The 260,270-nt window shown below is 43.7% G+C and overlaps 6 protein-coding genes across 9 annotated transcripts in view; 2 read left to right on the top strand and 4 right to left on the bottom strand.

The window, feature by feature from the left end:
• The first annotated feature begins 1,752 nt into the window (after positions 1–1,752).
• C14H12orf43 (chromosome 14 C12orf43 homolog) lies at positions 1,753–9,621 on the top strand. The gene is made up of 6 exons (XM_068562738.1): positions 1,753–1,902; positions 4,027–4,069; positions 4,249–4,347; positions 7,059–7,132; positions 7,670–7,760; positions 8,273–9,621. The coding sequence occupies exons 1-6, from the start codon at positions 1,788–1,790 to the stop codon at positions 8,622–8,624; spliced, it is 774 nt and encodes a 257-aa protein (XP_068418839.1). The 5' UTR covers positions 1,753–1,787; the 3' UTR covers positions 8,625–9,621.
• Positions 9,622–10,653: 1,032 nt separating this feature from the next.
• On the bottom strand, positions 10,654–25,705 carry HNF1A (HNF1 homeobox A). Of its 3 annotated transcripts, none has more exons than XM_068562736.1 (10): positions 25,377–25,705; positions 18,551–18,750; positions 16,842–17,028; positions 16,160–16,401; positions 15,018–15,169; positions 14,695–14,896; positions 13,737–13,928; positions 12,487–12,608; positions 12,259–12,418; positions 10,654–10,868 (listed from the first exon to the last, which is right to left on the bottom strand). In XM_068562736.1, exons 1-10 carry the CDS (start codon positions 25,703–25,705, stop codon positions 10,741–10,743), a joined length of 1,914 nt encoding a protein of 637 aa, XP_068418837.1. In that variant the 3' UTR covers positions 10,654–10,740. The 3 variants fall into 3 exon arrangements, with proteins under 3 accessions (XP_068418837.1, XP_068418836.1, XP_068418838.1); XM_068562735.1 differs by having other exon boundaries at positions 12,259–12,403; XM_068562737.1 differs by lacking the exon at positions 13,737–13,928 and having other exon boundaries at positions 12,259–12,403.
• Positions 25,706–61,469: 35,764 nt separating this feature from the next.
• On the top strand, positions 61,470–191,246 carry SPPL3 (signal peptide peptidase like 3). Its single transcript, XM_068563533.1, has 11 exons — positions 61,470–62,024; positions 134,658–134,735; positions 163,899–163,987; positions 175,417–175,536; positions 176,271–176,349; positions 177,268–177,380; positions 187,361–187,467; positions 187,950–188,113; positions 188,862–189,061; positions 190,146–190,255; positions 191,000–191,246. Exons 1-11 carry the CDS (start codon positions 62,002–62,004, stop codon positions 191,069–191,071), a joined length of 1,155 nt encoding a protein of 384 aa, XP_068419634.1. The 5' UTR covers positions 61,470–62,001; the 3' UTR covers positions 191,072–191,246.
• Positions 191,247–223,640: 32,394 nt separating this feature from the next.
• ACADS (acyl-CoA dehydrogenase short chain) lies at positions 223,641–238,688 on the bottom strand. The gene is made up of 10 exons (XM_068563419.1): positions 238,571–238,688; positions 237,336–237,499; positions 226,746–226,895; positions 226,394–226,505; positions 225,814–225,965; positions 225,369–225,539; positions 225,148–225,285; positions 224,882–224,977; positions 224,617–224,673; positions 223,641–224,453 (listed from the first exon to the last, which is right to left on the bottom strand). Exons 1-10 carry the CDS (start codon positions 238,614–238,616, stop codon positions 224,301–224,303), a joined length of 1,239 nt encoding a protein of 412 aa, XP_068419520.1. The 5' UTR covers positions 238,617–238,688; the 3' UTR covers positions 223,641–224,300.
• Positions 238,689–240,697: 2,009 nt separating this feature from the next.
• UNC119B (unc-119 lipid binding chaperone B) lies at positions 240,698–252,995 on the bottom strand. The gene is made up of 5 exons (XM_068562979.1): positions 252,729–252,995; positions 250,079–250,192; positions 246,463–246,592; positions 246,162–246,334; positions 240,698–244,249 (listed from the first exon to the last, which is right to left on the bottom strand). The coding sequence occupies exons 1-5, from the start codon at positions 252,970–252,972 to the stop codon at positions 244,137–244,139; spliced, it is 774 nt and encodes a 257-aa protein (XP_068419080.1). The 5' UTR covers positions 252,973–252,995; the 3' UTR covers positions 240,698–244,136.
• Positions 252,996–259,141: 6,146 nt separating this feature from the next.
• MLEC (malectin) overlaps positions 259,142–260,270 on the bottom strand; it is a 14,009-nt gene continuing 12,880 nt past the window's right edge. For both annotated transcript variants that reach the window (XM_068562406.1, XM_068562405.1), the window contains one exon: positions 259,142–260,270. This exon is cut by the window's right edge and continues 4,448 nt beyond it. The gene's annotated coding sequence lies outside the window, so the exon portion shown is untranslated.

The following is a 260,270-nucleotide window of genomic DNA, read 5'->3' as shown; positions in this document are numbered from 1 at the left end:
GGGACCACGGGTTCGAGCCCTGGTCTGGGAAGATCCCACATGCCGCGGAGCACCTAAACCCGTGAGCCACAACAAGAGAAGCCATCACAATGAGAAGCCCGCGCACTGCAACAAAGACCCAACGCAACCAAAAGTAAAAATATAATAAATTTTTAAAAATCCCCTCAACTTATTTACAAAACAGAAGTAGAGTCACGGATGTAGAAAACAAACTTATGGTTACCAGAGGAAGGCGGGTAGGGGTGGTGAGGGATAAATTGGGAGATTGGGACTGACATATACATACTACTATATATAAAATAGATGACTAATAAGAACCTGCTGTATAGCACAGGGAATTCTACTCAATACTCTGGAATGGCCTATATGGGAAGATAATCTAAAACGAAAAAAAAGAGTGGATATATGTATATGTATAACTGATTCACTTTGCTGTACACCTGAAAACAAAAAAATTCCCTCAACTCCTGCAATACACACACAAACAGTACCTAATGGTCCAAGGATGTAAGGACAGTAATAGCATCTTTAGCATCAAAGGACATCATGTGATCAGGTTTACTCCAATCAACCCATTAAAAAGTTTGCTTTTCCTCCCCTCCCCTTTGACCCACTTTCTAAAGGACTACTCACCGTAGGGGGGAAAAATGTACTTTATAATTGGTTCTCAATAGTCTCTGGGCAATTTATCAATAGCAGCCTGTTTCCCACCTCTTTTTGCCTTCAGGGGCGGAAAGAGTGCCTCTTTTCCATGGAGCAGACAGGTGAGTCCATCCCACACCCTTTGTATCCTTTATAAAGCCCAGTGTAGCCCACATTGTAGGTAGTGGACCAATTCTTGTTTAATAGAATGATGAATAAGTTACCTTCCTCTCTTTCGTAATAGGAAAGCTGAGGCCAGAGAGTTTATTTTTTTTTAATTTTGACACACTCAGCTTCAAAGATAAAACACAAAGAAGAGCATTCCAAAGACAAAAGTGATTTTGTTCATATTTTATATTGGAGTATCTTAACTGTGGAGATTCTAATGTGTCGGTCTTGGGGGGATCTTAGGAGTCAGTATTTTAAAGTTTCCCAAATGTTTCCGATGTGCAGGTTGTGTGAAGTCCTGAGCTAGAAAACTGCAGAATGTTTCCCAAACCATATTGTGCAACAGAATCACCTAGGATAGTGCCTCTCAAACTTTAGTGTGCACACAAATCACTTGGAGATCCTGTTTAAATGCAGCTTCTGATTCAGGAGGTCTGGGCTGAAGCCAAGATTCTGCATTTTCTAACAAGCTCTGGAGTTTGCCGGTGCTGCTGGTTCACGGATCATACACTGAGTAGCAGCAAGGCCCTAGGATGTTGGAGGAAATACAGATTCCTGAGTCCCACTCTCGGAGATTCTGATTCGCCTAGTTTTTAGTGAAACTCAACAATCTGCATTTTAAAAAGTTCCCTAAGGTGCTTCTGATGCCCAGACGGATTTACCAAAACCTGGGAACCAATCCTGGCTCATTAACCCCTTGTGTGACCTTAGGCAATTCTTTCCTCTCTATAGGTCTCACTTTCCTCCTCAAGGATAGATAAGTTGATTTCTTAGGCCCTCCCAGCTCTCACGTTTAAGGAAACCCCCATAACAGTTTAGGACCAATGGCGGCCTGAGTCTGAGAACTACAATCCCCACAATGCCCTGTGCTGCTCCGCTCCCTTGTGGGATCTTGGAAGAGGATCGCTCCTGGAGGCGCTCCCCACAATCCTTTGCGGCGCTTCAAGGTGGCGGCGCCCAGGGGCGCCACGAGCGATATGGAGAGCAGCAGCAGCAGCAGCGATGCGGAGGAGCTGGAGCGGTGCCGCGAGGCGGCGATTCCGGCCTGGGGCTTGGAGCAGCGCCCGAGGGGCCCGGAGAAGCCAAGAGTCGGTAAGGGACTATGTTCGGGGAGTCTGGCCGAAGGGCGCAGGATCTTCCCCTGCGGCCTGAGAGGATGGATGGTGGGGAGGGAGTCCCTGGAATTCGACTTCTTTCCCCGAGGAGGCTCCAGGGTCTGGGTGGGGTTCAGAGTCAAAGCGCGGACAAGTTCAGCAGGGAGGGTTGTTCCATTATCCCCGTCAGAGAAACCAAAGCACCTGAATGTCTCTTGACTTTGCTTCCCTGGGTCCATCCTAACTGTCGCACCCTGGGCAGCCCACCACCTCTCCGAGGTGACTGCGACGCTTACTGGATTTTCGCATCCAGGCTTTCCCCGCCTCCAACACTTTCTCACTCCCTGGGGCTGCCAGCGAGCTGTGTCCTACACGTCTCTCTGACCGTGACTCCCTAGTGCCCTGGGAATAAATCCAAAACCCCTTAACTTAAGGGTCCCTAATCCCGGACAGAATCCAGAGGGTCCGTGAATCTGAATGGGAAAAATATTTCATCTTTACTTTCATTAATCTCTGTTTGAAATTTAGCATCTCTTTCCATCATGCATGTGAACAACAAGCCACAGTAGTTTTGGCAATACCTGTTAACTTTGTCTTAACAAAAGTCACAGATTTTCAAATCCCATTACAGTCTTTGCAGATATATCAAAAATATTTTATTCACAGTAAAATGTTGAAAAAAATCATTTCCACTCATCCCTGCTTTAAAATTACAGTAATTTTTAGACCCATCAGTAGATCTTATACATTAATTAAGAAGCACATATATTAATAATATCCCAAATTTGTCTTTTTACTATTAATGATAACTGAATTTCAGTATCATTGGTTTTCTTTGTAATCCTATGTGTTACATTTTTTGCATCTAAAACATTCTGAGAAGGGATCCAGGCTTTACCAGACTGCCAGAGCAGGCCGTGGCAAAGAACCCCTGCTTTTGTTGAGAAGGACTTACAAGCTCTTTGGTAATCTATTTTTTTGCCTTCCTGCCATACTGCACACTTCCCGTAGGTAGGCTCCAGACCATACTGTGCCCTCTCATCTGTGGGCACCATAACTCTGCAGTTTTCTCTTCATTTTCTATAGGCAGAAATGCCTTTCCATCCCCATCACTTACTGGCAGTAAGAAATTTGGGCAAGGTACTTAAATCTCACTGTAGTTAAATTTCCTCATCTGTAAAGTGGGGGTAATGGTAGTACCTACCCCATAAGGTTGAGAAGGAACTGAGATGATGTATCTGCAGTGCTTGGCGCATATTAAAGGCCCAATAAATAGCAGCAATTATGTGATCGGTCTCTCTTCATGGACTGCTTTCCCCCTCCTGTGTGACTCCCACTCATCCTTTAATACTACAGCTGAGACACCATCTCTTCGGGAAAGCTGGGTTACACGCCTTCTCTCCACCATCATCATACTTTGTGTGATTCCCTTCGTATATAATGCTTTCCTTTCTTCTACAATTGCCTCTTTATTTATCCTGTCTTTTTTCCTTTCATCCCCTGCATCCCCAGCACCTAGAGTCAACTCTGGCCTGTACTTGATCCACAAATATTTATTGAGCGAGAGGTTACATGATGTGAACTTCACGAGGGCTGGTATCCCTTCACCATGGTATCCCCAGGGCCTACACAGTGGTCAGGAAAATAGTTCTTAAATAAATGAACTTGCTGGAAAGGCACCTCTAATGAGTGGAGGCTGAGACCCCAGCCAGACTCCCAGTCCAGTGATCAATATAACTGAGCCCCCTTCTTCTCTCTCTTCCACAGCACTTAGCACACAGCCAAGCACATAGTAGGCACTCAATAAATGCTGGAATCAAATTACACTTGCTTGTTCAGCATAGTGGTTAAGGGGGGACCTTTGGAGCCAGATGGCCTGTGTCCTCATCCCAACTCTGTCGCTTATTAGCTGTTTGACCCTGGCTAAGCTATTTTACATCTCCTTGCCTCAGTTTCCTCTTCTGCAAAATGGGGATAATGGTAACCCCCACCCCCCACCCCATGGGGTCATTGGAAAGATTCAATGAGTCATACATGTAAATCACATAAAATAGTGCTTGGCACACAACTGATGCTATAGTCGTTTCCTCTATAAATGCTTTGGTGTTCGTTATTTTCACAGGTGCTGCAAATACTCAGTTGCCAACCACCCAACCGAGCCTCAGGTACTGTGCACTTTGGGTTCACGTTTCATGCATTCATTCATTGATATTGCTCCCCTGCTGTGTGCCAGAGGCTATTAGACCCTGGGATGTCAGTGCGAACCAGACACATGTCTTCCCCGCCCTCATGGGGGCAGCTTCTGAGCTGGCAGGAAGTGAGGTCCTTTTCGTGTGTGTTGTAGGCACAAGGTGGATGAGCACGAACAAGATGGCAACGAGCTGCAGACCACCCCTGAATTCCGAGCCCATGTAGCTAAGATGCTGGGGGCCCTGCTGGACAGGTAACCTGCCCTTATTCATTAATACGAAGAGTAAGGGCTCCCACGGCCTGGAAGCTCAGCGTGTGTAAGTCGACATCGCGGCAAGCACGTGGCATCTGTCACATCATCGCTTTTCATAATCACCCTACCACGGAGGTCCTGTCGTTGTCCTTCTTTAGATGTGGCAACAGGCTCCCCTCTGTGAGAGGACGCATTTGCTTGAAGTCACAGGGAGGGAGGAGCAGAGTGGCTTTGACTCCAAAGGCCCTGCTCTTAACCACTGTGGAATCCTGCTACCACGAGAGGAAGAGGGGAACCCGAGCTCATTCCCACTGCAAGAGGATCTGTAAAGATCCAGGTCAGCATTCCCAAAATAGGTGCCCAGAAATGTGAGTCCAGAGTGTGGCTCTTGACAAAAGGGGTCCAACAGCAAAGAGGTGGAGAAACGCTGCACTCTGCATATCCCCGTGCCTGGGAGATTTAGATTCCTAATAGTGTATTCAAGGTCCTGAGAAGTCCTGCAGTAAAGAGACCTGTGTAACTTTGTTTAGCCCAGCATCTTGCGAATTCATTTGGCCACAATGCCGCTGTTCCATGGATGACTGATAGTGTGTCATGGGACGTGTTCCAGGATAGGCTGGTCTACATCCATCCCCACTTGACAGAGCCCTAGCAGGGTTTTTGTTGTTGTTCTTTTTTAATATTTATTTATTTATTTGGTGGCACCGGGTCTTAGTTGCCACTCCAGGGCTCCTTAGTTGTGACATGCAAACTCTTAGTTGCAGCATGCATGTGGGATCTAGTTCCCTGATCAGGGATCGAACCCGGGCCCCCTGCATTGGGAACGCGGCGTCTTATCCACTGTGCCACCAGTGAAGTCCCCAGCCTAGCAGGTTTTGAAAAGGAGATTGAGGCTGTTCAGGCCATAGTCCTGCAATTTGAAGTAGTCATTGAAAAAGGACAAATAAGCCTTCCCAAAGTGCACACCAGCTGCTCCTCCCAGACAGAATGTTGGGCCAGGCCTCAGCAGCCTGCACCCCCATGGCGTTAGTGCCAGTCCCCCAACCTGGGAATGTGTTAAACATGTTTAGGAAGGTCAGTTAGCATCTCACCCCATGGGAGCGGTTTTTCTCCATGACAGTTCGGCTTCAGGGTGACCAGGGCCTGCCTGGCGTTGCAGTGATCCACAATGGATGCTTCCCTAGGTGGACATCCAGCAGGATGCGGGTTACACGCGGTCAGGATATTCCCTGCAGCGTTCCCATATTTCTCTCCAAAGAAACGATCCTCCAGTTGGTCCCTTGTGTTAGATCAGGGTTTCTCATCTTGGCACTATGGACATTTTGGACTGGATCGTCCGTGGTTGTGCGGGGCTATACCATGCACGTAGGACGGTTCGCTGCATCCTTGGCCTCTACCCGTGAGATCCTAGTAGTGTCTCTCCACCAGCCGTGACAACCAACTGTGTCTCCAGACATTGCCTGGTGTCCCCTGCGGACCGACGTTGAACCACTGGGTTAGATACTACCCGGGTCAGGGGCGGCGCCCAGTTGGGCCAGACCGCGTCTCCGCTCCCTCTCCCCAGACCCCAGACCGCGTCCCGCACAGGACTTCGGGGAGGCCTCTGGCACCTACAGAAGGCAGTTAGGAGAAGCACCCAGTGCATTGCTGTGTTCGCTGCGAGGATGTTGCTGAGAGCGTCGGTCTCTGCGGTGCGAGGTGACTGCCCCACCAGCATTCCCCCAAGACCTGCTTCCTGGTCTCGTCAGTTCTCCCCGCTCTCTGTGTGCTTCTAGAGAAAGGGGGTCCTGTGAAGCTCATTGCTTATCTTGACAACAGTAATCGTCTTCAGCATCGTCGTAGCTGCTGTTTACTGAGCACTGGCTTGCAGCCAGGCTCTGTGCTCAGGGCTTGGTACCCACTGTCTCATTTAATTCTTGTGGCAGCCCTCGGAGGCGGGGACTCTTATCACTCGCAGTGTAGAGACAGGTAACACAGGCTCAGAGAGATGAAGTCCCTTGTTAGTAAGTGACAAAATCAGGATTCAAAACCCAGGTCTGAAGTCTGAAAAAGGTCGGTGGGTTGTAGCAAAGTCAGTTTCCCAGTTGTGATAATGGACCCTAGTTACACGCAGTGTCACCAGAGGGAGAAACGGGGTGGGGGGGAGTCCGTGGATCTCCCCGTATTATTTCTTGGTACTGTATGTCAATCTACAATGAGCTCAAGTTTTTAACAATTTAAAAATGAAAAAAAAACAAACAACAAAAAAAACAGGTCTGCCCTGCTCTAGGAGCTGACCTCTGAACTGTTTTTTGCTAGACTGGTCATATTTCCCTTTTCGTGCTTGCTGCCAGGAAGTTCACAACGAAATGTGTACCCTCTGTCTAGCAAGTGTGTAGGGCTTCCTGGCCACACTTCTGGCTCTTTCTGTCCTTCCTGCTCTTGTTTTCTCTTTGCCTTATTTGAAATTGCACTCATTTTGTTGTACTGTATCTTCAAAACTTCTTCAGCACTTTCTGGAATAAAGTAGGGTTTAAACCAGTGAGGCACCGCAGTTTGAGCTGGCACTATGGACATCTGCGTCCCCACCAGGCCGGGGTGCTCTCCGCCTTTGCACTTAGTATCGCATTACCCTGCCCCCTCCACTTAAAGGGAGAAAAGCAAGTTTTAATTAAAAAGAATTTTCGTTGCTACCCAGAATCTCATCTTAAATCCACCCTCTCTTCCCTTAGCTCCATTACCATCTCAGAAGTAGTGAAGGAGCCAAGAAAGGCTGAGGTACCGAGAGGCGTCCTGGAGGATGATGGTGAGCAGTTATACTTTCCTTTATCAAGCACCTCCTGTGAGTCTGGAGCTGGGAAATACATTTTTGGCATTTTATCTTCTTTCATCCCTGCAGCCCCTGTGCGAGGCATGTATTATGGTGATCCTGTTCACAGGGGGGAGTCATGAGGGGACTGGGGCTCTGGGGAATGCAGACACTGGCCCGAGGTGACCCTAAGCAGGAGCGCCTAGCCACTGCACCCTGCAGCCTCTCCCGCATGAGTCTCTGTCCCCTGCCCAACTCATTAGCCACTCTGAGGGCTGCCTTAGGCGGGAGGCTCAGCTGCTGGCTCCCTGAAGCCTCTGAGGGCTTGCTGACTTGATTCGGCAGCCGGCATCCCCTCAAGCACCCCATCCTCTCGCTGCAGCAGGTAGCAAGTGAGCCTCTCATCCTACGAGGCACCGTTTTGTAGTTAGGAGCGATGCCCGCTGGACGGGGAGCTCCTTGAGGGCAGAGACGGGGCAACCTCGGCCCCTGGGGTGCCCCTGGCGGTGCTGATTCCGTCCCTGTGGGTTGCAGGCTTCCGCCTTTTCTTCACGTCCATCCCTGAAGGCCCTGAGAAGGAAGCTGGTCCCCAGCCCCGCCGGAAACGGTTGCCTTCCAGCTCCAGGTAAGATGGGACGCCCACTCCTCAAGTTCCCTCGTTGTTGCCTGTGTTCTGTCTTGGCCAGTCCCCCCTGCCCCCCAGATAGCCAGGCCAACTCCAGTCAGGTCCAGGCCCAGAAGGAGCCCTGCAGTAGCTGAAAAAATAGTACCTCAGTGGGAGGGGGGAGAGTTTCCACTGGGCGTTGGCTTTGGATATTTACTGCTTTTCCAGCACCCATCTTGTGCCGGACACTGCACTCCTGGGACGTCCCTGTGAGGCCTGGGCTCTGTTAAGATCCCCGTTTTATAGATGAAGACACTGAGGGTCAGAGAGGTTAAGTCGCAATATGGGGTCACACAGCCAGGAAGCAGAGAAGCCAGTATTGGAACCCAGCTCTGCCTCACTGCCAAGCCTGAGTGCTCCAACCGCCACCCTCTGTCCGTGGCCTCTCTCTGGTGGCTTGGCCTGAGGCAGTGAGAGGCGGCTTTGGGGCCCCGTCCCGACTCCAGCTGACCTGGCCTGCACTCCCGTTGCAGCAGCGAGGACGGCGACGACGAGTTGCAGCGCTGCCGGGAGGCGGCTGTGTCAGCCTCTGACATCGTCCAGGAGTCCGCCATCCACGGCCCTGGCAACGTGGAGAAAAAAGCAAAGAAGAAGAAAAGGAAGTGGAAAAAGAAAGCCAAGGAGGACGGCACCGACCTTGCCCCCGTGGCCACCACCGCAAGCAAGGCCGCATCTGGGGAGCAAGGAAGGGAGTCCGCCGAGCTCAATGGAGACCAGGCGCCGTTTGGGACCAAAAAGAAGAAAAGGAAGAAAAAGGCAAAGAGGGCCAGTGAGGCCTCCCCATCCCCACCAGCAAAGAGCGCAGCAGCCGTGCCTGCAAACTGAGCCCCGCCTGTGAGCACGGGGCCCAGCTCGGGCACCTGCCGGGGACAAGGCGTGTCCAAGCCCCGCCTCCCTCTCCAAGTGCAAGGACTTGGCTAGCAAGTCTAGACTTCGCCCATGACTGGGGCTGGCCCAAGGGTCGGGGCAAAGAAGCGGTTGTGGGGTGAGCAAGGCCTGCCCTTCTGTGCTCCCACTGGGGCTGGGGCAGACCCGTGGTACCAGAACATTCTGTGGTCTCAGGAAGAAGGAGGAGCCTCCCAGTTATTGAAGGCTGATGGCCAAGTGGTAGAGCTTCCACCTCCTCAGCCTGGTGTGGGAGACGACCTGAAGAAAACGAGGGAGGGGGTCTCCGAGATGCCAAGCCCCAGGAGGAGTTTTGTGCGTCCCCCTCCAAGCCACACAGACCTGATATAACACTGTCTGGAAAAGAAGGAGAGAGATCCCTGCCTCCACCTGGTTTTCCAGAATTTTCTTTCTTCACATTGTGAATACGCCATGCATGATCATGTCTCTGAGCCAACCAGATAATTGAAAATAAATTGTCGAGGGACCCAGAATGTAACGGAGGGATTTGGGTGCTACCCTCGTGTCCGTGCTGAATCCTGATGAGCCACTGTAAGTAAGCATCACACAGGAGGGGTCCTGCCTACACCCCCAGAAGTGTTCCACTACCCCAGCGTCAAGACTTCAGGAAGTGTCACAGCACTCGTCGCCTGGGGGATTCATGGACCCGTGTATCCTGCAAGAAGGAGCAGAAGTTCAAGGTGAAGGTGAAGCGCTGGCTTTGTTGCCTGGCCTTGGAGATTCGGCAAAGCAAGGAAGACAGAGGTGGGATGTGAGAGCGTGTGTGCCGGCCCCATCCGTCCTTGGGCTCCTGGTCCCCTTCCACCCCCCTCTGCCTGCCCAATCCCATCTGGGCGATGTGTGGACAAGCAAGACGTTTCAACATGTTCCTCATTTACTTTACTAAAAGTTAAATAAATGTACAGGCTCGCCCTTAGCCGGCTGCAAGCTGCAGGGGATGCCAGTTCTCCCCTGGCTCCTTCCTCAATCCAGGATGGAGGCAGTCCACTGGGGCTGGGTTATCTGCAGCAGCCCCAGGGAGATGAGCCCTGGGTTGGCACGGCTCCCTTGTCGCTCAGGACCTCAACCTCCCCGGGGTGGTGGGCTGTGATCGCCTTCCCTCAGCCAGCTGGGCTCCAAGCTTCCAGGCGGCAACCTCGCCTCTGGTCTCGCCTCTCTTCTCCCTCTGGGCCCCTCAGCTCTGCCAGCTGCCCTGGCCTTACCGCCTTCTGAGCTCAGCAGCTTCTCCCCCAAAGCAGGGAAGGGTCTGCTGCCCCACGACCTTGACTTGGCACCAGGCACAGAGTCACGAGTCTCCCATAGGAGCAGGGACAACACCTAGGCCTGCGGGGGTGGGGGCTTTCCAGTAGAGGCGAGATGCCAGGCTGGCATCAGAAGGTGTGATGCGCAGGGGGACAGATGTCCAAGAAAACGGGAGATCATGGCGGCCGGGGAGAGGGATGGCTCAGGACGAGGGAAGCTGGAGAGGCCTGCTTGCCCCAGGCCCTGGCACAGAGGAGCCACTCAGGCGATGCTTATGTGATGGGGGACAGGTGGGTCCAAATGGGTGTGCGGGTTAAAAGCAGGAAGGGGGGCTGGGTGGAGTGGCCTGATTGGGGCACAGGTGACAGCATGGGACCACGTTGACCTGTGACCTCTCTCCCAGCTGCACAGCCTGGTGTCCTGAGAAGTGTGGCCTCTCCACAGGCCCGGCCTGGGGGTACCAGAGTCCAGGGCTTCCCCCTTCTGTTCCAAGTGACAAGATTTACCCTGAGCAGCAGGGACAGTCCCTCCCGAGTCCCACCAGGAGCAGGCTCTGCTTCCCAGCTCTGCACGGTTCCCTCTTGTGCACTGAAGCAGCCCTCCTCGGGTTGGGGCACCTCAGAACCCCCCCCACCCCTTTTCTGAGGGGAACAGGGTGGGGACTGAGGCACAGTTTTCCAGGGAAGAGCAGCAGCCTGGGGGCAGTGAAAGTTTTGCAGGCTCAGATGTCTTGGTCACCCCTCCAGCAGTCTGTAGGCTCCAGGGCCCATTCCCTGGGAGGCCGTGTCCATGGTTACTGGGAGGAAGAGGCCATCTGCGTGGAGATGAAGGTCTCAATGACGCTGTGGTTGGACGGCAGCAGATGGCCATGGCCGTTGGTGGAGTCGGAGCTCTGGTACAACACCAGGCTGCTGGAGGACACTGCAGAGGCAGAGGAGGCGGCTGGCTTCCTGCCATGCCCGTCCCGACCCCTCCCCACCCACCATCCCTAAGGGGTACTCGGGATGGGAAAGTGGCACCTCGCCACCTCCTAAATCTCAGCAGGTGACCGGACCCCAGAGTCACACCTCTGCCCTCGGGCCTTATTAACCCCCAGCTAGGCTCCAGGGCCACGAGGCAGTGGTCTTCCCAGCACATTTTAGTGGGAACATCACAGAAGCGCTGGTGAGCTGGCGTCGTGGTTAGTTTTATGCGTCAGCTCGGCTGCCTTTTAGTACCCAGTCATTGAGCCAAACCCTAATGCAGGCGTGGCTGTGCAGGTATTTTGTAGATGTGGTTAACACCTACGGCAGTTGACATTAAGTAAGGGAGAGTTCCCTTGATAATGTGGGTGGCCCTCATCCAATCAGTTGAAGGCCTCAAGAGCAAAGGCTGTGGTTTCCCGGAGGAGACTGCAGCGTCACTTCCTACCCTGCAGCTCTCGGACTCACCAGCCCTCACAGTCGTATCAGCCAATTCCTTATATATATGTGCGTGTGTGTGTATTCCTATTGGTTCTGCGTCTCAGGAGAACCCTGACTGATTCAGATGGTTAAGAGTATGAATGGGCTTTGAGTTTGGACCTGGGTTCAGGTCCTGGCCCCACTACCTAGTGGCTGTTGGAGGCACCGCCAAGTCCCTCTCCTCCTTGAGTGCTTTCTCATCTGTAAAACGGGGATGCCGACACACACCTCATGGGTAGAGCACAGAGCCTGGACCGTGGAGCCCTCAGTGACTGTCCCTGCAGCCACCAGCGCCGGGCGGAGGATGCTGAGGCTCACACTTAGCAAGCGGCTGCCCTGGGTCTCAGAGCCCAGCAGCCTGACTCCAGAGTGCCTGCTCTTCACCCTGACGTTGTGGGCTGCAGACTCAGGTCTTCAGGGAATGGAAATGTGTGGGTTGGGTGGGACGTGGTGGGCTGGAGAGCCCACACTCTGTGGTTGCCACGGGGCAACACGAGTCCTTCCGACTTTCGAAGAGGAGCCAGAAGTCTATGAAAGCTCTTAATTTTTAGCTGTTGGCAACGAATTCAAAAAAATGCTAAACCCTGAGCTAAAACACATCCATGAGTCACTGCTGGTCCCCAGCAAGCCCAGTTCTCGCCTCCTGATTACCCCCTACCACCTCTTCCGGTTATCTTTTTCCTCAACTGAGTTAATAGATGTTCCTGTGAGACAGGCCCATTTCCTGTGGTTTCACACCCCCCTCGGCTCACTTCAGGGGAGCACAGGTGCCCCCTCGCATTTACCCCCTCCCTGCCCCCCGTCTGCTGCTCACGTCTTCCTCCCCAGCTATGGGGACGGCAGGGGGGCGGCAGGGAAAGGCCACTCACCGGTGGGGCTGGCGCTGAGCCGATGGGTGGGCTGCAGGTGCTGGATGCCAGCAGGGTCCTGGCTGGGGATGTGGATGGTGGCGGCCTGGGACGCTGGTGTGTGAAGCCCGGACTCACTGGAGGCCTCAGCGTCTGAGGTGAAGACCTGGCAGAAGGGCAGCTCTTGAGCCGCCAGGGTGTGCGCTGGGGCAGGACCCAGGGAGGGGCCGGGGCAGGCCTGGGCCTTACCTGCTTGGTGGGTGTGAGGCTGGCCAGGGCGCTCAGGTTGGTGGTGTCGGTGATGAGCATGGTCTGCGGAAGCAGGCCCGTGTGGGTGTACTGGGCCACCTCGGGCTTGTGGCTGTAGAGGGCTGGCCGGGAGGGAGGGAGGAGAGAGGACACAGACTTGGCACCTGGGCTGGGCTGAACCACTCCCAGGAGGGCCTCAAGGCGGGGGGCTCCGGGGAAATGGGGCGTGGGCCTGGTGAGCAGCCCAGTGGGGCAGTGTCTGGGGACTCAGGGCTGATTTCCCAAACTGGGAGCTCCAGATAGAGGGGTTGGACACTCTCCCCAACCGCAGGGGCCTGCTCCGCCTGTCTCAGTGGAGAGGAGCCTGGGCGAGGCCGGGACCCCAAACCCAGCTCCTGCGGTCACCTCAAGAGGACAGGTGTGAAGGGCAACGGGAGCATAGGTGCTGTTAGGGCACTAAGTACCGGCCTTGGAGGGAAAGGCCAGGGCTCCTGTTAGGGGGTGAGGAGGGGGCAGCATTTCTCCATCTCCAGGACCCCTCTCCACAGTGTAACCCTGAATTTCACCTGCAGTCCCCAGCCCCACAAATATACACACAGATGCCAGTAGAAAACAACGTAAATCACGTATTCTCACGTGGACTCAGATGAAAACACAACCACCCACATACACACATAAATGGTGCCCTCAACCAAATACACAGATGTTCAGGTCCACAAGCCCTTATCCAAGAGTCCAAGTTCCAGAAAGTTCTGAAAGCCAACAGGTTTTTGTCTGGTTGGCACTAGAGCTCATTTGGTGGCAAAATCTGACCTGAACCTGATGTGAGGCTGAGTCTTTATTAACCCACTTCGTGGAATTCTACCTTTTGCTGCAGGAATCATGGTGTTTGATGACAGTGTTGCTCCAAGCCCTGCTGGGAGTGTTGTGTCATTCATGGTGTATGCTCCACATTACCTTTCTAAAAGCTGAGAAATACATATGGCCCCAAGGGCACACGTGGGTGTGCACACACAAACACCCACTCACACAAACCCATGTGCGTGCACATGCAGCCACACACTGAAACGTATTCCAGCCCACAGACGCTCATCTGAGCCCCCGCAGAGCCTCCGTCACAGAAGCACTCACACTTGTATCAGACACACACACAGACCACAGCATCTGCTAAGCCGCCCCCTTCCCCTGGGCTCAACGACAGCCAGCCTCTCCCACCACCTCCCCCAGCAGGGGGGCCGAGGGGTGCTCACCATGGGGGCTCTGCAGCTGGGCCATGGTGGCCATGAAGGGGCTCTGGGCCACGTGGCTCTGCACGGAGGGCATGAGCGGCTGCTGGTAGGAAGGGTGCAGAGGCTGCGAGAACTGGACGGGCTGCAGGGTGGTCAGGCTGCTGCCCATGCTGTTGATGACCGGCACGCTCTGTGCCTGCGTGGAGGCCAGGCCTGGAGCGGGAGGGGCAGGAGTCAGCCAGACCTCCTGCCGCCTCCATGGCCTCCTCAGGCCCAGCCCTGACCCCCAGGGGCACCATCTCTCCCTCCTAGAGCCAATGGGTTGGAGGAGGGGACAAGGTAATCAGGAAAGAGCCTTGCACTAGGAACCTTCACTAAGTTACAGCCCTGGCAAGTTAACTCCCCCTCTGAGCTGCTAGCTCATCATAAGGGCAGGGGGTGTGTCAAACTAGGGTCCCTGGAGCCCTGCGGTTCCACAACAATGCAAAGGCCCTGGGGCTTAACTCTCTGTACCCGGCTCCCAGCAGCTCCCTGTCTGTCTTATATATTGAGTTTCTGCATAATAGTTCTGAATAAAGTTTTTCTGGGCTTTTTAAAAAAAAACTAAAACCTAAAACCTAGAAAACTTCAGTCCTCCTTGCTCTGCTCTGTTTTCCCATAGCTGTTTTACCTTTATAAGGTACTCTATAACTTATGTATTGGATTGGCCAAAAAGTTCGTTCGGGGTTTTCTGTAAGATGTTAGGACAAACCTGAACGAACTTTTTGGCCAACCCATATTCTGCTTATTGTCTGCCTCCCCACTTGGGTGGCTGAGATTTGGCGCTGTTTGGTCCACTTGTGTATCACTGGTGGAGCACGGAGTGGGCACTCAATAAATACATGAAGGAATGAGTCCCAGTGGCTCTCCCTGCTCCTGGATTCTGTGGGAGACCCGGGAGCCCCTCCCCCAGATGCCCCCGTCCACCCCACCAGCTTACCAATGACCAGGGTGGAGGCGCCCGTGTTGGTGAACGTGGGGCCCAGGGAGGCAGGCTCACCAGGCCCTATGGCCATGACCCCGGGGAGCGAGGCCATGATGAGGTTCTGGGGCTGCTGGCTGAGGCCCGGGGATGTCTGCTCCAAGCTGTGCAGTGCTGTCAGGGTGCTGACCGGGGGCAGCGGGCCCCCAGTGGCTGAGACCTTGAAGGGGAAGCCGAACTGAGTCAGGTGGGGTCCCACCCTACCTCCCTGGGGACTGCTCCAGAATCTCCCAGCCAAGGGGAGATTGGCGGGGGTGGGGGGGATGGGCCGGGACACTCACCAGTTTGGCTTCTGTGCTCAGCAGACTGTGACTGGGCTCCAGACCCGTGGGGGACACTTGATGCAGGGGTGCAGACACTGTCACCAAGGGACCACCACTGCTTGAGGGCACTTCTGCCCCCTCACTGCTTGCAGGCTGTCCATAGCGCACTCCTGGAGCGGGAGCAGTGTCCAGCCTCAGCACCCCACTTCCCTGCCCGCCTCCATGGCCCCCATCATTCCAAACTGCATTGGTTTGCGCAGACCCCTCACCCCATCTTTATGCAGCCAGCAGACTTTGCTTGAGTGTCCACTTCCTGCCAGGCCCTGTGCTGGTTGCTTCCAACTCCTTGAACACAAGGGCCACGTTTTATTAGCTCTGTGGCCCTCACTGCCCAGGGCTATACCTGACGTGAAGTAGGTGCTCAATAAAAGACAACTGAGCCAGGGACTTTCCTGGTGGTCCAGGGGTTAAGACTCTACGCTCCCACTGCAGGGGGCACGGGGTTTGATCCCTGGTCCGGGTAAGATCCCGCATGCCGTGCAGTGCAGTGTGACCAAAAAAAAAAGACAACTGAGCCAAACTGAATTCACGGTAGTGAAATTAAACCACAGCAAACTGAGTTGAATAGAATGAACTGGAATTAGTTGAATGAAACTGAGTATCATTGAATCAAACCAGAAATGAATTGAGATTGATTGAGTCGAATTGGATTGGAATTGAACTGATACAAAATTAACTGAATTTCCTTGAAATACATTTAGTTAAACTGAATCAACTGGGAATTGGATTGGATCAAACTATTCCAAATTTAAATGAACTAAATTAGATTATAATGAGTTGAACTGAATTGAGTTGAATTGAACTGAGCTGAAATGAATTGAGTTGGTTTGATCTGGAATGAGTTGAAGTAACTGAAATCAAATGAGGGTGGAGTGAATGGAGCAGATGGAATGGAGTACAGTGGGTGAAGTTGAGTGGTCAATGGAATGGAGAGGGGTGGAGTGGATAGAGCAGTGCAAATAGAGTGGAGTTGGAGCCGTAAGGAAGTGCTAAGAGGTTTGGGTGGCTGCTGCCACTGGGGTGGTGCTCCCCAACTCTCCCACCCACCCCCATATTCTCTGTACCCACCATCCCAATCCCCCTGCCCACATGGCACTCACCGTGGACCTTACCGGGGGAGAGGGCCGGTGGGGGCAGGCCAGGGGAGCCGTGGGCAGGCAGCGCAGGGCCTGGGCCTGGCCCTGGTGGCGGCCCGCTGTACGTGTCCATGGCCAGCTTGTGCCGAAAGGCTTCTTCCTTGCGCCGATTGGCAAACCAGTTGTAGACGCGCACCTCTGTGACGAGGTTGGAGCCCAGCCCCTGCGCCTGTGACGGTGACACCCCCCTCTGGATGCACTCCGCCCTGCAGAAATGGCCACTCATGAGCCTCTGGATCAGGCACAGAAGAACCCTCCCTTGGGGCTGGGGGGAGGGTTCTGAGAAGTAGGGCTCTACCTGAGTATTTGCTGAGGCTGGCAGACCTGGGTTCCGAGCCCAGTCTGCTGTGCAACCTTGAGCAAGTGACTTAGCCTCTCTTAATCTCTTCAGTTATAGAGTGAGCCTAGTAAGTGTAAGGTTGTAGTGAGGATGAGTGAGACGAGCAGCCACTCAAGGGCTGCTTGGGTCAGTGGGGGGTGGGTGCCAGGAATGGAGCTAGGTGTCAGACACTGAACAGGAGCTGAGAACTCCTGGGCCAACAGCAGGAGCTCTCAAAACCTGGGGAGCCTCCCTCAGGACCCAGAGCCCCCCTCGCCTTCCCCCAGCCCAGACCAAACCAGCCCTGCTGACCACCAGCCATTCTACCTGTTACACTCCTCCACCAGCGCCTCCCGCTCCTCCTTGCTGGGGTTCTTCTGCCTCTCGTAGGCCTGGAACAGGATCTGCTGGGATGCTGGGCCCCATTTGAAACGGTTTCTCCGACCCTTCTTGGTTGGTAGCTCATCGCCCGTGGGCTCTTCAATCAGCCCACCCTGCCCTGCGTGGGTGAACTCTGTGGGCACAGAGAGCCATTAGCAAGACACTGGCCAATCCCACCTTCCAGCATTGGTTCACCATGCTGGAATTGGTTCACCTAACAATGCCTCTGGTTCTTTCTCATTCCTAGGATGCTGAGCCAGAGGAGCTTACAGCTAGAACTTAGAAATCATCTAATCCAGTGATGACAGACACATAGCACACACACCACCCCTTTCCTAACCTGTGTCCAAGGCAGACATCACTAATCAACCCCTGCATACTTTGCTACTGGGCCAAGATATAATCTCACAGTCTTCAATACAAGGCTCCAGGTAAGCATTAAGCATTTGTTCACATTTGACACATATGCCGTCCCATTTTATAGATGAGGTAGCTGAGGATCAGGGAGGTTAAATATTTTTCCAGGGTCGCACAGTAGAGCAGAAACTTGAACTGTATCTCCTGAGTAGATTCCGTGCTATTTTCAACATTCCAGACTTGAAAATCAAGCTTAAAGTATAAGAATTAGCCAGGAGAGAAGAGACCCAGGCACTTTCTCAGCTGGTTCTTTGGTAGGAGGCCAGTTAATGGCGCCTCCAAATAACAGAACAGCTAGCAGCCCTTCAAAGAGCAGGGGAAATATGTATATAGCCAGTATATACACACAGTACCCCTGGAAGGTTACGTATGAGACTGGGAATGCCAGTGGCTGCCTTAGGAGAAGGACACCTAATTTTTATTGTAAAATCTTTACTTTCTTCTATTTTTTTTTTAATTAAGTGTGTATTACCTTGAAAACCTGGATAATTGTAAAAGAAACATCAAAAACATTTTTTTTTTTTACACTTAGGCTCAAAAGTGTGGAAGTGCACTTGGGATTTTGTGGGGTATGAGGCCCGGGTAGTGAAACCCACCATCCCCGGAATAATAGTGCACCTAGCTCTTCCCAGGTTTGCAGTGGAGGATTCCCTAAGCATGCACCTCACCTCTGAGCCTTTACTCCTGCTGTTCCTTCTGCCTGAAACCCCATCCCTGCATCTTCATGGGTCAAAATTCAACTCACACTTTAAGACTTAGTTGAAAGATCATACTTCTAGTTGATCCTTCCTGATGCCCCTGCCTCCCTGAGGAAGAGATTATTCTCTCCTCCTCCACCAGCTCAACACTTGGAAACACTTTCTGTAGTGCCCTGCCCTGGGCCTGGCGCACGGTGAGTGCTCCATAAACACTAGCTTTTGTTGTTGGCGTTATCACATTTTAATACTTGTCTCACCGAATCATGATGATTTGTTCTCCTGCTTCCCCTCCACACAGGGAGCTCTTGGAAGGCAGGGGCCCAGTTCACCCACCCAAAGAGGATGCCCAAGACCAACCCTCCTCCCCTCCCCGAGAGCGCCTTGCGCAGAACAGCTGTCACATGCTGGCTGAATCCTCCCGACTTCCTCTCAGTCTGCCTGTCCGAGGAATGGGGTGGGAGGCTTCCAGCTCCCACCCTCGAGCTGCAGGTAGTCCCGGGCCCTGCTGGGAAGACAGGGCTGCAGTCGGTTATTACTTACGCTGGGCCACCTCTCGCTGCTTGCGGACGTACCAGGTGTACAGGGCGGCTCGCTTCTGCGTCTTCATGGGGGTGCCCTTGTTGAGGTGCTGGGACAGGTGGGATTGGTTGAGGCCGGTGGTGTCGACCACCTCCCGCTGCGGGATGTTGTGCTGCTGCAGGTAGGACTTGACCATCTTAGCCACACGCCATGGGTCCTCCCTGGGGTGGGGGAGGGGCGGGGGCGCAAGGACAGGCTGCTCAGCCCAGGGTGGGTGCTGGGAGCCCTGTCCACCCGGGGGGTGAGGATGGTAGATGGAAGCAGGCGTGGAGCCCAGGAGCCTGTACCTAGACTCAGGGACAGGAGATAAAGGCACTCATGCCAGGACACAAGGACATGGGGACAGAGACTTGCAGACACATGCACATGGCAGACGTGGACACAGGCCCCAACCAGTCCCACACAGACATAGGAACAGATAAAGGTTTCGAAACACGGACACACAGAGACGTGGACACAGATGTAGACAAAAACAGACCCCCTGGGAGCTGCCCAAGCCAGATGGGGAGGGTACTCATCTTTGTGCCTCCTTTGAAGATTTCCCCCGCCATTCTACCTAGAAATGTTATTTGTGTCTGTGTCTTAACCACTGTGAGAGACTATAAACACCTGGAGGGCAGGAACTGTCTGGTTCTCGGCACCCAAAATAGGCCTGACGTAGAGTCTGCCCTTGGTGAATGCATGAATGAATGAGTGGATGTGTGTATGTATGTATGGATGGGTGGGTAATGGGATGGTCAATGGATTGATGGTGGATGGTGGGTGAGAGGATGGATGGATGGATGGATGAATGGGATGGTTGATGGGTAGATGTTAGATGGATGGGTGGATGGGTGGGTGGATGGATGGATAGATGAGAGAGATCTACTGGAAGAAAATTTGGGTCTGAAAACAAGGAGAGAAACATGATTCTCCCACTTTACATCCAGGGCCACTGAGGCTCAGAGCACTGTGTCACTTGTATCTCTTGTCCAGGGTAACAGGGTCAGCCCAGTAGAGTCCCACCCCAGCTGAAAGGATTTGGTTCTAAGTCAGCCTGTCAGATAAAAATCACATAGCATCAAAACGCCTCCTGAAAATCTGCACTAAACCCTAGATGGTGGCGCGGCCAGTCTCCCCACAGCACTGAGGCGGGTGGCTAATTTCTCAACAGAGTCCCAGGTGAAGGGGTTAGGGGCTGGCATCCCAAGGCCTTGTAAGAAAAATGAGCGTGTCTGAGCATGGAATCCCACTCTGTGGGCTCAGTTCTCTCACTCGAGGGATTCAAGGGGACCTGAGGCCACCTGTGGCTCAATCTCCTGTTCTCTGCTCACTGTGGGGAATGGAACGGGTCAGGTTGCCTGTACGATATAAATTCTTCTCTCTCCCTCTTCTGCTCTGTCTCAACCCTCCTCTCTTCCCTTCATCCTCTCCTGAGCTTCTATTACAACCATGTGTCAGATACAACAGTGCTGAAACAGGCAGAGCTGGGATTTAAACCCAGGTCTGTGCGATCCCAAGCCTGTGTTCCCACAGCCTTGATGCAGCAGTTTGCTTCTAGAATTGAGGCATATGTGACAAATGGCGTGTGTAGGAAGTGATTCATCTCCATGTCGTTTGCCACAGCCAAAGACTGGAAACAACCTAAGCGTCCAGCAAAAGGATGCTGATTAACCAAATTGCAGTGCCTCTGTACAATGCAGCCATGAAAACCCACTGAGAAAGCTCTGTACAAGCCCAGATGGAACAGTTTGTGTGATAGGTCTACTGTGCTATGTGTGTAAAATTTTAAGTGGGATAAAAGAAGATTTCTACGTATTTGTTTTGTTCACATGAAATACCAGAAGTATACAGAATGAACTGGAGTCACTGATTGGATGCTGGGGACAGGGTGAGAGGGGAGGGTTTTCTCTGTTACTCTTCTGTACTTCATAAATTATGTATCAATAATATAGTATCATATAATATACTACATATGCATATATAATGTTTAAAAGTGAATTGTGAAAAAAAAAAAAGAAAAGAAGCCCCCCAGTGCTCTGAAGCCCACCCCACACTGCCTTCTCCCCTGGCCCTTCTCTCTTTCCTCAAAGAACCAGCCTCGCCTGCGTCCTTGACAATGCCCTTCCAAGACATGAGGGCACAGAGCCTTTCATCCACTTTGGCCCTCTGACTTCCTCCTTTTTTAATCAGCAGTTCCCATACAGGCAGGGAGGAATGGAAAGTGGGGACAGATATAGTTAATCAGCAGTCGGTCCAGCAAAGTCCCATTTGTGTAGAAATGATAGCTGTGAGAATTCATGCTTCTTGAGTATTTATGGTGAGCCAGGTAAGGGCTGGTCATTTAAATCTTAGAATAACCCTAGGAAGTATGCCCATTTCACAGGTGAGAAGACTGAGGCTCAGAAAGGTGAACACTTGTCCAAGGTAACTTCGCTGGGACTCAAGAATATTTCACTTTCCTGAACCCCCCAACCTCTCCCCAAGCCCTATCTCCGTGGTTTCCTAGGAGCTTCTCCTCCCCACCTCCCCCGTTCCCCGGGTGCCAGTCAGAGCTGGGAGGGAAGGGCAGGACAAAGTCCAGCCTTGTGCTCCGTGGCAAACATGTTTATCTGACTCCGGGACTGGGCTGCCCGATGGCCTCCCTCCTCCCCCAACTGCAGTCATCACCCTCTTGAGAGATCCTCCCTCCCTCTGTCTCTTCTCCAGAGAGAAGGAGCCCAGTCTTCCTTCAACAGGGCTTCTCCTGGCTCAAACTAAAGATTTACTGTCTGTCTCTGTCCTTCTGACCCCATGTGTCTCTGTCTGTCTCTGTTTCTCTCACTCTCTCTCCTTCTGTCTCTGTGTCTCTCTGTTTTCTGCTCTCTTTCTCTCCCCCCCCCCCACCGCCCCCGCCCCCGCCCCACAGTCTCCAAGAACATGGCTCTTTTCCGGACATTTTCCCCAACGCAGAACTAAGAGGCCAGGTCTCCAGGCATCTCCTGCTTTCACTCTAATGAGTTTGAGAGTCGAACCAACCTGGGTTCAAATCCCACCACTGTGGCCTCGTGCCCAATGTGCACATGGCCCGCATCTCCCCTGTAACACAGCGGCAAATTCACGCCTGCCTCCCTGTTCTCTATTGGGAGAACTGAATGAGTTTCTAATAGGAGTGAAATGCTGAGGACAGGGCCAGGCACACAGTAAGTGCTCAGTAAGTGGAACAATATTGTTACCATCAGCAGCAGCAGCAGCGACCTAGTCCTGGGACCTCCAGCCCCACAGCAGAGGGAAGAGGACCCAGGAAAGGTGAAGGTCTGCCCACATCCCCCTCCTCCCGCCTCCTGCCAGTTCTAGGGTCAATCAGAGGTTCGAGGCTTTGGGCCTCTTGCTCCCTGGCCCGTGGGGTTTCAGTGGGTCCAAGGCTGCAGAGCTGGGAGACCAGCCTGAAGGCCACTCATCCGGAGGGGGAGCCGAGTTCTCAGTGTGAATCCCAGCTCTGCCACTCACTCTCCGGGTGGCCCTGGGAAGTTTCTTAACTTCTGTGTGCCTCAGTTTCCTCAACTGTAATAGGGAGCTAATAATATTTAATAGGCTGTCAGGAGGAGAAAACGAGCTTAATGCACTTGTAAGCGCTTCGTGAGCCCTCGAGCACTACGCAGAAGTGGTCGATGGTGACGTTAACAGCAAGAATGACCCAGGAGGGTAAAGAGGGAGATAAATGTATCAAGGACAGGCATGCGACCTCAGGGTGCTATGCAAAGTGTGGGATTAGGAGGACCTGGGTCCAAGTCCTGGCCTTACTGCTTTGTAAGAGTTACTTTGGTCAGGTCGCTTTGCCTCTCTGAGCTTTAGTTTGCTCATCTGTAAAATGGGACCACTGATAATAGCAACTGTTCGTTGCACTCACATGCTTACCCTGTGGGTAAGCGTTATGATCAACTCTGCCTTGCAGAGAACACTGGGACTCAGAAAAGTGAAATTGCCTGCCTGAGCAGAGCTGGGGTTCAAGCCCAGGCAGGCTGGCCTCAGTTAGGGATGTCAGATTGCCCCACCTTGGCCACTGTCTTCCTGGGTCTCAGTGCCTTGGTGCTGCCCAGTGGAGAGGATCAGAGACCCTCAAGATTGAGTCTGAGCTGCTCAGGGACAGGAGGGCCCAGGAGGACACTGAGGAAGGAGCCCTGGGAACATGTTACTCCCTTGGCCATTGCAGCAGACATCCCCAGGGCTCAGAGAAGCCTAGTCCCTCGTTCATTCATGCTGTGTGTCAGCACTGGGCTGGATATCAGGGGTCTGAGTGGTGAACAAGCCTCTGGAAGAGCTTCTGTTGTCATAGCAGGAGATAGAAAACAGACAAATAAGGTAATAATAAGTAATGATAAGTTTCAGGGGAAAGTCAATGAAAGTAGTGGAAGAGGGAGTGACTGTGGTGGCATTTGAGCAAAAAGAGGAGAAGGAATTGACCGTGGGAAGATCTGGAAAGAGGGTTTCGGGGAGAAGGTACAACACATGCAAAGGCCCTGAGGTGGGAATCAGCAAAGTGTAGTGTAACTGGAGGAAAGTGAGGGAGGGAGAGAGGTCCCTCAGGAAGAGATCAGGGAATCAGGGCAGGGAGTTTGAATTTTACTCATTGTCCAGGTAGGGAAACAGAGGCAGAAGGCGAAGAGACTTGCCCAAGGTCACTCTTGGTCACACTTGGCTTCCACGGGAAGCCCTGCCTCTTCACCATCCTTTCCAGCCTCAACCTCCCCCACTGGCCAGGCCTTCATGGGGGTCCCCCACCCCTCTGCAGCCTGTGCCCTGAGGCTCGAGGCCCCACTTTTTCCCCTCGGGGCGTTTTCAGATCCCTTTTGTTACCTGAACAATAAGTAACCCAGGTAGTTAGTTATAAACCCCGCAGGAACAAGGAGCTGGTTGATAATTTATAGCAACATCTCAAATTTAAATGGAAAGTAAATAGCATGCTGTTAGCATTAAAGAAAACCCAATCGGGGCGGGAGGCAAGCACTCCAGCTTCCTCGCAGCTTGGGGCGCCTCGCTCTCTCCCCAGCCCATTCTCCCAGCTGCGTGTCAGCCCCTCTCCCCTCCCGGCTCCTCCGCTCCACTCTGCTTCTCCAGGCCTCTCTCTCCATCTCCCCTGACGCCCTGTCTCTTCCTCCATGTCTCCCCTCTCTCCCTCAGTTTCCAGGTCTCTGCTGGTCCCCAGGGAGCACTTTGACCCCTGCTTCCTGCTCGAGTGCTGTGGATCAAGCCTTTCCCTCCACCCATCATCCCACCAAAGGGGCTGCTGATCAAGAGGCCCCACCCAGCCAGGTAAGGCCTTTGGCACTCCCTGCCCCCAGTCCCCCCCGAAAGCCCCCAGTCCCATCTGGGGCCCTGAGCAGGTCTGGCCCTGCCCCACCCTTGTCCGAGTTGCCCTCGCCCTGGGTCTGGAGATGCCAGACTCTTTGCCCCTCCCCTGCAACGCGGCAGGGCCCTTTGCCCTCCTCTTCCTGCCAAGTCAGGGGGCCCTGGCTACTCCCCTGCCCCCTGCCCAGGCCCTCACAAGGCCTGGCAGGCCCTGAGAGCTCCCTGAGGCAGGGATCCAGCCCTCCCCAACCCCAAGCTGGGATCAGGACCTTGGACAGAAAAGAGGTGGTCTTTGGGACTCTTCCTCAGAACCCCCAGCCACCCCCCAGCTGGCCCCTGGCCCCGGTCATGGTGATTGAGGGCACCGAAGAGAGTGGGTGTGGAGCCCCAGCTGGGTGGCCTTAGTCCAGCTCCGCCCCGCTCTGAGCCTCTGTTCCCTCATCTGCGAAGCAGTTGTCCCCAGGTGCCTCCAGAGTTCATCTCAACACTACCCGAAATGATACCTGTGAAACCTCAGCACGTGCCCACCTGGCTGTTAAGATGGAGGTTACAGAGCCTTAGGGGAGGGGCAGTCCCTGCAGCCCCCAGGTTCCCCTTCCCTCACCTCCAACCTCCCCCACCCCCGCTCCGTGCGAAGTTGGTTGGCCCAGGCCTCGCCAGGCTACCAGCCCTCCAAGTTAATGATCACAGGCCTTATCAGAGCCTTTTGCCATTTATAAATTTATAAAACAAAAGAGAAATAATAAAGCCCGTGGGTAATTAGTAACCAGGTCAGCTCTGCTGAGGAGAGGGGAGGCATCGGGCTCAGACCCACCCAGTTCTCCAGGAGATGGGGAGCCAGCCAGTGGGTGGGGTACAGAGTGGGGAGGCTTCTAACGGTACCCACTGGTGAGGGGCATGGCCTGAGGCTGTGCTGGAAAGGGGAGCAGCTCCCATCCTAAGGCTCCATTTCCCTCAGGTAAGAAAGACCTGGGTTCTGCTGGCTGAATGCTTGAGTTCCGGGGAGGCCAAGCGGGGCGCCCAAAACCCCGGCCTGGGCTCCCCCTCCCCACTGGTGCATCCGGGTGCCTAGCAGGGAAGTTGGGATTGGGAGAGTCGAAATGGGCATGGTAGCTAAAAATTCCCTGCCTCCCCACCCCCGTTGTCCAGGGACTAGAATCGTGGACTCTCCTGCTTTGTCCCCATCTTGGGGCTCCCCTGGGGCATGCCCCACTTCCCAAGCACTGGGCTGAAAGCCTTGGCTCATGGAGACTCGGGACCCCTCAGAGGGCCGGGTCAGGGGCTGGAGGCTCCAACCTCCGAGCTAGGACCCCACCCCACCCCCGCTTCCAAGCTCTAATGGGCCCTGTCCCCCTTGCCGACAACCAGCCTAAAGGCTACATACAGCCCATGGGACTCTGGACTGGCAAGGGCTGGTCAGGAGCCGAGGCTGGGCCCCTCCAGGCTCCTTGGGAGCTGGGGACAGGGGAGGGGTCCTTACTGCAGCAGGGTCTCCACCACGGCTTTCTGGTGGGCTGCCTCCTCGGGGCTGAGGTTCTCCAGCTCTCTGAGAATGGGCGGTGTGAAGTCTTCACCCTCGTCGTCCGTCTCGTCCTCGGAGCCCCTCGTCTCCCCCAGCCCATTGGGCAACTCGGCCAGCTCCCCTCGACCGCCGCCACCACAGGACTCCCCCTTGTCCGGGGGGCCGTCTCCGGCCAGCAGGTAGGGCCCCGGCTCACCCAACGCCTGGATCAGCGCCTCTTTGCTCAGGCCCGACTCGAGCAAGGCCGCCAGGAGCTCCGTCTGCAGCTGGCTCAGTTTAGAAACCATGGCTCCACTAGCGCGGGCCACGCGGCCCAGGGCCACTGAGCCGGCCGCCTCCCCGCCGTGTGGGCTGGCTCCGTGCTGGCCGGCCAGCAGGCAGGCCCAAACCAGGCTCCTTGCGCCCGCTGCCCCCCCAAACCCCACTAGCCAAGCCCTGTGGGCACCCCCAACCCCCAACCCTGGCCCCAGTGGCCAGTGAATCAGGGCCCCTGCCCGCTCTGTTTACATTGGAGCTGGGGAAATTCTCCAAGGTTCATATTTATCCATGTGCTTAGCGAAGGGACTGAACTTTGGACTTCACCCTGCAAAGTGCAGGCCTCATGGCAGCGCAGAGGGACGGGGAGCCGTGGCCTTCCATGGGAGTGGGCAGAGCGGAGGGCGGGGGAGGCAGCGGTGGGGGGCCCAGGACAGCTGGGATGGAAGGTGCTGGGAGCCGGGGAGGCCTTCGGGTGACCAGCATCGGGTCCCTCCCCCAGCGACCTCGTAGGGGGCCAGGCTGAGGCAAGAGAACAAAAACAGCCTTGGGAACAGAAGCAGCAGAGAGTTCTAGGCTGTCGGGTAAACTCTCCTCAAGGGCAAGGCTAGGACACATCCATTTGAGGACCCCCCACTGCCAGCCCCAACATCTGGCCTCCCAGGAGGGAAAACGCTTCGACTTAAGTCTACTGTGGGCTGGGTCTGTAACGTGCGTCATTACCTCAGTGTAGCCCCCTAACAGCTGTGAGTAGGTACAGGGATTATGCCCATTTTACAGAGGAGGAAACTGAGGCTCTGAGAGGGTAAGCAACTCGCTCAAAGTCACACAGCTAACAGGGACAAGATTTGTGGAGTGGGAGCAGGGTGAGGCCAGTCAAGCACTTGGTGCAGGTGCAAATTTTAAGGGGACGTCGAAAAACTCAAGATGAAAAAATATTTTTATATACTCTATTAAAAATTCAAAATTAATGCAAAACCCAAAAGAACTTAAAAGAAATGTCCACACGAAAACTTGCTTGCGAATGTTCTCAGCAGCATGATTCACAAGAGCTAAAAAATAGAAAAAACATAAATATCCATCAGTGGATGAATGGATAGAAGAAATGTGGTCTGTCTGTGCAATGGCATATTATTTGGCCATAAAAAGGAATGAAGTCCTGATTCATGCTACAGTAGGCATGAATCTTGAAGACATCATGCTAAGTGAAAGAAGCCAGACACAAAAGGCCATCTATTGTATGATTCCATGTATAGGAAACGTCCAGAATAGGCAAATCCATACAGACAGAAAGTAGATTCGTGGTTGCTGGGGGCTGGGGAGGTGGGGGTGGGCACAGGGAATGGCTGCTTAATGGGTACAGGGTTTCTTTGGAGATGATGGAAATGTTCTAATATTGATGGGGTGATGTTACACAACTCTGTAAATTTACTAAAAACCACTGAAGTTTGCAATTTAAAAGGGCAAATTTTATGATCTATGAATCAATAAAATATACTTTTCATTAATTTGAAAAATTAATGCCAAAAATCTGTGATGAACAAAAAATATCAAAATGTTAAATAAAGGCAGGTTCCAACCCTCACTCACCTCCTGCTAATGCCAGTCCTAGGCAAAAACTCATCCTCAACCCCCACCCTTCCCTCTTCCGGTAAGAGCCTGGACAAAAATTCCTGCTGTCTGTCCCCTGGGGTGGCCCTAAGCTCCCAGAACAAGGGGTGTGCGCCATTGCCTGGAGCAGGCAGGGTGGTGCTGAGGGGCTGCCCCCAGGCTGGGGCATCTCTCAGGAGTCTGCAGAGCCAGGGTCATGCTTGGCAGCGGTGGGAGGGAAAAGGCGCCCTTGGCCAGAAGGCCCTCCCTGCAGGCCAGGCTAGGCCAGCAGGGGGACAGGGGCTTCTCAGTTCTTCATTTTTGTACTCACCTGACACACTCGGCAGCTGTGAGGCCCGTGCGGCCACTGAGCACTTGAAATGTGGCTAATGCCTCTGACTGAAATGATAATATTTTGGATCTATTGAGTGAACGTTTTTAATTTTAAAACTAAATATTTTAAAAATTAGAAAACTTAATTTCACCTGTTTCTTTTTACTTTTATAACGGTACCGCTGGAAACTTTTGAATTACATTTGCGCCTCACATTCTGTCTCTATTGGACAGCACTGCTCTGTAATTTACTTACACGTATGATGTTTATTATTTATGGTCTGTCTGCCTCTGCTAGAATGTCGGGCCCCCCACCCCCGCTCCAGAGCAGGGCTTTTGTCTGTCTTGTTCACTGCTGTATTCGAAGTGCTTAGTATGTTGCCTCATCCGTACTTAGTAGGTGCTCAGTAATATTTGTGGAATGATAAATTTCATTGCACACCGCCCAACGTATACGCAGCTCCACACCAGGCTTCAGTAATGTGTGAAATGCTCAGAACCCCTCTATGAAGTAGGCACTGTTATTCCCAGAGCCCGGCCGTCTGCACAGGATGATGCTGGCAGTTGCCCCTTGAGAAAGTGGGCCCCCCACATTTCTCTCAGTGCTTCCCTTCTCCTCTAGCACAAGTAGCTTTGGGGTCAGGCAGCTCACTACTGGGGGCAGAATTCTCAAGTCCAGCTAAAGGACAGGGAAGATGCGGTGTGCTGTCCCTTCGCGGTTTCATGGCTCTCCTCCTTGCTACCCCGTCCAGGAGGCTGCTTGCTGCCTGCAGCTGCCCTCGGAGACTTTCCTCTAGAAGAGGGAGCCAGACAGGGTGGGGCCTGGATACTTCGCACAACTTTTGGGCTCATTGACTGCTGGGTCCCCCCGGCAGCCAGGTGGCTGAACTGGTGACTCCGGGACTCAAGGTGGATTTAGTTGGGAGGAGGAGAGTGGCGTGGGGCGGGGGGAGCCTCTAAGGTGTCTAAGGAGAGAGACCCCCCAGGGTCCAACTTCAGCTCCAGTACACACAGAGGCTATTGTCCTGCGCCACCCCCCCCCCCCCCCGACTAGGGCTCCCTCTGAAAATGAGAAGAGTGTCGGGTATTGATACTTGGCAACAGACAATGGAAACGGCGGTTCCAGCCCCCAGCCTGCCCTTCCCCACAATCAGGGGACACATCTAAACAGACTCAAAGTTTGGGAGAGGCATTTTGCCTTCTTGAGAATCACTCAGGACCTAGTGTGCGTTTCACGGGCCCCCCCCACACACACCCCAAGCCCGCACTGGGTGGCCTCAGGCACTGAGTTCGCCTTTCATGACTTATTTATAAAACAGAGGTGTTGATCTCCTAGGGTTGCTTGAGGCAACTTTATACACCTAATGCAGAGATTCCAAACTTTCTTGGTTACAGGTACCCCCAGTGTCTCAGTAATGTATTTTTATGACAGCTCCTACCCATATCCTCCAACCCCCCAGCCAAAAAACTAACAGTTCTGTTTAGTAAGTAGTTAGGTCAAAACAACTAATAAGTATTTATGTCCTAACAACTTAGTAGCCACTTGAAAATGCACATAAACTGAAGAAAAGTAATATTTTAGTTTCTTCTTAAATAATCATAAGTATGTACTAATATGAGTGGATTTGTTGGGCTCTACACAACTGCTCAAACTTTGGAATTAGATTGGACATGACCACCTTCATTTCCTGTTCCACAATCATTTTTGCATGATGCTTACTTTTTCTTGTTGTTGTTAGAACAACTGCCGTAAACCCAGCTTCACAAAGTTATGACATCATCTTAACATTCAAACTGCAAACTACCTTGAGCTAGCGCAAGGTGGCCGACAGATGTCGCTGTGTTCCTTTCAAAAATCCTCTAAAATATTCTGCGGCGCCCAGGGGCACCTCGAGGCGTAGTTGGGAACTGCGGACCTAAGGGATGGTCTTGGACACAGAGGGTGTTCGGTAAACCGTGGTTGTGAACTTTATCACCATTCTCACCTACTGAGTGAGCAAATGTTTGCAAAACCGAAGTTCTGGCAAGGCACAAGTCTTCTCCTTGGCCTTAGGAAGCGGCGCAAGAGGGGTGCCCCGTCAGCCAATCTCAGGGCTCTCTTGGAATTTAATTGCCAACCCTACCACCCCACCACCCCCACCTCGGGGCCCACCTGTATTCATACTTGGACTATTCTTCCTCCCAGCCCCACTACCTTTAACCTTTTAACCTTTATTGAGCAGTCGCTGGTATATGCAATTTTCATGCTTTTTCTCATTTAACATCTCAACAGCCTCATGAGGTAGGTACTTTTATCCCCATTTTACAGATGAGGAAACTGAGGCTCTAGGAGGCTATGTAACCTGCCCAGCTAGTGCTTGGCAGAGCTAGGATTTGAACGCCGATCACCCTGATGCCAGAATCCAAGCCCTTGACCACTATTCCACGCTACCTCTTTCTGTGAGGCAGTTCACTTTCACTAAATACTTGTTACTATTATTTTGTTGTCATCATTGTTTTGTTGTTCTGGTTAAGCATAACTCTGCTTATTGGACTTGTCACCTTTGTGTTGGTTTTACAGATGAGGAGACTGAGGTGCTGAGGGAATAAAAGAGTGATTAAAAACCAGACTGCCTGGGTTTGAGCCTGGCTCTGACATTTACCAGCTTTGTGACCTTGGGCAACTTGCTTAACCTCTCTGTGCCTCAGTTTGCTCTTCTGTACAATGATAATGAAAATACTATCTACCTCGTGAGTTGTTAGGAGGATTAATGAAGTAATACACAGACAGCACTGTGCCTGGCACATTGTAAGCACTCCCCACTACTGAATGATAATCGTTACCTGATTACTAAAACAGCCGTTCCACTCCTATTACCCAGGCTGAGTTTTCTTCGTTTGCGAAAGTTCTCCACATGAGTCCCTGCCACCCACTTTATTTGACTCTTAAGCCCCGCCTACTCTCTATCCAGTCACACTATTTGCCATCTCCAGAGCATACCTGAAACTGTCTCCCATCTATGACTTTTGCACAAGCTGTTTTCCTGGAGACCCTCACCTGTGAACCTCAAGATCCTCAAGATCCTCCTGGGTCTCCTCCTGATCCCTTCTCCTTCCCACAGCAACATGAGCCTTCACTAGCCAGCCTTCCCTGACTCACTGGAGCAGGACCAGCAGCAACAGAAAGCCTTGGGTTGAGGATTAGAAACTCAGATTCCTGACTCCACACTCAAAGGGTTTCTTTAGTAGATCTGGGGTGAAGCCCAAAGTGTGCACACTCCTTGCATCAAAGGGCAGAGAACTGAATAGTGTTCTCTGCAAATCAACAGTAAGTGTGGTTGTATGTATGTGTTTGAGAAAGATGTGAAAGGACATACTCCAAGCTGTCAACATCAGTTATCTTTGGCAGAGAGGTATACATAAAGAAAAACAAAAACAATAGCAGGAGGAGAGGAAGAGAAATAAAGAAAAGAAACCTCAAAAAAAATTGTAACTCTATGAGGTAACAGATATTAACTAAACTTATTGTGGTAATCATTTTGCAGTATATATGGACGTATATCAAATCATCATGTTGTACACCTTAAACTAATACGATGTTATAAGTCAACTATATCTCAATAAAATTGGGGGAAAATTAGTTTATGATGATGGTTGCACAACTCTGGTAATATACTAAAACCATTGAACTGACACTTTAAATGGGTGAGTTATATGGTATATGTATTATATTTCAGTAAAGATCTTAATAAAAAAAGAAAGAAAAGGGGACTTCCCCGGTGGTCCAGTGGGTAAGATTCCATGCTCCCAATGCAGGGGGCCAGGGTTCGATCCCTGGTTGGGGAAATAGATCCCGCATGCATGCTGCAACTAAGAAGTCCACATGGCACAACTAAAGATCCCACATACCGCAACTAAGACCCGGTGCAGCCTAAATAAATAAATAAATATATATATATTTTTTAAAACTAAAAAACAATGGACCTTCCCAAGCTTAAAAAAAAGAAAGAAAAGAAGCCTCAATAAAATATTGCATGTATAATGAAGTGACTGGGTGTGTATACGTGTATCAGTATAAAAGCACAGTGAGCCATGTGGAAAGATGGTCTTCAAAGGTATATTTGCAGTTATTGCTAGGTGGTAAGATTTCAGGTGATTTTTACTTTCTTGATTATCCTTGTCTGTATTATTTGAATAGTTTAACATGAATATTTATTTTCATAGATATAAAATAGAAAAACAATAAAGTTATTTTTATTTGAATGGTACCTCCTCTCCCCCCCCCCCCCACCCAATGAGCCAGATTCCCCAGGCTATCGTGATGCCCACAGTTCTGTCCCCCATCTCAGGTGTTTGTCCCTGGACCCCCACCTGGCTGTGAGCCACAGATGGCAAGAACCATGGTATGTCTATTCCTGGGCGCCCAGGGCTCCCAAGTGCTATTACCTACGCTAGTGGAGCTCCAGACACAGCTCATGCTCAGGAAATAGTTGCCGGATGGAGCCCCATCCAGTGTTTCCGAATGCATTTCTCATGATTTCCTGAAGATGTCTTGTCAGTTCAATTAGATTGTAAATTCTGTGAGATCAGGGAGAGCCTTTGCCTTCCTTTTACTCCCCTTGCCCCTGCCCAGCTCTGATCTGGGCACATAGTGACCTTGAAGGGTAAAAAAAAGACTCGAGGCAGGAAAAACACCTGCAGGAGGAAGGGACCAAACAGCCTGGGAGTGCCTCCGTCCGTTTTATTGTCATCCTCTTCATCGACAGCAGAGGGCGCTCTAATTCTACGCAGCAAAAGTTTCCAAATCTGACTTATGTTTAGAACTCCGGGTCACCAGGGCAAACAAACAAATAACAACACCAAAAAAACCCCACCAAAACCGAAATCCAAGGCCCCACCCCCATTGTTTCTGAATCTGCCTCTTTAGCAGAAATACTAGAGAATCCCTCCTTTGAACAAACACCTCAGGCAATTTTCTCAGGATCAAGCAAGTTGCAGAAACTCTGTCTCACACAGCCCTCCAGGTGTTTACAAGATAAATAACGTGGTTTCGTGGTTTCGACAAGCAAAAAGCCCAGAGAGACTTACAAGGGTGTGAATCAAAGTGAGCAAACAAATTCTTTAGCCAGGATGTCAGACTTCAGCCCCAGGGCTAGGTGATGGTGCTGCCTAGAGGGCAAACTATTACAAGCTTTGCTGTTGACTCTGAACAAGTCCCATAACCACTTTAAACCTGTTTCCTCATTTGTAAAGTAGGGACAATGTGGGCCTGAATGGGTTGTTGTGAGAATTCAGTGAGATAAACTGCAGTTGTATTTATACAGCAAGCAGGCATTTGGACAAATGTGAGTTTTCATCCTAGTGAAAATAGCTAGTTTTTGAGCGCCTACTACCTGCCAAGCCCTGCATAAGTGCTTTACATTTATTTGTTCCTTTAACCCTCGCAGCAACCCTATGAGGAAAGGTCTGTTATTCTCCCCATTTCACAGATGAGGAAACTGAGGCACAGAGAGGTTAAGCAACTTGCCCATTGTCTCCCAGCTAGGAAGTGGCAGAACTGGAATTTGAACCCAAGAAGCCTGGCTCCAAGCCCCAGGATGAACTAGCCCCATGGGAACAAAACTATAACACCTTTGGGTTTTTTGTTTGTTTTTGTTGTTGTTGTTTTTGGCCGTGCCACGCGGCACATGGGATCTTAGTTCCCCGACCAGGGGTCGAACCTGCGACCCCTGCATTTGAAGGGCAGTCTTAACCACTGGACCACCAGGGAAGTCCCGACAACATCTTTTAGGAATCATGAAAATTGCCCCTTGGCTTCTTTGGGGAAAAGTAGACCACCCAGATGAGCGAGTCCAGAAATTAGCTGAGGGGCCAAATTCAGATGCAGGCTGCCGGCTGGGATTCCTAGTCCTACAACTTTTCTCAGATTGGCTTACACACATCTGAATTCATGGGACCAGGAAGTGCTTGGTCTTGCTAAAGCTGGTTCCCGTTGGCGGACTTCCGACTCACTGCTGGACTAGTGTCAATCAGTTGCAGCCTCAATATAGGACATGGGTAATTCCAGAAAGCTGTGGCTTCTGGACACCGCCCCCTGGAAACAAGGCTTTTGTGAGGATACAAAGGGACAAGAGGGAAATCAAGCTGAACTAGTGTCCTCGGGACCTGGCACTGGGGTCATGTCCACTCACGTGCCTGGCTTGACTCACAAGTTATTGATAATCCCAAACAAGCTAACAGAAACGAGGCAATCATGTTTCTGGATGGAGAGATGCAAAGGAGTCTGGGAACACTTTCTGGGGAGGGGAAACCAGAGCCTGGAGGACAGGGTGGGATGAAGGCTTTGCTTTTGTGCAGCTTCATTTTTACACCCTGAGTGAGTTGGTCAGGGTCCTGGCAGGATACAGCTGGCACTCTCTCAAATGAAATGATGCAGCCAGGCTTTCCTGCCGGGGCTCTTTACCAAAGTGGGAGCAGATGTAGGGAGACCAAAGGGATGGAGTGTCCGGGGTGGGGCTGGGGCCAGTAACAGTGGGGAACTGTTGGCAGGCCTGGGCCTGGCTGGGTGAGGGCTGGGATGGCCACCAGTGCCGTGGAAAGGGCTGCCCTAGGAGGACAGGTGACTCAAAGCCTGGAGGCGGGGAAGGGCAATACATACCTCCACCTCTGCCTTGCTCCAGTCCTACCCTCCAGTCTCCTGCTGGCCTCTCCACTTGCCGAACCCAACCACCAGGCAGAGACAGGGGGAGACTCCGCGGGCACGGAGCAGGGTGGAGACGGGCAGAGAGCACCTCTGTGGAGCAGACCAGACCACTGAGCAGTAGGCATAGTTATGGAGATATGGGGATGCAATAAGAAATATATATTTGGTCTTCATAGAGCTCCTAAACCCTTGTAAAATTGAGTGAGGGAGTGAGCAGAGCATCTTTTGTTATACCGTTTGATCTTAGTCCCCATTCCTGACATAGAGTTCCTAAGACCTTTGAACCTCCAGAGTGATTAAGAGCGTCTTTCTGTATGTTAAGGAGGCGATTGATGACTGGGGGCTGCAGGGAGTCCTCACCAGAACCAGAAAGACCGAGGCATGGTTAGAGGGTTAGAAATTTCAGCCCGACGCCCACTCTGACCTCTGGGAAGGGTAGAGGGGCTAGAGGTTGAGTTAATCACCTATTGCCAGTGATTTAATCAGTCATGCCTATGTAATGAAATCTCCATGAAAATCCTAAATGAAAGGGTTGGCACTCCTTGCACTTGGGAATATATTCATGAGCCCGGAGGGAGGTACACCCCTACTCCACGGGGATAGAAACTCCTGCACATGGAACTCTTCTGGAACTCACCTATGTACCCCTTCCTCTGTCTGGTCATTTGTGTCCTTTATAATATCCTTTATAATAAACTGGTAATTGGGACTTCCCTGGCAGTCCAGTGGTTAAGACTCCTCACTTCCGTTGCAGAGGGAGCGGGTTCGATCCCTGGTCAGGGAACTAAGATCCTGCATGCCGCGAGATGCAGCCCAAAATGACGACAACAACAATAAACCGGTAATAGTATGTAAAGTGTTTCCCTGAGTTCTGTGAGCTGTTATAGCAGATCATCCTATGTGAGGAGGGGGTCAGGGGAAACCCTGATTTGTAGCCAAGTTGCACAGAAGCATCGATGCCCCAGTACTTGTGAACCCAATACCTGTGACTGGCGTCTGAGGTGGGGACCATCTTGTGATATGAAACCCCTAACCTGTTGGGTCTGCGTGAACCCCGGGGGTTTAGTGTCAGAACTGAATTAAAGGCTGAGGCTTCTAAAAGTCTCATGCAGGGACTTCCCTGGCGGTCCAATGGTTAGGAATCGACGCTTTCACTGCTGTGGCCTGGGTTCAATCCCTGATCGGGGAACTAAGATCCCACAAGCTGCACAGCGCGGCCAAAAAAAAGTCTCATGCAATACTTCTACCTACGGTTCATCGAACTAAATGCAGTCACGTGGCCTTGCCTAGGTTTGAGAGAGGCTGGGAAGTGTCTTTATTCTAGGCAATGAGAGCAGGGTTCTACTAAAGCAAAAATGGGAAGAATGTATATTAGGAATGTAACTGGCTACAAATGATAAAAATAGCATCTCATTGAGCACTTACTATGTGGCAGACCCAGTGCTGAGCACTTAATAAGTGTGGTCTGGTCAAACAAGATTGCCCTCTTGTAGCCAGGAAGATGCACGCGCGCGCACACACACACACACACACACACACACACACACACACACAGAAGCCTCTTGGACATGGCCCCTTCACTGTGAGCCATTGATGTGAGAAGTCTTTGTGACCCAGCAGAGAGGGAAGGGTAATATTCCCTTAGCATAATAAGGTCAGGATTACTGGTTCTCATGAAATTAAATCAAAATCTGTACCAGGAAGAATATGAGTGTTCCATGTAGAAGATAGGGGGGAGGGATGTTTTCAAAAGGAAATTAATCTTTGTGGTTTGAGACGTGTTTGATTTTAAATACATCGAGAGAGAACCAGCCACTACCCGGCAATGGAAACCCCCGTTCTTCCAGCCTACCCCATCCTCCCCACACCTGCCCCCAGAGGAGTCAACAAATGATGAGAGCAAAGTCCCTCTGTCCCCCTCTGCGTGTCAGCAGAAAACTCGGAGAAGAAAGACTTTCAACAGTCAGCAGACTCTGGGAACTGTGTACTTAGCAATTTACAAAAAGGGGCTTCATGGGGACTTTGACATTTTTACAGAGAAGGGTGATGTTTCACGAATAGTGAAAAGGTCAGAGACAGAAGTAGGCAGTTCAGAGAGGAAGGGAGCATCACAGGGCTGCCATTTTGCACAACTCCAGGGTAACGCCCACCCACAGAGAAGAGAGGACGACAGTGGTTCTAAAGGCTTATTGAAAGGAGATTCCACAGGACCTAGGGGGTGGGGGCAGGGGCTTGGAAGAACAGTTGGAGGGTTAGAGGCTGAAGTAGTGGGAGATACCCCAGGACTGGAGACAGGTTTGGGGTTCCTGAGCATATGGGGAGACTGGATCTGAAATACGAGTAGCCAGTCTGAAACAAGACCCCTGTGTCAACACTTAGCACAGAAATAGCGATGTTAGCAGCCTTCAGAGGATCCACAGGCTTGATCAGAGAGCACATCAGGGTGACCAGTGTAGACCAAAGGCCAGAAGGCTTCCCCCAAACCTTTTTGCCTGGATAGGAATCCTACCACCCCTGTACAAGACAAGAGATAGGAAGCCCTGAGTTACAACTGGGCCTAAATACCACCCCCCTAACACGTGGAAGTCTTGGGTCAGGAATAATTTGATTTCAGAAAACTTAAGCGATGTTCGCAGATTCCAATCATCATCATCATCATCATCAATCACAAAGTTGGGTGGGCTTGAGATAACATTAGGATCCCAGGTTCTCCCCATCCTCCCTCTCAGCAGGCCACAGCATCAGCTTCCCTGAAGGCCAACTCCCCTGATGGTCACAAAGTGGCTGCCACCACTCACTGAGGCATCTTGGTTTTGCGGAGGGTGGGCGGGGAGGAGAGGGAGGAGCTGCTCACGTCCATTAGCTCAGACCACGCCCCCCTTGCATCTCATTGGCCCACCAGTTCAGGCCCACTCTGAATCAATCACTAGCAAAGCGAGATGGGATTGCCGTGATTAAGTTAGGCCAGCTGTTCTCCCTGTGGTCCCAGGACCAGCAGCATCAGCATCACCTGGGAACTTGTTAGAAGGCAGGTCCTTCAGCCTCATCTCACATGTGCTGGATCACAAACGCTAGGGATGGGACCCAGCGGGCTGGATTTTCACAAGCCCTCCGGGGATCCTGATGCACGAACCCCTGCCTTAGGTAAAGGTCTTCTTAAATTGCTCTCAAGGTCTGTGTGTGAGGATGACTTTGGAGGAAGGTAGGTGAGGCGGGCTGAGGGTGGGGATGGGAAGAATACCCTCTTCAGTGGGCAGTGCAGCTCCCGCTGTCGACAGTGTGATGACAGGGACCATGTGGACCCAGGAGTCCTCACCTGCAGTAAGGAGACAGCAAGACTAAAGTCTCCTCTTAAGACCACCCCCCCCCCTCCACCCCAGAGGAAAAGGAAAAGCCCAACGGACAGGAAAGAAACCCAAAAATCTACATGCATATTGTGTCATTTGACCTCTCTGCTATCCTCTAGAAGGGATATTATTAAATTCTCATTTTAGTGACGAGGAAATTGAGGTTCAGAGAAGTCGCTGCTACACGGCTACACACAGCCACCCATTCCACGTGAGATGTCCAATCTCTTGTCCGTGTGATGTAACAATGGTGGGGCAGTGGGAGTGGTCAGGCAGCAAAGGGGAACATTTTGTGTAGAGAATTTTAAAACAGTAATAAAACAGGCTAAAAGTCCTTTATTGTGAAAGTGTAATGGCAATTTTAAAGATCAAAATGCAATAGCAATTCTAATTATTTCTCAATAAAACTGGGCAAAAATAATAAAAGCAAAAAAAAAATGCAATAGCAATTCTAAACAGTTCTAAACAATGTCAGTGACAAGACTCTCTCCCCTGAGTTGGTTTGGGTTCTAGACAATTTCTGTGGTTGCTGTTGAGTTTTAGTAAGAGAAATGATGATATAGGGAATTCCCAGGTGGTCCAGTGGTTAGGGCTCCCACACTCTCACTGCCGAGGGCCGGGGTCCAATCCCTGGTCGGGGAACTAAGATCCCACAAGCCACGTGGCAAGAAAAAAAGAAAGAAAGAAGAAAAAAAGATGATATAATGATAGAAGTTAAAATATAACACAAATAATACAAATTAAAAACGAGCACTTTTTAATAACCCCTCTTTTAATAAACATTGTAGTCTCCTTGTAAGAAGTTAATTCAGAGAATTTTCCCAGTTATACAGCTGGTCCCTGACACAGCTGGTCTCAACTATCTTGGTTTCAAAAGTAAGTTTATAATAATATGAAATCACTGGACCTGGTTTATGACTCCAGCCCCTATGGTACTTCATATTCCTCATTTAAACAGTAGATTAAAAAAATAATAATACAGTGATTGTAAAGATGAAGGAACAGAACCTAGCCTACTTCAGTTCTGTCAATCTATATGGCCACTTGGAGTTTTTATTTGTGTTTAAAATTTAAAACAGTGAAACAGCATGTAAGTGACAAAGTGTCATACTTTTTTGGTCGGTCAATGCTAACTGTGGTTCATGCATGAAATATTTTACTGAATTTCAATGATATCTTTAAAATTGAAATATATACCTACTTCCTAATTGTTAATGGTTTTTAAATGAAAGAATGAATCAAGAAAATGATGATGATTGATTGTTACATGATTAATATTGAAAATATTTTTATCACCTAGAGGAGGAAAGTGTTAAAGACGGTCTATTCTGGGTCGAGTACAATTATTCAAATGTCTGAAGACTATTTCATGCCACTGCTGAGAGTTCTCTCTTCCTGGCTAAATGGCCCTAATTCCTTTGTCCACTCCTCAGCTGACACATTTCAGACAGTTCACTTGCGCAGTGTTACTCCTGGAGCCTAGAGGAGATCTTCTAAGATTGTGGCATCCAGAACGGAGGATTCTGCAGGAGAGGAGAGTGAACACAAATTTTAGAATCAGGTGTGCCAGGATGCAAATCCAGGATGTGGCCATGTGACCTCAGGCAGGTCATTTTCTCTCTGAGCCTGTTTCCTCATCTCTACAATTTGATTAAGGATCTTTATAATCTCTTGGGGTTAATATGAGCTAACTTATTTTTATCTAGATGTGATTATTCATACTGTTTCCCTCCCCACCCTCTAAGGGGAGAGGATTCTTGCCAACTCAGCTCCATGATACCTTCCCTTTGTTTTGCAGGATCCCAGCCACGGGTTACAGCCTGGGAGAAAAGTGGTCAGGGAGTTTGAGATCTGAGTATGGGTCCAAGGGACTGCCTTTCCCAGGGAGACCTCTGTAAGGGAAGAAGGAGTGTTTTGGAGAAGTTTTACTCTGCATTGAAAATGAGCTCCCTCCAAAACCACACCTATGAGAATGGCTGCAATGAAAAAGACTGACCTAATCAAGCCCTGGCGAGGATGTGAAGCAAGGGGAACTCTCATGCCCTGCTGTTAGAAATGTAAAGTGGGGGAATTCCCTGGTGTCCTGTAGTTAGGAATCTGCTTCCACTGCCAGGGACCATGCGCTGCCAAACACACACACACACACACACACACACACACACGAAATGTAAAGTGGTGCAAATACTTTGGAGTTTGTAGTTTCTTTTCTTTCTTTCTTTCTTTTTTTTGGCCGTGGGGCATGCAGGATCTTAGTTCCCCGACCAGGGATCGAACCCAATGCAGGGGCCAAGGGTTCGATCCCTGATCGGGGAACTAAGATCCTGCATGCTGCACAGCGCAGCAAAAAAAAAAAAAAAAAAAAGGAGAACATACCATGTGATTTCACTTAGATAAAAGTCTAGAAAATGCAAAGTAATCCACAGTGATAGAAGGCAATCTAGTGGTTATCGGGTATGGAGGGAGGGTGGCAGAGGCAGGAGGAAAGGATTACAAAGCACAGGAAGAAACTTTTGGATGTTACAGGTATATTCATTATCTTGATTGTGATGATGGTTTCACAGGTGTATACTTATGTCAAAACTTGTCAAATTATACACTTTAAATATGTGCAGTTTATTGTATGTCAATTATACTGCAACAAAGCTTTTGTTAAAATGTACTCACCCCTTTGCATTCTTTGAGAGATTGGGAAAAGATTTTAATTACTTCCATTTTTCTGACAAATAAGTCACCATGCAGAGACAAGGCCACCAGAAGCCCTGGGTATATTTGGTTTACATATATTATGCAGAAAGCCTGGTTCCTGGCTCAATAAATAGCAGTGATTGGAATTATTAATGCAACATTCCAGGTATCATCTGACCGGCACAGAATTCTCTATTTAGACCAGAAGTTGCAAGCTCAGAGGACTTTAGGGGCCAGGCAGGTGAATTAAAGCAAGAGTGAGACAAGCATATATGGCAGAGACCATGGCAAAAATAATTTATGTCCAGTCTAAATGCATCCAAGTTCTAAGTGTTAAACAACAGACATTGGTGGGCTGAACTGGGCAAGTTTGGGGTTGTGGGGGGGCAGTCCCTGCACTATCCCTAAGACAAGATACCTCAGGTCAAGTAGGTCCATGAAATTTAGTGATTCGATAACAACAGGTGACATCTTATAAAATGCTTTTATCAATATTTGGTCCTCCCGACAATGCTGTATGCTGGAGAGGATTATCTCCACTTCTAGATAAGGAAACTGATGTTCAGAGAAGTCACCAAGACTCCCACCCAGGGCCAGTGAAACCGAGACACCCCCTTGCTGCTTCTCACCCCAGCTTGAGTTTTTTTCCCCACGCAGCTACAACTATGATTGTATTAGCTTTGTTTACTCCTGTGGATAAAACTCCACTGTCTCTTCCTTCCCATGGTGGTCACCTCAGGGGCTGAGGATATTTTGGAAGGAGAAAGAGCTCAAGAAGCCCTCTGGTGGACGTTCCAGGAAAAAAAAAGAGTTGAAAACGCACTGCCTGTTACGACTCCAATTTTTTTTTTTTTTTTAAATAAACTCCCTTTATAAGGAGTTCATCTGTGAATATCCTAGGATATTATGCAGGTAAGTTCACTTTAAGAAAACTATTATATATGGTCAGTAATTATGTAATATCTTTATATGGTGCCAGGTACCCAGACTTATTGTTGTGATCATTTTTAAATGTATAGAAACATTGAATCACTATGTTGTGTAACAGGAACTAACATAGTGTTGTTGTAGGTCAATTATACTGCAAAAACAAACTCATAGAAAAAGAGATCATATTTGTGGTTATCAGAGGTGGGGGTAGGGGGAGGAGGAATTGGATGAAGGCAGTTATAAGGTACAAACCTCAGGGAATTCCCTGGTGGTTAGGTGGTTAGGACTCCACGCTTTCACTGCTGAGGACCCAGAACCCTGGTGGCGGAACTAGGATCCCTCACGTCGCAGGGCGTGGCCAAAAAAAAATAAGAGGTACAAACCTCAGTTATAAGATAAATAAGTACCAGGGATATAATGTACAACACAATAAATATGATTAACACTGCTGTATGTTACATATGAAAGTTGTTAAGAGAGTATGTCCTAAGAGTTCTCATCACAAGAAAAAAAATTTTTTTTCTATTTCTTCTTTCTTTCTTTATTTTTATTTTATTTATTTATTTTTGGCTGCGATGGGTCTTCATTGCTGCGTGCAGGCTTTTCTCTAGTTGCAGTGAGCAGGGGCTACTCTTCGTTGCAGTGTGCAGGCTTCTCATTGCGGCAGCTTCTCTTGTTGTGGAGCACAGGCTCTAGGCGCGCGGGCGTCAGTAGTTGTGGCACGTGGGCTCAGTAGTTGTGGCTCGTGGGCTCTAGAGCACAGGCTCAGTAGTTTGGCGCATGGGCTTAGTTGCTCCGTGGCATGTGGGATCTTCCCGGACCAGGGCTCGAACCCGTGCCCCTTGCCTTGGCAGGCGGATTCTTAACCACTGCGCCAGCAGGGAAGTCCTTTTTTCTATTTCTTTACTCTTGTATCTATAGGAGATGATGGATGTTCACTGTACTTATTGTGGTCATCATTTCATGATGTATGTAAGTCAAATCATTATGCTGTACACCTTAAACTTGTACAGTGCTGTGTGTCAATTATATCTCAAGAAAACTGGAAGGAAAAAATTAAGGGTATTAATCCTATTCATGAGGGCTCTGCCTCCCAAAGGCCCTATCTCCTAACATCATCCTATTGGATGTTAGGATTTCCAACATGTGAATTTGAGGGAGACATAAACATTCAGATTATAGCACCATTCATCACACAAAAGGATAGGATCCCCCCCCAAAAAACCCAAAACCATTACATAAGAACGTAAACTGCAAAATAGATCTGCAAATACACCTGGTGTGTGACAATCTTAACAGTTGATGGGCTAACTATGCGCCAGGCTCAGTTTTAAGTGCTTTACAGGTGTTAAAAATTAGTCCTGAAAAAACAATTATTTAGGTGGATTCTGTTATGTCTTAGTCCGTTTGGCCTTCCATAACAAAATAACCATTGACTGAGTGACTTAAACAACAGGAATTTTATTTCTCACAGTTCTGGAGGCTGGGAGTCCAAGATCAAGGTGTCAACAAGGTAGATTTCATTCTGAGGTCTCTTTTCTTGGCTTAGAGGTGGCTGCCTTCTTACTGTGTGCCCACAGGACCTCTTCGTGCTCTGGGAGACAGAGAAGGTGAGCTCTCAGTTGTCTCTCCTTTTTTTTTTTTTTTTTTTTTTTTTAATTTTATTTATTTATTTATGGCTGTGTTGGGTCTTCGTTTCTGTGCAAGGGCTTTCTCTAGTTGTGGCAAGCGGGGGCCACTCTTCATCGCGGTGCGCTGGCCTCTCACTATCGCGGCCTCTCTTGTTGCGGAGCACAGGCTCCAGACGCGCAGGCTCAGTAATTATGGCTCACGGGCCCAGCTGCTCTGTGGCATGTGGGATCTTCCCAGACCAGGGCTCGAACCCGTGTCCCCTGCATTAGCAGGCAGATTCTCAACCACTGCGCCACCAGGGAAGCCCTGTCTCTCCTTTTAAGGTCACTAATCCTATTGGATCAGAGCCCCAACCTCATGACCTTGTTTAACCTTAATTATTTCCATAGAGGCCTTATCTCCAAATACCATCCATTGGGGGTTAAGGCTTCAACAAGTGAATTTGGTGGTAGTAGAGGGGGGCACAAACATTTGGCCCATAGCAGTTCCCATCCCCATTTTACAGATGAGAAAAATAAAGCAACCCTCCTGAGCTGACAGTCTGGTGAGAGAGACTGATATCAAATTACAAATTTCTATCATCTCCGTGGAGGAAAAGCTTGGGGAGTTATGCAAGCCTAGGGAAGTGGAACCCTGTCTAAGTTTGGGGAGTCAGAGAAAGGGACTTTCCTGAGGAAGTGCTGGTGAGCAAAGGAAGGGGGTGGGGCGGTGGAGTGGAAGGCAGAGTGGAAAACCCAGAGGCAGACAGGAGCAAGGCACATTCTAGAAACCAAAGAACTGTGGACAGGATGCAGAAAGCCAATGGAGGACCCAACAGGGGACAGTGGTTGAATTGGGGTTGTATTTTGAAGGTAGGTGACTTAGAGGGACAGGGAAGAGCAGGGGATGGCCCTGTATGAGTCCCTGCTTCCCTCAAACTGTTATTGGGGGACTTCCCTGGTGGTGCAGTGGTTAAGAATCCACCTGCCAATGCAGCGGACACGGGTTCGAGCCCTGGTCCGGGAAGATCCTACATGCCGCGGAGCAACTAAGCCCGTGCGCCACAACTACTGAGCCTGCACTCTAGAGCCTACGTGCCACAACTACTGAGCCCACGTGCCACAACTACTGAAGCCCATGCGCCTAGAGCCCGTGCTCCACAACAAGAGAAGCCACCGCAATGAGAAGCCCGCGCACCACAATGAAGAGTAGCCCCCACTCTCCGCAACTAGAGAAAGCCCGCGCACAGCAACGAAGACCCAATGCAGCCATAAATAAATAAATAAATGTATTTTTTTTAAAAAAAACTGTTATTGGGAGCAAAGCAGAAGCAGCAGCAACTGTGGAGACTGTAGCAGAGTCGCTGGCTCCCCAGTGCGAGCTGCTTGGGGTGTGGAGAGACCTTGCAGCGTTGGGACTCAGATTTTGATGCCTCCCCTCAATGGCTTATTGGCTGTGTATCCTTCTGCAAATAGCTTGCCCTCTCTGGGCCTCTGAGCCTCTGGGTGGACTGCAGGAGATGAGGCTGTGAGGCTCTGAGCTGCCTTCTCAGCATTACGCAGCATGTTGTACTCTGAGCGGCTCATGACAAGCCCCAGGCTGTGCTGATAACGGCAGGAGTCCCCACGCCACCGCCTGCCTCCTCCGAGTGGCTTCAGAGTCCCCAGGTAAATACCTGAGCTCACCTGGCCAACCCCAGCTCTTAAACAACAGAGCTGTGCGTTAGGAGAGCGTTTCCCCCCTCCAGGACCTCACCTCAGTCCCACAGCTTCTTGAGCCCAGGCTTGTCCCCAGTCCACCTCCAGATTACTCCAGGCTCTTGTCTTTGCTGAGTTCAAATCCCACTTCTGCCACATCCTAGCTATGAGCTTGGGCAAAGAACAGGCTCTCGAACCCCAGTTTCACCATCTGCATAATGAGGGCTTGTGAGGATTCAAGGAGATCTTACTGTACATAAAGTGTTCAACACACGACATGGTACACAGCAACCCCAATAACTGTCTCCGTTGAAAAAAGACATTGTACTATATAATATTCAACACATACCATATAACATATTTATTCCAAAACCATTTATGAAGGACGTGCTGGGTACCAGACCCTGTTGTAGATGCTGGGGATACAGCAGGGACTGAGATTTCATTGCTGCTTTTGCAGAGCTTACCTTGTAGAAAGAGCTATAGATGATATACAAACAAAAACTAACATTTTCATCTCTCACGTGGGAATAAGTGTTCCAGAAAACTATTAAGTAGGGACAAAGTAAAGGAGCACAGAGCGGGCGATGGGGGTATAATTTTAAAGAGGATGACCTTAAAAAGCTTCACTGAGGAGATAATTTTTGAGCAAAACCCTGAAATATGTTATAAAACTTAATCACAAAATAAACATCATCCTGGAACCCACCTCCTAATTTATGGCCTAGAACATTATCTCCTGTGAAGCTATTATTTTTATTTTTTATTTTTTTTGCATTGCTTTCCCCACACTGAATAGGCATTGCTTTTCAAACTTTAATGTGCTCTGGAATCACTTGGCAATCTGGTCAAAATGGAAGCCAGGCCTCAGGCTCTGCATTTCCAACAACAAAGCTATGGCTTTCATATTATGGTTTTCGTTTCTTTATTATGGCCTACCCCAGCTTTAGCCATCTTAAGAGGTCTCTCCTGGACTTCCCTGGCGGTCCAGTGGTTAAGACTTCGCGCTTCCACTGCAGGGGGTGCAGGTTCAATCCCTGGTCTGGGAAATAAGATCCTGCATGCTGCAAGGTGCGGCCTGGAAAAAAAAAAAAAGAGATCTCTCCATCTTTCTCCATCCTCCTCCATCAAGAGGGCTTCCTGTCTGCCATACCTCACATTTGTCTCCTTTCTCATGAGTTCTGAAGTGCTTTACAGCTCAGTTGGAAAACCTGAGTCGGGAGGTCTGGGTTCAACGTGTGGATGGACCACAAGCTCTCTCTGTGACCTTGAGCAAGTCATTGGCCTGTGCCTCAGTTTCTCCATTCTGAAACTGAAAGATAAGAGGCTCTTCAAGACCCCTTCCAGCTTAGACCATGGATTGGACCTTGTGCGTGCGTGTGTGTGTGTGTGTGTGTGTGTGTGTGTGTTTTGTCTTTCCAGCACGAGAACCTCATTCCTGTGTTTGGAGGATCCACCTTGTAGATCAAATCAGATTTTGTGTGGAACAAAAGTATCAAATACTTGTTCTCACCAAGCTGGATCATTTGGAGGGAATCCCTCGAAGCACAGGCTGAAGGCTACACAGGAGGAGAGGTGGTCTGGGCTTCAGGTGGCCGCCAGTATCCAGAAGAGGCAGCAGGCTGTTTGTGGTGAAATCCTTAGCTGTGGTTCCAGCCATCCTGCTCCTGTGGGTTTCTGCCAATTCTCAGATCCTGTCTCACCCATCAGTTCTCTAAGCTTCCAGACATCCTTCCAACAAACTCCTTTCTGTCTAAGTTACCTAGAATTGGATTCTGTTGTTGGCAACTGTTGGGCTCAGAACTTCAAGTGATCCTGTGACATAAGCATGTGTCTTTAAAAAAAAAAGCAATCATTTTAATTAATTAATTAATTAACTTATTTCTTGGCCACACTGTGCAGCTTGCGGGATCTTAGTTCCCTGACCAGGGATTGAACCTGGGCCCCAGCAGTGAAAGCACTGAGTCCTAACCACTGGACCCCCAGGGAATTCCAGCATGTGTATTTTCTTAAGTGTCTTGCCTTTTGGATGTGTATGATTTACGTCTCACCACCCCCAGCTTCCCCTCCCCAGATAGAGGGGTATCTTGAGGGCCCCAAAGTAGTGCAAAACTCAAAACCGGGTGGTTCAGAGACATGGAATCCTTCCAAAGATCGTGGAGCATCTTCCAGGGGACCAAATTGTCAGCCCGATACAGCCAGCATGTGGATACCCTTTGTTTGCAAATTTCACACAAAAGTTTCAGATTTCCAGATTTTCTCAGAAAATCAGAAGATCTGTCCACACTGACCCAAAGTCCCACATGGCAGCATTTGATTAGAGCTGAGTAGCACCTACTCCCTTTGGATGGAGTGTGACTTCTCCAGTTATCCACAGTCTCCACTCATCCCTTTTGTGTTACACCTGGACGGCTTCACTCATTTAAATGATCTATTGGAGTCCAGGAGGCACTGGAGTTTGCATCTCTTGTTTAGGTGGGTAGAATGCTATAGTTCCTACCTTGTTTTCCTTGAGCATGTCTTTTAAGGCCACAGCTGGGGATAAGATGCGGCAGTGTGAGATCAGCACAGACTTTGGAGTCATTTACTAGCTATATAACCCTTGGAAAGTCCCTTAACCTCTCTGACCCTCAGTCCCTTCAACTCTCAAATGGAAATAATAGTTCACAAGAATGTTGTAAAAAAGATAAGTGATAAAGCCTGACACAGAGGACGTGTTCATAAAAGTTTATGGAAGAGGGACTCCCCTGGTGGTGCAGTGGTTAAGAATCCGCCTGCCAATGCAGGGGACACGGGTTCGAGCCCTGGCCTGGGAAGATCCCACATGCTGCAGAGCAACTAAGCCCGTGTGCCACAACTACTGAGCCCACGTGCCACAACTACTGAAGCCCGCACGCCTAGAGCCCGTGCTCCACAACAAGAGAAGCCACTGCAGTGAGAAGCCCGCGCACCGCAGAGAAGAGTAGCCCCCACTCGCTGCAACTAGAGAAAGCCCGCATGCAGCAACGAAGACCCAACGCAGCCAAACATAAATAAATAAATAACTTTATAAAAAAAAAAAAGTTTATGGAAGAGTTAGGGGATTCTGAGGTCTTAAATTTGGAAGGGCTCAGTAGGGCCCAGGCTCAGAGCGGGTGCTTTGAAAATGTGCTTTCTCTTCCCCCAGCTTCTTGATTGCTGGGCAGAGTCCCTGGGTACGGATGTTATGGCTGAGACAGGCTTGGGCAATCAGGCCACGGTGCCCTCCAGTGGAGTCTTGTGGGCTAGAAATAGATCAGTCCCTGAATAGCTTTGGGACATTAGATATGAGGTACGGCCAGCCACACCCCCTGATTTGCATGGGACCCGAGGGCTTCTTGGGAAAGAACTGATATCCTGTCCAGGTGTGTGAACCTGGGATTCAGACAGGTTCAGACCAGCCCAACAGTCTTGGGGGGGCAGAAAGAAGCTGGATAGAGGGAGGAATGGGGCCCGAGGGAAAATCACAGGAGGAAGACAACTGGCAGAGAGGGCCTGACAGAGAGCTGGGCCTGAGATTGGAGAGAACAGATGTTCAAGGAACAATCTGAGGCTGTGTTTGCCCTCCTTCATGCCCACGTGGTCCTCACTTGCTCCGGATGGAGAAGCCTGTGGTGTGAAGGCTAGAAGGGGCTCACGTGGAGCCCAAACAGCTCTGCCAAGGGATTCCCCCTCCCTGTAGAAGCTCCACAGAAAGCATTGCAGGGGTCAGCAAATAGCCTCCTCAGTCGACAGGCAGGGGGAGGCCGGCAAGGGGGGCAGGGCCTGAGAACCCCAGAGAGCAAACAGCAGCTTGAGTCACACCTGAGGCAACTCCTCCCTTCCGGGACCTCGGAAAGAGCCACAGCGCCTGTCAGAACCCGGAGCATCCTGGGATGCTTGAGGAAGGGGACCCACGTCCAGGACAGGACTTCCTGCTGGCCCAGCTCAGGGTGGGGGTGGGGTACGGGGGGTTTGGGGGGGCCTTGGGGTACCAAGACTGTAGGTAGAGGCGTGGCTGTACCCACGGTCCCTATTATATTTGCGGCTCATCTCCACCTATTCACCACCTGCTCTGTGCTAGGCTCCGACCCAGGTGTACAGCGGGAGCAATGGGCGAGAGCGTCAAGGCAGCGGGGGAGATAACAAGCAAGTGATCAGATGAGTCAAGGAAACAGGAAGTGCTATGTGTTGTGATGCGTCGGAGTGGCTGAGGTAGGTGGGGCTGAGTGTCCAGGGCAGACTTGATCCTTGTGTCACCGTGGGATGAGCTAGGTAGAGGCAGAGGGGCCACCGCTGTTTCCTCCCAGGTCCTGCATTGCGGGGGCCCCTGTCCCTCCTGAGAACTCAGGTCCATGGAATGGCCTGCCCAGGAGGGCAGGTCAACCCTGCAGCCCTCTCAGCAAGCCAACCCCGGCTGTCTCATTTTAGGAATAAGACCAAGTGGGTGGGTGTCCTCAGAACCACTGGTGGGGTTGGCAATGTGCTCCTACCTGCCCAGGTAGGCCCAGGCTCCAGGGCTGGGGCGTCACCTGTGACTCATCTCAGGTAGCACTTGGGGAGCTGCCTGCTGCACCCCTACCGCCCACCAAACACACACACACACACACACACACACACACACACACGCACAGAAACTCTGCCCCGGCTTTGGGCTTCTAGGAGAGGATGTGACCAGAGATGCTTACGGCAATAGGGGTTTATGATCGCTGGGGCAGCAGCCGTACCCTACCCCCCTGCTGACCCCATAGTGGCCGTGATGAAATTTAAAGTTCATTTCCACCCCTTCTTGTGGTCAGGGGGTGTGGTCCTTGAGGACATGATGTCATCATTTCTTAGGGGAGTGGCCTGGGCTGTCTTGCAGCATCCAGAACACTTGCTCTAGGAGGCGGCCAGCCAGCTGCCCCACACAATGCCCACCCACCCCCTGCTTGCTCCTTCTCCCTCAGAAGCGCCTCCTCCAAAGTCCACTCTGTTTTTGCCTTTGCACCCCCATCTCATTCCTCAAAGCCAGACCATAGCCTCCCCACCCCCCCACCCCAGATCTTTCACTTCCTAGGTCATCACCTTTCCCTGGATTCAAAGCCTGGCCCCTGTCCATTTATTACCTGTCTGCCCTTCGACCACATCTTATTTCCCTCTCTGCATTTTCAGTTTCCTCTTCTGTAAAATAGGAAGAAAGAATCCAGCCTCATTTTTCATCCAGCAAACATCGTGTGAGTTAAGAGACCCAAAGCACTTTGAACAGTGCCTGGCATGTAATAAGCATTCAATAAATGGTAGCTATTTCACTATTATCATAATTAAATAGCGAGTGTCTCTTCTGCTAGGTGTTGGGGACTCAGTGGTGAGGAAAACAGCCAACATTACAGTGGCTGAGGTAAGATAAAGGACGTGCAGGATCTGACACATAGAGGACCCCCAATAAATAGGGGGATCCTCCTGCCTTCCTTCCCGGGAGCATTCCCAGCTCTGAGCATGCCTCTGGTCCTCAGTGTTCACCAAAACCTACAGACCTGACACGGGATGGAGGCTGAGGGATGTTTCTGGCTGGCAGTAGAGTCCCAGGAGGGTCTAGTCACCTTGGGGCGGGCCATGTGCCACCCAGTAAAGGTTTCCCTGGGGAGGAGTCCTGAGGAGAAGTCTGGCAGATGGGGGTCCAGCTCCGAGGGTGGTGGTGAGTCCTTTCATATCCCCCGAGCTGCCTATCCGGCTTCTAGAAATGAGGTGTTAGGAGCTTGCCTTCCGTGGGTCCTTTTTTTTAAATTTTTGGCCACGCCGTGCGGCATGCGGGATCTTAGTTCCCTGACCAGGGATCGAACCCGTGCCCCCTTCATTGGGAGCACGAGTCTTAACCACTGGACCGCCAGGGAAGTCCCTTCTGTGGGTTCTCTTAGTCGGGCCCAGGTTCCCCTGAGTCTGACTCAGGCCTGACTCTCAGCAACAGAGGCGGTTAGTTTCAACAATTTAAGTCTGGTTTTGTGATTTTCACACCCCACTCTGGTATTCAGAGTTGCCACTCAGGGCTTCACTGAGGGTGTGACCTAGAAGGTCCCAAACATAGGCAAGCAGAAGCACAAGCTGAGGCCAAGGGCATCTGAGTCACTTCTAAGAAGCTCTCCCAGGCTCTGGGCCCAATTTTAAATGCTTCTTGCTCCAGGGCAGAGGGAGTTGGTGGGGATGGAGCAGTGGCAAAGATAGAGGTTGGGTTAACTTTTGGGAGAGGGGGATTTTGAAATACCTTAGAAAACGTAGGTCTGGTTTAACTCTGCAAGTCAGATTTAGGTAGGAGACAGAACAGAGTTCAAGGTGGCAGAAAAGCTGAGGGTGTGTTAATAATAATAGCTACTCTCTGTGGAGTGCTTACAGGTGTCAGGTGCTGTGCAAAATGCATCATGTGCATTATCTCATGGAATCTTTACAACAGCCCTGTGAGGTTGCTGCTATTATTATCTCCATTTAAGAGGAAAGAAGACAAAAGGTTCAGAGAGGTCTGGTCACCTGCCCAAGGCCACCTAGCTAACAAGTGATAGAGCCAGGATGTGGATCTAAGTGGAGTGACTTTAGAACCTTCAGCCTTAACCCCAGCACTGGTATCACTACCTAGGTGAAGCATGATGGAAAAGTGAGAGTCCTGAGCTACAGTAGACAGAGGAATACTGGTGGGAGGTACTTTGCCTTTACCAGAGGGATTTTAACCCTGACTGGGCATTAGAATCATCAGGAAACAGTATAAAATGTAGATTCCTAGTCCCTACTGTTAGAGATACTAATCCACTAAATGGGGCCTAGCATCTCTATTTTGCATAGTTTTGCAAATGATTCTGATGATGTGGGTTGAAAACTACTGCCCTAGCCTGAATAGGGGTTTTGAGGGATCTCACCTCTTCCCATCCTTGGATATTTTCCAGTGGGCTCTAGGCTGGAATCCAAACCACCTTGAAGATGTTTGGGAATGGTTGTGAAGTACAGCAAGGATACGGTTATGTCATTTGGTTGGTTTCAAATTGTGACTCTGCCGTGAACTAGGTATGTGACCTTGGGCAAATGGCTTCACTTTTTTCAAAGCCTCAGTTTCCTCCACTTAATAATGGGGGCTAATTATACTGACCTTAAGGGGGTACCCTGATGAATAAAGGGTTAAAGAATATAAGGGGTGGTAATAGCAGAATTAACCTTCCCTCAAATAATGATAAAATCTGAACAAAATATGTACCAGAAAACCCCAATTATTTGAAGGCACTGGGACAACATCCACTAGCAGGCAGAAATGTGAAGGAAGTCAACACTTGAAAGATAAGAGCTGCATTGGATGAGATTTGAGTTTTTGTGGCCTCTTACCTCTGGCACTCTCTAATCTGTGTGGGAGGTGGGGTTGTGTAGAAAGCTTTGATCTCACTGGTTTGAGGTGTCAAAGGTACAGAATTCCAAGCTAATTGCTGGAAAATTAAGCAGGAAATCCCAGGGGAAAAATTAGCTGTAGAGGAACCCCAAAATCTGTATATAAACTCTGTCTAAATCCTTGCCTGTACACGGAACTACACATAGGCACAGGAAGCTCCAGGGATCCCAGTGAAATCAGTGGCTGGAAGCTGAAAGAACTGAGTGGAAATTTCAGCTGCTGCCCTTTACAAGGGATACAAAGTTTGGAGTTTGAATCCAGCCAAGTTAATTGACTGCTAGAATAAGATTAACACTCTTGAGAGAAACATAATAGAATCCAGGATCTCTACAATGTATCATTGACAATGACCAGCACACAAAAATCAAGTGCTAGACATAGGAACAAACAGAAAATGGACTCAATTTCAAAGAGAAAAAGTGATTACCCAGATGTTGGAATTAGCATCAAGAATTTAAAAGCAACTCTTCTAAATATTTTCAAGGCCCCTCCCTGCAAATATAGTCATAATGAAGGAACAGATGGGGAACCTCAGCAGAGAACTGAAACTATAAAAAAAAGTCAAATGGAAATTCTAGAACTAAAAAGTACAATAACTGAAATGAAGAATTAACTTGATAGGTTCAATAGTAGAATGAAGAAAAAGAAATAACTGGAAAAAATTAAGCAGAGCTTCATGGATCGGTGGGATAGCATTCAAAGATCCACATACCCCATGCAATTCAAATTTCAGAAAAAGAAAAGCGGGAGAATGGGACATAAAATTATTCGAAGATAGGGAGTTCTCTGGTGGCATGGTGGTTAGGATTCCAGGCTTTCACTTCCATGGCCTGGGTTCAATCCCTGGTCGGGGAACTGAGATGCAGCAAGCCATGCGGCGCAGCCAAAAAAAAAAAAAAAAAAAATCGGAGATATATTTCCTGCTGATTTCTCAAATTTAATCCAAGATAAATTTACAGATTCAAAAAGCTCCGTGAAGTCCAAACAGGATAAATGCAAAGAAAACCAGGCCCAGGCATAGTGTAGTCAAACTACTGAAATCCAAAGATAAAGAGAAGAATCTTGGAAACAGCTAGAGAAAAATGGCGCATTATAAACAGGAGAACTATGATACAAATGACGGCTGACTTCTCATTGCAAACAACGGAGGATAGAGCCTAATAGATCAACATCTTTAATGTACTGAAAGGGCAAAAAAGACCCTCTCAAACCAGATTTCTCATCCAGTGAAGGTATGCTTTAAACATGAAGGCAAACTAGACACATTTTCAGATAAACAAAAACTAAATTTGTCACCAGCAACCTTGTATTATGAGAAATGCCAAAGGAAGTTCATCTGGCTGAAGGGAAATGACACCAGATGGACACTCAGATCTATAGGAAGGAATGAAAAGGACTTGAAATGGTAAATATGTGAGTGAATATAAAACACTTTATTTTTTTTCTTCTCTTTTTTTAATTTTAATTTTTTAAATTGAAGTATAGTTGATTTATAATGTGTTAGTTTCAGGTATACAGCAAAGTGATTCATATATGTATGAATATATATATATATATATATATATATATATATATATATATATATATATATATATATATATATGATTCTTTTCCTTTATAGGTTATTACAAGATATTGAATATAGTTCCCTGTGCTATGCAGTAGGTCCTTGTTGTTTATCTTCTTTTCTTCTCTTGATTCCTTTAGGAGACATAGGACTGTTTATTTTTAATATTTATTTATTTATTTGGCTGTGCCGGGTCTTAGTTGTGGCATGTGGGATCTTCGTTGCTGCGTGCGGGATCTTTAGGTGTGGCATATGGGATCTAGTTCCCTGACCAGGGATCAAACCTGGGCCCCCCTGCATTGGGAGCGTGGAGTCTTAGCCACCGGACCACCAGGGAAGTCCCCATAGGACTGTTTAAAAGCTAAAATTATGACTTTGTATTGTGGGGTTTATAACATAGAGAGATGTAATTTATATAATAACCGTAGCATACAGGGTGAGAGTGGGGATAAGTGGAGCTATATTGTTGTGAAGTTCCTACATCTTATGTGAAGTAGTAAAATACTAATTTTAAGTAGATTGTGATAAGTTAAAGACTCATGTTGTAATCACTAGATGAACCATCACAAATACATTCAAAGAAGGTAGAGCTAAAAAAGCCAGGAGAGGAATTAAAATGCAATACTAAAAAGTATTCAATTCGGGGCTTCCCTGGTGGTGCAGTGGTTAAGAATCCGCCTGCCAATGCAGGGGAGACGGGTTCAATCCCTGGTCCGGGAAGATCCCACATGCCGTGGAGCAGCTAAGACCATGCGCCACAACTACTGAGCCTGTGCTCTAGAGCCTGCAAGCCAAAACTACTGAGCCCACGTGCCACAACTACCGAAGCCCGCGCACCTAGAGTCTGTGCTCCGCAACAAGAGAAGTCACCGCAATGAGAAGCCCATGCACCACAACGAAGAGTAGCCCCCGCTCGCCACAACTAGAAGCCCATGCACAGCAACGAAGACTCAACGCAGCCAAAAATAAATAAATAAACAAAAATTTTTAAAAACAAACCAAAAAAACACTATAAAAAGTATTCAATTCACCCAAAAGAAGGCACGAAAGGTGGAACAGAGGAACAATAACAAAAAAAGATGGAAGAAGTAAAAAGCAAATAGCAAAATGGTAGAATTAAACCTAAACATATCAATAATTACATCAAAGGTAAGTGGGCTAAGCATTGTAATTAAAACAACTGAAATTGTCAGACAAGGCAGAGAAGCAAGATCCCCGAATATGCTGTCCACAAGACACACACTTTATTTATTTATTTATTTTTAAATTTTATTGAAGTATAGTTGATTTACAATATAGTGTTAATTTCTGCTATACAGCAAAGTGATTCAGTTACACATATATATATTCTTTTTTAAAAAAGTATTTACCTATTTATTTATTTTTGCCGTGCTGGGTCTTCATTGTGGCACATGGGATCTTCGTTGCAGCATGCATACTCTTAGTTGCGGCATGCGTACTCTTAGTTGTTGCTTGTGGGATCTAGTTCCCCGACCAGGGATCGAAACAAAGCCCCCTGCATTGGGAGCACGGAGTCTTACCCACTGGACCACGAGGGAAGTCCCCATATATATATTCTTTTTTACATTCTTTTCCATTATGGTTTATCACAGGATATTGAATATAGTTCCCTGTGCTATACAGTAGGACCTTGTTGTTTAACCATCATATACATAATAGTTTGCATCTGCTAATCCCAAACTCATAATCCTTCCCACTCATAATCCTTCCCACCCCTACTTCCCCTCCCCCTTGGCAACCAGAAGTCTGTTCTCCATGTCTGTGAGCTTGTTTCTGTTTCGTAGATATGTTCATTTATGTCGTATTTTATATTCCACATGTAAGTGATATCAATATCGTATGGTATTTGTCTTCCTCTTTGTGACTTACTTTCCTTAATATGATAATCGTTTAGTATGATAATATCTAGGTCCAACCAAGACACATACCTTAAATACAAAGCCACATTTAGGTTGAAAGTAAAGGAATAGAAAAATAAAACCACACATCATAAGAAAACTGGAGTGATTCTATTAATATCAAATAAAGTAGACTTCAAAATAAAGACTGTAACAGAGATATTTTACAACAATAGAAGAGGCAATTCGTCAGGAAGATATAACAGTTTTAGGTGTGTATTAACCTAATCATAGAGCTTCACACATGAAATCCAGATAGAATTAAAGGAAGAAGTAACAAACTCACAATCATGATTAGAGATTTTAATACCTTTCTCTCAATAATTGATACAACAATTAGATAAAAAACCCATGGTGGGGGTGGTGGTGGTGGGATGAATTGGGAGATTGGGATTGACATATATACACTAATATGTATAAAATGGATAACTAATAAGAACATGCTGTATAAAAAAAAAAAAAGTAAGGACATAGAAGATCTAAACAACATTAGCAACCACCTTGACTTAATTGACATTTATAAAACACTACATCCCAAAATAATGGAATACAAATCCTTGTCAGGTATACATAGAGTATTCACCAAAATAAGTCACATGCTGGCCCATAAACAAGTTTAACAAATTTCAGAAGGTTGAAATCTTACACAATATGTTCTCTGACCACAGCAGAATTAGAAATTAATAACAATAAGATAGCTGGGAAAGCCCCAAATATTTGGAAATTAAACAACACTCTTCTAAAAATCCCATGGTGGGACTTCCCTGGTGGCTCAGTGGTTAAGAATCCGCCTGCCAATGCAGGGGAAATGGGTTCAATCCCTATTCCAGGAAGATCCCACATCATGGAGAAACTAAGCCCATGCGCCACAACTACTGAGGCTGCATGCCACAACTACTGAAGCCCATGCTCCTAGAGCCTGTGCTCCGCAACAAGAGAAGCCACCGCAATGAGAAGCCCCCGCATCACAACAAAGAGTAGCCTCCACTCGCTGCAACTAGAGAAAGCCCGTGCGCAGCAACGAAGACCCAACACAGACAAAAAAAAAAAAAAAAATCCCATGGTATTCCAAAGTAAATTGAAAGTTATGTCCATGCAAAAACTTGCACATGAATATTTATAGCTGTTTTATTCACACTTGCCAAAACCTGGAAGCATCCAAGCTGTCCTTCAATACGTGAATGGTAAGCAAACTCTGGTACATTCATACAATGGAATATAATTCAGTGATTAAAAAACAACAACAACAAGGTATCAAGCCACGAAAAGACAGAGAAGATTTTTTTTTTCCTTTGGCTGCATTGGGTCTTAGTTGTGGCACACGGGATCTTCGCTGAGGCATGCAGGATCTTTCATTGCGGCACGTGAGCTCTTCGTTGCAGTGCGCAGGCTTCTCTCTAGTTGTGGCCTGTGGGTTTTCTCTTCTCTAGTTGTGGCACACAGGCTCCAGGGCGCATGGGCTCTGTAGTTTGCAGCACGCAGGCTCTAGCTGAGGTGCGTGAGCTCAGTAGTTGTGGCATGTGGGCTTAGTTGCCCCGCGGAATGTGGGATCTTAGTTCCCTGACCAGGGATAGAACCCGTGTCCCCTGCATTGCAAGGTAGATTCCTTACCACTGGACCACCAGGGAAGTCCCACAGAGAAGACTTAAAAGCATATTGCTAAGTGAAAAAAAAGCCAATCTGAAAAGTCAACATATTGTATGATTCCAACTATATGACATTCTAGAAAAGGCAAGCCTATGGAGACAGTGAAAAGACTGGTGGTTGCCAGAGGTTTAGTGGGAGGGAGGGAGGGAGGGAGGGATGAATAGGGGGAACAAAGGGGAATTTTAGGGCAGTGAAACTATTCTGTATGACACTGTAAAGGTGGATACATATCATACATTTGTCAAAACCCGTAGAATGTACAACACAAAGAGTGAACCCCAATGTAAACTATGGACTTTAGTTAATAAGAATATACCATTATTGGCTCATCAATTGTACCGAATGTACCATACTAATGCAAGATGTAAATAATAAGGGAAACCTTGTTGGGGAAGAGGGAGTATGTGGGAACTCTCTGTACTTTCCCATCAATTTTTCTGTAAACCTAAAACTGCTCTTAAGGGACTTCCCTGGTGGTCCAGTGGGTAAGACTCTGCACTCCCAACGCAGGGGGCCTGAGTTCGATCCCTGGTTGGGGAACTAGATCCCACATGCTGCAACTAAGAAGCCCAAATGCTGCAACTAAGAAGCCCACATGCCGCAACTAAGAAGCCCACATGCCGCAAAGAAGACCAGGCGCAGCCAAAATAAATAAATATTTTTTTTTAAAAAACTGCTCTTAAAAAGTAAAGTATTTTTTTTGGAAAGAAAAAAAACCCTCATGATCAAAAACTGCAAGTGACCTGATACCTAATAAGCTTACCATGTACCTTACCTCCAATCATCTGTCTTCCTATAATGTCTCTAACAGAGATTTCTCTGCCCCTAAGGATTCTCTTTCTCAGCCGGGAGGAGGCCGTGGGGGACGGGAGAGGGTGCTGAATTTGAGATCATGGACAGAATCATGGGACTATCAGGCAGAACCAGTTGTTTCGAAACCTGGTTTGCCTTCTCACTCACTCAAGCATTCATTCCACAAACTTTGAGCTTCTCTGAGCTGAGTTCTGCGCTCGACACAGAAGATGGAACTGGCAACAAGCCACAGTCCCTTCCCACAAGGAATTTGCAATCCAGAGGGAGAAGATGACAAGTAAACAGGCAGTGACCATTCTCTGTGCTAAGTGCTAGGACACCGGGAAATTCAGGGGTCTGTGGGAGCGCGGGGGAGGAGTACCTAACCCAGCCTAGGTTTGGTCAAGTGAGACTTCCTGAAGGAGGGAACATAGAAGCCAAGCTTCAAACTTAATGAGCAGCAGTTGAGAAGCAGAGATTTAGAAGCAAAGAAGAGCATAGCCCATTGGAAGCTGCAAGCAGTTCAGTGTGTGTGTGTCTGTGTGTGTGTCTGTGTGTGTGTGTGTGTTGGGACTGTTGCACAGAGGTGAGAAATTGGCTGCAGAGGCAGGTGGGGACTGGTCAGACCAGAGCCTTTGACCCTCTCAGAAGCAGCACCTAAGCAGCCCAGTCAAACCTGGCAATGCCTGCTCCCTGGAGTCTGCACCTGAGGCAGATGACATGTCCTGGGGAGACTCACCAAGTCTCTTTTGAACACACTTGGTAGAAAGAGCAATCCTATAATTACCGTGGTGATAATTAGAGGAACTTCCTTTGCCTCTTTCAACAAATATTTCACAAGCTGTGGCCCTCCCACCTGTGTGGCAGTTGGGGGTCAGTGGGGGGAGCCAGGCACCCCTCCCGGGGGGAGCCAGTGCCTGTGTCTCCTGCCAAGCACACCTGACTCTCCAGCTGAGGCCCAGAGGTGCCATAGATACCACCTGGGACCACTCCAGCCTGGAGCTGAGTGCTGCTGGCAGAGGGGCTGAAAGTCACTCCCCAAGTACCCCAGGCTGGGTGGCCTCCAGCCAATGGACAGACTTCAGATTTATTTCAGCCTGGCCTTCTCCAGGGGACTTCAAGCCTGCAGAGGTCCTGACCAGGACCTGGAGGTGCCTTCTACATCTGGGCAACCTTAGCCTGAGACACTTAAGCCACCAGTTTCTGGGCTCACACTCCAACTGCCTGGACCATGCACACAGGCTTTCCATGGCCTGGATACCTCCCAGCCCTGCCAAATGCTGTTTGGCTTCTTATACGGTCTGCGTTCACACGTCTTCCCAAGAGATGCTTGGAGGGCCTCTGGTTTACACGGAGAGAAGAAAAACTTACTTCTCATTTCGGACCCCATACCTTCACCCAGACCCCTTCTCCCTCCTTTCTTCCACCAGATTTTTCTCAGTGCAAAAAATGGTCCCTTTGCTTCTGGGAAGGCCTTGACTTTCTTTCCTCAGCACCTCCTGTTCCATCCCTCCAATACCAAGTTTGCCCTTAGCTTTGCTTTCTCTGACTCACTGGGCGAAAGCCCAGGTGAATTGCCCAGGGGCTCAGTGTGTCTTTTTGTTTCATTAGTGACATGTCTGGTCTGTTTTGTTCTTAGCTCTCCATGGAAGGAGCCTCTGCACCTTCCAAAGCCATTTGTGCCAATAGCTTCTGGCCTTTCTCATGGGGCCTGAAGCCTCACCCATTTGAGACTCAGAATGACTGTATATCACATTCAAGCGTACAGCTGACATTCTGTAAGAGCACCTGGAAAAGCTGTAAGAGCTAAATGAAATAAAAAATTTAGGCTCTTTGCTTTCCTGTCTCCCCATGATATCTCCACATCCAGCGCCATTTAGAGCTGGGCAGATATTTGCAGGCTGGTACCTTTCTGTGAATGGTCAGGGGAGTGGCCCTTGGTGGTCTGGTATATTCTTGGGGCCCTGCCTCTAACCCTCTGGGGAAACCTTGATCTTATCATCTTGCCCTTTCCCAGGGCTCTCTGGTGGAGCTTCAGGAAACACATTGAACCTGACTGGTCCTAGTCCCTGGCAGTGGGGGAAGGAGGAAGAAGGAGAGATGGCTTCTGAAGGAAAAGTGTACTTGGTTTTCTCATGAAAGGGTTCCCCCTGGGGAATGGGCAAATGGCAGATGCATGGGCAATGGCCAACTGATCCATTTGGAGATAGATTCAGGGCATGGTGTTCCCCGTAAGGCTGGGCAGGTCTTGGGAAACTGGAGCAGCGCTAGATCCTGGCCTGAAATTGGTCCAGCTGCAGAGGATCTTGAGTATGCTGGTTTCAGGTGTGCCAGCTCTGCTCCCTGTGGAGAATGGGGGTCTGGGAAGTCTAGTGTGTCTGTTGCCCAGGCATGCTTCTGAAACCTGGAGCTGCACTGCTCATTTTCATTCGTGAACATAGTAATTGGCAGGGAGGCTTAGCTAGGCCCTTCAAATTCTGGCCTCAGAGCACTTTTTCAGTCTCTCAACACTCTCCAGAAGGAATCATCCATCCCTCTCCTGGATCCAAGCTCACTCCAAGCCTTCACATCTTTGGGCCTTTCCTCATGTCATTCTCTTTTTCTACAATGTCTTTTCTCCTAGTAAGCCGCTCCTCTTTCAGACTGCCTCATCAGCTCCTGGAAAAGTATTCCGCAGTGCCCCTGGGCTCAATTCATCTCTCCCTCCTCTCTCCTCCTAAGCCCCAGATTCACTCTGTCGGTCTCGGGGTCTAGCTCTATTAAGTTTACTTCTGTGCCTGCCTCCAGTCCTCCAGATGGGCTGTTCCCTGAGCTTTGCTCTTGCATGGTCAGCTCCTCCTCATCCTCAGATGTCACCTCCTCCACCAGGCCTTCCTTCACCATCCTATCGAAACTAGTCCCCACCCCTACACACTCTTTGTCCCATTACCTTGTGTTATAATCTTCATAAAACTTAGCAGCATCTGAAATGATCTTCACTTATTTGTCGGCTTGGGCTATCTATGTCGTTTCCTCTAGAATGTAAGCTCTCAGAGGGCAGAGACCCAGCAGAATGAATTGATACATAGTTGGCACCCAGTAAATATCTGCTGATTGATTACATGAAGGCAAGTGTGGCGTATTCGACTTGGCCCCAGAGGACTTGGCACAGAGTCTGGGCGCAATAAAAGCTGGCTGCGTGGAATATTTGCTAAACGAATGAATGAACCAACGAACATGCGAACGAAGGCATGCAGCGCTCCGCCTGCTGACTGACAGGTTGACTGACAGCTGGGAACCCGCGGCCAGCAGACTCTTGATTGATGGGTGACAGCTGAGTGGCAGCCAACAGACGCGCATCGGGGCCCCTGATTGGCTGGCTGCAGCAGCCCCTCGGAAAGGGTAAGGGGAGGGGGTCCGAGGCGACCGCTCCGCGTGGGGAGGGTGCGGCACCAAGCGGCGGGAGGCGGCCGAACAGCCAGAAGCCGAGAGAGCAACTGTCGCCTCGAACTAAGGAACCGACGTCTCCGCGCATGGGCCCGGCGCGAGGGGCGGGGCGCGCGCATCACGTGAGCGTGTTTTGGACACGTGACCCGCGCAGGGCCAAGGCTCGCCCCCGCCCCCTCCTCACCTCCCCTTCGCGGGTGTGAGCGGAGCGGCCTCGGCTCACCGCTTAGCGCCCCCCTCAGCCGCCGCCGCCGCAGCCGCCGCCTCCGCCTCCGCCCGCTGGCCATGTCCTCCGGCCGCCGCCGCCGCCGCACGAGCGCGGGGCTCCCGCGGCCCAGCGCGCAGTGAGCGCGGTACCCTCTTGCCGTTCGCCCGCCCCGGGCCCCCTTGTTCTCAGCGCCGCCGCCGCCGCCATGTTGGGTTCAGAGCCGCAGCGGAGCCGCCGCCGCCGCCGCCGGTGAGGGAGGCCGAGAGCGGAGCCCGCCCCGCCCCGGGGCCCAGGGAGCGGGGCCGCCTCGGAGCCCGGCGTCTCCCCGCCAGCCGCCTTCCCGGCCCGCCCGCTCGCCCGCGGTGTAAGCGAGCGAGCGAGCGCCGGGCCGCGGCCGCGCCTTCCGTTCCCGGCCCGAGCGAGCCCACCGTCCGTTCGTTCCCCCGCCGCCGGGCCCGGCCACATCCTGCAGCGGAGCCCTTGAGAGTCAGCGCCATGGCGGAGCAGACCTACTCGTGGTGAGTGCGGGGCTCCGGGAGACCGGGGCGCGGCGAGGGTGGGGGTCGGAGCGCCGGCGAAGCCAGCCCGGGGGGAAGAGGAGGAGGAACAGGTGCCTGTTGGGGGGGCCGCGGGATAGGGGTGCACGCCCCCCTCACCCCCACCGGAGGGGACAGCAGGCTCTTGGGGAAGGCGTTGAGCGGCCGGGGACCCAGCGTCCGAGGAGGGGGTTGCAGGAGGAGGAGGCCTCCGCGGCGGATGTCATCTGGTTATGGGCGGAGCAGGTGATGGAGAAGGGGAGCTTGACTCCGGGGTGGGAAGCCCACGGAAGGGAAGTGGATTCCCGCGGGCACCCCGGAACTGGCCTGAGGGGGTGGCTGATGGGCAGGAGCAATGGAAAAGGTGGAGAGGGGCGGGCTGGAGCAAAGGTGGGCCACGGAGCTGAGAGGCATCTTCTGAGAACAGGTGATAAGAGGCCGAACTTGGAAGTTGTGAGAGAGGAGGAGCCACCTCTACTGGGGCTGCTGCTTAGCCTTGGGATGGGGAATGAATGGAGAGTTGGTAAGGTGGGCAGAGGCCCAGGTGTGAGCGGAGGAAAGCTGCGGAAGGAGAGAGTCTTGGGAACCCTGGAGGGACACCCTGGTGAAGAGGTTGGAGGGGGAGACTGGATAACCAGATTCTGGACAGGAAGTCATTGGTGACAGTGGGGCCTGGGCAGGATCTTTGTAAGGGTTATATGAAGTGGCCCGGTGCCCTGGGTCACATATGGGGATGGAGGATCTACAAGTTATGTCCATTTTAATGGGACTTTTTAAAGTTATAAAATAGCTTGTTAAGGACTGAGAAGCGTACTATGTAGTTTATGGAGTGAGAACATACCTATCTTGAGAAGGGAGTGCTGCGGTTTGGGGAAAGGGGGATGAGACACCTCCCTTTAGCAGGCAGAGGTGGAATATTTGCAGGAGGGAGTTGAAGGAATGGCGATAGTATCCTTGAGGAGTGGAGTGGGGAGGAAGCAAGAAATGGGATGATGGTAGGTGCAGGGATGGAAAATCTGGTTGCAGTCTAGAGCGATTGTTCGAAGATGGTTTACTCTGTGAAGCCAATGTGGTTTGGGATAGAACTAGAGGCTTTCCCTTCTTAGAAAGGAGCATAGTAGAGTGGGAAGAGCATGGCGTTTAGAGTTGGTTTGGATGTCGGGTTCACCACTTAACTCGCTTTACAACTAGACAAGATAGTAAGTTTTCCATTCTTTTCTCCTTACCTATAAAATAGGGGGATTACCTTTTTCATAAGCTGTAAGGATTAAATGAATAACTTTACAAAGCACAGGGTAAACTGTAAGGTGTCATATTTTACTATATTATAATTATCTTAGGGAAACAGCAAAGAAGTGGATAATATCTGAAAATGAGGAATGGCTTTGGATAGATGGCTTTAACTGAGTGGATGATTTGTGGTGGTTGGGGTTATGTGAAGTCAGGAACTCATTGTGTCTTCACATAGGGGAAGAGGATTGGTGATTGAAGACGATAATTCAAAAGGGAACTTCAGTGATGTATATACAATCTCAAAAAGAAGATAACTGAGAGATTGAGAGAAAGCAATGCAAAAGCAAGAATTAAAATCTTAGTGAACAGTTGTGACAACATATATATTTTTAAAAGACGTTTAAACTACTTTGTTGTGAGCAGCAGTGAGCTGCCTCTCTGTAGCAGGTGATTCGGAACACAGGATTAGAATGTTTCTAAAGAACTAGAGCTTTCTTATGGACAGAATAAGAAAGGAAGTGAAGGTGCCCCTGCGTGCCTTGTGCTAACTAACTCATCTTGAGCGTCTTAACACTCTGGCCCAGCTGAGAGTCCTGATGACGATCCTTCTGTTTGTAGTGTGCTGTAGAGAGGCGGTGGATGGTTCAAAGAGTAATAAGCACAGTGGCCAAGAATTGGGGATAATGAGAGTGTTTTTACTAGGTAGGTTGGCCACACACTGTGTGATGTTGGATGGCTCTGCTACTTAGAGGAGGGTTGTTTGGTGAAGTTTGACAGTTTGTAAGATTTATCCTCCTGAAATACTTCCTTCAATCTCAGGTCCCTTAGTTTGCTTTACAGGTAAGGAAAGAAGCTCCTTGACATCAGAATGCTTAGCTCCTCACCTTTAGCATGTTTTGAGATGGAGAAAGTTTTTACAGCATCTTGGGAGAGGGTGGTGTATGGAGGGAAAGGATTGGGAAGCCAGGCAGCTTTCTTCCTGACTAGTTCTTCCCAGGTCAACCAGGCAATAATATAAAGAACTATCCATGTGGCATTTAATATATACACTCACTTGATTCTCACAAGTCCCTGAGGTAGGTGATCTTTCCCTATTTTATAGAGGAGGAAACTTAGGCTCAGGAGCTCAAATGATTTGTCCAAGATACTTCAACTGTGGTGCTTTTTGTTGTTGTTGTTGTTTGGCATGAATTCTCCATGATTTTATTCATTCTCATTGAAATATAAGTATGGAAAAGGTATGCCCAAAGTACATGTAAACCGTTTTGGATTGTCTGTCATTTTGCAGTATCTTTGTCACTGTTCCCTTGGTTTGATCAACAATCAAGAGTTGATTTTCTTGAAAATAGGTTTGCACTTTATTTGTATGTGGCCTTTAGGAAAATCAACCTTGTGGAGACTACTGTGGTGGTATGGATTTGTCTGAGGTGGAGTCAGTGAAGAAGGTAGGAACATATGAAAATAGGTTCCTTTAGGGTTTTTGTGGAGTAAGACATGTAAATTATAAAACAGGATTGGCTATGAGTTGATTATTGTTGAATCTCAGTGGTGAGTCCATTTATTCTGTATACTTTTACATGTTAAACATTTTCATAATAAATAGATAAAAAAAAAAAAAGCCGCTACACAGAAGTTCATGCTGTTCTCTGGTTTCTTGTGCCTGCTTTTTTCCTAGCGAATTCTATCAAAGTTCTGTTACCCAGCTGTGAAGCATTTTCTGACTGCCCCAACTGAAAGTAAGCTCTTTGTTTTTTTTTTTAAGTTTATTTATTTTTGGCTGCGTTGGGCCTTCGCTGCTGTGCGTGGGCTTTCTCTAGTTGTGGCAAGCCGGGCCTACTCTTTGTTGTGGTGCTTGGGCTTCTCATTGCGGTGGTTTCTCTTGTTGCAGAGCATGGGCTCTAGGTGCGCGGGCTTCAGTAGTTGTGGCACGTGGGCTCAGTAGTTGTGGCTCGCAGGCTCTAGGGCGCAGGCTCAGTAGTTGTGGTGCACGGGCTTAGTTGCTCCGCAGCACGTGGGATCTTCCCGGACCAGGGATTGAACCCGTGTCCCCTGCATTGGCAGGCGGATTCTTAACAGCTGCACCACCAGGGAAGTCCCAGCTCTTTGTTTTTGACACTTGTTTTGTCTGCCTCACTTCTTCCTTTTCAAGTGTGAATACCTAGTCTCCTCACTGGACGGTAAGCTTTTTGAGGGTAAGGATGCAGTTACACTAACCTTTGTCCTCCTCTAGTGCCTAGCACATTGTCTTGCCCATAGATCCTGTTTAGTAAATACTGAACGATTGAATATGATAGGTTTTCAGAGTGGTTCGTCCTTTGTTGAAAGAATATTAAGTGTAAGAGGAAGCTACAGATAGATGAGTGTTTGTAATACATATACTTATAAAAGAGAGCTTTTGGTAACTTAGTTTCCTGGTGTCTCAGTGTTGTAAGAGTGAAGGGTACCATCCCTTAATAGTTTTAAATAAAAGCGATTGACAGAAGAAATTAAAATAATTGGTAGTAACACCACAATCTTTATCACGGGTCACGATTAACCACAAGATTCTGCTTGTATCCTTTTTATTCGTAAAAACTGAGGAAATAAAAGCATGCATGTGAAAACACATTGAAGGTGCAAACTAGACTTTTATTAATTTGAGAGAAACACCTTGCTCAATGTATATTTATGAGCAGTTGTTTTAGCATAAGTTCTGTGAGAAACAGTACCTTCTCTCTTGTTGGAGTCAATGCAGTACTTGTATATACCTACACTTGAATCTTGGTAAAAATTACTTATATTAGGGTTAATGTTGGTGTGTAGGGGGAAAAGGAAGTCAGTCCATGTGAACCTCATTCACATGAATTTCGTTACCAAAGTAGTATCATCATAATTTATTGTGTGTTTTCTGTGTGCTGGGGCTTTACAATCATTGCTCAGTAAGGAAACTGAGGCTCAGAGAGTGTAAGTGACTTGCCCAAGGATATAAATAGAAAAACGGTTCTAAGTCAAGACCGTTGGACACCAAGATTCCAACACTGAATCTGTCTGCTTCCTTGTCCACATTCACTACTCTAAGCCAGCCCTCTTTTGCTTCAGTTCCTTGTTAGCCTCCTCACTGGTTCCCTCCATTCTCTGCACAGTGGCCATCCATTCTCCTGAGTAGTCTTCTGACAGCCTAACTCAGGTCATGTCAGTCCTGTGTTTAAAACTCTTTAATGGCTTTTGGCCACATTTAGAATAAAATCCAGATTCATTAGTGGGGCTCTTCATGGTCTCATTTTGTGTGTGTTTTTGAGGGATGACAGATAGTAAACAAACTATAGGTTACACAGAGGTAAAAGTTTTTCTCTTTCGGTGCTCTGTCCAGTGCTTGGCATATAATAGGTGGTTTGGCAAATATTTACTGAACAGTGAATGAACATGCCTCCCCCTGGGCTGCCTGTCTGAAGATCTGTTCTAAGGACTGCATTATATTGAGGTGATATGTTGTGTGACAATGGACATTGTCAATGTCAGGTATTTGCAAATAATGCTAAACTGGATAATGAAAAGCAAAGCAGATCTCTAGAACAAATGGAAGTTATATCTGGTTTTGGATTTCTGTTATGTATCACTGTATCTGTTATGATCATATCTGATTGTCTTGTGATCATCGCATCTGGTGAAAGTTTTTCGGAGAGAAACTATTTACTTGAAAATGTATGTCTAGCATTATAGACTTTAGATTTGCTTATTATTTTTAAAACATGTTTTGCCTGTAAAGTGCTATGATAGTAATGTTTTGGGGACTTCCTGGTGGCGTGGTTAAGAATCCGCTTTCCAATGCAGGGGACACGGGTTCGATCCCTGGTCGGGGAACTAGATCCCACATGCATGCCACAACTAAGAGTTTGCATGCTGCAACTAAGGAGTCCTTCTGCCACAACTAAGACCTGGAGCAACCAAAATAAGTAAATTTAAAAAAAAAAGATAATAATGTTTTGGCGATACATGATTCAGCCTAAAATTAGCCAAAGATAAGACCATGAATTTGTATTGAAATAACCTTCTTCAATGTTTCTTATGTGTCCTCGGTGTTGGGGAGCTGGGGACTTGGTAACCATATAAGCCTGTAATTTATGAAGTAGTACTACAAATTAAAACGCCTAATGTTCACGCATTTCTCAAAATAGATTTCTGTGATCATTTATTTTAGAGATGATAAATGCCACTGAACTGAGGTGTTATGTAGTTCTGTATAATTGTATTTTACTTCAACATTAATAACTTATTTAGTTTTCATCATTCTTACCTGTTTAATCAGACCATCTCGTGAAAAATCAAGGATACCCTAAGAAGAAAACGTCTAATGAAGTGCTGTTTTAGTTGGCTGTATTTAGTACCTGAAACTTTATGTGATTGCTGTCCTTGACAGTAGAGCCATAAGTATAATTTTATTTTCAAAATTCTATAATATATTTTCTGGAGTTTAATGGTTCCTTCTTAGGAGTTAAAGGAAAGTAGTGGTTTTATTTGTTGTATGTATAAATCAAGAAACGTTTGCAACTTTGAGTTTCTATAGCATATTTTCTAATCCTCACTTAAAGCGTTAGAGGCAGAGTGCTCCTTTTCTGGAATTTTAACCTCTTAGATGTCTAGAGGGGCTCCATGTGACCAAATTCAGTTTTACAGGGAAAATCTACAGTTAGTTCCCATGATGCTCACAATGAATTACCTCTCAGATTTTGTTAGTAGGTCTCATTAGGGCCACAGCTTAAAATAAATCAGACCCACTCATTTGCTGTGATAAGACTAGATTGAGCTCCTATGAAAAAGTTAGGTTTGAAAATACTTTTAAGGCATTAGACCGATGAATATTAGCCAAATAGAGACCTAAGAGAAAATCCCATTTCTTGATTGGTCCGGTTCACTCTAACTTGGTAAGAAAACTTGATAATCTCTGTTTTGGAGTTCCAGGTTTGATAATGAAGAACCACTAAAGGATTTTAAAAAATGCACTAAAGTAGAGGTGTGTTTTAATTGCCTTTTACATGTTTATAAATTGTACTGAATATAAGTGATCACTCAAAGTATTCTGTTCTGTCAGTACCACTCATTAAATTTTATTTGAAATCCTAAGATAGGATCTAATTCTGTTCTGATTTATTTTTTTTCTTTTCCTTTTTTTTAAAAATTAATTTATTTTTGGCTGTGTTGGGTCTTCGTTGCTGTGCGCGGGCTTTCTCTAGTTGCGGCGAGCAGGGGCTGCTCTTCGTAGCAGTGCATGGGCTTCTCCTTTCAGTGGCTTCTCTTGTTGCGGAGCACGGGCTCTAGGTGCGTGGGCTTCAGTAGTTGCAGCACGTGAGCTCAGTAGTTGTGGCTCGCGGGTTCTAGAGCACAGGCTCAGTAGTTGTGGCACACGGGCTTAGTTGCTCTGAGGCATGTGGGATCTTCATAGACCAGGGATCGAACCCGTGTCCCCTGCATTGGCAGGTGGATTCTTAACCACTGTACCACGAGCGAAGTCCCATGTTCTGGTTTCTTTAAATTGAGAAGTCTTTAGTTTGAAGGTGATTTTCATCTCTGATTAACTGTGACCTAGTCTTGTCTTAGTCCCAGTGTTGAATTTTGTACAATGGTTATGCCTATCATACTCCACAGGGTTGCTGCAAGGATTCAGTGAGGTAATATATGTGAAAATGCTTTGAAAATTGCTACATGCAATATAGAAGCAAGTTATTTGTTCTCTACATTTTTAGACCCGGATCAGCTCCAGACAGAGTTCCTCACTGCAGATAAGATTTTTCTTTTTTCTTCTTTTTTTAATATTTTTTTAAATTGAAGTATAGTTGATTTACAACATTGTTAGTTTCCGCTGTACAACATAGTGATTCAGTATTTTTTATAGATTATACTCCATTTAAAGTTGTTGCAAAATATTGGCTCTATTCCCTGTGCTGTGCAGTATATCCTTGTAGCTTATTTATTTTATGCATAGTAGCTTGTACTTCTTAATCCCCTATCCCTATCTTGCCCCTCCCCCACAAAAAAGATTTTTCTTGTTTCACAGTTTAAACAGCATTTAAACTTTGAGATATCTATTCTAGTAAGAATTCTATGGAGATGTTTGAATAATGCCATATAAAAAGAAATAGAAATATTAGTTTGCAAGTTGTCATTGATTGTTGTTGTTGCCTTTGAAATGTGTTATAAGGTCATCTCCATTTAGTCACAAGTTTCATAGTCCAGTGCTGCTTACCACAAAACAAGAAAAATTGTGACTTGAATAAAGGCTAAATTTTTTCGTAATAATTGTATTTTGATCTTTTGAAGGCAGTTTCCCTCATAATCGTGGATAATCCTAGTCTTTGTCTCTTTTTTTTGTTTTTGTTTTGTTTTTAAATGCACAGGAAAATTTTCTACCTTAAAATGCCTGAGGAGGGGCTGTTAGTGGTGGGTTATCTGTTTTTCTTACTGCACACCAAGTCTGCCAGGCACACTCACTTCCCTTTATCTGAGGGCTTCAGGCTTGGGCTTCACTCTTGACCTAAATAAAACATGTGTAGCAAAGTTTTGTTAATTGTTTCTTCAACCTGGTTATACACACATTTTGACCTAAGTACAGTGCTTGACCTTATGTTATTTCCTTGTCTTAATTTTTGCCCAGAATTGTCTAGCTTGACCTTCCAAACTTGACTAAATCTTCACACCTTGCCTGACAGTCTTAACTTTTAAACCTTTGACTGTACACTCTGATTTTATAAATGCCCAGAAATTTACATTCATTTCTCAGAAGTGCTTGCAAAAATACTGTTAGAAGTAAAAGCTAGTTTTAGAGAGTGAATGCTCTTACTTACGCTACTGATTAGTACAAGCACTGATACCTTGAAAATATTAAGGTCTAATACCTTAAAAAACATTTTCAAACGTAACTTCATAGGGTTCAATCTAGTTTTATTACAGGAATACATCCTGGGACCACAGGTAGGTTAGCTAGAGTTAGTTTAAGATTTGAGATGAGGTCAGTTAACCAAGAGGGAGAGTGTAGAGAGGACAGAATGGAGGACTAGAGTTGAGGCCTGGGAAACTCACAGTTGAGAAATGGGAGGAAGAGGAGGAGTCAAGGGAAGCTCCATCAGAGGTAGGATAATTAGGAAGGTGCAATGGTGATGAAAGAAAAGGCAAAGAGAATTTTTAGGGACAGTGGTGTAAAAAGCTTCAGGATTCAAAGAGAATGAAGGAAAAACAGGCTATTGACTTTGCAAAGGATGTCGTTGCTGAAAGTGCTCTAATAAAGATCAGAGTAGTGAGGGTGAAACCCAAATTAGGGATGGATAGTGAAGAAGTAAAGGTGTCCTTTGGGTACTGGCCATTTGTTTGAGAGATGGGATGTGAAAGACATAAGGAAAGAGGATGGTTGATATAGACAGCAGAGTCATAAGGATCTTTTGTTTTTATTTATTTTATATAAGGGAGAGAACTGTGTATTTGAAGCCAAGGAGGAGAAATTGATCTTGGAAAGAAATTGGTTTTTTACTGTAGTTTAAGTTTTAGAGATTTCTACTTTTTTTTTTTTTTAAAGTCATGGATTTCAGTTAGAGTTGTGAAGAGGACTTAATGGGGAATGAATGCTATGTAGTGTACATTCAGTCTTTGTTTCTTTTGATCTTTACATTGTCACTAGTTTGGATTGTATTACATTTGGATTCCTAGGGCTTTTAAAATTGCCTACAGTATAAAATCCAATCTTCGGTCTGCTTTTCAAAATAATCTGGCCTTGTAACCCTACTTTTCTTTAAAAACTTGTTATTTCAGCCAAACTGGGTTACTCACTGTTCCCCTTTTCTTTAAGCTGGCTGATACACCTGGTTAGCCTTTCTCCCAAGTCTCTGAAATATGTTGAGTCCTACCTGTCTTTTCAAGGTCCAGCTGAATTGCTGTCCTCTTGTTACAGAGCCTTCTGATTGGCCCAGGAGAAATATTCTTCTGATGGCTGTAGTTCTTTATCTGATCCTGTCAGATGGCAGTGCTTTTACGATTTTCTGACCTTGTATTGAATGTATTTATGTGGCTCTTTTCCCATGTTGGCAGTGAACTCTGTAAAGGTAGGATCAAAGGCATTAATTTCATGGTTTAATGACCTATATGCATAATAGAGGCTCAGATTTTTTTTTTAAATTTATTTATTTATTTATGTATTTATTTTTGGCTCCATTGGGTCTTCGTTGCTGAGTGCAGGCTTTCTGTAGTTGCGGCGAGCAGGGGCTACTCTTCGTTGCGGTGCGGGGGCTTTTCATTGCAGTGGTTTCTCTTGTTGCGGGGCACGGGCTCTAGGCGCATGGGCTTCAGTAGTTGTGGTGCATGGGCTTAGTTGCTCCACGGCATGTGGGATCTTCCCGGACCAGGGCTCGAACCCATGTCTCCTGCGTTGGCAGGCGGATTCTTAACCACTGTGCCGCCAGGGAAGTCCCTTTTTTTTTTTCTCTTTTGAAGAATGAATACTTTAGAGGTGAAGTTTGTCAGGTGCAGGATTTTAGGATAGAATGTGTCCTTAAAAATAAAATGGCAGGGCACATAGAAGAGAGAAAATAATAACTTGCATAACGTCTCATTCCTCTTTGAAGAAAATACAAAAGTAAAATTGTTACTGTTAAATTGGGTCATGTGTTGTGGCGAGATTCCCCTAACTTCTTAATATCCATACAGCGCCGAGAGAATGAAAGTGGCTCAGCCTGGGAACTGAACTCCTAAGGGAGACATTTACAAAGGACCACAGGCCCTTTAGAGTAGTCATCTCCATTTATCTCCAGTCTTCTTCAACTGCCCACAGACTGACTGCTAACTATTTATAATTTATCTCCCAAACAAGTATTGGTTAAATATGTGACATATATGACACATATGTAAGTGGAGAAGCTCTGCTATTTTGTTTCTGCAATTAGCAAAACAGTTTAAGGGAAATTTTTTTCAAATGAAAATATTTTGCAGGAAACTTCCTTTGAGGTGTGAGGAGAGCTATAAGCTATATGGAAACTAGCTTCTGAAGAATTTAACATTTTCTCTTTTGTTTCTATTTCAGAAATTCATATTTTTTTGTATTTAAGCTTCTGTTTAAAAAGTTAACATTTTTAAAAGTAGAAACTTACATATCATTTTTTTCCTGTTTCTAAAAGACTGTTTTCTCTTTTGACTCATTTTTTTGTCTCTTGTTTAATAATTAATATTCAGAAAGGGAAATTAAAATTTTTTAATTTTAATTTTTAAAATTTTTATTGGAGTATAGTTGATTGAAAATGTTGTGTTTCTGCTGTACAGCAAAGTGAATCAGTCATAGATATACATATATCCACTCTTTTTTAGGTTCTTTTCCCATATAAGTCATTACAGAGTTTTGAGAAGAGTTCCCTGTGCTATGCAATAGGTCCTTATTAGTTATCTATTTTATGTATATATTATAGTGTATATGTCAATCCCAATCTCCCAGTTTATCCCTCCCCCACTTCGCCTCTGGTAACCATAAGTTTTCTACATTTGGACTCTATTTCTGTTTTGTAAATAAGTTCTTTTGTACCATTTTTTTAGATTCCATGTATAAGCAATATCATATGATATTTGTCAGAAAGGGCAATTTAAAAATATATGGCTTGGTGTGTGCATATTTTAAATTTCATAGATATAGTAGTGATTCAATCTTAGGTCCGAATTAAATAACCTAGTCGGGACTTCCCTGGTGGCGCAGTGGTTAAGAATCTGCCTGCCAATGCAGGGGACACGCGTTCAAGCCCTGGTCTGGGAAGATTCCACATGCTGTGGAGCAGCTAAGCCCGTGCGCCACAACTACTGAGCCTGCGCTGTAGAGCCTGTGAGCCACAACTACTGAGCCTGAGTGCTGCAACTCCTGAAGCCCGCGTTCTTAGAGCCCGTGCTCCGCAACAAGAGAAGCCACCACAATGAGAAGCCCGTGCACCGCAACTAGGAGTAGCCCCCACTCGCTGCAACTAGAGAAAGCCCACGTGCAGCAACGAAGACCCAACGCAGCCAAAAAAATAAATAAATAAATAAAATAACCTAGTCATCTGGAATAGGCATAAACCAGAAGTTTGGGGGATTAGGAGTTTGTTTTTGAACCTTTGCATGCTGCACAATGGTGAAAATAACCTGCAGGCCTAAGGATGATGTATTAGGCTGGTATTCATGGATAGCAGAAATTCTAAAAGCCAAACTAAAGATAATCAACCAACTTAGAAAAAAGGGAGTAACAGGTAACCTCTTCATTCTCTCTCATCTTTGCTCCTGGATGACCCTTCATTGTGTTCTCTTAGTACACTACACTTGCCTCTTTCAGTTGTTTGTTTCCTTGTTTCTCTCTCTGTAAAGTTTTGAGGACATGGGTTATAGTTTGTTCATGTCTTTATCCTCAGTGGTTTGGTACCTAGTTTATTTAAATTAGTATTATTCTGTCTTTAATTTTTTAAAATAATAAAATTAGTAAGATGGAAGAGTATGTAATATCTTAAATTGCTCTCAACCTTTAAGAGCTTAAAGGGACAAGCATTAAATATCTTTTGAGATATATAGATCACTCTCTTAAGCTGAGTAAATGAAACTATTTTTATGCAGGGTGCTAAGCTGGACCTACCTTGATAATCACTTTCATTCTTGGGACCTCTTCAAAATACAGTGGGAGAATTGGGTACTGTATTGGTTAACTATTGCCACCATAATACTGCCTAACAAATTGCCCCATAACTCAGTGCTTAAAATAGCAATTGATCTGCACGTTGGCTGGAACAACTTTGCTTCTTGCTTCAGATCTGTAAGTCAGCTGGGTGACTGCTTCATGTGTGTTCATATTGGAGCCCAGGCTGAATGGGCAGCAGCTACCCAAGGGAAGTTCTTCTCATGACAGTGGTAGAAGCACAAGAGGGCAAGTGGAAACATGCAAGACTTCTTGAAGCTCAGGCTCAGAACTGGCACACTGCCATTTCTGCTTCATTCTTTCGGCCAAAACAAGTCATGTGGTGGAACCCAAAGACAAGGAGCCACAAAACTAAACCTTGCCCTTTTTGTGGGAGGAGCTGCAGAATCACAGGGCTAAGGAGCAGATTTGGGGAGGGGTGAGGAATTTGGGCCAGTAATGCAGACAACCATAGTTGAAATTCTCTCTTCCTTTTCATATGGCTAGCTTTCATTTGTTCATTCTGTTCTATCTAAAATGAAGGATTTCATATAGGTCCCTTTCTATAACAGTATTGTTTTCATTCTAATGTTTTATGTTTTTAAAATGGCTTTTTTGAGATATAATTCACATACTATACAACTCACTAATTTAAAATATACAATCCAGTGGTTTTTAGTACATTCACAGAGTTGTGCAACCATCACTACAGTCAATTTTAGAGCATTTTTTTCATCCCAAAAGAAACCCTGTACCTGTTAGCAACTACTTCGTTTCCCCCTTTTCCCCAGCCCTGGCAGCTGCTAATGTGCTTTTGGTTTCTGTGGACTTGTCTATTTCATATAAATGGAGTAATAAAATATGTGATCTTTTGACTTATTTCACTTCGCATAATGTTTTCAGGGTCCATCATATTGTAGCATGTGTTAGTGCTTCATTCCTTTTTATTGCCAAATATTCAATTGTATATATTACCACATTCTACTTATACACATTTGTTGATGGTTGTTTGGGTTTTCACTTTTTGGCTATTATGTATAATAATGTTGCTATGAACATTTATGTAAAAGTTTTTGTGCAGATATGTTTACATTTCTCTTGGGTAGATACCTAGGAGTGGAATTGCCGGCTCTTAGGGTTTCTGTGTTTAACATTTGGAAGAACTGCCAAACTGTTTTCCAGAACGTCTGCACCATTTTGTATTCCCACAGCAATGTCTGAGGGTTCTCATCTCTCCAAATGCTCACCAATTCTTGTCATTGTCCTTCTTTTTAATTATAGACATGCTAGTGGGTGTGAGTGGTTTTTGTGTAATATTTATATCTTAGGGTTTATAAAAGAGGAAAAAAGCAGTGGTTTTAGAAGGTTAGATCTGTTTGTTCTTAACAGTGTAGTACCAAAGTTGAACCTCAGTTTTAGTTACCTAAAAATCTAGCATTGAGGGAAAAAACATAATCTTTTGGCTCACAGATTTTTCTTCAGACTACTCCTTGTATTTTTTACATGCTAGAATCATTTAGGAAGAAATTAGCCTCAGATGATTGTTACTTCCCTTTGGGTAAGTGAATGACCAGATTGCTCTGGCAACCTGCTGCATCGTCAGTAGTCCTGGGACCGGTTTAATGACTGAAGTTGTTGTGGTTTTGTGTGTGTGGGGGGGTGGGGCTCCATATCTCTTTTTGCCAGGAAGGTACTCACTAGAGGAATTAGTTGTAAAATATGACCTTCTCTGGGGAACCACTGTCCAGTAGAAATATAATGTGAGGAACGTATATAATTTAAAGTTTCCTAGTAGCCACATTAAAAGCAACAAGTGAAATTAGTTTTAATAATGTCATTCATTTAACTCAGTATATCAAAAATATTTATCATATCATTTATTGTATGTAATCAATACAAAAATTATTAACGAAATATTTTATGTTATATTTTTAGCACAAAGTCTTCTCAGTTCAGACTAGCCACATTTCAAGAGCTCAGTAGCTACATGTGGCTAGCAGCTACCATATTTTACAATACAGTCCTGGAGGTCTAAGAGTTTATGATCTAGATTTCTGCTCACATGTATGATGATTGTGTATCTTTAGGAAAAACAGATGAGTGCTTAATTAGCCTGTATTTCTGGTTCTTTAATTTTATGTTGTTACTGACCCCTCCCCAACCCCCCCCCCCTTTTTTTTTTTTTTAACGTGGAAGACAGTCTTTAGAAGGGTACAGAGAGGCAAGCTCCTTACAGGTCAAATTTTTTATTGTGAGTAGAGATTAGTTAGCAAGAGGAAGAAAAACATTGGTCTCCCTCATCATTAAGGATGTATGAGGTTCCATTGTTCTTAGCAAATGAAAGAAATCTGTTGGATCTGCTGTTGTTTGGTCCTAATTCTAATTGTTCTGTATGTTCAGGGTCTGCTTTGGCCTGTTCTTTATTATCAGTTATGCACTGCTTGTACTGTTTGACCACATAACTCACTTGGTTAGACAGAAAAAGTTGTAGATTTGATCTCTATAATTAATGAATGACTTTATGCCTGCTGGGACTCCAGCATAGTAACTAAAGCAGAATAAACAGGATCCTCTCTCTTCCATGAGTTTGCGGTGTTGTTAGAGACTGTTTGGCATTTGCTGGGTCAAATGCCAGCAAATGTAATTAAGACAATTTTGAGAGAAGGGAAATTTCAGGGTGGGCCATTATATAGACTGTGTGTCCCAATCATTTGATTACTGGAAGGACTGAATTTGGTCAAAAGTGTCTTAATATTTGAGTGCCTTTACTCATAGTATATATTTTCTTTTTTCTTTTTTTTTGGCTGCACCTTGCAGCATGTGGGATCTTAGTTCCCTGACCAGGGATCGAACCTGCGCCCCCTGTGGTGGAACTGCAGAGTCTTAACCACTGGACCACCAGGGAAGTCCCCCATGGAGTACATTTTCTAATTTGCCTCAGTCCCTACCACCTTCTGCTCCTGTACACTGAGTCTCTACATCACTAGTTTATATTATTTACCTAGCCCCTGAAGGCAATCAGGTTGTGGCCCCCTGGTGTCTGTGATGAGTTCGTTGCCTCAAGGATGGGCTAGGGATAAGGCGATAGCGATCAGTGCCCCAGTGACACTGGATATGGGCACTTGCATATTGAAGACACAAATTTGACCATTGCATTAAGTATCACTGACAGTCGGATACCTTAATGTTCTAACAAATGTTCCATCAGCCATTGTTCTGGTTTTCTAAGTGTTAACATGCAGTTATTCTAAGTGGAATTCACATGCCTTTGGATTGGGGTCTATGAATGGTATCCTGACCAAGAAAACAAAGATCACTACTTAATTTACATGGAATAGCCTAATGCAGTCATCTTTGAGCTCTTGGCACTTTTGATAGTGTGGACCCAGGGCCCGTTTGTGAGTTCATGGATTTGAATTTGAAGGCCATGTGAAATCCTTGTGTATTGTAGGTCCTCAGTGCACAATTGTGGGATTAAAGAATACTGTGAGTGGTACTATTTTTTTTGGTCAACAGTTTATTTGGTGGCTTTGTTGTGTTTTTGATATACATTATGATTTTGATAATTTCCAAATAAAGTTTGTCTCTTGTTCATTAACTTAATTTTTTGAAATGGGCTTGAAAGCTTTAGCCAAAGAGAGAAATAATAATGTTTTTTAGTTGTTGAGTTTTAAATGCTTTGGTTTGTTGGTAGGATGAAATATTAATTTAAGGGCTATTTTACTTGTTCTCAGCTGAATGCACAGTCTGCAAGTGGCTATGCTTCAAGTTTGTTGGGCCAGTGTGGACAGAATTGGAAGTCTTACTTCTTCTCTGGTCTTGTATACTAAATAATTCCACTCCTCTGGTAGTAAAACCTAATTTAGATCTCTTCTGGTAGTAAAAACACAAGACCTTAACTGATGTGAAGTTAGTTATATGACCTATTTATCCCACTTAGTGTAACTCTTCACTTTGCTGCAGGAATGTTTTTGTTTTTGCTTTTTTTTGCCATGCCGCGCGGCTTGCAGGATCTTAGTTCCCCCACCAGGGATTGAACCGGCCCTGGCAGTGAAAGCACCGAGTCCTGACTGCTGGATCGCCAGGGAATTCCCAGGAATGTTTGTGTTTGATTGTGGAGTACTGCCTGAAACCCTTCTGGGGATGTTGGGCAATGCTAATGTATGTACTGTGTTGCCTTCCTTAAAGTGAAAAAATCAGGATCCTGAAACATCTTTAGTTGCAGGAATATCAGATAAGGAATTATGGAACTGTAATACGTATTTTATTGGTACAGTTTTGGAAAACGTAGATAAACAGAAAATGGTAAGAACACTACTCAGAGTCCCACCAACCCACAGAAATCCTTCATTAAATTTGTTGCTTGTCTTTCAGTTCTGTAAAAAAAATGCATATGCTTGTGACCCCCCCCCTTTTTTTTAAATTTACACGAAAGTTCGCTGACGATCAGAAATCCCGAATAAGGAGTAATTTAAAAATTATAGCTACCTAGAATTTAAATTGCCTAGAAAACTCATGGTAACATTTCATATTACCCTTTGGGGTAGATCATTTTTTACACAAAAATAGGAACAGCTTCATACTGTGTTTTCATTTTTATGTGATGTTTAATATCTGCAGAAGAATGTGTTCTGTGTATGTAAGTTATGAAGCATAATCAACACTCATGAACATCACCAAATAACTAAATAACTACGGGATTACGAATACTCTTGAAGTTCTCTATGTACTTCTTGATCCCTCCTCCTGCCTCTGTCCCCTACCCCTGCAGGGTAACCTCTGTTGTGATTTTGTGTTTACCATATCTTTGCTTTTTAAAAAATGAGTTTTACGTTTACTGTGTTTTTATGTTTTACTGTACAACATAATGTTTAGTTTTGCTCTGTTTTTATAAACTTGAGTATTATAAAGATACATATTATCTTTTATAATTTGCTTTTTTCAATAAATATTGTTCCCAAGACTTGTCTGAGTTACAGTATTCATTTCCGCTGCTGTATATTGTTCCATCCTGTGCATATCCCATACTTTATTCATCTGTTCTTCTGTTGATGGATATTTAGGCCTCTAGTTTGGGGCTATTGCAAAGAGTTCTGCTGTGAGCATTCTTGTATGTATTCCTGGTGTTTGTGTTTATGAGTTTTCCTAGGGTTTATACCTAGGGCTAGAATTTATCAATCTCTTTTATGGCGAGTGCTTTTGTGTCATAAGAAATCCTTTTCTGGCCTGAGGTCTTAAAGGTATTCTCCGGGCTTCCCTGGTGGCGCAGTGGTTAAGAATCCACCTGCCAGTGCAGGAGACATGGGTTCTAGCCCTGATCCGGGAAGATCCCACATGCTGCAGAGCAACTAAGCCCATGCGCTGCAACTACTGAGCCTGCGCTCTAGAGCCCGTGCTCTGCAACAAAAGAAGCCATCGCAATGAGAAGCCCACGCACTGCAACAAAGAGTAGCCCCCGCTCGCCACAACTAGAGAAAGCCGGCGCACAGCTACGAAGACCCAATGCAGCCAAAAATAAATAAATAAAGTAAATTAAAAAAAAAAAAAGATATTCTCCTATATTTTTCTGTAAGTAGGAATGGGTTAGGGTTAATACTTTGCCTTTCACAAACTTAGAATTTAGTCTAAATTGAGATGGCTTTAGATAAGACTAAATTAAGACGTCTAGAATAAAGTTTAATTTATCTGTGGGTGAGTTAGGAATCCGGTTGTCCCAGCACCATTTACTGAATTCCCTAATGATCTTTAATGTCACTTCTTAGACTCTTTCTGGGCAGGTGTGTGTGTGTGTATGTAAGTGTAAGGTTAAATGGTAAATAATATTTTGTTATCTGCTTAATATATCATGAACATCTTTTCATACCATTAATATTTTATAGATCGGTTTTTAGTGCATACAGAGTAGACCACTATATTCAACACCTCTTTATTGTGTTCATTCTTGATCCTACAGCCTCGCTCTACAAGAAAATTTGTAACATGTGTTTTCTCTCCATTCTTCTAGAAATATATGCATATAGGCACATGTATGTGTATAACCCTGTTGTTTTTTTATTATTGTAAAATATACAAAACATACAGTTTTTCATTTTAACCATTTTTTAAAATAAATTTATTTTATTTATTTTATTTTTGGCTGCATTGGGTCTTTGTTGCTGTGCACGGGCTTTCTCTAGTTGCAGCGAGTGGGGGCTGTCTTCGTTGCGGTGCGTGGGCTTCTCATTGCGGTGACTTCTCCTGTTGCGGAGCACGGGCTCTAGGTGTGTGGGCTTCAGTAGTTGTGGCTCGTGGGCTCTAGAGTGCAGGCTCAGTAGTTGTGGCGCACGGGCTTAGTTGCTCCGCGGCGTGTGGGATCTTCCCAGACCAGGGCTTGAACCCGTGTCTCCTGCATTGGCAGGTGGATTCTTAACCACTGAGCCACCAAGGAAGCCCAGTTTTAGCCATTTTTAAGTGTAATTTCATTGACATTAAATACATTCACATTGTTGTGCAACCATCACCACCATCCATCTTCAGAACTTTTTCATGTTCCAAAACTGGAACTCCATATCCGTTAAACACTATTTCCTCCATTCTTCTCTCCCCGTTCCCTGGCAACCACCATTCTACTTTCTGTCTCAATGAATTTGACTACTCTAGGTAAGTCACATAAATGGAGTCATATAATATTTGTCCTTTTGTAACTGACTTATTTCACTTAGCATAATGTCTTCAGGATTCATCCATGTTGTAGCGTGTGTCAGAATTTCCTTCCTTTTTAAGGCGGAATAACATTCGGTTGTATGGATATACCACATTTTGTTTATCCATTTATCCATCGATGGCCATGGATTGCTTACATTTTCTGGCTATAGTGAGTAATGCTGCTATGAACGTGGCTGTACAAATATCTCTTAAAGACTTTGCTTTCAGATTTTTTGGATGCATACTCAAGTGGGATTGCTAGGTCGTATGGTAATTCTCTGTTTAATTTTTTGAGAAGTTATCATACCATTTTTTATAGTAGCTGTACCATTTTACAGTCCCACCAGCAATGCACAAGGGTTCCAGTTTCTCCATATCTTCTCTAACACTTGTTATTTTCTGGTTTTTTGTTTGTTTGGTTGGATTTTTAAAAATAATAGCTGTCCAGATGGGTGTGAAGTGGTATCTACTGTGGTTTTGATTTACATTTTCCTGATGACTGTTGATGTTGAGCATCTTTTTATGTGCTTATGTGGCTATTTGTATATATTTGGAGAAGTGTTTATTCAAGTTCTTTGCCCATTTTTTATTCAGGTTGTTTAGTTTTGTTGTTGAGTTGTGGGAGTTCTTTACATATTCTGGATATCAGTCCCTTCTCAGTTGTATGATATGCAAATATTTTTTCCCATTCCATAGGTTGCCTTTTAATTCTGTTAATAGTATCCATTGGTGCACAAAAGTTTTGAATTTTGATGAGGTCTCAATTTATTTTTCCTTTTGTTTCTTGTGCTTTTGGTATCATATCTAAGAAGTCTTGCTAAATCCAAAACCATGAAGCTTTTTCGTATGTTTTCTTCTAAGAGTTTTATTGTTTTGGGTTTTTACACTTACAACTTTGATCTGTTTTGAGTCCATTTTTGTAGATGGTAGTAAGCGTTCAACTTCATTCTTTTGTGTAATGCCTTTTTAACAGAATGATAGCATACTATACACTATGATGCTGTATCTTGTTTTTTTCACTTAATAGTGTATTTCAGCCCCACTAACTTGTTTCCTTTTGTACTGTACTCTAGTATTCAGTTGAAAGGTGTGAGTCAATACATAGAAGAGCTTTTGAGTATGACTTTAGTAGTTAAATTAAAAGAAAATCAAATAGGAATGTTAAGCCCAGGAATGACCACTGAAAGGAAAAGACAAAAGTAAGGAGAGAGGGAGTGTATGGGAATAAGTATCATCAACTTTTGTTCTCAGGAGGACAAATCGCAGTATTGTTGAAAATTTATCAGGTACATTTGTTAACACTCTCTGTGTGTATAACCTACCCTTAAGTCAAGTCCTCTGAAGTTTAAGTATTGTTTCCCCCATTTTACAGTTGAAAAAACTGATTACTCAAGATTATATAGTTACTGGGTGGCAGAGCTAGAATTTGAACACAAGTATTTTTAACTCCAAATCCAGGGCTCTTTGCCATTAGTGGTTCTCTGAGAATAAAGGGAACCTTTAATCAAGTAAGCTTGAGAAAGGCTGCATGTTAAATCCCTCTTTTGGAAATTCATAGTTTGAATTAGCATATTATGAGCTCTGGTAAGTTGGACAGTAAAAAAGAAACCTGTTTAATTTTATTTTAAATGTTAAAAGACACTTGCTCAAGGGAGGAGTTTGCTTGGCATCTTAACAGTACCTGGAACAGTTCTCCTTTAACACTATTTTGGGAAGTGCCACTCAGACAGTTGTGTTCTCTTTCTTGTATCAAATCTCAAAGGCTAAGGACAGGAAATTAAATCCTAACTTAGTGAAAAGGAACAGCCTATAGAATTACCAAACACAGACCAGGGTTATTGCTTTTTGGAGAGTGAGGGTCAGCTTATACCCCAGAGTCTACTGTGAGGTAACTCAGAAGGACAGGTGCTCTTCCAGAGGTGAATTGCGTGTGACTACAACTTCCCTTGTCCACATGACGAGTATTAAGTTCTAGCTTTATTTCAGTGTGTATGATATGATAAAACTGTAATACAACAAAAGGATCTAAGACATTCATTTAGAGATATTTAAGAAAAAATAACATTTGATCTGCAGTACTTCTTACACATGAGCTTTGTGTTAAAGATTCTGTCTTGGTCATGAATTGTTCATTTTAGCTGTACCACAGGTAGCATAAGCTATGATTTAGGAAATGAAAGATTGTGTCTATTATGAGGGTAACATTTAAACACTGGACAGAAACTAGTGTTAGAGATGGTCAGCAAATGAATGAATCAGCCATCTATTTGCATTTATTTTGTAAGAGAAAGTCATTTATCAGTTTGAGACCCAACCCCTCGATTAGGTATTGTTTTTAGTATTCCAAAGGGCTAATCCTATTTTTTTTCACTGATTGCTCTTTGATTTTTTTTCCCATTTATTTTTTCAAGTTCTCAAGTTCTGTAAAGTATGTTGTTAATGTTTGTTTTTTTTGTTTTTTGTTTTTTTGGGCCTCACCACGCTTGTGGATCTTAGTTCCCCGACCAGGGATTGAACCTGGGCCTTCGGCAGTGAGAGTGCGGAGTCCTAACCACTAGACTGCCACGGAATTCCCTTGTTAGTGTTTTTATTTTTATTTTTTTATTTAATTTTTAAAAGAATATTTATTTTGGCTGCACCGGGTCCTAACTGCAGCATGCGGGCTTCCTGGTTGCAGCAAGCAGACTTCTCAGCTTTGGCACATGGACCTCTCACTTGCAGCATGCGGACTCCTAGATGCAGCATGCAAGGTCTAGTTCCCTGACCAGGGACTGAACCCAGGTCCCCCGTTTTGGGAGCACGGAGTCTAACCCACTGGACCACCAGGAAAGTCCCTTGTTAGTGTTTTTAATTGGGAGTACATTACATCTGTATTTTTTAATTTTTGCGTACTTATTTATTGAAGTATAGTTGATTTACAGTGTTTCAGGTGTACAGCAAAGTGATTCAGTTATACATATATGTATTTTTTCAGATTCTTTTCCATTATAGGTTATTACAAGATACTGAATTTAGTTCCTTGTGCTGTCGTAGGTCCTTGTCTATCTATTTTATATACAGTAGTATCTGTTAATCCCAAATTCCTAATTTATTGCTCCGCCGCACATCTGTTTTTTAACTTGTGCAAAATTGTCTCCTTCATGATGTTATGGTATATTTCTTCTCTGCAACTAACCAAGTTTTTCTCCCGTTAAAGTTTACTACACTAATTTTATATTCACTACACTAATTACCAAGTATTTTATACTTTTTGTTGCTGTTTTAATGGAGATATTTCCCCATTTTTTTCTAGGTTATTACTGGTATATAGAAATAGCATTGACTTTTGCAGATTTGCTTTATATCCAACAACTATAGTAGACAGATTATTCTAATGGTTCTTTGCTTAAATTTTATATAAAATCAAGTAGTGATATATATTTTTCAGTAATTTTTGTAATTCTCTTGTTTTATCTGTCCCTTCAAAAAAAATTACTGTGCAGTAAAGAGTCTGTAATATACTATTATAACTAATTGAATCAGGTGTCCCTTGGTCTTTTAAGTGGAAGACTGCTAATGTTTAACCATCATATTTGTAATGTGGATTGTTTTAATTATATTAAAAAAGAAAAGTTCTTTATTGCTTTTTATAAAAAGGGAGAGGAGCCAATAAAAATTGTGAATCACATTTTTTTTAAGAGTGTGGGATTCATTGAATTTTATAAAAGTTAGTCTTTTTTTAAATAAATGAATTTATTTATTTATTTATGGCTGCGTTGGGTCTTCGTTGCTGCACGTGGGCTTTCTCTAGTTGTGGCGAGTGGGGGCTACTCTTCGTTGCGGTGCGCGGGCTTCTCCTTGCGGTGGCTTCTCTTGTTGCGGAGCAGGGACTCTAGGCGTGTGGGCTTCAGTAGTTGTGGCTCGCAGGCTCTAGAGCGCAGGCTCAGTAGTTATGGGTCACGGGCTTAGTTGCTTTGCGGCATGTGGGATCTTCCCGGACCAGGTATCGAACCCGTGTCCCCTGCATTGGCAGGCAGATTCTTAACCACTGCGCCCCCAGGGAAGTCCCTAAAAGTTAGAGTCTTGCTGTCATGACATTTTTTTAAAAATTTTATTTATTTATTTATTTATTTTTGGCTGTGTTGGGTCTTCGTTTCTGTGCGAGGGCTTTCTCTAGTTGTGACAGGCGGGGACCACTCTTCATCGCGATGCGTGGGCCTCTCACTATCGCGGCCTCTCTTGTTGCGGAGCACAGGCTCCAGACGCGCAGGCTCAGTAGTTGTGGCTCACGGGCCTAGTTGCTCTGCGGCATGTGGGATCTTCCCAGACCAGAGTTCGAACCCGTGTCCCCTGCATTAGCAGGCAGATTCTCAACCACTGTGCCACCAGGGAAGCCACCCCCTTTTTTTTTTTTAAATAAATTTATTTATTTTTGGCTGCGACGGGTCTTCCTTGCTGCCATGTGGGCTTTCTCTAGTTGTGGTGCACGGGCTTCTCATTGTGGTGGCTTCACTTGTTGCAGAGCATGGGCTCTAGGTGCGTGGGCTTCAGTAGTTGTGGCACACAGGCTCAGTAGGTGTGGCTCACAGGCTCTAGAGCGCAGTCTCAGTAGTTGTGGCACATGGGCTCAGTTGCTCCGTGGCATGTGGGATCTTCCCAGACCAGGGATTGAACCCATGTTCCCTGCATTGGCAGGCGGATTCTTATCCACTTCTTATTTTCTTCCACCAGGGAAGTCGTGTCGTGACATTTTGCATGAATCTTTTGCTTGTATGATATCAATAGTTATACTTATTTAAAACCCTTGCATTCTTAGAACAAAACCTGTTTAGTAGTATTTAATAAATCTCTTGAGGTATTGCTTTATTTCCTTGAGTTTTATTTAAGATTTTCACATCATTATTTGTAAACAAGATTGTCATATAGTTTTCTTTTTTCATTTTATCTTATCAGTTTAACGACCTGTTTCCTCCACAGCACTTGGAGGTGAATATACCTGCCACATTTTTGTTAGAAACCTTTAAATTTTCGTGTAATGCTGTTGGGTTTTAGTGCTCTCGTGGGGGTAAAGAAGGGATGGTTGTGTAATTTTTTGTTATATTGGTCAGCGTCTTCTGTTATGGATTTGTTTCATGTTTTCTTGTATCAGTTTTGGTATTTAACATTTTACTAGCATACTATTCATTGAACTTAAGTTTTAAAGTTTATTAGCATGTAAGTGTGTATGGTATTCTCCAATAATTCTGAGCTCTTTTATTTTGGCTCTTATGATTTCTTTCCCACTTCCAGCTTTGAGATTTTTCTTTTCCCATGTAGTTTTTAAAATTTTAATCAACTTTCTGAGGTATATTTGCCTACAGTAAAATTCACTCATTTTAAAGTAATAATTTGTGAGTTTTGGACAAGTACATGCTATTATTGTGAGACTACAATCCCAGTCAAGAACAGGACATTTCTTCCTATCACTCCAAACAATTCCCTTGTGCCCCTTTACAGTTAATTTTCTCCTCTCACTCCTAGGCCCTTAGCAACCACTGATTGCATTTTGTCTCTCTCTCTCTCTATAATTTTGCTTTTTCTAGTATTTCATATAACTGGAGTTATACAGCAATAGTCTTTTGATTCTGGCTTCTTTCACTTAGGATAATGTTTTTGAAATCATGTATTTTGTTGGGTGTATCAGAAGTTTGTTCCCCACCCCCCCCCACCTCAAGGCTTGCAGGATCTTAGTTCCCCTACCAGGGATTGAACCCAGGCCCTGACAGTGAAAGCGCTGAGTCCTAACCACTGGACCTCCAGGAAATTCCCCAGAAGTTTGTTCTTAATTGCTGTGTGGATTCATCACAATTTGTTTACCATTCACCAGTTAGTTGATGGACGCTGTTTCTTTTTTTGTTTTTGGCTATTATAAATAAAACTGCTATGAATATTCAAATACAAGTCTCTCTGTGGACACATGATTTTATTTCTCTTGCATAAAACCGGAGAGTGGGAATATTGGGTCATATTGTAAGTATATGTTGAATTTTTAAAGAAACTGTCAAACTGTTCTCCAAAGCCTGTAGCATTTTGCATTCCCAGCTGCAATGTGTAAGTTCCAGTTGCTCCATTCTCATAGTGGAGAGTTTTAGTTGCTTCATTTTCTAGCCATTCTAGTGGTGTGTAATGGCATCTCATTGTTGGTTTAAATTTGTATTTCCATGGTGACTGATTATATTGAGCATCTTTACATGTGTTGAAATGCTATATAAATATCTATTAGGTCAAGTTGATTGATAGTGTTCAGATCCTTGCTGATTTTTTAAAATTCTGTCAATTACTGAGAAAGGTGCGTTGAAGTTTCCAGCTTTGCCTGTTTCTCCTTTCTGTTCTGTGAGTTATTGAACCCCTTATTAGGTATATACATATTTAGGATTATGTCCTTTTGATGAATCGACTCCTCCTTCATTATGTAATATCTCTCCTAATATTCCTTGTTCCAAAGTCTACTTTTGTTGTAGAGATATAGTATAGTCTCCTTTTATCTGTTCCAGGATCCCCAGTGGATGCCTGAAACCATGGTAGTACCAAAACCTGTATATACTTTTTTTTTAAATGTTTTTTCCTATACGTACATACCCATGATAAAGTTTATAAATTAGGCACCGTAAGAGATTAACAACTAATAATTAGGACAATTATATTATAATAAAACTTATGTGAATGTGGTCCCTCTCTCTCTTAAAATACTTTATTGTACAAATTTAATGTTTTTTCCGCCTTAGCTAAGCACTTATCACTCCCTATAGCTGTAACTTTTGCAGTTTGAGGTGTGACATCAAAATGAGCATGAATTTCTTTTTCTTTCTGTACAATTTCAGAAACTCGTTCTTACTGTAGATCTTAGCAACCTCAGCATATGATTGTTTTTCTTATGAAGTTGAAAACTTTCACCTTTTCACTTAAAGGAAGCAGTTTGCAGCTTGTCTGTGACGTGTCAGAATTGCCAACATCACTACTCTTGTGCTTTGGAGCTATTATTCAGTAGAATAAGGGTTACTTAAATACAAGCACTGTGATACCTCAACACAGCTAGATGGCTGGCTAGTAAGTGACTAACAGGTGGATATTAGAGCACACCTCTTTTTAATAGTCTGTGTGATGTAGTGGGAAGTTATAAGGCGCTTATAACTTCTTATAAGTGCCTTAAATTATAAGGCACTTACTTCTTCTGCAAGTTGAAGTTCCGTGGTGGTTTTAACATGGAGGATTGATTGAGCTGCACGCTGACCTAGCAACATTTTTCATGGGATACCATTTTTACCTGAGAGAATAATTGACAGAAAAACTGTGGTTATTCAGATTTGAATATTTGGCAAACATTTTCTCAAAAATGAAGGAGCTGGTAGTATTTGTTGCCAATGATAAAATTTGAGTTTGACAAATTACCACTATTTAAAGACTTCTCTGATGAGATCAGTGGTAATGTTAAATAGGGATTTTTGGTATTGAATAATGAAGTGTATCAATGTTTTAGGAGTCACACAACACTAGTGGACTATTTGCTGAGTAAAGATTCATGCAAAGTGCAAAATAGACTGATGGTTTTTAATGTAACAGAGTACAAAAAGTTCATTGGTAGGGTTTCAGATTCCACACTGCATGTAACCTTTAAGAAGCTACCATTTGTTGAGTTTTTTTTTAATTTTTTTATTATTATTTTAAAGTTTATTTATTTTTGGCTGTTTTGGGTCTTCGTTGCTGCGCGAGGGCTTTCTCTAGTTGCAGCAGCGGGGGCTACTCTTCATTGCGGTGTGCGGACTTCTCATTGCGGTGGCTTCTCTTGTTGCGGGGCACGGGCTGTAGGCACGTGGGCTTCAGTAGTTGCAGCATGTGGGCTCAGTAGTTGTGGCGCACGGGCTTAGTTGCTCCACGGCATGTGGGATCTTCCCGGACCAGGGCTCAAACCCGTGTCCCCTGCATTGGCAGGTGGATTCCTAACGACTGCACCACCAAGGAAGTCCCCATCTGTTGAGTTTTGTTGCAGTATTAAAGACGAATATCCAGTTATCTGAAAGGCTATTAAAATACTCCCCTTTCTTTATTCTTGGCTGTGTCGGGTCTTAGTTGCAGCCCGCGGGATCTTCATTGAGGCATGCGGGATCTTTCTTTGCGGTACACAGGCTTCCTTCTAGTTGCGGCCTGCGGGTTGTCTCTTCTCTAGTTGTGGCACGCAGGCTCCAGGACACGTGGGCTCTAGTTGAGGCGGGCGAGCTCAGTAATTGTGGCGTGCGGCTTACTTGCCCCGTGGCACGTGAGATCTTAGTTCCCTGACCAGGGATCAAACCCACGTTCCCTGCATTGTAAGGCAGATTCTTTACCACTGGATCACCAGTGAAGTCCCAATACTCCCCTTTAAAACTACAGAATTGGGTGAGGCTGGATCTTCTTCATATACTTCAACCAAAACAAATGATCACGTCAGATTAAATGTAGAAGTAGATATGAGAATGCACTTGACTTCTGTTAAAGTAGGCATTAAAGATATTTGCGAAAATGTAAAACAGTGCTATTCTTCTATTTTTTGTTTGTCTTGGAAAAGTTATGTTTCATTAAAACATGTGATTTATGTAATATGTAATACTGTTTTTTGTTTTAAAATATTTTTAACGTTCACAGTTTTAATTCTAACATAAATATCAATAGATATAATGTACATAAACAAAAGTTTGAGAACAGCTAGCTACTTTAGACATTATGGACATTATTTTACAGTAGTACTGATTGCATTATACTTATTGTTGACTAAATTATTGTTGTTTTTGAGTCTTAGTCCCTTCAAGTACGTTGCCCAAAATTCTAGAATTGAAACCATGAGGAAAATATGAAAATGTTGAGAGCTACCACCCAAAGCTGTGGTCTCAGTCCTTTGAGAGTTATCTCTTACCCCTAACTCTCTTGTAGCCCTCTTGTTCTTCTTTGGTATCTCAGAACTCTTGGGTATCAGGGATCCGGGTCATATTTTGAAGGGTACTTTCTGCTCTTCCCTCCTTCTCTGCCACATCGATTACCTGTGTTACTCCTGTAGTATAGTTATTGGCCTACAGTTTACAGTTGAGAGATTGTTCTTCAGAGATATTTTAGGTATCTTTTAAGTTTCATAATTTTATTTAAGATGGTTGGAAGTCTGCTGCTGGTGGAATTTTGTTCTTTACATATATTGAGGCAAGCAGGGTCTGGTGGGAAACTGAATAATAGGGGTTAGGAAATCTGGATTGTGGTCTTGAATCTGCTTTTAACCAGCTATAAAATTTTTGTTCCCTTAGCTTCCTCATCTTTGAAAGGCAGGTAGCAATTACTCACCCTTACTCACACCTTACTCATTCAGCAAATGGTTGGTTGGTTGGTTGATTTTATGTGCTTGTTAGAAGAGATGGAAAGAAGACTCAGACATGAATCCTGCTCTCAAGTAACTTAGGGTCTAGTAGGAAAAGTAGTGTCATTTTTGCGTTGCATTTTGGTTATTTATGGGTGTATCTTACTTTAATCACTAGGATGTAACTTTTTTGAAGGCAAAATCTTATTTTTATACCCTTAATAATGCATACCACCAGCAGAGCTTTGCAACTCTTAGGCACAAAAACTATTCCAAAACACAAATAATGAGGGACAGAACTAATCTGTTAGGAGATTGGATTGTTTTATATGTTCTGATTTCAAGGATGTGATTTTTTTTTTAAATCAACCAGAGATTTGATTATATAAGTGTAATGTCAGACAGTGTTCTCCCCTGCCAGTTAAACCAGGATTCAGTCCTTTGCTAAGAAGTATATAAACAGAGACATCTTACCTGTGTAGTATCATCATAGGGCACTGTAGTTTATTATAACAAAGCAAGAATCCACCACAGCCTGTTTAACATACGACTAGAAACATGGCTGATGGCATAGCTAAATGAGATCTAGACCACATTGATAGCAGTCTCTTCAGGATTGGTTTCCAAAAATCTTACTCTTTTCCTTTTACTTTATTGCCAAAACCCTTCCCAAGGTTCTGTCCTTTTGGAACATTCTGTGCTTTGTCTCCTTTCTTATTCTATTTTTCTTGACTGTTACAGTACGGGAATCAGCAAACTGTGACCTGCAAGCCAAATCTGACCCACCGCCTGTTTTTGTAAATAAAGTTTTGTTGTAACACAGCTATACCCATTTTGTTTACATGTCATCTATTGCTTCTTTCATGCTGTAATGGCAGAGTTGAGTAGTTGCAGCAGAGACTGTATGGCTTGTAATGCCTAAAATATTTACTATCTGGCCCTTTACAGAAAAAGTTTGCTGGCTTCTGCTTCTCAAACTATTTCTGGTAATGTACCAGTTCCTCTTTCTTCCCTCCTCCCAGTTTGTCACAAACAGATTTTTTTTGTTCAAATACACTAAAAATAAATTACCAGATTAAAAAACCTTACAAAACGCATGCCCCAAATTTTCATTATTAGGGTCAACAGGCATAAAATTACCAAATTGCTGTAAAGGTTTTGAAACATTTATTGTTTTTCTTTTTTTTTTTTTTTTTTTTTTAACTTACCTTGAAGTGGATCAGTTACCAGTGGTTCGTGGACCAACACCAGGGCTGAACTACCCTTTGAATAGTCCTGTTCTAGTAGTCAATGTATTACTAGAAAACTTTGACATTTATACAATTTATTCACCCCTTTCGTACAAGTATTTTTGTAGACCAGGTATATTATATGTTATATACACTTGTGGTTAAGTATGATGAAGATATATCATGCAAGTGATGGGACTCTTCCAGTGGTGAGCCAGATCCTTCCTAGGTCATTTGTATACTTTTATCACCTCAGTGATTGAGAGGACTTTTGGACTCTATATGTTTTTCTATTATGTTGAAACTTAACATAGCTTCCTTATTAATAGGGACAATATGACTGTAGGCATAAGTGTTCAAAAAATTCTTTTAAATCAGTGGTTCTTAAATAATTTCTGTTTCAGGTACTGTTGGTGGGGTTTTTTTTTTAAAGAATTTAGTAGGTTCTTTTTAATTTTTAAAAAAATTGATTATTTTTGGCTGAGTTGGGTCTTCGTTGCTGTGCGTGGGCTTTCTCTAGTTGCGGCGAGCGGGGGCTACTCTTCCTTGTGGTGCGTGGGCTTCTCATTGCAGTGGCTTCTCTTGTTGTGGAGCATGGGCTCTAGGCATGTGGGCTTCAGTAGTTGTGGCACGTGGGCTCAGTAGTTGTGGTTCACAGGCTCTAGAGCACAGGTTCAGTAGTTGCGGCGCATGGGCTTAGCTGCTCCACGGCATGTGGGATCTTCCCGGACCAGGGCTCGAACCCGTGTCCCCTGCATTGGCAGGCCGATTCTTAACCACTGTGCCACCAGGGAAGCCCCTGTTTTGTTTTTTTTGTTTTGTTTTTTTGGGGGGTTTTTTTTGGTGGGAGGGCAAAGTAAACTACATACACACACACAATACTATATATAGTATGTATACTATACTATCACAATTTTAACCTCAGTTACTGCTTGATAAAAGCATTTAGGTTTGGCAGTCTTTATCTTATTTAGGTGACATGTTAGCACTTATCTTTATATTTTGCTTGTAGCACGCTGTAAATTTATACATAAAATCTCCCCATTGGAAAGTTGTTTTACTGTGTCTCTGAGAAACATGATGAGACAGAATATAAAATGAAAATATAACTCTGTACTATAAGGATCCTAAATACAGTTAATAAGTAAGGGGAACACTAATAGATTCTAAAAAGCAACTGGCTCTTAAGAAGTTAAACAAATTTACCATATGACCCTACAGTTTCACTCCTACTAGTTTGACTGCCTGTAAGTTCTTGGCTCATGTTTGGTTTCCTCTATCATCTTCTGCCATGTAGCATTGCTTTCAAAGACTAATGATGTTCTGATAGTCTTAACATTACAAGTGACTTGGACTTTTTGTCAGGATGCCAGGACTTCTGCTTTTTAAAAGATCCAGTAATTATACTAGACTGTTTCTCAGAGCTGGTCATTAGGGATTGATTGATTCAATGTAGAATTTTTTTCGTGAAATTTTTCTTAAATTGTGATTTTTTTATTATTTCTTAGGTCGCATTGCTTTGATTTTTTTTTTTTTTTCCCTTTGGGGCATTACGGCATTATGTCATTTTCTTAAATTTTTAAAGCTGATTTTGAAATATAAAATTATATTCATCTGTTTTAAAGTATTGTTTTTCTAGTATGCTTTCATTGTTTTTAGGAATACTGTCTGTACCCCCCATCCCCTTTTTTTTGGTTTTTTGTTTTCCTTATAATGACTTTTAGGTGTAACCACACTGCTTTCCCGTGCTCATTTTAAAATTAGATTAATTTTTCTAAACTATTAGAAAAAAGAGGTGAGTCGTGAAAGTTTTTCTAGCTTCATGGTTCTAGAGCTCCCTCTTCTGAGTTTTTTTGTGGGGACCTTGTACTTTCATACATTTCCTGGCCCTTTCTCCTCCCAGTTCCTTATCTGGGCTGCCTTCTTGCTTTACCGCTCTTGTCTCTATTCTGCTTAATTTGGATTCTGTTCCCAGTAGTTTTTCCTCAGCACAAGACTTTGTTCTGAAAGGAACTTCGGATGGTTAACTTTGAGTTCATAGGGCCCAGGTTACTCCATCCCCTTCAGACTGCCAGTCTCCTTGTGCTCACGCATAAGTTGAAATGTGCAAAACTCCTTTCCTTTTCAACTGCTGTTCTCAGTTTGGCCCAGTGCACTTTCCAGTGAGTATCTGTTGTCTCTTCGGGGTTTTCCTAAGTTCAGGTTCATCAAATACCCTGTTGCTTCCCTCTGCTTTTTCTCACACAGATGGTAGTTCCACGTGAGTCTTTAGCAGTCAGTAGTTTGTCTCCACCCACTTGTATTCTGGGTTTCGTGAGATACCTTATCTCTTAGTATTGTTGTAAATGCAGGCTTTCAGTTTTGCTATCCAGATTGCTCCATGTGTTTTTTTTTTTTTTTTTTAAACATCTTTATTGAAGTACAATTGCCTTACAATAGTGTGTTAGCCTCTGCTTTATAACAAAGTGAATCAGTTATACATATACAATATGTTCCCATTTCTCTTCCCTCTTGCATCTCCCTCCCTCCGACCCTCCCCATCCCACCCCTCTAGGTGGTCACAAAGCACCGAGCTGATCTCCCTGCGCTATGCGGCTGCTTCCCACTAGTTATCTATTTTACATTTGGTAGTGTATATATCTCCATGTGTTTTTTATGGGAGAATTCAGGAGGATTCAAAAACAACTGTGCCCTGGCTGCTGCCATCATTCTAGAATCCTGTCCCATAATTAAATTTCTTTAATTTTTTTTTTTTAAGCAGGAATGTGGCAAAAATTGAGGACAATAGTGTTCTGGTTTTGTTAATTTCAAATGTGCATGTAGTCTGTTTAACACAATATGGTGGAAAAGCTCTAGTGTGATACACTTAACTTGATCCATTAGGGGTACCAAACAGATTTCAATTATTTCACTTTGGAAACATGATTTAGTCTGTGTTTACATGATTAGTAAAATTCATAATGTGTTATTGGACTATTATTTGGTTTGAGAACAGTTAGAGAATTTAAATAATGCATATTTTGTAATTGTTTAATTTAAAACGGTAGAGAGGGAGTTGAATGGAGGAGAAAGTAAGTTAGAAAATTTTTCTGTTTGTACCTACATCTTTTTTTTTAAAAATAAATTCATTTTTGGCTGCGCTGGGTCTTCGTAGCTGTGCAGTCTTTCTCTAGTTGCGGCGAGTGGGGGCTACTCTTTGTTTTGGTGCGCGGGCTTCTCACTGCGGTGGCTTCTCTTGTTGCAGAGCATGTGCTCTGGGCACACGGGCTTCAGTAGTTGTGGCTCGCGGGCTCTAGAGCGCAGGCTCAGTAGTTGTGGCGCATGGGCTTAGCTGCTCTGTGGCATGTGGGATCTTCCCGGCCCAGGGCTCGAACACGTGTCCCCTGCATTGGCAGGTGGATTCTTAACCACTGCGCCATCAGGGAAGCCCTGTACCTACATCTTAATAGTGATAACTTTAAATGAGTCCTTGGATGGTAGTGTACAGGTGGTTAGTTTACTGTTAACCATATTTATTTATTTATGTTCCTTAGTAGTCTGGCCTTAATATTTGCTAACAAATGATTTTTAGCAAAGTACTTATGATCCATTATTTAGGATATATTTGTTCTAGAATTACTCTCTTTGGAATTGACATCAGTATCTGATCTTTAAATACCTAGGTTTATTTCACTACTGCTCCAAGGAGGACAGTTTACTTCATCTGCTTTTACTTTGTGTCTCTTGTGAATTAGTGTATCTTCAGCTATGGTTAACCAAAAAATCCTGATTTGGCTGACTTAAACAGTAAGAATTTGTTTAATTCTTATGGACAGGAATTTTTATCTGTAAGGCTTATTGCTGTATCTCTAGTCAGTGCTTAGGAAATATCTGAATAAATGAAAATATCTAAAATATCTTAAATAAATAGATTAAAATGTTATCTCTTCAACAGTGGTCAGGCAGCTAGCTCATTGATAGTTTCAAGGGGTCGTGTTCTTTGCATTCTTCTGTTCTGCTCTCTTCAGCGTATTTGTCTCATCTGTAGGTTTGCTGCTCTACTATTTGCAAGATGGCTGCAGCATTTCCTACATATTACATCTCAAGACCACATCCAGAGGCAGAAAAAAGAAAATTCTCTGCCTTGTGTGTGTGTGTCCTTTTTTTTTTTTTCCCCAATACAAGAGAAATCTTTTCCCCTTATCTCATTGGTCAGAATTGCATCAAACGCCTAAGCCAGATCACTGCCAACGGGACTGGAATCCCCAGGATTTTCTTAGATCTGTGCTGTCCAATAAGGTAGCCACTAGCTGCACATGGCTATTTACATTTAAATTCATTAAAATAAAATTACAGGGCTTCCCTGGTGGCGCAGTGGTTGAGAATCTGCCTGCTAATGCAGGGGACACGGGTTCGAGCCCTGGTCTGGGAAGATCCCACGTGCCGCGGAGCAACTAGGCCCGTGAGCCACAACTACTGAGCCTGCGCGTCTGGAGCCTGTGCTCCGCAACAAGAGAGGCCACAATAGTGAGAGGCCCGCGCACTGCGATGAAGAGTGGCCCCTGCCTGCTGCAACTATAGAAAGCCCTCGCACAGAAACGAAGACCCAACACAGCCAAAAATAAATAAATAAATAAAATAAAAATAATTACGCTTGCCTTTATTTAAAAAATAAAAAATAAATAAAATTACAGTTTCAGGTCCTCAGTCGCGCTCACCACTTTTCTAGTGCTGACTTATTGGACAGTGCAGATATAGAATGTTTTCATCATCACAGAAAGTTCTGTTAGACAGTGCTGGCTTACATTAATCATGAGTCACCCTTTGGGCCTTTCAGAATTCCACTCACTCTTAAGACTGGAATTCTCTCAGCTGCCTTCCAGGGACATCTATGTGGTGGATAGGCACAGTATCTGACAATGATTCCATCCTGGTGTGGCTCTTGGGCTTCAGGTACACCTCCACTCCTTGGAGGAGTGACATATTTTCTCCATGTATGAAAAAGAGTAAGGTGGTTTTACTGCCAGAAAGAAGACAGCGCATTTCTGAAGCAAGTATTATTTTACTTGAGACCAATAAATTTTTTTGAAAATAAAGCTTTGGACTTTGCTCGTGGCGCAGTGGTTAAGAATCTGCCTGCCAATGCAGGGAACGCAGATTCAAGCCCTTGTCCGGGAAGATCCCACATGCCACGGAGCAACTATGCCCATGTGCCACAACTACTGAAGCCCAAGCGCTTAGAGCCTGTGCTCAGCAACAAGAGGAGCCACCTCAATGAGAAGCCCGCGCACTGCAACGAAGAGTAGCCCCCACTCGCCACAACTAGAGAAAGCCCGGGCACAGAAACAAAGACCCAATGCAGCCAAAAATAAATTTAAAAAAAAAATTTATAAAAAAAGAAAATAAAACTTTTAAGTCATAATGCTAAATAGCAGGGACCTATGATTTACTTGATAAAAATTGGTTTATATATGTTTGCCAGTTTCTAGTTGTGTGGTTGAAAAATACCATTAATCTGTGTTATTTCTGTTCATTTATTGTGCTATCTGGAAGCTCTTCTACTGGGAAAGTCTACTTCATAAGTTATTAGAATCAGAAGTTGAGAAGTTGTGGAGTACCCAAAAGGTGCGAAGTTAAGTTGTTAGGCCATAAATGCTTATTAAGTTTGGACCTAACAGACTATTAGGCATTCCTTTTGGCCTAGAGCGTGCTATGAGAAAGTGACCTACATTCTAAGAGAGCAGTGACCTGAGAAGGTTTAGGAACCTCTGGTGTGGTCTAAATTTTTTTGGTGACTTGAATTTTGGACTTTCAGTGTGTTAAGTTGTCCAAGAAAAAAACAAGGGAGAAAGGCCAGGGAATTATAAACAGCACTGTGGAGGAGAAGGCAGTATGTGGTTCTGGTTTTGAGTCTTAGTTCTTTGGCTAACTTTATGATGCCCGAGAAATTAACTTTTCTAGACCTACTAAATCATTAATAAAAAAGTAATGATAATACTGCATGAGGTTTAAATGAGATATTGTAGATAAATATGCTTTATAGAATTTAAAATCTCTATACAGGTGTGTGGTAGGCTGAATAATGGCCCCTCAAAGATGTCCATATCCTAATTCCTGTTACTTGTGAATATTGTAAAAAGAGACTTTGCAGATGTGATTAAGTTAAGGATCTTGGGATGGGAGAATTAGCCTGGATTATCCAGGTGGGCCCAGTATAATCACAAGGGTCCTTAGAAAAGGGAGGCAGGAGATCAGAGTGCATAGTAGAAGATTTGATGATGGAAGCAAGAGGTTGGAGTGATGTGATGCAGAGTAGGTGACCTAAAGCATACAGGCAGGCCTCTAGAAGCTGAAGAAGGCAAGGAAACTAATTTTCCCCTCAGAGCCTCCAGAAGGAACCAGCCCTGCCAGCACCTTGATTTTTAGCCCCGTAAGGCTCGTTGTAGGTTTATGACCTCTAGAATAAATTTGTGTTGTTTTAAGTCACTTAGTTTGTGGTAGTTTGTTACAGGAGTAATAGAAAACTAAAATAGGGTATTACTCAAGTTGAAAAGGGGAAATTTTCTTTAAGAAACCATTAGTTCATTATCCAACATTCTTTTTCATAGTGTGAAGTCTGGAATAGCAGCAGTTGGCTTTTTAGACTTCCCTGCACTGTGGCATAAACTTCCATGGTGTGGGCATGTTGGTGATTTCATTTGGCCTTAACACTCGGATGGCTCTAGAGACTGAGTAAGTAATTAGATTTGAAAGGGGCAGTGGGGAGGACTCATTAGCCTCTGGTACATCTGAGATAAAGAGTGTCTCCAGAAGGCTTAATTTAATGGAAAAGGTTCTAGGAACTGAGTTCCCTTGGTAGCTTCTGGAGCTGATCCTTTACTGATCATCCATCATATTTCCAAATCTAGCCTGGTCCAGCAACTTAGTTTAGAACAGTTTCTCCAAGCTTAATATACTTTAAGTTTGCACACCAGAGGGCAGTATTTCAGAACCTCTCTGAGTGCAAACTTGGGGTTTTCCATGGCCTGATGATTCAGCTGAGGGAAGCATCTGACCAGCGTCTGCCTAAATGTATCTGTTACACTGTTAGGAATGGTTATTTTTACTGAATCCTTGTCCACATTTTTTCAGTCTTAACTTTTCCAATGAAAATATTTTACACTAGAGTTATGGATTTATAAAGCAACGGCTATCATAAAGAAGTGGTGAGGCTTGAGGACATGAAAACTCTAGGGGGAGGGTATGTGTGAGAAGATTAGGAGCCTATAACCCAGAGTTGTTTTCAGAAATCTCAGCTGAATAGGATTTGCCCAGTCCTAAAAGGTATAGACCACATGTATTAGTCATAGCTAACTAGAATGCCTGGGACAAAGCCAGATATTTTCTTGGAGATATTCTCAGATGCCACATGCAAAAATCACACAGAATATGTTGGTCTCTGTTTTTTAGAGCAGTTTTGATTTTCTAAGTAAAACTCATGATTTTTTAAACAGTTGCTGTTGTAAACAGATCACCCATTTCATCTGCCTCTGTGGTGGCCCATTAATCCATTAGTAGCTACTTAAACAATAGTTTAGGAAATGTTCTGCCAGTTGGCTACAACTTTGTAGAAGTTGGTACAAATTACATGAATTTTTTTACCTTTAGAAAACTGACTTAGATGGTTTGATATACAAGAAAGCTTTTTAGAGTTGATGATCCCATCTCTGGTAACTTTGTTAGAGGGAAGGGAGAGTATTGGGGGGGGTGTATATGTAAGTTTAATTCTACTTTCATTAATGTAAAAATATTTACATACACTGATCAAGTTTGCATTACATCCTGGGCCCCGAAAGATGGTAAAAACAAATAAATAAATAAATAAGTAAATAATTGAATGTCATACAGATCATCTCTAGCGTGCTTATTTTTTTGTCATTGGTGTTACATCACAGAGGTAATAAAGAATAGTTTATATGCAGATTTTTTTCTGAATTCTTTTCCTGTTTGCCTACTTTCTTCATTATTTCCTTATTCTTTAGATATAATAAGATATGCTACAAGAGCAGTATTTAAAAATACCTGTGAAAAACCTAGCCTTTCCCTTTGTCGCCTTCTGGGTTAAAGTTTGACTTTTGGAAATGAAACCATTAAAAAGTAGTTATAAAAATTATAAATTTGGCTTCCTTTTATCTTAAATATATAGATTAATTCCACAACTAATCTGTATGTGAGATATGCAGATGATTAAAGTAGTATAACAATTCTAAAATAATACTTGTTAAGCTAGTTCACTTGGGTGGGGGGAGTGGGGCAGGTAAATTAGTTAAAATAAACTCTTGCCATTCTCTCAATGGCACCACTATTCTCAGTCATTCGGACTGGACAAAAAGTAGCAGTGCTCATGTCCCACCTTCCTTGCGCCCCTCCTGTTGAGAGAAATTAATTTGAGGCTCTGTGAGTATGACAATAATTCTAGACCCATACGCATCCCTGTAGTCCTCAGCCCGCTCCAGGATTTTAGGATCCAGCGGCTGTGGTTTGGCCTGTTTTCTGAGACTCTTTCCTTGAGATTTACGTCCTGATCCTGGTATATTAGAAAGAAGCCATTGGAGAAAATGAGGTTAGACATTGCAAGTACAGCTTTGCTTACAGTGCCAACTAGAACAGCCTTGAGTTTCTCTGTTCTTTAATAGTTCCTTCCCTCCAATGGATCCTGGCTGCTCTTTTCATCAGGAGGTGGTTTATAGTCTAGGTCAGAATCTACTCTTGTACACATATACCACCTTCTCATCCCACTCCAGTGTTGGTGAACAAGACTAGTTTTGTTTTGTTGCATAATGCCTTACTTCTCCTTTTCTGTCACCAGACGTTCAACTGCTTATAAAAATGACTCTGTCCAAATAGAGGTTTTCCCCTTTATCTGAGCAGTTCAGGTGAACACTGGTTCGTATTCACTGTGGCATTTATAAAGTAGGAGTACACACCCAAGCTGATTATGGTATTTAGGTACAGAAGAACAGGAAAACCAGTGCTCTGCTATGGAACATTAATTATGAACATTGGCATTATTTTTTAAATTAGTTTGAAAGCCGGTTCAAATGGCTACTTTAAAAATAAACCTAATCTGTATTTCCAGCCTCCCCAGAGAGACTAAATTAGTTCCCCCCCCCCCCTCTTTTTTCTTGTTTTCTTTCTCTCTCCTTAGTGTTGAAATCAGTGTTACATCTTTTTTTTTTTTTTTGGTGGAGGATCTCCTTTGTTTGTTTGAATCTCCTTTTGCCTGATGTTTGGTTCTGTGCATAGTGAAGCTTGAGGCTGTTGGTGTGGGTGTTCAGTGACCTAATACTTCCATTTGTTTGTGTTTCTAAGTCAGAATCCTATTTCACTTCTTCCTGAGCCTGAGGGGAAGTCTTAGAAAAGTCCATTGAGATTTAAGTTATAAACACACTGCTTAATTACTGCACAAGCTTAACCACAGAGTTTGCTGTCACAATATAAATACCCAGATGAAAGCCTGAGAAAAGCCTCCACACCTCCACCCCCGTGAACTCTCGTGGGTTTTCTAATCCTGCCCTCTGTCTGGCAAACAAAAATATGAAATCCATTCCAAGAGCTTCTGTGAAGCTGGTTTAGAAGCCTTATAAATGGCTCAACTAAATGCTCAAAACTCTACTACTTCCTTTCTGTTTTGCCAGCTTTCTCCAAGCCATTTTTTTTAATTAAAAAAAAAATTGGTTATTTTTCTTGAAAACCTACTGTATTTTACCTAATTTGCTGCAAGGATTTTTAAAAAATATTTACTTATTTATTTGGTTGCATCGGGTCTTAGTTGCAGCAGGCGGGCTCCTTAGTTGTGGCTTGTGAGCTCCTTAGTTGTGGCACACGAACTCTTAGTTGCGGCATGCGTATGGGATCTAGTTCCCGCACCAGGGATCGAACCCCGGCACCCTGCACTGGGATTGCGGAGTCTTAACCACTGCACCATCAGGGAAGTCCCTGCTGCAAGTTTTTTAAAACTCCAATTTTAAAACTTGTTTCTCTTTTTTTTTAAAACTCCAATTTTAAAACTTGTTTCTCTTTTTGGTCTTAAGTAGCATACACTAAATAAGCAAAACAGCCCTGGCTCACTATTTTACTCTCCAAAGCCTTTATAGGATAAAACGTGTTCAGGCTTTAGGATTCTCACACGACTACTTTAAAGTGAAATAGCAGCTGTGTGAGTAAACCAGAAACTAGGATATTTCACCATCTTAAAACAGTAAATTTTTTAAAAAAATAAATTTATTATTTATTTATTTGTTTTTGGCTGTGTTGGGTCTTCGTTGCTGCGCGCAGGCTTTCTCTAGTTGCGGCAAGCGGGGGCTTCTCGTTGCAGAGCTCGGGCTCTAGGCGCGTGGGCTTCAGTAGTTGTGGCACGCGAGCTTAGTTGCTCCGTGGCATGTAGGATCTTCCCGGACCAGGGATCGAACCCGTGTTCGATCCCTGCATTGGCAGGCGGATTCTTAACCACTGAGCCACCAGGGAAGTCCCAAAACAGTAAAATTTTGCTTTTACTATAATTAAAAATCTATTTGAAGAGCTTGACATATACCATTGATAAAATTAAGTGACACACTAAACAAATGTGCCATACTGTGCATGCGTTTGAAATGAATTTATGAAATTAGAAATTTTTTCGTTTCAAACGCTTTATTTTTTTGTTTTTGTTTTTTACTTTTTATTAGAGTATAGTTGATTTACAATGTTGCATTAGTTTCTGCTGTACAGCAAAGTGTATCAGTTAACACATTCATATATCCACTCTTTTTTAGATTATATTCCTATATAGGTCATTACAGAGTATTGAGAAGAGTTCCTTATGCTGTATAGTAGACCCTTATTAGTTATCTATTTTATATATAGTAGTGTGTATATGTCAATCCCACTTTCCCAGTTTATCCCCCACCCCCTTCGCTTTCCCCCCTAGTAACCATAAGTTTGTTTTCTACATCTGTGACTCTATTTCTGTTCTGTAAATAAGTTCATTTGTACTGTTTTTTTTAGATTCCACATATAAGCGATATATGATATTAGTCTCTCTCTGTCTGACTTAACTTCACTCAGTATGACAATCGCTAGGTCCATCTGTGTTGCTGCAAATGGCGTTACGAAATTATAAAATTATTTTATCAGTCCCCTTAGTGTGGCCCTACTTTTCAGTTTTTCAGTCATGTAAAATATTTACTGAACTCCAGTTATGTGCCAGGCACTGTTGTAGGTGGTAGGGATACAGCAGTGACCAAGATGTCAAAGGCCCTGCTCTAGTGGAGCTTACTGGCTCATGGGGAGCAGTAAACAAGTAAAGAAGGTGCCAGGAAGGAATTCTAAGCAGAGAATGAATAGAGAATGATATATAGTGATTGGGATGGCCCTGAAATTGGGTGGGCAGGAAGTGCCTGTCTGAGAAGGTGACATTTAAGCTGATGTCTTATTAACAAGAGCCAGCCATGCAAAGATCAGAGGCAGCATATTCTAAGCAGAGGGCCTAGTCCTACGGTGGAAATGAGCTGGGTATTCAAAACAGAAATACGGTCGCTGAGGCTGAAAGTGTTTGTGTATAGCATGGGGTGAGGGAGGGGATGTTTTTAGGGAATAAGGGTAAGTTTGATGTCAGGTAGGCAGACAGGAGCTAGGATTTTATTGGTACAGTGGGATGCCATTGGAGGATTTTAACACAAGCATAAAGAATGGAAGTGAGACCAGTTTGGAGGCCATTGCGGTAGCTTAGGGTAGAGATGGTGGTGACTTGAATTAGGGTGCTTACATTGGAGATTGAACTGGCAGGATTTGGGATAGGTTTTGGAGGTACGGTTGATTTACTTGTGTTGTAGATTTTGACCTGAGTACCAGGATGGCTGGTGTCTTTACTGATATGGTAAAACGGGGGGGAAGAGCAGCTTTTTGGGAAAAATCAAGAGTTTCTGTTTTGTCCATTTAAAGCTCAAGGTACCTATTATTAGATAGCCAACTGGAGATCTCAAATTAGCAATTGAATATTGCTAATTTGAACTCAGGAGTTCCCAGGAGAGGCCAGGTCTATGGGGATAGATTTAGGATTAAGCAGTAGAGAAACTGTTGGACTTTGTAAATCCTGAGGGCAATTGTGTAGGCTGAGAAGAGGAGAAGACCTAGTACTGCCGACTTACAAAAAAGCCGAACAAACGCACAACGTGAGAGTTGTGAGTTAAGTTTCATTTGGAGCAAAATGAGGACTGTAGCCCGGGAGACAGCATTTCAGATAGCTCTGGGAAACTGCTCCATGCTCCAGAGGGTTACAGGGGGGGAAGGTCAGTATATATGTGATTTTGGTGAAGGGTGGAGTGCACGTAATGAAGCACAGAGTTGTGGAGTGGTTTTCTGGTAGTCACGAGGAGCAGATGTCACCATGGAAGATTTTAGTGCTTTTCCAGATATGAGGACATGCAAGAAGTGGGCTCGTAAAATCATCTCCTGAAAATATCTGTTTGAAGACCTGTTCTGCGGGTTTTTCCCAGAGCTCAGAGGGCCTCATTTCTGATCTCTGCCCTGAACTCCTTTCAGGGGTTGTTAAAGGTCAGCAGCTGCAGCGGCTCATAATTTAGTCCGTGTAGAGGTAAACGGCAAGTGCCAATTTGTAGGTGACAGTACCCTGGGGACTTCAGGAGAAAGAGCCAGCAAAGGTGACTGAGGAGGAATGACCATTGAGGTGGGAGGAAGCCAGTGGATCGCGGCATCAGAGAAACGAAAAGTTGAAAGTTTCAAGAAGGAGGCCTGGAAACCAGCATGCTACTCAGAGATCAAGTTAAATAAGAACGACAGAGACACTGGTTTTGAGACTCACTCATGATCTTGACACCAGCATTCTCAGTGGAGTCAAGGAGAGAATAGACCCGAGGAAGGAGACAGTGATTATACACAACTCTTGAATCACAACGGATTATATCAAGAATAGATACAACAGGTAATTATGTTTTCTAAGAGAGAAGAGGGATAGCAAACATATACTGTGTTCCTAATGCAAATCAACAGAAATATCACTATATAATTTATACGTGTGTATCCGCCACCTGGGGACCCAGACACAGATTAGAACTGTAAACTCTCATGGTGTGAATGCTATTGAATGGAGCACAGGCACAGTGGTCCTTCATGTAGCTGCACTCCTGGCGATGTGCTAAGGAACTCACTCTACTAGTTTGAGGCTGTAATTCAATATATTTCACGCTAGAAATAGTGCAAAATGCATAGTTGGAAGGTGTGCGTGTGTGTGTGTATGTGTGTACTGCCTCCTGCAGCTTCCAGATCACTGATCAGGTCCTGTTTTGCATTTTTAAAAATGCCTTCTTGGTGTTTTTTCCATGAACTGAATGTTTGTTAGAGCTCTGTCTTTAATACTATATTTTTTCTTTTCCAGTATTTTTGAAAAATAATTTGTTCAGGAACCTTTTTACATAGGAACATCTTCTCAGCTATTGGTAAGGTTCCCCCCACCCTATGTAACTTGGAGAGTAGTGTAATGCTCTGCCACTATCTTAGCTTGAGGAACACGAGTTTCTGATATTTGTTTGTAGATGTCTCTAACTTTGTGGTGCCCGTTGGCATTATTAACTTTTATCAATCAAGTAGACCATCAGAGAACTTTTATCAATCATGTAGACCATCAGAGAACTTTTATGACGATTTTCTCTTATTACTCTACCTAAAAAGTATCAACTTCTTGTGTGTGCTTCTGACCCATCATTTCAAAAATTGAGCTCTTTTTTTCTGTTTGCCATCATAGCTTATAGCTGCACTTTATTTTCTATCTGTACTGAGATAGTCCAGCAGAAGAGATACAAGACAGTCTGTGTTGGTGATCAAAATAAATTCAGCCTGCAGATACTTAGATTTACTCTTCCAGACAGTAAGCTAGTATTGTGGTGTGATAGAAGCTTAGAATGTAATAGTTGTTATGTCATATTTTGCCTTAAATGCCTAACAGTACTGGTGCACATTTAAATGTGCAAGCCACTAGTTCTGTGATTCAGGCTATTGATTAGTAGTAATAGGAGAAAGATAAGTTACGTTGATGCTTATTTTGCTTTGAAGAAAGAAGTTGTAATTGCTAGGTAGTCAGATACTGAGACTAACGGAAGGAAAATTCAGTTATCGCTCTTGTGTCTGACCTTTCACTTTCCAAACTCAGAAACTGAATAGATTTGGATAACAAAGGGTAGTTGTTTCTGTAACATTGGGCTAATTGTGTAAAGCACAGACTGGGACTTGCTTGGTTAACACATTTTGTTTCATATTCCAGAACTTCTGACTTATACAGTCAAGTAATTTAACCTAATTCACATGAAGGAACAAACTGAGGCAGTTTTCTCTTTTCACTCTTTTAAGGAGAATATGTAACTTAGCCTTTTATTTTTCATTCTCTTACAACATGAAGGTTTCAGAAATCTGTAAGAATGAAAAACTGAGTTGCAGGAAGGAGACAACCCAGATGTTTTGCATATAAGTATTCTTTTCACTTATAAAAGTGCATAGCAGAGAAAACCAGTGAATAATAAAGATATGAACAATTCAAAGCTTTTATTGTTTCTTTTTTAAAATAACAGCTTTATCGAGATGTAATTAACATACCATAAAATTCATCCTTTCATAGTACACAGTTCTGTGGTTTTTAGTTGTGTCGCCATCATCATGATCTTATTTTTATTCCCGCCATAAGAAACTCGTATATACAATCACTCTCCATTCTCCTATCCCCCATCCCCCACCCCAGCCCTAAGCAACCACTAATCTACTTTCTGTCTCTATTGATTTGCCTCTTCTGACATGTCATGTAATTGGAATCATACAATATGTGGCCTTATGTGTCTGACTTCTTTCACTTAGCATAGTGTTTTCAGGATTCATCCACGTTGTAGCATGTGTCAGTACTTCATTCCACTTTATGGCCCACATTATCCATCACATGGATATACCACAATTTGTTTATCCATTCCTCAGTGGTGGACTTTGTTTCCACTTTTGAGTGATTATGAATATCTATGTACGTGTTTTTTCTGTGTGTGAACATGTGTTTTCAGTTCTCTTGAGTATTATACCTAGGAATAGAATTGCTCCATTTTATAGTCTATCTTATTGTTAAGTAATATAGTTGTTGACTAGTCCATTGAATGAAATTATCAAATGTATCTACATAGTGAAAAAATAATTTAACCCTGGGGCTAGGGGTATTATTATACTATTTTCCATCTTTGGTTATTTAAAGAGAAAGACTCTTAAATTAAAGATGAGTTGAAAGTAGCTCATTGGGTTTTTCGAGCTGCCCGCTTTCTTGGAATGATAGCTTATGTATAGTACTTTGGTACTCTAATTCTCATTTCACATTTGCTCCGTGGTAACTCTAAAAATTTTATCAGTTGAATGTTTGGAAGCAAATAATAAAATAGAAAGCCCAATGGCTTAAGCAGTAATGAGGCTTTTCTAGAACAATAACTGAAAAGTCCAGGTAGCGCTGGCTTCGGGCAAGACTTGTTCCTTCACTCTTAGAGTTCCTTGGTGGCTTAAACAGAGGGCCCAGTTGAATCTTATTTGCCCTGTTGATCTATCTTGGGTTGTGTGCTTATCTTTGGTCAGGATTTGGAATAAGCTAGAGCTGGGAATGGGTACAATCCATGTCAGTGTTCTGTTAGGAAAGGAAGGAAGAATGTGTGCTGGAAAAATACCAACAAGGGTGCACTGCAGAGTCACACCTCTCTTTCTGTAGAGCTGATAAGGAAAAAATAAGTACGTATTCACTGCACTTGAGTCTGTATCTGATAACCTACTGAGTTCAGAAAGCCCATCTTTCCTAAAAAGACCAACCCTTTTCTTTTTCTAGCGTTTCCTGCAGATCCTTTGGATGTCTGTGCCTTTTTATTCTTAAGTATTTGTTTGGTAAAGTATTTTATAGCTTTGTTAAACAAAACTGGTTCCTTTGTTTTAAGTGGTAAGTGTGGGCTCTATTCATAATCACTGTGTCTGAGATTTAATTCTATAGAGACAGTGAAGAATGTTTTTATTACTTTTGCTCAACGATAGTCTTGTTTGACACAAGGGTTGGGCTTTTAGTGACCAGTGCAACTTGAGTTTTGTCTGAAGCAGCTTCTCTACATGACCCTTCCACTTAATTCAGTAAGTAACAGGACAAAGAAGTGGGCAGATTACAAATGATTAAGCAATGCTAATTTACAGTAAATTGCGGTCTTAAGATGGGGTGCACAGTACTAGTTGTACTTTGGTTATTACATGTCAGTGACCGACTAGGTGCTGATTTTTTTTGTGTTGTAGTGGTAGTTCTATGTTCACCCCCACTGTAGAAAGAGTACCACAGTGTTATTTGGCTTTTAGGTATTAACTACCACCTTGCTCTTGACCGTAAGTACAGCTGTGGTCTCCACCTGTGCTGAGGGCCCCTTCTAGGTTTCCTGACCTGTGTTGCTTTCTTGCCTGGGATCCGGAATCTCAGAGCCTGATCACCTGCAATTCTAATCTACATCCTGGACCTGGCCCTAGTTTTTATTGTGCCCAGCCAGGTCTTGTCACTGCCCTACCAGCCCATCTGATTGCCCCCTATCCTAGGGTACCTCAAGTCTAAGCCGCGGTTTCCTGATTTTATTAACAGATTTGTCATTACCGGTTGGGCTGGCTGACAAAACAGGCTCTCTCAGCTTTAATTGTTCTAGCTGTAAAATGAGGATAATACCCGCTGTTCCGTCAATCCCATAAGAGATATGTGAGGCTCAAAGGTTTTATGTGTGAAAATACTTTGTAAATTCCTGTAAAGAACTGAAAAAAAAAAAAAATACTGAGTAAGGTGGCTTTAAACATCTCCCTCTGGGCATCAGTGAGGAGAATGAGACGAGCATTAGGTGAGTTTCGGCATATCATGTGAATTGTATCCAGTTTAATAACTTTCCTTGTATAGTTCTGTTGGCCTTTTTTTCCCCCTGCTGGGTAACAGCCTCAAAACCTCACAGTGAATTACAACCAACAACATTTATTTTTATTTATGGGTATTCAGGTTGGTGTAGTTCTGCTGATCTAGGCTTTTCTAGTCTAGGCCAGGCTGGGCTTAAACTTCTGGCCAGGTTCAGTTCTCTTTCATGAGTTTGTATTCTGGAGCCTAGGCTGAGAAGCAGTGGCTCCCTGGGCATGTGGCTACATGATCTTCTCATACAGGTTTGCAGGAGTTTAAGAAGGGTGAGTAGAAACATGCATTGTCTCTTAAGGCTTCATCTGGGAACTAGCACGTTGATAACTTTCTCCCAGTTTTAATAGACAAAGTAAATTATATGGCTAAGCCCAGTATCAGCGGAGCCAGGAAAATACTGCTCCCACAGTGGGAGATTGCAAAGTCACACAACACGGGTGTATAATTCTAATAAGGATGGAGTGAAGAATTGGGAATGATAATCTACTTAGCCATAGGTATTATCCTAGGAATAAAGGTGCAAAAAACTGTGTGTGACAAAAGCAGATTTCTCTGTAGAGTGAGTAGATTAGGATTATGTAAGAGTATACTTGGGTACATTTTAATAATCTGATTAAAATGATTAGTAATGTTCACACTAAATTAATAAATGATGTTTTGTTTACTGCTATCTCGGAGAAAGCAACCATGGTGGTACCGTGTTCAATTCCTCACCTCACTGTCTGAGGACCCTTGCTAAGTTGCTTAGCAATTTTTAATACTAGCCTCTTGTGTAAATTTTTTTAAAATTTATTTTGTTTTTCGCTGCGTTGGGTCTTCGTTGCTGCACGCGGGCTTTCTTTTCTCTAGTTGCGGCGAGAGGGGGCTACTTTTTGTTGCGGTGCACGAGCTCTAGGTGCGTGGACTTCAGTAGTTGTGGCTCGCGGGCTTAGTTGCTCTGCGGCATGTCGGATCTTTCCCGGACCAGGGCTCGAACCCGTGTCCCCTGCACTGGCAGGCGGATTCTTAACCAGTGTGCCACCAGGGAAGTCCCTTCTTGTGTAAATTGTAATAGGGCCTGAAATGCTAGCCTGTGGTCAGTCTTAAATTATTAACCAATTCTTATTCCCATTCTTTCTCTAAAACTTAGCAAACTACTAATTGGTCAGTTTATACATCAGCCGTTATAAGACTTTCATGACAGCTAGAATATAGAAACAGTGAAAAGGTGAGGCATTTAAAATTATATTTAGAAACATCTAGGTCATGTAAGGAACATTTCAGGAACGTTGTATGTAGTTCCCATAGAAAGAATTATAAATTGGTTTTTGTCTTTTTTGAGAGTTTACAATGCTGACAGAGAAGTGACTTTTGTAGACTTTGAGGAATCTAGGTTTTAATGGCTAGGACAGTATTTTCCCTACTAATTGAACTATGGAACTCTTCCACAAGAAAAGGATATTTTGAAAAACTAAGCTTCCATGAGGTACATTTTGGATAATACTGTTGTAGGCCATATTTATTTATTAGGATTAGGTTTAACTATATGTAATAAAAACTCAAGGTAATAGTGGCTTATACAGGAAACAACTATAAAAAAACACAAATGTTTTGTGTTTAAAATGCAGCTAAATAAATATTTGGACTTTAAAAAAGCTCATATTTTAATATAATGTATTTCAGCTAACCTAGACTGCTAATTTAAAATGGCTCATTATTTTGTGCCACTAAAAAAGAAAAAAATATACTGTCAATTGTAAAACACACTTCACTTTCAGAGATGTTAAAATGTGGGAAAGTGTGTCATTGACAGTATTAAACATTTTCATGTCTGGCTTTTGTCTCCTCCCATTTTTCTCTAACTAGCCCATTGGAGGTGTCTTTATTGTGTGTAATTGAGAGCTGTTTGTTCAAATGCAAATAAACTAGGTAAAAATTATGCACCATACCACTACTAATAGCAATTGTTAACATTAATTATATACCCAATAAGTCTTCTCTTATAAAGCTGAGCTGTTAGTTACATTAAAGTATTACTACTCTGTGTCACTTATCTATTACTGTATAACAGCCTACCTCAAAATCTCATAGCTTAAAATAACCATTTTTTAAAATTTTTTTTTTCTTTTAATTAATTAATTATTTTATTTTTGGCCGCATTGGGTCTTCGTTTCTGTGCGAGGGCTCTTTCGACTTGCGGCGTGCGGGGGCCACTCTTCATCGCGGTGCGCGGGCCTCTCAGTGTCGCGGCCTCTCTTATTGCGGAGCACAAGCTCCAGACGCGCAGGCTCAGTAGTTGTGGCTCACGGGCCTAGTTGCTCCGTGGCATGTGGGATCTTCCCAGACCAGGGCTCGAACCCGTGTCCCCTGCATTGGCAGGCAGACTCCCAACCACTGCGCCACCAGGGAAGCCCCAATAACCATTTTTAATTGACATTAAATTTAATTGAGATAATTGTAGATTCACATGCAGTGGTTTAAAAAAAAAAAAAGAAAGAAAGAAAAGAAAGTAATATGGAGAGATTGCTGTGTATCCTTTGCCCACTGGTAAGGTTTGCAAAACTCTAGTGTAATATCACGGGATATTGGCATTGATACAATCCACTGATCTTATTCAGGTTTCACCAATTTTACTTGCACGGGTGTGTGTGCACATGTGTGTGTTAAGGTCTGTACAGTTTTATCACCTGTGTGTGTTTGCATCTACCACCAAGTCAAGGTAGTGAGCAGGACTAACACTAAAAGTACCCCTCATATTGCCCTTCTATGAGCATACCCCATACTCACCTCCCTCTCCATGCTGAGCTGCCACTCTCAGTCTCATTCCTAACCACAGGCAGCCACTGTCTGCCATTTCTAAATTCTCTCCTTTCAGAAATAGTGTATTTGTATTTGTCTGTGGATCCGCAGTTGGGGCGAGGCTCAGTTGGGATTGTTTGTCTTTGCTCCATGTGGTATCTGCTGGACTCTACTGGGACTGGAGAATCCAATGTGGTCTCACGTCGCATGCCTGGAGCCTCGGTGCTGGCTTTCTGTTAGGGTGTCGAAGTGCTCCTCCCCACGGCCTCTCGTATAGTCTCTTCTCCTCCAGGGCCTCTCTCTCCACGTGGCCTCTTGCTTCTAGCAGTAGAGCCTGGACTTCTCTTTTTTTTTTACATGCCAGCTCAGGGCTCCAAGAAGGCACAAATGGAAGCTGCCGAGTCTCTCTTGACCTAGGCCCAGAACTGGCCCAGCCTTACTCCTGTAGTAGTCTGTTGGTTGGAGCAATCACAGGGGTAACCAAGGTCCGAGGGGGAGGGGAAACAGACTCTGCGTCTTGATGGGAGGAGCAGCAGGTGTGTGCAGAGAACAGTTCCTTTGCAAGGCAAGTTGCTGAGTTCAAGTTAGCAACCAGATCTGAGGATTCCCAGGGGGCCTGTGGTATTTGTAGAACAAGTGGTTGCTTGAAGTGTCTGTTAAGATGTTAGGAATGGTTCACCTCTCTTTTATTTTCCCAGGCTAGCTGTTTTCTCGTGATCTTACAATAGCAGGGGCTTTGTATACATAGTTCCAGCTTCCTATATTACTAACTTCAAGAGACCGTACAGATTTTCCTCCTTTCATTAAGCTTTTTTAGGTAGGGTGTAAGGATATTGTTTTTCAAGATATTTTCAACTTTATAGAAAAGATCTCTTAAGAGGGAATAAGATTGTAGAAGGAAAGAGATACTCATTTCAGCTAAGGATTTAAAACCAGAAGAGCATTTTTCTTTCAAGATTTTTTTGACTATCAAATGTTACATTTCCTTTGTTTTGTTTGAGAGTGGCAGCAGAATGGGTTAAAGGTTAGAGATTCTGAACTTTGCTGGAAGAATTCTTGATCATCTATTATATTGTAAGGAATGAGCTTTCATAGAATTTGTGGAATGAGAGGTAACTCAAGAGCTAGTGCTCAGTGAGGGCTACATGCTTAGAGAGCCTTTAGTAAATCATGGGGATGATTAGGTATAGTGTGGTTGCCAATATAGAAATGACCTTTCACTCTGAGCTTTAGAACAATATGTTATTTGGCTGAGAGTTTCCTTTCCTCCTTCCTTTCTGAGTGGTAACTGATTTCACAGACATTTACCATGCACTCTATATACATGGGACACTCTGTTAGACATCATTAAAAGAAAGTTAGAACAGGGTCCCTATTTTCCAGGAGATTGTGGTCCCACGGGGCGAATAAGATGTTCACAAATAGCTGTTATGTAATACCAAGGTGATAACATACAAGTTCAAAACAAGGAGAGAATGTTACAGGCAGCAAGCTAAGTAAGCTGCCTGAACCTCATTTTTCCATAGCTGTAAAATAAATGTGGACGGGTTCTCTTCCATCTCTAAAGTATTGTGATTCTGAAACATAGGTTTCAATTATTAGAGGCTTACACTTTTTTTATAAGATGCATCAGATTCCACGTGATGGTGTGGAAGATTTATTACTGTGTATTTTTGGCACATTTTACCCACGGTGCACACAGGTGAACACTTGTTTTATTATTCGTTAATGAAATATAGAATTACAGAAAGGGAAACACAAAGGTTGTTTTTATCTTTGGTTAAACCAGAGTAGTTCAAAACCTTCATTTAGTGCTTTTCATACCATTCATAACGGTGAGAATAGCTCAGCTGATCCATATTCACTGTGATAGGAAAGGAGAATGAATTTAAAATTGCAGAAAGAAGTATCAAGACATAGACAATGGGGAGGAAATGCCTTCCCTTGTTTTAGTAGACATTTCTAACTTCTCCTTCTTAGGCAACATCCATGGTCCTCTTTTGCTTCCCACCTCCTGACTGTTAGGTGTCCACGTGGTAGCTGTCATGGCCCATCTGTCTGTCTTTCAGGCAGTCTCTCAAAGGGTGCTTCAGAGGGCAGGATCCTCACCCACCACCCCACTCACAACCCCTGTTGGAGATGACTGAGCAGACTTCTGGACCACTGAGCCCCTCTCACTACTCTGTGGCCCCCTTATTAACCATGGCACAGCTGCCTTGAAATTGGTTAGCACAGGTGATTGTGCTGAAAATGAACAGAAAGATTCTCATGCTAGCTTGGTTGCCTGTTATGAACTGAAGACTTTTAAAACTCAGTCTAGTGAGGTTTCCTTTGTTTCTGCATTCCAGATTGTGATTAACATAAACTAGTTATGTTAATCACAACTAGTGAACTCATTAGCTAGGAAGAATTTATAGGCCAAATACTAAAATTTCAGGAAATGGTGATAAGTAATCTTGTGAAATAAGTATTATCTCATTAGGATTAAAGGAGAATATAAGTGGAAGTGTCTGATCCTTGACACATATTTATTCTGAGTCTTTGAAGGTCAGTGCTGTGCAGATTTACAGTCACCTTTCATATATGTGTGTATGTTAAAATGAAATCTCAATCCTGAGCTCTAGCCCCACATTTGCAGCCCACTTTAGTTGTATAAAACAAAAGTGGGGGCTTCCCTGGTGGCGCAGAGGTTGAGAATCTGCCTGCTAATGCAGGGGACACGGGTTCGAGCCCTGGTCTGGGAGGATCCCACATGCCGCGGAGCAACTGGGCCCGTGAGCCACAACTGCTGAGCCTGCGCATCTGGAGCCTGTGCTCCGCAACAAGAGAGGCCACAATGGTGAGAGGCCCGCGCACCGCGATGAAGGGTGGCTCCCGCTTGCCACAACTAGAGAAAGCCCTCACACAGAAACGAAGACCCAACACAGCCAAAAATAAATAAATTAATTAATTAATTAATTTAAAAAACAAAACAAAAAAAAACTTAACCTGAGTTGCCAAAACTCAGGTTAAGATAGTGGTGATTCTTCAGATGCCTTTAAAAAAAAAAAAAAGTGGATCTCACTGCTTATATATCTCCCTATCACTTGAAGCTCAGTATATAGAGAGCAACTCTTTTCCCTGTCCCTACTCGCATGCATTCGTTTCTCCTCCTTTGCACCACACTTTTATTATTTTTGTTACTGTACTACCACCTTCTTATTTACCCAGCTTCACTCCTATTTCTCTCTTGCTCTGCTATACCAAGTCAGCTGCCAAATGCTGTCCATTCTACTTCTCTTCTACCTCTTAAAATGATTCGGATATTCTTCCTGTCTAGACTCCCTCCTAGTCTCTCTCCCTTTTTTAAGGCCTGTCTGCGCCCAGCCTAACCAACCTGACCAGGCTTCTTTTCCTCTATTTCCTTTCTGGTCCCCGTGCTCCAAGTAACCTCCAAGTACTTAGTACATCCCATACTTCTTTGTCATTATGCCATCATTCCTCTTGTATCCTTTGCTTGTGAATGTTCTCCCTGTTGGATTCCACATATCCAGATCCTACTCATCTTTCAAGAACAACTCAAATATCATGTCTTCAGAAGAGGCTAATTTGAACTCTGCAGTTGGAAATAGTCTCTTCCTCCTCTCCTGTAGCTGTCTGTTCCTTTTACTGAATTTTAGATGTCTTTCTGGTTCATTTAGAGTTGTTTATGTGCGTTTTCTTTTCCCACTTAGATTGTAATCTTGAGGTCAGGAGCTGTGAGTTATCACCATATCCCCATAGGGCTGACGTAGTACATAAAGCATTCCTTATACTTCGGAAGGGCTCAGTAAAACATCTGTCCCAAACACTGTTTTCAAAGAGTCTTCCTTGTAGTTCAGATATCTAATATTAAACAACAGCGTGGCAACAAGTTGCCTGTATAGTATAGTGAGCTCTGACCAGCTGTGAGAGCAACTTGACATTTTCACATGACCCACTTTCTTTAAGAGGGGCATGCCTCGATTTTTTTTTCTTTTTTTTTTTTTAATGTTAGAGCCAGGAAATAATAGTATAAGGCATAAACCGATCTCTCGTGATCCTTTGGGGATTAATTAAATGCCATACTCCTTAGTATACTGCCTAAATATTGGACATTCAAACCAAATTTTAGGTACTTGGTGCTTGCTTATTTTATTTCTAAGGTTGACATAATACCTCCCGTTTTTATGAATGTTATCTTAAATTGAATGCTATCTTTGCATGTGTAACAGTAATGATAACTTTGTCACAGGATTATTTTGAGTATTAAATGGGCTGATTTATTTAAAGCACATAGCACAGGGGAGACCTTCAAGATGACGGAGGAGTAAGACGTGGAGATCACCTTCCTCCCCACAAATGCATCAGAAATACATCTACATGTGGAACAACTCCTACAGAACACCTACTGAACACTGGCAGAAGACCTCAGACTTCCCAAAAGGCAAGAAACTCCCCACGTACCTGGGTAGGGCAAAAGAAAAAAGAAAAAATAGAGACAAAAGAATAGGGACGGGACCTGCACCTCTGCGAGGGAGCTGTGAAGGAGGAAAAGTTTCCACACACTAGGAAGCCCCTTCACCGGCAGAGACGGGTGGGGGGCTGGGTGCGGAGGGGAGGAAGCTTCGGAACCACAGAGGAGAGCGCAGCAGCAGGGGTGCAGAGGGCAAAGCGGAGAGATTCCCGCACAGAGGATGGCTGCCGACCAGCTCTCATCAGCCTGAGAGGCTTGCCGGGACGGGTGGGGGCTGGGAGCTGAGGCTGAGGCTTCGGAGGTCAGACCCCAGGGAGAGGACTGGAGTTGGCTGTGTGAACACAGCCTGAAGGGGGCTAGTGCGCCACAGCTAGCCGGGAGGGAGTCCGGGAAAAAGTCTGGACCTGCCCAAGAGGCAAGAGAATATTGTTTCGGGGTGTGTGAGGAGGGGGGATTCAGAGCACTGCCTTAACGAGCTCCAGAGACGGGCGCAAGCCGTGGCTATCAGCGCGGACCCCAGAGACTGGCATGAAACGCTAAGGCTGCTGCTGCCGCCACCAAGAAGCCTGTGTGGAAGCACAGGTCACTCTCCACACCTCCCCTCCCAGGAGCCTGTGCAGCCCGCCACTGCCAGGGTCCCGTGATCCAGGGACAACTTCCCCGGGAGAACACATGGCGTGCCTCAGGCTGTTGCAACGTCACGTTGGCCTCTGCCGCCGCAGGCTCGCCCCACGTTCCGTACCCCTCCCTCCCGCCGGCCTGAGTGAGCCAGAGCCGCTTAATCCGCTGCTCCTTTAACCCCGTCCTGTCTGAGCGAAGAACAGATGCCAGAAGGCGACCTACACGCAGAGGCGGGGCCAAATCCAAAGCTGAACCCCAGGAGCTGTGCGAACAAAGAAGAGAAAGGGAAATCTCTCCCAGCAGCCTCAGGAGCAGCGAATTAAATCTCAACAATCAAATTGATGTACCTGCATCTGTGGAATACCTGAATAGACAACGAATCATCCCAAAATAGAGGCCGTGGACTTTGGGAGCAACTGTAGACTTGGGGTTTGCTTTCTGCATCTAATTTGTTTCTGGTTTTATGTTTATCTTAGTTGAGTTTATTATCATTGGTAGATTTGTTTATTGATTTGGTTGCTCTTTTTTTTATATATATATAGACATATATAGATATATTTTTTTCTTTTTCTCTTTTTGTGAGTGTGTATGTGTATGCTTCTTTGTGTGATTTTGTCTGTATAGCTTTGCTTTTATCATTTGTCCTAGGGTTCTGTCTGTCCGTTTTTCTTTTTGTTTTTTTTTTTGTATAGTTTTTAGTGCTTGTTATCATTGGTAGATTTGTTTTTTGGTTTGGTTGCTCTCTTTCTTTCTTTCTTTTTTTATGTTTTTTATGACTTTTTAATTTTTTTAATTTTTAATTTTAATACCTATTTTCTTTTCTTTTTTTCTTTCTTTCTTTCTTTTTTTCTCCCTTTTCTTCTGAGCTGTGTGGCTGACAGGGTCTTGGTGCTCCGGCCGGGTGTCAGACCTGTGCCTCTGAGGTGGGAGAGCCGAGTTCAGGACAGTGGTCCACCAGAGACCTCCCAGCTCCATGTAATATCAAATGGCGAAAGCTCTCCCAGAGAACTCCATCTCAAGGCTAAGACCCAGCTCCACTCAATGACCAGCAAGCTCCAGTGCTGGACACCCTATGCCAAACAACTAGCAAGACAGGAACACAACCCCACCCATTAGCACAGAGGCTGCCTAAAATCATAATAAGGTCACAGACACCCCAAAACACACCACCAGACGCAGTCCTGCCCTTCAGAAAGACAAGATCCAGCCTCACCCACCAGAACACAGGCACCAGTCCCCTCCACCAGGAAGCCTACATAACCCACTGAACCAACCTTAGCCACCGGAGGCAGACACCAAAAACAGTGGGAACTACAAACCTGCAGCCTGCAAAAAGGAGACCCCAAACACAGTAAGTTAAGCAAAATGAGAAGACAGAGAAACACACAGCAGATGAAGGAGCAAGGTAAAAACCCACCAGACCAAACAAATGAAGAGGAAATAGGCAGTCTACCTGAAAAAGAATTCAGAGTAATGATAGTAAAGATGATCCAGAATCTTGGAAATAGAATGGAGAAAATACAAGAAACATTTAACAAGGACCTAGAAGAACTAAAGAGCAAACAAGCATAGATGAATAACAATAAATGAAATTAAAAATTCACTAGAAGGAATCAATAGCAGAATAACTGAGGCAGAAGAACGGATAAGTGACCTGGAAGATTAAATAGTGGAAATAACTACTGCAGAGCAGAACAAAGAAAAAAGAATGAAAAGAATTGAGGACAGTCTCAGAGACTCTGGGACAACATTAAATGCACCAACATTCGAATTATAGGGGTCCCAGAAGAAGAGAAAAAGAAAGGGACTGAGAAAATATTTGAAGAGATTATAGATGAAAACTTCCCTAATATGGGAAAGGAAATAGTCAATCAAGTCCAGGAAGCACAGAGAGTCCCATACAGGATAAATCCAAGGAAAAACACACCAAGACACATATTAATCAAACTATCAAAAATTAAATGCAAAGAAAAAATATTAAAAGCAGCAAGGGAAAAGCAACAAATAACATACAAGGACATCCCCATAAGGTTAACAGCTGATCTTTCAGCAGAAACTCTGCACGACAGAAGGGAATGGCAGGACATTTAAACTGTTGAAAGGGAAAAACCTACAACCAAGATTACTCTACTCAGCAAGGATCTCATTCAGATTTGACGGAGAAATTAAAACCTTTACAGACAAGCAAAAGCTAAGAGAATTCAGCACCACCAAACCTGTTTTACAGCAAATGCTAAAGGAACTTCTCTAGGCAGGAAACACAAGAGAAGGAAAAGACCTATAATAACAAACCCAAAACAATTAAGAAAATGGTAATAGGAACATACATATCGATAACTACCTTAAGCGTAAATGGATTAAGTGCTCCAACCAAAAGACATAGACTGGCTGAATGGATACAAAAACAAGACCCATATATATGCTGTCTACAAGAGACCCACTTCAGACCTAGGGACACATACAGACTGAAAGTGAGGGGATGGAAAAAGATATTCCATGCAAATGGAAATCAAAAGAAAGCTGGAGTAGCAATTCTCATATCAGACAAAATAGACTTTAAAATAAAGACTATTATAAGAGACAGAGAAGGACACTACATGATGATCAAGGGATCAATCCAAGAAGAAGATATAACAATTGTAAATATTTATGCACCCAACATAGGAGTACCTCAATACATAAGGCAAATACTAACAGCCATAAAAGGGGAAATTGACAGTAGCACAATCATAATAGGAGACTTTTAACACCCCACTTTCACCAATGGACAGATCATCCAGACAGAAAATTAATAAGGAAACACAAGCTTTAAATGCTACATTAAACAAGATGGACTTAATTGATATTTATAGGACATTCCATCCAAAAACAACAGAATACACTTTCTTCTCAAGTGCTCATGGAACATTCTCCAGGATAGAGCACATCTTGGGTCACAAATCAAGCCTCAGTAAATTTTAAAAAATTGAGATTGTATCAAGTATCTTTTCCGACCACAACACTATGAGACTAGATGTCAATTACAGGAAAAAAACTGTAAAAAGTACAAACACATGGAGGCTAAACAGTACGCTACTATGTAACCAAGATATCACTGAAGAAATCAAAGAGGAAATTAAAAAATACCTAGAAACAAATGACAATGAAAATACGATGACCCAAAACCTATGGGACACAGCAAAAGCAGTTCTAAGAGGGAAGTTAATAGCAATACAATCCTACCTCCGGAAACAAGAAAAATCTCAAATAAACAACCTAACCTTACACCTGAAGCAACAGAGAAAGAAGAACAAAACCCCCCCAAAGTTAGCACAGGGAAAGAAATCATAAAGATCAGATCAGAAATAAGTGAAAAAGAAATGAAAGAAACGATAGCAAAGATCAATAAAACTAAAAGCTGGTTCTTTGAGAAGATAAACAAAATTGATTAACCATTAGCCGGATTCATCAAGAAAAAAGGGAGAAGACTCAAATCAACAGAATTAGAAATGAAAAAGGAGAAGTAACAACTGACACTGCAGAAATACAAAGGATCATGAGAGATTACTACAAGCAACTATATTCCAATAAAATGGACAACCTGGAAGAAATGGACAAATTCTTAGAAAAGCACAACCTTCTGAGACTGTACCAGGAAGAAATAGAAAATATAAACCAATCACAAGCACTGAAATTGAGACTGTGAGTAAAAATCTTCCAACAAACAAAAGCACAGGACCAGATGGCTTCACAGGCGAATTCTATCAAACATTTAGAGAAGAGCTAACACCTGTCCTTCTCAAACTCTTCCAAAATATAGCAGAGAGAGGAACACACCCAAACTCATTCTACAATGCCACCATCACCCTGATACCAAAACCAGACAAAGATGTCACAAAGAAAGAAAACTACAGGTCAATATCACTGATGAACGTAGATGCAAAAATCCTCAACAAAATACTAGCAAACAGAATCCAAGAGCAGATTAAAAGGATCATACACCATGATCAAGTGGGGTTTATCCCAGGAATGCAAGGATTCTTCAATATACGCAAATCAATCAGTGTGATAAACCATATTAACAAATTGAAGGAGAAAAACCATATGATCATCTCAATAAATGCAGAAAAAGCTGTTGACAAAATTCAGCACCCATTTATGATAAAAACCCTCCAGAAAGTAGGCATAAAGAGAACTTACCTCAACATAGTAAAGGCCATATATGACAGACCCACAGCCAACATCGTTCTCAGTGGTGAAAAACTGAAACCGTTTCCTCTAAGATCAGAAAAAAGACAAGGTTGTCCACTCTCACCACTATTATTCAACATAGTTTTGGAAGTTTTAGCCACAGCAATCAGAGAAGAAAAAGGAATGAAAAGAATCCAAATAGGAAAAGAAGAAGTAAAGCTGTCACTGTTTGCAGATGACATGATACTATACATAGAGAATCCTAAAGATGCTACCAGAAAACTACTAGAGCTAATCAATGAATTTGGTAAAGTGGCAGGATGCAAAATTAATGCACAGAAATCTCTTGCATTCCTATACACTAATGATGCAAAATCTGAAAGAGAAGTTAAGGAAACACTCCCATTTACCATTGCAACAAAAAGAATAAAATACCTAGGAGTAAACCTACCTAAGGAGACAAAAGACCTGTATGCAGAAAACTGTAAGACACTGATAAAAGAAATTAAAGACGATACAAGCAGATGGAGAGATATCATGTTCTTGGATTGGAAGAATCAACATTGTGAAAATGACTATACTACCCAAAGCAGTCTACAGATTCAATGCAATCCCTATCAAACTACCAGTGGCATTTTTCACAGAACTAGGACAAAAAATTTCACAATTTGTATGGAAACACAAAAGACCCCGAAGAGCCAAAGCAATCTTGAGAAAGAAAAACGGAGCTGGAGAAATCAGGCTCCCGGACTTCAGACTATACTACAGAGCTACAGTAATCAAGACAGTATGGTACTGGTACAAAAACAGAAATATAGATCAATGGAACAGGATAGAACGCCCAGAGATAAACTCACACACATATGGTCACCTTATTTTTGATAAAGGAGGCAAGAATATACAGTGGAGAAAAGACAGCCTCTTCAATAAGTGGTGCTGGGAAAACTGGACAGCCACATGTAAAAGAATGAAATTAGAACACTCCCTAACACCATACACAAAAATAAACTCAAAATGGATTAAAGACCTAAATGTAAGGCCAGACACTATCAAACTCTTAGAGGAAAAGATAGGCAGAACACTCTATGACATAAATCACAGCAAGATCCTTTTTGACCCACCTCCTAGAGAAATGGAAATAAAAACAAAAATAAACAAATGGGACTGAATGAAACTTAAAAGCTTTTGCACAGCAACGGAAAACATAAGATGAAAAGACAACCCTCAGAATGGGAGAAAATATTTGCAAATGAAGCAACTGACAAAGGATTAATCTTCAAAATATACAAGCAGCTCATGCAGCTCAATATCAAAAAAAACAAACAACCCAATCCAAAAACGGGCAGAAGACCTAAATAGACATTTCTCCAAAGAACATATACAGATTGCCAACAAACACATGAAAGGATGCTCAACAACACTAAAAACTAAAAATAGAACTAACCATATGACCCAGCAATCCCACTACTGGGCATATACCCTGAGAAAACATAATTCAAAAAGAGTCATGTACCGCAATGTTCATTGCAGCTCTATTTACAATAGCCAGGACATGGAAGCAACCTAAGTGTCCATCAACAGATGAATAGATAAAGAAGATGTGGCACATATATAGAGTGGAATATTACTCAGCTATAAAAAGAAACGAAACTGAGTTATTTGTAGTGAGGTGGATGGACCTAGAGCCTGTCATACAGAATGAAGTAAGTCAGAAAAACAGATACCGTATGCTAACACGTATATGTGGAATCTAAAAAAAAAAAAAAAAAAAGCTTTTGAAGAACCTAGGGGCAGGACAGGAATAAAGATGCAGATGTAGAGAATGGACTTGAGGACACGGGGAGGGGGAAGGGTAAGCTGGGACGAAGTGAGAGAGTGGCATGGACATATATACACTACCAAATGTAAAATCGATAGCTAGTGGGAAGCAGCCGCATAGCACAGGGAGATTAGCTCCGTGCTTTGTGAGCACCTAGAGAGGTGGGATAGGGAGGGTGGGAGGGAGACGCAAGAGGGAGGAGATATGGGGATATATGTATATGTATAGCTGATTCACTCTGTTATAAAGCAGAAACTAACCATTGTAAAGCAATTATACTCCAATGAAGATGTTAAAAAAATAAATAAAGCACATAGCACAGCACCCCACACATATTAAATGGTCAATAAAGCCAAGGAGCTATAATTACTATTAGGAATTTACAATTTGAGAGTTAAGATTGTTGGTGGTATAAAGGCAAGTGTACTGCTGGTTTTTATGTACTGAACTGTGCCAAGTAGTTTCCTAGGAATTAGATTAGCCCTGAAATGTTATGTCAGCTGAGAATTTTGGTTTCTAGGTGACAGTGCTACCGTAGGAAACAGCACTGGCATGCTCTTCAGAGAAGAAAACCTTTCAGTGGGAATCTATAATAGCTTTTTCTTTCTTCTCAACTCTCGGATTAAAATGATAGTCAGTGTAAAGGAGAGAATAGAGAGACTCTGCAAAAAGGATCAGGAGCTACAGAACTTAGGAGGAACTGCTAACAGATGGGAGAAATGAGAACAAAAGTTTTTGTTTTGTTTTTTTTTCTATTAAGCACGCACTTTACTAGTAGAAATGAAAAACTCCATAATAGGAAGGAAAAGCTGTATCAGAAATATAAGTGATTCAGACATGAATTCCCAAAGTATACAACCTCTCCTTCGCATAAACTAGTGGGATAAACATTGAACATAAGGAGTGAAATACAGAAATAGTAACGGAGGAATTTCTTCAAGAGGGGTGTAAGTGGAACCTGATTAAAGGAGCCAAAGATAGTGAACACATTTTTCCCTTTTGTAAAAGAGGAACATGTTTAACTTGGGGGTGAGAGCTGGTAGACCCATCAAGCTGCAATGAGCAGAACTGTATGATGGCTGGGCTTCCTTCTAGGGTCACAGCAAAGTCTGCATAGTAGGACTTCCAACTGAAATGGAGAATGCAGTGATGTTTACAGAAACAAAACAAACCATGAGTTAAGTAATGGCATAATCTCTATTTTACAACAGACTAGAACTTAGAACTGAGTTCCTGATCCCCACTCCCCAACCCCCCTTCCTCCCCCTCCAACACTTGTTCCATCTGTAGCCTTCCCATCTCTGTTGGTGGTGGCTCCATCTTTCCACTTGGTCGGGCTAAAACCATGGTAGTCATGCTTTGCTCCTCTTTCTCTCGTGCTCCATGTTCAGTGTATCAGGAAATTCTGCAGAGCTTTATCTTCAAAATATAACTGGAATCAGATCACTTCTCACCATTACCATGACTTTTACCCCAGTGCCAGCCATCATCTGTCATCTGTCATCTTGTGCCTGAATTATCACAGTAGCCTGTTCTCTCTGCTTCTGCGTTACCGCGCTATAATCTGTTCTTTCCCCCCACAAGGTTGATATTTATTTATTTACTTAGTATAGTTGATGTATAATATTACATAAGTTTTAGGTGTACAACATAGTGATTCACAGTTTTAAAGGTTATATTCCACTATACTAATTTATAATGAGTATAAATTTTTGACTGTATTCCTATATTCCCTGTGTTGTACTATATATCCTTGTAGCTTAGTTATTTTACACATAGTAGTTTGCACCTCTTAATCCTCTACCCTCTTCCCCTTCCCTCTCCCCACTGTTAACCACTAGTTTGTTCTCTATATCTGTGTTTCTTTTTTGTTATATTCACTAGTTGTATTTTTTAGATTCCACATATAAGTGGTATCATACAATATTTGTCTTTCTCTGTCTGACTTATTTCACTTAGCATAATACCCTTCAAGTCCATCCATGTTGTTGCAAATGGCAAAATTTCATTCTTTTTTTATGGCTGAGTAGTCATTTTATTTATATATATTTTTATATGAAATATATTTTATATATATGTTCCACATTTTCTTTATCCATTCATCTGTTGTTGAACACTTAGGTTGCTTCTATAATCTGTTCTTTTTTTTTAAGATTTTTTTTTTTGATGTGGACCATTTTTAAAGTCTTTATTGAATTTGTTACAACATTGCTTCTGTTCTGTGTTTTGGTTTTTTGGCCGCGAGGCATGTGGGATCTTAGCTCCCCAACCAGGGATCGAACCTGCACCCCCTGCATTGGAAGGTGAAGTCTTAACCGCTGGACCGCCAGGGAAGTCATAATATGTTCTTAATACATCAGCTAGTCATCCCTTTCCCCCTACTTTTCTAAAACTCAGATTTCTTTAGGTATAATTTACAAACAGTAAAATTCACTCTTTTTAGGAGTAGAGTTCTGTGAATTTTGACAACACACATAGTCTTGGACCATCATAGTCAAGAAATAGAACATTTCCATTGCCCCCCAAAGTTCCCTTATGCCCTTTTGTAATCATCCCTCCTCCCACCCCCAACCCCTGGCAATTAGTCTCTTTTTTCTTCCTTCAGTTTTGTCTTTCCTAGAATGTCATATAAATGGGATATATTTGTAGTGTTTTGAGTCTGCCTTCTTTCTCTGAGCATAATGCATTTGAGATTCATACATACACAGTGCATTGCTCAGTAGTTTGTATCTGTTTATTGCTGAGTAGTTCTCCACTGTATAAAGGTACCACAGTTTGTTTATCCTTTCACTAGTTGATGGACATTTGGATTGTTTCCAGTTTTTGGCAATTTTGGATAAAGCTGCTTTAAACATTCACATTTAGGATTTTGTGTGGATATATATTTTCATTTCTCTTGGGTCAATATGCTAACTTGTTTACCTTTAAATGACACTGTCAAACTGATGCTAAAGTGACTGTACCATTTTGCCATAAATTAAACACGGTAAGAGAATATCTTACTGTGGCAGTATCACTACTCTTGCGCTTTAGGGGCCATTATTAAGTAAAATAAGGGTTACTTGAATACAAGTACTATGATACCATGATAGTTGATGTGACAACTGAGAAGGTTAAGTGACTAATGGGAGGGTAAGTATACAGAGTGGATATGCTGGATGAAGAAATGATTCACGTCCAGGAAGGACAGAGCAAGACGGTGCAAGATTTCATCACGCCATTCAGAATGATGTGCAATTTAAAACTTATTAATTGTTTTATTTATGGAATTTTCCATTTAATATTTTCAGACTGCAGTTGACCATAGGTAGCAAACTGTGGAAAGTGAAACGGTGGATAAGGGGGTTACTACTATATTGTGAAATGGTTTAGAGTGTGACCTCTAGATCTGGAGACAGGCTACCTGGGTTGGCATGCTAGCTCTTATTCCTCCTTGGGCAAATTATTTCATCTCTCTGTGCTTCAGTATCTTCATCTCTAGAGCTGATAATAATAGTGCCTTTTTCAAAGGAATGTTGTGAAGATCAAATGAGTTAGATGTAAACAGCTAGTACAGTGTCTAAACGCATAGTGAGAGCCCCAAGAGCATTAGCTATTGTTGTTGCTGTTACTGCTACTGTAACAGCAGTTTTATTTCTCGGTCTCCTAGGCCTTTCAGATAGGGCTTTGGACACTTTTTAATGAATTACTCACCTTTTAAAGGTTGTTCTCATGTTTATTATTTACGGGAGGCCAGGTAACATTTGTCTGAGTGTTTGCGGCACCTGTGTGTAGAGGAAAACTGAAAGTTTTGGGGAATTTATATAGCCCAACCTTTTAAAACACCGTAATTTAATCTCTGTTTGTAAACAGGAGTTTGACTCGTACTAAACCAACAGTTTTCTCTGAAAATATTCTCACAAGTGGCAGAAGTCTCCAACTATAGAACAGAGTCCAGCATCCTTTATAACTACCAGCTAAAAGTAGTCTTTTCTTAGTGTGACTTTAAAATTTGGACATTCATCTTATGAATGTCTCACTTTTTGTCAAGATTAATTAGAAAATTCACAAGTAAAATCACCCAGGGCTTCTCACTATTGTTTAGGTTTCTAACAGTATATTTGTATTGGGGTTTTTCCCCTCCACTTGGAGCCCTGGACAGTAGTTATTTGATCTGAATCTTTTTAGAGGCGTGATAGTGGATTAATTCGAGCTAAAGACTTCAGTCATGAATTCTTTGTGTATATCTCTAGAAAAAAACAAGGGTATTAAATATTCTTGTTACTGCTAAGGACAGAAGAGCCCTCTCCAGACAGCTGAGTGTCTGCTTTTGGGAGATATTTAGCACAGAGTACTTTAGAGCTCTGGGCTCAAACTGTCTGGATTTGAATCCTCACTTTGTCACCTACTGTGTTGTGAAGCTGGAGCTGGTGTATTGAATTAAGAACATGTAGATTTTGACCTGATGGATGAGGGGGACAAACCACCCACACGGGGTCCCCAGGTAGTTTCCTCAGCATCTGAGCTCCCACTTTGGGGAAGTGAAATCCACAGGGTCGTTCTGATGGAGGGTGCAGTTTCAATACCCCCACACCAAGGAAATAGTCTTAAGATTTGTTACTTACAGACCCAGAAGCAAGGGGATGCAGTGAGCCAGGGGAACGGCAGTCCTTCATCCCTGGACACAAGCCAGCAGAAGATAGAGCAGGGTAGCAAGCACCTAGTACTTCTAAGGTGATTGGGGTGGAGGTTACTAACTTAGGTCTGGTACCCTTGTGCAGTAACAATAGTAAACAGCAAGGGTTGACATACTCTTTCTGTATAGAGTCAGATAGTAAATATTTTGAGCTTTGTGAGCCATATGGTCGTTGTCACAACTACAGTTGACCCTTGAACAACATGGGGGTCCACTCGAACTTTATAAGGCAGATTTTTCTCAGTAGTAAGTACTACAGTATTACACGGTTCGTGGTTGGTTGAATCCACAGATACAGATGAACCTCGGATACAGAGGGCCAGCTCTAAGCCGGCACCCCTAACCCCCACGTTGTTCAAGGGTTAACTGTTTTCACCTCTGCCAGTGAAGCTCTAGAGCAGCCATAGACAGTACCTGAATGAATGAGCTTGGCTCTGTTTATTGGAATAGCAGTAGGTCATGGTTTGTCCACTCCTGGTGTGTGGCAACCCATAGCGCTATATGTAGGCTGGTGACTCCCTCCTCTAAGTAATAACAACAGTCTTTTATTGAGTAGTGTGTCAAGTGCTGTATTAAATACTTTACATTATTATCCCCCTTCTATAGATGAAGTTAACTGAAACAAGTGAGGTGAATCAACTTTTTTTTTTTTTTGGCCGTGCAGCGTGGCGTGTAGGATCTTAATTCCCCGACCAGGGATCGAACCCGGGCCCCAGCAGTGAAAGCGCAGAGTCCTAACCGCTGGCCTGTCAGGGAATTCCCTCAACTTTTTTTTTTTTTCCTACAGTCATTGTGTTTTGTTTGTGAAGAAATTTAAAAGAACAGCATGGAAAACTGTTACAGGAAGAAGCAGGCTGAAGACCAATATAGCACATAATCCCACTTTTATTAAAAATGGGACTCATCATTTCACATTTCTTATTATTTGAATTTTTTAAATAACACTAAATTTTTTTAAAATGGTGTTTAAGATCTGCACGTTAAGAAAAGGACAAAGAAGTGTTTGTGGTTTGTGATTTCTGATTTGGCTATACTTTTCATTTATTTTTGACCAAATGCTAGAAGCTTGTTTTACAGTTAAATGTAACATCCCATCTATAGTAGAATTTTATTTCAGAGAGCCAAATTTAAAGATGAAGGTTTTCTAAAACTTTAAAAGCACCAACATTGCAATTATATATGTATTTTAAGATTTATTTAGTCACATCACATCAATTGATATCTTGATTCAGCACTAAATACTATTGCAGGTAAATATTGCTATTCTGATTACTGATACAGCTTTTCACATAGGAAACAGCAGCAAACTTCCATACCTTAATTCATCAAAAGGCAGCTAAAAAAAATTTAAGCAGCTACTATAACACAGGTCATATTTGAATTCCAGGTTCCCCAAACCCCATCCCACCCTCATTTGGAAAGCAACCCAACGTCTGCTCCTGAGCTTGCACCGCGTAATCTCTTGTAGGAAGAAATGCAGTGTTTGCTTCACAGCTGCCTTGATTATACTGGGGACTTAGTCCATAGGTTAGCTTTTCATTTTATTTATGGTTTCCTTTTCTGTGCAAAAGCTTATAAGTTTGATTAGGTCCCATAGCACTTTGTTTCTCTATTAAACATTACATTCTGCCGCCTTGTACAGTGTGTCTTTACTAGATTGTAACCTTCTTAAATGACTGTCTTACTTTTTGTCTTTTTGTATCTTAAACATGGATTTAATTTATTAAAATTTTATTTGATGAGACACCTATTCCATTACTATGCTTAGAATACATACTTGGTTTTTTCCCTTAAAATAAGAAAAGATGTGGAAGATAATTATTGTGGACCTTATGATAGACAATATTTTTGATAAAAATACAAATTAAATTCTGTTTCAGTATACTCCACCATGAAGGGAAAGATTGTAACATTTCTTAGGCCTGGAATATGTCATTTTCTGCATATTGTATTTGAAGCCAGATATTTTGCAAAGCACAAAAAAATTGTAGCTACCCTTGGTGTTTTGTGATGTGTTAGAATTGCATGTGAGAAAATACTAGCAGTTTATATAGCCAGGGCTTGTGGGGAAATGTATAAGGCAGCAGTTCTCAAATTGTGGCCTGTGGATCACTGGGGTTTACTCAGACCCTTTCAGGGAGTCTGCAAGGTCAGACTATTTTCATAATGCTAATAAAGTTATTTGCCTTTTTCATTTTGACATTTTTTTTTCTTGCAGTGAAAAGCAGTGGCGCGTTTAAAAAAACCATTGCTGTGCTGCTGTAACATGAATCAACACAGTGGCACCAAACTGAACTAAGAATCATTGTATTCTTCACCACCATGCACACACTGCTTAAAAAAAAAAGAAAGGCAGTTTCACTTAGGGCAAAGCAGTGAAAATTGCTTTTATTAAATCTCAATCCTTGAGCACACTTGTTTTTTTCTAATAAAACGCAGAGTTTCCCCCGATTAAAAAATGGGCAGAGGACCTTCTTTTCCAAAGAAGATATACAGATGGCCAACAGGCACATGAAAAGATGCTCAGTGTCACTAATCATCAGGAAAATACAAATCAAAACCACAATGAGGTATCACTCACCCCTGTCAGAGTGGCTATTGTCAAAAAGACAAGAAATAACAAGAGTTGGTGAGGATGTAGAGAAAAAGGAACCCTTGTGCACTGTCAGTGGGAATGTAAATTGATGCAGTCACTATGGAAAACAGTATGGAAGTTCCTCAAAAAATTAAAAATAGAACTATCGTATGATCCAGCAGTTCCACTTCTGGGCATTTGAAGAAAACAAAAACACTAATTCGAAAAGGTAATGCACCCTAATGTTCATAGCAGCGTTATTTACAATAGCCAAGACATGAAGTAACCTAAGTGCCCACTGACAGATGAATGGATAAAGAAGATGTGGGGGCATGTGTATGTATACATAGACACACACACTGTGGAATATTACTCAGCCATAAAAAAGAATGAAATCTTGCCATTTGTGACAACAAGGATGGACCTGCTGGGGGTGTTTAGCTTAGTAAAATAAGTCAGACAGAGGAAGACAAATACTGTTATGTGGCATCTAAAAAACCAGACAAACAAACGAATATAACAAAACAGAAACAGATACAGAGAATAAACTAGTGGTTACCACAGGGGAGAAAAGGGCGAAATAGGTGAAGGGAATTAAGATGTACAAACCGGCAGTTATAAGTAAGTCACAGAGATGTAATGTATAGCACAGGGAGTGTAGTCAATATTTTATCACTTTGTATGGTGTGTAATCTATAAAAATACTGAATCACTATGTTATACACCTGAAACTAATATATTGTAAGTCAACTATACTTCAATTAAAATTTTAAAAGTTCTTATTAAGCACTTCTGCTATATAGTAAAATACCATTGGTTTTCTTAAGAAAAACACTTGTGCAGTCATTTAAAATGCTAGCTGAACTAGCTACTTTTTTCTTGGAACCTTCCATTTTTACTTGAAGGATGACTAGTGGACAAACTATGGAGTTATTCACACTTGGGTGTGTGGCAGACAGTTTCTCAAAAATGAATGAAGTGAGCCTGTTACTTCAAGGGGGAAAAAAGTTATTTTTGCCAGTGATAAAATTTGCATGAAAATAGGAATTTTGGAAATTTTGTGCCCATTATCATTAGCCTCAAGAGTGAAATTAACAGGGCTTCCCTGGCCGGCGCAGTGGTTAAGAATCTGCCTGCCAATGCAGGGGACATGGGTTCGAGCCCTGGTCCAGGAAGATCCCACATGCTGCAGAGCAACTAAGCCCGTGTGCCACAACTACTGAGGCTGCGCTCTGGAGCCCGTGAGCCGCAACTGTTGAGCCCACCTGCCACAGCTGCTGAAGCCCTCATGCCTAGAGCCTGTGCTCCGCAACAAGAGAAGCCACCACAATGAGAAGACTGCACACTGCAACGAAGAGTAGCCCCCGCTCGCCACAGCTAGAGAAAGCCCACGCACAGCAACAAAGACCCAATGCAGCCAAAAATAAATAAAATAAAATTTTTTTAAAAAAGTGAAATTAACAAATGTGGTTTTTCAGATATTGTGTCATGAAATGTAACAGCATCTGGAAGAGCTGCATAACTCAGTGACCAGTGTCTTCCAGGTGACCAATGCGTGATGTTACAAAATCATCCATGGGTAAAAGATCCATTCAACTGTAATATAGTCCATGGGATTTTAATGTAATATAGTTTTTTTTTTTTAATTCACTGATAAGGTTTCAGATTCCACGCTGCAAGTAACCTTTAAGAAATTACCACTTGTTGAATTTTAGTATAGTATCAAAGAAGAATATCCTCAGTTATCTGAAAAGGTTATTGCAATATTCCTCCCTTTTCCAGCTACACATCTGTGTAAGGCCAGATTTTTTTCCCCCCATAAAGTTCAACTAAAGTAACATACAGCAACAGATTGAATGCAGGAGCAATTATGAGAATCTGGCTTTCTTCTATTTAAGCCAGACATTAAAGAGGTTTGCAAAAATGTAAAAGGATGGCCCTCATCTAAATTTTTTGTTTTGGAAAATAGTTATCTTTCCTTTAAAAATGTAATTTATGTACTCGTGTAATGGTTTTATTATATTTAAATGAATTAGTAAATAAGCATTTAAATTTTTTCTCACTTTTAATTTCTAGTATTGTAAATATCAATAGCTGTAACCCACAGGAACAAAAGCTCTCAGGGTCCTTGAGAGTATAGATGGTCTCAAGACCAAAAAGTTTGCCAAGTGCTATTCTAGGTCAGTGTGCAGGGTTGAATAGTAGTTGCTTGGTTTGTTGGGTGGACAAGAATGCTTTCATTGTATAGCTGGCAGGCTGACACATAGAACACATTATAGAACAGAACTCTCTGTGTCTCAGTTTGGCATGATTTTTAGCAGGATATGTGTCTAAGCACTTGCTGGTAAAGCAGCTAGAAATAGATGCTTGACTGTAGAGCAGCTCCTAAAATCCAGCATGGTTCTAAAAACCTTAGGGTGTGAAATATAACTTTATATATGAGAGAACTTTCTGGTAGCTCTTTGTCTATTAAGACTTGGGGGAATGTAGTTAAAGAATTAATGGTTTTCGTAATGACCATATAAAATGTTTCAACTCAACAGCTGACCTATACTAATACTTTATTTGGCAAAGTCTTCAAGTCTGTTTTTAGTACGTTTGGCTAACCTGCTTTCAGCGTGTCTCAAATGCATCTATGTAGTTTCTTTTTGCATTTCTGTAAGAATTCCTTTACTTCAGAGTGTAGAGTAATTCCTCCTTTCTTTATCGTGAATCCAGCATCTCTGGAAACAGTCACTTCAATGGGAGGGCCTGAGAGATGATACGTTTCTGTTGATGCTTTGGTAGAGTCTGAAGTATAGGATACAGAGGGCTGTAAAATAAGATTGCTGGCCTTTGATTTTAATCCATGTTCTGTATTTTATAATAAATTCTTTTGGTTAAAAGGCTTTTTGTAAAACTTCCATAATGATAGTTTGAGTTGAAATTTGTGAAATTACAAATAACACTGTGAAATAAATTATAACTTCTAATTATGTGATATTTGGTAGTTTGCAAAGTTGTTCAAACTTTTTTAAAAGTTGTATTATAAATTATAAAATACCATGAGCTATATTAGGAGTCAGCTTTAACCAGATTTTCTTGGTACAGATTTATTTGAAAAATAAACTGGTCCAGTGTAGAAGAAACCATTAAATGAAACATCAGAACATTTTTTCTGAAACCATACATTTAGCTCTGCAGTGGGTAGCATGCTTATCGCCAGAAAGTGGAGATGAGAACTGTAGTGCTTATCAGTCTCTTCGTAAGGTATTTAACACATGGCCAAGACTGCACCTTGAAAAACAGATTGTGAGGAAAGTCAGTGACTAAGTATGGTTAGTCACACAGAGTAGAGCACAGCATAGAGAATCTGTGGAGGAGGAAGAGCTGGTTTAACCAAAATTCAACCCAGACTTCTAGAAGTCTTAAGTGATGTCTCTGGAGAGTCTCCATTGATTTGAGAGATATAGCAAAAGAAAGAAACAATAGTACCAAACCTTAAGACACTGAGTTTGGGAAGTTTAAATGTTTAATCTACCTTTTAGGGAATGGCAATATTCTTCAGAACATGAAGGGTACAGAAAAGCTAAGTCATCTAAGTAAAACACCATCAAAAGAAAAGTGCCCCCCCCCCAAAAAAACAGGCTCCCTTCATGTTTTATAGATCAGGAGTCTGAAAAACTTTTAAATTGCTTTTTAAAATGCCTGTTGGCCCTTAATTATACGAAAAGCTGCTCAATCTCACTTTAATTTACTTTAAAATTAATTACATCAGCAAAGTAATTAACGCAAATGAAAACTAACTGCTGGTAAGGGGTAGAGCAATTTAAGTTCAGGCAGCATCTCATCTGATCCTGATGCTCTTTGAAGACACTTCATCAGTTACCGTGCTATCCTGGGTTTTCTTCCTCCTTCTCTGTTTCATTTTGTTTTCTTTGCAGCTCCTCCTCCTTTCTGATCTTTAAATTTCTGAATTTTCAGGCTTTCATCCTGGGTCCTCTTCTCACCCACAGCCGTGGCTTCAATTACCATGTGGAAAGTTATGAGCTCCCAATATGTATCCTTAGCTTAGAGCTGCTTCTGAACTCTAGACCCAGATAGCCAACTGTTTCCTCAGCACATCCAGAACTTCAAATCTGCTCCTCCTGTTGCCTTTTTTGCCAAATGGTATAGCCATCCATCAGCTGCTTAGCAGAAACCTGGGGATCCTTTCTTAGCCTCATAAACAATCACCAAATCCTATTTTGTTGAGTCTTGTGCCTCTCTCATTCATCTGCCCCCACTAAGGAAGCCTCCCCCCACCCCTAGTTCTTAGGTAGAATCCACCTATTATATATTTTCAAGGTACCCTGTACTTGTTGAAAATTTATAACATTTTCAACAATTATATTCACTTGCTTATGTTAACTTTTGTTTTCATTGCTTTAGAACAAAATTTAATTTTTAAATTCCTTTAGAAAAGACATTCAGGGACAAGACCAAGACAGTCTTGTTTTTTATTACATCCCTGGGGGCTAGCAGAGTGCCTGGCACAGAAGCATCATTAGATATTTACTGAGGGAAAAAAATGAAGAGAAATTTGTTTTAGGAAAATCCATAACATGAATGGATAGTGTGCACGGTGAATTCCTGAAGACAGACTTGCAAACGTTGGGAATTCCCTGGGACTCTGCGCTTCTACTGCAGGGGGCCTGGGATCGATCCTTGGTCCAGAAACTAAGATCCCACGAGCCGAGCGATGTGCCCCTCCCCCCCCCCCCCCAAAAAAAAAGATCTCTGATAGTCAAGCCATACAAGGGAGCTAAGGAATTGGCAGTAGGATTGAGAGAAGTAGGGTATTTGCGGAAGTGGAACTTGTGAGACTTACTGACTGTCGTCACATGTGGGAAGTAAGAGAACAGGGTGTCGAGAATGCTGAGGGAATCATATCATTCCTTAAGACATTTGGGTATGAAGGGAAGAATAATGACTTCAGTTTTGGACCTGTTGACTTTAAAGAACCTTCTGTGGGACACCTAGATGGAGAGAACCAATAGGCAGTTATAAAAATAAAACTAGAATCCAGGAGAGAGACACAGGCTTTACTTCATCACTGAGCAAAACCAGTAAAATACTATTGATAATTCAAGTGTACAGAGTTGGTAGATGTTTTGGTACTTTTTAACTTGGGAGTGGAAGCACATATTGCCTATCATACGGAGATGGCATTTTTTACATTGATGTCATTTAACATCCTGTGAATGTTAACTAATAATAGCTGTGAATCTATACGTTTACTCTTTATGTTAAGCTAGCAGATCTGTGTTTTAATTATGTATTTTGTTAATGCTAATTTATACCTGTTTTCCTTCCTAAAGACAAAAATAAAACTTAGTGGGGTTTATAGAAATCCATTAGACTGTAAACTCCATGAGGACTTGCTGCCATGTGATTAAAATTTTTTTCCTCTTATTTCTCTAGGGCCTATTCCCTGGTGGATTCCAGTCAAGTGTCTACATTTCTGATTTCCATTCTACTTATAGTCTATGGTAGTTTCAGGTAAGATGCTCTCAAAATGGGATTGATTTCTATTGGAAGTGGAAGAAGCATTGCTCTGAAAATGTTGGCACCAAAACTTACTGCTTCTGTGAGGAAAAACATGACATTGACAGGAATTGAGTTGAATAAGATAATTCTGATATTTATTCTTTGGTTGGCTTCTGTTAAAACACTTCTTGGTTTTGCTTATGGCTTTGGCATTTTAATGCAAACAAGCAAAAACTAATTGCTTAAATTCTGGTTCTGAAAAAAAGGATTCACGTAAATACACTCATTGAGAGGGTTAAGGAGAGTCCTTGACAGTGATTCTGCAGAGTCTCAAAGGGGACATAAAGTTTTTCTTAATTAAAAAAAAAGGCACTGACCTACGTTGAGCCATATGAGACTGCTGATAGTCAAATTTTTGACCTACACAAATAATTTCATATGGTTCAACCTACTTTTATGAGGATTGTGTACGGTAGCATTTACCAAGTATTCTCTCTGCTGACCTCGAAGTTCCCATCCTAGCAAACAGCCGTAGAAATACAAGGAAAATCAGGAAGCTAGATACTCCGTTCTTTTCACTATTCTTACTTTAGAGGAAATTTGGTGGTTGTATAACTCAAATAGTTTTGTGGCTGATACATTTAAAAATGAAGGCTGCCTGAGAAATTTTAAATTGAGAACTTGAAAGGGAGCAACAGTGATAAACGAAATAATGAGGCATAAGGATTTTGAACTATCCAGTATTATATCTGGATTTTAATGGGTATTTGGTAAAATCATAAGACTTTCAGGCTTTATCTCAACACTGAGTAGGACAAGTAAAATACTGTTGATAATTCCAGTATCAGTTGATAAAAGTTTTAATCATTGAGACTTCAGCTGGGAGCCCTAGGTTCATAACCACTCTTAGGAAGCATTAGTCAAGCCAGGGCAATTTAGAACCTCATCAGCATAATCCTGATATTTTGTATCTCTATCCTTTGGACAAGTTTTTGGTTTTTTCTTTTTGAGTATATAATGTTTCAACATTTCAAAAGTCTTATTTATAATTAAAAAAACCCTTTAGACTCACAACTCTAATACTCCTTTCATTATAGCTCATATGACATCTTATTTGGCACATACTTATATACTGTGTACATTTTTATAGTTTAAATCATTTATATTCTGATTATTATCTAACAAAAATATTTTTCATTATCATCTTCATACTAATTTTTAGTAATTTGATATTTCTTTGTATTACTATCTTATTCCACTCTTTTTGGACATGTGAGTTGTTAAAGTGACCATCTTTTTATGTATTCTTTTGCTTTGGCTGAAAAATATCCCTAAGATAAATATCCAAAAATTGAAAAACTTCTCCAAAGAGTAGGAACTGGCTCTTACTACATATTGCCATGTTGTTTTCCAGAAGGGTTATACCAACTTAGAATTGGGCAAGTTCTAAACAAAATTTTATGTAATAAATGTACCATAGAATTATATTATGTGGATGGAAAGGATTTCTCTGGTACGTCTCCTTATTTTACAAATGAGGAAACCGAGGCCCAACAAGATGAGGTAACTTGCTAAAGATTATACAACTAGTTGGTAACAAAATCTGGATTGGAACCCAGTTCTCAAGACTTGTGGTCCAATACTTTATGTCTTTTATACTTTAATAATGCACTTTCTGCAAAAAGTAAATCATGATGCCTTTAATTATACATTTAAATTTACCTCATTTTAAGTAAATTTGGAAGTATTTCCTCCTCTTCTGTTTTCTGGAAAAGATTACGTGAAATTGTGTTACTTCTTTTTTAAATATTTGATAGAAATCACCAGAGAAGCCATCTAAAGATGGAAGATTTGGGGGGGTTCGGCTTTGGTTTATCCTGCTTTTTTCATCTTTTTTTTTTTTTTTTTTAAGTATTGGTAAAGGCTTTGTGTGTGTGTGCAGTAAAATATACATAACATAAAATTTACTATTTTAACCATTTCTAAGCATACAGTTCAGTAGCTGGTAAGGGCTTTTTAAAACACGTTACTATTTTTTTTTTAATTATTTTTAAAATTTATTTTATTTATTGTTTTTGGCTGCATTGGGTCTTCGTTGCTGCGCGCGGGCTTCCTTTAGTTGCTGTAAGCGGGGGCTACTCTTCACTGTGGTGCGTGGGCTTTTCACTGCGGTGGCTTCTCTTGTTGTGGAGCACGGGCTCTAGGCGCGTGGGCTTCAGTAGTTGTGGCATGCGGGCTCAGTAGTTGTGGCTCATGAGCTTCATTGCTCTGCAGCATGTGGGATCTTCCCGGACCAGGGCTCGAACCCATGTCCCCTGCATTGGCAGGAGGATTCTTAACCACTGCACCATCAGGGAAGCCCACTATCTTTTTATTATAGCCGTTCTAGTGCTGGGGTATGAAATATCTCATTGTGCTTTGATTGCATTTCCCTGATAACTGAGATCAGGTTGAAAAGATGTTGAGCATCATTTAATGTACTTGTTAGGCATGTGTTTTTCTTCTTTGGTGAAATGCCTATTCAAATCTTTGCCCATTATAAAATTGGGTTGTCTTATGCCAAATTGTAACAGTTCTTTAAATATTCTAGATGCAGGTTCTGTCTCAGTCACATGATTTGCAAATATTTTCTTCCAGTCTCTAGCTTGCCTTTTCATTTTCTTAACAGTGTCTTTCAAAGCGTAAACATATTTTATTTTGATAAAGTCCAACTTACCAACTTTTTGTCTTGTGGAGTATGCTTTTCGTGTTGTACCAGAGAACTCTTTGCCTTATCCATGAGCACAGTTTTTCTCCTATATTTTTACGTTTTACATTTAAGTCTATAATTCATTTTGAGTTGATTTTTGGGAAATACAAATGAAGTACAAATCTAAATTCGTCTTTATGAATATGACTATCCAGTTGTCCCAGCACCATTTGGTGAAAAGATGATCCTTCACCCATTGTCAAAAATCAGTTGTCCGTAAGTGTAAGGATTTGTCATGGGACTCCCCATTTCTTTTTTTTTTTTTTTTAATAAATTTATTTATTTTAGTTATTTATTTTTGGCTGCGTTGGGTCTCGTTGCTGCACGCGGGCTTTCTCTAGTTGCAGTGAGCAGGGGCTACTCTTTGTTGTGGTGCTCAGGCTTCTCACTGCGGTGGCTTCTCTTGTTGAGGAGCATGGGCTCTAAGTGCATGGGCTTCAGTAGTTGTGGCTCACGGGCTCTAGATCACAGGCTCAGTAGTTGTGGCATACGGGCTTAGTTGCTCCGTGGCATGTGGGATCTTCCCGGACCAGGGCTCGAACCCATGTCCCCTGCATTGGCAGGTGGATTCTTAACCACTGTGCCACCAGGGAAGTCCGATTGCTAGAGCTTTTATAGTAAATGTTGAAATCTAGTAGTGTAAGTCCTACAACTCTGTTCTTTTTCAAAAGTGTTTGGCTATTATGGATCCTTTGTATTTCCATATTAAGTTTAGGTTCAGCTGGTCTGTTTCTACAAAAATTCTTCTGGGATTTTGATAGGTATTGTGTATCTATAGATCAGTTTGGGGAGAATTGCTATCTTAATAATATTGAGTCTTTCAGTCCAGGGACCTGGAATGTCTCTCCATTTATTTAGATAATCTTTAATTTTTCTTAGTAATGTTTTGTAATTTTCAGTGTACAAGGTTTGCACCACTTCTGTTAAACTTATTCCTAAGTATTTTATTCTTTTTGATGTTATTGTTGATGGAATTTTTCCTTGATTTATTTTTAGATTTTTCATTGCTAAGTATATAGAACTATGAATGATTTTAAAATATTAACCTGGTATCCTGTGGCTTTGCTGAACTCATTTATTAGTGCTAGTAGTTTTTTGTGTATGGATTTCTTGGGGTTTCCTACATGCAGGGTAATGCAGCCTGCAAGTAAAGACAGCATTGCTTCTTCCTTTCAAATCTGAATGCCTTTTATTTTATCTGTTAATTTCTAGGATAGTTAAAAGTATTCAACTGTGATTGGAATTTGTCTGTTTTCCCTTATATTTTTGTTGATTCATTTTTAAAGTTATGTTATTAAGTACAAAAAGGTTTATGATATTATATCTTGGTAGACTGTATTTTCAAATTATTATCCAGTAGCCCTTTTTCTTATGTTTTATGCCTTTTGCTTTGAGTTTTATTTTGTCTGACATTAATATTGCTATACCTGCTTTCTTTTGATAGTATTTTATTTTTAATTTCTTTAAAACATTTATTTTGAAATAATTTCAGACATAAAAGTTGTAAAATTAGTACAAAAAATTCTCATATACTCTTAACTCAGATTCCTCAGATGTTAGCATTTTACCATTGCTTTCTGTCATTCTTTGTGTGTGATAAAGATAAGTACATTTTTTTTTCTGGAAAAAAAAAATCTGACTGCCTTTAATCTTTCCTCCTCCTTCTCCTCCTCTTAATTTCTGTTCATCAGTAGTGATGTTCCCTCTTCCATTTTCTATTTTAGTCATTTATGTCTTCTGTCTTTTTTTTCTTTGTTAGTCTAGCTAAAGGTTTGTCAATTTTGTTCACCTTTTCAAAGAACCAACTTTTGATTTCATTGATTTCCACTCCAATCTATCATTTCCTTCTTTCGGCTTGCTTTGAGTTTATTTATGCTTCTTTTTCTAAATCCTTAAGGTAGAAGCTCAATTTACTGATTTGAAACCTTTCTTCTTTTTAAAACATAGGCATTTAAAGCTACAAATTTCCCTCTAAACACTGCTCTAACTGCAACCCATAACTTTTGTTATGTTGTACTTTCATTTCATTCAATTCAAGATATTTTTCCTGGTGATTTTTTTCTTTGACCTATGGGTTCTTTCTAAGTGTGTTACTTACTTTCCTAATAATTGGAATATGTCAAAATTCTCTCTGTTATTTAAAAGAATTTCAACAGCCTCACTTCTGCTGTGCTCAGAGACATACTTTTTATGGCTTCAATCCTTTTAAATATTTGCGACTTGTTTTATGGCCTAGCGTATGATGTGTCCTGGAGAATGTTCCATACGCAGTTGGAAAAATCAACCTACAACAGAGTGTTGAGAGCAGGGAGTGATATTATCTGGTTGGTGTTTTAGAAAGGTTGGTCTAGGTTCTGTATGGGAAATAGATTGTTGAGTAAGAAGGAAGAGTGAAATAAGGGAAACCTGGGAGACTGCTGCCCTAGTATAGGCAAAAAATGATGGTGCTTTAACTAAGCTAATAATGGTGGAGTGAGATATCAGTGGATTTAGGACAGGATTGCTGATGGAATGGATATAGTGTGTGAGAGAGAAGAGTCAAGGGTGACTCCAAGGTTTATGGCCTGAAACAGCTGGACCCAGTGATGGTGCCATTTTTGAGATGGGAAGCTCTGTAAGAAAAGCAGATTTTTCATGGAAACTTGATACACAAAGCAGACACAATTTGTTAAGAGACTGATACTGGTTCTAGTTTGGCTCTTCCCACTGTTTAATTTGGGGCAAGTAACTTAACCTCTGTGAACCCATATCTTGAAAGTTGTTATTTCATTAATTATGAGTATTGTAACTATAATTTATAACAATAGTGGCATAGTGTTAACTATATTCTGACTTGTAACGCACTCTCTTTAAGCTTTCCAGAGTGATTTGTAAGTGTATTGTTTTAGTAGTGCTTAACCAAATAGTTTTACAAGAAATTTTCACATCTCTTTCTAAGTATTTAATAAACAAACCATACTGAAATTACTGTTTTGATAGGTCAAAACTTGTCAAATATTGTAGTTCAACTGATAGTTTCTTTTTTACTCATTGACCTGTGATCACGTGGGGGCTTTTAGGAATGCCTCTTATCAAAAATATCTCTCTGTGGTAACAAAATGAAAATTGCAGTAGTCAGTGAGTTAAAACTGGTAGCAGCAACATCACTAATTATTAGAGAAATGCAAATCAAAACTACAATGAGGTATCACCTCACACCAGTTAGAATGGGCATCATCAGAAAATCTACAAACAACAAATGCTGGAGAGGGTGTGGAGAAAAGGGAACCCTCTTGCACTGTTGGTGGGAATGTAAATTGATAAAGCCACTATGGAGAACAATATGGAGGTTCCTTAAAAAACTAAAAATAGAATTACCATACGACCCTGCAATCCCGCTACTGGGCATATACCCAGAGAAAACCGTAATTCAAAAAGACACATGCACCCCAATGTTCAATGTAGCACTATTTACAATAGCCAGGTCATGGAAGCAACCTAAATGCCCATCGACAGACGAATGGATAAAGAAGATGTGGTACATATATACAATGGAATATTACTCAGCCATAAAAAGGAACGAAATTGAGTCATTTGTTGAGACGTGGATGGATCTAGAGACTGTCATACAGAGTGAAGTAAGTCAGAAAGAGAAAAACAAATATCGTATATTAACGCATGTATGTGGAACCTAGAAAAATGGTACAGATGAGCCGGTTTGCAGGGCAGAAGTTGAGACACAGATGTAGAGAACGGACATACGGACACCAAGGGGGGAAAACTGCGGTGGGGTGGGGATGGTGGTGTGCTGAATTGGGCGATTGGGATTGACATGTATACACTGATGTGTATAAAATTGATGCCTAATAAGAACCTGCAGTATAAACAAACAAACAAAACAACTAATACTAAACTTTCATTGGGTTATGTGTATGGAAATATGTTAATATAAACGTTTCAGACATTACATGAAATTTCTAAAAATCTTATATGTTCTGGTATAATGTTATAAGTCATAATCCTAGTTATTACTTTAAAATGTATATCTCAGAAATAACTAATTTTCTTGTCAACTGCATTATTATGAACTTTCATCAAATCTTTAACCGTGGTCATTTTTAAGTCTTTTGTCATTTACAGACAGTTCTGGGTGTACTCTGATGCTTTTGCAAATATGTTCCTATAAAAGGGTTTCATCTTCAAGAAATTCATGGAAAAGACTCTGACAAGTACAGGTTTCTGGTAACTGACAGTACTGCTGAACCGAATGAATAAGCATTTTCAGAAATCTAATGAAAAACTGATGAACTCATAAAAGTGCTAACAAAAGATCAAGATGAAAAAAAATATTAATTACATGGGACTGAGTGAACTGATGAGGATGAGTATAATTTTTGTGACTTTCTGTCTGAATTTAAAAAAAAAAAAATCCCACAAGGACTCAGAGGCAAAGAATACACAAATCAATTTTCACTGCAAAGTAAAGGAGCTGTTACAGTGGAGGATTACTGGACTGAATGTCAATATTATGACATAGTATGAGTGTGTTTCATGTTTGGTAATTGCAATCATTGTTGCTTTTGTTGTGGTCATCCATGTACAATGCTTGGTGTCAGTCTATTTATCTCTTGTAAAAATAAAATACAGTGTGTGTGTGTGAAAAAAAAAAAAAACTGGTAGCAGGGTAATTTCCTTGATTCTTGCTTTAATGTAAACAAGGGATAGCTAGATGAAGAACTGACCTGTTACTTATTTGGATGTGGATTCCTTGATGAAAATACTTAAGGGAGTTCTTCATTAAGACACAGCCAGTTGGGTACCCTAGGGTGCTGAATGATGCTTCCCAATCTATCTTGCTCTCTGACTTCTACCATTTCTACCAGTTTAGATGCCTCTCAATTGTTGTGAGTGACTTCTTTTTCTTACTCTGAGGGGATTGGGTAGCGATGTATGATTTTTATTGGCTATTATAATTTTTTTTTTACTTAGACCTTGACTATATTAAAGAAACCTGATGAAGAAAATAGCTAACATTTTACTGAACATTTATGTACCAAGTACAGTGCTAAGTGCTTTACATAAAGTCTCATTAATCCTCACATCAATTCAACAGGATAGGTATTGTTATTCCCATTGTATAAATGAGGAAACTAGGGCCCAGAAATGTCAAGTAGCTTACCCAAGTAATAAGTGATGGAGCTGGGATTCAAACTCAAGCAGTACTTTACTGCTGCTGGCTATTGAGAACAATAATAAAGTTTTAAATATGAAGCAAATAAATTGATCTGGTAGTAAAGTCAGAAGGAATGAGAAGCTTTCTTAAAAACCCCTTTTTTGGTGATTTTTTTTCTTCAGCAGTGGTTCTCAGACCTTATTGTGCATAAAAATCACCTGGGGAAGATTGTTCAGTAGGTTTAGGATGGGGGCCCAGCACCTCATTCAGGTGACCTACACAACACACTCTGATAAACTCTTACCTAACACTAAGTTGTTGGTTCTTCATTGCTGGTAGTATTTTACGGACCCATTCACTGATATGTTATTTACCTTTTACAACTCTGTTGAAGTTCTCCTGAAGTTCTCAGAGTTTCCCTTTTTGCTAAATCAAAAAAGTTTCCCCTCAATCCTCATCCTTGATAAGCCTTGATGGTTTACCACCACTTACCTATTGCAAATTTCTCCTCCCTTGGCTTCCATGATTCACTTTCATGCTCCATTCCATATAGGTCATGCACAAAAAAATCCTTCTTGAATTTGTTTAGCCCTGTCCCTATTGCCCCTCCAAATTCCCAGCCAGATATTAATATGTTCTTATCTCCTCTGATTTGGGACCATAAAAATATATTATTTGCTCACTTAAATTATTCCATTTTATTTGTTTAGAGCTGGGATGACATGGAGAAAATCATAAAATACAGGATAAAAGATTTGTGAATTGTACTGGTTAATTACCCCCAGGCTTTCACATTTCAAAGTACAGAGGGGAAAACTGTAGCAAATAAAATGAGATTCTAAAGCCCAAAACAAATCCTTGATTTAGGAACCTTTAACGTTCACCATCCCTTGGCTGAGCTTTGCTAGCTGGACTTCCTATATTACTTAAAGATGACACCTGTCTCTCCTTAATCTTTCCAGCTGCTCAGGAAAAAAATAGCATAATTACTCACCTAATATGTATGTCCCCAAAGCCTTTGACAAATCAACAGGAAAACATTAATGGAGGGGAGAGGGGAGGAGAAGGGGACTGTCCTGATGGGCATATGGACCCAAGAATTACAATGTGAGGATGGTTTAGAATTTCTTAGACAGCTTATTACTGTCAAAAGACACTTAAGTTCTGTCCCATCAGGAACCATAGACAAAAGAATAACAGGTTGGAAGTAGATGTAGGGACTTCCCTGGTGGCGCAGTGGTTAAGAATCCGCCTGCCAATGCAGGGGACACGGGTTTGAGCCCTGGTCTGGGAAGATCCCACATGCCACGGAGCAACTAAGCCCATGCACCACAACTACTGAGCCTGCGCTCTAGAGCCTGCGAACCACAACTACTGAGCCGGCGTGCCACAGCTACTGAAGCCCGCGTGCCTAGAGCCCGTGCTCGACAACAAGAGAAGCCACCACAATGAGAAGCCTGCGCACCGCAACAAAGAGTAGCCCCCCCTCGCCACAAGGAGAGAAAGCCCGCACGCAGCAACGAAGACCCAATGCAGCCAAAAATAAATTAATTAATGAAATAAATTTTTAAAAATGAAGTAGATGTAAAAGGAAATCAAAAGGAAGATACACTTTATGATCAATAGACAAATAGATAATATATAATACATATATCTCTGTATATGTGAAGTTGCTATATAAAGGAATAATGGAACTTTTATAGAGTAACTACTACCTTTTTTTTAAGGCAAGCACCTACCTGTGCTTTCTTTAATGGTGAGGATAGTTTATTTGCTTATACCCAAACCTACTTTAGGAAGACAATGTCATCAGGTTAGTAAGACCGCAGAGATGATAAGAAATGCACTTCATATGATTGTGTTGCCCTTCATACTAAATGCATGTAATTAAGTTAGATCAGGTTAACCAAAATAAGTCTGACTATGGTTCACAAATGTCATGATGTGTTTATCACACACTGATGTGTGATATGCTTATCTTTTGAATTGTTCTTTTTGCCCTCTCATAACCTGTCCTACTTTAAGAAAACATGCAGAAATCTGAATTTATTAGATAATGTAGGGAATGGTTATGTACATTGTAATGTATATGGACAAGTTCCTTGATATATTTAACGGTTTTATCAGTTCCTTTTTCAATGTTCCATTTATAAAAACCACTGTAACTTTTCTAGGAACACACATTTAGCGTAAAGCCAAGTTCAGCCATATAGTGTTTACCTTGACCAAGTGAATTCTCCCCTTCATTGTGCTTGCTTCCAAAACTGAAATGATCAAAAAACATGGTACTTTTAAATTAAAATATTAAAATAAAAAAGTTCAATTTGCCTTTCTCCTCCAATATTCACAGTTGTACTCCGTTATCAGAATTCAAACATGAACAAGTATAACTTTCAGTAAATGTGTTCTCAGGTCCATTTTGCTTCCTGCAATTGTTTATTTTTGCTCTGCCCTGTCCAAAAGGATTTCAGACCATTTATTAAGTTTTACAAGTTGTGATGAGATAAGGTAAATTAAAATGGGGCCAAAGAAAAGTATGGGTGGAGACAAAGTAGAGCCAAAAATAAGTCTAAAAATGTATACCATATTGGCTAGCACGCTTACTACTGGTGGTCCACTGACACCACAGTAAGCTTTCTAGCAGCCAACTTTCAGAAGAAAGAAAGAAAAACTTTACAATGTCCTTGAATAAAAAGAACCCAGTTGTTCAGGTGAATTGCAGTTATTCTTGGTCTTAAGATCAGACAGACCTTTATCCCAAAGACCCTCAGAAGGAGGATGCAACATTGAATTTCATAGCATTCATAATAGGCATTCATTGTTTGTTGAATGAATTATAGTACCCTTCAATATAAGCTGGTAGCATTTTGTGAAAACAGATTTCAGCAAAAGCAATTTCGCCAAAACTGGGGAGACACAGCCAGCAGCAGAAAGCTGTGGTCTAGATTGCTAGCTTACTGTGGTCTAATGTTACATTGTACAATACCTGGAGAAATTAATGGGTTATTCTTCAACTGATTATTCCTGAATATTGATTTCTTGATAAATGTGGGCGGTGGTCCAGATGTGTACTCCGTGGCTGGCTGAATACAGACCTCTTTGTCTTAACAGTTCTTACAGCACATTTGCATTTTTATCACAACCAAGGAACGTAAAATGGCCTAACTATAAGCCCATATTTCCCCTTGTCCTCAGCAAGCAGTGGAAGTTCTCATGGGCCTAGGACTTTCTCAGAAAACCCTATATAATCCAGTCTAGTACCTAAAGATACTAATAGTTGATTTCCTAAAGTTCTGTTCCTTACAACTGAATTAGTTTTAGCCTGAAAAAAATTTGAAGCAAATATAACCAGATCTCTACCTCAGCCACAATAAAACCTTATTAAAGCACTCAGAGAATGTTAAACTATTTCCTGATGTACTGTCTGTGATAAACTAAAGCACTTAGAGAATTAAAGCACTCAAGAGAATGTTAAACTACTTCCTGATGTACTGTCTGTGATAAACTACTTGTTAAATGTACATCACAGTGACCAAAAAATGCACCCTGGGGTTTATACTTATACATCAACTTAAATTTGAACAGTGTTGATCAGTTGTCATTCTTTCTGACACTACTTATCTAGCAGGCTCAGTTGTCGGTTATACCCCACCCATCAAGATCAAACCATATCATCTGCTTGTAAAAGGTTGCTTTTCTTACTATTTCTCTCTAATAAGGCAGGATATATGCAATTCATCCAAAAATAATGTCAGATCAAGTTAACCCAAGGAGAAATAGTCTTAGCTTTTTTTCTTGTTTTTAAATGAAAAGGAGTTGTATGTATTGATGTGGAAAGATAATCTTGGCATACTACTGAATGAAAATTAACTTGTGAGATGACATATTAAGCCTCTTTTTTTTAAAAGGCAAAATATATACCAAACATATATATCTCTGGAGATAGGGATTATAGGAGTCTTTTGTTTTGTACCATTCTCTATTTTTGAGTTTTTAAATAATCATATATATTACTTTTTCAGAAAAAAATATAGAAGTTTGGTTGTTTTGTAAGGGGAGATGATACAGCCAGGGCAGAGTGGTATAATAAGAACCTTGGTTTCCTTACTATAGGGATAATAATAGAGCATCTCTGTATAGTTTGCTAGGGCTACCATAACAAAGTACCACAGACTGGGTGACTTAAACAGCAGAAATTTACTTCCTCCCAGTTCTGGAGGCTAGAAGTCCAAGATTGAGGTATTGGCAGAGTTGGTTTCATTCTGAAATGGCTTATAGATGACCATCTTCACATGCAGATGGTGCCCTTCCTGTGGTCTTTTCTCTGTGTGTGCATGTGTCTAGTGTATCTGTCTCTCTCTCTGCCTTTTTTTTTTTTTAATTCAAACAAAGTCACAAAAATTATACTCATCCTCATCACTTCACTCAGTCCCATGTAATTAATTTTTTTTTTCATCTTGATCTTTTGTTAGCACTTTTATGAGTTCATGAGTTTTTCATTAGAGTTCTGAAAATGCTTATTCATTCAGTTCAGCAGTACCGTCAGTTACCAGAAACCTGTACTTGTCAGAGTTTTTTCCATGAATTTCTTGAAGATGAAACCCTTTTATAGGAACATATTTGCAAAAGCATCAGAGTACACCCAGGACTGTCTGTAAATGACAAAAGACTTAAAAATGACCACGGTTAAAGATTTGATGAAAGTTCATAATAATGCAGTTGACAAGAAAATTAGTTATTTCTGAGATATACATTTTAAAGTAATAACTAGGATTATGACTTATAACATTATACCAGAACATATAAGATTTTTAGAAATTTCATGTAATGTCTGAAACGTTTATATTAACATATTTCCATACACATAACCCAATGAAAGTTTAGTATTAGTTGTTTTGTTTGTTTGTTTGTTTATACTGCAGGTTCTTATTAGGCATCAATTTTATACACATCAGTGTATACATGTCAATCCCAATCGCCCAATTCAGCACACCACCATCCCCACCCCACCGCAGTTTTTCCCCCTTGGTGTCCATATGTCCGTTCTCTACATCTGTGTCTCAACTTCTGCCCTGCAAACCGGCTCATCTGTACCATTTTTCTAGGTTCCACATACATGCGTTAATATACGATATTTGTTTTTCTCTTTCTGACTTACTTCACTCTGTATGACAGTCTCTAGATCCATCCACGTCTCAACAAATGACTCGATTTCGTTCCTTTTTATGGCTGATTGATATTCCATTGTATATATATACCACATCTTCTTTATCCATTCGTCTGTCGATGGGCATTTAGGTTGCTTCCATGACCTGGCTATTGTAAATAGTGCTACATTGAACATTGGGGTGCATGTGTCTTTTTGAATTACGGTTTTCTCTGGGTATATGCCCAGTAGCGGGATTGCAGGGTCGTATGGTAATTCTATTTTTAGTTTTTTAAGGAACCTCCATATTGTTCTCCATAGTGGCTTTATCAATTTACATTCCCACCAACAGTGCAAGAGGGTTCCCTTTTCTCCACACCCTCTCCAGCATTTGTTGTTTGTAGATTTTCTGATGATGCCCATTCTAACTGGTGTGAGGTGATACCTCATTGTAGTTTTGATTTGCATTTCTCTAATAATTAGTGATGTTGAGCATCTTTTCATGTGCTTTGTGGCCGTCTGTATGTCTTCTTTGGAGAAATGTCTATTTAGGTCTTCTGCCCATTTTTGGATTGGGGTGTTTGTTTCTTTAATATTGAGCTGAATGAGCTGTTTATATATTTTGGAGATTAATCCTTTGTCCATTGATTCGTTTGCAAATATTTTCTCCCACTCTGAGGGTTGTCTTTTCGTCTTGTTTATGGTTTCCTTTGCTGTGCAAAAGCTTTTAAGTTTCATTAGGTCCCATTTGTTTATTTTTGTTTTTATTTCCATTACTCTAGGAGGTGGATCAAAAAAGATCTTGCTGTGATTTATGTCAAAGAGTGTTCTTCCTGTGTTTTCCTCTAAGAGTTTTATAGTGTCCAGTCTTACATTTAGGTCTCAAATCCATTTTGAGTTTATTTTTGTGTATGGTGTTAGGGAGTATTCTAATTTCATTCTTTTACATGTAGCTGTCCAGTTTTCCCAGCACCACTTATTGAAGAGACTGTCTTTTCTCCATTGTATATCTTTGCCTCCTTTGTCATAGATTAGTTGACCATAGGTGCGTGGGTTTATCTCTGGGCTTTCTATCTTGTTCCATTGATCTGTGTTTCTGTTTTTGTGCCAGTACCATATTGCCTTGATTACTGTAGCTTTGTAGTATAGTCTGAAGTCAGGGAGTCTGATTCCTCCAGCTCCGTTTTTTTCCCTCAAGGCTGCTTTGGCTGTTCGGGGTCTTTTGTGTCTCCATACAAATTTTAAGATGATTTGTTCTAGCTCCGTAAAAAATGCCATTGGTAATTTGATACGGATTGCGTTGAATCTGTAGATTGCTTGGGGTAGTATAGTCATTTTCACAATGTTGATTCTTCCAATCCAAGAACATGGTATATCTCTCCATCTGTTGGTATCATCGTTAATTTCTTTCATCAGTGTCTTATAGTTTTCTGCATACAGGTCTTTTGTTTCCCTAGGTAGGTTTATTCCTAGGTATTTTATTCTTTTTGTTGCAATAGTAAATGGGAGTGTTTCCATAATTTCTCTTTCAGATTTTTCATCATTAGTGTATAGGAATGCAAGAGATTTCTGTGCATTAATTTTGTATCCTGAAACTTTACCATATTCATTAATTAGCTCTAGCAGTTTTCTGGTGGCAGTTTTAGGATTCTCTATGTATAATATCATGTCATCTGCAAACAGTGACAGTTTTACTTCTTCTTTTCCAATTTGTATTCCTTTTATTTCTTTTTCTTCTCTGATTGCTGTGGCTAGGACTTCCAGAACTATGTTGAATAATAGTGGTGAGAGTGGACATCCTTGTCTCGTTCCTGATCTTAGAGGAAATGCTTTCAGTTTTTCACCATTGAGAATGATGTTTGCTGTGGGTTTGTCATATATGGCCTTTATTATGTTGAGGTAGGTTCCCTCTATGCCCACTTTCTGGAGAGTTTTTAACATAAATGGGTGTTGAATTTTGTCAGAAGCTTTTTCTGCATCTATTGAGATGATCATATGGTTTTTATTCTTCAATTTGTTAATATGGTGTATCACATTGATTGAAGAATCCTTGCATCCCTGGGGTAAATCCCACTTGATCGTGGTGTATGATCCTTTTAATTTGTTGTTGGATTCTGTTTGCCAGTATTTTGTTGAGGATTTTTGCATCTATATTCATCAGTGATATTGGTCTGTAATTTTCTTTTTTTGTAGTGTAGTGTAGTCTGTTTTGGTATCAAGGTGATGGTGGCCTCATAGAATGAGTTTGGGAGTGTTCCTTCCTCTGCACATTTTTGGAAGAGTTTGAGAAGGATAGGTGTTAGCTCTTCTCTAAATGTTTGATAGAATTCACCTGTGAAGCCATCTGGTCCTGGACTTTTGTTTGTTGGAAGATTTTTAATCACAGTTTCAATTTCATTACTTGTGATTGGTCTGTTCATATTTTCTGTTTCTTCCTGGTTCAGTCTTGGAAGGTTATACCTTTCTAAGAATTTGTCCATTTCTTCCAGGTTGTCCATTTTATTGGCATAAAGTTGCTTGTAATAGTCTCTTAGGATGCTTTGTATTTCTGCGGTGTCTGTTGGAACTTCTCCTTTTTCATTTCTGATTTTATTGATTTGAGTCCTCTCCCTCTTTTTCTTGATGAGTCTGGCTAATGGCTTATCAATTTTGTTTATCTTCTCAAAGAACCAGCTTTTAGTTTTATTGATCTTTGCCCTTGTTTTCTTTGTTTCTATTTCATTTATTTCCGCTCTGATCTTTATGATTTCTTTCCTTCTGCTAACTTTGGGTTTTGTTTGTTCTTCTTTCTCTAGTTCCTTTAGGTGTAACGTTAGATTGTTTACTTGAGATTTTTCTTGTTTCTTTAGGTAGGCTTGTATAGCTATAAACTTCCCTCTTATAACTGCTTTTGCTGCATCCCATAGGTTTTGGGTCGTTGTGTTTTCATTGTCATTTGTCTCTAGGTATTTTTTGATTTCCTCTTTGATTTCTTCAGTGATCTCTTGGTTATTTAGTAACGTATTGTTTAGCATCCATGTGTTTTGTGTTTTTTACGTTTTTTTCCCTGTAATTCATTTCTAATCTCATAGCGTTGTGGTCAGAAAAGATGCTTAATATGATTTCAATTTTCTTAAATTTACTGAGGCTTGATTTGTGACCCAAGATGTGATCTATCCTGGAGAATGTTCCATGTGCACTTGAGAAGAAAGTGTAATCTGCTGTTTTTGGATGGAATGTCCTATAAATATCAATTAAATCTATCTGGTCTATTGTGTCATTTAAAGCTTCTGTTTCCTTATTTATTTTCATTTTGGATGATCTGTCCATTGGTGTAAGTGAGGTGCTAAAGTCCCCCACTATTATTGTGTTACTGTCAATTTCCTATTTTATAGCTGTTAGCAGTTGCCTTATGTATTGAGGTGCTCCTATGTTGGGTGCATATGTATTTATAATTGTTATATCTTCTTCTTGGATTGATCCCTTGATCATTATGTAGTGTCCTTCCTTGTCTCTTGTAACATTCTTTATTTTAAAGTCTATTTTACCTGATATGAGTATTGCTACTCCAGCCTTCTTTTGATGTGCATTTGCATGGAATATCTTTTTCCATCCCCTCACTTTCAGTCTGTATGTGTCCCTAGGTCTGAAGTGGGTCTCTTGTAGACAGCATATATATGGGTCTTGTTTTTGTATCCATTCAGCAAGCCTGTGTCTTTTGGCTGGAGCATTTAATCCATTCTCGTTTAAGGTAATTATCGGTATGTATGTTCCTATGACCATTTTCTTAATTGTTTTGGGTTTGTTTTTGTAGGTCCTTTTCTTCTCTTGTGTTTCCCACTTAGAGAAGTTCCTTTAGCATTTGTTGTAGAGCTGGTTTGGTGGTGCTGAATTCTCTTAGCTTTTGCTTGTCTGTAAAGCTTTTGATTTCTCCATCAAATCTAAATGAGATCCTTGCCGGGTAGAGTAATCTTGGTTGTAGGTTCTTCCCTTCCATCACTTTAAGTATATCATGCCACTCCCTTCTGGCTTGTAGAGTTTCTGCTGAGAAATCAGCTGTTAACCTTATGGGAGTTCCCTTGTATCTTATTTGTCGTTTTTCCCTTGCTGCTTTCAGTAATTTTTCTTTGTCTTTAATTTTTGCCACTTTGATTACTATGTGTCTCGGCGTGTTTCTCCTTGGGTTTATCCTGTATGGGACTCTCTGCGCTTCCTGGACTTGGGTGGCTATTTGCTTTCCCATGTTAGGGAAGTTTTCGACTATAATCTCTTCAAATATTTTCTCGGGTCCTTTCCCTCTTCTCCTTCTGGGACCCCTATAATGTGAATGTTGTTGCGTTTAATGTTGTCCCAGAGGTCTCTTAGGCTGCCTTCATTTCTTTTCATTCTTTTTTCTTTATTCTGTTCCACAGCAGTGAATTCCAGCATTCTGTCTTCCAGGTCACTTATCCGTTCTTCTGCCTCAGTTATTCTGTTATTGATTCCTTCTAGTGTAGTTTTCATTTCAGTTATTGTGTTGTTCATCTGTTTGTTTGTTCTTTAATTCTTCTAGTTCTTTGTTAATCATTTCTTGCATCTTCTCAATCTTTGCCTCCATTCTTATTCCGAGGTCCTGGATCATCTTCACTATCATTATTCTGAATTCTTTTTCTGGAAGGTTGTCAATCTCCACTTCATTTAGTTGTTTTTCTGGGGTTTTATCTTGTTCCTTCATCTGGTATATAGCCCTCTGCCTTTTCATCTTGTCTATCTTTCTGTGAATGTGGTTTTTGTTCCACAGGCTGCAGGATTGTAGTTTTTCTTGCTTCTGCTGTCTGCCCTCTCTCTCTCTCTGTCTTAATCTCCTCTTCTTATAAGGACAGCAGTCATATTGGATTAGGGTCCACCTTAACAACCCCATTTTAATTTAATTACCTCTCTGAAGGCTCTGTCTCCAAATGCAGTCACATTTTTAATTATAGTTATTCTATGAATCAAAAGAAATATTGACTACAAAGCTCCTAGCACAGTGCCTGACAGTATAAGCTCAATAAAGGTTAACTATTAAAAATATTTTAATCCACGGCTGCATAGTCAGAAGACCATCTCTTCTACTTGGATTCTTAGTAGTAGGTTCTTAATGTAGGTCTATATGAGCATCGATAATTAGAAATTTGTCTGCCTCCTACAACTTGACACCCGTAACTATTTCCTGTTTAGTCATAGTTGGTGAAAAGACAAATTGAAAATAGCAAATAATATGCTATAATTTAGATGGCTTTTTCCGTAATGGTAAATGGTTGTCTGTGATGGAACAGCCATAGCTCAAGTCTTTCTGTTACTATTTAAACATTGATTTCAGTAAACTAGACTTGCTGTTTGTTAAGCAGATAGCTAAGATACAATCTGGATGGAATATCTAGTAATAATATTATAATGTATAAATATCATATTGTATGTTATTGCATAGTAATAACAATAGGGTTGTGATGGCAGGGGTGGGGGGATTGAAGAGTAGTTTTCTATGAAGATGGAACAAACTGTTCTAGGTCCAGCCAAGCAATTTCATATCTGTAGAGTTAATAAAGATTACCAAGTAAGTTGGGATAAAGGCGCATAATTCACAGTGGTCCCTGGATAGCTCAGGAGGCAGGGTCTTCTACAAAGGCTCTATTTAACAGCTTAAGTTTGCTGTCAGCTATGCAGTGTGGGTAACCATTACTAGACCCCAGTCATAGAAGCCTGGGATCTGCTAAACTTAGGTCCAGGATGTTATTTTATAAAGCTGGAATGCATGTATCTTCCGTGTTTGAGCAAATATATGGGGCCTCACAACCTCATTTAGCCAGATTTCTGTTTTGTGTAATAGTGACCCATGGTAGTATATTCCATATGTACAAGAAGTTAGGTAGGTACATAGAAGGTATTTTTAAATACCCAAATCAAACTTCTGGAGATGAAGACAACAATGTCTGAGATCAGAAATACATAGGGTTAGATTAACAGCAATTAGACATTACAGAAGAAAAGATTAATGAACTTGAAGGCAAAGCAATAAAAACTATCCAAAGAGAATTAGAGAAGAAAAAAATAATTTTTTTAATGAAAAGTATCACTGAGCTATCGTTGGACATCAAAGAACAATCTCCAGTGGCCTAATATGGTAATTGGAGTCCCTGAAGGGAAGAGAAGAAAGAGGGGGACTGAAAAATGCTTGAAGAATGAATGGCCAAAATTTTTCCAAACTTGAAGAAAACTATAACCCACAGATTCAGTAAACCCATAGCACAAGAACCATGAAGAAAACTACACCAATGCACATCATAATCAAATTGCTCAAAACCAGTGACTAAAAAAATCCAAAAAGCAGCCGAGGGGGTGAGGGGATGGGAGGTGGGAGGGAATCCGATTTCTCACTGAAAACAACATAAGTGAGAAGACAGTGGAACAACAGCTTTAAAGTACAGAAAGAAAAACTGTCAACATAGAATTCTATGGCAAATGTATCTTCCAAAAGAAAAGGCAAAATAAAGATGTTTTAAGACACACAAAACCTGAAAGAATTCTTCACCAACCAACTTGCACCACAAGAAGTGTTAAAGGAAGTACTTCAAGCAGATTAAAAGTGGTACCAGTTGGAAGTCTGGGTCTACACAAAGGAATGAAGATCACCAGAAGTGACGCCTACATGGGAACTCCCTGGCCGTCCAGTGGTTAGGGCTCGCTCGGTGCTTTCACTGCTCTGGCCTGGGTTCAGTCCCTGGCCAGGGAACTAAGATCCTGCAAGCCGTGCAGGATGTAGCCAAAAAAAAAAAGAAAAAAAAGAAAAAGAAATGTTGACTACAGTGATAAATATAAAAGGGGTTTTTTCCCTTATTATTTAAAACTCCTTAAAAGATAATTGTATAAACAAAAATAATAATATAGTATGGCGTTCATAGCATAACATGTAAAAATAAAATGCATGGTAATAATAGTACAAAGGTTGAGGGGGAATAAATGTAAACTGTTATCAGGTTTTAATATTATATATGCAGTACTGCCATATAACTTGAAGGTAGGCTGTGCTGATTAAGATGTATGCTATAAACTGTACAACAGCCACTAAAACAAAAGAGCAGAGACTTCCAGCTAATAAGACAACAGAGGAAATAAAACAGAATCATAAAAAATACTGTGTTAATCCAAAAGAGGACAGGTAAAGGGCAGCAACAACAGAAGAGATAGGACAAACATGATAGTCTCAGACCTAATCGTAACAATAGTCACATTACATGAAATTGGCCTAAAAACTCCAGTTAGAAGACAGCAGTTGTCAGATTGAATTAAAAAGCAAGATCCAATTACATGATGCTTACAAAAAACACACTATAGATACAAAGCCAGAAAAAGAATTTAAAGTAAAAGGTTGGGAGAAGATACACCTTATACTCATCAAAAGAAAGCTGGAGTGGCTATATTGATGTCAGACAAAGCAACTTTCAGAGCAAGGAATATTACCACGGACAAAAAACCTTATTTCATAATGATAAAGGGGTCAGTTAAGCAACAAGACATAATAATCCTTAATGTTTGTGCATCTAATAGGAGATTTTCAAAATACATGAAGCAAAAACTGATATAACTTCAAGGAAAAATAAAACAAATCCACAAATGTAGCCGAAGATTTTAGTACCTCTCTCTCAGTAATCGATAGAACAAAGTAGTCAGAAAATCAGTAAAGATATAGTGGCTTAAACAATATTCTCAACCAGCTTGACCTGATTGACATTTATAGAACACTCCATTCAACAGTGGAATACACATTCTTCTCAAGTGCATGTGGAACATTTACCAAGATAGAATGTATTTTGGGACATAGAAAAAAGTCTCAGTAAATGGATTCAAGGCATACAAAGTATGATCTCTGATCTCTATTAGTCAGCTGGGGCTGCTGTAACAAAATACCACAGATTGGGTGTCTTAAACAACAGAAATTTGTTTTCTCAAGTTCTGGAGGCTGGAAATCCAAGGTGAGGGTGCCAGCATGGGTGGGTTCTGGTGAGCATTCTCCTCCTGGCTTGCAGATGGCCCGCTTCTTACTGTGTGCTCACATACATGGTCTTTCTTCAGTGTGTGCATGCTCCAGGAGAGAGAAGGAGAGAGCGCGAGAGCGCGCACGCAAACTCTCTGCTTTCTCTTCTTAGGATACTAATCCCATCGTGAGGGCCCCTCCCTCAGGACCTCAGCAGAATTACCTCCCAAAGGCCCCATCACCAGATACCATCCATCACATTGAGGGTTAGGGCTTCAACAAATGAACTTTGTGGGGGACACAAACATTCAATTCCTAACAAATCACGATTGAATTGAGCAGAAAGAGCTCTGGAAAATTCCTAGATGTTTGGAAACAAAAATAACACACTTCCATGTATCAAATAAGAAATCAAGAAGGAAATTAGAAAATACTTTGAATGAAAAGAAAGTGAAAACACAACACACCAAATTTATGGAATGCTGCAAAAGCAATACTTAGGGAACTGTAGCTCCAAATGCCTGGATTAGAATAGAGCAAAAAGTATCAATGACCTAAGCTTTTACCTTTCTTAATAAACTAGAAAAAAGGAGCAGATGAAACCCAATTCAGTAGACAAAAGGAAAGAATAAAGATCAAAGCCAAAGTAAATCAAATAGATTTCCTCTACTGGAGAAAAATCAGTGGAACTAAAAGCTGATTTTTTTAAAGAATCAATAAAATTGGTAACCCTCTAGCCAGACTAATCTGGGGAAAAAAAGAGAAGACACAAACCTAATATCAGGGGTAAGAGAGGTGATATTACTAGAGCCTACAGATATTAAAAGGATAATAAGGGACTACTATAAACAACTTTATGCCAAAAAATTTGACGACTTAGATGAAACGGACAAATTTTTTGAATGGTACAATCTACCAAAGCTCACTCAAGAAGAAATAGATAGGGCTTCCCTGGTGGCACAGTGGTTGAGAATCCACCTGCCAATGCAGGGGACATGGGTTCGAGCCCTGGTCCAGAAAGATCCCACATGCCACGGAGCAACTAAGCCCGTGCGCCATAACTACTGAAGCCCGCGCGCCTAGAGCCCATGCTCCACAACAAGAGAAGCCACTGCAATGAGAAGTCCACACACCGCAACGAAGAGTAGCCCCCGCTGGCCACAACTAGAGAAAAGCCCGCGCACAGCGATGAAGACCTAATGCAGCCAAAAATAAATTAATTAATTTAAAAAAAGAAGAAGAAGAAATAGGTAACCCAAATAGCCCTATACTTATTAAAGAAATTGAAAATTGCCAGACTGTTTTCCAAAGTGGCTGCACCAGTTTACATTTCCCACCAGCAACGTGTGATGGTTTCAGTTTTACAGCCTTCCTAACACTTGATTATTATCTGACTTTTTGGTTACAGCCATCCTAGTGGGTACGAAGTGGTACCTCATTGTGGTTTTGATTTGTATTTCCCTGATGACTAGTGTTAAGAACTTTTCACTAAGCTCTGCCCACCAAAGCAACAGCCAGCTAGCTCTACCCATCACCAGTCCCTCCCATCAGGAAACTTGCACAAGCCTCTTAGATAGCCTCATCCACCAGAGGGCAGACAGCAGAAGCAAGAAGAACTACAATCCTGCAGCCTGTGGAACAAAAACCACATTCACAGAACGATAGACAAGATGAAAAGGCAGAGGGCTATGTACCAGATGAAGGAACAAGATAAAACCCCAGAAAAACAACTAAATGAAGTGGAGATTGACAACCTTCCAGAAAAAATATTCAGAATAATGATAGTGAAGATGATCCAGGACCTTGGAAAAAGAATGGAGTCAAAGATCGAGAAGATGCAAGAAATGTTTAACAAAGACCTAGAAGAATTAAAGAACCAACAAACAGATGAACAACACAATAACTGAAATGAAAAATACACTAGAAGGAATCAATAACAGAATAACTGAGGCAGAAGAACGGATAAGTGACCTGGAAGACAGAATGCTGGAATTCACTGCTGTGGAACAGAATAAAGAAAAAAGAATGAAAAGAAATGAAGGCAGCCTAAGAGACCTCTGGGACAACATTAAACGCAACAACATTCACATTATAGGGGTCCCAGAAGGAGAAGAGGGAAAGGACCCGAGAAAATATTTGAAGAGATTATAGTCGAAAACTTCCCTAACATGGGAAAGCAAATAGCCACCCAAGTCCAGGAAGCGCAGAGAGTCCCATACAGGATAAACCCAAGGAGAAACACGCCGAGACACATAGTAATCAAAGTGGCAAAAATTAAAGACAAAGAAAAATTACTGAAAGCAGCAAGGGAAAAACGACAAATAAGATACAAGGGAACTCCCATAAGGTTAACAGCTGATTTCTCAGCAGAAACTCTACAAGCCAGAAGGGAGTGGCATGATATACTTAAAGTGATGGAAGGGAAGAACCTACAACCAAGATTACTCTACCCGGCAAGGATCTCATTTAGATTTGATGGAGAAATCAAAAGCTTTACAGACAAGCAAAAGCTAAGAGAATTCAGCACCACCAAACCAGCTCTACAACAAATGCTAAAGGAACTTCTCTAAGTGGGAAACACAAGAGAAGAAAAGGACCTACAAAAACAAACCCAAAACAATTAAGAAAATGGTCATAGGAACATACATACCGATAATTACCTTAAACGAGCATGGATTAAATGCTCCAGCCAAAAGACACAGGCTTGCTGAATGGATACAAAAACAAGACCCATATATATGCTGTCTACAAGAGACCCACTTCAGACCTAGGGACACATACAGACTGAAAGTGAGGGGATGGAAAAAGATATTCCATGCAAATGCACATCAAAAGAAGGCTGGAGTAGCAATACTCATATCAGGTAAAATAGACTTTAAAATAAAGAATGTTACAAGAGACAAGGAAGGACACTACATAATGATCAAGGGATCAATCCAAGAAGAAGATATAACAATTATAAATATATATGCACCCAACATAGGAGCACCTCAATACATAAGGCAACTGCTAACAGCTATAAAATAGGAAATTGACAGTAACACAATAATAGTGGGGGACTTTAGCACCTCACTTACACCAATGGACAGATCATCCAAAATGAAAATAAATAAGGAAACAGAAGCTTTAAATGACACAATAGACCAGATAGATTTAATTGATATTTATAGGACATTCCATCCAAAAACAGCAAATTACACTTTCTTCTCAAGTGCTCATGGAACATTCTCCAGGATAGATCACATCTTGGGTCACAAATCAGGCCTCAGTAAATTTAAGAAAATTGAAATCATATCAAGCATCTTTTCTGACCACAGTGCTATGAGATTAAAAATCAATTACAGGGGAAAAAACGTAAAAAACACAAACACATGGAGGCTAAACAATACGTTACTAAATAACCAAGAGATCACTGAAGAAATCAAAGAGGAAATCAAAAAATACCTAGAGACAAATGACAATGAAAACACGACGATCCAAAACCTGTGGGATGCAGCAAAAGCAGTTCTAAGAGGGAAGTTTATAGCTATACAAGCCTACCTCAAGAAACAAGAAAAATCTCGAATAAACAATCTAACGTTACACCTAAAGGAACTAGAGAAAGAAGAACAAGCAAAACCCAAAGTTAGCAGAAGGAAAGAAATCATAAAGATCAGAGCGGAAATAAATGAAATAGAAACAAAGAAAACAATAGCAAAGATAAATAAAACTAAAAGCTGGTTCTTTGAGAAGATAAACAAAATTGATAAACCATTAGCCAGACTCATCAAGAAAAAGAGGGAGAGGACTCAAATCAATAAAATTAGAAATGAAAAAGGAGCAGTTACAACAGACACCACAGAAATACAAAGCATCCTAAGAGACTACTACAAGCAACTCTGTGCCAATAAAATGGACAACCTGGAAGAAATGGACAAATTCGTACAAAGGTATAACCTTCCAAGACTGCACCAGGAAGAAATAGAAAATATGAACAAACCAATCACAAGTAATGAAATTGAAACTGTGATTAAAAATCTTCCAACAAACAAAAGTCCAGGACCACGTGGCTTCGCAGGTGAATTCTATCAAACATTTAGAGAAGAGCTAACACCCATCCTTCTCAAACTCTTCCAAAAAATTGCAGAGGAAGGAACACTCCCAAACTCATTCTGTGAGGCCACCATCACCCTGACACCAAAACCAGACAAAGATACTACAAAAAAAGAAAATTACAGACCAATATCACTGATGAATATAGATGCAAAAATCCTCAGCGAAATACTAGCAAACAGAATCCAACAACACAGTAAAAGGATCCTACACCACGATCAAGTGGGATTTATCCCAGGGATGCAAGGATTCTTCAATATACGCAAATCAATCAATGTGATACACCATATTAACAAATTGAAGAAGAAAAACCATATGATCATCTCAATAGATGCAGAAAAAGCTTTTGACAAAATGCAACACCCATTTATGATTAAAACCCTCCAGAAAGTGGGCATAGAGGGAACCTACCTCAACATAATAAAGGCCATATACGACAAACCCACAGCAAACATCATTCTCAATGGTGAAAAACTGAAAGCATTTCCTCTAAGATCAGGAACAAGACAAGGATGTCCACTCTCTCCACTGTTATTCAACATAGTTCTGGAAGTCCTAGCCATGGCAATCAGAGAAGAAAAAGAAATAAAAGGAATACAAATTGGAAAAGAAGAAGTAAAACTGTCACTGTTTGCAGATGACATGATACTATACATAGAGAATCCTAAAGATGCCATCAGAAGACTACTAGAGCTGATCAGTGAATTTGGTAAAGTTGCAGGATACAAAATTAATGCACAGAAATCTCTTGCATTCCTATACACTAATGATGAAAAATCTGAAAGAGGAATTAAGGAAACACTCCCATTTACCATTGCAACAAAAAGAATAAAATACCTAGGAATAAGCCTACCTAGGGAGACAAAAGACCTGTATGCAGAAAACTATAAGACACTGATGAAAGAAATTAAAGATGATACCAACAGATGGAGAGAAATACCATGTTCTTGGATTGGAAGAATCAATATTGTGAAAATGACTATACTACCCCAAGCAATCTACAGATTCAGTGCAATCCATATCAAATTACCAATGGCATTTTTTACAGAACTAGAACAAAAAATCTTAAAATTTGTATGGAGACACAAAAGACCCCGAATAGGCAAAGCAGTCTTGAGGGAGAAAACGGAGCTGGAGGAATCAGACTCCCTGACTTCAGACTGTACTACAAAGCTACAGTAATCAAGACAATATGGTACTGGCACAAAAACAGAAAGGTAGATCAATGGAACAAGATAGAAAGCCCAGAGATAAACCCATGCACCTATGGTCAACTAATCTATGACAAAGGAGGCAAGGCTATACAATGGAGAAAAGACAATCTCTTCAATAAGTGGTGCTGGGAAAACTGGACAGCTACATGTAAAAGAATGAAATTAGAATACTCCCTAACACCATACACAAAAATAAACTCAAAATGGATTAGAGACCTAAATGTAAGACCGGACACTATAAAACTCTTAGAGGAAAACATAGGAAGAACACTCACTCTTTGACATAAATCACAGCAAGATGTTTTTTGATCCACCTCCTAGAGTAATGGAAATAAAAACGAAAATAAACAAATGGGACCTAATGAAACTTAAAAGCTTTTGCAAAGCAAAGGAAACTACAAACAAGACGAAAAGACAACCCTTGGAATGGGAAGAAATATTTGCAAACGAATCAACGGATAAAGGATTAATCTCCAAAATATATAAACAGCTCATGCAGCTCAATATTAAAGAAACAAACACCCCAATCCAAAAATGGGCAGAAGACCTAAATAGACATTTTTCCAAAGAGGACATACAGCTGGCCAAGAAGCACATGAAAAGCTGCTCAACATCACTAATTATTAGAGAAATGCAAATCATAACTACAATGAGGTATCCCCTCACACCAGTTAGAATGGGCATCATCAGAAAATTTACAAACAGCCAATGCTGGAGAGGGTGTGGAGAAAAGGGAACCCTCTTGCACTGTTGGTGGGAGTGTAAATTGATACAGCCACTATGGAGAACGGTATGGAAGTTCCTTTAAAAACTAAAAATATAATTACCATATGACCCAGCAATCCCACTACTGGACATATACCCAGAGAAAACCATAATTCAAAGAGACACATGCAGCCCAATGTTCATTGCTGCGCTATTTACAATAGCCAGGTCATGGAAGCAACCTAAATGCCCATCGACAGACGAATGGATAAAGAAGATGTGGTACATATATACAATGGAATATTACTCAGCCATAAAAAGGAATGAAATTGGGTCATTTGTAGAGACGTGGATGAATCTAGAGACTGTCATACAGAGTGAAGTAAGTCAGAAAGAGAAAAACAAATACCGTATATTAACGCATATATGTGGAACCTAGAATAATGGTACAGATGAATTGGTTTGCAGGGCAGAAATAGAGACGTAGATGTAGAGAACAAACGTATGGACACCAAGGGGGGAAAGCAGCAGGGGGTGGGGGTGGGGGTGTGCTGAATTGGGTGATTGGGATTGACATGTATACACTGATGTGTGTAAAATGGATGACTAATTAGAACCTGCTGTATAAGAAAATAAATAAAATTTAAAAAAAGGAAAAGCAAGATGCAGAAAAGTGTGAATAATATGATCCTGTTTTTGTAAAACTAACAGCAATAAAAATATTTCATGTACATGCATATATGTGTAAAAAACAAAAAAAAAATAACTTTTCATGTGCTCATTGGCCATTTGCTTATCTTCTTTGGAGAAATATTTATTCAGAGTCTGCCCACTTTTTAATTGGGTTGTCTTTTTATTATTGAATTGGAGGAGTTCTTTCTATATTCTAAATGTAAGGCCCTTATCAGATACACAGTAGCACGTATTTTCTCCCATCCTTTGGGGTTGTGTTTTCATTTTTTTCAGAGTGTTCTTTGCAGCACACAAGGTTTTAATTTTGATGAAGTTCAGTTTATCAAATTTTCACTTGTGTGTTTGATGTCATATGTAAGAATCCACTGCCAAATCCAAGGTCACAAAGATTTTGTCTAAAGTTTTATAGTTTTAGCTCTCCAATTATTTAAATTTAAATTAATTAAAATGAAATAAAATGTAGAATTCAGTTCCTCAGTTGTGCGCCCACATTTCAAGTGTTCACGTGGCTAATATCTACCAAATAGGTCAGTGCAGGTACAGAACATTTCCACCATCACAGGAAGTTTGGACGCACAAACACTTTAAAGGAACGCAGTAGTAGAAAATGAGCTAAGGACTTGAACAGTTAGTTCACAAAAAGAGAAATGGGCAAGCTCAGGTACATAAAATTGTTTAATAGTTAAAGAATTCTAAATTAGGACAGAGACAGCATTTTTAGTCCCCCAGATTGACTGTGTCTACTTCCTTCAGGTCTTGACTCAGAAATCACACCAGTGTGGCCTTCCCTTGCCTACCCTGTTTAAAATTTCAGATCTACCCTCTCTATTTCCTGCCTTTTCTCCTTAGCTCTTACCATTAGCATACCCTGTATTTAACTTATTTTTCTTGTTTATTGTCAGTCTCCCCCCTCTTCGAATGTAAAATCCATGAGAGCCTATTTTACTCACTATTTATTGTCTCTCCAATACCTTGAATATTCCCAGATATAGCAAAAACTCAAATCCATGTTGTTGAATGAGAGCTGGCAAGGTGTAGAGAAACAAGTGCTCTTATACACTGTTCTCAGAGAGTGAATTGGTCCACCCTCTTTGGAAGCAATTGTGTGGTACGTAGAAGTCTCAAAATTGTGCTTGCCTTTTGACCCAATATTTCTCCTTCTAGGTATTTAGCATAAGGAAGTAATTAGAGAGGTGCACAGAGATATGGCTGGAATATTCAGCCACAATGGAATGCTTTTACCTGCAGTCAGGAAAACTCTTGAACTGACACTGTAAGGAATGTAGATTGTTTTTTTAAATGTGGCATCAAGAAGTGTTTTGCAGAGCTGTTCAAAAGAGATCTTCCTTTCTTTCCTAATGCTTTAGCATTTAAAAGTATGTCTCATTACTGACTTTTCTGGTCTGCTTCTTAAGTAAAACTAAAACTTACCTATACAATTTTTTCCCACAGGTCCCTTAATATGGACTTTGAAAATCAAGATAAGGAGAAAGACAGTAACAGTTCTTCTGGGTCTTTCAATGGCAACGGCACCAATAATAGTAAGGCATTTTATGACAATTAGCTTTCTACGTGTAGTTGTCTTAATTTGATTCTTTCTATAACCCCAGTAGATAATTTACTGGGTTCAAGGATTATGTCTGGTATAATAATAAAATTAAATCTGTATGGTATAATTTGTTAAAGTCTTATGTTCTGAACCTGAACTGTGGATTTCTTGTGTACTGCTTTTAATTCATGCCTAAAAGCTTGCTGCCGAGATTCTTTATTTTCTTTTTTAAAATAAATTTATTTATTTTACTTTATTTATTTATTGTTTTTGGCTGCATTTTGTCTTCGTTGCTGTGTGCGGGCTTTCTCTAGTTGTGGCGAGCCGGGGCTACTCTTTGTTGCGGAGCGTGGGCTCTAGGCACGCGGGCTTCAGTAGTTGTGGCTCACGGGCTCTAGAGCACAGGCTCAGTAGTTGTGGCACACGGGCTTAGGTGCTCCGCAGCATGTGGGATCTTCCCGGACCAGGGCTTGAACCTGTGTCCCCTGCATTGGCAGGTGGATTCCCAACCACTGCGCCACCAGGGAAGCTCTCTTTATTTTCTTAAAGACGAGCAGGATAGATGGGTATCTGCCTGCTTATAACTTCATTTAAATCCTTTGATGAGGTTGATAATTTTGTAGGTGTTGATCATAAATTCATTTAGTGATCCTTAAAGATAGCTACTTGAAGTACTTGTAAAACTATTGTATCTTTTCTGATACTTAAGATTTTAAAGAATATTTGCTTTGAAAAAACAGAAGTGTGCTATATGGCAAGTATTCAGCAGCATTATTCATCATAGCCAAAAAGTAGAAGCAACTCAAAGATCAATAAACTAGTTAATGGATAAACAAAATATGGTATGTCCATACAATGGAATACTGTTCAGCATTAAAAAAAATTAATTACTGAAATATGCTCCAACATAGATGAACCTCAAAACACTGTTAAGGGCTTCCCTGGTGGCGCAGTGGTTAAGAATTGCCCGCGCACCGCAACTAGAGAAAGCCTGCACACAGCAGTGAAGACCCAACGCAACCAAAAATAAAATTAATTAATTTAAAAAAAAATTGTTAAGTAAAAAAAGCCAGATAGAAAAACTACATATTGTGTGAGTCCATTTATATGAAATTTCCAAAAGGCAACTGTATAGAGACAGAAAACAGATTCGTGGTTGCCTGGGGCAAGGGATTGGAAGGAGAATTAACAGTAAGCTGGCATGAGGGATCTTCTTGAGGTGATGAAGATATTCTAAAACTAGATTATAGTGATGGTTTCACACTTGGTAAACTTACCCAGAAAAAGTATTGAATTACACACTTAAACTGGGTAAATTTTATGGTATGTAAATTGTACTAGAAAATTGGTAATGCTTATTATAGAAAGAGAACTGAATTGGAAGTAAGGAGACTTGATTTGATAATACTAAGAGATTGATACTGGGTACCTACCATGCACTTGGCATTTATTAGATATTTTGAAAGATGCGAAAGTACAAGAGCTGGTACTCAAGCCGTCACGTAGGCAGTGTGGCCAAAATACTTCCCAAGGTGTTAATAAAGTGCTAAGACAGAGCAAATACCACTTTCCACACTATACCTAGAACAAGTACTTTTTCTCATGGACCCTTACCATAGCCTCAGAATCCTTCTGAACAAGCATCTACTATCAATACATCAGAGTAAGCACCAGAGGGAAGTCATTTTGACATCCATGTACAAGGAGAATAAAGAGAAAGGCAAGCCAAGGTGAGCAACAGTGGGTCAAGTTAGTAAGGGACTCTCCTGGAGAAAGTGAATTTGACATGAAACAGTGAACTTGGATTGCTGGAGAAGAAGTTCCTCCAGGTGGGAAGAGCATATAATACAGGCACAGAGGAGGAGAATAAGCGTGACTTGCAGGACAAATCAAAGTCACCGCCTAATAGGGAGGAAAGACTGGAGATCTAATATAAAGTTTAATAGAATATTGATGGAGGATCTTAGAAACTAAATTGAAAAGAGATCACTTAATATCTATTTCATTTTCTCTAGTTATTATAATACCCCATCAACTAAATTATACTTGCCCAATTTTCACTGAGTTAAATGTGTTTCATTGTCCCCAGCAATGTAAAGTGGACAGGACAAATACAGTAAGTAGAATCATTTAAATATAATGAGCCTTTTCTTAAACTTATGACACAGATCCTTATATTAAGTAAAATACCATACCAGTAACTTCACAGGAACCAGGTAAAACCCAGTGTCAGTATCCAGTTTTAGGGTTAAATTTTTACATAGCAGCTTACCTTCTATCAATAGTTTAAACCAAATCACTTCACACACTTGAAACTCCTTTAAATTCCTGTGTTATATAGCATATATACAAATGATGTACTTAAAACAGATTACAAATCTGTTGTGCATTGCATCACATAAACCTAAAAGAAATCAATAGTATGTATCTAAGTACCATTTTATCCTCAAATAAATAAATGGTTAAGTCGGTCCATGCAGTGGAAAGAATTTACCTGGTAACATCAGTTTTGTATTTCTCATTGTTAATCAGCATCTAAAGAGTAGTTGGTGGTTGTTTAATGGTAATTTCCTTAAATCTACCTCCTGTGTTGTGCTAAAATTATTCTCAACAAAAGTATTTCTTCAGTGCCTAATCTGGGCCATGGATACCAAAAAGGATAAGCATAGACCAGGACAGGATGCAGTCCACTTCCACATAATCAGGAAAAACTTAATGAAAGAAATGGCCATTGCAGAGAAGGCCAGTACTTGATTATGGAATATGGTATCATTCCAGTTTGAAGGGGTGGCATGGAAAACGGGATGCAGTCATCAAAAATCAAAGAAATAATAATAGCCAGAAAAATGAACAGAAACATCAGATGGTGTAGGTGCTGAGGAGATTGAAATGCTTAACAATGAAGATTAACAATGAAGAAGAATTGGGGGGAGTTCTAAGAAAAGGAGGGTATGACTTTAGTGTTAAGATTTTGCCAAGTGTTATGATCTAATTAATGAAGGAGAAAGAGTAGATGGAGGTTTTCTAAAAGTTGCAGTTGCCTACTCCCAAAATACGAATCAAGGAATTTGTGAAAAAGACATGAAAATTAGTGAACTACAGCTACGTATAACAGCATGGATGTTTCTAACAATGTTGAATGAAAGAAGCCAGACACAAAAAAATACATACTACATAATTCAACGTATATAGTAAGTTCAGAAAACAGGCAAAATAAATATTAGTATTTTAGGATGCATGCTTGGTAGAAAACATAAAGCAAATAAAAAGTACCGTAAAAGCCAGGATATAATAGTAGTTACCTTTGGGGGAAAGAGAAAGAGCAGTGATTGTGAGGGACACAAGAAAGACTTCTGGCCTTGGCAAGGTTCTGTTTCTTGACCTGGGTGGTATTAGCCATGTGACGATTCACTGAACTCTACATCTTTGTTTCACGTACTTTTCTGTAGTGTGTTATGTTTTACAGTAAAAACAGTTAGGAAGTGGAGGGGAGTGAGTTCCTTCCAGGTCCTCTCTGATTTTCCCTAACCTTGTCCTAACTCCTGTCTTATCCCTGAATCTGCCCCAGGAAACCTATGTAGAAATTTCCCCCTTCTGGCACACCAGTCCTTCATCTAATTAGCATTAAGAGGGTTTAAAAAAAAAAAAAAAACAAACCCAACACCCCCCCCCACCTCCAATTATCTGATATCTTGAAGTTCTTTACTAGGCTTCCCCTATAATTTATTTGAACTGTGAAGATTGATGGAGATGTACGGTTAGAATTCTCTTCATTAATAGAGAAACACATCTTAATCTCCCCACCTAGACTGCAAACCCCATAAGCTCTGAAAATGAGTTTTTTAAAAAAATCCCTTGCTTCTCTCATGGAGGTGCAAAATCAGTAACTTTCATAAACAGTTATCAGTACTACATTGGTGTATTGCTCTGCAACCTGTTCACTAAATACAAAAAATAATGTCTCTGTACATAATTTTTAATTCCATCATCATGCCTATTTCTTAATGTTGATTTTGCCTTTAAAGATAATGCCACTGCAGTTTAGCAAGTCGGCCCAATTATGGCTGCTCTGTTTTGCTTTTGCTCTGTTTTGTTTTGTCGCTGGAGTTTGGCTAAAATTTCTAATTAATTAGCTCCTTCCCCTTCAGGACCATTATTTCCAGACCTTTAAGAAGTTCAGTATTAAAGTTGTGTACATTATTTTTGGTAACATATTGTCAGCAACTAAAGGAGCTTCACTTGCCCTGTGACATTGCTGTTTGATAAACTCTCTTGGGCAGTCCTTCTATAAAACTAATGGAAATAATGTCTAATACTTACTGGTTTAAAATCTGTGCTTTCAAAAAACAAAAATCTGTGCATTCTATCTAATATTCTAGAAAAGTTCTTTGTATTCTGTTTCACATTTTAATTGCAGACTGAACTTGTAAAATTTAGATTGATTATAAACAAATACTTCTCATAAGCCTGCCTTAGTAAACAGTCTTTGTTCTAGCCAGTCATTTGATTTTTTTTCTTCTCATATTTTAAACCAGTATAATTAATCTGTAGAGTATATGATGCTTTGTTTTACAGAAGGAGGGGGGTGTGGGTGTGTGTTTTCAGATTTATAGATTTCTTTTCAAAGATTTGTTTCTTATATAACAAATAATCATTTATTTGAGAAACTATTATTTTCTGTTGTGAAAGGCACCTGAAATCTAGCTTCCTCAAGTAGTTCTTTGAACTATTGTAGAGCACTCAAATAAAAAAAACTATTTAGGTGAAATTTAGTTAGAGATTTCACAGAGTTTTGCCTTACAAATGCCCATAAGATACTTTAAGATATGCGCCCCCCGCAAAAAAAAAAAAAAAAAAAAAAACCTATCCATGGGCCAAGATGAATGGGTTTGACTGCAGTTCAGGTTAGACTCTTCTCCAGATCATTTGTTTGTCTTGACACATGGCTCACTCTTCTGAAATTGAATTGCCCTGTTCCTTAGTGAATTATTTGACTCATCTACCTAGCCAATAAGAAGCAATTTTGTTTTGTAGAAATATTTAATATTCATTTCACAAAAATCCCTAAATAGCCTTCTTTTTTATTTTATTTTATTTTTTTTTTAAAGTTTAGTATTAGTTGTTTTGTTTGTTTTTTTATACTGCAGGTTCTTATTAGGCATCAATTTTATACACATCAGTGTATACATATCAATCCCAATCGCCCAATTCAGCACACCACCATCCCCACCTCACCGCAGTTTTCCCCCCTTGGTGTCCATATGTCCATTGTCTACATCTGTGTCTCAACTTCTGCCCTGCAAACTGGCTCATCTGTACCATTTTTCTAGGTTCCACATACATGCATTAATATACGATATTTGTTTTTCTCTTTCTGACTTACTTCACTCTGTATGACAGTCTCTAGATCCATCCACGTCTCAACAAATGACTCAATTTCGTTCCTTTTTATGGCTGAGTAATATTCCATTGTATATATGTACCACAACTTCTTTATCCATTCGTCTGCTGATGGGCATTTAGGTTGCTTCCATGACCTGGCTATTGTAAATAGTGCTGCAATGAACATTGGGGTGCATGTGTCTTTTTGAATTACGGTTTTCTCTGGGTATATGCCCAGTAGTGGGATTGCTGGGTCATATGGTAATTCTATTTTTAGTTTTTTAAGGAACCTCCATATTGTTCTCCATAGTGGCTGTATCAATTTACATTCCCACCAACAGTGCAAGAGGGTTCCCTTTTCTCCACACCCTCTCCAGCATTTGTTGTCTGTAGATTTTCTGATGATGCCCATTCTAACAGGAGTGAGGTGATACCTCATTGTAGTTTTGATTTGCATTTCTCTAATAATTAGTGATGTTGAGCATCTTTTCATGTGCTTTGTGGCCGTCTGTATGTCTTCTTTGGAGAAATGTCTATTTAGGTCTTCTGCCCATTTTTGGATTGGGGTGTTTGTTTCTTTGATATTGAGCTGAATGAGCTGTTTATATATTTTGGAGATTAATCCTTTGTCCGTTGATTCATTTGCAAATATTTTCTCCCATTCTGAGGGTTGTCTTTTCGTCTTGTTTATGGTTTCCTTTGCTGTGCAAAAGCTTTGAAGTTTCATTAGGTCCCACTTGTTTATTTTTGTTTTTATTTCCATTACTCTAGGAGGTGGATCAAAAAAGATCTTGCTGTGATTTATGTCAAAGAGTGTTCTTCCTATGTTTTCCTCTAAGAGTTTTATAGTGTCCAGTCTTATATTTAGGTCTCTAATCCATTTTGAGTTTATTTTTGTGTGTGGTGTTAGGGAGTATTCTAATTTCATTCTTTTACATGTAGCTGTCCAGTTTTCCCAGCACCACTTATTGAAGAGACTGTCTTTTCTCCATTGTATATCTTTGCCTCCTTTGTCATAGATTAGTTGACCATAGGTGCGTGGGTTAATCTCTGGGCTTTCTATCTTGTTCCATTGATCTACGTTTCTGTTTTTGTGCCAGTACCATATTGTCTTGATTACTGTAGCTTTGTAGTATAGTCTGAAGTCAGGGAGTCTGATTCCTCCAGCTCCATTTTTTTGCCTCAAGACTGCTTTGGCTATTCGGGGTCTTTTGTGTCTCCATACAAATTTTAAGATGATTTGTTCTAGCTCCGTAAAAAATGCCATTGGTAATTTGATAGGGATTGCATTGAATCTGTAGATTGCTTTGGGTAGTATACTCATTTTCACAATGTTGATTCTTCCAAGCCAAGAACATGGTATATCTCTCCATCTGTTGGTATCATCTTTAATTTCTTTCATCAGTGTCTTATAGTTTTCTGCATACAGGTCTTTTGTCTCCCTAGGTAGGTTTATTCCTAGGTATTTTATTCTTTTTGTTGCAATGGTAAATGGGAGTGTTTCCATAATTTCTCTTTCAGATTTTTCATCATTAGTGTATAGGAATGCAAGAGATTTCTGTGCATTCATTTTGTATCCTGCAACTTTACCATATTCATTAATTAGCTCTAGCAGTTTTCTGGTGGCAGTTTTAGGATTCTCTATGTATAGTATCATGTCATCCGCAAACAGTGACAGTTTTACTTCTTCTTTTCCAATTTGTATTCCTTTTATTTCTTTTTTTCTCTGATTGCCGTGGCTAGGACTTCCAGAACTACGTTGAATAATAGTGGTGAGAGTGGACATCCTTGTCTCGTTCCTGATCTTAGAGGAAATGCTTTCAGTTTTTCACCATTGAGAATGATGTTTGCTGTGGGTTTGTCATATATGGCCTTTATTATGTTGAGGTAGGTTCCCTCTATGCCCACTTTCTGGAGAGTTTTTATCAGAAATGGGTGTTGAATTTTGTCAAAAGCTTTTTCTGCATCTATTGAGATGATCATATGGTTTTTATTCTTCAATTTGTTAATATGGTGTATCACATTGATTGATTTGCGTATATTGAAGAATCCTTGCATCCCTGGGATAAATCCCACTTGATCGTGGTGTATGATCCTTTTAATGTGTTGTTGGATTCTGTTTGCTAGTATTTCGTTGAGGATTTTTGCATCTATATTCATCAGTGATATTGGTCTGTAATTTTCTTTTTTTGTAGTGTCTTTGTCTGGTTTTGGTATCAGGGTGATGGTGGCCTCATAGAATGAGTTTGGGAGTGTGCCTTCCTCTGCAATTTTTTGGAAGAGTTTGAGAAGGATGGGTGTTAGCTCTTCTCTAAATGTTTGATAGAATTCACCTGTGAAGCCATCTGGTCCTGGACTTTTGTTTGTTGGAAGATTTTTAATCACAGTTTCAATTTCATTGCTTGTGATTGGTCTGTTCATATTTTCTGTTTCTTCCTGGTTCAGTCTTGGAAGGTTATACCTTTCTAAGAATTTGTCCATTTCTTCCAGGTTGTCCATTTTATTGGCACAGAGTTGCTTGTAGTAGTCTCTTAGGATGCTTTGTATTTCTGCGGTGTCTGTTGTAACTTCTCCTTTTTCATTTCTGATTTTATTGATTTGAGTCCTCTCCCTCTTTTTCTTGATGAGTCTGGCTAATGCTTTATCAATTTTGTGTATCTTCTCAAAGAACCAACTTTTAGTTTTATTGATCTTTGCTATTGTTTTCTTTGTTTCTATTTCATTTATTTCTGCTCTGATCTTTATGATTTCTTTCCTTCTGCTAACTTTGGGTTTTGTTTGTTCTTCTTTCTCTAGTTTCTTTAGGTGTAAGGTTAGATTGTTTACTTGAGATTTTTCTTGTTTCTTTAGGTAGGCTTGTATAGCTATAAACTTCCCTCTTAGAACCGCTTTTGCTGCATCCCATAGGTTTTGGGTCGTCGTGTTTTCATTGTCATTTGTCTCTAGGTATTTTTTAATTTCCTCTTTGATTTCTTCAGTGATCTCTTGGTTATTTAGTAACGTATTGTTTAGCCTCCATGTGTTTGTCTTTTTTACGTTTTTTTCCCTGTAATTCATTTCTAATCTCATCGCGTTGTGGTCAGAAAAGATGCTTGATATGATTTCAATTTTCTTAAATTTACTGAGGCTTGATTTGTGACCCAAGATGTGATCTATCCTGGAGAATGTTCCGTGCGCACTTGAGAAGAAAGTGTAATCTGCTGTTTTTGGATGGAATGTCCTATAAATATCAATTAAATCTATCTGGTCTATTGTGTCATTTAAAGCTTCTGTTTCCTTATTTATTTTCATTTTGGATGATCTGTCCATTGGTGTAAGTGAAGTGTTAAAGTCCCCCACTATTATTGTGTTACTGTCGATTTCCTCTTTTATAGCTGTTAGCAGTTGCCTTATGTATTGAGGTGCTCCTATGTTGGGTGCATATATATTTATAATTGTTATATCTTCTTCTTGGATTGATCCCTGGGTCATTATGTAGTGTCCTTCCTTGTCTCTTGTAACATTCTTTATTTTAAAGTCTATTTTATCTGATATGAGTATAGCTACTCCAGCTTTCTTTTGATTTCCATTTGCATGGAGTATCTTTTTCCATCCCCTCACTTTCAGTCTGTATGTGTCCCTAGGTCTAAAGTGGGTCTCTTGTAGACAGCATATATATGGGTCTTGTTTTTGTATCCATTCAGCCAGTCTATGTCTTTTGGTTGGGGCATTTAAACCATTCACGTTTAAGGTAATTATCGGTATGTATGTTCCTATGACCATTTTCTTAATTGTTTTGCGTTTGTTTTTGTAGGTCCTTTTCTTCTCTTGTGTTTCCCACTTAGAGAAGTTCCTTTAGCATTTGTTGTAGAGCTGGTTTGGTGGTGCTGAATTCTCTTAGCTTTTGCTTGTCTGTAAAGCTTTTGATTTCTCCATCAAATCTAAATGAGATCCTTGCCGGGTAGAGTAATCTTGGTTGTAGGTTCTTCCCTTTCATCACTTTAAGTATATCATGCCACTCCCTTCTGGCTTGCAGAGTTTCTGCTGAGAAATCAGCTGTTAACCTTATGGGAGTTCCCTTGTATGTTATTTGTCGTTTTTCCCTTGCTGCTTTCAGTAATTTTTCTTTGTCTTTAATTTTTGCCACTTTGATTACTATGTGTCTCGGCGTGTTTCTCCTTGGGTTTATTCTGTATGGGACTCTCTGCGCTTCCTGGACTTGGGTGGCTATTTGCTTTCCCATGTTAGGGAAGTTTTCGACTATAATCTCTTCAAATATTTTCTCTGGTCCTTTCTCTCTCTCTTCTCCTTCTGGGACCCCTATAATGCGAATGTTGTTGCGTTTAATGTTGTCCCAGAGGTCTCTTAGGCTGTCTTCATTTCTTTTCATTCTTTTTTCTTTAGTCTGTTCCGCAGCAGTGAATTCCACCATTCTGTCTTCCTGGTCACTTATCCGTTCTTCTGCCTCAGTTATTCTGCTATTGATTCCTTCTAGTGTAGTTTTCATTTCAGTTATTGTATTGGTCATCTCTGTTTGTTTGTTCTTTAATTCTTCTAGGTCTTTGTTAATCATTTCTTGCATCTTCTCAATCTTTGCCTCCATTCTTATTCCGAGGTCCTGGATCATCTTCACTATCATTATTCTGAATTCTTTTTCTGGAAGGTTGCCTATCTCCACTTCATTTAGTTGTTTTTCTGGGATTTTTTCTTGTTCCTTCATCTGGTACATAGCCCTCTGCCTTTTCATCTTCTCTATCTTTCTGTAACTGTGGTTTTTGGTCCACAGGCTGCAGGATTATAGTTTTTCTTGCTTCTGTTGTCTGCCCTCTGTTGGTTGAGGCTATCTAAGAGGCTTGATGGGAGGCTCTGGTGGTGGGTAGAGCTGACTGTTGCTCCCTAAATAGCCTTCTTGAGGACAGGTAAATTTGAATACTGATGAGCAGGGGTTTTATTTATTTATTTATTTATTTATTTTTGGCTGTGTTGGGTCTTTGTTGCTGCGCGCAGGCTTTCTCTAGCTGTGGCGAGCAGGGACCTCTCTTCGTTTCGTTTCGGCCTCTCATTGCGGTGGCTTCTCTTGTTGGGAAGCACGGGCCCTAGTCGTGCAGGCTTCAGTAGTTGTGGCACGTGGGCTCAGTAGTTGTGGCTCACAGGCTCTAGAGCGCAGGCTCAGTAGTTGTGGTGCACGGGCTTAGTTGCTCCGCGGCATGTGGGATCTTCCCGGACCAGGGCTCGAACCCGTGTCCCCTGCACTGGCAGGTGGATTCTTAACCACTGTGCCACCAGGGTAGCCTCCAAAATAAAATCTTGTGGGGAGTTTTTCCTGGACCTACTAACCCCTTGAGATTTCAGTTTAGTTGGCTCTGGGGTTGGGCCCAGGCACTGTGATTTTTTTAAAGCTGTCCAGGTGATTCTAATGAGCAGCCAAGACTTGAGAACCACTGTGCTAAATCCTGCTCTATCCCAAGAGCTTCTGGTTCCCCCATTTATCTCCTATTTACTCTTTAAAATGTTCCCACAAAGAAATGTTTTTGATTTACTGTTTCCAGATATATCTTGTTCTCCCCTCCTCCCCCACCAAAGTCAGTCCTCAACTATTAGCAACAATGGGGAAGAATGAACATGAGTACATTAAATCCACAGATGATGAGAAATTATTTTAGTCAGGGGGTTTAAACCACCTCTTTTACCAAACCTATATATACAGGACCACAGATGTACTCAAATTGACTAAAATGAATTTTTACTACCTCTTAATGTTCTTGTTTGTTGTTTGTTTGTTTGTTTTGGCACCCTGTCATCCAGATGGTTAGCACCAGGAGGTAGTAAGTCAATTCAACAAGTATTTCTTGAGCACCTACTATAATAAAGGCACTATGAGGACAGCAAGGAGCTCATATCATAGTCTTACTGGGAAGGAGAGAATGCAAGGGCCTAGATAATCTATATTTTATATACTAATCCCTAGAACTGTCTGCATTTTATGAGTTAATGTATCTGAAGTACATGGGTACAGTGTCTATTAGGTAAGTCGTTGATATGTCCCTTTTTCTCTTTCAGGTATCCAGACTATTGACTCTACCCAGGCCCTGTTCCTTCCAATTGGAGCATCTGTCTCTCTCCTAGTAATGTTCTTCTTCTTTGACTCAGTTCAAGTAGTTTTTACAATATGTACAGCAGGTAAATGAGTTCCTCTATCTAATCTTAACATTAAGCTAAAAGGAAATTTTTAAACCTTTTTTAAAATCATTCAAAAATTAAGATTTATACACTGCACCATGCAAGTTTTTCTTCATAAGTCTGGCTTTTTCTCCCCCCACTCCTCCTTGAACCACTTGATACCTGTATCATCAGTTCAGACCTGCCAACCCAATCTGAATGAAAGGCCAGGAGTTGAAAACTCACGAGCTTTGTGGCACCACAGCAGAATTGCTTTGGCTGTGGCTCCTTGTCTGATAGGTTACCAGAAAGTCCAGTTTGGCAGAGTAGTCATTGGCAACCCCTACCCATGTTTCTGCAGATAGAAACACTCATAGCTAATCACAGTAATTCGACTGTCATCTATCTGATCAGTTTTCAAGCTGAGCGATGATGGACATGTGTGAAACATCAAAATGCTAGACATGTTAGATCATACCCTGGCCCGCTGTTTATCATTTCTTGTTGAGATAGGTGAGAAAGAGAAAAGCTACCAATGCTACCCCTACTTCAAATCAGGTAATATTTTTTTTAAGAGGTTGTCTGTGCGGTGCTAAAGAAAGATACTTTTCTTCTCTAGTTAATTAATACTATTGTATGCACTTGTCGAGAAAAGTATTCTGGGCAATGATTGTTTCCATAAGTCATGCCATTTTTCTTATACTTAGTAAAATAATAAACAAAAAAAAAATTAACCATACGTTTTCTTTCTCTAGTTCTTGCAACGATAGCTTTTGCTTTTCTTCTTCTCCCGATGTGCCAGTATTTAACAAGACCCTGTTCACCTCAGAACAAGTAAGGACTTGGGATTTTCCTCTAAATTGTAAACTTGTATATGTATGTTTTTGTCTCATACTTGATAGCAATATTAGGGGTCTAAATTTTTGGTATTGACTGAAGCACACAAATTCCAGAAGACCGGAAAGTGAGATGTTTGATTTTTTTAAAACTGTAGGATAGTACTTCTTTTTGCACCTTTTCATAGCAGAGGAAATATAAACAAATCTTAGGAAGTCAGAGTCACTGTAATATGCTTCCTTGCTTTGATTATATTGAAAGATGAGTTTTCTTCTGAAGCAGCATTTTCATTCCTTTACTAGTTAATGGAATATGAAAATAGTGCTTGACTCAAACATTCTTTGCCTTTCATCTTTGATGACCTAGAATATATACTAGCCACTTAGGTTTAATCCCAGTGTTCACACCTTAACTCCTAAAGCCGTTGCTCCATGGAAACAAAATGCTGTGCTAATGGAGAATGCTGTGTGCACTTAGGAAATCAGTCACTTGGGGCGGCTGATCTTCCCAGGAATTAGTGATAACCAAATAGATGTACCATCTTAATTTTATTCATCTTTGCTTAATGAATTGAATTGTTGACTTTCTTCATTTTGTTTTCCGCGTAAGAATTAGAATTTCCCCTACATTTAGATTTTCTAAAGATTGATATTATCACTTTAAACTTCTCAATACCCATGTTGATAATTTGGGATAAAAAGTACATTATCTAATTGGTGCAGAAGTATAATTCCTTTGAACTTTCTGTAGTTTTTTCCAAAGAGATTTGGGTATTTTGGATTTCTGGGTATCTAGGTATTGCCTACTATTTTAATCTGGCTGTCACAAATTCTGATCATGAAGAACCAAAGGAGAGTTTGATTATTGAATATAATTTATTGTCCATTAGTCCAATAAATGTTGTGTATTTTCCAGGATTTCCTTTGGTTGTTGTGGGCGTTTCACTGCTGCTGAATTACTATCATTCTCTCTGTCTGTCATGCTCGTCCTCATCTGGGTTCTCACTGGCCATTGGCTTCTCATGGATGGTAAGTAACTACTCTGTGACAAGTTGAAATTTTAATATCATTTATGGTTAAATTTGTCCTCTCTTCCTCTACTTTCTGTGTTTTAGTAGTGGTACCTCTGAATACCCTGAAAATTAGGTGTCCAGAGATGGTGTTATGTATCAAATTTTTTATTATTTTTACCTACATTCTTTTTTTGTGTGTGTGTGATTTCTTTTTTTTTTTTAATCAGTCATCAATTTTATACACATCACTGTATACATGTCAATCCCAATCGCCCAATTCAGCACACCACCATCCCCACCCCACTGCAGTTTTCCCCCCTTGGTGTCCATACATTTGTTCTCTACATCTGTGTCTCAACTTCTGCCCTGCAGACCGGTTCATCTGTACCATTTTTCTAGGTTCCACATACATGCATTAATATACGATATTTGTTTTTCTCTTTCTGACTTAGTTCACTCTGTATGACAGTCTCTAGATCCATCCACGTCTCAACAAATGACTCAATTTCGTTCCTTTTTATGGCTGAGTAATATTCCATTGTATATATGTACCACAACTTCTTTATCCATTCGTCTGCTGATGGGCATTTAGGTTGCTTCCATGACCTGGCTATTGTAAATAGTGCTGCAATGAACATTGGGGTGCATGTGTCTTTTTGAATTACGGTTTTCTCTGGGTATATGCCCAGTAGTGGGATTGCTGGGTCATATGGTAATTCTATTTTTAGTTTTTTAAGGAACCTCCATATTGTTCTCCATAGTGGCTGTATCAATTTACATTCCCACCAACAGTGCAAGAGGGTTCCCTTTTCTCCACACCCTCTCCAGCATTTGTTGTCTGTAGATTTTCTGATGATGCCCATTCTGACTGGTGTGAGGTGATACCTCATTGTAGTTTTGATTTGCATTTCTCTAATAATTAGTGACGTCGAGCATCTTTTCATGTGCTTCTTGGCCATCTGTATATCTCCTTCGGAGAAATGTCTATTTAGGCCTTCTGCCCATTTTTGGATTGGGTTGTTTGTTTCTTTAATATTGAGCTGAATGAGCTGTTTATATATTTTGGAAATTAATCCTTTGTCCGTTGATTCGTTTGCAAATATTTTCTTCCATTCTGAGGGTTGTCTTTTCGTCTTGTTTATGGCTTCCTTTGCTGTGCAAAAGTTTCATTAGGTCCCATTTGTTTATTTTCGTTTTTATTTCCATTACTCTAGGAGGTGGATCAAAAAAGATCTTGCTGTGATTTATGTCAAAGAGTGTTCTTCCTATGTTTTCCTCTAAGAGTTTTATAGTGTCCGGTCTTACATTTAGGTCTCTAATCCATTTTGAGTTTATTTTTGTGTATGGTGTTAGGGAGTATTCTAATTTCATTCTTTTACATGTAGCTGTCCAGCTTTCCCAGCACCACTTATTGAAGAGACTGTCTTTTCTCCATTGTGTATATCTTTGCCTCCTTTGTCATAGATTAGTCCATAGGTGCGTGGGTTTATCTCTGGGCTTTCTATCTTGTTCCTTTGATCTATGTTTCTGTTTTAGTGCCAGTACCATATTGTCTTGATGACTGTAGCTTTGTAGTATAGTCTGAAGTCAGGGAGTCTGATTCCTCCAGCTCCGTCTTTTTCCCTCAAGACTGCTTTGGCTATTCGGGGTCTTTTGTGTCTCCATACAAATTTTAAGATGATTTGTTCTAGCTCCGTAAAAAATGCCATTGGTAATTTGATAGGGATTGCATTGAATCTGTAGATTGCTTTGGGTAGTATAGTCATTTTCACAATATTGATGCTTCCAATCCAAGAACATGGTATATCTCTCCACCTGTTGGTATCATCTTTAATTTCTTTCATCAGTGTCTTATAGTTTTCTGCATACAGGTCTTTTGTCTCCCTAGGTAGGTTTATTCCTAAGTATTCTATTCTTTTTGTTGCAATGGTAAATGGGAGTGTTTCCATAATTTCTCTTTCAGATTTTTCATCATTAGTGTATAGGAATGCAAGAGATTTCTGTGCATTAATTTTGTATCCTGAAACTTTACCAGATTCATTGATTAGCTCCAGTAGTTTTCTGGTGGCATTTTTAGGATTCTCTATGTATAGTATCATGTCATCTGCAAACAGTGACAGTTTTACTTCTTCTTTTCCAATTTGTATTCCTTTTATTTCTTTTTCTTCTCTGATTGCCGTGGCTAGGACTTCCAAAACTATGTTGAATAATAGTGGTGAGAGTGGACATCCTTGTCTCGTTCCTGGTCTTAGAGGAAATGCTTTCAGTTTTTCACCATTGAGAATGATGTTTGCTGTGGGTTTGTCGTATATGGCCTTTATTATGTTGAGGTAGGTTCCCTCTATGCCCACTTTCCGGAGAGTTTTTATCAGAAATGGGTGTTGAATTTTGTCAAAAGCTTTTTCTGCATCTATTGAGATGATCATATGGTTTTTATTCTTCAATTTGTTAATATGGTGTATCACATTGATTGATTTGCGTATATTAAAGAATCCTTGCATCCCTGGGATAAATCCCACTTGATCGTGGTGTAGGATCCTTTTAATGTGTTGTTGGATTCTGTTTGCTAGTATTTTGTTGAGGATTTTTGCATCTATATTCATCAGTGATATTGGTCTGTAATTTTCTTTTTTTGTAGTATCTTTGTCTGGTTTTGGTATCCGGGTGATGGTGGCTTCATAGAATGAGTTTGGGAGTGTTCCTTCCTCTGCAATTTTTTGGAAGAGTTTGAGAAGGATGGGTGTTAGCTCTTCTCTAAATGTTTGATAGAATTCACCTGTGAAGCCATCTGGTCCTGGACTTTTGTTTGTTGGAAGATTTTTAATCACAGTTTCAATTTCATTACTTGTGATTGGTCTGTTCATATTTTCTGTTTCTTCCTGGTTCAGTCTTGGAAGGTTATACCTTTCTAAGAATTTGTCCATTTCTTCCAGGTTGTCCATTTTATTGGCATAAAGTTGCTTGTGGTAGTCTCTTAGGATGTTTTGTATTTCTGAGGTGTCTGTTGTAACTTCTCCTTTTTCATTTCTAATTTTATTGATTTGAGTTCTCTCCCTCTTGATGAGTCTGGCTAATGGCTTATCAATTTTCTTTATCTTCTCAAAGAACCAGCTTTTAGTTTTATTGATCTTTGCTATTGTTTTCTTTGTTTCTATTTCATTTATTTCCACTCTGATCTTTATGATTTCTTTCCTTCTGCTAACTTTGGGTTTTGTTTGTTCTTCTTTCTCTAGTTCCTCTAGGTGTAAGGTTAGATTGCTTACTTGAGATTTTTCTTGTTTTTTAGGTAGGCTTGTATAGCTGTAAACTTCCCTCTTAGAACTGCTTTTGCTGCATCCCATAGGTTTTGGATCGTGTTTTTATTGTCATTTGTCTCTAGGTACTTTTTGATTTCCTCTTTGATTTCTTCAGTGATCTCTTGGTTATTTAGTAACGTATTTTTTAGCCTCCATGTGTTTGTGTTTTTTATGTTTTTTTCCCTGTAATTCATTTCTAATCTCATAGCGTTGTGGTCAGAAAAGATGCTTGATATGATTTCAATTTTCTTAAATTTACTGAGGCTTGATTTGTGACCCAAGATGTGATCTATCCTGGAGAACGTTCCGTGCGCACTTGAGAAGAAAGTGTAATCTGCTGTTTTTGGATGGAATGTCCTATAAATATCAATTAACTCTATCTGGTCTATTGTGTCATTTAAAGCTTCTGTTTCCTTAATTATTTTCATTTTGGATGATCTGTCCATTGGTGTAAGTGGGTTGTTAAAGTCCCCCACTATTATTGTGTTACTGTCAGTTTCCTCTTTTATAGCTGTTAGCAGTTGCCTTATGTATTGAGGTGCTCCTACGTTGGGTGCATATATATTTATAATTATTATATCTTCTTTTTGGATTGATCCCTTGATCATTATGTAGTGTCCTTCCTTGTCTCTTGTAACATTCTTTATTTTAAAGTCTATTTTATCTGATATGAGTATAGCTACTCCAGCTTTCTTTTGATTTCCATTTGCATGGAATATCTTTTTCCATCCCCTCACTTTCAGTCTGTATGTGTCCCTAGGTCTGAAGTGGGTCTCTTGCAGACAGTATATATATGCGTCTTGGTTTTGTATCCATTCAGCAAACCTGTGTCTTTTGGTTGGAGCATTTAATCCATTCACGTTTAAGGTAATTATCGGTATGTATGTTCCTATGACCATTTTCTTAATTGTTTTGGGTTTGTTTTTGTAGGTCCTTTTCTTCTCTTGTGTTTCCCACTTAGAGAAGTTCCTTTAGCATTTGTTGTAGAGCTGGTTTGGTGGTGCTGAATTCTCTTAGCTTTTGCTTGTCTGTAAAGCTTTTGATTTCTCCATCAAATCTAAATGAGATCCTTGCCGGGTAGAGTAATCTTGGTTGTAGGTTCTTCCCTTCCATCACTTTAAGTATACCATGCCACTCCCTTCTGGCTTGTAGAGTTTCTGCTGAGAAATCAGCTGTTAACCTTATGGGAGTTCCCTTGTATCTTATTTGTCGTTTTTCCCTTGCTGCTTTCAGTAATTTTTCTTTGTCTTTAATTTTTGCCACTTTGATTACTATGTGTCTCGGCGTGTTTCTCCTTGGGTTTATCCTGTATGGGACTCTCTGCGCTTCCTGGACTTGGGTGGCTATTTGCTTTCCCATGTTAGGGAAGTTTTCGACTATAATCTCTTCAAATATTTTCTCTGGTCCTTTCTCTCTCTCTTCTCCTTCTGGGACCCCTATAATGCGAATGTTGTTGCGTTTAATGTTGTCCCAGAGGTCTCTTAGGCTGTCTTCATTTCTTTTCATTCTTTTTTCTTTAGTCTGTTCCGCAGCAGTGAATTCCACCATTCTGTCTTCCAGGTCACGTATCCGTTCTTCTGCCTCGGTTATTCTGCTACTTATTCCTTCTAGTGTAGTTTTCATTTCAGTTATTGTATTGGTCATCTCTGTTTGTTTGTTCTTTAATTCTTCTAGTTCTTTGTTAATCATTTCTTGCATCTTCTCAATCTTTGCCTCCATTCTTATTCCGAGGTCCTGGATCATCTTCACTATCATTATTCTGAATTCTTTTTCTGGAAGGTTGCCTATCTCCACTTCATTTAGTTGTTTTTCTGGGGTTTTATCTTGTTCCTTCATCTGGTATATAGCCCTCTGCCTTTTCATCTTGTCTGTCTTTCTGTGAATGTGGTTTTTGTTCCACAGGCTGCAGGATTGTAGTTTTCCTTGCTTCTGCTCTCTGCCCTCTGGTGGTTGAGGCTATCTAAGAGGCTTGATGGGAGGCTCTGGTGTTGGGTAGAGCTGACTGTTGCTGTGTCTACCTACGTTCTTAAGATCTTTTTTTAGTAACAGCTTTTTGGGGATGTAATTCTCATATCATACAATTTACTTATTTAAAGTGTACAATTCGGGGGACTTCCCTGGTGGTGCAGTGGTTAAGAATCCGCCTGCCAACGCAGGCGACTCGGGTTCGAGCCCTGTTCGGGGAAGATCCCACATGTCATGGAGCAACGAATCCCGTGCGCCACAACTACTGAGCCTGCGCTCTAGAGCCCGCGAGCCACAACTACTGTAGCCCATGTGCCTAGAGGCCGTGCACTGCAACAAAGAGAAGCCACCACAGTGAGAATCCTGTGCACCGCAGCGAAGAGTAGCTCCCACTCGCTGAATCTTGAGAAAGCCTGTGCACAGCAATGAAGACCCAATGCAGCCAAAATAAATAAATTAATTAATTAATTAAACTTATTTCAAAAAAATTAAGTGTACAATTCAGTGGTTTTTAGTATATTTGCAGAGTTGTGCAACCAACACTACAGTCAGTTTTGTGTTTTTTTAATTTATTTTATTTTTTTATTTTTGGCTGCATTGGGTCTTCGTTGCTGAGCGGGGGCTACTCTTCATTGCAGTGCCTAGGCTTCTCATTGTGGTGGCTTCTCTTGTTGCAGAGCACAGGCTCTAGGCACACAGGCTTCAGTAGCTGTGGCACGTGGGCTCTAGAGCACTGGCTCAGTAGTTGTGGTGCACGGGCTTAGTTGCTCCGCGGCATGTAGGATCTTCCTGGTCCAGGGCTCGAACCCGTGTCCCATGCATTGGCAGGTGGCTTCTTAACCACTTTGCCCCCAGGGAAGTCCCCGGTTTGTTTTTTTATTTGTTTGTTTGTTTTTTAAATTTATTTTGGTTGCGCTGGGTCTTAGTTGCTGCTCACTGGCTCCTTAGTTGTGGCATGTGAACTCTTAGTTGTGGCATGCATGTGGGATATAGTTCCCTGACCAGGGATTGAACCCGGGCCCCCTACATTGGGAATGCGGAGTCTTATCCTCTGCGCCACCAGGGAAGTCCCCTACAATCAGTTTTAGTGCATCTTCACACCCACCCTCCAAAACCCACACCCAGTAGCAGTCACTCCCCCATTCCCCCACCACAGCCCCGGGCACCCACTAATCTACTTCCTGTCTCTGTGAATTTGCCTCTTGTGGACATTTTGCGTAAATAAAATCACATATGACCTTTTGTATCTGCCTTCTTTCACTCAGCATAATGTTTTCAAGGTTCATCCATGTTGTAACTTGTATCAGTACTCCATTCCTTTTTATGACCAAATACTGCTTAATTGTACAGATGCATCAATTTTATTTATCCATTCATCAGTTTCCACTTTTTTGGCTATTGTGAATAATGGTACTGTGAAAATTGGAATACAAATTTTTGTGTAGACTATACTTTGTTAATATAAATGGGATTATACTGTAATATAATACCCATATTATTTATAAATATATGTGGAATATATAATGTATGTCATATAATATGTTATATATGATAGAGACTTCTTTTGTGTAATTACATAAATACATGTCTATATCATTTTATAAAGGTACTAATAGCTAACATTTATTGAGTAATTTTTATACATTGGGCACTCTGCTGGGTGTTTTTGGGTTTTTTTTTTAATTTTATTTATTTATTTATTTATGGCTGTGTTGGGTCTTCGTTTCTGTGCGAGGGCTTTCTCTAGTTGCGGCAAGTGGGGGCCACTCTTCATCGCGGTGCGCAGGCCTCTCACTATCGCGGCCTCTCTTGTTGCGGAGCACAGGCTCCAGATGCGCAGGCTCAGTAATTGTGGCTCACGGGCTTAGTTGCGCCACGGCATGTGGGATCTTCCCAGACCAGGGCTCGAACCCGTGTCCCCTGCATTGGCAGGCAGACTCTCAACCACTGCGCCTCCAGGGAAGCCCTGGGTGTTTTACGTGGACTTTCTCATGTAATCCTGAATACAGCTCTTTGAAGTAGGTACTATTATTGTTCTTATTTTACAGAAGAGGAAACAGGTTCTGAGAAGTGACTAACCACAGTCACAGAACTCCTGTGTATATTTCATACTTACTATCAAAACATCTTGATAGTTGTTTTGATAGAAGGCCTTTTCTCAAAGTCCACCATTATTCTTCTGTTCTCTCCCTTAAGACATTGTTAGACTTTTCTTTATTTAAGACCCTGTAACCATCTCCACCTCTTCTTTCATTCAGTCCTTATTACTTCTCTTATTTTCATAGTTTGCTTTACTAACCTCACGAAATTTTATCTAACTGCTCTGCCCCACAAAGTCTGTTCACCTTTTCCTTTCTGGGTGTTTCAGAAGGGAAGGAAGTTGAAACACAGAAGTCAATTTTATACTGTTTGTAACACTCTCTAAAGAATTGGGGGGGGGGGGCGGTTATTTATTTATTTATTTATTTATGGCTGTGTTGGGTCTTCGTTTCTGTGCGAGGGCTTTCTCTACTTGCGGCAAGTGGGGGCCACTCTTCATCACGGTGCGCGGGCCTCTGATCATCGCGGCCTCTCTTGTTGCGGAGCACAGGCTCCAGACGCACAGGCTCAGTAATTGTGGCTCATGGGCCTAATTGCTCCGCGGCATGTGGGATCTTCCCAGACCAGGGCTCGAACCCGTGTCCCCTGCATTGGCAGGCAGATTCTCAACCACTGCGCCACCAGGGAAGCCCAAGAATTTTTTTAAGGGAGGAATTTGGAAAGCAGAGATTATGGGTATGGATCACACTTTTTCCTGTTACCCATTCCAAGCAACCACGAGGCTAATCCAGACCTTGGAACAGAGCTCTTTGGAGGCAGTGCCAGGTCTGAGGGGCTCCTCTCCTCTCCAGGCACTGTGTCCCTGCAGCTCTGAGGACGGCTCAGCTACAGTGGTGCTGTCATTGAGTGTTCAGGGAGGCTCCCCAAACCCTTACTGGCCCTAACTTGTAAACTTTTATATCATTTTCTGTCATTGTTGCTACTTCCCAATATCTACTTGTCCAAGGATCTCTTACCGGTTTACACTAGTTAAATTGCCCTTGTGACCAAGCTTAGTTTTCCCTCAAAAAAAAAACAAAAACAAAAAACGGAGAGAGTCTTTGAGCTTTTTAGTTGTTTGTTTCTCAGATTGGTAGTTGATGTGTGTTTGACTTGTTTTCTGCCATTAACAGAAAAGATAGCCTTCTAGCACGTGTCTGTAACATTCTGAAATATGTTCTTCTTTGACGTGGAAATTGTCTTTCCAGACTTCTTTGCAGAATCAGAAATCATTTTGTTGGTAGCGATAATGTGGTTGTAGAGTTTTTTTAAATGAGTGTTTTTTAATTAAAGCCTATTCCTTGAAGTTAATTTACAGTGAAAACAGAATGATAAATGTGGTTATTTTAAAGGGCGAGGCATGAAGTATGTTTTCAGAGTTATACCAAGAAGCATTAATATTAAGAAAATACTTCAGAGTTTTTTGAACTAAATCTGTAACTTTTTTATCTACTCAGTTTCATCTTACAAATTAATCTTTTAAATTTGGGAAGACTTGAAAGAATTTGACCAATAAGTGGTGTGGTATGTTTGCAAGAGCTGATGAATGAAGACAAAGAGAGGCAAACTGGATGAATAGTTGAGCGTGTGTTTCAGGGATGTGACATGGCTGGTGGCACTGTTCAGTTGGCGGTGGGAGTGATTCTCATTCAACATGCTTGTATTAAGAACCTTCTCTGAAGTAGTCAGATGGGATGCATGCTGCCTCTTCAAACATGGACTTGGAGTACGGTGGGGAGACTTGGTTGGCATGATTGGAAAGAGGTTATCGCTCATCTTAGAGAGAAGGAGTAGGTGGAGGCATAGGAGCAAAAGAAGAGGCTTGAGGCCAAGCCCGTGTGGTGCAGCGCCATTCTGTGTGAGTCATGCCTTTACAGTCGGACTTGATCAGAGAGTAGGGGACCTCGTGATTTAAGGCAGGGAATGATGTGAACTGATTTTTGACAATGGCAGTGAAGAGTAAGTGGGGGAGAGGGACAGAAAATGGGAAAGGATACACACATCACACTAGGAAGTACGGGAATCATGACCGAGGTGTGCCGTGACAGTAAAGAGGAGCACCCCGAAGTGGTTGCAGCCTGAGTGTGCGTGATGAAGGTTGCGATGAGATGAAAAGGAGCCCAGAGTTTCTTGTTTGGAAGATTAGGGATAGAATGACATTGTGTGGAGTCATGCAGAATCCTGTCATTGAGCAGTTCTGTCTTGTGTTTAGTTTAGACCCAGGTGGGGAGGATGAGCATAAAATGAGTGGCTGGAACAGTGTCCTTAAGTAAGTGAAAAAGATGTGATCTAGGGTGTGCATTGGCTTTAAAGGGGCAAGGGCGATGCATCTGAAGTAATGGGGGGAGGCAGGAGACGAGAGCTGGGAGGCCAGAACTGAGCTTGGCTTAGAGCTTTAGCATTCAGAACAGTCCCCTGGGTCTTAGATAGTTGAGCACCATCTATAGCATGAGAAAAGGGATTTCCCCAAATACGAGCAGGTCACAGTGGGCCGGCGGTGGGCCCTTTGCACTAGTAGGGTGTAAACATCTTAGACTGGGGTTTAGGGCTGCCTGATTTTTTGAGGGACTTACAAACTCTGTTAGGTTTATGAGCTGAATAGCTTGTGGAGAGAAGCTGAGCCTGTGCTCCACACTGACTGCTGTCTCCTCCCCAGCCCTGGCCATGGGTCTCTGTGTCGCTATGATCGCCTTCGTCCGCCTGCCCAGCCTCAAGGTCTCCTGCCTGCTTCTCTCAGGGCTTTTAATCTACGATGTCTTTTGGGTGAGTGTCTGTTTCCCCAGAGCTGCTGCTCTCCTTTGTGTTTAATTGGAACATTCACTCCGGAAAATTTTTAACTCTAAATATCCAAAGTCTGCTGGCCAGAGTACCTCCTGTCTGAGACCACTCCCGGCTGCACTGTACCTGTTAAAAGGTGAGCAGGCAGCTGTCCGTGCCTGTGTTTGTCGAGACTTGTTACAGTAGAGAGTACACGTGTGACTCTCGGGGTGGAAAAGGGAGCAGGCAGGCAAGGTTCTCTGCCCTGGAGCGCTGGCAGCTCTGCTGTAAGGGCTTCCTCTGTGGGTGTGGAGAGAAAAAATCTGCACGTACACACAGGAGCAAAGATTTTCTTTCTCCTCAAAGCGTGCAGTCTAAAAAGCTTGATGATGCAGTACTGAGACTCTGCTCTTAAGAACAAAGAGGGCTGGTGCTGAGATCGGGGTGCTTCCAGCTCCCTCTGGTAAAGGTGACTCTCCCCTCGGCAGGTGTTTTTCTCTGCCTACATCTTTAATAGCAACGTCATGGTGAAGGTGGCCACACAGCCGGCTGACAATCCCCTTGACGTTCTATCCCGGAAGCTCCACCTGGGGCCCAGTGTTGGGCGCGATGTTCCTCGCCTGTCTCTGCCTGGAAAACTGGTCTTCCCCAGGTAAGACTGGCGTGTCGGCCTCATCTCGTGATGGTGAGGACACTGCCTTCCTCTGCCCCTCTGTTCCCCAGTTTGTCTGTCTTTGTCATCAGCATTCTGATGCTGGACTGGAAAAGGGTTGTGAGTCATCTCCATTTTACAAATGAGGACAAGAATACTGACTTAACTTGCAAAGACTGATCATTAAGTGATACAGGTGCAGCTTTTTAATATTGAATAATGTTATCAAACAACCCTATGTTACCGCTGTTAGCATAGTTTAAAGTTGGCTAGAGGGAATTAACGGGAGAATCTGGATCTTTTTTACTTCTAATACATTTGTAAAAATGTCTTAATGCTAAAATTATACAGTTCCTGGAACTATAATCTTGGAAAAATTAATGTGCTGCTTTAATCTCCCATGTCTGGCAGTAGTAGGTGCTTATTTGAAGTCTTAGCAGTGAATGTGTGACACATAGTGAGCTGCTTGACATTTCTAGAGGCGGCGGCGCTCAAGCAGATGGCTCCAGCAGTCACTTATGCGGTGCTCTCCCAAAGCACTGAGCGTGGGGCTGAAGACCTCAATCGCCAGTACCCTTGTGGCTCTTAATCTCTGAACTCTTAAAAACCAGTGTTGTTAAACCCATAGAGATTGCCATCTACTGTTCAGATAAGTTCTTTGACTTCTTAGAAAGTGAACAGACTTTGCGCAGGAGGAGAAATGGGGTTGTAGAAGGTGGCACCCCTGACATGTGACACTACGTTCCAGCTCCACTGGCAGTCACTTCTCTATGTTGGGCATTGGAGACATCGTGATGCCTGGACTCCTGTTGTGCTTTGTCCTTCGTTATGACAACTACAAAAAGCAAGCCAACGGTGACTCCTGCAGTGCCTCTGGACCCGCCAACATCTCCGGACGCATGCAGAAGGTTTCCTACTTTCACTGCACCCTCATTGGATACTTCGTAGGTAAGAGAACCAGAGACCGCATGCAGTCCCCCCTCTGGCTGTCCTCCAACCCCTGGAATTAAATCAGGTCTTCTAGCTGCAGATGCCAGATGAAAGGAGAGCAGTGACTGGTTGCTCTTATAAACAAACACAAAGGAAAAAAAACTGACCCACGAGATGAAAGATGCTCTATGTGTTGGCCAGCAGCCTAGTTCCCTATCCAATAATATGTTTGAAGAACATTGCAGGAAAAGTGTGGTCAGGCCTCAGAGTTGAGAAGACCTACCACACGATGATTGTGGAGCAGTCTGTGTGCTTAATTAAATCTTCGGCTTGAGTTTAACGAATGTCATGTTTATTTCCTACTTTATTAGACAGATACTTCCCTTCATCTGCTCTAACATTTCCATCACCTCTGACCTCGGACTCTCCCTCGGCCAGCTTTTCTCTAGCCACCTCCGTTTCGGGCAGACAGGAGGAGACGGTTGTAATTGGGCTAGTAACCTGTCTGTACTCCAACAGCTACGACAGTGAACAGAAAGGAGCACCTTTCTTGCCTCTGTGCCTTCTACTGAAGGAGCACTTCATAGTCCACGGTGCTCTCATAGACGTGGGTTCATTGCCACTCCACTCCACTAGCTCTGAGGGGGGCAGGGCAACTGTGGTATCCCCATTAGACGGATGAGGAGGCTGAGGCTCAAGACGTGAAAGGCCTTAGCCAAGGTTATATGGCTGTCATAAGCAGCAGAGTTGAAACTTGAACCCAGGTCTTTTGCCTCCAAGTCTATCATCATATACCACAGGAGACAGAGGGAGACCAGGCACACTCAAGGCTGAAATGAGGCCTGGAACCAGGGACCTGGGCACGGAGTGGGACTTGGGCTACTCACAGGTCCTTGGAATTCTACGCTTTTAAAAGCTGTGCTGCTCCCTGTTTCTTTACCTGCTCAAGCTGGGCATTTCACTCCCCACCATTGGATGGAATGTGTCACATTACAGCTATACAATCTCAGGACTGTGCCAAGAAGCAGCCAGGTAACAGCGGCTCTCCTCTCTCGGGGCTGTCCCCTTGGAGTTATTCACGAATGTTTCTCTCTCCCCGCAGGTCTGCTCACTGCTACTGTGGCGTCTCGAATTCACCGAGCAGCCCAGCCCGCCCTTCTCTATTTGGTGCCATTTACCTTATTGCCACTCCTCACGATGGCCTATTTAAAGGTGAGAGAGGCAGTTATAAACCAGTGAAAGCAATAACATGGCATTGACCCTGGACTTGGGTATGTATTCTCCTTGCTGGAGGTGGTTCTGCTTAAGACCCTAAGCTCCTGATCTTGAGAGTGGGATCTTTTTGTTTTTGTTGTTTGGGGAGGATTTTGTTTGTTTGCTTGCTTGTTTTTGCTAACCTGATAGTAGCAACTTCTTCCAGGTTCTTAGAGCCATTGGCTGAAAATACTAATGAGTAGACCCCTTACCACCTGGTCATGGATTAATTAACTGAAATCCCTAAAGCCCCGCTACAGAGACTTCCTGCTTCTCTTAAAAAACAGCACCCTGTTGCCACCTAATAGCCCTTTAATACTCTGCATTAAAGTTTGGAAATAATTAAGAAATGCATTGTAAAAACTAAGGGCATTATCTGATTTACAAGATTTATATTATCATCCACATTTTACAGATGAAACAGGCACAGAGGTTAATTATCTTGCCTAGATCATCTGAATCATAAGTGATAACACTGCCACCAGGACGGAGTTGGTAAAAGCCCTTACCCGCTCAAGGGGCCTAAGAGCCCTTCTAGGAGTTCTTCAAAGAATGAGGGGTTATAACCTTTTCAATGAGTAAAATTTGAATGTTCTTTGATTCTCCACAGAATCTGATCTGAGATCAGGAGTCAGAAAGGACTTGTAGGTATGTATGCCTCGAGTTGAAACCTGTGACTTAGTGAAGTTCCTTCTTTCCCAGGGTGACCTACGGCGGATGTGGTCTGAGCCATTCCACTCCAAATCCAGCAGCTCCCGATTCCTGGAAGTATGATGGGTCACAGAGAGCGACCAGAACGGCCTCTCAGTCCTTTTCTGTCCACGCGTGGTTTTGTTTCCTCTTAGAGCTGGCCTGGTACTCGGAGACGTACCTGTCTAAGGACTGCCGTGTGACCGGATTACGCATTTACAGCAGCGAGGTGCCGGAGCCTGCGTGGTTCCTTCTCTTCCTGCCGTTGGAGAGGCGGAGCCCCTCCTGAAATGACAGGCCTTCCCCAGCGCTCCTCCCTCCCCCGTTTGTATGGCTCTGCACCAGACTGTTAACCTGTGGGGGACGGAGATGTGACTCTTTAAACTGACAAGGGCAAGGAGTCGTTCTATACCTTTGAACACTAAAAGGATGAAAAACATTAGCAAACTGGTTTCTTCAGTGAACCCTCAAGAACTTTTGGGACCAGTTTCCTATGGGGGACTCAGTTTCAGAGAACTGAGACAGAAACTCTTCTGTCATTATATTCTTCTTTCCGTTTTTTGGATTTATTAAATATTTTCTGTGGTGTGAAGTGACTTATTAAATCCACAGACACTGAGTGACTTCTTACAACATAAACATAAGAATTTGTTGTAATGAGTTCATGTCCACCCAGATGTTGTGTTGGCAGTGAACGAGGGCACGGTTTTTATACATACATACACACACATGCACATGGATATATATGAATAAACAAAAATTAAAACCTGCTAAGATCATGCTGTATAGCAGACAGGGGCTTGCTGTAATTTTTAGCATGTAGAGCAGTTCACTCTGGCTTCCTTGTATATGGATAAGCGGCTGTCTTTCCCTCCACAACTGAATGTGCAGTTAAAAAACAGTATAGTATTTGTACTGATATACTCATGGACTTTAGGGGATGCTCATTTGGTTTTGATCAGTGTAGCAAATTAGGGATGAAAAGTTAAAACTTTTTGGCCCTTTTTTCGTTTTTACAGGCTTCTCCCTTGCAGGGTTTTTGATAGTTTCTTCTTGAACCAATGCATGTATTATAGCAGCAGGTGTCTTTGTGCTTTCTGATCATAGTAATGTACTACTTGTAAATACATTTTTCTATTTTCTATTTTTTTGTATTTTTTTTTTTGGCATTTTGTTTCATTGGTGTGCTGTATTTTCCATGCCCTCACTCCTTTAAGAAAAAAAAAGGAAAAAAGCAACACGATCCTGTCCTTGCTGTTGTGATTATAGTCTTGGTTTACCTGTTGTGACAACTGGGTATTGGGGACAAATGTCAAACGCCCCCGGAGACGGGCCCTACGTTCCAGGAATTGTGGCAAGAATGAGCTGCTGTGACCCTTAAATCCGCCCGTGTGCTGTGGCCTTGGCTGGAGACCCAGTGTCCCAGCAGTGACTAGTGGGAGTGGTGTCCACAGCCTGAGAGGAAATTGCCCGTTGTTTGGAGGCAGAGTAGAAGCCGGGGATTGGCCTGCCCACCTGAGAGCAGGGGCTGGAGAAGGGCCCATGTTTCCCGGGCTCTCCCTTAAGCAGGTGACCTGTGTATAAACTGGGGCGCTGTGGGCCCCGTGGCTGGAGGTCGCGGTGGGTGGCACTCACAGGTGGTGCACGTGGCGGTCAGGATGGTGCGCTCCTCCGTCGTGTCTTCAGATCCTGCTGAAGGCTGTATGTTTTTTGTTGTTTTGTTGGGTTTTTTTTTTTTTTTAATAAATGACTCATTTCTAGCCTTTGTTACCTCATCTTCACTTTTGGTTGTTGGTACCAAATGGAGCTCCTGTCCCCTCCTACCTGCTCTGCCTGTTCAGGAGACTGACTTCAGGAAGCCCCTGTCTGTCTCCAGATGGGGTCCCCTGCAGCTCTGGTTCAGCCTACAAACGTCAGAGAACGGAGGCTTCCGCTGTCCACAGAACCCAAAACAGCCTCTGGGTTTAGTGAAGACCAGAAGTACACCCGTGTACTCTCTGCTGAGCAGCTGTACTTCTTTCTTAGCCCTCAAGGATGCTAATGGCTACTTAAACGGAGCAGAGCAGGAGGTGGGGGGAATCTTCCAGAATGACTCTGATTAACGGCAAGTGCCAATAATAGTTAAAAATAATATCCTGGCGGTTTGTCATTTTAATTTTTCTAACTTTTCATTACAAAACTAAATTCCAGACAGAAAGAATGTAAATTTTTGTCATCGCTTTTGTGCAGGTTTCAGGGGAAAATACGCATACAGGACTCCTGAATGTAATTTGGATTCCAGTTGTAGTCTTCAGAGCCCTTGAAACTTCTGCAGAGTAACTACAAATGTTCCTTTTGTTTTAAATTAAACACAGGAGACATGCTAGAATTTGCCCGGTTCTGGAAGTGTCAGGCTCTTCTAACGGGGAGAGGTTGAGGGTGGGGTGTGCAGTTAAAGCACATGCTCTCAGTTTCTCCTACAGCCTCCCTCTCTCCCCTGCTTCGTATACTTACGTCCTGGTCTTATTTCTCCTGGTTTCTCAGATACTGAGTTTTGGGGGTTTCTATCTAAGAAGTTTCTTGCATTAGGCAAGGCATGTTGACAAAGTTCCAGCATGGACCCCCTTCCTCCCTCCCTCCCTGGTCTGGGGATCTTCTTCCCCCAAAGAGTCTGCATGTTGGAACTCTCACTTTTTCACAGTAACTTTCTTCTTTCTAATTTGAGCTAATGGAGATATGGCAGCAAAGTTTATCCAAAGCCTAGCACGTTCCATTACTATTATTACCACTTATGCCTTTTCTGAATAAGACAGCTGCAGAGCTCCCTGTGTAGGAACAGTTCAAACTGAAACTGGGGGGGGCTTTGCAGGGGGGTGGGGGGCAGTAGGCTACTACCTGAATTGCCTTTGTAACATGCCAACACAGGCCTTGGTTAAGCAGGTAAGTTATGTTACCCACAAGAAAAGCAAAAGGACTAGTTCTCTGTAAGAATGGAGGGAAGGGAGTTTTGCCAATAAAGTGTTAAAAATAGAATCTGCCGAGTCTGCATAGCAGCTCTCACATTACTGCTGACCAGATCCAGATCCAGTGTTGTATGTAGACATTTGTGTTTTGTAAAGCCTAACATTTATGTCAGAGCCTCGGAATGTAGCAGTTTTGTACATATGTGAATGTCAGCTGTGTAATTCTTCTCCACAGAGACAGGTCAGACAGCACAGGCTCAGAAGGAAACCAGCCCATTCTGCTTCTGGGCTTTCAGTGCATTCTGGCCTGGACAACCTCCTTCCTTCACTCAATCCCATTTTTCTGGCAATTTCCGTCAATGAAATCAAGAACAAGGGCTCCTAACACAGGTGTCAACCTTGCTACAGGAGTTTGTACTGAAGAGCTGCAAATCTAGTAGTAAAACTCGGGCCCTCCCCTCTTCTCAGAGGGATAAGCCAGGTAAGAGGGGGTTTTTTGGGTTTTTTTAATCCAGAAATTATTCCTATTCCTATGCAATTTACAGACTTTCTACTTGCAAGGCTCTTAACTTCTGTAGGTTCATAATCCAGCTTCTCGTGTATGGAGCCTCTCCCAGGACAGTATTTTTCCCACTCCTTCTTTTGACTGTGGCAAGCCATAATTTGTTTCCTCCCCAACCTTTTCCTTGGAATTCAAAGCCCTTTGCTCTCCATTTGAGGTAATTCAGTTATGTTTCACTTAAACTGTGTTAGTCACTGGGTGCTCCTTCAACAGAACCAAACATCCTGATCCCTACCCTCGTGGTCTAACGCAGGCCTTGCTTCAACTCGCTTGATGTGTGGGCAAAGTGGGGTGGCGAGCATCCCCCCCACGAGGTTACTCAGCGGCACAGCACAGAGCTGCAGTCATAGCTTTCTGTGCTCGAATCTGGGCTTAGCTGTAAATGGCAAAGGCGTGGCTGGGAATGCTGATTCACAGGGCTGGGTGCGCCTGGCCAAGAGAAGGTTGAAAGCACGGTTATAAGTGCTCTTTTTTCCTGTACCATTTGTGCAGGTGAAGCCCGGTGCTCCTGAGGGACACAGGCCAGCACTGGGCCAAATGTATCCCTGACAGCTGAAAGCAGCGCCAAGCGCAGTTCGGAAGCCTCACTACTTAGAGCCAGCAGTTAGTTAGCAGGCGCTTTATCTCAGTGTCCTACGGTCCTTTGTGGAAATTCTAACTTCATGCAGTGCTCTTTAGCAGTGATCCCTTTGCTGTGATGTAGAGCTCTTAGACATTTGAGTTATTGAAGATTCACATAGAAGGCTCAGGCTTAGTTACGGTTTCTTTCATTTGGATTCTGCCTAGTCAAAATTATTAAGTTCCAAAAAGTCGGTCCCCTGTTGGGTGGAACCTGTAAAACCTGCCACTGGTTCGCAGGCAAACAGAAGCTCTGAGGGGTCCTGAAATAGGGGAGCCCCTGGGCTTCCTCCAGCGCCCACTGAGTCCTAGGGTTCTCACTAGACCCCAGGAAGACAGAGGAGTGGGAAGTCTGTTAGGGAGAGGAAACACGGGTTGGAACTGGGAGTCAGGAGGTCTGCCAGGCGGTGGGCCGCAGACTTCTGCCTTGTGAGGAATGAAAGACAGGAAGTGGGTGTCCAGAGGACAAAGGCGGAGGGCAGCAAGGTGGCCACCTGCCAGCATTCCAGCCTCAGGATTCTGGGGGCCAGTCCTCTGCCTTGCAACAGACTTGCTCCTGCAGGCAGGTTGCAAGTCAACTTTCTAACGAGAGTTCACTCAGCCCGCTGCATCTTCCCGGGTGCGGCAAGCTCGTGCACCTAACTTCCAGTAGTTGAACCTTTTCCATTGGAGACAGTGGATTTCTTCCCACTTTCGGTCAGTGTTGTGGCTTGATCGTTTTAGGTTTTTTCCCCGGGTATACAGTAGCCGTGCCCAGCTATGCAGGCTTACAAGGGGAAGGCAGAATCCTGGCTTCAAAGAGGAGATTGAGGACTTGGTAGTTCAGGGAGGAGCAGCCCAGCCTTGGCCTCTGAGATGACGAAGCGCTCTGCAGGTGAGTCATGGTCTTGCCAGCTGGACAGTGGTGGAAACAGTGCTGCGCTCCCCAACGCTGTCAGCAGGTCGGGCCCTGGCCCCAGCCCGAGCTCTGTGAATGGAGAAACACCCTAACCCACCCCGCTACCACCTCCCACTGCCCTGGCCCGTTCAGCAGCCACTGGTGTTTTCGGGGCCTGCGCCATTGGATGTCACCTACTCGGTCTCCCTGCCTCCATCTGGCCTTCACTGTGGTCTTCACTGAGCTGTTTTGCCAACAGGCCTTCCCGTGAGAGCTGCCCCGGGCTACGGGGGGGTGGGAAGAACAGACAGAACTTGGTGCCACATTGGATGCAGAATGTGGCGATTAGAAGATGACTCTGGCTTCTGACCTGAACAATTAATTGCCAAAACTGAGGTAAGGAAAAGAGAGTGAGTCCTGTTCTAGCCAGTAGAGTAACTAAAGCTAAAAAGTTGGGATGAAAGCATAGAAATGGTATTGAAAGCCTTAGGGGGAACATACAAGCTGTTCTCAACAGTGAGAGGTAGGGGAATGGCTCCCACAAGGTCCTGTGTGTCGAGGCACCCGCCAGCACACATCCCTCACAGCCACACGAGACCTTGCCTTGGTGACAGAGTCCCTCTGAGCCTTAGTTTCCCCATCTGGAATGGGAATAAAGGTGCGCCTTACTTAAAGTATTAAGTGAATATTAGGCACTGTTCAGGTTTACTGAGTTTTCGTGTACTCCACAATTTACCAGTCTTCATGGAGTTAAAATACAATTAAAAAAATCAGACTTAAACAGATATACACACTTTCTTTATTCAAGTGACCACAGCTTCTGTAATACTTTCAGTTCATCACTGAGGAAACTGGTTATCCTTCCACTGTTGAGGGGTGAAGGCTCTTCAATCCTAGTCTAGGCTTTCAAAATTGAGTGGCTGCTGGGTAGATAATAGGGTCTCTACCATCAGCCTAGGCCAGTCCAGGATCTTGACGTTTTCCTGGACACGCTGAAGGACTTGGCGCAAGGAGTGGGGGGGAAGGAGGGGGCGGGGATGAGTGAGCCTGAGTAGAGGTGGTCCAGGTCTGCGTGTCCTAGGATGTCTGGGCATTCCCTCTGCTTCCACAGCTCCTCTGGGGAAGGGCCCAGCCGGTCACCCTGGTCAGGTTTCAGGAGTGGCCCTTAGGAGCCATTCCTTAGGAGGTCAGCTTAGGCCTTGATCATTTGGCAGCCCAGTCCGAGCAGAAGGCTCACAACGGAAGCATGACGTGTCCTAGCTACAGAGCACAGAGGGGGCCTGCAGAGGGTCCTGGACTTGTTCCTGCAGTAACTCAGCTGGGACAGAGTCTGCCTAACGGATCCTTAACATTTTGGCTGCTTAAAGCCAAGAGTATCAGCCTCTAACCAGATTCTGCAAACAAACCAACGTTGACCTTTCATTGGTCCAATGTTGACATTTTTATTTTTCTATACTTTTGATTTTCTTTTTCATAATAAATGCTTCCCTCTTTTACTTTATTGTACTTTACAGCTCTGCTGCTTGTTTTGAGGGAAAAGGTAACTGCTACACTCACTGTAAAGCTACCCGGTCACTGTGGGCCTGTATTCTCAAATCTCAAGGCTTGTCTTGAACACACTTGGAACAAAAGACTCAATGGGCCAAACTCCCAGCCTGTTTTCACATAAAGAGCAGCGTCTTTCTAAGCCTCTTGGCTCTAGTCAGCCCACAAGACAGGAGAGGAACAGGAGCCAGACTAGGTAGAGGGTGAAGGCTACTCTTTGTTTTTCTTTTCTTAATTTTTATTGGCGTATAGTTGCTTTACAATGTTGTATTAGTTTCTGCTATACAGCAAAGTGAATCAGTTAAACATATATCCACTCTTTTTTAGATTTCCTTCCCATTTAGGTCACCACAGAGCATTGAGTAGAGTTCCCTGTGCTATACAGTAGGTCCTTATTAGTTATCTATTTTATGTATAGTAGTGTGTATATGTCAATCCCAATCTCCCAGTTCATCCCACCCACCCCCTTCCCCCCTTGCTAAGTTTGTTTTACTACATCTGTGACTCTGTTTCTGCTCTGCAAATAAGTTCATCTTTACCATTTTTCTAGATTCCACATATAAGCAATATTATATATTTGTCTTTCTCTTTCTGACTTCACTCTGTATGACAGTCTCTAGGTCCATCCATGTCACTGCAAATGGCATTATTTCGTTCCTTTTTATGGCCGAGTGATAGTCCATTGTATATATGCATCACCTCTTCATCCATTCCTCCGTCGATGGACATTTAGGTTGCTTCCATGACTTGGCTATTGTAAATAGTGCTGCAATGAACAGTGGGGGTGCACGCATCTTTTTGAATTATGGTTTTCTCCAGATACATGCCCAGGAGTGGGATTGCTGGGTTATATGGTAGCTCTATTTTTAGTTTTTTAAGGAACCTCCATACTGTTCTCCATAGTGGCTGTACCAATTTACATTCCCACCAACAGTGCAAGAGGGTTCCCTTTTCTGCACACCCTCTCCAGCATTAGTTTGTAGATTTTTTGATGATGGCCATTCTCACTGGTGTGAATACCTCATTATAGTTTTGATTTGCATTTCTCTAATAATTAGTGATGTTGAGCATCTTTTCATGTGTTCTTTTGGCCCATCTTTATGTCTTCTTTGGAGAAATGTATATTTAGGTCTACCACCCAGTTTTTGATTGTGGTGTTTGTTTTTTTTTTTGATAGTGAGCTGCATGAGCTGTTTGTATATTTTGGAGATTAATCCCATGTCAGTTGCTTCATTTACAAATATTTTCTCCAATTCTGAGGGTTGTCTTTTCATTTTGTTTATGGTTTCCTTTGCTGTGCAAAAGCTTTTAAGTTTAATTAGGCCCCATTTGTTTATTTTTGTTTTTTTTTTTAATTACTCTAGGCAGTGGATCGAAAAAGATCTTGCTGTGATTTATGTCAAAAAGAAAGTGTTCTGCCTATGTTTTCCTCTTAAGAGTTTTATAGTATCTGGCCTTACATTTAGGTCTTCAATCCATTTTGAGTTTATTTATATTGAGGTATAGTTGTTTTACAATGTTGTGTCATTCTGAGTTTATTTTTGTGTATGGTATTGTTAGGGAGTGTTCTCATTTCATTCTTTTACTTGTAGCTGTCCAGTTTTCCCAACACCACTTATTGAAGAGACTGTCTTTTCTCCTGAAGTCTACTCTTAGAAGACTTCAACAAAGCATTTGGAAGATTCTCTATCCTCTGGGTCAAGGTGGGGAAATTGGGGCATCAAAATATCATTGATGAAGTAGATTAATAACTAGTTGAATGACCCTATTTTCCCAAAGGCCCTTGCCTTTGTCCTCAGCCCTGCCCTGCCCAACATTTCTCTTGACAATTTGGCTGAGGACACAACTTCCAGGCTTAGCAAGTTTGAGGAGGATGTGAAGCAAGGAGAGGGAACCTAACCATGATCCAAAGAGAGCCCTGAGGCCTAGGACAGGGGGTCAAATCAAACACGGGGAAGTCTGATGGAGAGAGCTACTGCAAATGAGAGCACCGGATATCGGTGACAGCCTGCAAGAATCCCCTGAGGTAGGTGCTACTATCACCAGTTTTACAGAGGAACTCACCCAGCCCCCGAGATCACCACCTGGTAAGTGGCAGAATAAGCCCTAAACACTGGCCTGTGACCTTAACCACTGTATAGCTCCCCATCACAGAATTGCTGATAGCCCCTACCCTCAGAAAATACAGCTGGGTCATTAAACACTGCTGGCTCAGTGGCCTACGCCTCACTCCAAAACGCTTTCAATCCAACCACTACCCAGAGGAGACAAGGACTGTTACAGCCACCTCTGCCCTGTTCTTCCCAAGTCCAGTGTATGTTCCACATTGTGGGCCAGAATGGTGGTCAGTCATCTCAGACTCGTAGTAAAATCTCATGATACAATTATAGGCAGGGCAGATTTTATTACCAGTGTTATAGACCAAGAGTTTCAAGCTCAGCTAATTTTGCCCCAGGTCTTCCTGCCTCCAGAGCGTGAGTTCATTCTCAGAAGGTAATCTCAGAAGGTTTTTTTTTTTTGGCTTAAACAAAAGCAGGGAAGTGTCTGTAAACAGAGAAGGACTGTGCAAACAACTTCCTATTGGAAGTGGGGGACCACTGACCCTATTAGGAAGCAGGGAAGAGCTGGAGTTTGGTTGCCTGAGCCCTACGTGACCCAGCTGCTGCCCAGAGGGGTGTGCAGACCTCCCTCCCAGTAATGCTGTAGCAACATGGACTACTACTCACTAAAATAGGGTTCTGCCTCACACAGGGACCAGGACGCATGCCTCCTAGCAAGCCACGACCAGACAAACTTCAGTGTTAAAAGGAGGAGTCCCCCATCGCTGTCATTAAAACAAAACAACAAACCATGAAAACAACTGTCAGCTGCTGTTCTGATCTCCAATAATGGTGGACTGTAATTCAAACCAATCCTCCTGCTAAAAATAACTTTAAAATATAGATGAAATACAGACAATATCTTTTGAAAAGCAATGGAGAAGTTTCTGCTTCTGCTCATGATGGAAGAACTCCTATTTCATCCAACCCTCCCACAAATGACAGCTATAAATTCTCAACAAAATGTAGAAAGCAACCTTAAGGCAGTGTAGAGCAACCGAACTGAGGAGAAACTGGAGGGGAGCTGACAGTTGGAAATGAACGGCACTGGGTAAGTTCCCACTTTTATGGCTTTTTGCCTGATAACAGGCCCCAAGTGGCACTCTGTGGGGTAGTTAAAACTTATATAGAAACCTGGCTTCAATAACCAGCCAAAGGAAAGGGTTCGAAATGATCCCAGCACTGTGAGGGAGTAAATCCCGGAAACAAGAGAGGGAGCCCCACATGCCCAACTCTATGATCCCTAAATATAGACTCCAAGCAGCCAGCTAAAAGAACTAAAGAGACGTATCAGCTGCTGCTCACCAAAGAGGAACCCAAGTTTTAAGTCTGAGTTCAGACAAGTTAACTGCCTACTTGAAAAATATTCATCAGCAGAATTTCTACAGTGCATTATTAACAACATCCAGGATGTAATTCAAAATTACATACGAAAAAGCAAGAGAATGATCAATACACGAGAGAAAAAGTAATTAATGAAAACTGACTTTGAGATGATCCAGATGTTAACGTTAACACTCAAATTTTTTTTTTAGTTGGCTGCGTTGGGTCTTCATTGCTGCGCACGGGCTTTCTCTAGTTGCAGCGAGCAGGGGCTACTCTTTGTTGCAGTGCACGGGCTCTAAGTGTGCGGGCTTCAGTAGTTGTGGCACACGGGCTTAGTTGCTCTGTGGCATGTGGGATCTCCCCGGACCAGGGCTCGAACCCGTGTCCCCTGTGTTGGCAGGTGGATTCTTAACCACTGTGCAACCAGGAAAGCCCGACACTCAAGGTTTTAAAATCAACTGTTACACATTTGCAGCAACATGGATGGACCTAGAGATTGTCATACTGAGTGAAGTAAGACAGAGAAAGACATATGATACCACTTATATGTGGAACCTAAAAAATGGTACAAATGAACCTATTTACAAAACAGAAATAGAGTCACAGATGTAGAGGACAAACTTATGGTTACCAAGTGGGGGAGGGATAAACTGGGAGATTGGGATTGACATACACACACGACAATATATAAAATAAATAACTAATAAGAACCTACTGTATAGTACAGGGAACTCTACTCAATACTCTAATGGGAAAAGAACCTAAAAAAGAGTGGATATATGTATAACTGATTCACTTTGCTGTACAGCAGAAACCAACACAACATTATAAATCAACTATACCCCAATAAAAGTTAATTTAAAAAAATTTTTTAAATAATAAATCAACTATTATAAACATGCCTGAGAATTATAAATGCACAAATAGGAATTGTGAGCAGGGAAACAGTAAAAAAAAACCAAATAAAAATTGAAGAACTGAAAAATACAATACCTGAAGTAAATTTAATAGATGGGATTAACAGCACATTGAAGATGACAGATTAAAGAATCATTAAGCTTGAAAAAGAGCAAGGATTAGTAAACCTTTTCTGTGAAGGCTCAATAGTAAATACTTTGGGCTTTAAAGGTCAAAGATCCATTACAAATACCCGTCTCTGCCATTCTAGTGTGAAAGCAGTTATAGTAAATGAATGAGGTTAAACAGATTCAACCTGGGGTGGTCCATAGTTACAGATAGAGCAAATAGGCATCCAAAATGAGGAAGACAGAATAAACAAATGGGACCTAATGAAACTTAAAAGCTTTTGTACAGCAAAGGAAACCATAAACAAAAGGAAAAGACAACCCACAGAATGGGAGAAAATATTTGCAAACAAAGCAATTGACAAGGGATTAATCTCCAAAATATACAAACAGCTCATGCAGCTCAGTATCAAAAAAAAAAAAAAAAAAGAAAAAAGAACCCAATCAAAAAAATGGGTGGAAGATCTAAATAGACATTTCTCCAAAGACGACATACAGATGGCCAAGAGGCACATGAAAAGATGCTCAACATCACTAATTATTAGAGAAATGCAAATCAAAACTACAGTGAGGTATCACCTCACACCAGTCAGAATGGCCATCATTAAAGAATCTACAAACAATAAATGCTGGAGAGGGTGTGGAAAAGGGAACCCTCCCACACTGTTAGTGGGAATATAAATTGGTGCAGCCACTATGGAGAACAGTATGGAGGTTCCTTAAAAAAACTAAAAATAGAGCTACCATATGACCCAGCAATCCCACTCCTGGGCATATATCTGGAAAAAACCATAATTCGAAAAGATACATGTACCTCAGTGTTCACTGCAACACTATTTACAATAGCCAGGACATGGAAGCAACCTAAATGTCCATCGATGGAGGAATGGATAAAGATGTGATACATATATACAATGGAATATTACTCAGCCATAAAAAAAGAATGAAATAAGCTATTTGCAGTGACCTGAATAGACCTAGAGGTGGTCATACTGAGTGAAGACAGGAAGACAAATGTGATACCGCTTACATGTGGAATCTAAAAAAATGGTACAAATGAACCTATTTATTTCTGTTTTGTAGAGTCACAAATGTAGAGAACAAACTTATGGTTACCAAGGGGGAAAGTGGAGAGAGGGATAAATTGGGAGATTGGGATTGACATATACACACTACTATATATAAAATAGATTAACTAGTAAGAACCTACTGTATAGCACAGGGAACTCTACTCAATACTCTGTAATGGCCTATATGGGAAAAGAATCTAAAAAAGAGGGGATATATGTATATGTACAACTGATTCATTTTGCTGTACAGCAGAAACTAACAACATTGTAAATCAACTATATTCCAATAAAAATTGATTTTAAAAAAGTTTGAATGTGGCAAAAAAAAGAGAGAGAGAAAAAAGATAGAAAAAATATAATCAGTCTTGTTGATCTGTGGGACAGCATCAGTCTAACGTACACATAACTGCAGTCCCAGAATGAGAGGAGAGGGAGAATTAGGGCAGAAAAAATTTTTTTGAAAAAACAAATGGCTGAATTTTTCCAAATTAGGGGAAAGTTCAAGAATCACAGCAAACCACAAGTAGAATAAATGTAAAGAAACCCCTACCCAGGGACTTCATAATCAAACTGTTAGGAACTAAAAATTGAAAATACTGAAAGCAACAAGATAGAAATGGAGCATTATATAGGGAAACAACATTTCAATCATATGAAATATCCCACAACTTTGTGAGTATACCTAAAAAAACTACTGAACTGTATACTTCTAAAAGGGTGAATTTTATGGTATGAGAATTATATCTGAACTTACCAAAAAAAGGCCACTTCCATCTTACTCTCCTGGATCACTCACACTGGGGTAAGTGAGGTGCCATGTCATGAGGACACTCAAGCAGCTGCATGAAGAGGTCCACATGGTAAGAAACTGAGGTAGGTCTCTTGCCGACAGCCAATATCAATGTGCTGTGATGTGAAATTCTGGAGGCAGATCCTCCAACCTGAGTCAAGCCTTCAAATGACTACAGCCCTGGCCAATATTCTGACTGTAATCTCACAAGAAACCACAAGCCTGACTCAGAAACTGTGGAAGATAATAAATGTTTACTGTGTTAAGTCACTAAGGTATGGGGTGATTAGTTATACAGCAATAGATAACTAATGAAACTGACAATGGTAAATACGTGGATTAAATATAAAAGGCTTTTCTCTTAATTTCTTTAATACATACAGCTGAGCAAAAATTTTAACATTGTATGGTATACATTGTATGTATTATATAGTGTATAAAGATGAAATACCTATAACAACTATTACATAAAATGCATACCCTTCCCCCATACCTCGCCGTATGCATCTCTTCCATCTGGCTGTTCCTGAGTTAATCTACCTGTAACAACCTGTGTCCATCGATGGGTGAATGAATTAAAAAATGCGACACACACACACACACAATGGAATACTACTCAGCCATAAGAAAAAAAATGACATTCTGCCATCTGTGACAAGATGGATGGACCTTGAAGGGAATACACAATACAATCACCTATGAACACTAGACCAAATCTCCCTGGACTGTTGAGATTTATTAGAAGGACAGCTCCCTGTGGTGCTAGCAAATCTTGAATCTCAGGCAAATGGGTAATGTGCAGGCTGAGGAATATCATCACGAGTTTGAACATTCACAGGAGCTTCTGTCCGATTATAATGTAAGTCTTTGGGGATGAGCATTTCTTCCCAATGCCAATAGGTCACACTGACCTTATAAAGTATAATATTAAACAAGAGTGCTAGAGAAATTAGCCTTTAAAGATCTTGAAATGCTCCCCTTATCTTCCACAATTAACTTGTTTTATTTCCCTTTGTCCTAACTACTGAAGTAGAAATAGTTATTTTTATGGAAGATAGATGATAATTGACTGCTTCAAGCAAAAGTAGTAAGATGTGAGGTTCATAATATATAGAAGTAAAATGTATGACAGCTATCACACAAAGGTTGGAAGAGAGGAAACGCAAATATACTGTTTTAACATTCTTGTATTACGTATGAAGTGGTATAATATTATTTGAAAATAAACTGTGGTAAGTTAAAGAGGTATACTGTAAATCCTAGAGTAACCAATAAAATAAGAAAATAAGCCAATGAAGAGATTAAATGGAATCATAAAAATAATTCAAAAGAAGGAAGGAAAGAAAAAAAGGAAACAAAGAAGAGATGAGGCGAATAGAAAACAAATTGCAAGATGCTACATATAAAACCAAACATATAAATATTTGCATTATATGTAAATGGTCTAAACACCCCAATTAAAAGGCAGAAATTCTCAGATGGGATTTTGAAAGCAAGGTCCAATTATATACTACCTTTGAGAAACCAACTTTAAGCATAAAGACACATAGATTAAAAGGATGGAAAATATATATAATGCTAACACCATTACATTAGAAAGATGGAGTGGCTACATTAATATCAAAATAGGTTTCAGAACAAGGAACATTATTAAAGCAGATCATTCCATAATAATAAAGTGGTTAATTTATCTGAAGTACATAATAATCCTGTTTATGCAGCTAATCGTAGAACTTCAAAACACATGAAGCAAAAACTGACAGAAATAAGAGGAAAAATAGTCTAATCCACAAGTATAGTTGAGGTTTCTATATCCCTCCCTCAGTAATTTATAGACCAAGTAAATAGAAAATGAGAAAGGACATAGAAGATTTAACACAGTCAAACTTGACCTAATTAACATTTATAGAAGACTCCACCCAACGATAACAGAATACATATTCCTTCCAAGTGCACAAAGAACATTTACCAAGAGACCATATTCTGAACTGTAAGATAATAAATGAAAAAGGACTGAAACAATACAAAATATGTCCTCCACCACGACAAAAGTAAAACTCAATAATAAAAATCTAGAAAATCCTCAAATATTTGAAAGCTAAATAATGCACTTCTAAATAACCCATGGATCAAAGACGGGGGGGGCAGATCACAGAAAAAATTAGAAAAAACACTTTGGAAAGAAATGGAAACATGACATGTCAAACTTGTGGGATACTGCAAAAGCAATGCTTAGAATTTGTGTGTGTGTGTAGATGTATATATATCTATATATATAGATTTTTTTTTTTTCACCACGCCACGCAACTTGGGCAAGTCTTAGTTCCCTGACCAGGAATTGAACCCGGGCCCCAGCAGTGAATGTTCCAAGTCCTAACCACTGGACTGCCAGGGAATTCCCAAGAATTTATATTTTAAATGCTCATATTTAAATGAAGAAAAATCTCAAATTACCTAAGCTTCCATCTTAAGAAAATAGAATATGAAGACCAAAGTAAGCACAGAGGAAATAATAAAGGCACAAAAATCAAATCAAATACAGAAAAATAACAGAAATCAGTTAAACCAAAAGCTGATTCTTCGAGAAGATCAATAAAATTCATAAAAATTCAACCAAACGGATGGGGCAGTGGGGAGACACAAATTACCAACATCAAGAATGAGAATGGGAACATCCCTCCCCAGAGATTCTGTAGACATTAAAAGGATATTAATAGAATGTTACAGATAACCTTATGGCAATAAATTGGAGCATTTAATTGAAATGGACAAATGTCTTTTTTTTTTTCCTCCTCATCCTCCTCCTCTGGCCCCATCCTGAAATGGCTGAATTTCTTGAAAGATAAAAACTACCGAAGTTCAATGAAGAGGTTAACAGATAACCTGAATAGCCCTACATCTATTAAATTGAATTTATAGTTAAAAACCTTCCCACAAAGGAAACTCCAGGCCCAGATATCTTCAGTGGTGAATTCTAACAAATATTTAAGAAAGAAATATTACCAATTCTACACAAATTCTTCCAGAAAATTGAAGAGAAGGAAATGCTTCCTCTATTGGGGAAGCATTTCCCTGATACCAAAACCAGAAAAACACTGCAAGACAAGAAAACTACAGACTAGGGACTTGCCTGGTGGTCCAGTGGGTAAGACTCCATGCTCCTAATGCAAGGGGCTCGGGTTCGATCCCTGGTCGGGGAACTAGATCCCACAGGCAGCAACTAAGACCCAGCGCAGCCAAAATAAATAAATATTTTTTAAAAAAAGAAAACTACAGACCAGTATCCCCCATGAACACAGACATAAAAATTTCTAACAAAATGTTAGCAAATTGAATCCAGAAACATACAAAAAGGATAATATATCATGATCAAGTGGAGTTTATTCCACGAATGCAAGTTTGGTTTAACATTCAAAGATCAATCATTCATATCAACAGACTAAAAAAGAAAAAAGCAGATGCACAAAAGGCATTTAACAAAATACAATATCCATTCATTATAAAAAACTTTCAGCAAACTAGCAATAGAAAGGAATGTCGTTTGATAAAGGGCACCTACAAAAAATAAAACAAGCATCATACTTAATATTGAAAGAAATCAGCAGAAAATAGGAATCTGAGGGGAAAAAAAGGTTATTCAGAAATTCATGTTTTGGGATGTGCAAGGATAAATTTTGCTCATGATTTCCCTAATCATTGCTTTAATCAACTATATAATTGACATTGTCAGATTTTTTAATCTTGTATATGCTTGTGCTTGTAATTATCCTTAAAATCTTTTAGATATAAAAATAAACTTACAAGGGGACTTCCCTGGCAGTCCAGTGGTTAAGACTCCATGCTTCCACTGCAGGGGGCGCGGATTCAATCCCTGGTCCGGGAACTAAGATCCCACATGCCGCGTGTCACGGCCAAAAATAAACAAGCAAACAAACAAACTTACAAATTCTAAAACAAACACAAAAGAAGATTTTAATAGATGGACAGGATAAATGGAGACTGAATTACTTAAAGCTGAAGATGGCTGAGGGAATTACCCAGAATGTAGCACAGAGACAGAGACAGAAATGCGAAAAAGAGGTGAAGAAACAGAGAAGATAGATGCCATTCAGACCTTCTCTCTATTAGGAATTCCAGATGGAAATAACAGTGCCTGCCACCCGGGTTTGTTCTGAGAGTTAGAAGGGAAAGATGATCCTAAAAGCTAGCACCTATAATGTTTACATGTGCCAGGGATGTTGTGTGCAGTCATCACTGGAATAAAGAAGAGCTAACGAAAATGTCTCATCAGTGAATTTACATCCTGGTACCTCCATAGAAGTGGATGCCATGGAGCTGTTAAAGAAGCACAAGGCAGATCTACAAGCACTAATATCAAGGTGATCTTCAAGATACATTGTTAACTGGAACAAGCAAGGTGCAGAACAATACATAGTGTGGCCAGTTCATAATTGTCCAGGCATAGACAGCTCTAGGAAGTTTCAAGGAAGTAACTTAGAAGGCAACAGTCACTGCGCTGCTGGGAGTGGGGACAGGAAGAAGGCTGGCTTCACTCTGGGCATTTCTGTACTGTATTGAGTTTTTTAATTTGTGCCTGTATTAAGTAATAATAAAAATTCTGTTAGAAGAAAATTGGGGTAAGTTCCCTGGTTGCCTAGTGGTTAGGATTCTGGGCTTTCACTGCTGTGAGGCGGGTTCAATCCCTGGTCGGAAAACTGAGACCTGCAAGCCACGCGGTGCGGCCAGAGGAAAAAAAGAAAAAATTTTGCCAGGTGGTGGGGACAGCCAGTGCAAGGGCTGGCGGCAGGAAGGAGCCAGTGGTCACCGAGTGTATGCTGACTGCGGTCTGTGTCCCCAGGAAAGCCCTGCTGTTGACCACAGACTCCAGGCCACAGGCCAGGCTGTTGGCCTGTGTTTCCCGGGACTGGACGAGGCTGCCAAGGCTGTCCTTGTCCCAGACGCCCTCCCCACGGGGCGAAGGTGCCTCAGGCCAGTCCCACTCCTAGAGGTGAAGAGAAGCAAGACATCCACCTCCTCCTCCTTCTCACGGAAGGGAATTAGTCATAAAATGATACCACTTGTCATCATTCTTGAAGTAGAAGATACATGATGCAGTAATAAAAAGTGAAGTTTAAAAAAAAATGATAAAAAATGCAGGGAGGCACCAACAAAAGTGCGAGGTGAAAGGCAGAGAAGGAAGCAGAAATGCATGGTGATTTCTTGTGTCTGGGAGAAATGAATATCCTGTTCCAGTTCTGAAGATGAGAAACTGGAAATATAGCCCAAGTATATTAAAGATAATGGGGGGGGGGTATAAATTGCAAGTTTGGGATTAACGTATACACACTACTATATATAAAATAAACAAGGACCTATGTGTAGCACAGAAAACTATGTTCAATATCTTGTAATAACCTATAAGGAAAAAGAATCGGAAGAATATGTATATATACATATGTATGTATAAGTGAATCACTTTGCTGTACATCTGAAACACTGTAAATCAACTATACTTCAATTAAAAATAATTTAAAAAAATAAAGACAGCAACGAGAAAAACTAAAAATGCCTTAATTTTCCAAATTACCCAGGGGAAGACATTATGGCAAAAGATGAAGAGCAAAGAAAGCAATATGGAAGCCTTAATAAAGGGGATATATGAAAAAGGGGAAAGTTAAGATCAAGAATCTGGTACTAATGTAGGTGGGATAAAGTCATTGATTAGAAGCAAAAGTTCATATTTGACCAAAAACATAAATCCAACCACTTGTGACTCAGTTCCAAAGTAAAAGTTTGAGCAAAATACACCAAGCAAATAAATACACAAGAAAAGAAAACAATGACGTGATAGTCATATCCAGCAATGCTGAATTTTGTTAAAAAGTATGAAGCACAACAAAAGTTTCATTAAGGTGAGGACCATAATCCACACAGTATTTCATTATTCAACTCAAGCTGTGAACCAGCATTACTTTCAGAGAGGGGAATGGGGCTGGGGATCATAAATATGGACCGTCCATAATTTCAGATCTTTAATGATAACATTTTCAGTTATTACTATAATAATTAAAAATAGAAATCTTAAAATCTGACATTGGGGCTTCCTTGGTGGCACAGTGGTTAAGAGTCCGCCTGCCAATGCAGGGAAGACAGGTTCGAGCCCTGGTCTGGGAAGATCCCACATGCCGCGGAGCAACTGGGCCCGTGTGCCACAACTACTGAGCCTGCGCTCTAAAGCCCACGAGCCACAACTACTGAGCCTGCGTGCCACAACTACTGAAGCCCACGTGCCCAGAGCCCGAGCTCCACAACAAGAGAAGCCACCACAATGAGAAGCCCGCGCACCACAACGAGGAGTGGCCCCCACTCGCCGCAACTAGAGAAAGCCCGCGCGCAGCAACAAAGACCCAGTGCAGCCAAAAATAAATAAATAAAATAAATAAATTTATTAAAAAAAAAACCTGACATTGTTATGAAACTTTACTGTCAAACATATCAAACTCTAAGAGAAATGCAAGACAAGAAATTGACAGACGTTAAAATGTGGTTGAAGGGACTTCCCTGGTGGCACAGTGGTTCTGCCTGCCAATGCAGGGGACACGGGTTTGAACCCTGGTCTGGGAAGATCCCACATGCCGTGGAGCAACTAAGCCCGTGCGCCACAACTACTGAGCCCACGAGCCACAACCACTGAAGCCTACGCGCCTAGAGCCTGTGCTCCACAAGAGAAGCCACCGCAATGAGAAGCCCGCTCAACATAACGAAGAGTAGCCCCCGCTCGCCGCAACTAGAGAAAGCCCGCACGCAGCAATGAAGACCCAACGCAGCCAAAAATAAATAAATTTTTTTAAAAATGTGGTTGAAGAATTGCATAATGTCTTTCAGTCTTGGACAACACAAGTCAGCGGGGGCATGGGGGAGGAGAATGGGTGTAGAAAGAAAAAAGGTCATCATGCCTAAGCCAGGTCTTGTGCTCTCCCCAGCACCACCTCCGACAATGGTGTCCCTCTTCTGCACGAATGACACCACCATCCATGCAGCTGGACAAGACCCTCTACCCTCATGACCAGTCAATCGATCGCTGACTCCTGTCCATTTAACCTCCTGAATGCCCTTGGAATCTGTCCATTTCTCTCCATCACCTCTGTCTCCACCCTGATCCAAGATACTAGCATCCTGCTCCTAGATTATGACAGGAGCCTCCTAACTCACCCTGACAAACCTTCCCTTCCACCTCCCATCACCTGCTCTGCACACCACAGCCAGAGTGATCTTTTCAAAATGGAAACATTCTCATACTACTCCTCTGGGTCCATGAGCCAAGGGCTTCCTGTTGCTCTAAGGATAAGGCAGAAATCCATTACGTGACCCTCAGGGCCATGCCCACCATGGCCCTCCCTGCCTCCCCAGCTCCTCTCACACCAAACTCCGTCACTCTGTCCTCCAGACATCCTACCATTCCTTAAAGACCATGTTTCTCTCCCGCCACAGGGCATTTATCTGCCCAAGCCATCTCCTAGACCTGGACTGCTCACCTCTGGGCTTTTTGTCTCACTAAGGCCAACTCCTTCAGATCTCAGCTCAACTGTCACCTTGTCGGGGAAGCCTTTTGTGACCCACCGGTCTAGCTCAGATGCTGCTATTTTTTATGCTCTCAGAGAACTCTCTTCCTTTCCTGCATAGTACTTATCCCATTTAGGCTATTACTTGATTAATGTCTGCCCCCACCACTACCACCACCACCAGCCTATAAAGGACTCTGAGAAAAGGAATCCTGTTTTTGCTCACCCACTATTTCCCCCAGTGGCTTGCACGGTATCTCAAATATAGTAGGTGCTGCAATAAACATGAGAACCATGAATGAATCTGAATCAAAGCATCAATATTAGTAGATCAATCTTATTAATCTCTACTGTCATAGAAAACATAACCTTTTTAGTTTCTCATGGACTATCAGTGGAAACTGACCATAAATTACACCCTCACAAAGACTCATATTCTGAAAAGTGGAAACAACTGATTGCTTTCTCTGACCAAAGCACAATATGACTAGAAATACACATGAAAACTAGAAACTAAAAACAGCAACGGCAGTATCTCATTCACTGCTGTATCTCCAGCACTTTAAATAGGTGTTCAATACATATTTGTCAAATGAACAAATAAAAATAGGAAGATGAAATTGACCCCCAAAGAGTAGGACAGAGAGACAAAGAAAGAAAATAGGAGAGAAAAGAAAATCAAGAGGGAAAAATAATAGGAATTTTAGAAAGAAAACAAAAGAGACTAAAATGATCAAAGAAATAATGTAATTTTCCAAGAAATTGAGAACGTGGATCCCCAGATTGAGAGAGCCCACCAAATACCCAGCTAAATGGATGAAAAAAAAGATGGGGTGTGTGTGTACACACACACACACACACACACACACACACACACAGTGGAATACTACTCAGCCATAAAGAATGAAATAATGCTATTTCCAGCAACATCAATGGACCTAGAGATTATCATATTGTACTAAGAGAAAAACAAATATCATATGATATCACATATGTGGAATCTAAAATATGACAACTTATTTACAAAACAGAAACACACACAGAAAACGAACTTACAGTTACCAAAGAGAAGAGGGGCAGATAAATTAGGAGTTTGGGATTAACAGATACACACTATATAAAACAAATAAACAACAAGGACCTATTGTACAGCACAGGGAACTATATTCAATATCTCATAACTACCTATAATGGAAAAGAATCTGAAAAAGAATATATACACACATACATATTATGTATACGTATAACTGAATCAATTTGTTGTACACCAGAAACTAATACAATCAAATATACATCAATTAAAAAAAAAAAAAGAAAAAGAAAAATCACCCACACCAAAAATGACCACATATCACCTTAACATTTCAGAACACGGGAAACAAAGGAAAGATGCTACAAGCTTTCACAGAGAAAATACAGGTCGCCTATAAAGATTCAAGAATCAGAATGGCTCTGGACTTCTAAATGGTAGCACTGGAAGCTAAAAAACAATTGATGCCTTCAAAATTCTGAAGAAATATAATTCCAAACTAGAGTTCTACACCCGGCTAAACTATTAAGGGTTTAATAAAGGATAGAATAAAAATATTTAAGATACATAAGATTTGTTTTTTTTTTTTTGGCTAGGCCACATGGCTTGTGGTATCTTAGTTCCCCGACCAGGGATTGAACCCGGGCCCCTGGCAGTGAGAGGGCTGAATCCTAACCACTGGACCGCCAGGGAATTTCTGCAAGGTCTTTTTAAAAATGCCTGTCATTCCCCTTTTCTCAGGAAATTATTGGAGGAAATACTCTGCCAAAACTAGGTAATAAAACAAAAAAAGAGCCAGAATCTAAGAAACAAGGAATCTAACCCAGGAAAGATGTTAAGTTCCAGAATGACACTGTGGGAAATAAGTACAGATCAACATGAAGATGGAGGTGTGGAGCCGTGAAAATGCACCTCTCAGACCTCCACACCCAGGAACACGACTGACCAAGGCCTCAACAGCTCTCCCTGAAAATCCATGGTAGGGTTTGCACCAAGACCTCACCTCCCACACATTACTCCCAGTCAATGACCAAGTGCGACAGGGACACTAAAGCAGGCCTATTCCTGGGAGACATGGGACTCCCCTGATGGCTGGAGACCCTGGAGGCTTTGCTGAAGTTTCCTTAGACTGCACGGAGGTCTAGGATGCTTCCACCCAACCTCCTCTCCTTCACTTGTGGTCCAATGGCTCTCCCAGCATTTGCCGGCTCCCTCCCTATTTCCCATCACTGAGGCGTTGCTCTTAACGCATGCATTCTCGAATGTTTAATCCCATCTTGTTTTCTGCTTCTCAGAGGACCCAGAGGAACACGAGTGGAACCAGGAGCGATCTGAGAAAACAGGGAGTTGGAACTGCCTTGCCCACCACCAGCATGGGAAAAGGATACAGTCCTGGCTGGCAGGTGGCATGGACAGATCCTGGCACACTCAGGGCTCCATTACTAAAGATCTCACCAGTTGTGACCTGGGGAATACCATGGTGGAGGGAAATGCTGTGGTGGGTGTAATGGTGCAGGCATTTGAAAAAATCGGGTGGAAGCTGAGGGGACAATGCCTACAAAAAATAGCGTTGACTATTAATATTATTAAGAATTGTATAATTGTACCGATGCCCTGCAGAAAGATAGTGAGGAACTGAGCTGTTAACATGCAGTCAATGGCTAAGTGGGGGCACCTGAGGGCGTTGGTGTAGAGTAGAAATTAAAGAGGATCTTTTTTGAAAAATTGAGATATAACTGACATCCAACACTGTGTAAGTTTAAGGTGGACAATGTGTTGATTTGACCCATTTATATATTGCAATTTGAGTCACTGACAAAGAGGCCCTTATCACCTGCAGCAGAAGGGCAGACACAGTTGAATGACAAGCTAAAGCCCTAATTGAAGGAGTCAGAGCTCCAGAGACTGAATGCTCAACCAAGGCACGTCTGTTATGCAAACGAGGGGCATGGGGAGGAGAAGGTCCTCAAAACTGAGACATCTGGATGGATGCCCTCAGGGATGTGGATTCCACACCCTCCACCCCCATCCCTTTTTCCAGGTAAGGTATCATATTCCAGGAATTAGGGTGTGGGCATCTTTGGGAGGCCATTATTCTGCCTGCCACAGTCATCCCTCTGGCCCCAAAAGATTCAGTTCCATCCACATGCAAAATCCATCCATCCCATCCAAAAGTCCCCAGAAGTTTCAACCCGTTACAGCATGAAAAGAACAAGCTCAAGCAGTTAATGATTAGGACAATAGAGTCACAGAATCTTTAGTTCCTTCCTGAAGGACATAGATAACAGTGTCTGATGAACATTCCTGAGTGGTCTTGCAGATACTAAAAACGCCACCAGAGGGAAAAAGCTAACTGCATGATGACCAGACTGTAGCCAAGACATAAGTTTCTCCATCTTGCACAATTCCAGGAACTGGTCTCAAGGAAATGGGAACAAACAAACCCTGGAGTTGAAGATGAAGTGAGCTTAAAACAATCAAGATGGGGCTTCCCTGGTGGCGCAGTGGTTAAGAATCCACCTGCCAATGCAGGGGACATGGGTTCGAGCCCTGGTCTGGGAATATCCCACATGCCACGGAGCAACAACGCCCGTGCGCCACAACTACTGAAGCCCACGTGCCTAGAGCCCGTGCTCCGCAACGAGAGAAGCCACCGCAATGAGAAGCCCGTGCACCACAACGAAGAGTAGCCCCCGCTCGCTGCAACTAGAGAAAGCCCGCACACAGCAACAAAGACCCAATGCAGCCAAAAATAAATTTAAAAATAAATAATTATATATATTTAAAAAAAAACACACACCAAGATGGCCCTGACCAGACCTCCGCATGACCAATTTCAAGATGATCGTCAGAGCTGACAGTGCTGTTCTGCATGCAGTCCCCACCCACACACCCTGGAAGCTTTCCTTTAAAAGCTCTTGCTCCCGATCGGCAATGGGGAGATGGTTTGGGGGGACACTAGTTCCCGTCTCCCCAGGTTGCCGGCTTCCTGAATAAAGCATCTTTTCCCACCAACCCTGTCTCTCGAACATTGACTTTTGAGCAACAAGCAGCCGAACCTAAGTTGGGTTCTGGCTCTGGCCAGTTACAGGCCTGGAGTCCCGCACAGCACAGCATGCGGCCATGATGGAGGTGCATTGTGTGAGGGCATCCACCATCATGGGAGCCGCTGGCTGTGTCACATCCTGTGCCAGGAAGGACACGTGGCTCTTGATTGAAACAGAGAGTGGCAACAGGGTGGCCCCACTTGCCGTTTTGGGGGAACTAGCCATTCGATGGGGAAAAGGCAGTCTTTTCAACAGTGGTGCTGGGAAAACTAAATATCCACAGGTGAAAGAATGAAGTTGGACCCTTACCTTACACTAGATACAAAAATTAACCCCAAATGGATCAAAGTCAAAGTGTAAGAGTCAACACCATAAAACTCTTAGAAGAAATCATAGAGGGAAATCTTCATGACATTGGATTTGGCAGCAACTTCATGGATATGACACCAAAAGCACAGGCAACAAAAGAATAGACAAATTGGACTTCATCAAAATTAAAAACTTTTGTACATCAAAGGACACCATCAACAGAGTAAGAAGGCAACCCACAGAAAGGGAGAAAACATTTGCAAATCACATATCTAATAAGAGATTAATATAAAGAACTCCTACAATTCAACTACAAACAACCCAACTGAAAAATAGGCAAAGGAATTGAAATAGACATTTCTCCAAAGAAGATATCCAAAACAGCAATAAGCACATGAAAAGATGATCAACATCCTTAGTCATTAAGGAAATGTAAATCAAAACCACAGTGAGAGACCACTGCACACCCATCTCGATGGCTATTATCAAACAAACAAACAAAAAACAGAAAACACCAAGTGTTGCCAAGGATGTAGAGAAATTGGAGCCCTTGTGCATTGTTGGTAGGAATGTAAAATGGTGTAGTCACTATGGAAAACAGTATTCCTCAAAAAAGTAAAAACAGGGACTTCCCTGGTGGTGCAGTGGTTGGGAATCTGCCTGCTAATGCAGGGGACATGGGTTCAAGTCCTGGTCCAGGAAGATCCCACATGCATAGCAACGAAGACCCAACTCAGCCAAAAATAAATAAATAAATAAACAAATAAATAAATAAATAAAAAGTAAAAACAGAATTACTATATGATCCAGCAAGTCCACTTCTGGGTATACAACCAAAAGAACTGCAAGCAGGGAGTCAAACAGATATTTATATAATCCATGTTCATAGCAGTATTATTCACAATAGCTAAAAGGTAGAAACAATCCAAAAGTCCATCAATGAATGAATGAATGAACAAAATGTGGTCTATCCATACAATGAAATATTATTTAGCCCCAAAAAGGAAGGCAATTCTGACACACACTACAACATGAGTGAACCTTGAAGACATTATGCTAAGTGAAATAAGGCAGTCACAAAAGGACAAATATTGTATGATCTGATTACATGAGGTCCCCAAAGTAGTCAAGTTAATAGAGACAGAGAGTAGAACAGTGGTTGCCAAGGGCTGGAAGAGGGAGAAATGGGGACTTATTGTTAAATGGGTACAAAGTTTCAGTTTGGGAAGAAGAGAAAGTTCTGCAGATGGATAATGGTGATGGTTGCCCAACAATGTGAATATGAAACCGCACAACTCAGATCTGACTCATACCCAGCCAAAACCCAGATTGTGATTTGAACCCACGGGCTGGGACTTGAACCCACTGCCTTTTTTTTTTTTTTTTAATTTTAATTTATTTATTTTTGGCTGCGTTGGGTCTTCGTTGCCACACATGGGCTTTCTCTAGTTGCGGCAAGTGGGTGCTACTCTTCGTTGTGGTGCGCGGGCTTTTCATTGCGGTGGCTTCTCTTGTTGTGGAGCACAGGCTCTAGGCGCCTGGGCCTCAGTAGTTGTGGCACACGGGCTTAGTTGCTCCGCGGCATGCAAACCCACTGTCTTTTGATTAAGATTGCACACCTGGTCTCAGGACTTAATGAAGCTCAGGTTCTTTATGTCTCAGCATAGAAGGAATTCAGCAAGAGGCAAAGTGATAGGTAAGAAGTGGATTTATTTAGAGAGATACATTTCATAGACAGAATGCGGTCTGTCTCAAAAGGCAAGACCTGCCCTGGGAGAAACACACTCCACAGACAGAGTGTGGGCCCAAAATATGGGGTGGTTGGTTTTTATGGGCTGGGTAATTTCATAGGCGAATGAGTGGGAGGATTATTCCAACTATTTTGGAGAAAGGGCGGAGATTTCCAGAAACTGGACCACCACCGCCCACTTTTTGGCCTTTTATGGTCGGCCTCGGAACTGTCATGGCACGTGTGGGTGCATCGTTTAGCACAGGCTAATGTATTACAATGAGCGTAATGAGGCTCAAGGTCCACCGGAAGTCGAATCTTCCACCATCTTGGACCTAATTGGTTCTGACAAGTTTATGTCATATCTTCAAGGGCTCTGTCATTCTTTTGAAGGTGGTGCCCTGCCCCCTTCCCTCCTGTTTCAAATATACTTAATGCCACTGAACTGTATGGGTCAGTGGCATTAAGTATATTAAAAATGGTTAAAATGGTAAATTTCTGTCATGCATATTTTACCACAACTTTTTAAAAAGGGAATATGTGTAGACAAGCTGGCTGGCCCACGAGCAACCTCTCCTCTCTCTGGTGCTGGGCAACTCTAGGGTGTGTGTGTGTATGTATATATGTGTAGGGGGAGAAATCTTTGTGCTAAGGAGAGGTACAGAGAGGACACTTGATGTAAAGGCCGCATAATACATAGAGCATTCATCCCATTTGTGGGGGAAAAATACATAACTGAGCTATTCGGAGATGCAGAGGAAAAGGTCTGGAAAGATGTACCCAAACTACCCCCCCAGAAGGGGACTGTCACTTTTTATCATGAAGAGTGTATTTGAAACGTTTACAGAGTATAGATAAAACTTCTGAAAGTTTTTTTTTTTAATTTTCAAAGTGGACATTAAAACGTAAAACCACTTTAAAAAGTGAAAGTCACACACTGTATGAGTCTTTTTGCAACTCTACAGCTGGCAAGTGATTAGCATCCAAACTATGCCCATGGGACGATTACAAATCAATAAGGAAAAGATAACCCACAGAAGAAACAAAGGACATAAATGGCAATTCACAGCAGGGACCAGAATGGCCAATAAACAGTGAAAAGATGGGCAACTCCTCTAGCAACCAGGGATGCAAGTTAAAATCACAATCAGTTTGAAGAAAAATTGTCAAGTCTGATGGTACCAAGGGATGGACACTCCTCCCGTTAGGAGGCTGTGTGCTGATGGAACCACGGTGGAGAGCTGGCAAATATCTGTAAAGCCGAAGCAACAAACAGCCTGAAGCCAACAAGCCCACTTCTATTTAAATGCTCAGAAGATCTCACACTTGAACGAGGAGAGACAGTCTAGAATGTTCACTGCACCATGGTTTATAACAGAGAAAAACTGGAAACTACCTAAATATAGTATATGTATACAATGGGACACCATACAGCAATCAAAATAAATGAACTAGAGCTATGTGTATCAATGGGGAAAAAAGAATCTCTTAAAAAATATTCGGGGGGGCTTCCCTGGTGGCGCAACGGTTGAGAATCTGCCTGCCAATGCAGGGGACACGGGTTCGAGGCCTGGTCTGGGAGGATCCCACATGCCGCGGAGCAACTAGACCCGTGAGCCACAACTACTGAGCCTGCGCATCTGGAGCCTGTGCTCTGCAATAAGAGAGGCCATGACAGTGAGAGGCCCGCGCACCGCGATGAAGAGTGGCCCCCACTCGCCACAACTGGAGAAAGCCCTCACACAGAAACGAAGACCCAACACAGCCAAAAATAATAAATAAATAAATAAATAAATAAATAAAAATTAAAAAAAAAAAAATCGGTTTTTATAGAAAATGACGTGGGGCCATGATGCAAATCTCAACAAATTTCAAAGAATTTAAATAATGCAGAAAATGTTCTGAGACTACAATGCAATTAAGGCAAAAATCAATAGCAGTTGGGGGACCTCCCTGGCGGTCCAGTGGTTAAGGATCCGCTCCCACTACAGGGAGCGTAGGTTCGATCCCTGGTCGGGGAACTAAGATCCCACATGCCACACCACAGCATAGCCAAAAAAAAAAAAAAAAAGAAGAAAAGAAAAAGAAAAATCAATAGCGGTGGGTATGGAGTTGCCTTCTGGGGTGATGAAAATGTTCAGGAACTAGATAGCAGTGATAGTTACCAAACTCTGTACATGAACTAAATGCCACTGAATTGTACATTTTTTTTTAAGAAAAATGGTTAAAATGGTAATTTATTATTTTTTTGCAGAAGAGCAAGTCATTTATTAAAATTGGAATTCAGAGTGCACATGGGGGTGTACTGATCAGATTTGCATTTTAGAAAGCTCACTTTGCCATCATGCACAGGATAGTTCATCTTTTTTTAGTAACTTTTGTTATTGAAGTATAGTTGATTTACAATGCTGTGCCAATCTAAAATGGTAAATTTTATGTGATGTGTATCTTACCACTATTTTTTAAAAAATCAATAACAAAAAATACTGCAGAAACCCCATCTTAATAAAATAATACTCTTTCGGGACTTCCCTGGTGGCGCAGTGGTTAAGAATCTGCCCGCCAATGCAGGGGACACGGGTTCGAGCCCTGGTCCGGGAAGATCCCACATGCCGCGGAGCAACTAAGCCCGTGCACCACAACTACTGAGCCTGCGCTCTAGAGCCCGCGAGCCACAACTACTGAGCCCACATTCCACAGCTACTGAGCCCGCGCACCTAGAGCCCATGCTCTGCAACAAGAGAAGCCACCACAATGAGAAGCCTGAGCTCCACAACGAAGAGCAGACCCTGCTCACTGCGACTAGAGAAAGCCCGTGCACAGCAACAAAGACCCAACGCACCCAAAAATAAATAAATAAAATAATACTCTTTGAAACAACTGATAAGTCAAAGGAGAAAGCATAATGGAACTCAAAAAACTTAGTAATAATGAAAATACAATCTACTGAAATTTATGAAATGAAGCTAAAACCATGCTTAGAGAGAAATGCATAACTTTAAATTCATTCCTTAGAAAAAAGACTGAAAAAAACCAACGAACATTCATCCCAGGAAGCTGGGGGGGAAAAAAACAGCAAATTAAATCCAAAAAAATTAGAAGGAAACTATCAAATTAATTCAAAAACCACAATACTGAATGTCAATAGTCAAAAATTGGTATTTTAGAAAGATGATAAACCTCATCTTAATTAAGAACAAGATAAAACACTAATAGTCGAAGTCAGATATAAAATAGGGACTTCACTACACTATCACCGCCCAAAAATACACACCATGCATTTTATCACAGAGAAACCATCAGACTAATCTGGACAGAGGGACAGTCTACAAAATTAACCAGCCTGGACACTTTAAAAATGCCAATGTCACCAAAAACAAATTCAGTCTGAGAAACCGTCCTAGAATGGAAGAAACAAGAGACCCCTGAGCTAAATTCAACGTGTGATCCTGGACCTTAAACCACCATGAAGGGCATGGAGAGGACTGGCAAGTCGTGAGTTAGGTCTGCGGACCATGGTTAAGCTTCCCAGCTTTGGTAACTGTCCCCCTGATGTGTAAGTGAGTGTAAGTGACTGTCCTTATTCGTAGGAAACACACACTGGGCACAAAGTGACATGATGTCTGCGACCTACCTGCATTGTTCCAGTTCAAGGGGACCCAGGGCAGAGTTCAGCATTCAGTTCTGAGCTGGAGAAGCTTCAACTAAGAAAGGCCTGCTCCCTGTCAAAGCCAAGGGTTGGTGGTTGACTCTCCCCACCTCCTGTCCCCCGACAGGAGAGGGAGACCCCCAACCCATGAGAGCATCTGGAAGACCTGGAGCGCACAGACTGGACCTTGAGCGGAAACTGAGGACAGTACGGCCCTCTATGACCCTGAGGCTGAGGTTCTTCCCAGCCCCATCTAAGAAGCAGACGTCCAGCTGGGGCGGCCGCTGGGGAAACAGGCCTGTTCCCCGGCTGGGGCTGGTTCTGATGGCCCAGCCCTTTGCCCTGGAGAAGCGCTGTGGCTCTCGCTGGCCGCCTGGCCCTTCAAGGCCCAGAGGCTTTTCAACAGGTACGGCAGACTGGCCCGACCAAGACAGGAGGGGCCAGAGTCCCGAGCAGGAGAGCTGGGTTCCCAGCCTGGCGTCCCAACCTGGGATTGGGGCTCAGGTCGGGCTCTTCTGAGCCTCAAAGCTCCCTCCCCCTCCCCCTCCCCCTCCCCCACTGCCTAGAGGAAAGGCCCAGAGACAGCTTCAACCACGTGCCTGTCCCCTCACTCTCACCTGGGCCAGGAGCCAGGACTACCTCGCTGGAGGCGTCGTGGAGCCATCTGAACGCCGCTGCCCCTGTTCGTGGGGTCAGCGACTCAGGGAGAGGCCGCCCTTCGCCTGCCTCCCAGGTGGGATGGGTCAACCGTGGCTGCTTCGGGGGAGAAGCCTTGAATCCCAGCCTGCTCCCCGCACCCTCGGCTTGCACCCGAGCCCAGGGCCCCGCAGAGGTGTGAGCTAGCTGCTTACCCGGAGCAGGAGGCGGCGCAGACCACCAGGCCCCAGGGCGGCAGGGAAGCGGTCTCTGCGTGTCGTTAGCGGGATCCCTCTCCTGTTACCCCTCGCGCCCCGCCCGCCTGCGCAGTGGGGGAAAGCGGGCAGCAGCTGCGCCTGTCGGCCCCGCGGGGCCCGGCTCCTCCATCCCGCACACCTGGGCCAGGTGCCCAGAGCCAGGAGGCCCGCGCCGCCAACAGCGGCCCGTGGAGGCGTGTGCGCCCGGAGAGCCGCTGGTGAGGGAGTGTTTGCTCGGTCGGCCCTGGAGCGGGGCGAGGGCGGGCTGGAGGCTGCCTCCCTCGGCCGCGCGGCGCCCCTCACCCGCACCCCTGCACGTGAACCCGCGCGCGGCGAGAGCCCGCGCGGTTGGGCGCCCACTTGATGGTGTCTCCAACTGGTCAGGTTCCCGGCGCCTCTTCCCTCCAGAGACCTCACAGCAGTGGCAGGTCAGCTTCCCGGCCCTTCCCGCTCTGCGGAGGGCTGTCCGCACCTCTTCTGAAACTGTCTGCGGGCTCTTCCCGCCGCCCTCACCCCTCTGTTCCGTTTCTCCCCCAGCAGCTCCGCTCTCCACACCGCGCCACAGCGGTTAACAGCATGGGCTCCCGCGCAGAGGCACGTCGGCCCAAAGCCAGCCCCGCAGCACCAGGACCCAAACTGAGTCCTCCTTAAACCAGCTCCCTTGCTGAGCTGGTGATTAATCTCTATCCAAAACTTTGTCCCCTTTCTTATACCCTCTGGCCTCAATCCTGTGCTAACTGAACACTAATCAACCAGCGTCAGATGACTACAAACTGCTGTTGTCAATAACATTGTTAATGTGCTAAAACTGCTATCATAGATACCAATACCACACAAACTCAGGGTGTTTCTCCAGGGCAAGGTGAGTTCACAGACCCCTGAGCCATGGGCCACCCGGCCAGAGAATCCTAAGCCAGAGACATCCTGACTCCCGAAACTACCATTAATCACAGAAATGATTAATCCCAGCCTCTCCGTTCTTCCCCTTAAGAAACCCCCAACTCCAGTACCACCTGGAATGGATCTGAGGCTTGTCTCCACTCCATTGCTTGGGGCCTGCAATAAACACTGTATGTTCCTTCATCACAACCGGGTGTCAGCAGATTGGCTTTGCTGCATGTCGGGCGAGTGGACCTGAGTTGGATTTGATACAGGACCCTCTCACTACAGGCTCAGTGCTGGCCCTCGGTGAACAGATAGTAAGCAAAACAGACGCTTTCAAAGTCTCCATTTCCCCAGCTTTGCTCCTTCCCCTCTCCTCTCCCCCCCAGCCCCTCTGGCATCCTTCCTCCTGCCCTGAGGCTGGCGCTCACTCACCTGCCTGCCCACCCGCGGCCCTAACCTGGCTGGCCCTCCCTGCTCAGCAGTCCTAGACACCCAAGCCCTTATTCTCCTGAACTGCATCAACCCTGCTTCGTGCTGGAGCTCTCCCAGGGTGGAAATGGACCCTCCCGCTGCAGCCGGCTTCACATAATCACACACACACTCTCTCACACTCACACAGAGTGGGGGGTTTGCAGGAGAGCAGATTAAAGGACCATCTTTCCCTCCCCAGCAGCACCCAAGCAAGGACATGAGGGTCAGGGGACAGATACGCTTTATTACTTAGTTCCCACAGGTGATCATCCCACAGCACGAATCAGACCACCCACCTGCACTCATTTATACTTTACGAAGAACAGGTTAATGGGACGCAGGGCAGCTTCCACAATGACCCAGCCCTGAGGCTACAGGGCCTGAGAGAACACCACTCCTGCTTTGAGGCCTGGTCATTCCGGCCCCCACCGCACCCCACTCCTCCAGACCCCTGACCTCAGAGGAAAGAGTAGACACTGGGTCTCACGCTAAGCGCCAGGACCCACAGAAGAGAAATGGGGAGTCCCCAAGTGGTAATTTCTCTCTTCCCACGGCCCAGCCTCCAGACGAAGAGAGTAAGGCACAGTCGGTGGTGGAGAGGGAACAAAGCCAAGAACCTGAGCTGAGGACGGGCATCCTCAGACCACAGCCCCACTTTTCCTTTCTCCCAGGCAGCTTAGTCTGGGGCGGATAGAGCTGAGGGCGGCAAGTCCACCCAGAAGACTGGGTCTGGGGACCCTGGCGAGAGGAGGCGTGGCCCCCGCCCTTCTGCCCCACAGGCCTTGACTGGGAGTCAGGGGGAAGGCCACATGGCTCCTGCCCACTTTCCCCTGGTCCTCAGGCCAGCCTGGATCCCGGCGGGCACTCTCGGCCCTACCGAGGGTTCAGCTCCGGTAGCTCCTGAGCAGGTGGCCGGCGATCACCAGCCTCTGGATCTCACTGGTGCCTTCATAAATCTCAGTGATGCGAGCGTCACGGTAGTGCCGCTCGGCTGGCATCTCTGTCACGTAGCCCATGCCACCCAGGATCTGCATGGCCTAAGGCGGAAAGCAGGGGCTCAGGAGGAGAAGACCCCCACTCGAGGGGAAAAACAGGACAGGATCAGCCACACCGAAGGAATAGCCGGGGGAGGGGCAGCCGGCACACTCGCTGCTACTCAACCCTTGGGACCTCCCTCGCCCAGGCACCGGGGACACTCACCTGGTGGGTGATGGCAGTTGCGGCCTCCGAAGCAGCCAGCTTGGCCATTGCCGCCTCCTAACCACAGGGGATGGTGGCGTCAGAAACTCGACCTTGGGGGGAGCGCCCAGCACATGGCCCTCAGCAGGGTGGGCCTGGGGGAGCCACCCCTTGTAGCAATAAACCCACGGGCCCGAGGAACCAGGACCCCGCCCAGATGTTTCCCTCAGTCCCTCCACCACCAAAGCTCTGGGCCGTGCCCAGGGAGACCCCAGCCCCACGGCACCTTGATGAAAGGCCTCTTGTTATCCTTCAGCACCGCAGCGCGCCAGGTCAGCAGCCGGGCACTCTCCAGGGCCAGGGCCATGTCCGCCAACTTGAACTGCAACAACCCAGTCCCACCCCGGCAGGCAGTCGGTGTTTGCCCTCCCTCCCCTCTCCCTGCAAGACAGGAGGTAGGAGGGCAGAGGACACGGAAGCAGGTGAAAGCCATCTGGGAGGCAGAGGGGAAAGGCCAAAATTCTCTCCCTCCGCGGCATCGTGCCTCATTACCTGGATGACCTGCAGCTTGGTGAGGGGCGCCCCGAAGGCCGTGCGGTTCTCGGCGTAGTTCACAGCACAGTCGAGGGCAGCCTGGGCGATGCCCAGGGCCTGGGAGGCGATGCCGATGCGGCCCATGTCCAGGGTTTGCTGTGAGGACCGCCCTGTCAGTGGCCGGCCAGCCGGGCCCCAGGGCCTTGCCCCTGGGCCCCCACCCCCGCGGCTGGGCTCACCATGGCAATCTTGAAGCCCATCCCTGGCTCCCCCAGCACGTTGTCCTTGGGGACGCGACAGTCCTCGAAGATGAGGTTGGCAGTGGATGAGGCCCGGATGCCCAGCTTGTCTTCCTTCTTCCCTAGCGTGAGCCCAGGAGTTGGCATGGGAACCAGGAAGGCACTGATGCCCTGGAGGCCAGACACGCCCAGTGACTTTTTCACCTGCTCGAGGCCACGCCCCTCACACAAACCACCACAGCCACCAACTCCTGTCCCTTCCCTCCACCTCCCTCAGGACCTCACGGTGGTGACGCCCTCTGCCAGCTCCTCTGGGGAAGGCGCCGCCCAGGGAGGGAGAGGGACAGCGGCAAGTGCCCCAGAGCAAGAACAGCTCCATCAGACCAAGGAGATTTGGATCTAGAAACTCTGAACGTCTCACTGACCCTCCCTTCGGGGTCCCCACCTTGTTCTGCAAGGATCTGTCCGTGCTGGCGAAGACCACGGCGGCTGAGGCCTCCCAGGAGTTGGTGATCCAGGCTTTGGTGCCACTCAGGACCCACGAGTCACCGTCCGCCCAGGCAGTGGTGGCGGCGGCCCCCGCGTCGCTGCCGTTCCCTGCCCCACACGCAGACTCAGAGTCCACCGCCACCAGCTCACCCGGAACCCAGCCTCACCCCTGGCTGGTGAGCCAGGCCCGGGTCCAAGGGATCAGGGTCTGGCTCCTGAGAGAAGGCTCGAGGGCCGCACCGGCTCCCACAGCTCTCGGGGTGTGGGGATGGGGGCGATGTGACAGCTGGGTGTCTTCAAGCCAAAGGGACCCCAGGGCCCAAGTCCCTCCCTCCCAGCTCAGCCAAGGCGAGCCCCAGCTCTGTGGCGATCCCAGCAGCCAGAGCTCCACCCCAGGCCCTCACTCCTGCCCCTCCTGCCCTCCTGTCCCAGGAGGCAACGAGCAGCTGACCCAGCTCAGCACTGGCCCCAGCCTGAGTCTGTCACCCCGATTCTGAGGGGAGGGGACAGGGGCAGGCCCTGTCCCACGGTGATACCTGGTTCACTGAGGGCAAAGCAGCCAATTTTGTCGCCGCTGGTGAAAGGAGTGACCCACTGCTTCTTCTGCTCCTTGGAGCCAAACTTCAGGATGGGCCCCAAGTAGAGGGACTGGGGGGACAGTGCAGAGCGGTCAGAGGCCTTCCAGCCCAGAAACCTGCCCACCCGCGTACCCACCCCCAGGCCTCCTCTCTCCAGAGGCCCACGCAAGGGACCAGGTCCAGAGGCGGTCAGGGGCAGGGAGCCAAGGCCGGGCTGTGCCCCGGATGTGGGGCTACGTGGCAGAGGGCCTGCCCACCCACAGGAGCTTCCCCTCCACCGGTGTATCCAGGGCCCAGGCGCGAGACTCACGTTGTTGACGCTCATGATGACTCCAGTGGAGGCGCAGCCCCGGCTGATCTCCTCCATGGCGATGGCGTAGGCCAGGTAATCGAGGCCGGCACCGCCAAACTCCTCCGGCACATCCATGGCCATGAGCCCCAGCTCACCCATCTTCTTCACCTGGCCCCAGGGAAGGATGTCATGGCAAGGGCAGCTGCCGGGGGATGGTGCCCACCCTCTCCAACCCCAACCCTCCTGCCCCTGAGCCAGTGCCTGCAGAAATTCAGGTCACGTGGCCACATCCACCTACCCCGGGACCCCCGAGGCTAAGTCTGCAAGACAGCACCATTCATTCAAGCCGTCCTGTCCCCAAATTCCGCCCCAACTCTACCCTGTGTCTACAGACACAACCAGTGAGCAGGCAGAAGGCACAAGAAGGCTTTGGGGGCCTCTGAGGTAAGGAGCAGAGCAGGGCAGCACAGTGCCACACAGACCTTCTTTCAGTCCCTTACACGTACCACACTTCCCCTCCCCACCACAGGGCCCTTGCACATGCTGTTTCCTGTCAGTGATGCCCATTATCAACTAGTTATTATCTCCTCCCGTCCTTGGGGCTCAGCTCAAGCATCACTTCTGCTGCATGGCCATCTCTGACCTCACTGAGTCAAATCCTTCAATCACACGCTCCTGCGGCATCTGTGCCTCTCCTTAGTGGTGCTTGTGCAGCTGTAATTTCACACCTATTCATGTGCTTGTTCTGATTAAGGTCTTTCTCCGTGACCACGAGGGCAGAGAGAGTGCGGTTTTGTCCACTGCTATATTCCAATGCCAGTGAAACAATGAATAAAGGGGAAGAAGCTTGGAATTTTTGACTTGGAATACCAGTGGTGGTCATGGTTAATTATCAATGCCCAACGCTGAAAAATGCTTTATGTGTACTCTTCAATTTGAGTCTCGCCGAAGCTCTGTGAGGACAATGCTGAGTCAACCTCATGTCACAGGTGAGGAAACCAGAGCTCAGGGAGGTGAAGCAACCAGTTTGGGGCGGAGCTTGTAAGTGGTGGGGCTGGGACTGAAACCCAGCACTGACCCCAGGACCTCAACCAGCTCAGACCCTTCAGCAGGTTCCTAGGACAGATTCCTTACCCTCTGTCAGCCTGCTCCCCACCTGGGAAACAGGGACCACAACAGAACCTGCGTAGCTTTGAGACGAAACAACTAAAACCAATGGCCTCTAGGGAGCAGGCTGGGGTAGAAGAGGGACCACTGCTTTTCATTAGAAAATCATTTTAGGACTTCCCTGGTGGTGCAGTGGGTAAGAATCCGCCTGCCAATGCAGGGGACATGGCTTCGAGCCCTCGTCCGGGAAGATCCCACATGCTGCAGAGCAACTAAGCCCAGTGCGCCACAACTCCTGAGCCTGCGCTCTAGAGCCCACGAGCCACAACTACTGAGCCCACGTGCTGCAACTACTGAAGCCTGTGTGCCTAGAGCCCATGCTCCACAACAAGAGAAGCCACCGCAATGAGAGGCCCGCGCACCGCAACGAAGAGTAGCCCCCACTCGCCGCAACCAGAGAAAGCCTGTGCACAGCAACGAAGACCCAACGCAGCCAAAAATAAATAAATAAATAAATATATAAAAAAGAAAAAAAAAACAATCCGCCTGCCAATGCAGGGGACACGGGTTCAATCCCTGGTCCAGGAAGATCCCACATGCCGTGGAGCAACTAAGCCCGTGCGCCACAACTACTGAGGCCCACGTGCCTAGAGCCCGTGCTCCACAACAAGAGAAGCCACCACAATGAGAAGCCCATGCACCACAACGAAGAGTAGCCCCCGCTCACCACAACTAGAGAAAGCCTGCGTGCAGCAATGAGGATACAACGCAGCCAAAAATAAAATACACATAAATAAATTTATAAAAAGAAAATCATTTTATATCATTTGATTCCTGTAACCATGTTCTTAGACTATGCTGACTTCAATGAAGCAAATCAGTAAGAATGTCTGCCATATTTTCTCACTTGTCTATAATTAGTATTACTTCTGTGATTATAAAAGTTTGATTCCCCCCTTCCCCAAATAGTACTTACTTCATAGAACTGTTTCAAGGACTGAGACAACATATATATAAAATGCTGAGCCCAGTACCTGGCACGAGGTGAGTGATCGGTGAATGGCACTGTTTAAAAAATTTTATTGACGTATAGCTGATTTACAATGTTGTGTTAATTTCTGCTATACAGCAAAGTGACTCCGTTATACATCTATATAGTCTTTTTCATATTCTTTTCCATTATGGTTTATCACAGGATATTGAATATAGTTTCCTGTGCTATACAGTAGGACCTTATTGTTTATCCATCCTATATATAATAGTTTGGATCTACTAATTCCAAACTCCCAATCCTTCCCTCCCCTTGGCAACCACAAGTCTGTTCACTACGTCTGTGAGTCTGTTTCTGTTTTGTAGATAGCTTCATGTGTGTTGTATTTTAGATTCCACATATAAGTGATATCACATGGTATTTGTCTTTCTCTGACTTACTTCGCTTAGTATGATGATCTCTAGGTCCATCCATGTTGCTGCAAACGGCATTTCATTCTTTTTAATGGCTGAGTAGTATTCCATTGTATATATGTACCACATCTTCTTTACCTATTCGTTGGTTGATGGACATTTAGGTTGTTTCCATGTCTTGGCTATTGTAAATAGTGCTGCTGCTATGAACACAGAGGTACATCTATCTTTTCAAATTATAGTTTTGTCTGGGTATAAGCCCAGGAGTGGGATTGCTGGATCACATGGTAGCTCTATTTTTAGTTTTTTAAGGAACCTCCATACTGTTCTCCATAGTGACTACACCAATTTACATTCCCACCAACAGTGTAGGAGGGTTCCCTTTTCTCCATACGCTCTCCAGCATTTATTATTCGTAGACTTAATGATGGCCATTCTGACCGGTGTGAGGTGGTACCTCATTGTAGTTTTGATGGGCAGTTCTCTAAGAATTAGCAATGATGAGCAAGTGAACAGCATTTATTATCGTTAAGTGACTGATAAGTTCTTGTCTTGACAGTGATGTCTGGGAGGAGGGGCACTGGTGAATCTGCTGAACTTCCATAATGATTTGCGTCCCTCTATGAAACTGCTTGTTTGATTCTGCCTTGAGTTGTTCCCATGGGAAACTCTTGTAAGACTCTAAGCTTGGGGTGGGCCTGACCATGCTCAGGGTCTCCCGTGTAACACAGGGGAGGAGACGGCCAGTGCGTGGGAGGCAGAATGACAGCCCCCCAAAGACGAGCACGTCCTAATCCCCAGGACCTGTGAATATGTTTCCTCACGTGGCAAAAGGGACTCTGCAGGTGAGATTAAGTGAAGGATCGTGAGGTGGGGGGCTGCCCTGGATGATCCAGGGAGGCTAATGTCATCGCAGGGTCCTTGTAAGGGAAAGAGGGAGACAGGAGGGGCAGAGAAGGAGATGGGACAATGAAAGCAGAGGCTGGAGTGACCGGGATGCTGGCTGGAGGGGTGCGGGCCACGAGCCAAGGAATGCAGGCGGCCACTAGAAGCTGGGAAAGGCAAGGACGTGATTCTCCCCTAGCGCCACCAGAAGGGACGCAGGCCTGCCCACACCTTGATTTGAAGCCCAGAGAGACCCACTTTGGATTTCTGCCCTCCAGGAACTGTCAGATACTAAATGTGTACTATTCTAAGCCACTGAGTCTGTGGTAATTTGTTACAACAGCAACGGGAAGCTAGTACACAGTGATAAATGGGACTCAGAGCTCCCAGGGATGTGTCATTTCAAGAATCGCTTAAAAAAATTCTGTGGTCACCGCGCACCTGGGGCCAGCGGGGCGATGCTGCTCAGAAAAGCTGCATCATTGCAGCCGGGAGGAATCAAGGAGCGGGTGGGCGTGGACAGGAGACAGTGGTTCAGGCAGCGTCGTCTCTGAACAGGACCCGGAGACTCACAAAGCCCTGTGCCAGCACGAGCGTGGCCTCAGAACAGAGCCCCTTTCTTTTTTTTTTTTTTTTTTAATTTTTTTTGTTTTTTGGCTGCACTGCACAGAATGCGGGATCTTCATCCCCTGACCAGGGATCGAACCCATGCCCCTGCACTGGAAGCGCAGAGTCTTAACCACTGGACCGCCAGGGAAGTCCCAGAGCCCCTTCTGAACCCACACTTAGGGCCTGCAACAAACCTATTCCAGGGTGGAATAGTGTTTTATGGGGAATGCCTGTGCTGGGTCAGGAGCCAGGGTCATATTCTACCAGGTGCCAGAAATACGCAGGGTCCCCAAGATTCATGCTCAGGCCTGGACAGGAACCCCGCTGAAGGGCTTTCTCTGGCCAAACAGCAAAAGAGACTGAGTTAAAAAAAAACGCCCCGGACTTCCCTGGTGGCGCGGTGGTTAAGAATCCACCTGCCAATGCAGGGGACACAGGTTCAAGCCCCGGTCCGGGAAGATACCACATGCCGCGGAACAGCTAAGCCCATGAGCCACAACCACTGAGTCCGTGTGCCACAACTACTGAAGCCCGCGCGCCTAGAGCCCGTGCGCCACAACAAGAGAAGCCACCGCAATGAGAAGCCCGCGCACCGCAACAACGAGTAGCCCCCTCTCGCCACAACTAGAGAAAGCCCGCACACAGCAACGAAGACCAAGCACAGCCAAAAATAAATAAATAAATATATATTTAAAAAAAAAAAAGCCCCAATTGTCTCACCTTACACGCACCACCCAGCTTCCCTGGACACTAAGACCCACCCCCTCTTCAGCCTCTATCTCCAGTACACAACCCTGGGATAAACGACAGATCAGCCGATCACACCATGATGCCATTTCACCCCAAGAAACAGAACAGGAACCAAAATTCCCAGACGGAGTGTAGGCAGGACAAGGACTACCCCATTTTCCTGTTACGGAAGGGGGCTCACGTGCAGATGCTGCCACTCCCGGGACACCTGGATGGAGAAGCCAGAACTCCTGGCACTGGTCTCTCTACACCACACCGCTGCCCCCTGGCTCTCCTGACAGTTCTCTCTGTCTGAATAAAAAGCTGTAGGAGTTCACAATGACTGCACCCAAGCGACTTCACTAGCATGCTATTTCCCCCAACCTTTCTCATTCTGAAGTATATCTTGAGATTTCTGGCAATATGCCATGGCCAGCTGCAGGAACATTCTAGAAAAAAATTGGAGACACGGACTTCCCTGGCGGTCCAGTGGTTAAGACTCCATGCTTCCACTGCAGGGTCCACAGGTTGGATTCCTGGTTGGGGAACTAAAATCCCACATGCCGCATGGCGTGGCCACAAAAAAAAAAAAAAAAAAAAAATTGGAGACAATGGCAGTGGAGAGAAAAGACAGTACAATCAAAAAGAAGAAGAAATCAGGGACTTCCCTGGTGGAGCAGTGGTTAAGAATCCGCCTGCCAATGCAGGAAACATGGGTTCGAGCCCTGGTCCAGGAAGAAGATCCCACATGCCGCAGAGCAACTAAGCCCGTGCGCCACAACTACTGAGCCTGCGCTCTAGAGCCCGCGAGCCACAACTACTGGAGCCTGCGCGCCTAGAGCCCGTGCTCCGCAACAAGAGAAGCCACCGCAATGAGAAGCTGGTGCACCGCAACGAAGAGTAGTCCCCGCTCGCTGCAACTAGAGAAAGCCCGCGTGCAGCAATGAAGACCCAATGCAGCCAAAAATGAATAAATAAATAAATAAACTTATAAAAAAAGAAATCAAAAACAAAATAAAAAGCAGCAGCACACACACACAAAAAGACCATATGTTCAGTTGTATAAATCATTTCTGATCTAAGTATGCTGATGGTAACTGGCTAACAGCTGCCAGGCTCCCTAATATTTTCCTCTAGCAGCCTGACCTTCAGAGTGACCTCAAGGGGAACCCCTCAGAGCTGCTACCCACGGTGGTCACTCTCGGTCCCCTGTGTCTGTGAACCGGGAGTCCGGATCTGCATCCCTGACTGGGCCAAGCCTGGTGGTCTCCAAACTCCCAAGAGAAAATGTGAGAAAGAGAAGGACCCCTTTCCTAGCAGAGTGAGCCTTCAGCACCTGCTGCCTTCATATTTGGGACACGTTTAGAGGGCACTTCACATAAAAATAGTGCTTTTAAGTCACTTCTAAAGCTCACATATTTAAAAAATCAAAGTTGTCCTGGGACAAAGTCCCAGGGAGTCTGGGACTTCCCACCAGGGAAGTCCCGGACTCCTTTTAGAGAATCAAATTCCCTAACTTGTTGAAAATTTGTTGCTTTATTCAAGGGGAAGGGGCCGCGGGAGCCACCTCCGCAGTTCCCGCACTGGGTCAGTGTGTGCTAAGTGCTGGGACAATAAGGACATTCAGGATGACTTAACCATAAAATTCAAGTCCATAAAGTTCAGCAAACATCTGCTGAATGCCAAGCACTTACGGAGGGCGAGGAGGTAGGGGCGTAAACAAGACCAATCCCGGCCTTCAGGGAGGCAACTGTGGGAAATAACTGCGACATAGGATACACACCATCACATGACAAGCACACTCAGAGAATTAGGGATTATGAACGAACGCTCCTGAAACACAGAGAGATGAATGCTTGCCGGGAGAGGTGAGAGGCGGTGCCATTCAGGGGACACTTCCGGGGTGGAATTCACAGAAGTCTGTGCACATGAGGAAGAAGAAAAATGGACTATGATTTGAGAGGTTTCTATGTGGTTAACTATCATCTGAGACAGAGCAAGAGGACGAAGAGCACGTTTTGCACCTGATATATTAAAGTTACTCAATAAGGGACTTCCCTGGCGGCGCAGTGGTTAAGAATCCGCCTACCGATGCAGGGGACACAGGTTCGAGCCCTGGTCCGGGAAGATCCCACATGCCACGGAGCAACTAAGCCCGTGCGCCACAACTACTGAGCCTGTGCTCTAGAGCCCACGAGCCACAACTACTGAGCCCGTGTGCCACAACTACTGAAGCCCACGTGCCACAACTACTGAAGCCCGTGTGCCACAACTACTGAAGCCCACACGCCTAGAGCCCGTGCTCCACGAGAAGCCACAGCAATGAGAAACCTGAGCACAGCAAACGAAGAGTGGCCCCCACTCACCGCAACCAGAGAAAGGCCCACACGCAGCAACGAAAACCCAACGCAGCCAAAAATAAATAAATAAAATAAAATAAATTAATTTAAAAAAAAAGTTACTCAATAAACATTCACTGAGTGAAGGAAAAGAAACTGGGTTCAGTTTCATACATAAAAATATGCACATATAGGGACTTCCCTGGCAGCCCAGTGGTTAGGACTCCACGCTTCCACTGCAGGGGCCCAGGTTCCATCCCTGGTCAGGGAACTAAGATCCCACAAGATGCTCAGTGCAGCCAAAAAAAAAAAAAAATGCACATATACATTTCCAGGTTCCGGAGTCCAAAGCTGGTTTGGAAACACCATTCTATTTCCTATTTCCCTTTATAACATAATAGCATTATAAATTCATAACTGTTTCTTTTTTTTTTTTTTTCCTCGGGGGCAGGGGTTAGGTTTGGACACAGAAAGAGTAAAGTTCCGCTTAGATTACAAAACAAGCCAAGTGAGCAGAAACTGGCACTAGCCTTCCACCTCCTTCGTGGCCTACCCACCTCTCAATTCTTCTCCCCTTGACTCTTCCCCAGTAAATCCACTTTTCTTGGGGGAAAAAAATTCTTCAGGAAAAAAATATTAGAAATCACTAACTAGGGACTTCCCTGGTGGTCCAGCGGGTAGGACTCCGCACTCCCAATGCAGAGGGCCCGGGTCGATCCCTGGTCGGGGAACTAGATCCGCATGCATGCCGCAACTAAAAGATCCCAAATGCCGCAACTAAGACCCGGTGCAGCTAAAGTAAATAAATAAATTTTTAAAAAGAAGAAAAAAAAAAGAAAGAAAGAAATCACTAACTAAGCATCTCCTGTAGGCTGGGGGGAGCGGGGGAGCTCAGAGTCTACATCTGGCTCCTCCAATCCCAGCTGTGTGACTGCTGACCAAGAAATGTAACCCCTGGCTTCAGTTTCCTCATCTGAAGACTGGAGATCAATGAAGTAACTGCCTCAGGGTGTTTTGTTGACGATTTAATGGATAAGCACCTGGAATACAGTAACCCCCAAATGATAGTTACTCCTGTTACTATTACTATCGTCATTTTAAAACACTAGTGGACACACAGCACAGGGAGATCAGCTCGGTGCTTTGTGACCACCTAGAGGGGTGGGATAGGGAGGGTGGGAGGGAGGGAGACGCAAGAGGGAGGAGATATGGGGATATATGTATATGTATAGCTGATTCACTTTGTTATAAAGCAGAAACTAACACACCATTGTAAAGCAATTATACTCTAATAAAGATGTTTAAAACAAAATAAAAATTAAAAAATAAAACACTAGTGGTATTATTTTTAATTTTGCAACCTGCCCTATTATCCCTGTGTCTACTGCTTTGATCCTTCTGCCTGTTTAAGCCCTGGATTCCCTTCTGTAATGGGGGGAGCTGAGCACTACCCACAGTAACAGAGAGTGATAAAAGCAAAAAGCCAACCGGCTTCAATCCTTAGCGAAGGGAAACATTGAGCAACCTCTGCATCCCATCAGCCACCAAAACGACAGAGTCCAGTTTGTGTGGGGCAGGGGCAAGATCAGAAGATCTATTTCTCCGGGAGCTCTACGACCTCAGGCAATTCCTACAACTGCTCCTACATCCTCTAGACAAAGGAAATAATAGCAGGACTCCTGATAACCTAATCAGATTACAGATATGAAAACACCTGTCCAAGATAAAGCCAAATAAATGCTATCACTACCCTGAGCTAGGTCATGCATTCAGCAAGTCTGGACTGAGCAGCCTCTGGGTGCCAGAATGTGCCAGAAGGAAGGAGGCTGATGCTTTTGATCTCTTCCTTCCACATCCATTTCTGCCACTACTTAGTGGCAGGATTAATCTGCAAACTTCCCCGCCCTATAAAGCAAGTAAGAGATTACAAAGCCAGAGGACTGGTGAAGAGTTGGTTGGTAGAAAGCCTGTTTCTACTGCCAGCTTTCTTGCACAAAGCAAGTCTATGTCTGTAATATAATAAGTATTATAATTTGAGGGAATATAGGAAAAATAAATCAAGCGGTCTGTCATTTGGCCAGAAAAGCCCCAATATACAGCCACGTCTTGGACAACTGCTCTGAGGGCAGCACCAGAGCGTGGCGGTATGGAGGATACAGGGGTAGTTTAGGCCCTTGACGATAAAATTCCCGATTAGAACAGGGCTTCCCAGCTGGGCTTCTGGGACAAGCACGTGGCTAGTGGATGGAGCAGGGTTTTGGAGCCAGTCACACCAGGTCTACCGGTCCATAGACAGTATGCCTTGGAAAATCACTTCACCTCTCTGTGCCTCAATTTTCTCAACTGTAATAAAAATAATAATAGTATTAATAGCTTCTGGTTTTCAAGTACCAGGCACCATGAACTTGACATATGTGATCTCCCACAATCCTTGTAAGCATTCCAGGAAGCCAAATGGAGATTAGATGTGCAGCTGGGGATGTCCTCGGGACTAAATGAGATGACATGATTTCAATGCTTAACACCTAAACGTTGCCCAACTAATTTTGGTGCTCAGAATGCCACTTGCCTAACCCACTTTGAGCTCCTTGGGTATTCCCACAGTCCAGGCACAGTGCCCGATACATTGTGAACACACAACATTCACTAAGCTGGAAAAGTGGCCCCAGAGCCTATGAGGCATGTTAATGGTGATCACAACTCCTGAATTCCTCAGAATGGAAAACAGGCGTGGAGAAGAGGCCAGTAAGACTGGCTCTTTCACAAGTTATGTACTCAACAAATATCTATTGAGTCTACTGTGTGCCAGACATCTTGCCAAGCCAGGGGATGGAGACAACAGAAACATCTCAAACTTGTCATTACAGACGGAGTGATGCAATGGCACGGGCAGGAGGGCACTGACTGGGACCTCAGCAGCTGGCAGAAGACAGACTTGGGTTCAAACTTTAGCTCTGTAACTCATTAGCTCCATGACCTTGGGCACATTATTTAATCCTCTCATCAATCTGAGTTTCATCAACTGTACAAAAGGGTATGTAATAATGGCACCTTCATCTCATAGGACAGTTTTAAGAAACAGATAAGCTAGGGACTTCTCTGGAGGTCCAGCGGTTAAGAATCCGAGCTTCCACCACAGGGGGGCGCGGGTTCTCTCCCTGGTCGGGGAGCTAAGATCCCGCATGGCGCGTGGTGCGGCCAAAAAAAAAAAAAAAGAAACAGATGAGCTAACCCATCAGAACTCAGGACAATGTCCAGCACATGGTCAGCATTGTATAAGCGTTAACTATTACTATCAACACAACGCCCAGTACGTAGTAAGCATATCAACCATCCACCATTATTACTGTTATTCCAGAAGTTACATCCTGGCTATAGGCCTCATGCTGGACAAGGGAAACCTCCAGGGCATTTTCTGGGTCCCAGGAACACCCCCCCCCAACTTAGGGTTCCTTGATTGCAGTCCCAGTGCCCCTGGCTGTCACCATCACCAGTCATCCTGGAGCTGATGGCACCTGTACTCTTAAACTCTCACCTGAGCCGCCGGGAAGCGATGTTCCTTGTCCACCTGGGCCGCGATGGGAAAGAGCTCCTTCTCAGCAAAGTCCCGGCACGTCTGACGAAGCATCTGGTGTGTCTCGGGCAGTTCCACAGACTGGTAGATGGTATGTAAGCAACGCCAGTCCCAAGGCCGGAGAGCTGCCAACGAGAAGAAGAGTAGTCAGTGGAAGGGGAATGTAAGAGGTCTTGCGTAGTAGTAATAATAATAATAATAGTAGTGATCCACTAACTGGGTGGTTCTCCACCACGGATGGTTTTGTCCCCCAAGGGACATCTGGCAATGTCTGGAGACATTTTTGGTTGTCTCAACCAAAGGGTGGTATGGAGTGGGTAGAGGCCAGGAATACTGCTAAACATTGTACAGGACAGATACCACGACAAAAAATTATAGGCCCAAAATGTTGATAGCGCTGCTGTTGGGAATCCCACTGAATGTTTACCATGCTTGCTAAATACTGTGTACAACGATCCCACTCAATCACCAGTATAACACCAATAATAGTAAGAGCACAGCTCTGTGACCTCAGGTGGGGATCCTAACTTCACAGGTTTCTCTAAATGTGGAGGACAGCAGTACTCAGCTCCAGGGCTGGGAGGATGAGATACTGACTGCAGCACTTAGCACGGGGCCTGGCAGAGACAGCTCTCAAAGAGCGTCCCCTTTATTATTATTCAGGGTGAGTGGGTCTTGACCAGGCAAAGGAAGCCCTGGCTACAGGTGTCACTGCTGCTACAGCTGGAGAGAAATGAGAAGATGGGAAAGGTACTGTATGCAATCAGCCACAAGCGCTAATACTGAGCACCTGTAATATGCCAGGCACCTGTGATTTAATCCTTATAACGACTCTATGAGAACAACAGTATTACTGTCGTCATTTTACACAAGGGCCAGCTGAGGCTGACAGGGGCCCAAGGTCACAGAAGCACAGTCTGGGTTCAATCCCAGGGCTGGCTCCTGAGGAATGGCGCACCCTGAACCTCCGCTGAAGGTGCAATGAAGGGAGGGGAATGTGGGTGTAGCGGTGAAAACTGGGCTGGGAGTGGGGGGGTCAGAGCCAGGTAGCGGGGCCACGCAGGCGCAAGGAGCAGCCCAACTGGGGCAAAGGCCGCGCGTTGCCGGAGGGGCACCGCCAGCCCGCCTGCGTCAGGCGAGAACCGGCCTCCGGGACCCACGCCCGCCCGGCCCGCCCCGGACCGGAGCGCACTCACCTCCGCGGACGGGGCCGCAGGCCCGGGCGAGCAGCGCGGCGGCCATGGAGGACGGAGACCGGTGACTGCACCAGATTTCTTCCCGGCGACCTCGGGCCGCGAGCGCGGGTTCCGGGCTGCGGGGGCGGGGCCGGCGCGCGCTCGCGCTCCGGGGGCGGGGCCTGCCTCGGGTCCTCCTGAGCCCCGCCTCCCTCCCAGGAGATATATCAAACTGTCCCGGGTTTGGGGGAAGTCTCCGAAGTCGGTTCCAGGCCGATCTTAAAGCTCTTCGAGGGGGGGAGGGGGGCCTATCTCTCCTAAAATCCAATTCCGTGGCCTAAAAAGCCCTATCTGGCCTTCCCCCGCCTCCCTCCCCGGCCCCACGCCCGCCATGCCCTTGCTGTAGCCTCACAGGGCAGCTTTTCTCCAATACTCGTAGCTGGTTCCTGCCTCCAGACCTTTGCAGTCACCGTTCCCTCAGCTGGAACTCTCCTTCCCTTCATCACTCGCTGAGGCGGCCCTGACCACAGGAGGCCAGTGTTTCCCCCCACACACTCTCCATCCCGTTGTTTTATTTATTCCTGGCACGTAGCATCTGAAATCTTATCAAGTCCCCTATAAGTCTGAGCGCCAAGAGGGGCAAGGGTCTTGTCTTGCGCTGGTGCTCATTATGTAGACATGGGGAGTTGGGTTGCTGGGAGGTTGTGCAGGTGGGGTGGCACTGCTGCTTCCCTGTTCCATTGTGGTCCCACCGTCTCACTCCCAATTGGGGGGCAGAGCCCCCCACCCCACCCCTCCACCGGGAGCAGGGGGCACTGGTCTTAGCGTCCGTCAGGACGCCTTCACCCTGCCCAAAAAACTACGGCGGGGGGCTTCCCTGGTGGCGCAGTGGTTAAGAATCTGCCTGCCAATGCAGGGCACACGGGTTCGTGCCCTGGTCTGGGAAGAACCCACATGCCGCGGAGCAACTAGGCCCGTGAGCCACAACTACTGAGCCTGCGCGTCTGGAGCCTGTGCTCCGCAACAAGAGAGGCCGCGATAGTGAGAGGCCCGCGCACCGCGATGAAGAGTGGCCCCCGCTCGCCGCAACTGGAGAAAGCCCTCGCACAGAAACGAAGACCCAACGCAGACAAAAAAAAAAACAAAAACTACGGCGATCTCACTTGCCTGCCAAGGGTCTTGCATGGGCACAGGTGTGAGTCAGACTTCCACAGGCTCCAGACACCTCCCACACGCCCCCAGGAACCCAGTCCCTCCAGCTGCCTTTCTTCCCCCATAACTCAGCAAGGAGTCTGTCCCCACCACTGATCCACACGCCAAAAGTTCTGTCTTCCTTCAAGACCTTGTTCTGCTTCCTGCAGGAGATCTATTAAAAGATGCGGCAAAGTCTTTCAAATGTTACCTTGCACTTAAAAGAACTGCATTCAAAAGAAAGCCTCTAAATCCACAGTACTTTTACTGTCGTTGGCAAATGCTCCGAAGCTTCCTCACCTTTCATCACCCTACCTGGGCACCAGGAAGAAAAGAGCAAGAAGCAGGAGAAAGGGGAAAATAAGTGAGTGGTGTTTGTGGGCAGAGGCCAATAGACCTTCAGGTGCCACAGACCATCTAAACCAGACTTATTTTTAACTTGTATTGTTTGTGAGCTTAAACATGGTTGTAAGTTTTACATGAAAAGTATACAAGTTTTCCGAAAGAGACACAAATCAGAAGATGGTTGCAAGGGGCTGGATAGAGGGAGGGAACGGGCTGCAAACACCAGGCACTTGAGGGAACTTTCTGAGGTGATGGAAATGCCCTGTATCATGATTGTGATCATGTATCCATTTGTCAAAACTCATCAAACTGTACTCTTAAATGAGGTGAATTTACTCTTAAATGAGGTATAGTTAAAACACACCTTAATGAACATGTTTTAAAAACATGTATATACATTTTTAATTCTCAAAGCACTCCATCAAAATGTAAAGCAAAAAATACCAAGCCTAAAGCTCAGTACTGTGCCCTTATCACCCTAGAAACCAGCTCTACTCATTAAAACAATATTTACAGAAAGGCCACGGAAGGAAACTCAGAGCCCACCCCTACTCCACACCTGCCCGCCCCGTGACCCAAGGGGCCCAGTCAGGAGACAAGAGAGGGTACGCGAACTGTGAAAATCTTTCTTTTATTACTGTCTCTTGTGGCAAAATAACATTTTATACAAATAAGTCACCTAGTTTACTTTGGACACAAAGACAATACAAACTGGAATGAGGACCTCAGGTGAAGGGGAAAGGGGAAGAAGGACAGACCAGGTCATTAACGTTTCTTACATTCTGTGAAAAATAGATATACAGGGAAAAAAATAGACTTTCACAAGTTCAGTGACTTTACATGATCCTTTGTGCAACAAGGGGTAAATCCACCTCCACCAGACCCTTCTTGTACCTAAGATGTCCTGTGACGCGGAATGTGAGAAACATGGTGATCTGACGATTGGGCTCCTACGCCAGGCACGGCAGCACCCTCTGCATCAGGGGTCCGCACACACAGACGAGTCTGTGCTATGATTCTGAGAACTGTCCCCATTCCCCAACCTCACTGACATCAGAGTGACAACGGCCACCAGAAGAAAGGGACTTTACAGAGAAAAAGAAGAGAGTACCCTGGGAGCCTATCGAGGGTGGCAAGACACACTAAGGCAAGACTCACCCAATCTGCACATGAGACACAGCCTATTAAGTCCATTCCGGAAATGAGTCCCACTTCAACTGAAGAAACAAGCTGAAGATTCCCCCACTACTGCCACGTCAAGACTCTCCAGTCTCCGCATAGCCCCAACGCCCCCAAATCACCGCTCCTATTTGAGAACTGGATGGCCCAAAGACTGTGAGGTCTTCAGGAAGGCCGACACGGCCCTGGAAAGTACTTTCCCTGCAAGACGGCTCTGAGCTAACACACGAGGAGAGGATGACCTACTTTATCCCAGGACTACTTTTAGTTATTTCCTCTGTTTACTCTTTAAAACATAGAATAAAATAAACCAGGATCTTCTTTGCAGCAGCTAAAACGGCATCTTAGCCCAAAGGCTCCACAGGAAAAGAGAGTCGCTCTCCCAGGAGACCCTAGGCCAGAGGGACAGGAACAAGACACGAGAGGGAGGGGTGCAGGCAGCAGGCCCCCCGGTGCCAGCTGGGCCTTTCTGCTGGAATGTGTTCCCTTCAGGAGCTGCCTCTCAGGTACCAGCTCTGAACAGAGGGCACGGTCTCCCCAGGCAGGTAGGTTTTTTCCTCCCATTTTACTGCCCACAGGTAACTGCTACCAATAGCCCAGACTCCTTAACAACATGGCCTCCTGATTCAACTTCTGATGAGTTCAGCTACTTTCAGAGAAGGTATGACTTGTATCCAGTTCGGATACAAAAGCTTGAATTTCAGACTTACCCTAGCTAACACCCCAGGGTGGTAATGCTTCTCAAGGTTTCCTGAGTAGCTAGACACAAGAATCCAGAGTCCCAGCTACAGAACACCAGACCTTCAGGAGCAGAAGATCGCAAATCCCTGTGCTGTTGGGCACAGACCAAGCACTTGGCCTCAAAACGGCCTCCAGTGAGACTAAAGCAAGCTCTTGGGAAGAGGATACAGCACTATTCAAGCCAGAATGCCTGCCTCCTCGGCCCTCTTCCCAGCAAAAGCTAACACTGCAGGTAAGAGACAGCCCACTAGCCTACAAGACGTGGTCTGCCTGGGACACATTTCCAAGACACACTCTACTCAGCAGAGTTCTGGGCAGCTCCAGAAACCACATCCTAGATAATAATTAAACATCAAATAGTAGAAAAACTCTCCCGACTGGGCTTCTGTCACAGAGAGAAGGGGTTATTCTGAAGCTCAATGAACACAAATCTGCTGAGGGAGCCCCAGTGAGAAACAGAAGGTGAAGAGGCAGTGCTGATGTCTGTCTGGCAGTGTATGGGATGGAGCCACACATAAGGCACCTGGATTTGCAGCCGACTCCAGTTTGGGGATTCACAGGTCTGGGGATGAGTAGCCCACCCTGCAGGGAACCCGGTCTCTTCCTCCCTCGGGGGTTGGGTACAGTGCCAGCACACAGGGCTAACCAGGGTTTTCTCAGTGAGGAAGTTGCCAGCATCTGGCACAGCCCAGACTCTGGCCTGGCACAAAGCACTGGACCACGGTTCAAGGCCACTCACGCTCTAGAATGCAAACAGGGAGCAGCACTGGTCAGTGAGAGCACAGGAGCATCTGAGGCAAAGCGCTGGCCCTTCTCTCCCGGGCTCCACCTGGCCTTTCTCCCAAGCACCTAGGGAGACAGCTCTCCGGTCACAGATACCACGTACCTGGGCCCTTCCTACTGCGACCTTTCTAGCAATGCTAAACCCTGGCCGCAGCAACGGTCTATTCAGAGGGTCAGGAGTTTGGCCTGAGCACTTAAATCGCCCACACAGTCGGACAAGAGTAGGGAGCTGAAGCGCGGAGAGTCCATCCAGCAAGGGCCTGAGGGATGTGTGAGGAAGTTTTTTGAGAACATGTCTCTCTGATAGGCCACCTCAGCTGATTTCCCCCTTTCCCAACGCCCAAAACCATTCCAAGTGGCAGTCCAAAGGACCAGAATACACATTACCTTAGGTCCGACCGACCAGGATGGTTCCAGGAACTACTTCAGTACAAAAGCAGGTACGACATGACCCAGATTAGCCCCGGGAGCCTGACTGATACTATCAGAAGTCTGGCCACACATCCTATATGCTGGGAACGCCACTGACATTTTAATAAAGGCTCCCCACAAGAAGCCTAGAGATAAGAAAGCAAAATACAATACGGCCTGCTCTGGCCTCGAGAGACACTACAGTTCCAAGAGCAAAACTGACACACTGTATTTCAGGAGAAACTCAGAAGTCAGGAGCCAGGAGAAGCGAGCAAGCTCATCTTTCCTCTGGAAGGGGAACAGGAAGGCACTGGCAGGTTGCAACCTCAGTGGAGCCCCAGGAGGAGCAGCTGAGGATCCGCAAGTCGGACAGATAAGCGGCGCCCACGTAAGACAGATCCTTCAGTTCGGCAGCCTTGCCCACCCCAGTGCCTCAACTCCTGGCACCACTCCTTCCCTCTGCCCCCCCAGTTGGTTTAGGACGATGCACAGGCTGAGGTCAGAGCGTGCTGATGGCGACCCCGCAGGCGAGAGAGGAGTCTCAGCTTCCCACAGCACCCCCGAACCTACAGAAGAGCCTTCTCTCCCCGGCACGGCTGTGCCTGGAGAGACCCAGGCTCATCAGGACAACCCAGAGGAGCCATGAGTACATGAAAATAAACTTTCTTTTTTTTATCTGGATTCCAGGAGCCTTATGCTAAGTTTTACTATAGTACCTCTGTGACCTAAAGGGCAGGGAAAAAAGGAAGAAAAAATACTGGGGAAGGAAACACAGCACTGCTTGGCACCTCTCTTGGAGCACAGGAAACTGCCACCCCAGCCTCGGCTTCCTGGGGCCAGGTTCCAGATGTGTGTCGACAGACCGCAGCTTCAACCACCTCCGTGCACCAGGACCTCGGGCCACAGCAAAGCACCTCCCCGTCCGCTCCTGCCACAGCTACTGGCCCCCGTTATAGGCATAGTCAGCCTTGTTGTGCATTATCAGCTTGTTGTCGACAAAGTAGAAGCTGTCAGAACGGGTCTCATAGGGATTTTCAATCATCAGACGAACTGCAAGTCAGGGAAAGGAAAAAAGCAAAGACTTATGTGTGAGTCTGCCCCATGGGCCAGGTGGGAAAAAACTTAGCATTCCCTCTAAAATTCGTAAGCCAGCGCTTCCTGAAAATGTGAGCACACACTGTCAGAATAATGAGGTCAGAATAGAGGGAGCCAGGCCTTGAGAGCTGGGGAGACCTGGGGACCACAGAGGCCCCCAAACTGAGCATGCTGTCCACTTCAACAGAAGGATGCAACCAGCTCTGGACCTGGCCCTCCGAGGCCATCGCCAGCCTGGTGCTCCGTCAGAACCCCAGGGAGAGGTGCTCGCCCGTTTGCCAACAGGCACCACAGCAGCCTATGGACTTGGTGCTTCTGGTCCCCACCTCTAGACACTCTGGTCCAAATTCAGAAAGCTGCGCCTCACTGTGCTCACGTCCCGCAGGCAACCCTGACAACAAAGGAATCCCAGATGCGCACGGATGCAGGGGCACAAAGGGCAAGGAGCCTTCTCCAGAGATGGCTCGGGGTATTAACCTGCCAACAATCCAGCAAAGGGTGAGCTTGTCTTGGGATCCAGATTTAAATCTTCTGTTTGTTCAGGCAGTTGCCCCGACCTCTTTAACCATAACTGGAGAGTCGAGAGAACTGCGAGTCACTGCCTCTGGCTGGTTCTGAGTCAATGGTCACAGGCTATTCTGCATCCTCTGGAGGAAATGCTGCTGCTGACCACAGTTCTCAAAAGGAGAGCTGACTGCTTCAAGTTCTTTGAACTCAGCCAGGCCAGAGTCATTTAGTTCATATCCAGAGTACTGACCCCCACGCTCCTTTAGCTTATTTGGCTTCAAGAAGAAAAAGTTACATGGCCTTAGATAAAAACTTGAAATACTGTATATAATCTTTTCTCACAAGTATCTACATATTCCAGCCCAGCCTGGGGAGTGGGCTTCAAACGAGGATACTAACAGTTGATGCGGTCATCAACGCCCTGCCCACTTCTCAGCAATCCTCACTTTACCTGGGAACAGTACTGCTGCACCAGTCAAGAATACCTGTCAGAAAATGACAATTTTAAGGACCTGGGATTCTGAGAAAATTGGTCGGTGTATGTAGACCTTCCCCAACAATCCAACTAAACTCCACCACTACTCACAGGATCCCACTCACATCCTGATTGCTCTAGAACAACCTTCCCTAATTCCTCACAGGGGATGCTAATGTGAGAGGGCCAGACCGAAGCCATGGGAATACACAGCCTGTTCTTCCTCTGTCACTCAGTCCACCTCCTCCCCGGCCCAGCCTTCTCCCTCCGGTGCCTTCCCCAGTTCTTCCTCCCCAGAACTACAGGATGACTCTTCCTCAGACACTGCTGCCCTCATGCCACTCCTTCTGCTCCAGAACCTCTAACAGCTTCCTAGAGCCTGCTGCATCTACTCTAACAGTTTTATCTAATTAACCTTCTACCTGAAGAGAATGAGAAAGAGGTGGTCCTCAGGACTAGAATTCTACTTAGCCCCCAGTTTCCCATGTAGTTCTGATTAGGGAAAAAGCAAAGGGCTAAAGGAGTGCCGAGCAGGAGCCGGTGACTAGAACACAGTGAAACCATGACTGGCCGTGTATCAAATTGGACTCCCAGGGACTGTCAGGGGCCTCCTCTTATCTCCCTCAGCCACTCTCTTCCCCGCAGCAGGCATCTAAAAGGGATGGCCTGTATTAAAACCTTCAGTGCTCCCACGCAGGCAGAGTCAGAGTTTGAAACATGAGACAGGAGCAATAGGAAACGAGAAGCCTGAGGTCAAAAGACTAGAGACGCATCATGTCCCTATTTCTCTGCAAATGAGGTCGTTGGACTAGATGGATTTCATTTCAAGGTCTGTTCCTCTAGCCTGAAGAATCCAGAATGTTGTGAAAGTCAGGGGATACGTACTGACATCCTCAGAAAGCTGGGGAAACTCATAGATATGTTCACAAGTGTTCCTACTGCTGGGGATGCAGAAGCCGAAATCAAAGTCAAAGTTTTTCAGCAGGCGTTCCCGGAAATAGTGCCGTTCAATCATCCGGAAGTTTGACACAGGTTTGTCTCCCACCGTGAACTCCACCCTGCAAAATAAATCTCTGTGAGCCTGACTTTGCCTCCTCCCTCCTCTAAAGCCAACCCCAAACCCAACGGAGAACATTCTTCTCTGAACCAGAAGAACGTCCTCCCTTCAGGAAATGCTGGTACTCACGTGGCGCCCACAGTGCGGAGGCGGAGAAATGCTGGTGTGAACTGATAGCGGACGAAGCGGCCCGCACTGACATCCACATCTCCACCTGCCGCCGCCTCCTCCTCCTCCTCCTCCTCCTCCTCCTCCTGGTCTGCAAGAGCACACGGAAGCTGAATCACCATCTCGGCAAAGAGCACGACCGATCAGCAGTACCGACACCGACACCGACACCGACATGGCAGGGCAGCCAGTACTCACTGAGCACCTGCTGTAATTCCAGGCCCCGTGCTGCACGCCTCACAGGATCCTCACAACAGCCCTGTAGGTGTTGTCTTCATTTTATCTCCACTTTACAGACCAGGAAGCTCAGACTCAAGACAGATTAGCTAACGTGTCCAAAGTCCCCCAGATATAGGCAGACCTCAGAGAGATTGCGGGTTCAGTTCCAGACCACCATGATAAAGTGAGTCACATGAAATTTTTGGTTTCCCAGCGTATACAAAAGTTATGTTTACACTTTACTATAATCCATTAAGTATGCAATAGCATTATGTCCAAAAATAACAATGCACATGGCTTAATTTAAAAATAATGCTGCTATATTCAATATCCTATAATAAACCATAATGGAAAAGAATCTGAAAAAATATACATATGTACAACTGAATCACTTTGCTGTACACCAGAAAATAACACAACACTGTAAATCAACTATACTTCAATAAAAAAAATTTTTTTAAATGCTGTTGAAAACAATGGAGCCAATAGACTTATTCAGTGAAAGGTTGCCACGAACCCTCAGTTTGTAAAGAACACAATATCTGCGAAGCACAGTAAAGTGAAGCACAATAAAATGAGGTACGCCTGTAGTAAATGGAGGGAGCAGGGATGTGAATCCGGGTCCATCAGACTCAAGGCCTGTTCTTAAACAATCAGCTGTTTGCCTTTTACATAATTTGGGGCCTTGGGCCATATCCTAACGGTGATGCCTGAAACACCAGCGGGGTGGCCGTGACGTGGTCTCTGCTATACAGACCAGGTCTGCTGTTGACCCAGTTAAAGTGCTTGCTGCTAACCAAAAGAATAAGGCTATAAAAGTTGAAACTATTCAAAAGGCACCTTCAAAGAATGCAAAAATTTCTGACACAGCAAAGACAAATCCCTAGAAATAATTTTGCTATTTAAATGGAAGACACTGACCTATAGCCTTGGGGTACTGCACTTCCTTGGACTAATGCCTATTCCAGGCCATACCAGGCCCAACACTCTGAGCACCTGGGAAAAGGTGAAGCAGATGGGCCATGAACGAACATGTGAGACCTGAGAGAGGGTCCACAAGAGTAACGACGGGCTCTGGTCTAGTCCACTCCTGAACCCAGGAATGAAAGATTTGTAAAATGAATCAGAGAACATTCTAATGTAAACAAGGAGTTAGTTCTCTCTCTAGTAGCTACAGCCACCCAGTATCCAGCAAAGGTATTTTTTCCAGTTCTAGGCTGAACATAGGTGCAGTAAAAGAGGAGTCTTTTTTAGCATCAAACATCTCTGCCTGTGACAAGCCCAAGAGGAGCTGGGCAACCAGACTGAGTAGGGGTTCAAAGCCAGAGACTCCACAGCCCTGGCTCCAACAATGGGATTCAAAAAGGATCAGACCAAACCTTCTCAGGGATTCGAACTCATCAGAACAAGTGCTGTAGGAGGGCACTGAATCAGTGTGTGCGTATTCTTAGCGAATCAAGATCCTTAAAGGTAAAGACTGGATGGGTTGTAAATCAAGGTATTTTTACAGTATCTGCAGCTGACCTTCTTCTTGAGATTTAGTTTTATACTGAAATGACTATTCTGAGCCCAGTCTCATCCAAATCCATACACCTGAAGTAGCCCTGGGGTCCTGGGAACATCTTAAGTACTAGGACCTGTGGCTTAGAGATACGAACAGCACAGACCCAGGAAGCTGGCTGGCCCTGACCCTCCCAATACAAGATTTAAGTACCCACAAGCTTGAGCCTTTAAATTTTTTTTTTAAATATTTATTTATTTATTTATTTATTTATTTATGGCTGTGTTGGGTCTTTGTTTCTGTGCGAGGGCTTTCTCTAGTTGTGGCGAGTGGGGGCCACTCTTCATCGCGGTGCGCGGGCCTCTCACCATCGCGGCCTCTCTTGTTGCGGAGCACAGGCTCCAGATGCGCAGGCTCAGTAATTGTGGCTCACGGGCCTAGTTACTCCGCGGCATGTGGGATCTTCCCAGACCAGGGCTTGAACCCGTGTCCCCTGCACTGGCAGGCAGATTCTCAACCACTGCGCCACCAGGGAAGCCCGCTTGAGCCTTTAGGCGCCCTGGTCAGTACTAGATTATGACAGCATAAAGAATACTGGGTGGTGAGACTTCCCTGCTGGTGCAGTGGTTAAGAACCCGCCTGCCAATGCAGGGGACACGGGTTCGAGCACTGGTCCGGGAAGATCCCACATGCCGCGGAGCAACTAAGCCCGTGCGCCACAACTACCGAGCCTGCGCTCTAGAGCCCGTGAGCCACATCTACTGAGCCCATGTGCCACAACTACTGAAGCCCGCACGCCTAGAGCCCATGCTCCACAACAAGAGAAGCCACCGCAATGAGAAGCCCGCACACCGCAACGAAGAGTAGCCCCCGCTCGCCGCAACTAAAAGCCCGCGTGCAGCAACGAAGACCCAAAGCAGCCCAAAAATTAATTAATTAATTAATTAATTAATTTTCAAAAAAGAATACTGGGTGGGGTGAGGAGACCAGTGCTCTAGCCTTGGCTGTATAATTAACCTGAGCTGAGACTTTTTCGTGAAAGCATTTTGACTTATCTGGGTTACTAACAGCTGTCTTACCGAATTTACAGGCTCTGAAGGACTATCTAGGCTGGTGTTCTAGTAACTAACTCCAGGGGGTGCTCCATTTCCAGTGATGTGCTCCAAAGACCTACGTGTGGTCCCCTGGTCAGAAATGAATCACCCTGGAACTGCATCACAAGCACAGGAAGTGTCTATTCAAAGCTACCTTAAGGGGTCCCAAGTAGATGAGTTCACAGGTCTGGGCCTTCTGTTCACCCAGAAAATGGCGGACATTAAAGTCCAAACTAGGACTTACTGGGAAATCTGAGACACTATTTAAAGAAAAGGGCGTGAGAAGACAGTGCCTCATGGTCTGGACTGGAATCCTCCGTATCACCCTTCCAGAGTGTCCCCAGGACTCAAGGTTCAGGTACGCTTCCTCATTGGAGTTTAATTTCAAGGATTCCTTTCCTAAGTGGAGGCAACATGGTAAGATCAAAGGGCAGAGGACCTTAGGAAAGTCACCTGGAAATTCTGGGCCTCAGTTTCCTTATCTGTAAAATAAGGATAATAACCCCTCACAGAGGTGTGAGGGTTACATGAACTGATGTAAACAGAAAGATGTGGGACACAGTGACCGGCGCAGAGTAGATACTCAACAAACATCAGCCTCTCAGCAGAGCTTCAAGCCAACAGGCCCACAGGCAGGCTTCAGGAGGCGACTGGAAGCAGGCCGCCGGAGTCTGTGACACAGGACGCAATGGCACACAAAAACTCAAGCGTGAAAGACCTTTTGCTCCAACTGTCAAGTGGCTACTGCAATACTAAGGCCTACCTGACACACAAGGTTTGGCAATCTCAAAAAGCACTGTCCCGGTCTCCAAATCTCGAATTTTGAAGCGTGTGAAATCAATACTGTAGACGTTGTCTTCGGGTTTACATAAATAATCTGAAAATGAGAGAGAGAGACCAATGCCGTTAAATAATCCTCCAAATCTACCATTTCTTTCTCAAGTTTTGAAGCAAACTCAGGTTTTTTTCTTACACAATTCACTTAAAATACACCGCAAAACTTCCTTTTATGTTATAAGCAAAAGTTGTGTGGAGAGAATTAGGGGATCCAAGAAAGAAAAAAAGTGCATGGGCTTGTGTGGATGAAAGATTACTGTAACACTTTAGAAATAGGGATGGTAAAAGGGGATTTCTTCGGAAACACTTCAAAAATGGCCTATAAACCTTTCATTGGATATCACAACAGGATAGAATTTTTTTTAAAAATCCATTTTAAAACATTTATGCTGATCTAATGGCTAATATGGTGCATGTTTGCTGACCGTATCACAAAGCACGGATCAGCAAACTTTTTCTGTAAAGGGTCAGATGATGAATAATTTAGGCTTTGAGGCCACACAGTCACTATCACAACTACTCTGTCGCTGTAGCACAAAGGCAGCCACAAACATGGAAATGAATGGCGTGGCTGTATTCTAATAAAACTATCTATAGACACGAAACACAAATTTTATATAACCATGTGTCCCAAGACTTTTTTTTTTTTTTCCAACCATTTGAAAAGGTAAAAACCACTCTTAGCTTGTGGGCTGCACAAAACCAGGTGGTGGGCCATACCTACCCAGGCAGCAGGACAGATCTGCTGTGGAGGGCGTGAGGCCAAAGTGAAGTAGAGCCCCCAAAAACCTGATCAACTAATCAAAACAGTACTGATCAAAGACAATTTCATTGATTTCTTTCTATCATGACTCCTGAGAGCATCTTCTCCACAACTCACTTTGGCACTTTATCTTATACTGCCTGCTTGTGTTAGTTGTTTCATGTTTTACAAGCTCACTCTCCAATAAGATGGCAAACTTGAGAGCTACTGATTATTCTGTAACTCCCAAAAGTGCTGAGATTGGTTCTGCACCTTTAGAGGGGACTCAATAAATAACTTGCTGAACGGAACAGATTTTAAGACGAGTAAAAAATCCAGAGGTCACCAAGCTGACTTGTGACTTTCTCCAATAAGCTGCTGAGGTGTGTTTGAGCAATGGCACCAAGCTCAAGTTCCTACACAGGACCTGAGTGCTCTCCTAGAATGCCGCTTAGGGCCAGGCATTAGAGTGGCCTAATTCACGTTTGGTATCAGGAGAAAGCATGGGGTGAGAAAGGTGAGGTGGTGAGCATTTCCGTACCTTCAGAGCCCCAAATGAAATCTGGGTCAGAACAGAAGCAGCTTTTTCACAGTGTTTCTATGAAACAGAATAGCAAGACCTTCTAAAGATATACTCAGGCGTGCAAAGGACAGTCCCAACCCAAAAAGTGATGGAAAATGGGGATATGAAAATACCCAGACTCAAAGCTACTTTAGGAGATGGGAATTCCCTTTCATACAGGCTGGACCAAGGCCTATCCCCCCAAACTGTCATTCTCAAATCACTGGGACGGCCTCCATCTCCCTGAGGGACACCTGAGCACCCCTGGGCTGCCGACTAAAGCAATTCAGCAGATAATAGGACGGCGGCCTTTCATCCATCAAGGGAGTGCTGGTGCTTCAACGTTAGAAGTCTGGAGGACAGGGCCGGCTGGGCAAGCAGGGTCTAACCAACTGACTGCAAACTCTTAGGGGCAAACAGCAGCAAGAAAAAGGGCATCAAGTCAGGGGTTGGCCTGGAAGAGAACAGAAAAGAGGAAAACCAGGACAGGGGGTGAGCTATATATTTCTCCCCACCCCTCATACTATCAATGAAAAGGTGTAGGACGGTTGCATTTTATGCAAGAAATGCATCTCTGACACCCCGACATATTCTTAATTCACTGGAACAAGTGTCAAAAGCAGGATTCACATTTTGGTTTTGTTCGTGAACTGAAACTTTATTAATATTTTTTTTAATGCGGCACGAAATGCCACGGCAATGTATTTGAGGAAGGAGGAGCCCACCTGCACACAAAGGGGCAACGCTAGGGGCCCAAAGAGGTAGGGGGCCAAGGCAGGCTGGAAAGGGGGCGGGGCTCTCAGGGGCCGGAGGGGAGGGAAAGGCAGAGAAAGCAGCTAGGGTAGGGGTCTGGGCTGGCAGAGGGCGGCAGAAGCTGGCTGTAGACAGGTTGAGGGGGCCTAGCTGGGCAGGAACTTCACTGATAGCTGGTGGGCAGCGGCCCACTTCCCAGGGTCAGGAGGATCCGGTTAAGCCAAGGCGGGTCTTCACCCAAACAGATACAGCTGAGGAGGAGAACGGCCGGGCCTGAGGGCTCAGCGGGGACGGGCCACAGGGAAGCCTGGCGTGGCCGGACTCAGAGGAGGGCAGTCAAGCCCCAGGAGAAACCCTCCCGACCAGGTCTAGGTGAGTGTGGGCAGCGCGGCCCGGCCGGCCGGGGGCGCCTGGGTGGACACTCTGGGCCGGCCGAGCGGCAAGCGGCCGGCTCCGCTTAAGGCTACAAGGGGCCCGGGGACCGGCGCGAGGGGAGGGCGCGGCCGGCCCCGCACTTACTCTCCGTGACCCGGCTGAGGCGCAGGACGTGCTCGGGCCGGATGGTGTCCAGAGCCAGCAGCTCCTGCTCCGTAACCGCTGCCCCGATGCCGTCGTCGGCCGCGCGGTGGGGCGCCTGCCGCCGCGCCTTAAGCCTGTTCAGGACGCCGCCGCCAGCCTTCTTCTTCTCCTCCTTGCCAGTCACCAGCCCGCCGGGCCCAGCCGCCGACCCCACGGCCGCAGCCTTAGAATTCGACCCGCTCATCGCTCCGCCGCCAAGATGGCCGCCGCCTCCGCAGCCGTAACTATGGAGAGCGGGGGCGGGGCCGGGCCTGTGTGGGCGGGACCTGCGGGCCGCGTCGCTAGCGCCCTCCCGCCAGCGTTGGTCCAGCCAGGTGGCTGGCACCTTAGCACTCCAGATTCTCCATCAGGCCCCCGAGGTCACCCCAGATGTCTAAAAAAATATTCCGTACAGTGAAATGACTTTCCATCACATAAAATGTAGACGAGGCATCTTGAGAAAATGTTTTTTCATCTGTAGTCTAGAAGGTAAGACAGTTCTTGCTATGCAAAGGCAGCTTTCCAATTAGATTGCCATTTCTAAACCGTACTGTGTCAGGCTTTGGGCTAGACGTTGGGCTGGGCTACAGGGAATATAAGAATACGAAAGAGGGGGGGATTGAGTCTGCTGTATTCACCACTGTATTCAGGCAGTCTAGCTAATGCCTGACACATGGTAGGTGCTAAATGATGATTGAATGAATGAATGAGTGAAGGAAGGCCTGAACAGCACCGGGCTATGGAGGAGCTCCCACTTTGTTGGGGAAGACTGTGAGGTACACAACTCATCATGTGGCCCTTCCTGTAGACCAGCCCAGTAAGTATGAATGAACCAGAAGACAAAACAGACTGCTAATTGCTGCAGCAGAGGTGCTACCAGAGTACACAGGAGGGGTCTAGGGGGTAGGGGAGAGGCTTCAGGGGTGACAGCTGCACTGAGCCATGGAAATTAACCATGATTTCAAGGACTGGAGGAGGTGAGTGGGAGGGGGTAGGACACTGCCCTCTTATACCCCAAGTGGCTCCTTCTCTAGAGATTCTGGATCCACACTCTTCTCTGTTGGAGGCTTGGGCCTGACTGATGCAAAGTGTGTCTGCTAGGTTGATGTCACCTCATAGATAGATTCAGGCCGAAGTGAAACTCTACCCCTCTCCCCACTGGTCAGCCTCAAAGCCTTGATTTATGCAGGACTTGCTGGATCCCTCTCATCCGATATGAGGGGTTTGGGCATGGCTGACAGGCCTCGCCCGTTTCCTGGACAAAATCCAAACCTGACTCCACCTCAGCTGCCCAGCCTGGTGGAACAGTATGTGGCCAAGTTCCTATCTAAATGCCGTCCTGTCTTTGAGAGATTACCAACCGGGGGGAGACTTCCCAAACTGTTCAGGGAAATTTTAAGATGTGTACAAGAATTACACATTTGCACATTGCAATTTCCCTTTGCAAACAATTCTTTTTAAACTACTCAGCAGTAAGTGGTTACTGAAGAATTTCCAGAACTCTTAATATGCTACTTGATTGTGAATCACCAAGAAGGGAGTTTAGCATGGAGCCATTTCCCACAATCACTTGCTCACTGAACATTTGTTCTCAGAGCACCAGGACTAGAGTTACCTGGATCCCAGCTTTTCTCTTTTTAGGGATGATAACAAACATATTGACCCGTTTACCTGCAATTCCACATCCGGGAATTTAGCCTACATGTATGCACGAAGATGTTTACTGCAGGACCATTTGTAACACTGAAAAATTACAATAAGTTACAGTTGCACCCATTCATGTTATGCAGTTGTTAAAAAGAATGAGATCCATCTCTACTTACTAGTATGGAGAGATCTCAAAGACAGATAGTTTGGGGGGGGGGGCGGGGAACAAGGCACATAATCCCATTTGTTTAAAATTTGAAAGTATATGAATATTTCTATCTGTAACTACACGGGAAGGGGTTTGGATATACACTAGAGTTAAGTGAGGTTCCCTTGGGGGAGGAGAGTATTGGAAGGGATTAAAGGGGGATATATTCACTTTTGACACTCTTTAGAGCTACTTCTATACTATTTTATCACAACAAGCATATGATCATGGGCTGCTTGTATATCTTTAAATTAATAAATAAATAAAAATAACTAACTTAGGATCTGCGTCTGGAAGGCAGGCTCTAAGTCAAAGTAGCCTTATTATAATCTCTTAAAATTTAAAAGCCACCTCAAACTTGATCACTTTTTTCTGCTCAAAACATTTTAAATAAATACTGCCATATAAGGGAGTTGAGGCCTGTACTCTCTGATCACTACCTACAAACTCTGGTTAAAAAGCAAAAGATTATGTCTTTAGGAGAATAAAAAACACAGAGAAAGAAAGGAAAAATATCTATAAATATTCCTTTTTGAGAAGGAGTAGGAAAAATTAGGGCCGTAACCTCCAATCTGCCTCTGCCTCTCCTCACCAAATCTTTCTAAGGTATGTCAAAAGGCTCTTTAAAAAAAAAGTTTTCTGAAAAGTACATATACTAATTCCCTGTTGGGTGGAAAAAGAAAAATAGAGATTGACTGCATGAAATAGCAACCCCAATGTCTCCCTGGGCTAGACATGGGAAGACTGGAGTGGAAAGGCTGGCCTCCCTTTCACCGCAGCTTCGTGCTCCTCAAGCCCCTCTCCTTACGCTGGTTATTTTCCTCACGGTAAGAGGTGTGACAGTGGCTGTTTTCCAAGGCAGTCCCAGAGTTGCCAGGCAGTCTGCCTCCAATCAGGCCAGGCAGGTGGGGCCCAGAGCTGATGCGGCCAAGGTAAGCAGGACATCAGAGGGCTTTTTTCTGCCGAGGCAGGGAAGTTCAGCCCTCCTTCCTGCTGCCTCCCTAAAGGTGGCATCCACCGAATCAGCAAGTCGTGGCTGGGACTGCAGGCAGGCCTTGTGGTCTGGGAAACTGAGAGCTAGTGATTTCCCTAGTACCCAAGTCACTTCTCTCCCTGGCTGAGGGCTGTTTTTTAAAAGCATTAATTTATTATTTATATCCCACCTGTTTCCAAAAAGGATTCGTGGCGTATTCCAAAGTTGTACAGCACAAGACTGGTGGGTGGAAATTCACATAGCCTTGCTGAGGGCAGAACTTTCAAAATTTTAAGTGCATATACTGTTTTTCGTTTTGTTTTGTTTTGTTTTTGGCCGCGCTGTGCAGCATGCAGGATCTTAGTTCCCCAACCAGAGACTGAATCCGCACCCGCTGCAGTGGAAGCGCAGAGTCTTAACCACTAGACTGCCAGGGAAGTCCGTGCATATACTGTTTGATTCAGTAATTCCTTAATGGAATTCTAAAGGCACACTTGCACATGTGCAAAATAAATATATTATGTAAATATGTGTGCATGTACACATAAATATATATACATATAAAATGAAAGATATACACCAAAGATAATACACCTGTATATCCTCTAGGGATTAAAGAGGTAGGACTAAGAAAGATGAGTTTTCACATTCTGCACCCCAAATAAATTTTTTTTTAAAATATTTTATTTATTTATTTATTTATTTTTGGCTGTGTTGAGTCTTCATTGCTGCGTGTGGGCTTTCTCTAGTTGCGGTGAGCAGGGGCTACTCTTCATTGTGGTGCGCGGGCTTCTCATTGCGGTGGCTTCTCTTGTTGCAGAGCATGGGCTCTAGGTGCGTGGGCTTCAGTAGTTGCAGCACACAGGCTCAGTAGCTGTGGCTCGTGGGCTCTAGAGCGCAGCTTAGAAGTTGTGGCGCACGGGCTTAGCTGCTCTGTGGCATGTGGGATCTTGCTGGACCAGGGCTTGAACCTGTGTCCCCTGCATTGGCAGGCAGATTCTTAACCACTGAGCCACCAGGGAAGTCCCCCGATTTTTAAAATGTACTTACGCACTTTGTATCACTAAGTCTTAAAAGATTACTTTCTTTTTAGAGAAAGAATAATATAATAAACCTCCACGTAACCATCACCCAGCTTCTTCAGTTATCTACATTCAAAAGGTTCCTTCTTAAAAGTAGTACATCATGACGTTAAGAGCACAGGCTTTGCGGTTAGACAGAGCTAAGTTCCAGCCTCACTCTGCCACTTACCAGCTATGTGACTTTGGGCAGGTCATTTATGCCCTCTGAGCCTACGTTTTCTAATTTATAAGTCAGGCTAGTCACTGGTCTTTCCTAGGGTTGTAAAGAGGAGATGAGGGCTTCCCTGGTGGCGAGTCCTGGTCCGGGAAGATCCCACATGCCGTGGAGCAACTAAGCCCATGCGCCACAACTACTGAGCCTGCGCTCTAGAGCCCACTAGCCACAACTACTGAGCCTGCGCTCTAGAGCCCACTAGCCACAACTACTGAGACTGCGTGTCACAACTACTGAAGCCCACACGGCTAGAGCCCGTGCTCCGCAACAAGAGAAGCCACCGCAATGAGAAGCCCGCACACCGCAACGAAGAGTAGCCCCTGCTCACCACAACTAGAGAAAGCCTGTGGGCAGCAACGAAGACCCAACACAGCCAAAAATAAATAAATAAAATAAATTTTTAAGACAGGAGATGAAAACAGCAACGAAAAGCACTCTGCTGGCGCCAGCGAGAGTGTTTCATGAATGGTCGCTATGACAATACATTTAAGTGGCCTCTTCCTCCAGGACCCCTCCGCTGAGGGCAGCCACCCTGGGCAGGGAGAAGCATGGAGCTGGATTGGAAAGTGCGGTGACCGAAAAGAACAGTCAAGTCAAGAGCAGAGAGGAAATGAGCTGGGGACTAAGGCTTGAGGAAGCAACAGACGGAGTCAAGTAGAAGCCATAAGAAAACCCAGGAGAGGGAGTCTTAGGACAAGGCCCAAGCCAAAAAGTAAGTGGGGTTATTTTTCACTAATATAAGTGGTTAGCAACAAACAAAACTAAGACTCTTGGGCCAGAGTACCGCAGCGAGGTGCCTACCATCTCAGGTCGCTAGAGAGCAGAGGCCTGCCCACTCCACACCTCTGTGCTTCACCTCTGTTCTGCCTTGACCCCTCACCATTGCTATGGCAACAGGCTTTCCAGTAAACGCTGGAAAAACTCATCTCTCTTCCTCTATGGAGAGTGGAGGGGCATGGGGGTACTAAGTATGGAGAAAGGTCCGACACACCGGCTCCAGCTAACTGGGAGCCTGATTTCCTTAGTGAGATTAAGATCTGGACCCAAGAGTGGTTTAACCCAACCCCCCGCACTTGGCCCAAGATCTTCTGTCAGACAATTTTCCTCCCTGCGAGTCCCTAGAGCAGGGCTTCTTCAGGTCTCTTCCCCATTTGGCAGCTCATGGGAAGCTACTTGAAATAGTAACAGCCAAGTCTAAATTAGTAAAGAACTCCAGTTATGGGTGGGTTCAAGCTAAGAATGAGGCTCTGTGGGCCTCCTGGCTTATTTGGGCCCTGAGAACAGACTCCATCCACACAGGCTTCATTCTTGGAGCTGAGCGCTGAATTCTGCCCTTCAAGGGATAACTGAGGGAGGTAGGCCAAGCTCTCCGTCCCATTCCCCAAACCAGCAGCCTCCATTCCTGCTTGGAGAAACACAGCACATGGCATCAGCGGGGAGTGGAAGGCTGGAGAGAATAATGATTAAGAGCAAGAGTCCTGATGTAAAACCTCAGTTCTGCCTTTTGCTGGCTGTGTGGTCTTCGGCAAGTCGCCTCACCTCTTAAAGGTGAGTACCAGCTGGTTTGTTGAAGATTAAACAGAGATAACATCTGTAAAACTGCTTGGCCTTGTGCCTGGCCCATTTCAAAGGCTCAATAAAAGATATCTGTAATTATTATTCTTATAGCCTTAGAAAGATCATGGGCTTTGCAGACAAATAGACTGGGTTTGAATCCTGGCTTGATCATTTACTGACTAGCCTGGGGTAAATTACTAAAGTTTTTTGAGCTTCATGTTCCTCAGCTATAAAACGTGATGAATAAATTATAGGAAAAAAAAAAATCCTTCCTGCTCTTTCTGCCCCTTCCCTTGTCAACACTGACAACACATCAGAAAAGGAGAAAGCAGAGAAAACCGTCCCGTGGCTTAGTCTGTCCACAGCCTATCGTGGAAGCTGAGGGGAAAATGGCAGGGGAGGCAGCAGGCTCAGTGTGCCTTGGAAGTGAAAGTGTCATGGCCTGGTGTTCCAGTGAAAGTGGAAACAAAACAACTGTTTATTTTTTCTTGAATGCGCTGCTGGTTGAAATGGCCGTGCAGCATTTAACAAAACTCCGTTCCCTTAACCAAACATCCTGGTAAAAAGAAAAGAAAGCTCCCAGATTCATCACGGAAGAACCCTTAGCAGCCAAGAGAACCCCTGGGTTTCCCTCTTCCCACCCCATCACGTCACTTCTTTGCAATCAAGTTCAAACTCAATCCCGACACAGAGTGTCACTGCAAATTGTTTATTAAAACACAAAGCAATGGACAGTGAAAAACATCCTGATTTTTTTACTTTTTGGTGGGAGTAGGGTGGGGCATGGAAGGGGTAGGGACAGATGGAGACAGCCCAGAAGGAAAGAGCTCTATCCACCCCTACAGCTTTCCCGGGCCAGCCAGGTTCAAAGCCCCTCAATCACATCTCACTGTGTCGCTGGAAATGCGTGTTGTGGCTACAGACAGAGAGTAGGTCTGGCCTGTGCAGGGAGAGGATGGGAATCTAGAGTAGGAGCTACGGGGGCTACTAAGAACTTGGCACTATCGTCCAGTACTTGGTACAGAATAGAGCAGCCAGGCCCGATCTAGAGGGGCGGGGTTGGTTACCTGACGAGCCAGGTTAGGCCAGTAGTGGTTGAAGAGGCTGCCCTGAGCTCTGAATGGGCAGCTGGTCCAAGCGTGGGAGAATTTGGTGGAAGGAAAATCCAAGGAGGGAACTAATCCAGGGTCAAATTTCTTTTCATTCCCTGGATCATGACATACCAGGGAAGACAGGAGTCAAGGATGTCTCATTCCTGGTTCTGCCATAATGCCTCTCCCTGCCAACTCTCCCCTCCCACCTGGCAACTCAACCCTCCTTTCCCGACAGTTGTCCTTTGAAAGGACGGAAAGCACACTTCAGATTGTTGTTGTTTTTCCTCGTACTGAAATAAAGCCCCGAAGCTCAAAATAGAGGTGAGAATGGAGTTCTGCTTTTCCTGGTGCTACGTGCTCCCCTCTCACAAGACTGCCTGGATGCAAGAGGTGCCAGGGCCCTCTTTGCCAACTCCAGCAGGCACTACTGTTTCCCAGGCTGCCAGCACAATCCTGGCTCCTTGTTTTTATACTCCTGGGGGGGTGGGGAGGGGGGAACCCGTCCCAAGAGATCCATCCTGCTCTTTTCCTGCCAACCCAGCCAGGCCCCAAATCATCTGCCCTTATCCAAATGATTTGGCAGCCTACAGCCAGCTCGCCAAAGGCAGCTGGGCAAGGACAAACCAGATCGGCAGCAAGCCACCCATGTACAGGGAAGAAACCGCCCTCACTGGGAAGCGGACCCATTGGTGCCTAGTCTTGTAACAAAATGAGGAAACCTAGCCCTC

Source organism: Eschrichtius robustus, chromosome 14 (genome assembly GCF_028021215.1).
Source record: "Eschrichtius robustus isolate mEscRob2 chromosome 14, mEscRob2.pri, whole genome shotgun sequence".
Taxonomy (NCBI): Eukaryota; Metazoa; Chordata; class Mammalia; order Artiodactyla; family Eschrichtiidae; genus Eschrichtius; species Eschrichtius robustus.
This window is presented reverse-complemented; position numbering and strand designations above follow the sequence as displayed.

What these genes read in the sequence shown, in the direction of transcription:
- C14H12orf43 (XM_068562738.1), top strand. Translation starts at nt 1,788, where the DNA reads ATGGAGAGCAGCAGCAGCAGCAGCGATGCGGAGGAGCTGGAGCGGTGC. An exon ending in ACCACCCAACCGAGCCTCAG is followed by an intron (nt 4,070 to 4,248) that starts GTACTGTGCACT and finishes TGTGTGTTGTAG; the next exon opens with GCACAAGGTGGATGAGCACG. An exon ending in CGGTTGCCTTCCAGCTCCAG is followed by an intron (nt 7,761 to 8,272) that starts GTAAGATGGGAC and finishes CTCCCGTTGCAG; the next exon opens with CAGCGAGGACGGCGACGACG.
- HNF1A (XM_068562736.1), bottom strand. Translation starts at nt 25,705, where the DNA reads ATGGTTTCTAAACTGAGCCAGCTGCAGACGGAGCTCCTGGCGGCCTTG. An exon ending in GCAGCGAGAGGTGGCCCAGC is followed by an intron (nt 17,029 to 18,550) that starts GTAAGTAATAAC and finishes CTGTGCCCACAG; the next exon opens with AGTTCACCCACGCAGGGCAG. An exon ending in CCAGCTGCAGAGCCCCCATG is followed by an intron (nt 12,609 to 13,736) that starts GTGAGCACCCCT and finishes CCTCCCGGCCAG; the next exon opens with CCCTCTACAGCCACAAGCCC.
- SPPL3 (XM_068563533.1), top strand. Translation starts at nt 62,002, where the DNA reads ATGGCGGAGCAGACCTACTCGTG. An exon ending in CCCTGTTCACCTCAGAACAA is followed by an intron (nt 176,350 to 177,267) that starts GTAAGGACTTGG and finishes TGTATTTTCCAG; the next exon opens with GATTTCCTTTGGTTGTTGTG. An exon ending in CCTCATTGGATACTTCGTAG is followed by an intron (nt 189,062 to 190,145) that starts GTAAGAGAACCA and finishes CTCTCCCCGCAG; the next exon opens with GTCTGCTCACTGCTACTGTG.
- ACADS (XM_068563419.1), bottom strand. Translation starts at nt 238,616, where the DNA reads ATGGCCGCCGCGCTGCTCGCCCGGGCCTGCGGCCCCGTCCGCGGAG. An exon ending in TGGGCTTCAAGATTGCCATG is followed by an intron (nt 225,286 to 225,368) that starts GTGAGCCCAGCC and finishes CGGTCCTCACAG; the next exon opens with CAAACCCTGGACATGGGCCG. An exon ending in CCAAGCTGCAGGTCATCCAG is followed by an intron (nt 224,978 to 225,147) that starts GTAATGAGGCAC and finishes GGGTTGTTGCAG; the next exon opens with TTCAAGTTGGCGGACATGGC.
- UNC119B (XM_068562979.1), bottom strand. Translation starts at nt 252,972, where the DNA reads ATGAGCGGGTCGAATTCTAAGGCTGCGGCCGTGGGGTCGGCGGCTGGG. An exon ending in TGCCAAACCTTGTGTGTCAG is followed by an intron (nt 246,593 to 250,078) that starts GTAGGCCTTAGT and finishes GTGCTCTTGCAG; the next exon opens with ACCAGGAGGAGGAGGAGGAG. An exon ending in CTCCGCACTGTGGGCGCCAC is followed by an intron (nt 246,335 to 246,462) that starts GTGAGTACCAGC and finishes TTTATTTTGCAG; the next exon opens with GGTGGAGTTCACGGTGGGAG.